Genomic DNA, 288,358 nt, shown 5'->3' with positions numbered 1-288,358 from the left:
TGTGGTTGCTGCTGCACGCAATGTTGATGGTGAACAGATCAAAACACTGACAGAATCCATGGATGGCAGGCTTTTGAGTGTCCTTGTAAAGAAAGGTGGCTATATTGGTCACTGATTTGTTTTTGTTTTGTTTTTGAATGTCAGAAATGTATATTTGTGAATGTTGAGATGTTATATTGGTTTCACTGGTAAAAATAAATAATTGAAATGGGTATATATTTGTTTTTTGTTAAGTTGCCTAATAATTATGCACAGTAATAGTCACCTGCACACACAGATATCCCCCTAAAATAGCTAAAACTAAAAACAAACTAAAAACTACTTCCAAAAATATTCAGCTTTGATATTAATGAGTTTTTTGGGTTCATTGAGAACATGGTTGTTGTTCAATAATAAAATTAATCCTCAAAAATACAACTTGCCTAATAATTCTGCACTCCCTGTATACCTAGTTCCAAAGAAGAGGTAACTACGGTATATTGCTTTGAAGAGCTTTTCTAGGACTTTTCTAGAACATTTGAATGCCACACCCTTGTGTGCAGTCTGTGCATGTATAAACCACAGAGGGGATGTGATGCTCGCTGGAGCACTGCAGCCCATTCATCCTGCTAACCGGCAAACAGAAATCCAGCACAATTCACACAATAGCAGTCTGGAGTCAGAGTCTGGATAGACAGAGCATTTCAGTATAAGGAATTTCAGGTTAAGAATCAGTATCATGTGCAGGAATGCATGACAGCTAAAGACAAACAGAATCCAATGGTTCTTATAGCAAATGAGGACACAGAAGAAATTAATATGTTACCAGTTATAGACAAGTCACATAGCCTTGTATAAAATGCTGCACTATTAGAAAGCCAGGAGTATAGGATGGACTAATGACAACAGTTTATTATACTTCTCACCAGGCAACTTTCAGGGCTGTAAAAGTTTTAATAATAAAAACAATATTTCCAGTCCGTAGTTAGATGAAATGTGCTGCGAGTCTCCAAAGTGATGTGGGTTTAATTCACACAGAGCGTTAATGGGTAAATGAGACCGCACGTGTTTAAATCCTCCCAAATACAGGTATGATCACTCTCACCACGCCAAGGAGAAACCAGGATCCTCAGACCTCCTTTTCTTTAAAACATCATGTGGAACATCAAAGTGCGCTGATAGTACAATTGCGCTGTTATACTCACAAGCGCATGCTTGTTACAGGCACATCAAGTGAATTCAAGTCTCCCTTTTTTCTTTAATATCAGCTCAAACGATATATCTTCCTAGGAAAAAGGTTGCTTTCATAGAGTACATTCTAGTATGAAGGCGTTCCCATGAGCACGGAAGTCGGCAGAAACGGCAACGGGCACTGACTGGAGAAGCCAGGAAGCCAGGAATCCTCAGAACAGGTAAGAACTACTTTTGGGAAGTGGGAAAGAAAAAAATATAACAATAAAAAAAAAAAAACGAATATTTGAAATAACGAATTTATAGCGCTATATTCAAAATATTCGCGAATTAGCAAAGTGCTGATATTCGCTAAAAAAAATCGCTATTCGAATATTCGCGCTCAACACTATTGTGTCAAAAAAGCAAAACGAAAATCCATATTCTTTTTATTCTTACATATATTGCTCTCACCTCTCTTTGTCATATCTTCTATCTCCCTTCTGCATTTTTACAGCTTCTCTTTTGCATATCCCTTCTCCACAAACCTAATTTCTATTATTTTACTCTGCTCTTTGAAAAACGCAGCGTCTGAACAGTTCCGGTGAGTTCTTCCTATCTGCCTCTTGGGGATGTTAGATAACCATGGGGCATAATGGCAACTGCTAGTGTCAATATAACCATTGACATCTGTCGGTTTGAAAAAGGTTTTGGTTTCAAGCTGGCAGTCTTCCAAATATATTGTTAGATTAAGAAAATTCACTGAAATGTTACTGGTAAATTTCAGATTCCACGTGTTCTTATTCAAGCTGGCTATGCACATTTCTAGTCCTTCCTTCTCTCCTTCCCAAATCAAGATACAATCATCAATATAATGTTTCCAGGTAAGTAACTTACCCAGTACCTGCATTTCTCCTATTTTGGGGCTAATGAACTCCTTTTCCCAGGCTGACATAAAAATGCTGCAGTTTTCAAAGAGCAGAGTAAAATAATAGAAAGTATGTTATTATTATTATCATTATTATTACTATTATTATCATTATTATCGCTATGATCCTGTTTGATACGGGATCCTAACCTGGTTCAATCAGTGATACTTACAGTCTCATCATGATTCCCCTGCCACTCAAATTATCTCATCCCCCTTGAGTTTAGATTACATCAGATCATTTCAACAATGTTCTCTAGATTAATTTTATTATTATATTGTCTATTGCCCTCGCACCTTTTTTATGAATTATACAAGTTTGTTTATTTTTGTATTCATTATTGTTCCTTTGCACTGCTATATGTTATACTATATGTCTTTTTTTAGACTTGAAAAAGGAGTACTCTCACTCCGAAACGTGTTGTAACCTGATCAAAATTAAAATCCTTTTTTATAAGACGTTATTCTTGGTTGTGGTTTTTCGCCAAGAGGTATCACATTGTGTACAACCTCAGTACACAACTTCTTATAGCACTCCATATCACTCCTTTGGAGAACTGGCAAATCCAAGGACTGAGATGATACCGGCAGCATCAACCCCCCGCCTTCGCGACTGTTGTGCCGACGCATGGACAACACCAGAAGGTGAGCATAAAAATTGACACAGCGTACACTCTAGATCTGGTACCCAAAACTTACTACCCTATGAGCGCCTTGTTTCCCGCTTCTTTTGCCAAATTTGCTGTATATTCCTGAAAGCTTCAGGACTAAGGACAACAAGGTTAACCTGGGCATATGGCGGCTCTATGTTCACCAAGACACACATAGCAGCGATACCTAGTGATACCTGGTGGTCCCTGCTATGGATTACTGTCTCCAAAGAATCCAACAACGCACTAAACTTGTTTTAACTTGGACAAACATTAACAGCGGTGATGAACCACCACCATCTGAAGACCTACCCACGGGAACAAAAATTATACTAGAGATCTACTCCATTTATTCTTTGGCCTAGAAAAACTATTGAAGGAAGAAATCCAACACCATATGGACTGGATGCTACTAGAAATTTATTTAAAGGAAGATCTTGTGCCTAGAGGCCTAGGATTAAGATTTAGGAGCAGTTTTGAGAATGATCCCATTTTTTCAAACGAATGGGACAAATACATGCTATTATGTGCACGGGGTATGCTGAATTTGCTTTATACCAAACGTAAAAAATATGTGATTCCCTTAAAACACAGATAGATGAGAAAGTGGCCTTCTTAGCCCAGTACGCAACACATAATGACTTCATTAAGTTTGATCTACTAATCACCACAAGGGTCCTTCAATATGAAAAATAAATATTTGAAACCAAATACACCAAACTAAAAAAAGACAGAACTGATTTTCGTACCAATAACATCAAGTTTTGGTTAAATAGATCAGACAACCAACATGAATCTGACCCGCGGAGCCAACGTAAACCTGACATGCACTCCTCTACAACAATGTCACACAACAAAGCTCGGTCCTCTTCCCATCTACACCAAACATCAACCAAATTCTCAGGTACACCTCAATCTGGTGGTCACCTACTGAATCCACCACCGAGACCAATACGCCCACATGACCAAGCCACAACCAGAAAATATTATCAAACGAACACATTTGTCAACAGTAACAGGTGGAAACCCCAAAACAGTCCTCACAACAAGGCAACCCATACTTCTAATCAGCCCCATAACTCTGTTTTTGGTACTCACATGCCCACTAACAGGTCTGGTTCACCTCCCATGATCCCCACCAGTTCCAACCCCAAATCTACCATTCTGGAATCCCCCAATCGAGGACCGCCATCCACCCAATGGTTCATTCCAAACAACCATCACTCCAAGTCCCCTCCCCTGGAGACCAATCACTCATCTATTAATCATCTCCATTTTCCACCGACCACCTTAATTTTCCCACCTTCATCTCAGCCACAGCCACCTACCCCCACTCTTTCATCTGCTTCCATCACCCAAACACATATTACACAATATGTGCCAAGCGACACCACATAATCACCATCTACAATACTAGCATTCAAGACATACCCATCCTCAAACACATCAGCCACCAGTCTTTTTTTTACCCCTACCAGGGGCCTTGACCCCAGAAGCAACCTATGCCCTACGGCAACCATAAGGGACCAAGGTAATCACGGACTACTTCCGTCCTGCCCCAACCAGGGGAACCAAAAGACAAATAAGCTCAGAAGAGGACAACGAGGCAGGAGAACAAGAACAAAAAAGACTACCAACTTCCCCAAAAACAGAGACACACAAGGTAAGCCACAAGAGGAACAAGAAGACACACTGGGTTAGAATTTTCAATCTTTCCTCACACTTACTTACTAAGGCAGAAACCAGCCAATTAAAAAAAAAGGCCCATCGTTTTGCCCCACCAGCAAATTCAACAAATTCGAATTATTTGTTGATCTAAACACTTACATCTGTAAATTAACACTAACTCAACATTTCGAGATCCAGGCCTCAAGACCCAAGATTCCACCGCAGGCAACATCAGATAATGTCACCATACAGTCTGATGTAGCCCCGGAAGCTATCAATACTAGGTTGAAACCCAAGTCTACGTTCAATCCCATACACCATAGGAAGGAGTCAAATTGAGGCATTTTCTGCCCTGGTCACAAAAAATCTCAGGACTATCAATAGAGGCCTAGAAATTTCGAATAACCTCAGCAAAGAAGAAAAGACGGCCTTAAAAAATCTTATGGCCAACGAGTCCCTTGTCATCAGGAATGCGGACAAGGAAGGCGGCATCGTGATCCAGGATAGAAGTGTTTACCTGTCTGAAGCACACAAAATTCGAAGTGATGAGGAGTATTATCAAATCCTAACAGAAAATCCATTAAGAGAAGATGCCAAAAAACTAACAGTCTTTTTGGAAACAGCCGAAACTCAGAAAATATTATCTAAAAATGAAAAAGAATACATCACCATAGAACATCCGAATCTGTCATTATTCTATCATCTACCTAAGATACACAAATCCATCACCAACCCACCAGGGAGACCAATCATCTCCTCTTTGACCTGTAATTTATCCCATTATATCGACATCTTACTGCAAAAATATGTCATACAACTACCATCATATCATATACCATGACCTGGATAAATGAGAACTTTCACAGACACATCATATCTAAAGTATTCAGCAGGCCTGATCACTCTTCTCAAGGGAATAGAATGGAAGGACTCTTACACCTGGGTCACACTAGACGTCTCATCCTTATATTCCAACATCCCACACACACAACAGGAATCAATGCCATACGGCATTTATTACAGCGAGACAAGAGCCTGCCGTGTTTGCAAAGCCAGTTTATACCGGAGGCTATAGATTTTATACTCAATCATAATGTTTTTAATCGCGTTACCGCCAGCACACCTTTATGGGAGTATTATAAAGAGGAAATCAGTGTGTAGTGCCACTTAAACTATTTCCCCTGTTACATTTTATATGAACTGTTGGAATCATGCATTATAATTAGAGCACACATGTAACTGACCCTCATGATGGAAGTCACAACAACGGAAGAATCGCACCAGAGTGTATCACAAAGCAGAGAAGGGGCGGACACGTATTTCTTGCAGTGCATTCAGAAGGACATATTGGAAACACTCAGTACTAAAGCACTTGAAACAAGGGTGACCCAATTGGCGGAAAAGGAGGTCCACCTGTATTGGACGGTCAGCTCCCTTAAGTCTTATAGGGATAGCAGCCGAGTACCACGTGGTCTACGTATATATAAAGAAATGTCACAGTAACAGGAAGACGTGGAATTTATGAATGAATGGCAACATACTGTGTACAGCTGCAATTTTCTCAGAAGATTTTAGAAACGGTGCTCAAAAGAAATGAGAAAGAGTACGCAATAATAAGTGAAGAACTATTAAAAGCAAAGAAAGTTTTACAGGCCCGGTTAACAGAAAATCAATTGCAAGTGTACACTAAACGCCTTGATAAAAAATTTATAGTGATTCAAGAAGACATAAAAGAGAAAAAGAGAGACAAATTCCTGAGAGACAAATAGGACTTTGACACAGGGAAGGTCTTTGATTGGAACCAGAGGAAACAAGAGCCAGAAAAAAAGTGACTATTGGACAACTAATTCCGATTATAGTGCTTCAGACGATCCACAATCTCAGGGCACGTCCAATACCACCAGTTTTAATCGGGGATAATACCCTTTAGAAGGGAAATCAGAAGGCGCCGACATACAAGGCAAAACAAATATTAAAAAAGGGTACAAACGCAAACCAGTCTCTTGGAGACAATAATTGAAGAGGACACCACATCACATAATTTGGTTATCAACCTGACCTGCTCTGAGCTACAACCAGGCTGTGAGAAGGTCCTCAACCGACTCTTAAGGAGTCTCCTAGCTAAATATGTAGAGCTAAATGTCTTGTCATTCAAGGTAGCTGAAAAACTAATACCCCTCTTTCCAAAAAAGCCCACTTGGTATTTTGTACCCAAGGTGCACAAGTCGCTGACTCGACCCCCGGGCAGACCCATTGTCTCGGGGATCGAGTCAGTGACTATGGTGCGAAATGCACCGTCTTATTTGAGGGACACTGCCAATTTGCTCGTGGCACTGCAGCCCGTGCAGCGGCAGGATAATTTTCGATTAGTGTCCCTTCATGTTGAAAGCCTGTACAGACACATCCCGCAGGATGAAGGCATGAAAGCCGTCATAGAAGTTCTGGGCAATACAGATAAATGTGAGGTCTTTAGGGATTTCATTAGCGATGCCCTTAGTCTGGTTCTTAAACATAATGCCTTCATGTTTGGGGATGCGTGGTACAGGCAAAAGTTTGGTACAGCAATGGGCACGCCAGTCGCAAGTCCATTCGCAAATCTGTACCTCGCTAGGTTCGAGGACAAATACATCTACTCAGTCACTAACCCTTTTCTCCTGTACATACAAACATACCATAGATTTGTAGACAACATATTTATAATATGGTCGGACACGGAAACTACCTTTAAACAGTTTGTTGAGCATCTCAACCAGACAAATGATATGAATATGGTGTTTACATATAAGTTTGGAGACCTGCAGCTTGAATTTTTAGATGTACTCATATCTGCTAGGGACGGCGAGCTGGTGACTGAGGGATATTGCAAACCCACAGCCACCAACTCGCTGTTACACTATTCTAGTTACCATCTGCAGTTCCTTATGTACAATTTGTCAGGTTGAGACGCATCAACAAAAGGGATGAAGATTACAGGAAGCAGGCTCTGGATTTGATAAATCGCCTATTATCCAGAGGGTACCCTAGTAGTCTATTAAATAACGCAATGATAAGAGTTGCTCATTCAGAAATTAAAATTAGAACAGGCTGAAAAAAAGATAGTAACACAGAGGAACAAAAACCCTTGCGTGCTTTGCTTTAAGTTTAGCCTTCTAGCTAACCAGATTTGGAAACTGGGATTTGTTGGAGAACGACGAGAGTCTAGGTGATATCAGAGGCACTCGTCCTATGGTAACATTTAAGAAGTTTCATACACTAAAGGACAGATTAGTTCGTAGCCGTTTTCTAGAGAAAAAATCTGAAACTTGGTTGCGGGGGTGGCGTCCCACGGGAAATCGCCATTGTGGAAATTGCCCCTGCTGCAGGTTTAATCCACAGTGGGAAACCTTGGTATTCGGGGGTCTACAATATACGGTGGATACTCTGATTACCTGTAAAAGTAAATTCGTAGTCTACCTCATACTATGCACATGCGGCAGGTTCTATATTGGTAAAACGATAAGGAGTCTGAATGAGATAATAAAGGAACATCTTGCCTCTCTCACCTCTGAGAAGGGCTGTCCGCGCCTCATACATAATGTAAAACATGATCATAGAGGGAGAAGTGAAGTACTCAGGTTCGCAGGTATCGAGATCGTTAAGAATCCGCCCCAGGGCGGAGACAGGCATCGGGAGCTACTTAGAAGAGAAAGCAGGTGGATACTGTGCCCCGATGCCATGGGACATCGAGAAAATATGAGAAAATATATATAGGAGTGTTCTTGTAGGGATGTTCTTTGTTTGTGTTTCTTTGTATGTCTTGATGTTTTTTGGTTTTAAGTAAAATACAGACAGTCTCTGTATGGTGAGCACCCCTTTGACCGCAGTATGACCTCACAGGTGAGCGCCATGTTTGAGCGCCGCCCAGTGATGTCAGACAAGGGGTGTGCGCACAGGTATGTAAGCAGGCATCTTTTTGCCGCTTGTTATGCTGGCCCGACGAAGCGTTGTATGAGCGAAACGGCCGTCGCCACTATTCCTTTGCACTGCAAGCACGTCATGTCCACCTGCTGCCGTCTGTGTTCTTTTATACTTTACCCTTACTGTGGAATCAATAAAGAAGAACTGCAACTAATGGTGAGTGCCACTGAACCTTTTTGCTTTTTCTCAAAGCAGCACATAATGTTTTTACCTTTGAAAATAAAATATATAAACAGACAAAAGGGATCGCGATAGGGACACACTTCACACCGAGCTTCACAAATTTATATATGAGAGTATTTGAGGAGCAATTCATCTATAATGAACACCCATAGAAAAACAAATTGATATTCTACAGACATTATATTGATGACCTACTATTCATTTGGGACGGGAGTTTGAACGACGTTAAAAAATTCACTGCTCACTTGAACAATAACGATTTCAACCTCACATTTATGGACAACTATTCCAAAACATCCATTGAATATTTAGATCTGGTACTCTCCTCCAAGGAAAACTCTATAGAAACCAATACTTTTTTCAAAAAAGTGGATGGGAATAGTTATTTAGATTACCAGAGTGCACATCACAAAAAAATGGAAGAACAATGTCCCATTTAGTCAGTTTAAACGTATTTGCAGAAACTGTACTAATGATGAGGATTTCAAGCAACAAAGTCAGGTCATCAAAAATAGATTCCAAAACAAAGGGTATCCTAGTGGAGTCATTAAGGCAGCCCTCCAGCGAACACAAGAATACACCCAAGAAAAATACCTGTCTTCAGAAATCGAAGAAACAGACTCAAAAACCAAGAAACACCAAACCTCCTTCATCACTACATACAATATCAATCATAACGTCTTGCGGAATATCTTCCGAAAGCATTGGCCCATCTTACAAGCAGATCCATTTAAAAAAGAACATATTCAACCTTGGCCTCAAATAACCTTCAGAAGGGCCCAAACCCTCAAGAACTTCATCTCTCCCAGTCGATTACGGTCTCTAAAAAAGCAAACATCTCCTACCGTGACCTTGTTCCCCCAAGTCCTTGGGAGCTACAAGTGCGGACACCGCTGATGCAAATGCTGTTGCAACATCTCCTCCCGGGTCACCAGATTCTCAAGTAATATCACCGGAGAACAATTCGAAATCAAAAGTTTCCTAAATTGCTTATCATTAGGGTTGAGCGAACCCGAACTGTAAAGTTTGGGTTCGTACCACACTTTAGGATTTTTGGACCTGGACCCAAACCCGAACATTTCAGTAAAAGTTTGGGTTTGGGTTCGGTGTTCGGCAAATTAATGGCGCTTTTTGAAAGGCTGCAGAGCAGCCAATCAACAAGTGTTTAACTAGTGTGCCCTTAGAAGCCATTACAGCCATGCCTACTAATGGCATGGCTATGATTGGCCAGTGCAGCATGTGACCCAGCCTCTATATAAGCTGGATTCACGTAGTGCTGCACGTCACTCTGCTCTGATTAGTGTAGGGATAGGATGCTAATGTTTTGAGGGAGAAAATAGGACAGAATCTTCAATCAGAAGTGCTTGTTAACTCAGCGATCTACCTAGATTTTTTTTGTGGGTGCAGTGCACAATATTTTTGCCCTGCCCTGAGCCCAGTGACCCAGAAAAAATAACTTTTATCCGTCTGTTAGTTAGGTAGGCAGCGGCAGCCATTTTATGCAAGTTCTGTGCAACAGCACAGCATATGTGCATTTGTGACAGTCAAATAAAATCTTGAACTACTGCAAGTATATTCTGGGTTTAAAAAAATCACCCATTTTTGGAAAGACCCTACATCTGTGGCATTTGCAGCATTAGTCAGTGTGCAATTAAAGCTAGAAATACAGAAATAATTTTCTGGGTTTTAAAAAACACCCTTTTTTGGGCAAAATACTCAATTTTACAGCCCGTGCTGCATCTGTCAGTGTGAAATTCAAGCGTTATATACTGCTGTCATATTCTGTAATTTAAAAAAACACCCATTTTGGGCAAACTACTTAATTTGCGGCCTTGTCTGCATCTTTCAGTGTGAAATTCAAGCGTTATATACTGCTGTCATAATCTGTTATTAAAAAAAACCACCCATTTTGGGCAAATTACTTAATATTTTAGCCTTTGCTGCATCTGTGATTGTTAAAAATCAGCTTGAAATACTTTCAATTTTCTGAGTTTTAAAAAACACCCATTTTTGGCAATACCCTCCATCTGGGGCCTCTGCCACATTAGTCAGTGTGCAATTTAAGCTAGAAATACAGCAATAATTTTCTGGGTTTTATAAAAACACCCTTTTTGGGCAAAATACTAAATTTTACAGCCCTTGCTGCATCTGTCAGTGTGAAATTCAAGCGTTATATACTGCTGTCATATTCTGTTATTAAAAAAACACCCATTTTGGGCAAAATACTTAATTTGCGGCCTTGTCTGCATATGTCAGTGTGAGATACACGCTTTAGATACTGCTGTGCAATTCTGTTATTTAAAAAAAACAAAAATTTTGGGCAAAATACTTATTTGCGGCCTTGTCTGCATCTGTCAGTGTGAAATTCAAGCGTTATATACTGCTATCATATTTTGTTATTAAAAAAACACCCATTTTGGGCAAAGTACTTAATATTGCAGCCTTTTCTGCATCTGTGATTGTTAAAAACAAGCTTGAGATACTTCAATAATTTTCTGGGTTTTAACCCCTTAAGGACTCGGCCCTATTTCACCTTCTGGACTTGGCCATTTTTTGCAAATCTGACCAGTGTCACTTTAAGTGCTGATAACTTTAAAACGCTTTGACTTATCCAGGTCATTCTGAGATAGTTTTTTCGTCACATATTGTACTTCATGGCACTGGTAAAATGAAGTCAAAAAAATTCCTATTTATTTATAAAAAAATACCAAATTTACCAAAAATTTGTAAAACATAGCAAATTTCCAAGTTTAAATTTCTCTACTTCTATAATACATAGTAATACCTCAAAAAATAGTTATTACTTTACATTCTCCATGTCTACTTCATGTTTAGATAATTTTGGGAAGGATATTTTATTTTTTGGGGATGTTACAAGGCTTAGAAGTTTAGAAGCAAATCTTGAAATTTTTCAGAAATTTTCAAAAACCCTGTTTTTAGGGACCAGTTCAGGTCTGAAGTCACTTTGCGAGACTTACATAATAGAAACCACCCAAAAATTACCCCATTCTATAAACTACACCCCTCAAGGTATTCAAAACTGATTTTACAAACTTTGTTAACCCTTTAGGTGTTCCACAAGAATTAATGGAAAATAGAGATAGCAAGCAAGGGTTAACAGCCAAACCAAACTCAATATCTATGGCCCTGATTCTGTAGTTTACAGAAACACCCCATATGTGGTCGTAAACCGCTGTACGGGCACACGGCAGGGCACAGAAGGAAAGGAATGCCATACGGTTTTTGGAAGGCAGGTTTTGCTAGACTGTTTTTTTTGACACCATGTCCCATTTGAAGCCCCCCTGATGCACCCCTAGAGTTGAAAAAAACGCCAAAACAGTGACCCCATTTTAGAAACTACGGGATAGGGTTGCAGTATTGTTGGTACTAGTTTAGGGTACATATGATTTTTGGTTGCTCTATATTACACTTTTTGTGAGGCAAGGTAAAAAGAAATAGCTTGTAACGGGGTTCCGAAGGTGCACTCGGTCTCCCATTAGCCGCAGACCTGCTGCTTAGCTTCTGGAGCTAGGATCTGTGTTTGACCTCGTTCCCAGGGCGGTTTTGCTAGCTGGGAGGCCTAGGTCGCATTAGGTCTGAACAACATCTGGCACCGGTATCCACCCCAACAGATAAGTTGTTTGTTCCCGTACAATTTCGTCTTCAGCTGTTGGGTGAGTGTCACGATTCTGCTTTTTGTGGACATCCGGGTGTTGAGGGCACTAAGGATCTGGTTTCTAGATCTTATTGGTGGCCCACTCTAACTAGGGATGTCAAGTCCTACGTGTCAGCCTGTGAGGTTTGTGCCAGGTCCAAGACACCTAGGACTCGCCCTGCTGGTAACCTACGACCCCTACCCATTCCCAGTAGACCCTGGTCCCATATCTTGATGGACTTTATAACTGACCTACCGCCGGCGGAGGGTAAGACTGTAGTTTGGGTAGTGGTCGATAGGTTTAGCAAGATGGTCCATTTCATTCCCTTGTCTAAACTCCCGAATGCCAAAACCCTGGCGTCTATTTTTGTGAAAGAAGTTGTTCGATTGCATGGTATCCCGGAAAATATTGTTTCTGACAGGGGTGTGCAGTTTGTGTCCAAATTCTGGAGGGCCTTCTGTCAAAAATGTCAAATTTCATTGTCTTTTTCCTCTGCCTACCATCCTGAGAGTAATGGGCAGACTGAACGCCTTAATCAGTCTGTGGAACAATTCTTGAGGTTGTATGTTGCTGATGACCAGCAGTTATGGGTGAAATTTCTTCCATTGGCTGAATTTGCTTTGAATAACCGTGTCAATTCTTCTGCTGGGGTTTCACCTTTCTTTTGTAACCATGGTTTCCATCCTCGTTTTCATTCTGGGTCATCCGTCTCCTCCTCTAACCCTGAGGCGGATAGGCTCTCCTCTGAACTGTGCACAGTTTGGGCCCGGGTTCAATCAAACTTAGAAAAGGCTCAAAGTTCTCAGAAACTCAAGGCCGATAGGAGACGTTCAAGGGGGGTGAATTTTCAGATTGGGGATAAGGTATGGTTGTCCTCCAAGAATCTTTCTCTTAAGGTAGATTCTAAAAAGTTTGCTCCTCGTTTTATTGGACCATTTAAGATCACGGAGGTGATTAACCCGGTATAATTTAGGTTGGAGCTGTCCGAGTCATTCCACATTCATAATGTGTTCCATAAATCTCTGCTTAAAAAATATTTTGAACCGGTAGTACCATCGAAAGCCTCGCCTCTGCCGGTTCTTGTTAATGATGCTGTCGAGTATGTGGTGTCTAAAATAGTGGATGTCAGGAAGGTGCGTAATTCCTTGCAGTACCTGATTCACTGGAAGGGGTATGGACCTGAAGAGAGATCTTGGGTACCTGCCAGGGAGGTTCATGTTCCTAGACTTGTTCGAAAATTTCATTTAGAACACCCTGAAAAGCCATCGCCTGAAGTCTTGGGTCCGGTGGCTCCTCGTAAAAGGGGGGGTACTGTAACGGGGTTATGAAGGTGCACTCGATCTCCCATTAGCCGCAGACCTGCTGCTTAGCTTCTGGAGCGAGGATCTGTGTTTGACCTCGTTCCCAGGGCGGCTTTGCTAGCTGGAAGGCCCCCTGCTCCTAAGTCTGCCTTGAGCGCCGAGCTGATCACTCGGTGCTCGACTGGTTGGTCTGTCGGTCATGTGACGCTGGGCACATCACATGACCTTCACTCCCCACTATAAATACAGGCAGCCTGCTGGTCACAGGTTGCCTGTTAATTTAGGTTCCACCTGTGACTTTGTCTTCCTGGCGTACTTACCTCCTGCTGAATTCCTGACGATCCTCTGCCTGCTCCTTGTGTACTTTGCTGCTCTCCTGGTATTCTGACCCCGGCCTCCTCCTGACGATCCTCTGCTGACTCCTTTGGTACTTCATGACTCTTCTGGTATTTATGACCCCGGCTTCTCCTGACAATTCTCTGCTTGCTTCATTTGTACTTTGTAGCTTTCCTGGTATTGACTCGGTCCGTTAACGTTCTGTTGTTTGTCTGTCTGTCATCCCTGCACTTATTCCAAGCTAGGGATTGCCGTCCAGTTGTCCCCTGTCATTAGGACTCGCGAGGCAAGTAGGCAGGGCCAGGGGTAAGGGTGGAGCGCAGTGGTCACTTCCCTTCCCCCTGTGTGTGTGTGTACGCGACCGTTACATAGCTGTTTTGGAACCGTTATTATTTTTTGTTATTTACAACATTTGTCTGACAGGTTAGATCATGTGATTTTTTTATAGACCAAGTTGTCACGGACCCTGCTATACCTAATATGTATACTTTTTTTTATTTATGTAAGTTTTACACAATGATTTCATTTTTGAAGCAAAAAAAAATCATGTTTTAGTGTTTCCATAGTCTGAGAGCCATAATTTTTTCAGTTTTTGGCCGATTACCTTGGGTAGGGTATGGTTTTTGCGGGATGAGATGACGGTTTTATTGGCACTATTTTGGGGTGCGTGTGACTTTTTGATCGCTTGCTATTACACTTTTTGTGATGTAAGGTGACATAAAATGGTTTATTTAGTACAGTTTTTATTTTTAATTTTTTACAGTGTTCATCTCAGGGGTTAGGTCATGTGGTCATGTGATATTTTTATGGAGCCGGTCGATACGCGGCAATACCTAATATGTATACTTTTTTTTATTTATGTAAGTTTTACGCAATAATATCATTTTTGAAACAAAAAAAAATCATGTTTTAGTGTCTCCATATTCTGAAAGCCATAGTTTTTTCAGTTCTTGGGCGATTATCTTAGGTAGGGTCTCATTTTTTGCGTGATGAGATTACGGTTTGATTGGCACTATTTTGGGGTGCATATGACTTTTTGATCGCTTGCTATTACACTTTTTGTGATGTAAGGTGACAAAAAATGGTTTATTTAGCACAGTTTATATTTTTTATTTTTTACGATGTTCATCTCAGGGGTTAGGTCATGTGATATTTTTATAGAGCCGGTCGATACGGACGCGGTGATACCTCATATGTATACTTTTTTTTATTTATGTAAGTTTTACACAATAACAGCTTTTTTAAAACAAAAATAATGATGTTTTAGTGTCTCCATATTCTGAGCCATAGTTTTTTTTTTTTTGGGCGATTGTCTCAGGTAGGGGCTCATTTTTTGCGGGATGAGGTGACTGTTAGATTGGTACTATTTTGGTGGGCAAACGCCTTTTTGATCGCTTGCTGTTGTACTTTTTGTGATGTAAGGTGACAAAAAAATGGTTTATTTAGCACAGTTTTTATTTTTTATTTTTTACGGTGTTCATCTGAGGTCATGTGATATTTTTATAGAGTCGGTCGATACCGACACGGCGATACCTAATATGTATACTTTTTTTTCTCCCCTATTATTTACCAATTTTTTTTAACTTTATTAGGGGAAAATGCCGTTTTTATTTTTACTTGAAACTTAAAATTTTTGGGGGGGAAAACTTTATTTTTCAACTTTTTTTTCACTTTATTTTTTGTCCCAATTTGGGACTTGAACTTTTGGGGGTCTAATCCCCTTTACAATGCATTCCAATACTTGTTTATTGGAATGCATTGGCTGTATGAGTAATACTGTGTGTATTACTCCTACAGCATCCGGCCTGTGAGATCCAGGGGGCTGGATCTCACAGGCTCGTTACCGGAAGGCAGCGCGATTCCTTCCTTAGACATCACGCTGCCTTCCAGGGCATCAGGTCCCCCCTACAGCCGCATGGGGACCCGATGGCACCGCCGCCCGCCGCTGCCACACCAGATAAAAGCCAATCGCCGACACGGGGGAGGTCACGGGACCCCCCCGGCGTTGTGACAGGATGCCCGCTGAATGATTTCAGTGGACATGCTGTTCCGATTAACCCCCGCTGCGCCGCAATCGCGTTTTAAAGTTAGGACGTACCGGTACGCCCTGGGTCCTTAAGGACTCGGGAAACAGGGCGTACCGGTACGCCCTAAGTCCCTAAGGTGTTAAAAAACACCAATGTTTGGCAATACCCATTTGAGGCCTCTGCCGCATTAGTTAGTGGGCAATTTAAGCTAAAAATACAGCAACAATTTTCTGGGTTTTAAAAAACACCCTTTTTGGGCAAAATACTCAATTTTACAGCCCTTGCTGCATCTGTCAGTGTGAAATTCAAGCGTTATATACTGCTGTCATATTCTGTTATTAAAAAAACACCCTTTTTGGGCAAAATACTTAATTTGCGGCCTTGTCTGGATCTTTCAGTGTGAAATTCAAGCGTTATTTACTGCTGTCATAATCTGTAAGTAAAAAAACACCCATTTTGGGCAAAGTAATTAATATTGCAGCCCTTGCTGCATCTGTGATTGTTAAAAACAAGCTTGAAATACTTCAATAATTTTCTGGGTTTTAAAAAACACCCATTTTTGCCAATACCCTCCATCTGAGGCTTTTGCCACATTAGTCAGTGTGCAATTTAAAGGATAACTGTCATATATATTTTTTTGGGAGTATTGGATTGTGGTGATTAATATCACCTTGGTGGCCCTATTTAAACTTTTCACTGTGTATTCAATTACCCCTTAATTCCACATTTTTGTTCCCTGTACTGCCTATTTTTACCTGTGCTTAAAATAGGGTTGCTAGGCATGGTCCGTCTATCTGTTGATAGACGGAGCACGCAGAAGCAGGCTGCGTGCAGGCTCACATTACTGACAGCCAGGGACTGTAAGTAAATGATTACAGCCAGGTCCTTCCCAGCAGCTGATAACAGTGCCTGGGCTGTGTGCACTTCTACCTGTCCCTGTGCTTGGCAGACGCTCCCTCACTCAGCAGAGCTGGAGAATTCAGAGTTGGAGCAGCGCACACCAGGGAAGGGAGATCTGCCATCTGCTCAGTGTATAAATTAAAGCAACATGTGGTAAGAGGACCCCTTTGTGCTGCAGGATATTAACCCTTTAGGGGAAAGAGCTCTGGTTACTGACACTTTTGGGGGGCTATTGTTACTGGCTAGTGCATGTAAGGAGCTGAATGCATTGTGGGTAGTGAGGGCAGGCGGGATTAGCCTCAGGGTGAGGGCAGTGGCGGCCATCTAAACTGAATAGTGAAATTGCAGTTTTATGCAGACTGGTTGCTAAGGGCTGAATCTTATTAAATATGGGGTAAGTCAGTCTAATAGTAACTGATTTTGGAATATCATGTTATTAGTAACTACATATATGAAAATTGAAATTAGGGTCTAAATGTGACAGTTATCCTTTAAGCTAGAAATACAGCAATAATTTTCTGGGTTTTAAAAAACACCCTTTTTAGGCAAAATAATCATTTTTACAGCCCTTGCTGCATCTGTCAGTGTGAAATTCAAGCGATTTATTGTCACAACCAGACAGCTGAGAAGCTCTGACAGGAGCCTTCCAGATCCTCCTCCTTGAGTTTCTTTGTTTTGGTTTCAGTTCCTCATCTCGTTAGTCTATCTCAGCTGTCATGCATTTGGACTGATTGCTTCCCTTTAAGTTCCTCCCCATAATGCAGTAGTGTGCGGCTTATACAACTTCCTGGAGTGTGCGCGCATGCTGTTCCTATTTCCCAGTCCTCTGCAAGATAAGTGCTGCTCCTTTATTTGTGATTTTCTGTCTGCTGGATTTCAGGAGACCCTGACTCCCTCCGTGTCTAGTGTAGGGAGCCGGTGGTCGTGTCCCCTCACTATTGTATGGTCTTCAGGTATTAGATAGCCGAGGTACGTGGATATGCGCCCATCCACCTTTGGGGTGTTCGCATAGGCTGAGCAGTCAGGGAGAGTGGCAGGTCTCATGCAGGGGTCTCCCTTTTGTTCCTTAGTTGTGGATCCAGTGAGTCATTGAATATATTGCATTGTCTTGTTTCCTGTACACCATCCGTGACATTTATACTGCTGTTATATTCTGTTATTAAAAAAACACCCATTTTGGGCAAAATACGGAATTTGCGGCCTTATCTGCATCTGTCAGTGTGAGATACACGTTTTAGATACTGCTATACTATTCTGTTATTAAAAAAACACCCAATTTGTGCAAAATACTTAATTTGGGGCCTTGTCTGCATCTGTCAGTGTGAGATTCAAGCGCTATAGACTGCTGTCATAATCTGTTATTAAGAAAACACCCATTTTGCGCAAAGTACTTAATATTGCAGCTTTTTCTGCATCTGTGATTGTTAAAAAACAAGCTTGAAATACTTCAATAATTTTCTGTGTTAAAAAAAAAACACCTATTTTTGGCAATATCCTCCATCTGGGGCCTCTGCTGCATTAGTCAGTGTGCAATTTAAGCTAGAGATACAGCAATAATTTTCTGGGTTTTAAAAAACACAGTTTTTAGGCAAAATACTAAATTTTACAGCCCTTGCTGCATCTGTCAGTGTGAAATTCAAGCGTTATATACTGCTGTCATATTCTGTTATTAAAAAAAGGCCCATTTTGGGCAAAATACTTAATTTGCGGCCTTGTCTGCATCTGTCAGTGTGAGATACAAGCTTTAGATACTGCTGTGTTATTCTGTTATTAAAATACTTAAAGGGAATCTGTCACCAGCATATTAGCAAATTTTTTTTTTCATGAATCCATGTGTAATAAAGTACCTTATATCCAGATGTCTTGTTCTTTTTATTGTGAGTCTTGTCATTTCTTCATAAAAACGCTTCTTATGATATGCAAATCAAGCTGTAAGGAGCCCAGAGGGGCGTTATTCTTTCTCCACGATGCCCAGGAACGCCCCTCTGAAGTGCCGTGCCTGCCGAAATTTGAAAACGAATACCTCCTACAAGTTCAGCTAAATCGCCTCCCAGAGGCGCGGCTGAGTGCTCAAACCCCCTCCCCACCAGCGCCGCGCTCTGCGGCAAACACCCCGAACCTCCTCTCGGCGCATCCTAAATCCCGCCCAGGCGCAGTGGCGGCGATTTCCTGCGCCTGCGCAATGATAAAAAGACTGAGGGCAACAGCTTCAACAGCGTCACTGGGCATGCGCCGGTCACAGTGACGCTGTTGCCCTCAGTCTTTTTATCATTGCGCAGGCGCAGGAAATCGCCGGCACTGCGCCTGCGCGGGATTTAGGATGCGCCGAGAGGAGGTTCGAGGTGTTTGCCGCAGAGCGCGGCGCTGGGGGGGAGGGGGTTTGAGCACTCAGCCGCGCCTCTGGGAGGCGATTTAGCTGAACTTGTAGGAGGTATTCGTTTTCAAATTTCGGCGGGCACGGCACTTCAGAGGGGCATTCCTGGGCATCGTGGAGAAAGAATAACGCCCCTCTGGGCTCCTTACAGCTTGATTTGCATATCATAAGAAGCGTTTTTATGAAGAAATGACAAGACTCACAATAAAAAGAACAAGACATCTGGATATAAGGTACTTTATTACACATGGATTCATGAAAAAAAAATTTTGCTAATATGCTGGTGACAGATTCCCTTTAATTTACAGCCTTGTCTGCATCTGTCAGTGTGAGATACACGGTTTAGATACTACTGTACTATTCTGATTTTAAAAAAACACCCATTTTGGACAAAATACATAATTTGCGGCCTTGTCTGCATCTGTCAGTGTAAAATTCAAGCGTTATATACTGCTGTCATATTCTGTTATTAAAAAATCACCCATTTTGGGCAAAGTACTTAATATTGCAGCCTTTGCTGCATCTGTGATTGTAAAAACAAGCTTGAAATACTTCAATAATTTTCTGGGTTTTAAAAAACACCCATTTTTGGCAATACCCTCCATCTGGGGTCTCTGCTGCATTAGTTAGTGTGCAATTTAAGCTAGAAATACAGCAATAATTTTCTAGGTTTTAAAAAACAACCCTTTTGGGCAAAATACAAAATTTTACATCCCTTGCTGCATCTGTCAGTGTGAAATTCAAGCGTTATATACTGCTGTCATATTCTGTTATTAAAAAAACACCCATTTTGGGCAAAAAACTAAATTTGCGGCCTTATCTGCATCTGTCAGTGTGAGATACAAGCTTGAAATACAGCAAAAATATTCTGGGTTAAAAAAAATATGATTTTGGGCAAAGTACTTAAAATTGCAGCCCTTGCTGCATTTGTCATTGTGAGATACAAGCGTTAGATACTGGTGTTCTTTTCTGTTATTAAAAAAACATCAATTTTGGGCAAAAAAATAAATTTTTGGCCTTGTCTGCATCTGTCAGCGTGAGATACAATCTTAAAATACAGCAATAATATTCTGGGTTTAAAAGAAAAACATTTTGGGCAAAGTACTTAATATTTCTACTCTTGCTGCATTTGTCAGTGTGAAAATCAAGCATTATATACTGCTGTCATATTCTGTTATTAAAAATAACATAACATTTTGGGCAAAGTACTTAATACTGCAGCCCTTGCTGCATTTTTTATTGTGAGATACACACTTTAGATACTGGTTTTCTATTCTGTTATTAAAAAAGCACCTATTTTGGGCAAAAAAAAAAAATTGCGGCCTTATCTGCATCTGTCAGTGTGAGATTCAATCTTGAAATACAGCAATAATATTTTGGGTTTAAAAGAAAAACATTTTGGGCAAAGTACTTAATACTGCAGCCCTTGCTGCATTTGTCATTGAGAGATACACGCTTTAGATACTGGTGTTCTATTCTGTTATTAAAAAAACACCCTTTTTGGGCAAAATACTTAATTTGCGGCCTTGTCTGCATCTGTCAGAGTGAAATTCAAGCGTTATATACTGCTGTCATAATCTGTTATTAAAAAAAACACTAATTTGGGCCAAAGTACTTAAAATTGCAGCCCTTGCTGCATTTGTCATTGTGAGATACAAGCGTTAGATACTGGTGTTCTTTTCTGTTATTAAAAAAACATCCATTTTGGGCAAAACAATACATTTTTGGCCTTGTCTGCATCTGTCAGCGTGAGATACAATCTTAAAATACAGCAATAATATTCTGGGTTTAAAAAAAAAACCTTTTGGGCAAAGTACTTAATATTTCTACTCTTGCTGCATTTGTCAGTGTGAAAATCAAGCGTTATATACTGCTGTCATATTCTGTTATTAAAAATAACACCCATTTTCGGCAAAAAACTAAATTTGCGGCCTTGTCTGCATCTGTCAGTGTGAGATACAAGCTTGAAATACAGCAATAATATTCTGAGTTTAAAAGAAAAACATTTTGGGCAAAGTACTTAATACTGCAGCCCTTGCTGCATTTGTGATTGTGAGATACACACTTTAGACACTGGTTTTCTATTCTGTTATTAAAAAAGCACCTATTTTGGGCAAAAAATAATAATTTGCGGCCTTGTCTGCATCTGTCAGTGTGAGATTCAATCTTGAAATACAGCAATAATATTTTGGGTTTAAAAGAAAAACATTTTGGGCAAAGTACTTAATACTGCAGCCCTTGCTGCATTTGTCATTGTGAGATACACGCTTTAGCTACTGGTGTTGTATTCTGTTATTAAAAAAACACCCTTTTTGGGCAAAATACTTAATTTGCGGCCTTGTCTGCATCTGTCAGAGTGAAATTCAAGCGTTATATACTGCTGTCATAACCTGTTATTAAAAAAACACTTATTTGGGCCAAAGTACTTAATATTGCAGCCCTTGCTGCATCTGTCAGTGTGAGATACATGCGTTAGATACTGCTGTTCTATTTTGTTATAAAAAAACACCTATTTTGAGCAAAAAACTTAATTTTGCAGCCTTTGCTGTATCTGTCATTGTGATACACCCTTTAGATACTGTTGTTCTATTTTGCTATTAAAAAACACATATTTTGAGCAAAAAACTTAATTTTGCAGCCTTTGCTGCATCTGTCATTGTGATACACCCTTTAGATACTGTTGTTCTATTTTGCTATTAAAAAAAGCAAGATCCTAAATTTAAAAAATATGAGGAGAGCGTCAAATAAGGGACGTGGCCCAGGTTGTGGTGCTGCTGGTGGAGCTCCTGTTGCAGAAAGAGGACGTGGTTGATCTGTGCCAGCTACATTCACAAGTGAAACACCTTCCTCAGGTGCGAGTAGGCAACAGAACCTTCAGCGGTATTTGGTCGGGCCTAATGCTGCTCTACGAATGGTGAGGCCAAAACAAGTACAGGCAATAGTAGATTGGGTTGCTAACAGTTCCTCCAGTTCCTTTACATTGTCTCCCACCCAGTCTCCAGCTGAAAGATCAGAGTTGGCACCTGCTCTGATGTCCATCAGTCTTTCACCTCACCCCCTTGCAAATCAGCCAAGCAGTCTGAGCCCCAAGTCATGCAGCAGTCTCTTTTTGATGACTCTGCTAACAGAGTTTCCCAGGACCATCCACCTAGCCCTGCCCCAGAAGTGGAAGAGATTTAGTGTACCGATGCCCAACCACTTATGTTTCAAGATGAGTACATGAGAGGGCCTTCGCAGCATGTCTCGGATGATAAGAAAAACAGGTGCCAACTGCTGTGGCTTTCGAAAGTGTGCAGACCGACAAGGAGGGTAGGTAAGGTGTGTAGTTCGGAGGAAGAGGCGGTGGTCGCACACAGCCACCAGCAAAGCAGAAGAGGAAGCAGGGTGCAAAAGCGGAGCTGCCGTCCCCTAGACAGTACGCCTGCTACTGCTCACCGCAGCAAGGGACCGAGCACACCAAAGCCAGCTCCAAGGAATTCCCCGGCGTGGCAGTTCTTCAGACAATATGCTGACGACAAGACATGAGCGGTTTGCACGCTGTGCAATCAGAGCCTGAAGCAAGGCACAAACATTCTCAAACTGAGCACAACCTGCATGCCCAGGCATCTAAGTGCAAAGCACGAGCTGCAGTGGAGTAGACACCTCAAAAACCAAGAAAGGTCTCTGGCTCCTCCTGCTTCCTTTTCTGCTGCAGTCTCGGCCTCTTCATCCACCTCTGGAGTGACAGTGCCACCTGCCACCCCGCAAACAAAGGATCTGCCAGCAAAACCTCCACCTGGGTCACCAAGCAACTTCACAATGTCCCACGGAAGCATTTAGCTCTCCATCTCCCAAACACTGGAGCGGAAGAGGAAGTAACCGCCTACCCACCCGTGATCCCTGGCCCTGAATGCCAGCATTTCAAAATTACTGTCCTTTGAAATGCTGTCATTCTGTCTGGTGGAGTCGGAGAGTTTTAAAAGCTCTATGGCAGTGGCTGTCCCACAGTACGTCGTGCCCAGCCGCCACTACTTTTCCAGGCGTGCCATCCCTTCCCTGCACAACCAAGTGGGGAACAAAATCAGGTGTGCACAATGCCATCTGTGGTAAGGTCCACATAACTACGGATATGTAGACCAGTATGCACAGTCAGGGACGTTATATCTCCATAACAGCACACTGGGTAAATGCAGTGGCGGCTGGGCCTGAGGCGGATAGCAGTTTTGCGCATGTCCGTCCACCACCGAGGATTGCACGGCGCTTCAGTTTGCCTCCTGTTGCTTCCTCCTCCTACTTCGCTTCCTCATCCTCTACTGGCTCCTCATCTGGTCAGCGTAACACCTTCACCACCAACTTCAGCACAACCAGGGGTAAACGACAGCAGGCAGTTTTAAAACTTATCTGTTTGAGGGACAAGCCCCACACTGCGCAGACCAATGAGTAGTTGGTGCCAGTGAGCCTCAAGCACGGCCTGGTGGTGTGCGATAATGGGCGAAATCTCATAGCAGTTCTGGGACTAGCCGGTTTGACGCACATCCCTTGCCTGGCGCATGTGCTGAATTTGGTGGTGCAGAGGTTCATTAAAAATTACCCCTTTATGTCAGAGCTGCTGCGGGCCGTCTGTGCCGTCCGTTCTCAACCTGCTGCTGCTCGCCTGTCAGCGCTGCAGCGTAACTTCGGCCTTCCCGCTCACCGCCTCATATGCGACGTGCCCACAAGGTGGAACTCCACCTTGCACATGCTGGCCAGACTGTGCAAGCAGCAGCAGGCAATAGTGGAGTTTCAGCATGCATGGGTGAGTCGCTCTGCTGAACAGCACCACTTAACCACCAATGACTGGGCCTCCATGCGAGACCTGTGTTCTTTGTTGCGCTGTTTCGAGTACTCCACCAACATGGCCAGTGCCAATAATGCCGTTCTCAGCGTTACTATCCCACTTCTATGCCTCCTTGAAAAAACGCTCCTGGCGATGATGGAAGAGGATGTGGCACATGAGCAGGAGGAGGAAGAGGGGTCATTTCGTAGGGTTTACTGCCAGTCATTGCTAAGTGGCTCCGAGGGTGGGTTCCTGCACCCACAAACCCAAGGTACACAATTGTCCATCCAGGGCACAGTTCTGGAGGATGACGAGGTGGAGAATGAGGAGGAGGAGATGCAGGAGGAGGAACCGTGCTCACAGCAGGGTGGCACCCAAACCAGCTCATAGCCATCACTGGTGCGTGGCTGTGGGCATACAGAGAACACAGACCATCCATACACTGCCCACAGAGGACAGCATTTCGTTGCCTCTGGGCAGCCTGACACACATGAGCGATTTCATGCTGCAGTGTCTCCGCAACGACCGCTGAGTTGGCCACATTCTAACTTGTGCTGATTACTGGGTGGCCACGCAGATGGATCCCCATTACAAGGACAACGTACCGTCCTTAATTCCGTCACTGGAGCGTGATGCGCGAGTACTAGTGCACTCTGGTAGACGCGCTGCTGGTGGCATTACCACCTGACAACGGTCCACAGTGGAAGCACAAGGTGAAGGCAGAGGAGGAGGAAGAGGTCGCCAACGCAGCTGGGGCACCACCAGCACTTCAGAAGGCAGGGTTAGCATGGCCGAAATGTGGAAAAGCTTTGTCAGTACGCCACAACAACCAGCACCACCAGCTGATATGAAACGTCTTAGCAGGAGGCAGCATTTCACCAACATGGTGGAGCAGTATATGTGCACACGCCTACACGCACTGAATGACGGGTCTGCCTCCTTCAACTTCTGGATCTTCAAATTGGGCACATGGCCTGAGCTTGCCCTTTATGCCTTGGAGGTGCTGGCCTGCCCTGCAGCCAGTGTATTGTCTAACCGTGTGTTTAGCATGGCAGGGGGCGTTATCACAGACCAGCACAGCCGCCTGTCCACAGCCAATTTGGACAAGCTCACGTTCATTAAAATGAACCAGGCATGGATCCCACAGGACTTGTCTGTACCTTGTGCAGAATAGACATGTATACCGTCCTTAACCAGCCATTGTTATACTACAGCGCAATTGTTCATTGTTGTATTTTGGATATTTCACACTCTTTTGGAGTGTACCCTAATAAAAAAAGAAAGAAAGAAAGAAAAAAATGAAATAAAACCAAAAAACAGTGTTGGCTACCTCGTCCTCCTCCACCCCCGCTTCCACCTACACCGCTACGTCCACCGCCTACTCAAACTCCTACTCTATATAGACCTCCACCTCATAAATCAAGGTATTTTATTTTTTTATTTGTACGTATTTTATTTTACTTTATGTCATTTCACTAATTTGTCTGTTACATTTTTAGGCGAAAATCACCAATTTTTGGGTGTGATATACCACTGCTATACCTAGTAGACAGGTTAAAAAAATTCACTAATTTGTCTGTTACATATTTGGGTGAAATTTACCAATTTGTGGGTGTTATATAACCCTACTCTACCTAAAAGACAGGTAACATTTCACTATTTTGTCTGTTACATATTCGGGTGAAATTCACCAATTTTTGGGTGTGATATACCACTGCTATACCTAGTAGACAGTTTAAAAAAATGTCACTAATTTATGTTACATAATCGGGTTAAATTCACCAATTTTTGGATGTGATATACCCCGGCTGTACCTAGTAGACAGGTAAAAACATTTCACTAATTTGTCTGTTACATTTTCTGGTGAAATTCACCAATTCTTTGGTGTGATATACCACTGCTATTTCTAGTAGACAGGTAAAAAAAATCACAAATTTGTCTGTTACATATTCGGGTGAAATTCACACATTTTTGGGTGTGATATACCCCTGCTCTACCTAGTAGACAGGTAACATTTCACTAATTTGTCTGTTACATATCTGGGTGAAATTCACCAATTTTTGGGTATGATATACCCCGGCTATACCTAGTAGACAGGTAAAAAAAAAATCACAAATTTGTCTGTTACATTTTCGGGTGAAAATCACTAATTTCTGGGTGTGATATACCCCTGCTGTACCTAGTAGACAGGTAAACAAATTTCACTAATTTGTCTGTTTACATTATTGGGTGACATTTGACCATTTTTGCCGTGATTAAACCCCTGCTCTGCATAGGTGATAGGAACATAAATTTCAAATAATCGTCTGTTATATTGTCAGGTGACATTTTACCAATTTTGCCGTATACAAACCCCTGCTCTGCATAGGTGACAGGGAATTAAATTTCAAATATTGTTCTTTAATTGATGCGCGCCACCTCCTTTCATTCAGTGCTTAAACTTTAACAACTTGTCCCACATTTGCACTTCAAAATTTTTTCTAACTTTTCCGCTCGATCATATTTAATTTAAAAAAATTAACCTCCCTTGGATGTGGTCTCTCTTTCTCATGCTCCCTCTTTGGCGTGGAACCCTGATTCGCCGATAACCGTGATCAACATGGTAGGCTCAGAAAAGAACATTGAAAGTCGATAGAGTAGATATCCAAATAGATCGTGGACGCCACGGTGACGTGCGTTCAGGCAGAAGATATCTAGAGTCTACAAAGCCGCAGCATGGCCTCTCCTGTCTAACGTTTCCAAATCCTAAATACCCCAGTGACATTCCCTATAATTTTTTATAAATCATTCCAATAACAGGGCATCTTAAGAGTCCTGTATTGTTATTTATTGTCACTACCTTCCCGAATCGGGAGTGGGTAATTGCCGCGCCCCCTCCTTTCCTTCGATTCTTCCGTTTTAATAACTTCTCCCACATTTCCGCTCAATCACAATTAAATTTAATTCATTGATCTCCCTTGGATGTGCTATCTCTTTCTCACGTTCCCTCTCCGGCGTGGAACCCTGATTTGCCACTAACAGTGATCAACATGCTAAGCGCAGAAAAGAAAATCAAAAGTTGATAGAGCAGATATCAAATTGGATCGTGAACATCACGGGGACGTGCAACATGGTGGGGAAGTATGTGTGCACACGCCTACACGAACTGACTGATGAGTCTGCCCTCTTCAACTTCTGGGTCTCCAAATTGGGCACATGGCCTGAGCTTGCCCTTTACGCCTTGGAGATGCTGGCCTGCCCTGCAGACAGTGTATTGTCTGAACGTTTGTTTATCACGGCTGGAGGGGGTTATCACAGGTTATATTTCCCAATGTTTTGGGGTGTACCCTAATTTAAAAAATAGAAAATAAAATTTAAACCAAAAAAACTGTGTAGGCTACCTCCTCCTCCACTGCCACTTCCACCTACACCGCCACATCCACTGTCTCCTCAACCTCCTACTCCATATGGACCTCGTTCTCCTAGATCAAGATTCTTATATTTAATTTTTACATATTTTATGTTATTTGAAGTCATTCCCCTATCCACATTTGTTTGCAGTGCACCTGCCATGCTCTTAACCACATTTTGCTGGCATTTACAGCCCTCTAGCCCTTTCCATGGCATTTTTAGAGCCATTTTAGAGCTCTAAAGTTCAGGTCCCCATTGATTTTAATGGGGTTCGGGGTCAAGTTCGGGTCTCAAACTCATCTTTTTGGTGAAGTTCGGCCGAACCCGTTGAACCCGAACATCCAGGTGTCATCATCTTACGTCATCTACCTATTGAAATGCACTTGCGGATTGCAATATATAGGTCATACAACCCTAACCTTGAGAGAGAATAAATAAACATCGTTGGAACATTACAAATGGCTACACTAAACATGGAGTCTCACGACACTTCCTCCATATCCATAAAAAAAAATCCTGCAGACCTCTCCATGTCACCAATTGAACAAATGCCTGCCACACACACAAACCGTTATCAGAAACTAAAAAGAAAAGAAATGTTCTGGATTTTCAAATTGCAAACAATAGAGCAATGCGGTCTCGACGAGTCCCTTGAAAGCATCTGTTTTTAACATATATTTATTTTTTTATTTAAGTTTTTTCACATTTATTAAAATTTTATTTTTATTTATTTCTCTAATATTTATTTCTATTTTTAGGTTCATTTTCATTTCACATTTTTGTCAATATTTTATCTAACTTTATTATTATTTTTATTTATATATATATATATATATATATAATTTTTTTTTTTTTATTCTCATTATCTCATATTTTGTTTCATCATCTCATATTTTGTTCCTACTGTATATATTCCTGTCCATTACACATATCCATCAATAGAATCATGACATTCACTTCCTTTCAGTTGTCCTTATTCCACAAAATCTTGTACTTCATTTCACTTTAACAAATTCTCTTATGTCCTTTCTCTAATCAGGTAAACAAGTAAATTTATTCCCATCATCCCTCATCAGACTCCCGTCCAGTCACCCAATTGAGTGCTATCCTGTCCTCAGCTCCCCGATCTAACTGTGCCAGCACTCCGATACAGAGGGTGCTGACACTGCGCGCACACATGGTGCAAGTCAGTACAGTCTCACTCCAACTGTCGGCCATTAGCCCCGACCCCCGCTCCCCTGCATCCTCCAGTCAGCAGTCCGCAATCAGCCATGCCCCCAGCCGCCCAGCTTAAGAAAGCGCGCGCTCTCACACAAGTGGGAAGCCGCGCCACACACAGCAGCCCAAACTAAAGGTAAAGCAATATGGTACTCCTCAGTTCTCCATACCTTATGATCACAATACCTACAGTCGTGTACCCAATCATTCTTAATCCAGTTTCTCACTTCAAAATACCTTACCTTTTGAGTTCCTCATTCCTAACCATCCATTCTCCATTTGACCAATAGCATCTTGACTGGTCGCGCTAACTGCATGTGCCCGGTTCCAAAGGTAACCACCCCCACCCTCCTTACCCATGCTTCTTCTTTTTCAGCATGACCCACATTATTGCTACTATATTATTCCTACTCAATATTAGCCACTCTCATTATTCAACAATCTGCACACCTAAAATTTCAGTCATAAAAACAATGATAAAATAAACTCCAGCGAGATTTGCTTGGTTGTTGTTGGTATTTTATTGTATTGCGGCAAATAACACTTGGTGTGACGTTTCGGCACAAATGCCTTTTTCAAACTGTGTAAGTACAGAAAATTATAGAAAATTACAATCAGTGATTACCAACAACATGGCAAAAAATAACATGATTCTGGTAGTACATATAAATATATTAATGCATATAGATGAATGTACACGTGATAAATATCAAAAAGGAGGAGGAAAGTCTCAGGATCTTGTCAAGAGGTCCAGATGTGGGCTGAAGAACGACACCTTGAGGAGCATAGTTGAGGAAAACGGTATGTCATATGCCTCAGATATGTAGTTTTAGATCATGTAATATAGACGGAATTGAGGAGCTGTAACAGAGGTCCACAGATATATAGGGGATAGAGACATTGGAGTTAAATTCATAGACGATGTGCATAGGAACCCACTATAGCAAAATAATTCATAGAAAAATTGAATTCATAGGAATGGTACATAGGGAGAAATCCATAGGCAAAGTTCAAAGGACAAAGTTCAACGGACAGGTATAGGGAATATGTCCTTGCATGCAGGAATCAAGATAGTCCTAATGAGTATATAGAGAGGATCCATAGATAGTACAGGGGAGCATCAGATTGGTACAGGAAGTCATCTGGTTGTAACAGCATAATCAGTCTATTAAATGAGCACAGTGAGACCGGGGGTCTGACACTTACCACACGCAGCTAAGGAGGAGGGAGCCAGGTAATGCTGCGCTGAAAAGAAGATATAGTATGCAACTGCATGTAGTTGGTATGAGCGCACCCATAGTGTGTTTGATGTGTTGCTTAAATCCTTCAGATGGGCGCGAATCGCACTACCGGTATTGCGAAACCGGAAGTGGTATCGCAAAACCGGAAGTGGTGCGTTTCACCTTGCGTTTCACAGGCAGGAAGTGACATGGATATGTTTGAATCGCATACAGGAAATGCGTTCCAAATGCGTTCCACCCACAGGAAATGGGTGATAGGAACGCTGAGAAATGTATACAGAGTTTACAGAGGAGATGGGGGAGGGAAAATGAACGATCAGTGCATGTATAATATCCAAAAATCTATAGGAATAAACTATATATGTTAAAGCCTCTACGGGTATATACTGTATCATACACTATATAAAGATATCATGGACTATATAAGGTATACTATGAGAAAATACATACTACCAGGATGAGATGGAAAAGGATACAGATCTCCATAGGTGATGTAGTTAGGATACCTATAAAGTAAATTGGAATATTGTAAACTGGAATAGACTAGATGAAAAGACAAATATAACTATATATACGTGGTGACATAATGGTATTGGTGGAATCTAGTATTGATGGATATGTGGATGTAGTGGATACGTGTGTCCACTGGATGATGGGGGTGCAATGGTGTACGGAGGAGAGGAATTAATTCGAAAATAGATATAATTTACATGAAACTCTGAACTTCATAATCCCTGTTTAAACCTTTAGGTTCTAGACAATCCAGTGTATGTATCCAGAAGGATTCTCGTTTTTTCAGTTGTGTAATGCGGTCATATCCACGTCTATGTGAGGGGATATGTTCGATGACTTGAAATCTGAGTTGTGAGATGTTATGGCCTGCCTGGTGAAAATGAAATGGAACTGGAAGTAAAAGATTCTGGCGTCTGATAGATGACTTGTGCTGACATATACGGTCTCTCACTTTCTGTGTGGTTTCTCCAATGTAAATTTTGCCACATGGACATTTTAACAGATATATGATGAATGAAGAGTCGCATGTAAAGAAATCTTTGATAGAAAATTGGTGTCCGGATTGGGGATGGTGAAAGTGAGAGCCTTTGAGGATGTTTGAACATTGGAAACAGTGGAGGCATGGAAAGGTGCCAAATTTGGGTGTGCCTAGGAATCTTTGTTTCGGAATATTGAGTAGTGGGCCAATATCTGCTTTTACTAGATGGTCTCTGAGATTTTTGGGTCTACGATTGCACGCCAGAATGGGGTTAGTGAACTCTTGTATCTTGGGAAATGCTTTTTGTAGTAAGGGCCAATGGTTACGGATACTGTTCAGAACTTTGTTGATACTGGGATGGTATGTATGTACGAATGGAATGCGGGTTAGGGTAGTCTTGGCGGTAGTGTTAGTGGGTTTGGGTGTTGGGTGACTTGTGTCTTCAAGAATATGTTCAGGGTAGCCACGTTCCCTGAATCGGTCTCTCATTTCCCCCAGTCGAATTTCACGCTGTGAGCTATTGGACACAATTCTCTTAAGACGGGAATATTGAGAGTTGGGGAGAGATTTTTTTTGTATTCATAGAATGGAAACTGGTGTAATGTAGGAGGTTATTGCGATCTGTTGGTTTTTTATAGAGGTCGGTACTTAGTGTGCCTGTTGGTGTGATGATGACTGTAGTGTCCAGAAAACTGATGCTAGAAGTGTCGGAGTTGATTGTGAATTGAAGTTCTGGGTAAATGCTGTTCAAGAAACTGTGAAATACGTTGAGGGACTCGACGGGGCCCACCCATATGCAAAAAATGTCGTCAATGTAGCGTTTCCATATCCGTGCATGGTCAATAAAATGAGGATTGGGGTAAATGTGTGTCTCTTCGAATTCAGACATGTAACAGTTTGCATATGGGGGGGCCACGTTAGACCCCATGGCGGTCCCTTGGCACTGTAGATAAAATGTATCTTCAAAGAGAAAGAAATTATTGGTCAAAACCAATTCCAGAATATCCATGTAAAAGGAGATAGTGTCAGAATTAGAGACATTGGCTTGGAGGCAGTTAGAAACTGCCTGAAGACCCTTTTGATGTTTGATGGAGGTATAAAGGCTAGTCAAATCCCATGTGACTAAAATGCTGTTGGGTGGTAACGGTGGGAGTTTGTGAATAAGGTTCAGGAATTCGGAGGTGTCTAGAATGAATGATCTCGTTTTTTTGATCAGTGGTGTAAGTGATTTTTCAAGGAGGATGGATAGTGGAGACAGGAGTGAACTGGTTGATGCAACAATGGGACGGCCAGGGGGACGGTGTAGATTTTTGTGAATTTTGGGTAAAGTATAAAGAACAGGTATGACTGGATTGTTATTAGTGAGAAAGGTGAGGGTGGCATTGTCAATAATGTTCAACGAATGGTAGTGAGTGACGACTTTCTGGATTTTTTCTCTGATTGTGTGTGTGGGATCAGAGCTCAATTTTTTATATATTGTGTCATCTTGCAATTGGCGATAGATTTCAGCCTTGTAGTCGGTCTTATCAAGGAGGACAACTGCTCCCCCTTTGTCTGCTGGTTTTATTATAATATTTTTCTGTTTGCGGAGGGAGGTAAGTGCCTGTCGTTGTGTTGCCTCTAAGTTATTTTGAAATTTGTATTTGCCTCTAGAAAGATCTTGCTTAAATTGGGTGACATCTTTTTTGACAAGTGAAATAAATGTCTCTATAGCAGGTTTATTCTTAGGTGGCATGTAATGGCTCTTGTTCCTTAGTCCCAGGCTGCTGATAGAAACCTGTGGGCTAGGAGAACAGGAGGTACTCCGGGTAGGACATTCTTGTTCAGCAAAATGTGCCTTAAGGCGAATGTTCCTAAAGAGTCTGCAGAGGTCTAGGTCCAATTGGAAGGAGTCCACTTGAACCGACGGGCAGTATGATAGGCCTTTTTCGAGAAGGGCCATCTCGGCTGGTCCCAGTGTGTATGATGACATATTTACCACTAGTGATGATACCTGTGATCTTGTAGTGATGGATCCACGTGCTGCGGTGGCTGGTCCTGTGCGATTCGTTCGTCGTCCTCTTTGGGAGCGTTGAATCTGTGTTTCTGGTTGGTTGTGTGAGTCGCTATTGGCACTTGAGTGGGACGAGTCTCTTGATTGTGATCGATATCTTGGTCTGTAGGTGGATGGACGGTTGTAGTCAGGCCATTTGTACACTCTATTCATTCTATAATCCTCAGTGTCACGGAGGAATTTATTCCGTTTTGTGTTCTCTATCTCTTTTCTGTGGCTTTGAAGTGTGGATTCAATTTTTGCTTGTAGTTGGCAAAGTTCCTCAGGTGGTAGGATGGCTGTAAGTTGTGGGTTTTGGTAATGGCTTCTTGTAGATATGACAGTGTCAGTGCTATCAGGTCAAATGAACATTTGTTAAGGATCATTTCAAATTTCTTGCAAAATTCTGGATCGTCCTTAAAAAACGTTGGCCTGGTACGAATTCTGAGGCCGCGGGGAATCCGTTCGACCTTCAGATATTCGGCCAGTGTGACACAGTGTAGCTGATAATTCATCAGCCTTCTAGCTATACCCATGCTGGGTGAGAGAAATATCTTGGCAAAATACAACTTTTCCCATTTTTTTATACAAAGTTGGCATTTGACCAAGATATTTATCTCACCCAGCATGGGTATATGTAAAAAGACACCCCAAAACACATTCCTCAACTTCTCCTGAATACAGAGATACCAGATGTGTGACACTTTTTTGCAGCCTAGGTGGGCAAAGGGGCCCATATTCCAAACAGCACCTTTCGGATTTCACAGGTCATTTTTTACAGAATTTGATTTCAAACTCCTTACCACACATTTGGGCCCCTAGAATGCCAGGGCAGTATAACTACCCCACAAGTGACCCCATTTTGGAAAGAAGACACCCCAAGGTATTCCGTGAGGGGCATGGCGAGTTCCTAGAATTTTTTATTTTTTGTCGCAAGTTAGTGGAAAATGCTGATTTTTTTATTTTTTTTTTTCATACAAAGTCTCATATTCCACTAACTTATGACAAAAAATAAAAACTTCCATGAACTCACTATGCCCATCAGCGAATACCTTGGGGTCTCTTCTTTCCAAAATGGGGTCACTTGTGGGGTAGTTATACTGCCCTGGCATTCTAGGGGCCCAAATGTGTGGTAAGGAGTTTGAAATCAAATTCTGTAAAAATGACGAGTGAAATCCGAAAGGTGCTCTTTGGAATGTGGGCCCCTTTGCCCACCTAGGCTGCAAAAAAGTGTCACACATCTGGTATCTCCGTATTCAGTAGAAGTTGGGGAATGTGTTTTGGGGTGTCTTTTTACATATACCCATGCTGGGTGAGATAAATATCTTGGTCAAATGCCAACTTTGTATAAAAAAATGGGAAAGTTGTCTTTTGCCAAGATATTTCTCTCACCCAGCATGGGTATATGTAAAATGACACCCCAAAACACATTCCCCACCTTCTCCTGAGTACGGAGATACCAGATGTGTGACACTTTTTTGCAGCCTAGATGCGCAAAGGGGCCCAAATTCCTTTTAGGAGGGCATTTTTAGACATTTGGATACCAGACTTCTTCTCACGCTTTGGGGCCCCTAGAATGCCAGGGCAGTATAAATACCCCACATGTGACCCCATTTTGGAAAGAAGACACCCCAAGGTATTCAATGAGGGGCATGGCGAGTTCATAGAATTTTTTTTTTTTTGGCACAAGTTAGCGGAAATTGATATTTTTTATTTTTTTCTCACAAAGTCTCCCGTTCCGCTAACTTGGGACAAAAATTTCAATCTTTCATGGACTCAATATGCCCCTCACGGAATACCTGGGGGTGTCTTCTTTCCGAAATGGGGTCACATGTGGGGTATTTATACTGCCCTGGCATTCTAGGGGCCCTAAAGCGTGAGAAGAAGTCTGGAATATAAATGTCTAAAAAATTTTACGCATTTGGATTCCGTGAGGGGTATGGTGAGTTCATGTGAGATTTTATTTTTTGTCACAAGTTAGTGGAATATGTGACTTTGTAAGAAAAAAAAAAAAATTCTGCTAACTTGGGCCAAAAAAAAGACTGAATACTGCCTTACAGGGGGGGGGGGGGGATCAATGACAGGGGGGTGATCAATGACAGGGGGGTGATCAGGGAGTCTATATGGGGTGATCACCCAACTGTCATTGATCACCCCCCTGTAAGGCTGCATTCAGACGTCCGTATGATTTTTACGGATCCGATCAGTCTATCAGTGGATCCGTAAAAATCATGCGGACATCTGAATGGAGCTTTACAGGGGGGTGATCAATGACAGAGGGGTAATCAATGACAGGGGGGTGATCAGGGAGTCTATATGGGGTGATCACCACAGTCATTGATCACTCCCCTGTAAGGCTGCATTCAGACGTCCGTATGATTTTTACGGATCCGATCAGTCTATCAGTGGATCCGTAAAAATCATGCGGACATCTGAATGGAGCTTTACAGGGGGGTGATCAATGACAGAGGGGTAATCAATGACAGGGGGGTGATCAGGGAGTCTATATGGGGTGATCACCTCCGTCATTGATCACTCCCCTGTAAGGCTGCATTCAGACGTCCGTATGATTTTTACGGATCCGATCAGTCTATCAGTGGATCCGTAAAAATCATGCGGACATCTGAATGGAGCTTTACAGGGGGGTGATCAATGACAGAGGGGTAATCAATGACAGGGGGGTGATCAGGGAGTCTATATGGGGTGATCACCTCCGTCATTGATCACGCCCCTGTAAGGCTGCATTCAGACGTCCGTATGATTTTTACGGATCCGATCAGTCTATCAGTGGATCCGTAAAAATCATGCGGACATCTGAATGGAGCTTTACAGGGGGGTGATCAATGACAGAGGGGTAATCAATGACAGGGGGGTGATCAGGGAGTCTATATGGGGTGATCACCACAGTCATTGATCACGCCCCTGTAAGGCTGCATTCAGACGTCCGTATGATTTTTACGGATCCGATCAGTCTATCAGTGGATCCGTAAAAATCATGCGGACATCTGAATGGAGCTTTACAGGGGGGTGATCAATGACAGGGGGGTAATCAATGACAGGGGGGTGATCAGGGAGTCTATATGGGGTGATCACCACAGTCATTGATCACTCCCCTGTAAGGCTCCATTCAGACGTCCGTATGATTTTTACGGATCCGATCAGTCTATCAGTGGATCCGTAAAAATCATGCGGACATCTGAATGGAGCTTTACAGGGGTGATCAATGACAGAGGGGTAATCAATGACAGGGGGGTGATCAGGGAGTCTATATGGGGTGATCACCACAGTCATTGATCACTCCCCTGTAAGGCTGCATTCAGACGTCCGTATGATTTTTACGGATCCGATCAGTCTATCAGTGGATCCGTAAAAATCATGCGGACATCTGAATAGAGCTTTACAGGGGGGTGATCAATGACAGGGGGGTAATCAATGACAGGGGGGTGATCAGGGAGTCTATATGGGGTGATCAGGGGTGATCAAGGGCTAATAAGGGGTTAATAAGTGACGGGGGGGGGGTGTAGTGTAGTGGTGCTTGGTGCAACATATTACTGAGCTACCTGTGTCCTCTGGTGGTCGATCCAAACAAAGGGGACCACCAGAGGACCAGGTAGCAGGTATATTAGACGCTGTTATCAAAACAGCGTCTAATATACCTGTTAGGGGTTAAAAAAAATCACATCTCCAGCCTGCCAGCGAACGATCGCCGCTGGCAGGCTGGAGATCCACTCGCTTACCTTCCGATCCTGTGAACGCGCGCGCCTGTGTGCGCGCGTTCACAGGAAATCTCGCATCTCGCGAGAGGACGCACCGGCGCGTCCACCCAGAACAACAGGACCGCCGCAAAGACGCAATCCTGCGTACGGCGGTCCTGAGGAGGTTAAGCAACACATCAAACACACTATGGGTGCGCTCATACCAACTACATGCAGTTGCATACTATATCTTCTTTTCAGCGCAGCATTACCTGGCTCCCTCCTCCTTAGCGGCGTGTGGTAAGTGTCAGACCCCCGGTCTCACTGTGCTCATTTAATAGACTGATTATGCTGTTACAACCAGATGACTTCCTGTACCAATCTGATGCTCCCCTGTACTATCTATGGATCCTCTCTATATACTCATTAGGACTATCTTGATTCCTGCATGCAAGGACATATTCCCTATACCTGTCCGTTGAACTTTGTCCTTTGAACTTTGCCTATGGATTTCTCCCTATGTACCATTCCTATGAATTAAATTTTTCTATGAATTATTTTGCTATAGTGGGTTCCTATGCACATCGTCTATGAATTTAACTCCAATGTCTCTATCCCCTATATATCTGTGGACCTCTGTTACAGCTCCTCAATTCCGTCTATATTACATGATCTAAAACTACATATCTGTGGCATATGACATACCGTTTTCCTCAACTATGCTCCTCAAGGTGTCGTTCTTCAGCCCACATCTGGACCTCTTGACAAGATCCTGAGACTTTCCTCCTCCTTTTTGATATTTATCACGTGTACATTCATCTATATGCATTAATATATTTATATGTACTACCAGAATCATGTTATTTTTTGCCATGTTGTTGGTAATCACTGATTGTAATTTTCTATAATTTTCTGTACTTACACAGTTTGAAAAAGGCATTTGTGCCGAAACGTCACACCAAGTGTTATTTGCCGCAATACAATAAAATACCAACAACAACCAAGCAAATCTCGCTGGAGTTTATTTTATCATTTATACGGGGTGGGAACCCGACTCCATGCTCCATCACCTAGTGTGCCACACTGGTCTACTACCTGAGTCATAAAAACAAGTCTTTTTCAGGATGAAAAAGACTTGTTTTTATGACTGAAATTTTAGACCTCTTGTAAGTAGAATAAAACCTGCTGAATGCGATATTACCTGGTGGAACTTCACTATTTGTACTAATACTTCCCTCTAGGGTGCAGGGGTACGTGAGTGACCGATTGTTTGGCTACAAGGTGGAACAACCTGAGCATTGGAAAGAAGGGTCTGGGACTGGAACTTTGCACTCAGAAGGCAGTGCGATCAACAAATTCTGGCCATTTTTTACTGTGAAGCGATCTATACTCACGTCGCTTGGTGGATCTGCAGCGCCAATAAGTACACCAAAAATTGGAGACTGTTCTTTTTTAATTTGCCAATTCAAATACGCCATCAAGTGACGCATGATGTAACCTCCCCCGCCAGGAACATACTACTTCCGCCCCTATGACACTGATTGACGTTGCCAGCGCGTTGTCTCCATGGGGAACAGAGGAAGCGTCCCGTTGGCGAGATCATCATGCATGCTGGTGAGATAAAAAAAACTTATATTTAGGGCATTATTCACTAAGGGATGGACATTATTAACTGTAACTGTAAAAATGACATACAATATACCACCAATGATGGATCTACTCAATCTTAATTATATACATTCATAGGGACAGTGATCTGCTGCTGAAATACCATATATCTCTTAACGTGGAATACAAATGGAATAACAAAAAAAAAAAAGTTTATATTATTAGTCCATCCATTATTCCGTCATAAAACGTATCTCCTAATAAGATGACACTATATCCAGATCTTCTTCATTTTTTTCTTTTTTTTCCAGACGCATGTCAGTTCCTTGATCTTTTTATTACCATGGCTCCACATAGATAATCAATCTTTATTTCAATAATCTAAACAGAAAAATAACAACATTAGTAAATAAATATAAATATAATTAAAAACCCAATTAAAAACTAAAATGCAAATGTGATCGCACACTGCATCCAGCACTCTGCCCTCCATGCTGGATGAGACATTGGTTTATATTTTGGCCAAAGCATAGTAAGCCACTCACCGCGTCAAGGTCGTCTCAATTGAGTGGTCCCTAACTCCTGTTCCTACCTGTTCATGGGCCACGACAGCCACACAAAATCCAGGGAATTAAAAACTAATAGTTATCAAAACGATAACAGTTCCTCAACAGAAAATACTACAAAAAGGCACTAAAACCCAAATTTTCATTTAGCCCCTTGGGTGCTAGAGAACCCAATCTAAAGATCCACCTACTTTCCAATTAGGCCAAACTCTTCCCTTTGTTACCTCCTCTTGCTCCTAGATGGACTTTATCAATGCCTTTGAAACGTAATAGATTTGGATTACTATTATGGAACTTTTTAAAGTGCAGAGGAATTGTTTTCAAATTATCCCAATCTTCTTCATCAGACACTTTTTCAATGTCTTTAACGTGCTCTCTCACTCTCTTGTGAGGCCAATGTAAATTTTGTCACACGGACAGGTGGCACAATAAATAACTCCTGTAGAGGAACATGACATGTATTTTCTGATATCATATGTTCTTTGTTTGCCAATATCCATAAAATTGGTAGATCTATCTATGTTTCTAAATGCTTTGCAAGATCCACATGGGTAGGAGCCAATTTTCCGTGTCCCCTCATTTTCCTTATATGGTATGTAATGGCTATGAACCAACATATCCTTTAAGTTTTTAGATCTCTTTGCAGTCATTAGAGGTCTCTCTGTGATCAACGACTTTAATTAAATTTATTGTCAGTCCTTAATGTTTCCCAATGTTTTGTAAGGATCTCATTTGTCTGTGTCCATTGTTTATTATAGTTCGTAATGAACTTAATCTCATTTCCACTTGTGTTTTTTTCATTTTCATTGGGACAGAGTAATTTCTCCCTGGATCTCTGTTTTGCTGATCAAATTTCCTTATTGATCTGTCTATTACCATACCCCCTCTCTTGGAATGGCCTTTTCAGCTCTATTGGTCGCTTTTGATATTGTGTTTCATTGGAGCATATTCTTTTCAGTCTTAGAAACTGACCTGTCAGAATTCCGTCCTTTATGGCTCTAGGATGGGCCGAGTCAGCGTACAATAGCGCATTCACAGCTGCTGGTTTTCTATGGATATTAGTCTCCAAAAATCCATTTGTTCCAACTTTCATCTTTAAACTTTAATATTTAGATATTTTTTATATATATTAAATGTAAGACAAAGACGTGATGTGAACCCGGCCAAATTTCACAGTTGTGATTCCATTACCAGGTCTTGACCTTATGTTCAGGTATTAGCTAGTAACACAATGCGCCACCTGCTGTCTGAACGTTATATTGCAATTTATCCAATTTAGATATAACGTCATTTTGTGACACACATCTCAGGACATGTTGAGATAAGTGAGCAGTTAATTGTGGACACATGTGTATTTGTTATGAAGTGACTCTCCAAAAAGGAAGAAAATATCAAAAAGGAAGAAAATATAATCAAATGCTAAACTTCATTCACCCCTCCTTGAAATTAAATGTAATATTTGCATGATTTTCTTAAAATCCCTGTCACGTACATTGTTTATTAAAATATAATTCTTATTATATATTATCTGTGTCTCTGAGATTTATTTCTGGAAAAAAAAAATGCAACAGAAAAAAAATACGATTTTTTAACCAGACTAGAAAACTACAATTTTAGTTACCTTTGACATTGATGCAAGAGAGTCTATAGAGACCTACTGTAGTAACAGCATTTCTTTGCAGGACCAAATCAATAAATACAACCTATTTCAGAAAACCCACAAAGCCTAAATAATTCCATCTAATTGAAAAAGATGTGGTGGCAATCTTCAGACCAACCACAGAGAACCTTGAAACTGCATGCCATTTTAGAAGCCCTTCTACTTTACTTTCTTTTGTGCATTTTTTTTGCATACTGTATGATCAGTCACAGCCAAGCAATTATATCTGCCTGTTTTCACACCAGAGTTATTGGCTATTCAGTAGGATATGTTTACATATGGAAAAAAGTATCCAAATCCAGTGAGAAAGTAGTGTCTTTGTGTGGATAAAATGTAATTCATGCAAACACCTTTTTTGTAATTTTTTTTCTAGTATTTTCCACTTACATAATATATTGACTTAGTTTTATTATGTCTTAAAGGGGTTATCCGACTTAAATAAATTTATTCTAATTACTCTTATTCTAGTTCACTGAAAGTTTCTTTAAATCACTTCTATAAGCTATCTTTCCCCGTTTGGCCAGTTTAATTCTGGGTCATGTGACCCCTGACGTCAGCAAGCCGGCTCTGGTGCTGACGTTTCGTTTACAAGCTTTTCCCTGCTCTGGCCAGGCTCTGTAAACGAAACGTCAGAGCCTCTGGTGCCATCACCCCTCCAGCTCTTCTTACACTGCCTCGGCTCTGGTATGCGATCGCTCATACGCAGTACATACCAGAGCCGAGGCAACCTCTTCTCCAGCAGCAGGGTATGTTATCGCTCCTGCACTCACTGGGCTAGAGGTGCCAGTTTGTACACATGGATCGTTCTTACAGCCCTGTTCCCTGTTCTTACAGCCCTGTTCCCTGTTCTTACAGCCCTGTTTCCTGTTCTTACAGCCCTGTTCCCTGTTCTTACAGTCCGTTCTTGCACTGCATTTGTAGACGGATCCGTTCATGCACTGCATTTGTAGACGGATCCGTTCTTGCACTGCATTTGTAGACGGATCCGTTCATGCACTGCATTTGTAGACGGATCCGTTCTTGCACTGCATTTGTAGACGGATCCGTTCATGCACTGCATTAGTAGACGGATCCGTTCTTGCACTGCATTTGTAGACGGATCCGCACCCGGATCCGTCTACAAATGCTGTCAGTTGTCACACTGATCGGCGGATGCAGCAGGCAGCTCCGACGACGGAACTGCCTGCCGGATCCGGCATTGCAAAACAACTGAAGGACGGATCCGTCCTTCTGGTCTGCGCACGAGCAGACCATGAAAACTGTGAAAAAGACTGCCAGAGGGATCCGTCCATCCTCATGACAAGCGGATAGACGGATCCGTTCTTGCAATGCATTTGTAGACGGATCCGTCCTTGCAATGCATTTGTAGACGGGTCCGCACCCGGATCCATCTACAAATGCTGTCAGTTGTCACACTGATCGGCGGATCCGGCAGGCAGCTCCAGCTGCAATGTGCAGGAAGATCTTCTGCCAGTGTGAGCTAGGAGGTGATGGTGTGTTTTTTTTTTTTTTGCAAAGTGCAGAGCAGGGGGCGGGAAAGGTCAGGTTGTTCACGCCCAGAAATATTCATGAGGCAGAGATCAGGCTTTGTTGTTATACGCCCCCTCAGCATGTACTTCAGCATGTAAACAAAGCAATGACAGAACCATGAAAAGGTGTACATATGGGTTTTAACTTGATGAAATCTAGCTTAACCAAATTATATGTATATCCTGATGGGTTTTAAGAGTTTTTTTTTTTTTTTTTCATTAACTCGGATAACCCCTTTAACAACACATTTGGAGTTAAAATGACACCTTTCTCACATTAGGAGACAATACAAATTCTCCAGATCATTGATATGGTTTGATGTTGTCTAGCAGCCTAGTTCACGTTCCTCAAATTCATTTCTTATGTGCTCCTGGGATGACAGAAAGGTGAACATTTTGTTCACATGTTGATTGTGTCTGTTCCATTCTATCGTAATGATTTCCTGCACTAGTGAACGCTTCTTCTCTTTTATATTTTCTATACGGTCCTTGGATTTGATACCGTGTTCTACATACTGTAATGGTCCTTGCCAGGCTGGAAGTTAAAATAGGAAAATATTTATTTAATCCCTTAACTTGAAATGGTGTACACGTATGTCATGTAGAGAAATTACATTTAGGGAAAATATGACAAAATGATACACTGACACCTATCTCAAAAACAGATATCTCCGTAAAATAATTATAAATAAGTATAAATCTAACTAGATATCATTTTCTCTTCACTGTGAAATAATTTCTATTCTAAGATCTTATTCCTCTATCTAACAGATATGTTATGCCTTCAATGTACAAACCCAGAAAAAGATGCCAGATCCTGCCTGGGATCTTATATAGTGCCTATGACAAGTCTACTGACATCACAGCTATAGTCCTGCATCATTGGCTGAGGGTACAGTGCCTTAAAAAAAGCATTCATACTCCTTGAACCTTTCCACATTTTTTCACACTATAACCACAAACTTAAATGTATTTTATTGGGATTTATGTGATAGACCAACACAAAGTAGCACTATGTGTCAAGTGAAAAGAAAATGATACATGGTTTTCAACATTTTTAATAAATAACAATCAGGAAAGTATTGCGTGCATTTGTATTCAGCCCTCTCTAGTCAATACTTTATAGGACCAACTTTCACTAAAATTACAGCAACAAGTCTTTTGTGGTATGTCTCTACCAGCTTTGCACATCTAGAGGTTGTAATTTTTTCCAATTCTTCTTTGCAAAATTGCTCAAGCTCAGTCAGATGGAGAGCATCTGTGAACTGCAATTTTTAAGTCTTGCCACGGATTCTCCGTGGGATTTAGATCTGGACTTTGACTGGGCAATTCTAACACATGAATTTACTTTATTCTAAACCATTCTATTGTACGTGTAGCTCTGGCTGTATGTTTAGGATCGTTGTCCTGCTGGAAGGTGAATCTTTGCTCCAGTCTCAAGTCTTTTGCAGCCTCTACCAGGTTTTCCTCCAGGGTTGTCTGGGCTCCATCCATATTCCCATCAACTCTGACCAGCTTCCCTGTCCCTGCTGAACAAAAGAATCCTTACCGCATGATACTGCCATGTTTCATGGTGGGAATGGTGTGTTCAGGGTGATGTGCAGTGTTAGTTTTCCACCACACATAGTGTTTTGCATTTAGGCCAAAAAGTTCAACTTTAATCTTATCTGACCAGTGCACCTTCTTACACATGTTTGCTGGGTCCCCTACATGGTTTGTGGAAAACTACAAACAGGGCTTCTTATTGCTTGATTTAAAAATAGCTTTCTTCTTGCCACTCTTCCATGAAGGCCAGCTTTGTGGAACAAATGACTAATAGTTGTCCTGGGGACAGATTCTCCTACCTGAGCTGTGGATCTTTACAGCTCCATTGGCCTCTTGGCTGATTCTCAAATTAGTGCTCTCTTTGCCTGGGATGTCTGTTTAGGTGGACAGCCATCCCTTGGTAGGTGTGAAGGTGTACCATACTCCATCCACTTTCAGGTGATGGATTGAACAGTGCACAGTGAGAAGTTAAGAGCTTTTTTTTATAATTTAACCCTACTTTATATGTCTCCACAACTTTATCTCTGACCTGTGTGGTGTGTTCCTTGGTTTTCATGATTCTGTTTGATGACTAATGTTCTCTAACAAACCTGTGAGGCCTTCACAGAACAGCTGTAATTATACTGAGAATGAATTACATGCAGGTGGACTCTATTTACTAATTAGGTGACTTCTGAAGGCAATTGGTCACACTGAACTTTATTTAGAGGTTTAAGAGTACAAGGGGCTGAATACAAATGCATTCCATACTTTACATTTTTTTTTAAATATGAAAAATGTTGAAGACCATGTATCATTTTCTTTTCACTTCACATATACTTGCTACTTTGTGTTGATGATCTATCACATAAAATCCCAATAAAATACATTTCAGTTTGTGGGTGTAACATGAAAAAACATGGAAAAGTTCAAAGGATATGAATACTTTTCCAAGGCACTTTAGCTACAAGGCATTATGGGCTAGCCCACCAGGACCCGGTCATGTCAGGCTTATTTTTCATCTTTTTATTATCTTCCCTGTATTCTGATGTGTACACTGGGACTTTTTTTTAAGGAAATTTGTAATAAATTCAATTGGTTTTAGAATCTCAAGTGTCACCTGCCCTAAACATGTGCTATAGATTACCATATTTATGGACCACCATGCAGAACATCCAGAAATTTGACCTGTATGTCAGTATTTTACTGTCTTACATGCCACATATGAAACATAATAGATAATTTAACTGTTGGCAAAATTCTATCTAGTTGCATTTCCACTGATTTGCACATTACAAGTCCCTAAGGACACTTGCTAAACTTCATCTTAAAACAGCCAAATTAGAAGACATATATCAGCTACAGCCAGGTCTGCGTATGTCAAAAGCAAAGGCAATTTGTCTCATGGTTAGAATACCACAAACACGGACTCATAGGACATAATAGAAGGTTACTTCAAAACCGATTATTCCCTAAAATGAAATCATCAGCGCTATACCAATTAAATCATTGAACAGGAATTGCATTATCCATTCATTTTCAATCTGTTTTGTAAGACTAATGACTTGTACACAGATGCCTTCCATCTTCATATGTACTTCAATGCCACTTTAGATAGTCCAAAAAAAATGATGCATATTCAGTAAATGTTCTTTCAAATGACAACTTTTCTTAGTTAAGCTAATCTGTAAATTAAGATTTGCTTTAAGGTGCATTCAGCAGACAAATTATACCATTCCTTGCATCTTTTTTTTCCATTTATTTCATCGGCATACATTCTTTAGAACATGTATTGTGAGCAGATTTACCGGGTAGCACATCAGTTTTATAATTTATGTAATTCAGTAGTTGGTTGTATACCAAACTTAATTTCTTCTTATATTCAGTTACTGGAAAGTTAAACATTTGCAGTATTTTACAAGTAAGCTTTGAACCTGCCCTAAGAAGAGATGAAGAGGTGGTCTGGGTGAAGACCAGCTCCCCTGTGCAGCGTTCGGGGAAGCCAGTCCTTTGTTCTAATACGCTGAGTCTCTCTGGGGAGACCCAATGTACTAAATCTGCAGTTCCTATGTTGGCCTGCAGATGGCAGCCAACATAGAAAACCAGCAAATTCAGCTTATACCGTAGTTCTATTGAGTATAAGCTAAAAAAAAATCTGACTAGTCAGTATTTTAACCTCCTAGAAGGCCTAAAAAAAAGTAAAAAAAAGTAAACAAAATAAAAAATATAAACATTTAAATTTCCCTAGAATAAATAAATACATAAACAATGAAAAATATAAACATCATGGGAATCGGCACTTCTGAAAAAGTCTGCATTATTAAAATATAAAAATATTTATCCCATACAGAGAATGGTGTAACAGAAAAAAAATCTAAATGACCAATTCGCCATTTTTTCATCACTTCACTATTCAAAAAAATTTAATAAAATGTGATCAAAAAGTCATACACACTCCAAAAGTCATACACAGTACAATAGTATCAATAAAAACTACAGATCGTCCCACAAAAAATTAGCCCCCACACAGCTCATTAGACCTAACTATAAAAATAAGTTATGGGGGTCAGAATTTGGTGATGTGAAAAAAAAGTTTTTTCAGTATTAAAACATAAAAACACCTACCCATATGTGGTATCATTGTAATAATACTGACTCAGGTAGTAATGAACTAAGTTTACAAAAAATTGATTCAGCTGATTCGCCAAATTTCCCAAATAAATTTGCTTAGTGACCATCTGAGATGAAAAATGAGGGCTTTCAGGTGTTAATCAGTTAAACAAAAAGAAAAAAAATATTACTCACCTTATTCATTTGGGCGCGAAGAGGCCACTGCAGCCATCCTGGTTAAAGATCCCATTCAAAATCTTGTGTGGTGCGTAATGACATCACACCGATTGGCATGGTGACGTCATACGTCAATGCGCACAAGACTTCTTGCAGGATCTTCAATCAAGATGGCCACAAAGGCCTCTTCACACTCAAATGAGATGAGGGAAAACTGATTGGTTACCACGAAGCACAAGGAAATTCGGCTTTGCAACGATTCAAATTTTCCCTGAATCCACTTCGGATACTTCGATTTGTAAACTCGAGACACAGATCAGTTTTGAGAATAAGGAACATCATAGGGTCAAAGCCCCTAAAATCTGTGGATCCATTGCATTTTTTCTATTTCCCCCCAATCTCAAATGTTTTCAAATTTTTTCATACTGTGATGCAAGCGACAGTATTTTGTTCTGCACTGTGATATTTGGTTTTGCACTATGGTACTGTTGGCTCCACTTACTTCTATTGCTCCCCCCTTAGTCAATTCAGACCCTCCTACAATATCGGGCCACTTTTAGTTTTTTTTCCAGGCCACCTTACGTTCCCAGTCTGCCCCTGGGAGGAATCCAGGCATTGATCATCATTTGCCCAATACCTTCTCTACAGTGATGCATGGTGGTGGTAGCATCATGCTATGGGGTGTTTTTCAAGAAGACTGGTCAGGGTTGAGGGAATACTGAATGGCATAATCTACAGAGATATTATTAATGAAATACAGAGTGCTCTGGACTTCAGATTGGGCCAAAGGTTTGCCTTCCAAAAAGAAAATGACTCTAAGCACACAGCCAAGACAGCACAGTGGTGGCTTAGGGACAAGCCCAGCCAGAACGCTGACTTGAATCTAGTCAAACATCTCTAGAGAGACATTAAAATAGCTATCCACCGATGGTCCTCATTGAACTTGACAGAGCTTGAGAGGATTTGCAGATAAAAATGGCAGAAAATCACCAAATCCATAAAACCCTGTGCATCATACCCAAGAAGACTAGAGGCTGTAATCTCTGCCAAAGGTGCTTCAACTAAGTACTATGTAAAGGCAGTGCAAGATTTTAGTTTTTCCTTTTGAACAAATTAGCAAATACGGATAAGAGAAATTGACTTATCAAACTGGATTCATTACAAACTTCACAAAAACTTTGTAGGTCAATATGCAGCAAAAGCTTTTCTGATCCACTTCGTACAAATCGCATGAAAATAGCGTCCAGCACCATATTACTCTTCAATTCTGACCAGATAGGATAAAAGGATGGTCACATGACACTGGGAGGAAATATGTGTGTGTGTGTGTGTGTGTGGAGCTTGCCCTAATTGACTCAGAGGCTGGCATACAGGCCAATCAGCCAATACAGGGCAATGTTCACTAAGATTCTGTTGCAGGCAGTGTCACAGAACACCATTCCGCAATTGTAGTTGTGGTGTGGCTCTGTCTGACAAAAAACTATTTCAGACATAAGCCACATATATAATTTGATAAGGACAGTATAAGGAGTTTATAGGAACGGAATATTTGGGAATTTGGGGTATATTAAGAAGTTTGAAGAGGAAAAGAGAGTGAGGGAGTGAGCAAACTGGTCTGGTTACTATTATGTATATTGCTGGCAGGCTACTGTCAGCTCAGCTTTTTAAGTCTAGTTCAACATTATAGATTCCTGCAAAAACAGCAAAGTTATTTATGGAAAAACTTCTACACTTCATTATTGCTTTGCAAATTGCATTTTTGCTAGCATTGAGGAATTGTCCCCCTTTTTTCTAGAAAACCAGTTTCTTTTTACTGTCTGTAACTGGGCATTTCAATAAAATTATAACTGTGTTACTGAATTATTTGTACAATGCTGCAATATACAGGGTAGATACAGTAAACACATCCATGTTTTAATGAACAAATGTCATTATTAGAGTTGAGGCAAATCCGAACTGCAATAGTTGGCCATTGAGGGGGTTAAATAATTATAAAAAAACTCACCTCATCCACTTGATTGCGCAGCCGGAATCCTATTCTTCTTCAGGACCTGCAAAGGGACCTGCGATGACATCCACCGCGCTCACCATGTGAGCGTCGGTGACGTCATCGCAGGTCCTGCTGAATGAAGATAGAAGGATCTTCTATCTTCATTCAGCAGGACCTGCGATGACGTCACTGCACTCACCACGTGGTGAGCGCGGGTGATGTCATCACAGGTCCTTTTGCAGATCTGAAGAAAGAAGAAAAGAAGATGATACCGGCCTGCGCGATCAAGTGGATGAGGTAAGTTTTTTTCAATTATTTTTAACCCTCAATGGCCATTTTTTTTTTTTATAAATGTTTTTATTTTCATTTTCAGCATATAAAAAATAACAAGAGAACAGCAGGGAACAAAAGATATAAACAGTGATGGTTCCCAGATATACATAAAGTTTGTTACATAATTATCATTAATCATCAGGAGTCTATCATTATCCTGTCCTGTTTTTTTGTTCCCCCCCCCCTTATATCCTGCATATATCATAACAAATAATAAGAACAAATTGTAAGCCCCCCCCCCTCCCCCCCCCCCCCCCCCCCCCTTGGTTGTCTTGGTGGTTTCTACAGAAAAAAAAAAAAAACAAAGAAAAAAAATGGCCATTTTATTTAGCATTCTATCTTAAAAATGCTATTATTTTCCGTTATAACCATGTTATAACAGAAAATAATAAAGTGAATTTCGGGTCCCCATTGACTTTAACTCCTTAAGGACACAGCCTTATTTCACCTTAAGGACCAGGCCATTTTTTGCCTAATCTGACCAGTGTCACTTTAAGTGATGATGATAACTTTAAAACGCTTTGACTTATCCAGGCCATTCTGAGATAGTTTTTTCGCCACATATTGTACTTCATGACACTGGTAAAATGAAGTAAAAAAAAAACATTTATATTTATAAAAAAAATACTAAATTTACAAAAAATTTGAAAAAAGTTTCAATTTCTCTACTTCTATAATACATCGTAATACCTACAAAAATAGTTATTACTTTACATTCCCCATATGTCTACTTCATGTTTGGATCATTTTGGGAATGATATTTTATTTTTTGGAGATGTTACAAGGCTTAGAAGTTTGGAAGCAAATCTTTGAAATTTTTCTGAAATTTTCAAAAACCCAATTTTCAGGGACCAGTTCAGGTCTGAAGTCACTTTGTGAAGCTTATATAATAGAAACCACCCAAAAATGACCTCATCTAAGAAACTACACCCTCATGGTATTCAAAACTGATTTTACAAACTTTGTTAAACCCTTCAGGTGTTGCACAAGAGTATTGGCAAATGGGGATGAAATTTAAAAATAATTTTTTGGTGCCAAATTTTCCATTTTAACCCATTTTTTCGCCTAACAAAGCAAGGGTTAACAGCCAAACAAGACTGTATATTTATTGCCCTGACTCTGATTTTTACAGAAACACCCCATATGTGGCCGTACACTACTCTACTGCCACACGGCAGGGCATAGAGGAAAGGAGCGCCGTGTAGTTTTCGGAGAGCTGATTTTTATGGACCGGTTTATTTACACCGTGTCCTGTTTTCAAACCCCCCTGATGCACCCCTGGATAGAAACTCCCTAAAAGTGACCCCATTTTGTAAACTACAGGATAAGGTGGCGGTTTTGTTGGGACTATTTTTAGGGTACATATGATTTTTGGTTGCTCTATATCACATTTTTGTGAGGTAAGGTTACCAAAAATTGAAATTCTGAAATTTCATCTTCATTTGCCATTAACTGTTGAGGAACACCTAAAGCAGGGGTGGGGAACCTCCGGCCCGAGGGCCGTATGCGGCCCACGGTATCATTTCATGTGGCCCCCGGCCCCCTGCCAGAACATAATGTGAAAATGCTTATGACCCCTTCCATTATGGAAGCGGTCATTAGCATACGGGAGGCACAGGAAGGTGAGAACAGCACTGCACTGGCTGTCCTCACCTTCCCTGGTCTTCTTTCAGCCCCACACTGTGTCCTGACACATCCAGCGTCAGGACGCAGTGCACGTAGACGTGCACTATGACCTGACGCTGTGCGGTGTGAGGTGACAATATAGTGCGGCAGGAAGAAGAACAGGGAGGGTAAGTGAATCTGCCAAGACGGCAGCGCCGTACGGAGCTGGAGAGGTAAGTTTATTTGTTTATCTTAATACAGTATCTGATCTGATGTCTGATTGGGGCTGATCTGAGGCTAAAGGAGGGTGGGGAGGGTCTGATGGGGGTCTGATCTGAGGCTTGGGAGGGTCTGATCTGAGGCTGGGGGTGTCTGATCTGAGGCTGGGGTTTGATAGGGGTCTGATCTGAGACTAGGGGGGCTGATGGGGGCTGATCTGAGGCTGGGGAGGGTCTGATGGGGCTGATCTGAGGCTAGGGAGGGTATTATGAAGGTCTGATCTGAGGCTGGGGGGTCTTATAGGGGCTGATCTGACCCTGGGGGGTCTGATGGGGGCTGATCTGAGGCTGGGCGGTCTGATTCCGGGTCTGGTCTGAGGCTGGGGGTCTGATGGGAGTCTGATCTGAAGCTAGGAAGGGTCTGATTGGGGTCTAATCTGAGGCTTAGAGGTCTGATGGGAGTCTGATCTGAGGCTGATGTAGGCCTAGGGGGTCTGATAGGAGGCTGATTTCAGGCTGATGGAGGGTGGGGGCAGATATTTTGCTGAGAAAGGGACAAAGGCAGGGACAGTTGCGAAGAAAGAGGCAGGGAGAGTGAAAGCTGGGTGAACCCCTCTCTGGACCCCCTGGGTTTAGCTTCCTGCCATTAATGTCAAATAAGTAACATTCTGAACTTAAAAATTAGACTGCTATGTGTGGTCAATATGGCGCCTGTATTGTATTGTAATATACTGTATATATATAGTGCAGGCGCTATTTTGTGCTGCAAAAATACAGCCCTCTAGATTATTTTAATTGAAGTGCAATTTCTGTAACTTATCCCTAAGTCAATTATATGTTTGACCAAATACAGCAGTAAAAATTTTTTATGAGAATTTTGTATGGCCCCGAATGATGTTACAAATATCCAAATGGCCCTTGGCAGCAAAATGGTTCCCCACCGCTGACCTAAAGGGTAAATAAAGTTTGTAAAAATCAGTTTTGAATACCTTTGAGGGGTGTAGTTTCTCAGATGGGGTCACTTTTAGGGAGTTTCTACTCTAGGGGTGCATCAGGGCGGCTTCAAAAGGGACATGGTGTCAATAAAAAAGGCCATCAAAATCGGCCTTCCAGAAACCATGTCAGTCCTTTCCTTTTGCGCCCTGCCTTTTAGTGATACAGTAGTTTACGACCACAAATGAGGCGTTTCTGTAAACTGCAGTATCAGGGTAATAAATTTTAAGTTTTGTTTGGTTGTTAACCCTTGCTTTGTTACAGGAAAAAACTGATTGAAATGGAAAAGTGCCAAAAATAACTGTTTTGGCACCGTTTTTATTTTTTTGGACCATGTTAATCTGGGGGTTAGGTCATGGGGTATTTTTATAGAGGAGATTATTACCGACGCAGCGATACCTAATTTGTATATATTTTTTTTAATTATTTTAGTTTTTACAATTTTTTTTGGTTGTCTCAAGTCTGAGAACCAGTTTTTTTATCTGATAGTCAGTGGCTAAATTGGGATATAAATTTAGTACTCCATGGAAGTGTGATACTCCCTGAAGTAACCGTCAATGCAGAGGCTCGGATGATCGGGGCACATGTCGCACTGAGTAGTGGTGTCCTTCCATATCCCCCTCCTGCGACACACTCTGTACTTTTTTTTGGGTTCGTCCCTTCTTTCCAGTATGGGGGACCACACCTGGAAAGTTTTGGCCAGGGACGATCCGGGCGCCTCCAGTTCCCGAGGTACTCCGGCCTGCTCTTTCCCGGTCCGAAAAGATCAGGGCTTGGAGGACTGCCTCATAGAACTGAAGGAATGTCCCTGTGTTGCCAGCACTCCGGGACAGCACAAAAGAGTTGTACAAGGCAACCTGTACCAAGTAGACCGCAACTTTTTTGGTACCATGCATGGGTTTTGCGCAGTGGCGTTATATGGCTTGAGGACTTGATCAGAGAGATCAACTCCTCCCATATACTGATTGTAGTCGACGATACAATCGGGCTTGAGGACTGTTGCCGTGGCACCTCGCACAGGGACAGGGGTGATACCGACATCCCTCTTGTCCTTATATCTGACCAGCAACAGGTTTCCACTGGTAAGGGAACGGTCTCACCACTGGGGATAGGTACCTGGAGGGGGTGGCAGGGAGGCCGCGTTGATTTTCCGCACGGTCCCACAAAGCGGACGTGGATCTGGCGGCGAGGGACTGAAACAAGGGGATACTAGTATAAAAGTTATCCACGTAAAGGTGGTAACCCCTTATCTAGCAGTGGCGTGCATAAGGTCCCACACAAGTTTCCCGCTAACACCCAGAGAGGGGGGACATTCTGGGGGTTGAATACGGGAATCTCGCCCCTCGTACACATGAAACTTGTAAGTGTACCCTGAGGTACTCTCACAAAGTTTGTACAGCTTCACGCCATACCTCGCCCGCTTTGAGGGAACATACTGGCGGAAAAATGAGTCTCCCTTGAATGCAATGAGAGACTCATCAACCACGACCTCCCTTCCAGGTACATAGGCCTGTACAAATTTGGCCCCGAAGTGATCGATGACCGGCCGTATCTTATACAGACGGACATAGGCAGGATCACCTTGGGGGGGACATGCTGCATTATCTGAATAATGCAGACATTTCCGGATGGCCTCAAACCGGGAGCGTGTCATGGTCGTATTGTAAAGTGGGGCCTGGTAGAGGACGTCCCCACTCCAATAATGCCTGACACTAGGTTTCTTGACTAGGTCCATATGCAGCACGAGGCCCCAAAATGTCCTCGTCTCGGCTGCACTGAACGGTGTCCAGCCACCGGGCCTAGCCAAAAAGGAGCCCGGGTGTTGAGCAACGAACTGTTGGGCGTACAGGTTCGTCTGCTCCACCATTAGATTTACCAGTTGGTCACTGAAAAAATGACTAAAAAAGTCATATTCAGTGAAGCCCACTGTGGAAATCTGGATTCTTGATTGGCTTACAAACTCAGGAATCACGGGCTCATATCGCTCTGGGGTACACCAGACAAGTTCACTGGCAGGGGGCTCAGGTGGATTTAACTGGTGGGCCGGAAAACTAGTATGAGCCCCAGAGCTGCTCGTACTAGGGTGGGCCACAGGGTCCCTAGCATGGTGGTCCCCTTGCTCCGCCTGGCGGCGTCTCCGCTGCCTTGGGGCTCATCATCATCGCTAGAGGACGCGGATGATAACAGGAAAGTGGGGTCATCCTCGTCCTAACTGGGACTCTCGGAGTTGGAGGCAAGCTAGGCATATGCCTCCTCGGCTGAGAATGTCGGTGGGCCATAGGGGAGTGTGTGTCTGCGTGTGTATGTGGGTGTGTGTAAATCTTTATTTGGTGGTGCGTGTGTGTGGGGGCACGGGTGTTTGCGTACTTTATCCCTAAAACTAACAGAAAGACTAAAGACTAACTAAAAAAGGGGAAAAAAAAGTGAATAAAAAGTTTTAAAAAAATTCGAAACCGCTGATCAACCGTCGAAGTTGACCAGCGGTGGGGGTGTGCTATGCGCTAACAGTGACCGGACACTAAGAGTGCCGGCCACAGTCAGCGGTATGCACAAATAAATTAAATAAAATGCTTGCGCCCCAAAAAAGTTGTGGGGGGGAGGAGGTGCAGGGGGGCAAGCAGCAGCAACCCTGGGGGGTCTAGGGTCACACAGCTGTGCTTGTGGACCCGAGACACCCTACTTAGGGTGGTGCAAGAAAACTTTTTTTTTCACTAACTTTCCCTTTATTTTCCCTGCCTAGCCCAACCTTTCCCTAGACTTTCCCTAATTACCTGCAGATAAGATGGGGGGTGCTGGGGCACAGATCGGGTCCTGGGGCAAGGATGGGTGCTGGGGCACAGATGCTGGCTCAGATCCGACACTTGCAGGCAGCGCTCCTCTCTCCTCGGGCTCCGGACACAAAAGGAGGAGGAGAGGAGCGCTGCTATCATTTGAATCTCCCGCCGGCCCGCCCTCCTACCAATCAGAGGCGATCCTGAGAGGTGATGTCACCATCACCACTCAGGATCGCAGGATGGTGATTGTTGGGGTAAAATCACACCACCGATCACCATCCTGTTCCGGGTTATCGGGTCCTCAGAGACCCGAATAACCCGGAAACGCAGCAAACCGCAGGTCCTAAGTTTGAATTTGGCCATGGTCAACATCTGCATGGAGTTTTTATGTTCTCCCATGTTTACGTGGGTTTCCTTCAGGTTCTCTGGCTTCCTCCCCCATTCCAAAGACATACTGATAGGGAAATTAGATTGTGAGCTCCAGTGTCTGTAAAGTCCTGTGGAGTATAGCAGCACTATATAAGTGAATAAAAATAATAATAACTAGAAAAGCTAAAAGTTCTGGGGAAATTGTGTGAAGCGTTCTTGCCTTCACCAGTAGTCTACAACTGGAGTGGGCGGAGTAACTGGGTGGAATCGCTTGAGTAACTGTTGTGTGGTTAGAGAGGCTGGAATAACTGTGGAAAGGTTGGACTGGGCAGAGTAACTTTATGGAGTGGGCAGAGTAAATGTGTGAAAAGTTTTGGAGAGAATAAAGATAGTAAACATTACACTAACCAATTGATTGATCAAATTTAAAAAGTGCACATGGCAAGCTTGATAGAGTGAGAAATACATTTCAACTTTTATTTATTTATATAATACATTTAATTGCAATGTTGTTGCCCAAAGTGCTTCACAGTTAAATTAAAACATACATTTATAAAAACATTAGCAGCTAGAGTTAAGCGGACACCTGGATGTTCGGGTTCGACGAGTTTGGCACTAAAATGACTCTAAAATAGTCCTGGAAAGGGCTAGAGGGCTAAAAAAGGCATCAAAATGTGCTTAAGAGCATGACAACTGTTCTGCAAACAAATGTGGATAGGGAAAAGACTTAAAATAACATAAAATACAGAAAAATTAAAAATAACAATCTGGATCTAGAAGTAGGAGGTTGAGGAGGCGGTGGATGTGGCGGTGTAGGTTGACGTGGCGGTGTAGGTGGACGCGGCGGTGAAGGAGGAATAGGTAGCCAACACTGATTTGTGTTATTTTTTTATTTTTAAATTGGGGTATCCCCAAAAATATTGGGACATATAACATAATAAAACAAAGAATAAGTGCAGTTGAGTACAAGAATGGATGGTTGAGGCTGGTATAAATGTCTATTCTGCACAAGGTACGGACAGGTCCTGTGGGATCCATGCCTGGTTCATTTTAATAAACGTAAGCTTGTCCACATTGGCTGCGGCCGTGGACAGATAATGCTCTCTGCCGTGTTAAACACACGTTCACACTATACACTGGCTGCAGGGCAGGTCAGCACCTCCAAGGCTGACAAAGCTTTTCCACATTTTGTCCATGCTAACCCTGCCTTCTCAGGTGCTGGCGGTGCCCCAGCTGCGTTGGCGAACTCTTCCTCCTCCTCTGCCATCGCCTTGTGCTTCCACTGTGCCCCCGCTGTCAGGTGGGAATGCTATCATCAGCGTGCGCTTGTAGTCGCGCATCTTCCGATTCACAAAATTTAGTTCCCTGTCAGCAATGCACAGCAGGGGTTCATTCACGGCAAAAGGGGGTTCATGTCACCCAGCAATAGAACAGAGGATTTTGAGAGATTTAGGCCCTTGTCAGCAATGAAGAGCAGGGGTTCATTCACGGCAAAAGGGGGTTCATGTCACCCAGCAATAGAACAGAGGATTTTGAGAGATTTAGGCCCCTGTCACCCAGGCACAGCAGGGGGGTCATTCACGGCAAAAGGGGGTCCATGTCACCCAGCAATAGAACAGATGATTTTGAGAGATTTAGGCCCCTGTCACCCAGGCACAGCAGGGGTTCATTCACGACAAAAGGGGGTTCATGTCACCCAGCAATACAACAGAGGATTTTGATAGATTTAGGCCCCTGTCACCCAGGCACAGCAGGGGTACATTCACGGCAAAAGGGGGTTCATGACACCCAGCAATACAACAGACGATTTTGAGAGATTTAGGCCCCTGTCACCCAGGCACAGCAGGGGTTAATTCACGGCTAAAGGGGGTTCATGTCACCCAGCAAAAGAACAGAGGATTTTGAGATATTTAGGCCCCTGTCACCCAGGCACAGCAGGGGTTCATTCACGGCAAAAGGGGGTTCATGTCACCCAGCAATAGAACAGAGGATTTTGAGAGATTTAGGCCCCTGTCACCCAGGCACAGCAGGGGGTCATTCACGGCAAAAGGGGGTCCATGTCACCCAGCAATAGAACAGATGATTTTGAGAGATTTAGGCCCCTGTCACCCAGGCACAGCAGGGGGTCATTCACGGCAAAAGGGGGTTCATGTCACCCAGCAATTGAACAGAGGATTTTGAGAGATTTAGGCCCTTGTCACCCAGGCACAGCAGGGGTTAATTCACAGCAAAAGGGGGTTCATGTCACCCAGCAATAGAATAGAGGATTTTGAGAGATTTAGGCCCCTGTCACCCAGGCACAGCAGGGGTTCATTCATGGAAAAAGGGGGTTCATGTCACCCAGCAATAGAACAGAGGATTTTGAGAGATTTAGGCCCCTGTCACCCAGGCACAGCAGTGGTTTGTATACGCCAAAAATGGTAAAATGTCACCTGACAATTGAAAATAAGATTTTTTTCAATTTAGGGCACTAAAATTGGCACTTTTTTGCATTAAAATTGCTCTAAAATAGTCCTTGAAAAGGCTAGGGGGATGTAAAAGGCAGTAAAATGTGCTTAAGAGCATGGCAACTGCTCTGCAAACAAATGTGCATAGGGAAATAACTTAAAATAAAAAAAATAACTAAAAATTGCAAATTATTAAACTGCAACTCAGAGAAGGAGGTGGATATGGAGTCGGAAATTGAAGAGGCGGTGAATGTGGTGTTGTAGGTGAGGCAGCAATGGAGGAGGAGGAGGTCGCCAACAATGTTTTTTTTTTTATTTTCTATTGGGGTAGGTAGCCTCCAAAATATTGGGACAAATAAAAAAAAAGAAAACAAAGAATCATTGCACTTGACTTGAGTACAAGAATGTATGTTTGATGGTGGTATAAATGTCTATTCTGCACTAGGTACAGAAAAGTCTTGTGGGGTCCAAGCCTGGTTCATTTTAATGAACGTGAGCATGTCCACGTTGAGTGTGGACAGGCGGCTGTGCTTATTTGTGATGACGCCCCCTGCCGGGCTAAATACACGTTCAGATAATACACTGGCTGCAGGGCAGGCCAGCACCTCCAAGGCGTAAAGGGCAAGCTCAGGCCATGTGCCCAATTTGGAGACCCAGAAGTTAGAGGGGGCAGACCCGTTATTCAGTACGTGAATGCGTGTGCACACATACTGCTCCACCACGTTGGTGAAATGCTGCCTCCTGCTAAGACGTTCCATATCAGCTGGTGGTGCTTGTTGTTGTGGCGTGCTGACAAAGCTTTTCCACATTTTGGCCATGCTAACCCTGCCTTCTGAGGTGCTGGCGGTGCCCCAGCTGCGTTGGCGACCTCTTTCTCCTCCTCTGCCTTCGCCTTGTGCTTCCACTGTGCCCCCGCTGTCAGGTGGGAATGACAACAGCAGCGCGTCTACCAGCGGGCGCTTGTACTCGCGCATCTTACTATCACGTTCCAGTGACGGAATTAAGGACGGTACGTTGTCCTTGTAACGGGGATCCAGCAGCGTGGCCACCCAGTAATCAGCACAAGTTAGAATGTGGCCAACTCGGCGGTCGTTGCGGAGACACTGCAGCATGTAATCGCTCATGTGTGCCAGGCTGCCCAGAGGCAACGAAAAGCTGTCCTCTGTGGGAGGTGTATCGTCTGTGTCCTCTGTATACCCCCATCCCGCACCAGTGATGGCCATGAGCTGGTCTGGGTGCCACCCTGCTGTGAACAAGGTTCCTCCTCCTGCATCTCCTCATCCTCCACCTCCTCATCCTCCAGAACTGTGCCCTGGCTGGACAATTGTGTACCTTGGGTTTGTGGGTGCAGGAACCCACCCTCGGAGCCACTTGTGAATGACTGGCCGGAAACCCTACGAAATGATCCCCCTTCCTCCTTCTCCTCCTGTGCCGCATCCTCTTCCATCATCGCCATGAGCGTTTTTTCAAGGAGGCATAGAAATGGGATAGTAACGCTGAGAACGGCGTTATCGGAACTGGCCATGTTGGTGGAGTACTCTAAACAGCGCAACAAGGAACACAGGTCTCGCATGGAGGCCTAGTCATTGGTGGTGAAGTGGTGCTGTTCCGCCGAGCGACTCACCCGTGCGTGCTGCAGCTGAAACTCCACTATCGCCTGCTGCTGCTCGCACAGTCTGGCCAGCATATGAGGCGGTGAGCGGGAAAGCCGAAGTTACGCTGCAGCGCTGACAGGCGAGCAGCAGCAGGGTGAGAACGCCGAAAGCACGCACAGATGGGCCGCACATTATGCAGCAGCTCTGACATGTCTGGGTCATTTTTAAGGAATCTCTGCACCTCCAAATTCAGCACATGCGCCAGGCAAGGGATGTGCGTCAAACCGGCTAGTCCCAGAGCTGCTACGAGATTTCGCCCATTATCGCACACCACCAGGCCAGGCTTGAGGCTGACTGGCACAAACCACTCATCGGTCTGTTGTTCAAAGCCCGTCCTGCGCGGTGTGGGGTTTGTCCCCCAAACAGATAAGTTTTAAAACTTCCTGCTGTCTTTTACCCCTGGCTGTGCTGAAGTTGGTGGTGAAGGTGTTACGCTGACCGGATGAGGAGCTGGTAGAGGATGAGGAAGCAGAGTAGGAGGAGGAAGCAACAGGAGGAAAACTGAAGCACCCTGCAATCCTCGGTGGTGGAAGGACATGCGCCAAACTGCTATCCGCCTCAGGCCCAGCCGCCACTGCATTTACCCAGTGTGCTGTTATGGAGCTATAACGGCCCTGACCGTGCTTACTGGTCCACGTATCAGTAGTCAGGTGCACCTTGCCGCAGATGGTGTTGGGCAGTGCACACCTGATTTTGTCCCCTACTTGGTTGTGAAGGGAAGGGATGGCTCCCCTTGAAAAGTAGTGGCGGCTGGACACAACATACTGTGGGATAGCCACCGCCATAAGGCCTTTAAAATTATCCGTCTCCACCAGACGGAATGACAGCATTTCAAAGGCAAGTAATTTAGAAATGCTGCCATTCAGGGCTAGGGATCGCGGGTAGGTAGGGGGGTACTTCCTCTTCCTCTCCAGCGTTTGGGATATGGAGAGCTGAATGCTTCCGTGGGACATTGTGGAGATGCTTGGTGACCCAGGTGTTAGTGTTGCTGACAGATCCTCTGTTTGCGGGGTGCCAGGTGGCACTGTCACTCCAGAGGTGGATGAAGAGGTCGCGACTGCAGCAGAAGAGGAATCAGGAGGAGCCAGAGACCTTTCTTGGTTTTTGAGGTGTCTACTCCACTGCAGCTCGTGCTTTGCACTTAAATGCCTGGTCATTCAGGTTGTGCTCAGGTCGAGAACGTTTATGCCACACTTCAGGCTCTGATTGCAAAGCGTGCAAACAACTTGTGTCTTGTCGTCAGCACATTGTCTGAAGAACTGCCACGCCAGGGAACTCCTTGGAGCTGTCACAGAATGATATTGCAGATAGCTGGAAGTTATGGATAAACATCCGACTGGCTAGATCCCAAAGTAAGGAGCATAAAGGTGACCCCTGTAAAACCCTAAGAGCTCACCCTGACTGCTAAGCACATACAAAGGTCTCTGAGGTAGACGATTGCATGCCCTCGTACCTACACTGTATGACACCTGAAAACCCTATAATAGTGAGGGGACACGACCACCGGCTCCCTGCACTTAATACGGAGGTAGTCAGGGTCACCTAGAATCAAGCCAGCAAGAAAACACAATACAAGAAAGGACTTATCTGAACAAGCAGTAACAGAAGTCTCCAGCAGTGATCCCTTCAATCCAGGAAGTAGTATAAACCGCAAAGTGAGGCAGTATGGGAGGGAATATAAAGAGAGGCAATTAGTGTGAATAGGTGACAGCTTGGAGAAGGAAAGGAGATGACAAAGTGAAACCAAAACAAAGAACATCATGCAAGAGGTACAGAAGAACGTCTGCCAGACCTTCTCAGAGAGCTGGCAGTGACAGTACCCCTCCCTCTACGAGTGGACTCCAGACACTCAGAGCCCACCTTCTCAGGATGGGACCTATGTAAAGCCCTGATGAGACGAGTGGCCCTAATGTCCGCCACTGGGACCCACATCCTCTCCTCAGGACCATAACCCTCCCAATGAACGAGGTACTGGAGAGAACCGCGGATAATGCGAGAATCCACAATCCTAGAGACCTGAAATTCAAGATTACCATCAACAACAATCGGATGAGGAGGCAAAGAGGAGGGTACAGTGGGTTGGACATAAGATTTTAATAGGGACCTGTGAAAAACATTATGGATCTTCCAAGTCTGAGGAAGATCAAGACGGAAGGCAACGGGATTGATGACGGACAAGATCTTGTAAGGCCCAATAAACTTAGGACCCAACTTCCAGGAGGGAACCTTCAGTTTGATATTCTTTGTAGACAACCACACCAGATCACCCACATTCTGTCACGGCGAACAGGATATAAGATACACAGATAACTAAACAAACAATATTTCTAGGCGAGAAGCTGGGGATAAGGTCACCTCCTAGCAAATTCCTAACAGCTCTCCCTATTCTGCTTTGCCCACATTCAGACACTGAAGGTGGGAATAATGTGTCCTCGTGCCTGGGCTGAGAATACCCTAGAATCCCTGAGATGGTGAAAGGGAAAAAAGGGGCAGCCTGCTCCCTCAGAACCAGGAGGGGACAGACAACACTCAAACAGCCTAGACAGCAAACCAAAGAAATCAGAAACCAACTTATCTTCTCTGAGCAGGAAAAGCCAATCCTTCACTCCTTGCTTCCACAGCCTGACAAAAGCTATAACCCGCACAGGACACTGGGAGGGGAGTAATTTAAACCAACGACCCCACCCAGTGCACCTGAAGGGAGGCTGATCTAGCACGACTCCAAAACAAAACAAATGACTAGACACGTGCTGCTAATCTGGCAGACCTCCGTACATAGTCTGAGCAGGGCATGACAGTACCCCCCCTTCTACGGGTGACCTCCGGATACCCCGGACCAACCTTATCCGGGTGGGATCTATGAAAAGCCCTCACCAGTCGGCTGGCACTGACATCTAGCGCCGGAACCCACATCCTCTCCTCAGGGCCGTATCCCCTCCAGTGTACCAGGTACTGAAGGGAACCCTGAAGAACTCTAGAGTCAAGAACCCTGGAGATCTCGAACTCTAAATTTCCATCGACCAGAACAGGAGGAAGGGGCAATGGTGATGGTTCCACCGGTTTCACATATTTTTTCAGTAAAGACCTGTGGAACACATCATGGATCCTCCAAGTCTGCGGAAGATCCAGCCGAAACGCTACTGGATTGATCACCGCAGATATTTTGTACGGACCAATAAATCTTGGACCCAGTTTCCAAGATGGCACTCTCAGTTTAATATTTTTAGTGGACAACCACACCAGATCACCCACACACAGGTCCGGACCAGTCGCACATCTCTTGTCAGCCATTCGCTTATACCTCTCACCCATCTTCACCAAATTCACTTGGATACTCCGCCAAATAGAATACAAGGCAGAAGAAAATCTCTCCTCCTCTGGCATCCCAGAGTAACTAGTCCCAGAAAAAGTACCAAACTGAGGATGAAAACCGTATGCGCCAAAAAATGGCGACTTACCCGTGGACTCCTGCCTAAGGTTATTCAAAGCAAACTCTGCTAGGAACAAGAATGAGGACCAGTCACAAAGCACCTCAAATAGGTCTCCAGGTTTTGATTAGTACGCTCTGTCTGTCCATTCGACTGCGGATGAAAAGCCGAAGAGAACGAAAGTTGAATGCCAAGCCGAGAGCAGAACGCCCTCCAAAACCTGGAGACAAACTGCGTGCCCCTATCAGAAACCACATCCGAAGGAATACCATGCAATTTCACGATATTATCAACAAAAATCTGCGCAAGAGTCTTGGCATTAGGCAGACTAGTTAACGATATAAAGTGAGCCATTTTACTAAAACGGTCAACTACCACCAAAATTACTGTTTTCCCGGAGGAACTCTGCAGATCCGTAATAAAGTCCATAGACAAGTGCGTCCAAGGACGAAACGGAATCGACAAAGGAAGAAGTGAACCAGCCGGTCGAGTATGAGCAACCTTTGACCGTGCACAGGTTTCACAAGCTGCCACGTAATCCTCAATGCTCTTACGTAACCCGGGCCACCAGAACCTCCGGGACACAAGGTCACAGGTGGACTTACCACCAGGATGTCCAGCAAGGACAGTATTGTGATGTTCCTTGAATACCTTGTATCGCAGTCCTTCAGGAACAAACAACCTCCCTGGGGGACAAGAACCAGGAGCCCCCTCCTGGGCTCCCAACACCTCCATCTACAATTCGGGGTACAGAGCGGAGACCACCACCCCATCAGCCAAAATCGGAGCAGGATCCTCTGAATCACATCCCCAGGAAAACTGCGAGACAACGCATCTGCCTTGACGTTTTTAACCCCCGGCGAAAAGTAACCACAAAATTGAACCTGGTAAAAAACAGTGACTATCTGGCCTGTCTAGGGTTCAGACGCTTGGCAGATTGCAGGTAAGCCAAATTCTTATGATCCGTATATACTGTAACGGGGTGAGACGCCCCCTCCATCCAGTGACGCCATTCCTCAAAGGCCAACTTGATGGCCAGCAACTCTCTATCTCCCACATCATAATTCTTCTCGGCGACCGAGAGCTATTTGGAAAAAAAAGCACACGGGACCCACTTGCCAGGAGATGAACCCTGCGACAGCACCGCTCCAACCCCCACTTCTGATGCATCAACCTCCACCACGAATGGCTGAGACACATTAGGCTGCACCAAAATGGGAGCAGACGCAAAACACTCCTTAATAGTCGAAAAGGCCCGCAATGCCTCATCCGACCAGACAGAGACGTTGGCGCCCTTCTTAGTCATATCAGTCAGAGGTCTAACAATGGTAGAATAGTTCAAAATACATTTTTGTATAATAATTAGTAAACCCCAAAAACCGCATCAAAGCTTTCTGATTCTCTGGTCGGTCCCATTCCAGAACCGCCCGGACCTTTTCGGGGTCCATACGAAAACCAGAGTCAGAAAGCAGATATCCCAAAAACGGAAGCTCCTGCTCAGAAAACACACATTTCTCCAATTTGGCATATAATTAATTCTCCCGAAGGATCGTCAAAACCTGTCTCACATGATCCTGATGGGTCTTCAGATCAGGAGAATAAATTAAAATGTCATCCAAGTAAACTACCATGAACCTCCCCCCCCCAAATGATGGAAAATGTCATTGACAAATCGCTGAAATACCGCTGGCGCGTTTGTCAACCCAAAAGACATAACCAGATTCTCAAAATGACCCTCGTGCGTATTGAAGGCCGTTTTCCACTCATCCTCTTCCTTGATTCTGATCAGATTGTAGGCCCCTCTCAAATCCAACTTGGAGAACACCTTGGCACCAACAATCTGATCAAAAAGGTCGGAGATCAAAGGAAGGGGATACGGATCCCGGACCATAATACGGTTCAATTCCCGGAAATCTAAACAAGGTCTCAGCGATCCATCCTTTTTCTTTACAAAGAATAAACCTACTGCCACCGGAGACTTAGATGGCCTAATATGACCTTTTACCAAACTCTCGGCGATATACTTCCGCATGACCTCTCTTTCGGGTTGAGAAAGATTGTAAAGCCGAGACTCTGGCAACTTAGCCCCTGGGATGATAATAACTGGACAATCATAATCACGATGAGGGGGCAATTCCTGAGCCCCCCCCCCCCTCTGAAAAGACATCCGCAAAATCTGAGAGATACTGAGGTAGAGCCGTAGTGGACACACCAGAGATAGATGTGCCAAGACAATTATCCGAACAAAATTCACTCCAACCAATGATTTGTCTTGCTTGCCAATCTATAATTGGGTTATGTTTTGTCAACCACGGTAACCCTAAGACTATAGGAGCGGGCAAATCCTTCATGACAAAACAAGACATAATCTCAACATGTGAATCACTCACCCTTAACTGAATACCATGAGAAATATGAGTGAGACTCCTTTGAGAAAGAGGGGAAGAATCAATTGCAAAAACCGGAATCTCTCTTTCTAAAGTGCAAGTACTTAGACCCAGATTTTGAAGAAAAAGAAAGTCAATAAATTTACCCCAGCACCACAGTCAATGAATACTTCAACAAAATAAATTCTTGAGTCTAGCGCCACCATAGCTGGAAGGAGAAAACGAGTATTACAGGGAGCTTGCATACCTGCTTGCTCCACCACTCCATTCACTTTACCAAGAGTCAGGATGTTTTTTTTTTTCTCTTTCTTATCATCATGCGGTTTAACAAAAGGACAAGCAAAAACAAAATGACCATTTTTCCCACAGTAGTAACATAGTTTATGCAATTTCCTAAAGGCTCTACTACCAGAACGGAAAGATACCTGACCCAGCTGCATGGGTTCCTCCCCTACCCCAGAGTTACCTGTAACATCATCCTGGGAAGCAGTAGAGACAAAACCACTCACAGAAGGGATCCCTTGCGCGGAGGGAGCCTTACACCTCTCTCTAACACGTCTATCCAACCGTACTGCCAAAGACATAGCATTCTCCAAAGAATCTGGGTACTCATGAAAAGCAAGGGCATCTTTCAATCTCTCAGATAACCCCTGACAAAACTGATTACGTAACGCGGGGTCATTCCACTCTGACTCTGTAGCCCATCTCCTAAACTCAACGCAGTAAACCTCTGCAGTATGTTCACCCTGTAATAAATTTACGCAGTTTAGATTCCGCCATCGAGACCCGATCTGGGTCATCGTAAATTATTCCCAGGGCTTTGAAAAATTCTTCCACCGACTGGAGAACCAGTGAACTGGGCGGCAGAGAAAAGGCCCAGGATTGCGCGTCCCCTTTAAGCAGAGTAATTATTATATCAACCCTCTTTCATCACCTGACGAAGATGGACGCAGCTGAAAATACAATTTGCATGACTCTTTAAAGCGGATGAAGTCATCCGCACCCCCTGCAAATCTCTCAGGAAGAGCAACTTTAGGCTCCCCACAAATTTGACCTGCACCTGATGCCAGAGCATTCTGAACTACGCAGATCCGCAACCTCTAGAGATAATTCCTGCATGCGGTCAACTAGCGCATCAATTGACGCCATCACAAAACCGCTGAGTAATGGCAGTCAAAGTATGGCGGGTTATAATGTCACAGCGGACAGGATATAAGATACACAGATAACTAAACAAACAATATTTCTAGGCGAGAAGCTGGGGATGAGGTCACCTCCTAGCAAATCCCTAAAAGCTCTCCCTATTCTGCTTTGCCCACATTCAGACCCTGAAGGTGGGAATAATGTGTCCTCGTGCCTTGGCTGAGAATACCCTAGAATCCCTGAGATGGTGAAAGGAGAAAAGGGGCAGCCTGCTCCCTCAGAACCAGGAGGGGACAGACAACACTCAAACAGCCTAGACAGCAAACCAAAGAAATCAGAAACCAACTTATCTTCTCTGAGCAGGAAAAGCCAATCCTTCACTCCTTGCTTGCACAGCCTGACAGAAGCTATAACCCACACGGAACACTGGGAGGGGAGTAATTTAAACCAATGACCCCACCCAGTGCACCTGAAGGGAGGCGGATCTAGCACGACTCCAAAACAAAACAAATGACTAGACACGTGCTGCTAATCTGGCAGAACTCCGTACATAGTCTGAGCAGTGCATGACACATTCAGGTCCAGACCAGGCACACGTCTCTTATCCGCCACACACTCATATCTCTCACTCATCCTCTTCAGATTACCCTGAATCTTTTGCCAAATAAATGACAAAGATGAGGAAAATCTCTCCTAGTCAGGTAACCAGAAGACCCCTCTCCAGAGAATGTCCCAAACTGCGGATGAAACCCATATGCACCAAAAAATGGTGACTTATCAGAGGACTCCTGGCGACGGTTAAAGCAAACTCAGCAAGGGACAAAAAAGAACACCAATCCTCCTGATTCTCTGCCACAAAACAGCGCAGATATGTCTCCAGATTCTGATTGACGCGTTCGGTCTGACCATTCGACTGCGGGTGAAAAGCAGAAGAGATCGACAACCGAACCCCCAAGCGAGAACAGAAGGCCTTCCAGAATCTGAAAACAAATTGCGTGCCCCTATCAGAAACGATGTCTAAAGGAATGCCATGCAATTTGACAATGTGATCAACAAATGCTTGCGCCAGTGTCTTAGCATTGGGTAACCCAGGAAAGGGAATGAAATGCGCCATTTTGCTAAAACGGTCCACTACTATCAGAATCACAGTCTTCCCTGAGGAACGAGGCAGGTCCGTAATGAAGTTCATGGACAGATGCGTCCAAGGACGGGAAGGAATGGGTAACGGGAGGAGAGAACCCGATGGCTGTGAATGAGGGACCTTGGCACGAGCGCAGGTCTCGCAGGCTGCCACAAAACCCTCAACCATCTTACGAAAAGCCGGCCACCAGAATCTCCGAGCAACGAGATCCACTGTGGCTCTACTCCCTGGGTGCCCAGCAAGGACAGTATCGTGGTGCTCCTTAAAAACCTTGTGTCGTAAAGCGAGAGGCACAAACAACCTCCCAGGAGGACAAAGATCAGGAGCCTCTGCCTGGGCTGCCTGAACCTCTGCCTCCAAATCAGGATAAAGAGCAGAGACGACCACCCCTTCAGCCAAAATGGGACCTGGGTCTTCAAAGTTACCCCCTCCCGGAAAACAACGTGACAGGGCATCAGCCTTCACATTTTTAACCCCAGGGCGGAACGTGACAACAAAATTTAATCTAGAAAAGAATAAAGACCATCTGGCCTTCCAAGTAGGCCAGATTCTTATGGTCGGTAAACACGGTAATAGAGTGTCTGGCTCCCTCTAGCCAATGGCGCCATTCCTCAAAAGCTAATTTGATGGCCAACAACTCTCTATCTCCCACATCGTAATTTCTCTCTGCGGAGGAGAGTTTCCTTGAGAAAAAGGCACACGGTCGCCATTTGGCAGGAGAGGGACCCTGAGATAAGACCGCACCCACACCCACCTCAGAAGCGTGTACCTCAACAATAAAAGGTAGAGAGACATCAGGTTGTACCAAAATGGGAGCGGAAGCAAAACTCTCCTTGATACTAGAAAAGGCCTTAAGCGCATCTACCGACCAGGAGGAAAAATCTACCCCCTTTTTAGTCATATCAGTGAGTGGCTTAAACACAGAGGAATAATTCAAAATGAACTTTCTGTAATGGCAAAACCCAAAAACTGCATCAGCGCCTTCTGATTCTCAGGGAGCTCCCAATCAAGCACAGCGCGGACCTTCTCAGGGTCCATGCGAAAACCAGAAGCGGAGAGAAGAAAACCAAGAAATTGAATCTCCGGAACCGCAAACACACATTTTTCCAGTTTAGCGTACAATTTATTCTCCCGCAGAATGAGCAAGACCTGACGTAGGTGGTCCCTATGAGTTTTGAAATCAGGAGAAAAAATCTAAATGTCATCTAGATACACCAGTACAAATTTCCCCATTACATGCTAAAAAATGCTGTTCACAAAATGTTGGAAGACGGCCGGAGCATTCATCAAACCAAAGGGCATAACCAAATTCTCGAAATGACCCTCAGGAGTAATGAAGGCCGTCTTCCATTCGTCCCCTTCCCTGATCCTGACTAGATTGTATGACCCTCTTAAATCCAACTTTGAAAAAACTTTAGCCCCAACAATCTTGTTAAACAGGTCCGGGATCAGAGGAAGCGGATATGGGTCACGAATTGTGATACAGACAAGGTCTTAAAGAACCATCTTTTTTCTTAACAAAAAAGAACCCAGCGGCAACAGGTGACTTCGAGGGTCGGATGTGTCCCTTTCTCAGGCTCTCAGAGATATAAGTACGCATAGCGACTCTTTCAGGTTGGGAGAGATTGTATAAACGAGATTTTGGCAGCTTGGCGCCTGGGATGAGATTATTAGGGCAATCGTGCTCCCGGTGAGGGGGCAGCTCCTGGACACCACTCTCGGAAAACACATCCGAAAATTCAGAGAGAAAAGATGGTACGGTCTTGGTAGAAACCTCTGAAAGGGACGCCGTGAGGCAATTCTCTCTGCAAAAGTCACTCCAACCATTTATTTGCCTTGCTTGCCAATCAATGGTGGGGTTATGTTTAGTGAGCCAGGGTAGCCCCAACACTAGAGAAGTAGGTAATCCGCTTAGGACGAAACATGACATATCCTCAACATGAGCATCACCCACAATCAAACGGATATTGTAAACTATGCCTTTTAACGATTTTTGAGAAAGTGGAGCGGAATCGATAGCAAAAACAGGTATATCCTTTTCCAAAGTGCATACCTGGAAACCATGTGTTATAGCAAATTGATTATTAATGAGATTGACAGCTGCTGCACTATCTACAAAAATCTCACAAACAATGTTCTTGCTATCTAGCACCACCCTGGCAGGTAGGAGAAAACGGGAACTACAAGCAAACGGCAAACCTTCAATTTCCGCATCAACCTTGCCAATAGTAGCAAATGGAAATTTTTTAGAGGGTTTTTTTATTTTTATTTCTTTATTACCCTCAGAAAACTCCCTGAATCTCCTAGAGGGGCAGACATTAGCCAAATGATTTATTCCCCCACAAGAGAAACAAACCCTCCTCTGAGAGCTGAATCCTCTACTATCAGAGGCAAGCAAACCCAGCTGCATGGCCTCCTGCTCAGACGGAATTGAGAGAGACTGAGGCCCCTGCGCACTGAATGAGACCGCCCCACTGTCCTTGGACTGAATATGACATGAAGGAGTGGTCTCTCCTCTCTCTGTAAGACGCCTGTCAATACAGACAGCTAGAGACATGGCAGAGTCCAACGAGGCAGGTCTCTCATGAAACGCAAATGCATCCTTCAATCCCTCCGAAAGACCATGGCAAAATTGACTTCAGAGTGCAGCATCGTTCCAACCAGTATCAGCTTCCCATCTCCGAAATTCAGAACAATATATCTCTGCGGACTGTTTACCCTGGCATAAAAGACGCAGTTTAGATTCAGCCAGAGCAATACGATCCCGGTCATCATACAGGAAGTGCAGAATTATTAGGCAAATTAGTATTTTGACCACATCATCCTCTTTATGCATGTTGTCTTACTCCAAGCTGTATAGGCTCGAAAGCCTACTACCAATTAAGCATATTAGGTGATGTGCATCTCTGTAATGAGAAGGGGTGTGGTCTAATGACATCAACACCCTATATTAGGTGTGCATAATTATTAGGCAACTTCCTTTCCTTTGGCAAAATGGGTCAAAAGAAGGACTTGACAGGCTCAGAAAAGTCAAAAATAGTGAGATATCTTGCAGAGGGATGCAGCACTCTTAAAATTGCAAAGCTTCTGAAGCGTGATCATCGAACAATCAAGCGTTTCATTCAAAATAGTCAACAGGGTCGCAAGAAGCGTGTGGAAAAACCAAGGCGCAAAATAACTGCCCATGAACTGAGAAAAGTCAAGCGTGCAGCTGCCAAGATGCCACTTGCCACCAGTTTGGCCATATTTTAGAGCTGCAACATCACTGGAGTGCCCAAAAGCACAAGGTGTGCAATACTCAGAGACATGGCCAAGGTAAGAAAGGCTGAAAGACGACCACCACTGAACAAGACACACAAGCTGAATCGTCAAGACTGGGCCAAGAAATATCTCAAGACTGATTTTTCTAAGGTTTTATGGACTGATGAAATGAGAGTGAGTCTTGATGGGCCAGATGGATGGGCCCGTGGCTGGATTGGTAAAGGGCAGAGAGCTCCAGTCCGACTCAGACGCCAGCAAGGTGGAGGTGGAGTACTGGTTTGGGCTGGTATCATCAAAGATGAGCTTGTGGGGCCTTTTCGGGTTGAGGGTGGAGTCAAGCTCAACTCCCAGTCCTACTGCCAGTTTCTGGAAGACACCTTCTTCAAGCAGTGGTACAGGAAGAAGTCTGCATCCTTCAAGAAAAACATGATTTTCATGCAGGACAATGCTCCATCACACGCGTCCAAGTACTCCACAGCGTGGCTGGCAAGAAAGGGTATAAAAGAAGAAAATCTAATGACATGGCCTCCTTGTTCACCTGATCTGAACCCCATTGAGAACCTGTGGTCCATCATCAAATGTGAGATTTACAAGGAGGGAAAACAGTACACCTCTCTGAACAGTGTCTGGGAGGCTGTGGTTGCTGCTGCACGCAATGTTGATGGTGAACAGATCAAAACACTGACAGAATCCATGGATGGCAGGCTTTTGAGTGTCCTTGCAAAGAAAGGTGGCTATATTGGTCACTGATTTGTTTTTGTTTTGTTTTTGAATGTCAGAAATGTATATTTGTGAATGTTGAGATGTTATATTGTTTCACTGGTAAAAATAAATAATTGAAATGGGTATATATTTGTTTTTTGTTAAGTTGCCTAATAATTATGCACAGTAATAGTCACCTGCACACACAGATATCCCACTAAAATAGCTAAAACTAAAAACAAACTAAAGACTACTTCCAAAAATATTAAGCTTTGATATTAATGAGTTTTTTAGGTTCATTGAGAACATGGTTGTTGTTCAATAATAAAATTAATCCTCAAAAATACAACTTGCCTAATAATTCTGCACTCCCTGTATATCTGCCCCAGGGCTCCAAAAAAATTAATCCACTGATCGGAGAGGCCGTGCCCCCACCTGCAGCGAAAAGGCCCAAGACTGAGCGTTATCCCTGAGCAGCGAGATGATGATCCCCACCCTCTGCTCCTTATCACCAGAGGAATGGGGAAGTAGGCGAAAATGGAGTTTGCAAGCCTCTCTAAAGCGAACAAAATTCTCACTACCCCCGGAGAACGTATCCGCAAGTGAGATCTTAGGCTCGGAACAAACTCCATGAACGCAAGCAGTACCGGTCACCTGAAACTGAGACACAGTTTTACGGAGATCTGCTACCTCCAGTGAAAGACCCTGCATGCGGTCAATCAAGGCTGAAACCGGATCCATGCTTAAGACGGTAATGGCGGTTTATAATGTCACGGAATGATATTGCAGATAGCTGGAAGTTATGGATAAACATCTGACTGGCTAGATCCCAAACTAAGGAGCATAAAGGTAACCCCTGGAAAACCCTAAGAGCTCACCCTGACTGCTAAGCACATACAAAGGTCTCTGAGGTAGACGATTGCATGCCCTCGTACCTACACTATGTGACACCTGAAAACCCTATAATAGTGAGGGGACATGACCGCCGGCTCCCTGCACCTAATACGGAGGGAGTCAGGGTCACCTAGAATCAAGCCAGCAAGTAAACACAATACAAGAAAGGACTTATCTGAACAAGCAGTAACAGAAGTCTGCAGCAGTGATCCCTTCAATCCAGGAAGTAGTATAAACCGCAAAGTGAGGCAGTATGGGAGGGAATATAAAGGGAGGCAATTAGTGTGAATAGGTGACAGCTGGGAGAAGGAAAGGAGATGACAAAGTGAAATCAAAACAAAGAACATCATGCAAGAGGTACAGAAGAACATCTGCCAGACCTTCTCAGAGAGCTGGCGGTGACAGGAGCTGGCTTTGGTGTGCTTGGTCCCTTGCTGCGGTGGGCAGTAGGAGGTGTACTGTCTAGAGGATGGCCGCTCCGCTTTTGCCCCCTGCTCCCTCTTCTGCTGTGCTGGTGGCTCTGTGTGACCACCGCCTCTTCCTCCGAACTACATCGGTTACTCGCATGAACTTGATTCCATCTGGGGTCGAGGACCTCATCGTCCTCCACATCATCTTCCACCCAGTCTTCACCCCTGACTTCCTTGTTGGTCTGCACACTTTCGAAAGCCCCAGCAGTTGTCACCTGTGTTTCGTCATCATCCGAGACGTGCTGCGATGGTCCTCCCATGTACTCATCTTGAAAAATAAGTGGTTGGGCATCGGTGCACTCAAGCTCTTCCACTTCTGTGGCAGGACTAGGTGGATGGCCCTGGGAAACCCTGCTAATAGAGTCATCAAAAAGCAGAAGAGACTGTTGCATGACTTGGGGCTCAGACTGCTTGGCTGATTTGCAAGGGGGTGAGGTGAAAGACTGATGGACATCGGCTACAGGTGTCAACTGTGGTCTTTCAGCATGAGACTGGGTGGGAGACAATGTGAAGGAACTGGATCCACTGTCAGCAACCCAATCTACTATCGCCTGTACATCAGGCTCGACCAAATACCGCTGCAGGTTTTGTCGCCTACTCGCACCTGAGGAAGGGTTTTCACTTGTGCGTGTAGCTGGCACAGATCGACCACGTCCTCTCCATGCAACAGGAGCTCCACCAGCAGCACAACGACCTGGCCCACGTCCTTTATTTGACGCTCTCCTCATATTTTTAAAATTTAGGATCTTGCCCTAAATGGGTGTTTAATTAATAGTAGAATAGAACGACAGTATGTAAAGGGTGTATCTCACACGGTCTGAACCAGACTAGGCCTCAATAAAAGATTTTTTTTGCCCAAAATGGCTGTATTTCAAATGCCTAATTCAAACCCCTGTATGTAGAGGTAGTATCTCAGAGGGCCTGAACCTTTGTAGGCCTGCAATAAATATATCTTTGCACAAAATAGCTGTATTTCAAATGGCTGTATTTCAAATGCCTAATTCAAACCCCTGTATGTATAGGGGAGATCACACACGCCCTGAATCAGTGTAGACCTGAAGTAAAGATTTCTTTGCACAAAATGGCTGTATTTCAAATGGCTGAATAAAACCCCTGTATGTATAGGGGGGATCACACACGCCCTGAATCAGTGTAGGCCTGAAGTAAATATATCTTTGCACAAAAAGGCTGCATTTCAAATGCCTAATTCAAACCCCTGTATGTAGAGGTGGTATCTCAGAGGGCCTGAACCTCTGTAGGCCTGAAGTAAATATATCTTTGCACACAATGGCTGTATTTCAAATGCCTAATTCAAACCCCTGTATGTAGAGGTGGTATCTCAGAGGGCCTTAACCTCTGTAGGCCTGAAGTAAATATATCTTTGCACAAAATGGCTGTATTTCAAATGTCTGTATTTCAAATGCCTAATTCAAACCCCTGTATTTATAGGGGGGATCACACACGCCCTGAATCAGTGTAGGCCTGAAGTAAATATATCTTTGGACAAAATGGCTGTATTTAAAATGGCTGTATTTAAAATGGCTGTATTTAAAATGCCTAATTCAAACCCCTGTATGTAGAGGGGGTATCTCACACGGTCTGAACCAGTGTAGGCCTGAATTCAATATTGGTGCACCAAATGGCGGTATTTAAAATCTCTGAATGTAACCCAAATGTATTAAGGGTGTATCTCACAATGACATCTGCATCAAAGGCTGCCAACTAAATTTTTTGTGCCCAAACTGAATTTGACAGCAGTATACAGTGGGATGCGAAAGTTTGGGCAACCTTGTAAATCGTCATGATTTTCCTGTATAAATCGTTGGTTGTTACGATAAAAAATGTCAGTTAAAAATATCATATAGGAGACACAGACAGTGATATTTGAGAAGTGAAATGAAGTTTATTGGATTTACAGAAAGTGTGCTATAATTGTTTAAACAAAATTAGGCAGGTGCATAAATTTGGGCACCACAAAAAAGAAATGAATTGAATATTTAGTAGATCCTCCTTTTGCAGAAATTACAGCCTCTAAACGCTTCCTGTAGGTTCCAATGAGAGTCTGGATTCTGGTTCTAGGTATTTTGGACCATTCCTCTTTAGAAAACATCTTTAGTTCATTCAGGTTTGATGGCTTCCGAGCATGGACAGCTCTCTTTAAGTCACACCACAGATTTTCAATTATATTCAGGTCTGGGGACTGAGATGGCCATTCCAGAACGTTGTACTTGTTCCTCTTCATAAATACCTTAGTGAATTTTGAGCAGTGTTTAGGGTCGTTGTCTTGTTAAAAGATCCAGCCCCGGCGCAGCTTCAGCTTTGTCACTGATTCCTGGACATTGGTCTCCAGAATCTGCTGATACTGAGTGGAATCCATGCGTCCCTCAACTTTGACAAGATTCCCAGTCCCTGCACTGGCCACACAGCCCCACAGCATGATGGAACCACCACCATATTTTACTGTAGGTAGCAGGTGTTTTTCTTGGAATGCTGTGTTTTTTTTCCTCCATGCATAACGCCCCTTGTTATTGGCAAATAACTCAATTTTAGTTTCATCAGTCCACAGCACCTTATTCCAAAATGAAGCTGGCTTGTCCAAATGTGCTTTAGTCCACCTCAAGCGGCACTTTTTGTGCTGTGGGCGGAGAAAAGGCTTCCTCTGCATCACTCTCGCATACAGCATCTCCTTGTGTAAAGTGCGCCGAATGGTTGAACGATGCACGGTGACTCCATCTGCAGCAAGATGATGTTGTAGGTCTCTGGTGCTGGTCTGTGGGTTGACTCTGACTGTTCTCACCATTCGTCGCTTCTGTCTATCCGAGATTTTTCTTGGTCTGCCACTTTGAGCCTTAACTTGAACTGAGCCTGTGGTCTTCCATTACCTCAATATGTTCCTAACTGTGGAAACAGACAGCTCAAATCTCTGAGACAGCTTTCTGTATCCTTCCCCTAAACCATTATGGTGAACAATCTTTGTCTTCAGGTCATTTGAGAGTTGTTTTGAGACCCCCATGTTGCTACACTTCAGAAAAAATTTAAAGAGGAGAGAAACTTACAATTGACCCCCTTAAATACTCTTTCTCATAATTGGATTCCCCTGTGTACTGTATGTAGGTCAGGGGTCACTGAGCTTACCAAGCCAATTTGAGTTCCACTAATTAGTTCTAAAGGTTTTGGAATCAATAAAATGACAACAGTGCCCAAATTTATGCACCTGCCTAATTTTGTTTAAACAATTATAGCACACTTTCTGTAAATCCAATAAACTTCATTTCACTTCTCAAATATCACTGTCTGTGTCTCCTATATGATATATTTAACTGACATTTTTTATCGTAGCAACCAACGATTTATACAGGAAAATTATGACGATTTACAAGGTTGCCCAAACTTTCGTATCCCACTGTATAAGCCTGTAATTTCACACGTGCTGATGCTGCAAGGCCTGAAAATAGTGTTTTTTGTCAAAAGAGTGTGTTATGATGGGTTTATTTCTACCTTAAATTGCACATTGACTAATACAGATGTTGTAGATTGCCAAAAAAGTATTTTTTTGCTAACAGAATATGAAAGCTGTAGATATTGAACTTGAATTTAACACTTGCAGATCTGGAAAATACAGTTTTTTGAAGAACCCCAGAAAATGATGGGTGTATTTCTACCTTAAATTGCACACTGACTAATACAGATGTTGTAGTTTGCCCCAAAAAAATGGTGATTTGCAATGTCCCAAAAGCTCAGATGCAGAGCTAGTGCACTGAGCATGCATAAAATGGCCGCCGCCGCCACCCACCTAACTAACAGAATTCTAAAAGTTTTTATTTTTTGGTCAATGAGCTCAGGGCAGGGTAAAACGATAGTGCCCTGCACCCACACAACTATTTGTCTGTAGATCACTGAGTTAGATTCTCTCCTATGCTCTCCCTGAAATCACAAGTCCAGCAGCATCCTCTCCCTACACTTGTAACAGCAGAGTGACGTGCAGCGCTACGTGACTGAAGCTTATATAGAGCCTGGCTCACATGTTGCTCTGGCCAATCACAGCCATGACATTAGTAGGCATGGCTGTGATGGCCTCTTGGGGCAAGTATTATGAAGCTTGTTGATTGGCTGCTGTGCAGCCTTTCCAAAAGCGCCAAGAAAGCGGCGAACACCGAACCCGAACTTTTACGGAAATGTTCGGGTCCGAGGTCCCAAAATCCTAAAGTTTGGTACGAACCCGAACTTTACAGTTCGGGTTCGCTCAACCCTATTAGCAGCTAATTTGTGTAGGTGGGCTTGAAAATGAGGGAGTGGTGGCAGTTTAGAAATGTCTTGATTTTTCAGCTCACACTCTAGCTTTTGTCACTCTGCTGGCTGCTCACACACCTGGGTTCCTATTGCAACTCACTCTACAGCAAGGGCAGAGAAGAGCAGTTAAAAACAAACTGCTTCAACTTGCTCACTTCACTGGCGGTTGCCATCTTCAAACGGTTGTAGTTTAAAAATTACACATCCTACAGCGAAGAGCTCTAAATTGTGAGAATCACAAAACCCAGACCTACATTTTGATGCATAGTATGTCTCTAAAAATGAAGACACAGGCACAGTTTATAAATTGCCCTTTAAATTTGAGGTGGCTAGAGTGGAGTTTTAATGAATGTCAATGGGCGGTGTGAGTTGCAAATGGTTATATTGTGAAAACTATCAGGACTATGGCTTAGCCGTGGACATTTTTAGTGGCAGCAGGGATAGCTGAATTTTTTGATATAAGATTTGTGTAGGTGGGCTTGAAAATTAGGGAGTGGTGGCAGTTTAGAAATCATGTCCTGATTTTTCAGCTCACACTCTAGCTTTTGTCAGCTCCCACTCTAGTTTTGAACATTCCGCCATTCATTCCTATGGGACCAATTTCGCCTCAAAAAAGCCAATATTTTGTGAACCATTCGGCGAAGCGTTCCACAAAGTAATAGCACACCAATCGGGAACAATCCGCACGTTTCGGTATATTACTATCTATGTAGTGTAAAAACTGTGGGAAGAGTTAGGGTGGTAAATTTGGCTATAATAATAAGAATATATATGTGAGATAAGTGGTCTTGCCATGCAAGAACACTTAATAACCAGTTTGCACACTACCATCCAATGTGTATGAGGGCTCTCCCAAAGGTAAATGTCAGGGAAGAGAAGGCTTGGGCAGTTGGATGTAAACTGCATAATAATTTTGTTATTGTGGATGTAAGATACTGGAAGGTCTGTATGTGTTCTTTTTGCTCAGGACACATGGAGGCTCAACCAAGCTGAGCATGCAGTCAGGGCCGGTGCAAGGATTTTTGCCGCCCTAGGCAAGATTAAAATCTCCCACCTCCTTATCAGATGATATGCCCATATCATGACATCACATATGTTCCACCCCTTTCTCAGCATTTAAATAAAAAAAAACTGCTATGTTTCCCTTAGGGTTAATCAAGCTTCTTGTAGCTGTCTCCCTGACAGCTGCTAGAGGTGCTTCCGTGATTCTCACTGTGAAAATTACAGTGGGAAGACGCGGAACATAGTTTTGAATGCGTGCGCATGCGCATTCGCAGCTGAGAGGAGGATCGGGGAAAGAGTTCCCAGTGCCAGCGCTGGAGAAAGGTAAGTGGCTGAAGGGGTTTTAACCCCTTCAGCCCAGTGGGAGGGGAACACAAGGGTGCCCTACTCCTAACAACTATATAGTGCCAGGAAAATGAGTTTGTTTTCCTGGCACTATAGTGCTCCTTTACCACCAGTACTGCACAGTGTCTTTTCTCTGCAGGAACAGGCTATAGACACCAGTACCACTACATTCAACTGTAGTGGTTCTGGCATAATTCAATCTGGTAATCTGGAGCGCAGACCTTCACCTCGGTTTGACCTCCCTAATCAGTCATTGTAGTGGTTCTGGGACTATAGTGTCCTTTTAGGCTCCATTCACTCGTCCGCAATTTCGTTCTGCATTTTGCGGAACGGAATTGCGGACCCATTCATTCCTATGGTGCTGCCCGGACACGGAATTGCGAATCCGCACTTCCGTTCCGCAAAAAAATAGAACATGTCCTATTCTTGTCCGCAATTGCGGACAAGAACAGACATATTCTATTAGTGCCGGCAATGTGCGGTCCGCAAAATGCGGAACGCACATTGCCGCTTTCTGTGTTTTGCGGATCCGCGGCTCTGTGTATCCGCAAAACACGTTGCGGACGTGTGAATGGAGCCTTAATGTGAGGTAAATTAGTTTCCAATGTAGTATTAATAACTAAACAATTAAATAATAAACATATTGCATTGTCTACTTACCCCCAGTACAATAAGATGATCTGGTCTCTGGCTGCAGTCTGGCTCTTGGTCTGGCTCTGGGGACTCTCTTGTCACTCTCTTCTCCCGCTCCCTCCCTCCCTTGTCACTCTCTTCTCCCCCCTCCCCTTCCTTGTCACTCTCTTCTCCCCCCTCCCTTGTCACTCTCTTCTCCCCCCTCCCTTGTCACTCTCTTCTCCCCCCCTCCCTTGTCACTCTCTTCTCCCCCCTCCCTTCTTTTGTCACTCTCTTCTCCCCCCCTCCCTTGTCACTCTCTTCTCCCCCCTTGTCACTCTCTTCTCCCCCCCTGTCACTCTCTTCCCCCCCTTGTCACTCTCTTCTCCCCCTTGTCACTCTCTTCTCCCCCCTTGTCACTCTCTCCCCCCCCCTTGTCACTCTCTTCTCCCCCCCTTGTCACTCTCTTCTCCCCCCCTTTGTCACTCTCTTCCTCCCCCTTGTCACTCTCTTCTCCCCCCCTGTCACTCTCTTCTCCCCTCTCCCCTCCCTCCCTTGTCACTCTCTTCTCCCCCCTTGTCACTCTCTTTCCCCCCCTTGTCACTCTCCCCCCCCTTGTCACTCTCTTCCCCCCCATTGTCACTCTCTTCTCCCCCCCCCCTTATCACTCTCTTCTCCCCCTCCCTTATCACTCTCTTCTCCCCCCTCCCTTGTCACTCTCATTCCCCCTCCCTTGTCACTCTCATTCCCCCTCCCTTGTCACTCTCACCCCCTCCCTTGTCACTCTCATCCCCCCCTACTCCCTTGTCACTCTCATTTCCTCCCCCCTCTCCCTTGTCACTCTCATTTCCTCCCCCCTCTTCCTTGTCACTCTCATTTCCTCCCACCCTCCCTTGTCACTCTCATTCCCCCCCTCCCTTGTCACTCTCATTTCCCCCCCTCCCTTGTCACTCTCATTTCCTCCCCCCCTCCCTTGTCACTCTCACTCCCCCCCACCCTTGTCACTCTCATTTCCTCCCCCCCTCCCTTGTCACTCTCATTCCCCCCACACCCTTGTCACTCTCATTTCCTCCCCCCCTCCCTTGTCACTCTCATTCCCCCCACCCTTGTCACTCTCATTTCCCCCCCTCCCTCCCTTGTCACTCTCATTTCCTCCCCCCCTCCCTTGTCACTCTCATTTCCTCCCCCCCTCCCTTGTCACTCTCATTTCCTCGCCCACTCCCTTGTCACTCTCATTTCCCCCCCCACTCCCTTGTCACAATCATCCCCCCTCCCTTGTCACTCTCATTCCCCCCCCCTCCCTTGTCACTCTCATTTTCTCTCATTTCCTTCCACTAAGTGAGCACTTCCTGTCAGTCCGGACGGGTACAGGAAACAAAAGCTCCTGTACCGCGGACCGAACAGAGCTCGGCCACGCTATATTAGAGGCGCTTCCCTCCTGTCAGTCCCTCTCTTCAGGCTGTGCAGGGGAGGGCACGCCGCCGTACTTTAAAAAAAAACTTGCGGCAATGCTTTTTTTAAACCGCACGGGGCCAGCGCTCCCTGCTAAATTGCGCCCTAGGCGGCTGCCTAGGTCGCCTTACAGGTGGCGCCGGCCCTGCATGCAGTGTCTAATGTGTACGTCCAGCCTTAATGTTTCATGTAAGTCTTGCAGATTTCCCTTTAACCTGTTTTTTTATCCTGCCAAGTTGCAAGCTGCTAAAATGAAGAAGCCTCAATTTGAAAACAGACATTTATTTGTTCTGTTCTTAATAGTCTTCATTTGCATAAATCTGCATTCCATCTGATAGCATTTAAAATTATTAGCAGGAAGGAGCAAATTGGACCAATTTACTTTGCATCTTAGCATTAGAAAGAGAATTAAAAGGACATTTAACGCCATGTTAATTACCAGCTTTATGGGCAATAATTCTTATCATGCTATTTTTTTTTTTTCCCCTTCAAAGCCTGAGTTTTCTTTTAATGGCATGTAAGTCAGTTAAAAAACAAATCAATAATATATTTGCCTCCGAATTCAAAGACACCTTTGAAATTAACTCATAGCATCTGCCTCGGTGATTAACGACTTAGATTTGCATAATAATAACCCAAATAGATCCTAAATCCTGTTTATATGACTGTGCATCCACTTGTGTAGTGGAATCTTGGACATTACTCGTTATATATTCAGCGCTCAGTAAATGAAGCTAAAAGCCTAGAACCAGTTCATAATAATTTAATGAGCCAATAAGAAGCTGTACAAGACAAAATCGAGATTCCAAACACAAAATCGAGATTTCAACATATGTTACCAGAGTATGCTTCCTCATGCAGAACCATTGCAAAACTCTCATATAATTAAAGGCAAGAGTTCATAACTTGTCACATAAGGAGCAGATGTTAAAACATGATGTTTTATTGATTGTTGCTCACAGTGAAATTTTTGGGTAGCATGTTTTAGATTCATAAAAGTGACACTTGGGTATTATCTTTGGATGGTGAAGACTCATCTTCATCTTGATGATTACACATGATGTGCTTTAGTTAGCAGAAAACATACTCAGGAATGAATGTCAGTAGAAATATGTCCATATGTTCCATAATACTACAAGAAAATTTAGACTAGCACATCCATCGTCGCAGGTGCACATCCATAAAGCTAGCATGCAGGACATTCACATACAAACAATAAAACTGAGAAATAGGGCTTATACTAAATGAAAGTGGTATTATACCTTCTATAAATGAAAAAAAAATAATAATAATAGAAGCTCTTTGCGCACATTTTTGATCAAACATGTGTTGGGCCCATCTACCAGGTGTCAAGGTGGCTTCTGCAGATGGGTCCATAACACTAACAGGAACTGCCTCTCCAGGGCTTGACCTAAGCCTACATTTATACTCTGCTCAGAAGCCCTGTGCAGATAAACATTGTAGGCTTAGTACTCCCTGCCCATCTGCCCAGGGCTTCTGAGCAGAGTATAAATGTAGCTAGTTCCTACACCACACTGAACATTGTAAGCTTAGGTCAAGCACAGGAAAGGCAGTTCTGTTAGTGTTAGGGGCCCATCTGCAGAAGCCACCTTGACGCCTGGTAGATGGGCTCGACACACGTTTGATGAAAAATGTGTACAAAGAGCTTCTATTTTTTTTTTATTTATAGTAGGTATAATACCATTTCAATTTAGTATAATCCCTATTTCCCAGTTTTATTGTTTGTATGTGGAATGTTGTGCTGCCATATGTTCCATAATATCTTAAATTTGTAACAGAGAGATAGCACACAGAAGAACAGATTGGGTAGAAAGTATGATCTGGAAGCAAGGTCATGTCAAAAGATTTACTGCTTCATGCAGTGAGGTGACCAACATATTAGACTATACTCATGCCAGCATCATGGCTTCCATTCTTAAATAAATCTATCAGATTATGCTTCTTTGTTAGGACAAAAGGTCTGCACTTCTATCAGCCAAAACAACATATAAAAATACGGTGCCACTTTATTTATAAAAGTCATCAAAGAACATATTCACTGAGACAGGACAGGTCCAGATCCCATTGACTGATGACAAGAGATGAGCAAATTTCTCAAAAATTCAATTTAGTCGGTTTTCCAAAAAGATTTGATTAGATCCGAATTTATTTGTGATGAATCGCGGTAAAAAAACAGCTATTTTAGGGGGCGGAGCCAGTGCCGGACAGGAATGGCTGTGTGTTTCTGAGCTCTGTTTTACAGACCCTTTTCTACCTGGTAAAAGGTAAAATGGTAAGAATCGGCAACACTAAGTCCGGGGACACTTGCAGTACGCAGCCCTGCAGGGTGAGGCGAATGGTGAGGTCACAGGGGTAGTCACTGACCGAGGGTGTCTTTGGTACTCACAGTTTTTCATAAACCGTGGGCAGGCGTACAGCAGGGATGGAGAGGCTGGCACAGGAGTCCTCTGGGGCACTCTCAATGTATAGGGACCAGGCCGATGGTAGATGAGGTGCCCTGGGTGTTGCAGGTTTAATGTACCGGTGGCAAGATCCCTTTAAGTTCGTGACGCCAGTGCCGATAACAGTGGCACACCGATTTATTATAGTAATAAGGGAGGAACACAAGTTGCAGTGAACCAAAATTTCTGTTTACTGAACAGTTAACTATTTACAGTCTTTGGTCAAAAGCTCCATAAGTAAGAGGCAGTAATATGCAGGCTTGACATCAATTGGCAGGTACAATGTTCTTGCAAGATAGTCAGAGGGTTAAACACTTACAGATCAGGCTGCACTTTTCCTCAGAATCCTGTCTGTCTTTATGCCAAGGCCCGTATGCCCTATTGCTGGCTTTATCCTTGTTTAGGGAAACTTCCTCAGGTATATGTCTCCTTGCTTTAAATAGATCCTTCTGCCCTTCAGCTCTCTGTTTGGCTGGAATCACCTTGGCTCTGCACTGTCCTCTATTATAGGAACTTCAGGTTTCTCAGGAGGTAAACCCCTCTCCTGGTGGCAACTAGAAGCCTGGGCTATCTAGCTGCATATCAGAATCTGGATCCCAGCTACCCTCTGTCTAGGGTGCACACTGACTTCTGGAATACACAGACTCTGACTGACTGCTCTCTCTGGTCTGGACCTGGCTATTTATACTAGGGGGTTCCCTAGCTCCCTCTACTGTCTAGGAGGAGGAATTACACCCCTACAGGCCTGGTACACAAGAGATAACATTAATAAATTGACAATATGCATTAAAATGCAATATAAAATACAAGGACCATGTTCCACAGGAGGTGGAGAACAATGTGGCCCAATTGACCCTTGTGTAGTGCCCACATTTACGTAGTGGGACACTACACACTTCCCTTCAACAAAATCCTTCGGTGAGCGGAGGAGAGATGGACAAATTCATTAAAAAGGCTGCGGCCATATGCGCAGCTAGAGAATCTAAAATGGCGCCCACAGTAAAACCAACAAGAGTGGGCCTGACTTGCAAGAGGGAGAAAGTAAGGTGGAAATCTCTGGGAGCCGTAAGAGTCTCCCAATATCTAGAAAATACCTAAAAATGCCACTGTCTAAGGCCTTAGAACCAGTGGTCAACGAGCTCACCTCTCTCCATCAAGGCATCAGACACATCGAGGGAAGAGTCAAGGCTCTGGAGACGGCGCAGTTCGCCATGCAAGATTTTCACTCTGCAACCACACTGAGCCTGCAGAAATGCCAAGATCACCTCAAGGCAGTCCACACAGCCCTGGAAGATGAGGAAAACGGAGGAAGAAGAAACAATATAAGGTTTTGTGGATTACCTGAGTCCTGTCCATCACAGCCTCGAAGATACCTGAGTTGATTAAATCAATCTTCGTAGATCTACTAGGCCCTGACTACCACTAACCAATAATACTGGAAAGGGCCCATTGTGTGCTCTGCCCGCAACCAAAGCCATTAGATTCCCTAAGTGACATAATTTGTCGCTTCCTCAACTACCAAGACAAAGAGGCAGTCTTATCAAAATCCCGAATACAATGGAGGTATTGTATAGGGGGGAAACGGTAAACATCTTTCAAGATCTGGCACCCAAAATATTGATTGAGGATAGCCATATACCTGAATACGCCAAATACTGATTGGGGGGTGCTATATACCTGTTTCCGCTAAAAAATGATTGAAGGGTGCCATATACCTTCTTCCACAAATTACTGATTAAAGGATGCTATTGATATATACCTTCTTCCACCAAATACTGATTGAGGGCTGAGATACACCTGCTTACACAAAATACTGATTGAGAGGTGCCATATACCTGTTTCCGCCAAATACTGATTAAGGGGTACTATATATGTGTTTACGCCAAATACTGATTGATGGGTGCCATATACCTTCTTCCACAAAATACTGATTGAGGGGTGCTATTGCTATATACCTTTTTATACCAAATACTAATTAAGGGCTGCAATGCATCTGCTTCCACAAAATACTGATTAAGGGGTGCCATATTCCTGTTTCCGCCAAATACTGATTGAGGGGTTCTATATACCTGTTTCCTCCAAATACTGATTGAGGAGTACCATATAGCTTCTTCCACAAAATACTGATTGAGGATTGCTATTGCTATAAACCTTCTTTCACCAAATACTAATTGAAGGCTGCAATACACCTGCTTCCACAAAATAGCGATTGAGGGGTACCATATACCTGTTTCCGCCAAATTCTGATTGAGGGGTGCTATATACTTGTTTTCGCAAAATACTGATTGAGGGGTTCCATATACCTTCTTCCACAAAATACTGATTGAGGGGTGCATTTACTATATACCTTCTTCCATCAAATACTGATTGAGGGCTGCAATACACTTGCTTCCACAAAATACAGATTACGGGGTGCCATATAACTGTTTCCACCAAATACTGAATGAGGGGTGCTATATACCTGTTTCTGCCAAATAATGATTGAGAAGTTCCATATAACTTCTTCCATAAACTACTGATTGAGGGATGCTATTGCTATATACCTTCTTCCACCAAATACTGATTGAGGGCTGCGATACACCTGCTTCCACAAAATACTGATTGAGAGCTACCATATACCTGTTTCCGCCAAATACTGATTAAAGGGGTGCTATACAACTGTTTCCCGCAAATACTGATTGAGGGGTGCCATATACCTTCTTCCACAAAATACTGATTGAGGAGTGCTATTGCTATATACCTTTTTCCACCAAATACTGATTTAGGGCTGCGATACACCTGCTTCCACAAAATACAGATTGAGGGGAGCCATATACCTGTTTCCGCCAAACACTGATTGAGGGGTGCTATATATCTGTTTCCGCCAAATACTGATTGATGGGTGCCATATACAGTAGATATGGATTCTTAATACTGGAGAAATTATGGTAAAGTGTGTAAGAAGGTCAGTTCGAATTGAGGCCCTCGACCATATCCAGGGACCCCACACGAGGATGGTACAATTAAGCTGTGGACGCTTCAGTTGAATTTGAATAGAAAGTTTACTCCAACAGGGGGCAGTGTATAGAATGCTACACAGAGTCTCTTATGGACACAGTGGCGGTTACTACTGGGAACAGTCTCTCAGTGATTGCAAAAGGTGTAATTGTTTCAGACTCTCAATGAGGGCACAATGCTTATCGGTTGTATCTCTCCTTGGGGGCACTCAGCTAATTGATTACAGTCTCTGATAACACCAGGAAGAGTCTGGCAGAGTTTGTCATATGTTCAATCCACTTGGAAACTGGAATACTATGCAGGAGATTTGTCTTCTCTATATTTTCTGGAGTATATTTCATTCTAAGCCCATAGACTGTCAGAGGATACACTTAATTTATGACAAGGTCTGCACCTCGTCATAAAGTAAGAGCATCCTCCGGCAGTGCAGATCCTATCAAGAACAGTGTAGAACATATTCCCTTATGTCCATCAAACTTTGGGAGTAGTAGTACAATTATTACAGAAGTAGTACAAACTTTGCTTCCTTGGGACCCATACTTGGCCGCTATTCAAGATTGAAATAGCCATTAACTGTACAGGGAAAATCCTGATTGCCTGGTCAGGTTAAGATGTCATGAAGCTGGTCGCCCCCCAAAAATGTCTCCATCTTCTTCCCTCTCAGTCTTATGCCTTATTAAGAGGGCCATATTAAAAATCATTCAAATTGCAGAAATAACAAATGGCCATTTATTAATATGGCAGTGAAACTCATATATCCGCTTAGGACGTAAACTTTGCGACTGCTGGGGACAGCTGTCACACAATACAATATTATATGCTCTAAGTTTTGACCAAGGGTCTATACAGAAAAATAGAGAAGTGCATAGCACCGTTTACTTCTGTGGTCCGACTGCTGTCCAACTGCGCAACAAACATTACTGAAAACTCCACCCCTGCTTGTTTAATTAACCATGTGTCCACTCTCCTGTATTCCAGCTTCCTATTGATATTGGCTCATAGGCACCCACACTTGGTCACCCATACTCTCTGCTACAGAGAGCCTTTATGTTTAAATAATCACTCCTTTACCATATTAACTATACTCATACCTATTTGAATTCCTAGTTTTCCATTACACTGTTAGATTTGGGAGAAGTTACCCTATAGAGACTCTTTGTTAGGGAGTATTAAGTTCACTGTTCAGACCACAGCCAGTGAACCCCAAAACTGCTACCAGCTTTCCAAAACCACTATAGGTAGTAGGGAGTTAAAGATACCACTAATTTCTTCACCAGAGCCTGCTGCAAGGCCAAATTAACTTTGCTGCTAGGTACCCAGGTTACATCTTCGTAGTAGGTAACAGAAATCTGGTGCAGGCACACTAGTGGCAGCCCTACCAGGATGACCAGGGAATTACAAAGAGAAGTTGGCAAGCAGGGTAAAAACCAGGAGAGACAGGCACATCCCATGCAGTGAACAAGGGGTTAATCCAGAGACGATCCAAGGTCAGTATGCAGGGAAAATCAATATAAGCAGGAACAGCAGACACAGGGTTAATACAGAAACGAGCCAATAGTCATTTCACCAGGAGGGTCAATATGCTGGAGAAAGATATTACTCAGTAAAGCACCAGGATACAAAATCACAGGCAGATGTTTAGAATCACTGCTTGGTTTAAGTTCTCCACCCAGCCTTCTGATTGCATGCTGAGCAGAACCCTGATTGGCTCTGCATCCTCTCTCTCTCTCATAGGCCAATCAGTCACAGCTTGGCTGGTCAACCTGGTAATCTTCAGACAACTAATCAGCTCCTGATATTCCTCAACACAATTATCCAGAATGGAAAGACAACTGCTGGGTGGATAGGAAGTCATTACGGGTAAATTGCTGAAACTCTGCCTTTTAAAAAATTGAGTTCCACTCCACTTACATTTTAGATCAAGCATTTGGTGGTGGTTAGTTAATATGGGGATTTCCTGATACACAGCTCCCAATTCCTCTGCTTCCCTTAAAACAGTCATAGAGTAAAATGAGAACATTGTGGCTACCTGCACCCATCACTAGGCCGAGCAGTGGCAATGACTAACCACTAAATACAGATCTATTGTTCAGATTCCTAGGCATTGGCTCAGCTAGTGGTGACAGCAGGCAATCTTGATAGCAATGAAACTACTGATTATTCCTAATGTCATGTTTTAATATGCAACATCGAAGCAGGGGCATGATGACTCATTTGTGATCTTCATAGGACTGCAGATAGGCTTACTACCTTATCAGAGAATTATTATGCTGCAAGGACATTACTGTTAGTAATGGACGAACTTCATCCCGGACGGTTCGCGAACGCGCGAACGCGGCGGGCCCCATTGACTTTAATGGCAAGACCTTCAGGTCTTATTTGCAGCCACCAAATACTTACTAGAAGTGAACGAATAGTCCCACAACATGGACAGTGAAATACTAGAGGGGGATCATTGGCAAAACAGTGGCCATTTTTATGCGTCTTTAAGGGAAACTCTCAAAAATGTACTCTGCTGGAGCCTAGAAAAATTTTATTTTAGGCCACGGGAGTACAAGCCCCAAAATTTAGGCATTCACTTGACAGAAAAGAACTTGTGACGATGTGGCTGGAGGTACATTAGGCGGTCACTGAATAACAATTTTACTGTAGGCCAGTACAGGCCCCAAAAATTAGGCATTCCCCTGACAGAAAAGAACTTGTAATGATGTGGCTGGAGGTACATTAGGCAGTCACTGCCTAAACATTTTACTGTAGGCCACTGGAGTACAGGCCCCCAAAAATAGGCATTCACCGAACAGAAAAGAACTTGTGATGATGTGGCTGGAGGTACATTAGGCGGTCACTGGATAAACATTTTACTGTAGGCCAGTACAGGCCCCAAAAATTAGGCATTCACCTGACAGAAAAGAACAAGTGATTATGTGGCTGGAGGTACATTAGGCAGTCACTGGATAAAAATTTTACTGTAGGCCACTGAAGTAGAGGCACAAAAAATTAGGCATTCAGCTGACAGACAAGGCCTTTTATGCCGCTGTATATACAAAAGACAAGGACAATTCTTAGTTCTGGGTGGTGGCAGATATGTGTGGGCTGGCATAAGGAAATTCAATTACATGTGGTAGTCACAAGTGTTGAATTACTCCGAGATCCATGCCTCATACATTTTTAGAAATGTAAGGTAGTCAAGGTAGTCCACACTGTCGTGAGCTAGGCGAGTGCGCTTATCGGTCACAATCCCCCCTGATGCACTGAACGTCCTTTCGGAGAGGATATTCGACGTGGGGCAAGCCAAGAGTTCCATTGGAAATTGTGCCAGCTCTGGTCACAGGTCAAGACTGCACACCCAGTAGTCCAGAGGTTCCTTGCTTCTCAGAGCGTCCACATCGGCCGTTAACCCGATGTAGTCGGACACCTGTCGGTCTACGGGTTCCCTGAGGCTGGATCCGGAGGTCGGCTGTCGATGGGTTGGCTGCAAGAATGATCTCCTATCCGAAGTGACCAACACATCTTCAAACCGCCCTCTTCTTGCATGCGCGGTAGGATTGGTACCTGCAACTGTTTCTCTGTGGGTGGAAATTCCTCTGCCAGCGCCCGCAACAGCAGAATGCAGCATCTCTCGCAGAAAGGCCTGGAAATGCTGCATTCTGACAGCCCTCTGTGATGCTGGTAACATGTCCACAATTTTGTTTTTGTACCGGGGGTCTAAGTACGTTGCCTCCCAGTACTGGTCCTTGCCCTTTATGCTTTCTATACGGGGATCCCTCTTCAAACACTGGAGCATGAAGGCCGCCATTTGCACTAAATTGGAAGCGGCGGAGCTCCATGAATCCTGCTAATCGCCCAGGAGAATGTCATCCTCGGTATCCTCCCCCCAGCCACGGACAACACCAGGGATCCCCAAAAAGTTGAACCCCTTAAGGACACATGACGTACCGGTACGGCATGTTTCCCGAGTCCTTAAGGACACATGACGTACTGGTACGTCATGTGTTGTTCCGATCACTGCCCCCCGGCGGGCGGTGATCGGAACAAGGTGCCTGCTCAAATCATTGAGCAGGCACCTCGGCTAAATGCGTGGGGGGGTCCCGTGACCCCCCGTGCTGGCGATCGCAGCAAACCGCAGGTCCATTCCGACCTGCGGTTTGCTGCGCTTTCTGCAGTTTCTGATCCCCGCGATCAGAAACTTTAACATGGCCAAAACATAGATTTTCACCCCCCCTGCAGATGTTACTTTCCCAGCACGGTGAACGCCATAAAAAAAAAAAATAAAAAAAAATATGAGAAAATTGAAATTTTGTCCACCTTACTTCCCAAAAAAGGTAATAAAAGTGATCAAAAAAGTCGCATGTACGCCAAAATAGTACCAATCAAACCGTAATCTCATCCCGCAAAAATCATACCCTACCTAAGATAATCGCCCAAAAACTGAAAAAACTATGGCTCTTAGACTGTGGAAACACTAAAACATGATTTTATGAAATCATTGTGTAAAACTTACATAAATAAAAAAAAGTATACATATTAGGTATCGCCGCGTCTGTATCGACCGGTTCTATAAAAATATCACATGACCTAACCCCTCAGATGACCACCGTAAAAAATAAAAATAAAAACGGTGTAAAAAAAGTGTAATAGCAAGCGATCAAAAAGTCATATGTACCCCAAAATGTGCCAATCAAACCGTCATCTCATCCCACAAAAATTGAGACCCTACTTAAGATAATCCCCCAAAAACTGAAAAAACTATGGCTTTTAGACTATGGAGACACTAAAACATTTTTTTTGTTTCAAAAATTAAATCATTGTGTAAAACTTTTCTATAAAAATATCACATGACCTAATCCCTCAGGTGACCACCGTAAAAAAAAATGAAAATAAAAACGGTGTAAAAAAAGTGTAATAGCAAGCGATCAAAAAGTCATATGCACCCCAAAATGTGCCAATCAAACCGTCATCTCATCCCACAACAAATGAGACCCTACTTAAGATAATCGCCCAAAAACTGAAAAAACTATGGCTCTTAGACTATGGAGACACTAAAAAAAAATTTTTGTTTCAAAAATTAAATCATTGTGTAAAACTTACATAAATAAAAAAATTGTATACATATTAGGTATCGACGCGTCCGTGACAACCTGCTCTATAAAATTACCACATGATCTAACCTGTCAGATGAATGTTGTAAATAACAAAAAAAAAAACAGTGCCAAAACAGCTATTTCTTGTTACCTTGCCGCACAAAAACTATAATATAGAGCAACCAAAAATCATATGTACCCTAAACTAGTACCGACAAAACTGCCACCCTATCCCGTAGTTTCTAAAATGGGGTCACATCAGGGGGGCTTCAAATGGGACATGGTGTCAAAAACCCAGTCCAGCAAAATCTGGCTTCCAAAAACCATACGGCGCACCTTTCCCTCTACGCCCTACTGTGTGCCCGTACAGTAGTTTACGGCCACATATTGGGTGTTTCTGCAAACTACAGAATCGGGGCAATAAATATAGCATTTTGTTTGGCTGGTAACCCTTTCTTTGTTACTGGAAAAAATGGATTAAAATGGAAAATTTGCCAAAAAATCTAAATTCAGAAATTTTATCACCATTTGCCATTAACTCTTGTGGAACACCTAAAGGGTTAACGACATTTGTAAAATCAGTTTTGAATACCAAGATTCGCTTCAAAACTTCTAAGCTATGTAACATCCCCAAAAAATAAAATATAATTCCCAAAATGATACAAACATGAAGTAGACATATGGGGAATGTAAAGTCATCACAATTTTTTGGGGTATTACAATGTATTACGGAAGTAGAGAAACTGAAACTTTGAAATTTGCTAATTTTTCCCAATTTTTGGTAAATTTGGTATTAACTTTTTTGACCCAATTTTAGCAGTGTCATAAAGTACAATATGTGACGAAAAAACATTCTCAGAACGGCCTGGGTAAGTAAAAGCGTTTTAAAGTTATCAGAACTTAAAGTTACACTGGTCAGATTTGCAAAAAATGGCCTGGTCCTTAAGGTGAAATAGGGCTGTGTCCTTAAGGGGTTAAAGTCCCCTGAAAAGCTTGCTCTTCTTGCTCCTTCTCCTCCTCCCCCCAGCCACCATCCTCCTCTGACTCCTCTTCAGACTCCTGCTGACTTGTCTCAGAGTTCGGACAGTTAGTCGTTAATGGCACGTTGCTGCTGGAGCAGCCTATCAAGTATATACAAGGTGGAGTTCCATCGCGTCGGGCAGTCACAAATAAGACGTCTGACGGGCAAGCAATGTCGCAACTGAACGTCAGCAAGGCGAGCCATGGCCATGTTAGATCTTCTAAAATGGCCAGAGATTTTCCTGGCCTGCAGCAAGACGTCCTGGACCCTGGGGTATTTGGCAAGGAATCGCTGCTCGACTAAGTTCAGGACGTGTGCCATGCACGGCTCATGTGTCATTTTGCCCTGTTTCAGCGCGCTCAGCAGATTGGCACCATTGTCACACACCACTTTACCAACTGTCAAATTGAGCGGGGTTAGACACTGATCGGCCTGTGACCACAGAGCTGAAAGCAGTGCAGGATCGGTGTGGCTCTTGGCTTTCAGGCACAACAGCTGGAGCACAGCATGGCAACGTCTCACCTGGCAAGTCGAGTAGGTTCTGGGGAGCTTGGGGGGTGCAGCGGAAGAGGCGGTAGTAGTGAAAAAGGAGGAGTCAGCCGAGGAGGAGACGAAGGATGGAGTAGGAGGAGGAGAAGAAGAGGCAGGCCTGCCTGCAATCCGCGGCACTAACACCAAATCCACATGGGAGAAACGGGTTACATGCTTGACGGCCGTCAGAAGGTTCACCCAGTGGGCAGTAAAAGTTATGTACCTTCCCTGCCCGTGTTTGCTAGAGCACGTGTTTGTGGTCAGATGTATCTTGGCACCGACACTGTGTGCCAGAGATATATTCACTTGCCGCTGAATGTGGCCATATAGCTCTGGGATGCCCTTCAGGGAGAAATATTTCCTTCTGGTGACCTTCCATTGCGGTGTGCCAATGGCCATAAATTTTCTAAAGGCCTGCGATTCCACCAGTTTATGGCAGTAGTTGAAGGTCTAGCAGTTCTGACAAGCCAGCGGTCAGCCATTGGGTAAGAGGGTTATCTGGCTTCATCAACTTTTTACGCTCGAACATTTGGGCCACGGAGGCCGGCCTTGTTCCAGATGAACGCGATGATGGCACGGTGGAAGGTGAAGTGAAGGACAAATGGGAGTAGAGAGGAAAAGGAGAAGAGGCACGACGTGGAGCGCGTGTGTGGCTTTGTGGGTTCTGATGGCGCTGCTCCCACTGGGCTCGGTGATGGGAGTCCAGGTGCCTTCTTAAGGCGGTCGTTCCTAGGTGAGTTTTGGGCTTACCGCAACTTATGCGTTGGCAACACAGACTGCATATGGCAACACTGTTGTCAGCAGCTGACACGTTAAAAAAATCACATACTGCGGAGCCAGTTGCCGGCGTCGTGGGAGCGCAAGATGTGACCGTGCATGGTGGATGGATCGCTCCAGATGCATTTGCAGTCTGCTTTTTTCCTCCTGTGCACTGCGAGTTTTGCCTGCTTTTCCTATTTCTCCCTAGCTGCTGCTCCCTCTGAACTCCCCTTTTCCTCTTTTGTGGGCACCCACGTGACATCCATCGACACTTCATCATCGTCACCTTCACCACCTCTGACATTAGAGTTCTCGGAGTAGGCAGCTACAGCGGGGACCACCCTCCTTGGCTGATTTGGGTACTGTCGTTAGACCGCTGGGTGGTGGCCGTTCCTACCTCCTCTTCCTCATTTGATGGCAAGAATGGCTGCGCATCGATAAGGTCTGGGAATGGATGGGAAAATGGGAAAATAATTCCTCTGACTCGAGTGGAGGGGCTATGGTGGTGGTGGTGGATGAGGAGGGTGCAAAAGCGGAAGGCTGAATGAGCCACTCAACCAATTCTGGTGCGTCCTTTGAAGTAATCGGACGCGCCTTCTCCAACTTCCCACTTAGGCTCCTGTCTGGTGCACCTGCTCAACCCCTACCACCCCTGTGGAACCGCCTGCTTCTTCCTCCGCCTGTCATTTTCAAAATGACCCTGTGCCTAAGTTCCTAGAGAAGAGCAGTATTTGTGGAAGCAGGTATATCACAGGCCTCAATCAATATTTGATGGAAACAGGTATATCAAACCCCTTAATCAGTATTTTGTGGAAGCAGGTATCTTGCAGGCCTCAATCAATATTTTGTGGAAGCAGGTTTATCGATCCCCTTAATCAGTATTTTGTGAAAGCAGGTATATCGCAGGCCTCAATCAATATTTGGTGGAAACGGGTATATCAAACCCCTTAATCAATATTTTGTGGAAGCAGTTACTTCGCAGGCATCAATCAATATTTTGTAGAAGCTGGTATATCAAACCCCTTATCTGTATTTTGGTGGAAGCAGGTATATCGCACCCCTCAATCAATATTTGATGGAAGCAGGTATATCAATCCCCTTAAATCAGTATTTTGTGGAAGAAGTTATATCACACCCCTCAATCAGTTTTTTTTGGGCAACAGGTATATCACACCCATTGCAAATAGTTGTTCCAATAGCACTTGTGCCTCTATATAGCTGCGGTATTGCAGCAGAACCGCACACAACTGCTGCACAATACAAATGCACTATAATATACTTTCTATGTTAGAAAGTATATTATAAGTATATCAAACCCCTCAGTATATCACACCTATCGATAGCACACCTATACCAGTCCTTAAAAGGACTTTTGTGGCCCTATTAGCTAGCGTTTGGTGTCCCTAACAGCCTGTCCCTGCTCCACAAAGCAACCTCTCCCTACAATGGCAAAACACAGAATGTAAAATGGCTGCCAGATCGGGTTCTGTGATAGGGTGGGGGGGTGTCCATGTGCTGAAACCCCCTACCTTATAAATAGAACTGATCTGGGTGCCATTTTACATTCTGTCTTTTGTCAGTGTAGGGAGAGGTTGCTGTGTGGAGCAGGGACAGACTGTTAGAGTGTTAATAGTGACACAAGTCGCTAGCTAATAGGTCCACAAAAGTCCTTTTAAGGACTGGTATAGGTGTGCTATTGATTGGTGTGCAGTATATAGGGATGTAATACACTTATAATATACTTTCTAATATAGAAAGATTATTATAGGGGAATTGTATAGTGCAACTACAAAGAGTGACAAATGCAATTAGAAAAAAGTATTATAACTGGTGTGATAGACGAGTGACCCCCAAAACAACAAATTGAAGCGGGGTGTTATCTAAGAATATACTACTCAAATAGTGTATTTGGGTGCTGCAGAAATGTATCCACTTTCACTAAGTTACCTCTGCTACACACAGTGAGAAAATTTAAAGGAAACATTTTTTATAACTGATTTGATAGACCAGTGGCCCCCAAAACAACATATAGAATTGGGGTGTTATATAAGAATATACTACTCAAATAGTGTATTTGTGTGCTGCAGATATTTATCCGCTTTCACTGCGTTACCTCTGCTACACACAATGAGAAAATTTAAAGGAAAACATTTTTATAACTGGTGTGAAAGACCAGAGGCCCCCAAAACAACATATTGAAACGTGGTGTTATCTAAGAATAAACTACTCAAATAGTGTTTTTGGGTGCTGCAGAAATTTATCCGCTTTCACTAAGTTACCTCTGCTACACACAGTGAGAAAATTGTAACAATTTTTTTTTTTTTAAACTGGTGTGATTATAGACCAGTTGCCACCAAAACGACATATTGAAGCAGGGTGTTATCTAAGAATACTCTACTGAAGAAATTTTGCCGCTTTCACTGCGTTACCTCTGCTACACACAGTGAGAAAAAGTAAAGGAATTTTTTTTAAAAACTGGTGTGATTATAGACTAGTTGTCACCAAAACAACACATTGAAGCAGGGTGTTGTCTAAGAATACACTACTGAAGAAATTTAGCCGCTTTCGCTAAGTTACCTCTACTACACACAGTAATAAAATGTAAACAAATTTTTTATTTTTTTTAAACTGGTGTGATTATAGACCAGTCGCCACCAAAAAGACATATTGAAGCAGGGTGTTATATACCTTCTTCCACATACACTGCGCTTCTCTAGAGACTTTTGTCACCGGGTCATTAAAAAAATGACAGGCAGAGGAAGAGGCAGGCCCTTCCGCAGGTGTGGTAGGGGTAGGGCAGGAGCACCAAGCCAGAGCCAAAGTGGGAAGTTGCAGAAGGTGCGTTCAATTACGTCAAAGGACGCACCAGACTTGGTTGAGTGGCTCACTCAGCCTTTCGCTTCTGTACCCTCCTCTTCCTGTCTATCTGCACCCTCTTCACTCTCTGCTGTGTGCACCCCTAAAGACACCACCACCAACAATACCACCACCACCATATACCCTCCACTTGAGTCAGAGGAATTATTTTCCGATCCATCACAAGACATTTCCGATGCACAGTCATTCTTGGCATCGGATCAGGAAGAGGAGGTAGCAACAGCCGCCACTCAGCAGTCTGACGACAGTACCCAGATCAGCCCAAGGAGGTTGGTCCCTGTTGTTGCTGCCTACTCCGAGATCTCTAATGTTAGTGGTGGGGAAGGTAACGTCGATGATGACGTGTCTATGGATGTAACGTGGGTGCCCACAAGAGAGGAAGAGGAGGGGAGTTCAGAGGGAGAGATGGACCAGCAGATAGGGAGGAGAAGCAGGCCAAACTTACATTGCACAGGAGGGACAAACGAGACTGCTCATGTATCAGGAGCGATCCATCAACCATGTACGGTCACATCTGGCGCTCCCAGGACGCCGGGACATGGCTCCGCAGTGTGGGCTTTTTTAAATGTGTCAGCTGCTGACAATAGTGTTGCCATCTGCAGCCTTTGCAGTCAACGCATAAGTCGCGGTAAGCCCAACACTCACCTAGGGACGACCGCCTTAAGAAGGCACCTGGCCTCACATCACCGAGCCCAGTGGGAGCAATGCCGTCAGAACCCACAAAGCCACACTCCAGACTCTCACCGTCCAGCCTCGTCTCCTTCTCCTTCCAATTGTCCTCCACTCCACCTTCCATCATGCTGTCCTCACGTTTGTCAGGAAAAAGGCAGGCTTCCGTGGCCCAACCGGATAACCGTCTTTCCCAACGGTTGACCGCTGGCTTGTCGGAACTAATAGCCCGCCAACTACTGCCATTTAAACTTGTGGACTCAGACGCCTTTTGAAAATTTATGGCCATTGGAACACCACAATGGAAGGTCCCAGGAAGAAAATATTTCTTGCAGAAGGGCATCCCAGAGCTATATGGCCACGTTCAGCGGCAAGTGAATGTATCTCTGGCACACAGCGTCGGTGCCAAGATACATCTTACCACAGACACGTGGTCTAGCAAAATACGGGCAGGGAAGGTATAAACTTTTACTGCCCACTAGGTGAACCTTCTGACAGCCGTCAAGCATGTAACCCATGGCACCTGTGTAGATTTGATTTTGCCGCCACAAATTGCATGCAGGCCTGCCTCTTCTTCTCCTCCTCCTACTCCATCCTCCCTCTCCTCCTCGGCTGACTCCTCCTTTTCCACTACTACCGTCTCTTCCGCTGCCCAACCAAGATCCCCAGAACCTATTCGACATGCCAGGTTAGACGTTGCCATGCTGTGCTGCATCTGTTGTGCCTGGAAGCCAAAAGCCACACTGGTCCTGCACTCCTTTCAGCTTTGCGTTCACAGGCAGATCAGTGGCTACGACCGCTCAATTTGACAGTTGGTAATGTGGTGTGCGACAACGGTGCCAATCTGCTGAGCGCGCTGAAACAGGGCAAAATGACACATGTCCGGAACTTGGTCGTGCAGTGATTCGTTGTCAAATACCCTGGGGTCCAGGACGTCTTGCGGCAGGCCAGGAAAATCTTGGGCCATTTCAGAAGATCTTACACGGCCATGGCTCGCCTTGCTGACATTCAGCGGCGACACAACCTGCCCGCCAGACGTCTTATTTGTGACTGCCCGACGCGATGGAACTCCACCTTGTATATGCTCGATAGGCTGCTCCAACATAAATGTGCAGTTAACGACTACCTGTACGAACTCTGTGGCAGGACAGGTTCTGGGGAGCTTGTTTTTTTTTCACCGCGCCAGTGGCTGCTCATGCGCGACACATGCAGACTTCTGCGGCCATTTGATGAGATCACCAAACTGGTCAGTTGCAGCCAGGGCGCCATCAGTGACATCATACCTTTTGCCTTCTTTCTGGAGCGTGCATTGCGTCGTGTCATTGATCAAGCCGTCGAGGAGCAGGAGTAGGAAGATGAGGAAGTAGCAATGCTGGATGAATTCCCAGGGGGGGCTACTCCATCTGAGACAAGTCAACAACAGGAGTCTGAAGAGGAGTCAGAGGAGGATGGTGCCGTGGAGGAGGAGGATCAAGAAGAGCATGCTTTAAACCTGTCTGGGATCCCTCGTGTTGTCCGTGGATAGGAAGAGGAGAACGAGGACGACATTATCCTGGAAGATGAGCAGGAGCCAGGCCACTACACCATTTCCAGTTTAGTGCAAATGGGGGCCTTCATGCTCCAGTCTTTTAAGAGGGAACCCCGTATAAAAAGTATAAAGGGCAAGGACCAGTACTGGGTGGCAATGTACTTAGACCCCCAGTAAAAACAAAAAATGGCGGAATTGTTACCACCATCACAGAGGGCTGTCAGAATGCAGCACTTCCAGGCCTTGCTTAGAGAAATGCTGCATTCTGCTTTTTTGGGTGCTGGCATAGGAGTTTCCACTCACAGAGAAACAGTTGTGGGTATCAATCCAACAGCGCCTGCAAGAAGAGGGCGTTTTGAAGATGTGTTGGTCACTTCTGATATGATAACATTCTTTCAGCCGACCCATCGACAGCTGTCCTCCGGATCCAGCCTCAGGGAACGCCTAGACCGGCAGGTGTCCGACTACATCGGGTTAACGGCCGATTTTGATGCTCTGAGAAGTGATGAACTCCTGGACTACTGGGTGGGCAGGCTTGACCTCTGGCCAGAGCTTGCACAATTTGCAATGGAACTGTTGGCTTGCCCCTCGTCAAGTGTCCTGTCCGAAAGAACGTTCAGCGCAGCAGGGGGGATCGTGACCAATAAGCGCACTCGCCTAGCTCACGACAGTGATGACTACCTCACATTTCTAAAAATGAATGAGGCATGGATCTCAGAGGAATTCAACACATGTGACCAGTAAAGCATGTTTGATTCAAATTCCTCATGACAGCTCATATCCACCACCACTCATAACAATTAATGGTCCCTGTCTTCGGTAAATACAGCGGCATAAAAGGCCTTTTATGTCCGTTGAATGCCTAATTTTTGGGGCCTGTAATGGCCGAGACTTACTTCTGTATCCTGTGAATGCCTAATGTACCACCAGCAACAGAATAAAAAGTTATTTGCTGTCAGGGGAACGCCTGTCGGCTAATTTTTGAGGCCTATAATGGTCGACACTTACTTCTGTATCCTGTGAATGCCTAATGTACCACCAGCCACAGAATATAATTTTATTTGCTGTCAGGTGAACGCCTGTCGGCTAATTTTTGGGGCCTGTAGTGGCCGACACTTCAGTATCCTGTGAATGCCAAATTTTTCAGACTGGAATTTCAAATCAATGGGTCTGTAAACGTTCCTCTCAATTGTGGAACTGATGCTGACACATTTTACAGACGTGTGAATGGACCCTATATGTATTTGACATGTATTTACCGGCTGCTGTCAGTTCTGGCTGATTTAGGCCGAGCTATTACACTAAAACCGAGCAATATTACAAAAAACAAAATACACGTTATAACTGTACAAACGATTTATATAACTTATTAGAAAAAATAAATAAAATTATGGCAACTTTTCCAAAAGCATGATCATCTCATGCACCACCTTCATGGCCTGGCGTTGCCTCTCCTCCATGGCCTTTATGCGCTCCTGAATGGCCCGCATATCATTGCGCTGCTCCTTTTGCATTTTGGCCAATTTGGCCTTCAATGTCTTCATTCCTGTTTGGAAAAAAATAATTAACTTTATTTGCAACTCTTATTAAACCTTTAAACCTTTATTTTGTGGTGCATCTGACTTTTTTGCGAGTTTTAAATTATTGTTTAAAAAGGTGTCCACCTGAGGAGCTGTTTTTTAAAGGTGCGGCAAGACCTAATATTTTTCATTATTTTTTAGTTATTTCTATTTTACACAATAAAAGCATTGTTGAACCAAAAACAATTCATGTTTTACTGTCTCCATATTTTGAGAGCCATATTATTGATTTTATTTGGCGATTGTCTAATGGTAGGGTCTCATTTTTAGCAGAATGAACTGACCGATTGTTACTATTTTGGGGGGCATATTTCTTTTTTGATAGCTTGGTGTTGCACTTTTAGTGATGTTAGGTTAAATAAATAAATATTTTCTTTTAATTGTTTCATTTTATTTTTTTTAAGTGTTCACCGGAGGGGTTAGATCATAGGATATTTTTATAGAGACGGTCGATATGTACACGGAGGTACAAAATATGTCTGTTTGTCTATTGTTTACCTTTTTTTTTTCTTTTTCCTTTAAAGTCTTTATACACATTGACGATTTAAATCTCAATACGTTAGTTAGTGATCTTTATGATCATTAGTGATATTTCAGTACAGTATAATTTTATATTGTTTATTAGTTAGTGAGAGTTCTATTGAGTTTAATATTATTTATTTGTTAAATAATTGTTTTAATGTAGATGAAAGAGTTGCTGTCTAGTGTTCTTTTTTTGTATTACTATAGTGTATGTTGTCGCCTCATTGTTGGCCCTTTTAATGTTTATGTACATGTTATGGATACATAATCATATTGCTATGTGCACATATTTACCCTCCTGCCGGGGGCTGGTGATCATCTCCTCTTCCTCCGAGTCCTGAGATGGGGTGTTGCTGGAGGGTACAGTACTTTCCACCTCCTTCACTTCTCCCACATGGGGGTGGCTCAATAGGCTGGGAGGGTCCGGCCTCCACCTCCTCTTCCTCCTCTACCTCCACAACCTCCACCGGTCGCCTTCTCCGAATGGAGGGAATAGGAACCTCTGTGATCACAGAATGTTCAGATTTTAGATAAACAACTCCAAAATCTTAAGAACATTTGATATAAAGAAATTCCAATATCGAGGGATCTATATATAATTGCAGTGGCTGCCAGCTTTATGACGCATAACTCAATCCAAAATTAACAGTATGAAAAAAGACATCCCCTCCACAGTGTCTTGATGGAACAATAGGGCGAGAGGAGACCCATAGGATGGGATTATCTCCTCAGTGTATCATAGGATGATCTACTTCTCTTCACCAGAGTTGGCTACTTGTTAATCCCATCACTAACACAATAGAACAAAGGGACAAATAAACCAACAATTTCATTGGGAGTCTCAGAGCAGAGTTAACCCTTATTGTGTTTATGGATTCACACCATGCTACTTTAATGGTGAATACGAAAGATGTGGCATATAAACTCAACCAAAAATTAATGGTTTATAGTTCCCTCTAAACCAAATAGGTCAGAGTGGGGGTCTCCATAGTCCTGGGTCCATAGCCCGTAGGAAGGATTCTACTGCAGACACAGTGATGGTTCAGTCCATCACTTGTCTGGCACAAAGTCAACACATCACATCACCCAAACAACACCATCCTAACAATGAAACATGGTGGTGGCAGCATCATGCTGTGGGGATGTTTTTTCAGCGGCCGGGACTGGGAAACTGGTCAGAGTTGAGGGAAACATGGACAGGGATATTCTTGAGCAAAACCTGTAACACTCCGTGCATGATTTGAGGGTAAGACGGAGGTTCACCTTCCAGCAGGACAATGCCCCCAAACACACGGCTAAAGCAACACTTGAGTGGTTTAAAGGGAGTCTGTCACCACAATTTGCTCTTATAGACTACTTACATAGCACTATAGCATAACTATAGATCAGTCAAATGGTACCTTTGTCTTTTTGTTTGGATGTTCACCAGGGGCAAAAACATATGTAAATGAGGGCTCGCAAGTGCCCAGGGGCGGCGTTCGGGCTGTAAGTGCCCAGGCCGCTCTTCCTTCTTCTCACATAACTCCTCCCCAGCTGTTGCTTGGCCCGCCCTGTAAGCCTCCCGCGTCATCCAGTGTACTGGCCGATATCCCGCCGGCGCATGCGCTCTGTGATGACCATTGTGGGCAGCAGCATCATTCCATGCAGTGCGCTTGAAGCTGTGATTGCCGCAAAAGGTGGCAGTTGTATGCTTTACAATTAAACAATTTAAAAGAAGGTCTAAGTTGTGGGCATGTTCTACAAATTACATGATGGTAATCCTCAAACAATCCATGTTAATTCCAGGTGGTGAGGCAACAAAAAAAGAACGAAGTCAAGGGGGGTGAATACTTTTACTTTGCACTGTATACATTACAAAGTGTTGGCAAAACATACAAAAGCTATTTACGCATGTACCTGGGCATTTTTCGTCCTGGATTGTTTTTATAAACCGGGGCTGTCTTCTCTTCATGTCTGATCATTTTTTTATAATGGCCAGACGGCGGTGTTTGCGACCCATTTGGCGCCACATTTCATAGGACAGCTCCCGCACAATCCTCTGTTTCTCGGCTTGGGATCGGGTGCGGTCGTAGCCCCGAACCAACATCCGCTGAAGATAAAAATGCAAGCATATAATCCCATTTTTAACAATAATAGTATTGAAAATAATTTACTCAAGTAAACTGCAAAAAGTATTTAATGCTTTGAGGTGGAAATATTAGATTTAGGCCGCCTGCACCGCCAGTATTTGCTGGTTCATTTACAGTTACCCAGGGTGCATCCCGGGGAAACGAACCAGCTGTGCACCCCATACCGTACCGTCACTTCACTAGACAGGTATATCTGTGCTTAGCTGGAAAATATCTGATAGCTCAGACCCCACCCACATACAGTCGTAATACAATCCCATCTTCTAACCGTAACAGTAGGGCCGCATGCACATGGGTGTGTTTTTTCAAAACTACGGACCGTACAAACCCGTCCTGCCGTCCTGCAGAGTGGACAAGCACACGGCGTTGATTGGTTGCTATGACGACGTGCGCTTCTGGCCACCACCGCTGTACTGTGATAAACTTGTATGATCTATACAAGTGTATTACTGTACAGTGGTGGCGGCAAGAAGTGCACGGCGTCATAGTGAGTTAGCATTAGCAACCAATAACGCTGTGCGCTCGGCCACTCTGCAGGGTAACCTAACATAGTGGGTGTAATGTCACACGAATACTTAGTGCAAAAATCAATAATATCTAAAATGTGAAGTTTTGTGCACTTAAGAAAAATTAGAATCGCTGAAGGTCGAACTGGCGATTTTTTTATAACACTCTTTATGCATATATATAGCGATTGTTCAGACATGCAGGTGAAATGTAATCAAATACACTACTTTAATGTAAGATTACTTACAGTCACCAGGAGTTCTTCCTCTTTGCTGTTGAACTTCGCTCCAACCATCGCATCCATCTAATTCCTAGTCGATGCAAACCAGTTCCTGTAGCCCACGGCTTGCGAGCGCATTAATACTTTGCCGAAATTTTGCAGATAAAAAAAGAATGCTTGTCGATCTCAAATTTGCTTAATACTTCTGGTATGTCAGTGTCCATGTTGTGGGACTATGTGTGCGCATCTACTAAGTATTTTGCATCACTAGCCGGCGGACCTTGCCATATGTTCGCATGTTTGGCTAATCGCGAACGTGCAAAGTTCGTCGTAAAATGACCGCCGAGCGAATTGCAAGGCCATCTCTAATTACCGTGTTTTAAGAACTCAAACACAATAAAGGATATTGCCAGACAATCCGATCTTCCACAGTGGAATTTTGGCTGTCAGTTTTTGGTCGATTTTTGGAAAAGGGTGAAATACTGTATGTGGTGCAAATCCATTACCTGAATTGACGTGCTGATGAAGCAAAGTCTGCCCTGCTGGTAAATTTACAAATTTTGCAATTGTTGCAAATCCAATGAGACAAATCCGTAGTGTATACATCCAATGTGGGCTTACCCTACATGTGCATTTTCCTCATCTACGCAACAAGTACTACTGTATGTCCATGAGGGGTCAGCACCCAGGACCTGCAGAGATCCTCTTCATTTCATGTGCAATTTACAGTAATTAATTTTATAGTGACCTCATCACAAATATTATGATTAACTATTAGACAGATAACCTCTAACCCAGGGATCAGCAACCTCCGGCACTCCAGCTGTTGTGAAACTACAACTCCCAGCATGCATACTTGTTCTGCTCTTCTAAGAACTCTCATAGAAATGAATGAAGCATGCTGGGAAATGTAGTTTCACAACAGCTGGAGTGCCGAAGGTTGCTGATCCTGCTCTAACCAATACTAGTGTAGGTATTAGAGAGGAGAGAATCGAAGTTGACTTTGATTTGCATTTTTTCCTAAAATGGCTGCTGCACGTGTGAGGACATGGAGCAAGGAACTCTGGGAAGGTGGGATCACCCATAATGCCATGCATGCAGCCAATCAGCAGCCAGCCAGCCCTGTGATGTCACAGCTCTATAAATAGCCTCAGCTATCTTGGATTCTGCCATTTCCAGTGTACTTAGTGCAGGGAGAGACGTCAGCAGGCACTAGGGACAGTGCTAGAAAAAACTTAATTGTGCTAAAAAAGATTTTTCAAGGTGTAGGGAAAGGATAGGGAGGAATCATTCACAGCATTTATGTTGAACAGGGTTCGGTATGGGAGGTTACAGCCTGGGTAATAGGAACAATCCTATTACACCTTGCAGCACTGACTGGGGATCCAAATTTACATTATATAGCTCTGTAATTCCAACAAACCGTTCTTGTTATTGGGGTGCAAGTGCTGTTTGATTCAGCCATTAACAGGGTTTATTACAAGGAAATATTTCTGCAGCTAAATTGCCCTTGTGTGGTGCAGTTATATGTTCTAAAGCATTTTTTGGCTTGTATTAGTGGGAAAAAAAGGCTTATTAACCGTTGTGTGGTGAAGTGCGAAAATTACAGCCTTTTTGTTGTGTATTAGTGGCAAAAGTAAAATATATTTGCCTTTCAGCGGTGCAGTTATATGTTCTAAAGCCTTTTGTGGCGTGCATTAGTGGCAAAATAAAAATATATTTGACAATCAGCAGTGCGGTTATATGTTCTAAAGGCTTTTGTGGTGTGTATTAGTAGCAAAAGTAGAATATATTTGCCGTTCAGCGGTGCAGTTATATGTTCTAAAGCCTTTTGTGGCATGTATTAGTGGAAAAAGAAAAAATATATTTGCCGATTAGCGGTGCAGTTATATGTACTAAAGCCTTTTGTGGTGTGTATTAGTGACAAAAGTAGAATATATTTGCCGTTCAGCGGTCCAGATATATGTTCTAAAGCCTTTTGGGCGTGCATTAGTGGCAAAATAAAAATATATTTGACAATCAGCGGTGCAGTTATATGTTCTAAAGGCTTTTGTGGTGTGTATTAATAGCAAAAGTAGAATATATTTGCTGTTCAGCGGTGCAGTTATATGTTCTAAAGCCTTTTGTGGCATGTTTTAGTGGAAAAAGAAAAAATATATTTGCCGATTAGCGGTGCAATTATTTGTACTAAAGCCTTTTGTGGTGTGTATTAGTGGCAAAAGTAGAATATATTTGCTGTTCAGCGGTGCAGTTATATGTTCTAAAATCTTTTGTAGCGTGCATTAGTGGCAAAAAATATATATATTTGCAGTTCAGCAGTGCAGTTATATGTTCTAAAGCCCTTTTTGTCGTATATTAGTGGCAAAAGAAAAATATATTTGCCGTTTAGCGGTGCAGTTATATGTTCTAAAGCCCTTTTTGGCGTGTATTAGTGACAAAAGAAAAATATATTTGCCGTTTAGCGGTGCAGTTATATGCTATAAAGCCCTTTTTGTCATGTATTAGTGGCAAAAGTTAAATATATTTGCCGTTCATTGGTGCAGTTATATATTCTAAAGCCCTTTTTGTCATGTAATTGGGCCAAAATAAAAAGATATTTGCCATTCAGTGGCGCAGTTATATGTTCTAAAGCCTTTTTGGCGTGTATTAGTGGCAAAAGAAAAATACATTTGCCGTTAAGCGGTGCCGTTATATGTTCTAAAGCCCTTTTTTGTGTGTATCAGTGGGGAAAAAAGGGCTTAGTTCTGTGGTGAAGTGAGAAAATTACAGACTTTTTGGGGGTATTTTAATTTCCTTTTTATTTATTTATCTGATCTAACAGTACAGTATGTCAGACAGAGAAGTGCCAGGCCCTGAACAAGGGAGTGGCAGAGGCCTAAATGTTTCTGGCACAGGCACAGCTCGCAGCAGAGTAAGTGGAAGTGGCAGCAGGAGTCACAGCGAGAGGCCTGAGCTCCCGGTGTCATCTAGCGGTCGTGTCTTGACCAGTAACCCAGTGGTTCTCGAATGGTTGACCCGGTCATCTCTGTTTTGGATCCACTCCTGTTTTTTTGGCATTAGAAATACTGATGGTTTACTGACCAAACGCTGACCGAGTGAAGGCGGATACTCAACAGACAGGATCAGTTTTTTGGGGGTTATTGTTCTGACGGATCAACTTTTTCCTGAAATTCAGATCAAAGTCAATTCATTTCACTTCGATTCGCTCAACATTAGTCACTATGCGCAGAAGTTTACATATATCAGTCACACCACTGATAATAATTATCAAGACATCCCAATTAGTGATCAGTAATAAAAGTTTTATTGTTGATCTTCAGTAAAACTGATCAATTACTGTAATCAAAATAGCAAATACAATGATGGTTGTCAGATGTTAATGGAACCTTAATGGGGCGTTTTTAAGCTTAGCGCTGAAGTCCTATACATGAGACATATTCAGGTGTCCGATGGTCTTCCATTCTTTGATTGCTCCACACCCTTGAAGTTGTTGGTTCTTTTCTTATGAGTGACGTATTGATTTGCCTGTGAACAGAGAGATATTTCATCTGTATGAATAATGTTTGCTGCAAGACAATAGGATGGACTGGAAATGACAGAACTGCAAATATGAGATCAAATGTGTTCCCTATTAAATTCTCATATTCTAACATCAGAACTTTATGGCTATGGACACCTTCGGGACAATTTTTTCTGATTGCATTTTATTCATTTTTGACTTAATTCTCATTATAGCTAATCGCTTATCAAACTGAAAAGAATATGGCTTAAATAAGCATTTATGAGGTCAGGAAATCAGAGATAAGGCTTCACATGAGCCGCTGGCTGACAGAACTCAGGAGGGAAAGTCTGCAGATAGACTGATTTTTAACCCCTGTATCACAAAAACTGTGATATAATCTAGAACATAGAATGTGTAATAAACTCTTAGATCAAAGAAGATATCTCATATACTGTACACTGTATATTGCCAAAAGTAGAGGTACTCAGTTGAGCTGACAGCTCCTCTATACCTGATGCATTCATTAGATGTACACATTCACATGGACCGCCTTCCTTTCCTTCCATTGCCGTCCCTGTTTTAATAACTATCAAGGGAGGGCATGAGGTAGGTGTCAAGACAGCTGATTAGTGGGAAAGGGTCTTTGTAGTTGATTACTGCCGGATCCCAATACAGTAAATGGAGAAATGGAGTTCGGTGGTGCATGGTGGTATCCGGCTATGCCTCCACCGGAACAGACTGCCGGAGTTCACAGTGCAGATGTGAACCCAGCCAAAATAGGGTTGATCCTGGTGACAGAGCCTCTTCAAAAGCTTCTTGCCCAGTTGAACAATATACCGTACTTAGCTGGGTATATGAGAGCTTACCCCTGTATCCATAGCTACTATCAGCTCCTAAGGCATATTTGCAATGATACTGTATATAGTGACCTACCTTTATATAGGTGGTGTATCTTTTCAGAGAGTCCACCTAGCAGCAGGCAGCTGATAGTAAGGTTTTCTAGAAAAAATAAATAAAAAAAGAATAATTGTACAGGTGAAACTCAAAAAATGTGAATATAGTACAAAAGTCAATTAATTTTAGTAATGCAAATTAAAAGGAATAGCATTAATGCAGCTTAAAATTAGAATTTTGTGGCAAGGTTCAATATTCTAGGCTCAAAGTGTCACATTCTAGTCAGCTAATTAACCCATACCCCCTGAGCAAAGGGTACCTCAAAATTGGGACTTTGGGGTTTCATAAGCTGTAAGCCATAATCATCCATATTATAACAAATAAAGGCTTGAAATATCTCGCTTTGCATGTAATGAGTCTATCTCATATATTAGTTTCACCTTCTAAGTTGCATTACTGAAATAAATGAACTTTGCACAATATTCTAATTTTTCGAGTTTCACCTGTATAATTTCAATCATTCATGACATGCTCAGTTTGGTTCATCCAAAAAGGAAATATATATAAAGAACCACTGGCGCTATATACTATGCAAAGCTGCAGTGTCACCGCACTCCCGTAAAGTGGTATAATACTAAGGCAAACATATAATAATAAAAGTTGTGACACCACGCTCAGCTAACCTCACACCAACCCCCTATACTACCATCCACAGATTCAAGACACCGTAATGTATCGTATACCATTCAAGCCTACCTTGATCTGGGCACTGTCATCACTGTACTTGAAATCCTAGTGATTCGGCGTGTTTCTCACGCGATTGTAGGCGCTGCTAGTTGAGGTTCTTTCAGCGCAGGTGGTCTTTGTCTATGGTAAGCTGTTTCTCTTGAAGTTCGCCCCGGCCGGTGGCAGAACTTCCAATGTTCCTTCACTCGTGCTCACTGATAAGCGGGTGACGTTACCAAAATATTGGTAATATATATTCTCACATTTCCAGAAGGAAAGGCAAAATGCAGGGTTCTAAGAAAAGATGTCCAGAATTGCAATTTTATTGGTAACACAGACAGGACAGGAAAAATGACAAAGAACTTAGGCCAATATCTGTCCAATCAGACCAATAGTTGGTGTGTATAATAAAAGATCTGTGTGTGTAATAGTCCATCTGACCAACAATTGCTCACAAAATTGGTGTAATACAGGCCTTAGAACCATATATGTAACAGATAAATAGACTTCACCGATAGAGATTTAGGCAGCAGTGGATTTGGTGTGGCTAGACAGCAATAGCTATATTTTTATATATATATATATATATATATATATATATATACTAAACAAATGACGAGGCAGCACTTCCAGCTTTTGGTGACAGGGTGACGACCCCAAAACTTTATTCCCAGCAACGTTTCGGCCTACTCAATGAGGCCTTTGTCAAGGCCTCATTGAGTAGGCCGAAACGTTGCTGGGAATAAAGTTTTGAGGTCGTCACCCTGTCACCAAAAGCTGGAAGTGCTGCCTCGTCATTTGTTTAGTAGGTATCGTGGAGGAGAAGCCTACCTCTGTGAGGAATTGCACCCAGTGCACGTGGTCTGACTGTGCTGCTGCAGTATTTGCGATTTTATATATATATATATATATATACACACAATCAGGTCCGTAAATATTGGGACATTGACACAATTCTAACATTTTTGGCTCTATACACCACCACAATGGATTTGAAATGAAACAAACAAGATGTGCTTTAACTGCAGACTGCCAGCTTTAATTTGAGGGTATTTACATCCAAATCAGGTGAACGGTGTAGGAATTACAACAGTTTGCAAGTTTGCATATGTGCCTCCCACTTGTTAAGGAACCAAAAGTGATGGGACAATTGGCTTCTCAGCTGTTCCATGGCCAGGTGTGTGTTATTCCCTCATTATCCCAATTACAATAAGCAGATAAAAGGTCCAGAGTTAATTTCCAGTGTGCTATTTGTATTTGGAATCTTTTTCTGTCAACTCTCAAGATGAGATCCAAAGAGCTGCCACTATCAGTGAAGCAAGCCATCATTAGGCTAAAAAACACAACAAACCCATCAGAGAGATAACAAAAACATTAGGCGTGGCCAAAACAACTGTTTGAAACATTCTTAAAAAGAAGGAACGCACCGGGGAGCTCAGCAACACCAAGAGACCTGGAAGACCATGGAAAACAACTGTGGTGGATGACCAAAGAAATCTTTCCCTGGTGAAGAAAACACCCTCACAACAGTCGGCCAGATCAAGAACACTCTCCAGGAGGTAGGTGTATGTGTGTCAAAGTTAACAATGAAGAGAAGACTTCACCATAGTGAATACAGAGGGTTCACCACAAGATGCAAACCATTGGTGAGCCACAAAAACTGGAAGGTCAGATTAGAGTTTGCCAAACGACATCTAAAAAAGCCTTCACAGTTCTGGAACAACATCCTATGGACAGATAAAACCAAGATCAACTTGTACCAGAGTGATGGGAAGAGAAGAGTATAGAAAAGGAAAGGAACTGCTCATGATCCTAAGCATACCACCTCATCAGTGTAGCATGGTGTTGATAGTGTCATGGCGTGGGCATGTATGGCTGCCAATGGAACTGGTTCTTTTGTATTTATTGATGATGTGACTGCTGACAAAAGCAGCAGGATGAATTCTGAAGTGTTTCGGGCAATATTATCTACTCATATTCAGCCAAATGCTTCAGAACTCATTGGATGGTGCTTCACAGTGCAGATCGACAATGACCCAAAGCATACTGCAAAAGCAACCAAAGAGTTTTTTAAGGGAAAGAAGTGGAATGTTATGCAATGGCCAAGTCAATCACCTGACTTGAATCCGATTTAGCATGCATTTCACTTGCTAAAGACAAAACTGAAGGTTAAATGCCCCAAGAACAAGCAGGAAATGAGTAGAGGCCTGGCAGAGCATCACCATGGATGAAACCCAGAGTCTGGTGATGTCTATGCATTCTAGACTTCAGGCTGTAATTGACTGCAAAGGATTTGCAACCAAGTATCGAAAAGTGAAAGCTTGATTTATGATTATTATTCTGTCCCATTACTTTTGGTTCCTTAACAAGTGGGAGGCACATATGCAAACCGTTGTAATTCCTACACCGTTCACCTGATTTGCATGTAAATACCCTGAAATTAATGCTGACAGTCTGCAGTTAAAGCACATCTGTTTTGTTTCATTTAAAATCCATTGTCGTGGTGTATAGAGCCAAAAATGTTAGAATTGTGTCGATGTCTCAATATTTATGGACCTGAATGTATATATATATATATATATATATATATATCTTATATATATAAAAATGAGTTTCTGTCTGGACGTCTGTCTGGACGTTCTTTATGCGTGACCAAACGACTGGACCGACCACCAAATTTGGCACACAGGTACATCAGGTGTCCAGGAAGGTTTAAGACCGGGACTCAGCTCTCTAGGACTTATCGTTCCTGAGACATTCCCAAAAAATGACCTGCATTAGCCAATAGAAGCCAGCAAGCCTTCCACTTAAATCCGAACTGCCATTTGCACGGTCACATGTCTCTGATTAGCCAATAAAAGGTACTACTCCAGGTTTCCATAACAACTGATCAAATGTTTTAGCAGTTCGCAGGTCCTTAAATATTCAGTCATATGACGTACGACGGCACAACTACACTGCTACATGCATGGCGGGCATGGGCCAATATTAAACGGACAGGCGCTGTGGAGTTCACTGTTAAAGGGGCGGCACTGTGGAAGTCACTGTTAAAGGGGCGGGTACTGGGGAGGTCACTGTTAAAGGGGAAGCTACTATGAAGGTTACTGTTAAAAGGGTGGTCAATGTTAAAGGGGTGGGCACTGTGGAGGTAACTGTTAAAGGGGCGGGCACTGTAAAGGTCACTGTTAAAGGGGCGGCCACTATGTAGGTCACTGTTAAAGGGGTGGTAAATGCTAAAGGGGCAGGTACTGTGGAGGTCACTGTTAAAGGGGTGGGTACTGTGGAGGTTACTGTTAAAGGGGCAGGCACTGTGGAGGTCACTGTTAAAGGGGCGGGCTTTGTGAAGGTCACTGGTAAAGGGGCAGGCACTGTGGAGGTCAATGTTAAAGTGGCGGGCACTGTTAATGGGGCAGGCACTGTGGAGGTCACTGTTAAAGGGGCGGGCACTGTTGAAGTCACTGTTAAAGGGGCGAACACTGTGAAGGTCACTGTTAAAGGGGCGGCCACTATGAGGGTCACTTTTAAAGGGGTGGTCAATGTTAAAGGGGGGGCACTGTGGAGGTCACTGTTAAAGGTGCGGGCACTGTGGAGGTCACTGTTAAAGGGGCAGGCACTGTGGAGGTCACTGTTAAAGGGGCGGGCACTGTGGAGGTCACTGTTAAATGGGTGGTCTATGTTAAAGGTGCGGGCACTGTGGAGGTCACTGTTAAAGATGTGGGCACTGTGGAGGTCACTTTTAAAGAGGTGGGCACTGTGGAGGTCACTGTTAAAGGGGAAGACACTGTAGAGGTCACTGTTAAAGTGGCGGGCACTGTGGAGGTTGCTGTTAAAGGGGTGGACACTGTGGAGGTCACTGTTAAAGGGGCGGGCACTATTAAAGGAACGGTCAATGTGGAGGTCACTGTTAAAGGGGCAGGCACTGTGGAGGTCACTGTTAAATAGGCGGGCACTGTGGAGTTCACTGTTAAAGGCGCAGGCACTGTGGAGGTCACTGTTAAAGTGGCGGGCACTGTCGAGGTATCTGTTAAAGTAGTGGGCACTGTGGAGGTCACCGTTAAAGGGGTGGGCACTATTAAAGGAACGGGCAATGTAAAGGTCACTGTTAAAGGGGCGGGCACTGTGGAGGTCATTGTTAAAGGGGCGGTTTAGTGGTCACTGTTATGGGGGAAACTGTTGATATCTTTTTTCGACACACAGAATCATAAAATGAAATATACCCGTGCAAAGTCGGGTCCTTATGCTAGTATATTTATATATATATATATATATATATATATATATATTTATTTTGGCAAATCTGTATTGGTTGCCATCAACCAGTGCTCACAAAGTGGTGGCTCTCCAGATGTTGTGAAACAACAATTCTGAGTATATCTCAGAATGTAAGGGAATGTTTGGAGTTGTAGCTTTGTACAGCTAGAGAGTCACCGGATAAACCATAGCTGGTGACTTCCCTTTGTCTGAAATGTATATTCTAAGCTGTATTCTCTGTCAGTAAGTGTCAGTAAGTGTAAAAGTCACTACAATGTATTGGTTGCCGCTGATAGACTTAGGGATCTGCATCTATATAGTACGTACCATATCGGCGAACCAGCTATTCATTAACTGCGAATTGGGCCTTCTGCCTGGATCGGGTAACTCAGGAAGATGAAACCATTCGTAATACAACAAGGAGCAGAAGATATGCCTGAAATGATAACATAGTAGACATGAAAGGGAGTCTGTCATCTCCAAAATCGGTTAAAAAGTAAGCAGACCATCACAAAACATAATCACACCTTTCTTGTTAAAATACGGTCCATCAGTTTTCAGAATTCTTTTTTTTTTTGTGCAAATAAGGTATCGGGTGCACTGTTGGCAGGGCCACTCTGTTTGGCTCATCTTTGTTACTCCAAATACATAGCCTGGCACCCTCTCTTTTCTGATTGACTATCATACTCAAGCAGAGTGCCACAAAGTTCTTTGTAAAGATTTATTTACAATGATGGAGTGCAGCACCTGCAACCACCATGGCTAGTGGAACCCTGTCGTTTCAACAGGAGGAAATTTCCAGCATTCTATCCAAGGTTGACATCTCGGGTGAATTCCCACAAATGCCACCATCCGAATTCAAGACAAAAGACCTTGAGCGAGAGTCCCGTAGACTGTTAAATTATGAACTACACAGCGTGACACTTGCTGAATATTTAAAGGTACAGCGCATCCCACGAGGATTGTGGATCTGCAACAGACCTATTTTCTTCAAAGAAAACACAGAATTCTGTGAGAAATTCGAGAAAATTGTCAACAAGTGCTGACATCATGGCATTAACCCTTTCCTATCTACAGACGGCTATTATCGAGACCAAGAATGAGATCAACACCATTGAGGAGCAACTGAGAGCCATCATATCAATAGAAGAATATGATTGGCTAAAAGAGAAAATCAACTCGACTCTGCAACAACACCGTAAGGAAATAGAAACAACTAAAAGAAGTAAATTCCTCCGGGACACCGAGGATTACCGACAAAATCGAGTTTACAGATAGCCAGATTCCTCCTCCACCCGATCAAGCTACTCAAAACGATGATAACCCTCTATGGAATCCTCCCGATCTGGATCAAGTGATGAATCCTATCTGCAACCGAGAATAGAGGACAAAACAGCACACAAGAGGCAGGAGAGGAAATAGAGGAGGCTCCGCAGCATGAGGCTCGACAACCGTGACTACAAGATCCCAGGTACAATCACTAGTGGTCAACATATCACAAATCTCCATTCGAGAACTAGGCCTACGTAATAAAAGCTATTTTATGCCCCCAAGAAATCAACAAGCCATTAAGACATTTATCAAACTGGTACAACGGGGTGTAATGCATTTCAGAAAGGACCTTACAGGGGAGGGGGGGGAATATAAATTTGAACATAATCTGGACAATACTGAACGCAATACTCTGCTGGTACCGAGGGAACCGAGGGGGAAGGATGGTGATATTGTGAGGATTATCTCCACTTTTGACACCAGGAATAAGGAGGTCAGAGATATCATCAATAAATATTGGCCCCCTTCTTATGGATCCAGGGGTGGCCGATATACTTCCTCCCCGTCCCAGTATCACTTTTAGACGGGGCAGATGCCTCCGCGATCGCCTAGTTCATAGCCACTACTTACGACCAACCCCGGAAGGCACATGATTAGATCGAAAACCACTGGGCACATTCCGCTGTGGAGCCTGCTTGGCTTGTAACTATGTGAAAAACACCAAAATAAATACCTGCTCGGCCACCAGCATGAATTACGTTATTAGAGATTTTATTAATTGCAGAAGCAAAGGGGTGATCTACCTTGCCCAATGTACATGCCCACGTGATTATGTGGGAAAAACATTCAGGGAATTACAGTACCAATCACTTGGAACGCACGGCCATCTTGTTAATGGGCTTGCGTTCCACTGCCATAGCCCCATATTTTAAGCCCGCCGTCATATGTTTATGTCAATCATCTGTCTATGCCAGCTCACTACTCCCGTTGATCATCTTCTATGAATATATTTTTACATACTGTGCCGGGAGGCGGGGTTATCATTTGGGGTTAGCATTCTCTGTTAGTAAGTGTAAAAGTCACTACAATGTATTGGTTGCCGCTGATAGACTGAGGGATCTGCATCTATATAGTACGTACCATATAGGCAAACCATCTATTCATTAACTGCGAATTAGGCCTTCTGCCTGGATCGGGTAACTCAGGAAGATGAAACCATTCCTAATACAACAAGGAGCAGAAGATATGCAGATTATTAGATAGTATTTTTATTATTATATAATTACATATTATTATTATTACATATCATTATTATTATGAAAAATCTGACCTCTGGGATGATAAATTTAGGAAACTCAGATGAAAATCTTAGTGGTGCCTGAAATGATAACATAGTAGACATGAAAGGGAGTCTGTCATCTCCAAAATCGGTTAAAAAGTAAGCAGACCGTCACAAAACATAATCACACCTTTCTTGTTAAAATACGGTCCATCAGTTTTCAGAATTCTTTTTTTATTTTATTTGTGCAAATAAGGTATCGGGTGCACTGTTGGCAGGGGCACTCTGTTTGGTTCATCTTTGCTACTCCAAATACATAGCCTGGCACCTTCTCTTGTCTGATTGACAAGCATACTCAAGCAGAGTGCCACAAAGTTTTTTGTGAAGATTTATTTACAATGATGGAGTGCAGCACCTGCAACCACCATGGCTAGTGGAACCCTGTCGTTTCAACAGGAGGAGATTTCCAGCATTCTATCCAAGGTCGACATCTCGGGTGAATTCCCACAAATGCCACCATCCGAATTCAAGACAAAAGACCTTGAGCGGGAGTCCCGTAGACTGTTAAATTGTGAACTACACAGCGTGACACTAGCTGAATATTTAAATGTACAGCGCATCCCACGAGGATTGTGGATCTGCAACAGACCTACTTTCTTCAAAGAAAACACAGAATTCTGTGAGAAATTCGAGAAAATTGTCAACAAGTGCTGACATCATGGCATTAACCCTTTCCTATCTACAGACGGCTATAATCGAGACCAAGAATGAAATCAACACCATTGAGGAGCAACTGAGAGCCATCAAATCAATAGAAGAATATGATTGGCTAAAAGAGATATTCAACTCGACTCTGCAACAACACCGTAAGGAAATAGAAACAACAAAAGGTAAATTCCTCCGTGACACCGAGGATTACCGACAAAATCGAGTTTACAGATGGCCAGATTCCTCCACCACCCGATCAAGCTACTGAAAACGACGATCACCCTCTATGGAATCCTCCCGGTCTGGATCAAGTGATGAATCCTATCCGCAACCGAGAATAGAGGACCAACAGCCCACAAGAGGCAGGAGAGGACATAGAGGAGGCTTCGCAGCATGAGGCTCGACAAGATCCCAGGTACAATCACTAGTAGTCAACATATCGCCTTACACACTGAATCCATCTGAGATGTCCCCATTAGAGAAGGGCCTTTCGTTCTGCCCATCCGGTCAACTGGATACTTTTCAACTTGACCTGGATTTGCAGAGACTATTCAGGACTATTCGTCTTAAAGTCCATTTTGCTACAAGTCCCAGTACTGACAAGGAGACCACACCTCCTAGATCACAAATCTCCATTCGAGAACTAGGCCTACGTAAAAAAAATGCTATTTTATGCCCCCAAGGAATCAACAAGCCATTGAGACATTTATCAAACTGGTACAACGGGATGTAACGCATTTCAGAAATCACCTTACGGGGGGGATATAAATTTTAACATAATCTGGACAATACACAGAGACAATCCCTCTCCTCTTTGTTAAAGAGGAGAGATCTGGTCATAAAACCGGCAGACACGGGAGTGGCTATTTTAATTATGGACAAACACGACTATATTAAAGAAGTTCTTAGACAACTGAATGACCACACAGTCTATACCAGACTACCAAGTGACCCGACAAGACAAATTATGGACACAAAAAGATACAAAAAGTAGTGACCCACTACCACGAATTAAAAGTCATAGATGACTTCACAGTCATCTTCCTTACCAAACTAAACCCCTCCATACCTGTATTTTCATGTTCTGCCAAAAATACACAAAAATCTAAACAACCCCCCCGGATGTCCAATAGTGGCCTCAACAAACTCGTATCTCTCCCCATTAGCTATACTTCTAGAGAAGATCCTGACTCCAATTATTAAGGAGACAAGATCCTTTCTATTGGATAATTCGTCCTTTCTGAATATATACTAAGCAATCTACCCCCCCTCCCACTCAATTCAAAACTGGTGACCTGGGACGTGGTGAGTCTTTACACATCAATTCAACACCAAAAAGGCCTGACCACAGTACGAAAAACACCACTGACATGGAACCAATGGCCATAAATTTCCACATGGAACTCCTTGAACTGATCCTCACCAACAACTTCTTCCTATTCCAGGATGACTTTTTCCTCCAGCGACAAGGGACCGCAATGGGATCTAACGCAGCACCTCCGTATGCAAATTGTTTCATGGCTGACTTAGAAGATTCTTTTATTTACCCAGACTCCTGTTTAAAAACACGTCATCTTGTGGAAACTATATATTGATGACATATTTTGAATATGGGAGGGCACGTTAGATTCCCCACTCGACTTCTACACTTTCTTGAACTCCATCCACCCGGAACTCCAGTTCACCATCTACCATGACCTAAACACCATAAATTTTCTAGATACCATGGTGACCAAAGAACAATCCGGCATTCTGACAACTGACCTGTACAACAAACCCACAGACTGCAACAACCTTTTGCATTTCTCTAGTTTCCACCCTTATAACACAAAAAAGTCCCTTCCATACTCACAATTTAAGCGGATACATCGGATTGTGAAGACTGACACCTTACGACAAACAAGACTATCAGAAATGGAACTATGTTTTTCGGAAAGGGGCTACCCTTCACGCCTCCTCCACAATACCGCAACACCACGTACCCCCAAATCCATACGCAAAACCACACATCCCGTTCGTACATACCGTTCACCCAAGTTCAAATAAGATCCTAAATAGCGCCAGTAATCATTAGTCAATTTTACAAAAAGCATACCCCGAGATAACAGAATTCAAGAACCCCGTACTCTCTTGCACCCATCACCCTAAGAATCTCTGAGACATACAAGTCAAAGCAGACATTGGATCAGACAAAATTGCCGCCAGGCAGACCTTTCTTCAGACATAAAAAAGAGGCACTTTCCCCTGCGTGCACTGCATGAAATGTTCCAATGTCATAAAAGGATCCCAATTTTATCACCCTCAATCAGGAAAAAGCTTTCCGATTCAAGTTTTTTTTTACGTGCGACTCCTCATTTGTAATCTATTAAAGTGTCCCCATGGCAAGGTTGTACATGGGAGAGACAACACAGAAGATCTGTGACCGAATATGCCAACACAAGTCCAACATCAGTCAAAAAAAACTGCTATTACCTGTGTACCAGCACACTTCAACTGAGCAAGTCACAATCTCTCTCAATTAAAATACCAAGTTATTGAACATGTAACACCTAACAGAAGAGGCGGCAATAGAATCAGACATCTTAAAACCAGTGAAGCTTTCTGGATACATAAACTGGATAGCCCGGAACCCAGGGAGTTAAATAGAGAGTACGAGATCCAGAATTTGTTATAAGGGGAATATTGTTTGACGTCAACAGATAAGGTTAACAACATCCGGAACGGATATGGATTAATGTATATGAAAACCATCACTTCTATATGTATATACTGTATCACTGGGCATTTCTTTGATTCCTTGTTCCTTTAATCCAGATTTAATTATGGAACCTTGGTGCCTCCTGGAGTATCCTTTGTAAGGTCATATATTTATTAATAGAGTAATGAGCGAGCACTCATACACTTGGCAACCAAATTGACATGTGCAGAAAATATTTATTATATCCCCATAAAATACAAGTAATAAAATTTATAAGAACAATGTAGCAATAATATACAACATTACAGTCACATATATTGTGGTAGATATGATCCACACTATATTCATATGACTCAATAGTGTCGATAAATTCAATAATATATATCACACCAAGAAACTTCAAGTATATGCTGTTATTTGGGAAGAGGGGGTATTATCTTCTAGAGCTCTATCCCAATTTGGGAAACTGAATGTCACTGAAAATGTTGTAGGTGTATTCACTGGGAGCGCAATATGTTCATAAAGTGTCCACAGGAATCCTGATAATGTGAAAAGTCTCTTATAGCATATCCTTTTAAGCTCGATATGAGCTTTGGATTGGAGAAAACTTTAAATCGATGTTTGGCTTATCGTCTAGCGTCTGCTGTCTCCCTATTGCTTCAATGGAGCTTTAAATATTTGCCGGCTTATTCAGTCGCTCCATACAGCAAGCTGGTTTAAATTTTGCGGGAGTTCCAAATATCGCAGGAGTTACCACTCTGTTCCGCAATTTCCTTTGGTGCAGCTTTCGACGATAAGAATAGTTAATCCTTTACTGTAGAGATTTTCTTCTGTATGGCCATACAGTATTATTGGAGGCTTTTCAATGCAGGTACGTCACTTGTTTCACCATACGCGTTACGGGTAGATTCACTCTCCCTTCCTCAGTGGTCAAGTGTCTGCCTGCTCTGCCTCCATTTTTATCCATTCCTTTGATTGCTTCCCAAATCTCGGACACCTGTTGTTCATGCTACTCCCAGTTTGCAAGGGAATCCTCCCACATAATCAAGGGATAATTCAATACAGCCTTGATTTTTTTTTTTTTTTTTTTTTTTTTTCCCCTCTTGCAGTTTCCATGCGTTTTTTATGCGTTTTTTGGGGACACATGCGTTTTTTGGCCCAGATGTCCCAATTGGTGTGATATATCATTATGTGAAATATAAACTTGATATCTGATTGCCAACACTTATAAAATGACTTTTTATAATAAAATATTATTAAACAAATTTTCAAGATTAAAATATCAATATAAGAATATAAAACAATAAATAATAAATGTGAGGAATCTTGAAAGTTTCATAGGAATCCTAGAGTTTGATACAATTATTCGGATTTATATATGTGACAGACAATATATGTGACTGTAATGTTGTATATTATTGCTACATTGTTCTTATAAATTTTATTACTTGTATTTTATGGGGATATAATAAATATTTTCTGCACATGTCAATTTGGTTGCCAAGTGTATGAGTGCTCGCTCATTACTCTATTACTACATTTGCCTTTAAGAGAGGGTGGGGTGATTCCCTCTATATGAGCTTGCAGCACCATACCTTAACTACTTGCTAGTGAGCCACCACAACCTACCACTATTTTTTCATATATTTATTACCACTATTCATCACCACCATTTTACTTACAATAAACATACCTATTATATACATCACTATATACATTCATTTGTCCTTCCCCCTTTTTTCTTGTCAGTGACACTACTAGCGATTCCGCCCCTCCCTCGCTCCCTCGGAATACACCAGGCAAAGTGCTTTAACTCTGTCTCAGCCCAGAGCGAGGCATGACACGATCTGGACTTCAATGCCTATGCACCGCTGATGCACATTTCCAATAGCGCACACAACCCTGAGGCTCTACCCATCACGGCACCAGGTAACCAACGATTATTGGCTCTATAGCTCACTTATATCTCCTTTACTGTACAACATACCTTCATCTGTATTTTAAGCTTAAAGTATTGATCTATTTTCTATACAGGTATACTTTCTACATATAGTAATTCAGCCTTGCTCTCTTCCAAATACCATCCCTTTTATATACAATCTACAAATAAATGTGTATTTCCTGGTAAGACAGGGACATAGTAATCCATATACAGGAACCCTTTTTGGATATTAGTAATGAGGAAAAATATGCGTTGCTCCCAATGTGAGATAATATGATAAATCCTATATTATATTTTCTATTTTAATATATTTTCTATTTTAATATATTTTCTATTTTAATTCATTGTTTTATTTTTATGAGTTTAATTCTCCTTATCATGTGTGTATAGATATTTATATTCAACCTCCTAGTGTCACCTTCTGGACCTCTAGATGTGACTTGACACTACTCTACGATGTGCACAACTTATGTCTCTATATACTGTTTACTATTTACTATATACTGTCTAACACACCACTGCTCTGGTGTCACCATATTCATTTTGGAATATTTCTATGTTTTTGCTGTAGTTTGATAAAGGCCCTGCGTGGCCAAAACGTCACACCTGTTCTACACAGCCGCATTTCCCAAATAAAGAATCACGCTTGCATCAACATTGCTGGAGTTTATATTTGTATTGTCTGATTGACAATCAGTGAGGTTTAGAACATCTCAATCTTTTTGTAGTAAAGCTACAACCCACCCTGCACCTCATAGATACAAAAATTTCCCCATTCATTGCTCCAATTTCTTTTAGATTCCCTCCAGATTGGCAGTTCAGGGGGGTGTTTTTCTGCTTCAGATCTCTACCTATCTCAACTCAGGAGGTATGTCCTTTCTGCTGTAGCTCTCCCTATAACAGCACAGGGGGGTGTATTTTTTGATAAAGCCCTCTCCCTATCACAGCACAGGGGGGGGGGGGGGGAGTTTGTACAGAAGCTCTCTGAGGACCACAGTTAAGGGGGATGTTCATTCTGTTGCAGCTGTCTCCCTGTAACTGTCACAGCTCCTAACGGTAGAAAGAGCTAGTGGTAGCTGAAGGATGGAACTGAGCATGTGCGACCGCTTAATAGGTGGACATGCACATTACTAAACAGATTAAATGTCAGGGGTTGATGTCACAATAGCTCACAAATGTAGCATTTATATAACAGAAAGTACATGTAATGGTGACACAAGGCCCAAAACTTGGGTGAAGGAAAGTCTAGTATGAGGTTTGACTGTAGACTTATGTAATTAGAATTGAGCATGGGTATTTTACAATAAAAGGAAAGGAAGATCAAACCTGAGTGCCATATCCAGGAATCAGGCCTTGCAGTGGCATTTCCGGTATAGGCATTTCCGGTATATAGTAAGAGATCTGTAAAGACAGATTCAAAGAATAAAATAATAAGAAATCATCTAGACACATGGGAATAGCAGGTAATAGGCAGAACCCCTTTAACAGACAAAGGCCACTTCTGTCCCCATTATTAAAATCTGGTTAAAATAAAGTCTAGTTAGGGCTCTAGGTGTATTTCTAGACAAGTAGTAATTAGGATTGAGCATTAATATTATGCATGAAATGTAGGGGTGCTGCCACACATTCAGATTTTTTTATGCTGTTTTGGAAACCAAAACCAGGAATAGATTCAAAAAAGAAGAGAAGTTGTACATATGTCCTATATACTTTCTCTACATTTATGATCCTCTCTTGATATTTTCTTCAGAAACTGTCTTCTAAAACCTGAATGTGGGCAGGTTTTAGAAGCCTCTAAACACATGGGAAGATACAAGGATCATTTTCATGAGTGGAGACGTTACTTCAGAACTCTATATACCAGTAGTAGATATGTAGTACTCCAGACCTGGGGGTACTATAAATTGTTTATTGTTGTATTATGTAATTTTCTGCTTGTTTCTGGACGTTATTACCAGCAAAGAAGGAATGGCAATAGTTGAAAGGAACAGGGTTAACCACCCTGTTCCTCCCCCCTTGGTAGAAGTGGGTTAGACCTGTTCCCTGCCAAGAGGGCAAGTTGCTGAGAAGCCTCTGAGTGGAGAGGAAGCAATCTGCTGTGCTCCTGTTCCTGTTCGAACTTTTTCATAGAGAAATACTTACATTGTTCTCAAGCAAAGCCCTGAGATTCCAGACAGCAGCGTGAACTGCTACATCTGCATCTACAGACACTGCTGTAAGGTGAGGGACTACAGCTAAACCAACCATCACCAAATAACCAGTAGCCATTATCACCTAAGTGCTGAAATTGTCAGCACTCAACTTCTTCCATACCCTTATAGCCTGCTGGTACTTAATGTATTTCAAGTTCTACAAAAAGAGTTTGTCATTTTCATGGCTATGTTCACAACTACATTGGCAGCTCAGTTAGGAGCCTCAATGACTGAGTTTGTCAAAAATAGCAGAGAGAAAAAAATGTTCTCTGGAATGGAAACCAAATGGATCCCATTATAGTCAATGGGATCTGTTAGTTTCCGTTTGTGTCACTTATGTGCAGAATCCGGCAATTCCGTTATTTCTGTTCTACTGCTCCTATAACCTCCTTCTTCAGTACTATGATTCTACTGCACCGATTCCAAGGGATCAACGGCCCGAGGTAGGAACCATAACACAACAACATCTCATCAGGGCCACTACCACTCCCATCCTCTACATTGGCTCCTCAAGGGGTCGCTGCAAATACACCTAGAAGTCATCAGACTATGGAGGTAAAATCAATGTGGTTAGTGATCTTACCTGATTATCTTGATCATTAGGATTCTCTGGATTCCAGCTGCTGGTATCGTATGATGATGCTTCAGATCCGGATGTCATGTCTGTGTATGATGATGATGAGTCATCACTTGACTGGATCTAATGGGACACAATGGAGAGATCCGTGGTTAGACTTACCAAGGGGTACTACTGGGGAATAATATATATGTATATATATATATATATATATATATATATATATAATATATATATATATATATATATATATATCGTATATGTCTATGGTATGTATGGGATATAAAAACCCAGCCAGCACGTTCAGCTGGAAAATTATCCTCCATGACAGAGGAGCTGTGAAGCTGTGAGAGCTGTATGCTGGGGAAAACAGGCCTCTAAAGCCTGCTGTGGACTGTGGGTGGAAATCTACAGACCAGGTGAAGGTTTTGTGCACTGTGGACTTTGTGTGGTGTAAACAAGCACCAAAACTGAAAACCGTTACTTTTTTCTTGTTTTTCCTATTGTGTGAATAAAACACTGAACTGTTTTTGCCTCCGTACTGCGTCCACTTACCCTGCCTACCAGAGCGAATCCTCACACAATATATGTACATAGTACTTATAACTGTCCCAGTACTACTGGGGTATAATATATATATATCGTATATGTCTATGGTATGTGGCTTTAGGATGAGTAATCTGTATATGGCGGAGCACCATTAGCCCTCATGGCTTGTGCCTGATCTTGCACTCCTTCTGCCCAGCCCATAGGATGCATCGTCATTTGCTAGTTTTTTATTAGGCGGTGTTCTTTGGTGAGTGGTGTGGCAGTGTTATTTGTAGACTACACACTGTACTTGTACAATTGACCTTTTATACATAATAGTATCATTGTTCTATAGAGGAACCCATGGGGGCATGACAAAGGATCTGCAGTGACTTCCATCCTCTCTAACTTTTCCTAACAGAAAACAAATAGTGAAATAAATGTCATGTCCATGGAGAATGAATATGACCTGTGCACTGTATTCAATGCACAGCCCTGACAGCTCTGGGCCGTCTGCCCTGACCTGGTAAGACAATATGGAAGAATCTCAGAAAAGTCATATGCTGGTATTATGTCAGTATTTGTAAGCAAATATTAGATAGAAAGACTTAAATGTCTTTAAGTAGTAAGAAAACATGGCTGTGACTGGTATTACAGCTCAGTCCAATGCACATACCTCAGGGATGCCATGCAAGTCATATAGAATATGTTGTAGTGGTCTCACCCCATTCTCCTTAAGTGAACACAAGGAACAGGAAGATCAGAAAAAATTATAAAAATCTAACAAATGTGGCACATAAACATTATATTATACTGGAAAATAAAGTGATACGGGACAAAGCAATATAACCATAGATATAACCATGCTTGTCAATTCTCCTAGGACATCTGTGAGGTTCCTGGAAAAAGGGGAGACCTCCCAGAAGAGTTGGCCAATTTCCTGGGTGGTGCAGAAGCCTCCTATTACCTCCTGGGTGGCAGCCCCAGGTCTATGGGGTTCCAGGAGATGCAGTCCCAGCTTCTAACACACATGGAAAGGGGGAACACGGACCACCATAAAAGGAGGCGAGGTGTGTGAATTGGGATAGGTCTATTCTGAAAAAAAAATTGTCACTGTGCTTTGATGGATCCGAAGAAAACTCTTCCATAATGCTGCAAGTTTGTCGTGTGCATGAGGCCGAAGGGAGATTGTTAAAAGTTGGCCTTGTTACCCATAGCAAGCAATCACAGCTTTCATTTCATATTCTACTCTTGAAAAATAAATGCAGCGATGTGATTGGTTCCTATGGGCAGAAAAAATACAGCTTTCATAAGTCTTACTGATTGTGTCTGTCAGATCTGAGGGAGTCTATGATGGACGCCCTGAGGAAGATGTGAACTGAGATTGACAGGTAGATAGGAAATAGATGTAAGACAGACAGACAGACAGATAGACAGACAGATAGATACAAACCTCTAAGCTATAAAATTCCGAGAGCTGAGAGGTAACTCTTGGAGGGACCTGAAATAAAAGCATCTATGAGTGTAATCCATATCTATAAAAGTATAAGATCAGGTATTCTACACCAGAAAACTAGTCTGAGAAAGTCCTAAATGTTGATGCATCCATCATTTACACAAAAATTGCCATTTTAGCAACTTTTGCCCGTTTTCCGATGCTCATGACAATTTGCTGGGAAGTGGGCAGGGCTTATCAGGAAGGGGGTTGTGGCATTCTGGAGAAAAAAAACTTAGTTTTTATGCAAATGAGAGCATCAACACTTAGTTGCATAAATTTAAAAAAAATTTTTTTCTTGTGAACGCCACAATCGATTTTCACAGGTATCATCATAGCCCGAACAGTCAAAGTATAACCATATCTGCAGTGGCTCCTATTCTATTAGGCTCCGCAAGCAACACTATTTTTCAGTCTAATAGTTAAAGAAACAGCAATGGAGGCTCTAAAAGGAACCTGTGATACAGATATAAACGGTAATAAAATATATACAATAGGAAATGTGCATGAAAAAGTCAGTCTGACCTGCACAATGGATTCAAAGCACTGCCCAGGCAGTTGGGGGCCTCGTGCCATGATCTGTCAAGAGAAAATAAGAAAATATCATATAAAAGCCACATGTTACATAATATATGGAAATATCACATAAAAGTCATATGTTACACAATCTATGAGAATATCATATAAAAGCCACATGTCATACAATGTATGAGAATATCATATAAAAGTCATATGTTATACAACATATGAGGTAAAAATAATTTGTGATATAGATTTTCTCTGTAATATTAAGGAAATGATAGATAAGAAAGCCATAAATGCCATAAAGTGGATGCAAGAGATAAGAAAACCCTGACCTCTTCTTTAACTCACGCTAATAGTTTTGTCTGGAGGATCTCAACCCCATTCAAGACCATGTGAGAGTTTTATGAAATACCGCCACCTTCAGCTGATATCTCTTTGTATTTGTCAGTACAATATCAGCATCTTTTAGCTCTATCCCAGTAAAAGTCTCATAGCAATGTCCAGTTATAGGAGGACCTCTATTTCACTATGATATACAGGGTGGTCCAAAGGAACGGAGACACCTGAGTAAACGGAAAACGGTCTGTATCATATCATTTATTAATGGCAGTGGATCATACCTCAACATAAGTCTCCATATTGTAGTGAATGGGTGAAGGAGGTGGAGGTGGTGGTAGTGTCCTCATATTCACCTATAGTGAGCAAAGACAAGAGGAAGTAAAGATCAGAAAGCACATGGACATACAATCAATACAAATATTGATAAATATACATAGGACTGATAACTGACCCAGTATATCAATATATATACATAGGACTGATAACTGCCCCAGTATATCAGTATATATACATAGGACTGATAACTGCCCAGGTATATCAGTATATATACATAGGACTGATAACTGCCCCAATAGATCAATTGTAAGAAGGAATAAGGAGCCAACATTGACGGAAGATACGTGTCACCGAGGTTCCTGGCCTCGTGAGGTAAGAATCAGGTTTTTTTCCTGAAGTGTCAGTTCTGTAGTGCAGTCTGACATTTCAGCTGTTAGTATGGCTGTAAAGCCGATCCGGGACGGTTCTTATTGGGAGCAGACAAAGAGCAGGGTGGGTGGCTGTTCCCCACGGTTCCAGGCCGGGTTTTGGCTGGGATATAAAAACCCAGCCAGCACGTTCAGCTGGAAAATTATCCTCCATGACAGAGGAGCTGTGAAGCTGTGAGAGCTGTATGCTGGGGGAAACAGGCCTCTAAAGCCTGCTGTGGGTGGAAATCTACAGACCAGGTGAAGGGTTTGTGCACTGTAGACTTTGTGTGGTGTAAACAAGCACCAAAACTGAAAAACTGTATTTTTTTCTTGTTTTTCCTATTGTGTGAATAAAACACTGAACTTTGATTTACATCCTTGTTTTTGCCTCTGTACTGCGTCCACTTACCCTACCTACCAGAGCGAATCCTCACACAATATATGTACATAGTACTTATAACTGCCCCAGTACTACTGGGGAACAATATATATATATCGTATATGTCTATGGTATGTGGCTTTAGGATGAGTGATCTGTATATAGCGGAGCACCATTAGCCCTGATGGCTTGTGCCTGATCTTGCACTCCTTCTGCCCAGCCCATAGGATGCATCGTCATTTGCTAGTTTTTTTTATTAGGCGGTGCTCTTTGGTGAGTGGTGTGGCAGTGTTATTTGTAGACTACACACTGTACTTTTACAATTGACCTTTTATACATAATAGTATCATTGTTCTATAGAGAAACCCAAGGGAGCATGACAAAGGATCTGCAGTGACTTCCAGCCTCCCTAAGCTTTTCCCAACAGAAAACAAATAGTGAAATAAATATGTCAAGTCCATGGACAATGAATATGACCTGTGCACTGTATTCAATGCACAGCCCTGGCAGCTCTGGGCTGTCTGCCCTGACCTGGTAAGACAATATGGAAGAATCTCAGAAAAGTCATATGCTGGTATTATGTCAGTATTTGTAAGCAAATATTAGATAGAAAGCCTTAAATGTCTTCAAGTAGTAAGAAAACATGGCTGTGACTGGTATTACAGCTCAGTCCAATGCACATACCTCAGGGATGCCATGCAAGTCATATAGAATATGTTGTAGTGGTCTCACCCCATTCTCCTTAAGTGAACACAAGGAACAGGAAGATCAGAAAATATTATTAAAATCTAACAAATGTGGCACATAAACATTATATTATACTGGAAAATAAAGTGATAAGGGACAAAACTATATAACCATATATATATATAACCATGCTTGTCAATTCTCCCAGGACGTCTGTGAGGTTCCTGGATAAAAGGAAGACCTCCCAGAAGAGTTGGCCAATTTTCTGGGTGGTGCAGAAGCCTCCTATCACCTCCTGGGTGGCAGCCCCGGGTCTATGTAGTGCCAGGAGATGCAGTCCCAGCTTCTAACACACATGGAAAGGGGAGGCACGGACCACCTTAAAAGGGGGCGAGGTGCGTGAATTGGGATAGGTCTATTCTAAAAAAAAAAAGAATCTGCCACTGTGCTTTGGTGGAGCCAAAGAAAACTCTTGCAAATTGTTGCAAGTTTGTTGAGTGCATGAGGCCGAAGGGAGATTGTTAAAAGTTGGCCTTGTTACCCATAGCAAGCAATCACAGCTTTCATTTCATATTCTACTCTTGAAAAATAAATGCAGCGATGTGATTAGTTCCTATGGGCAGAAAAAATACAACTTTTATAAGTGTTACTCATTGTGTCTGTCAGATCTGAGGGAGTCTATGATGGACGCCCTGAGGAAGATGTGAACTGAGATTGACAGGTAGATAGTAAATAGATGTAAGATAGACAGACAGACAGACAGATAGATACAAACCTCTAAGATATAAAATTCTGAGAGCTGAGAGGTAACTCTTGGGGGGACCTGAAATAAAAGCATCTATGAGTGTAATCCATATCTATAAAAGTATAAGATCAGGTATTCTACACCAGAAAACTAGTCTGAGAAAGTCCTAAATGTTGATGCATCCATCATTTACACAAAAACTGCCATTTTAGCAACTTTTGCCCGTTTTCCGATGCTCATGACAATTTGCTGGGAAGTGGGCAGGGCTTATCAGGAAGGGGTTTGTGGCATTCTGGAGAAAAAAATAATAGTTTTTATGCAAATGAGAGCATCAACACTTAGTTGCATAAATTTAAAAAAAAATTTTTTTCTTGTGAACGCCACAATCCATTTTCACAGGTATCATCATAGTCCGAACGGTCAAAGTATAACCATATCTGCAGTGGCTCCCATTCTATTAGGCTCCGCAAGCAACACTATTTTTCAGTCCAATATTTTAAGGAACAGCAATGGAGGCTCTAAAAGGAACCTGAGATACAGATATAAACGGTAATAAAATATATACAATAGGAAATGTGCATGAAAAAGTCAGTCTGACCTGCACAATGGATTCAAAGCACTGCCCAGGCAGTTGGGGGCCTCGTGCCATGATCTGTCAAGAGAAAATAAGAAAATATCATATAAAAGCCACATGTTACATAATATATGGAAATATCACATAAAAGTCATATGTTACACAATCTATGAGAATATCATATAAAAGCCACATGTCATACAATGTATGAGAATATCATATAAAAGTCATATGTTATACAACATATGACGTAAAAATAATTTGTATATAGATATAGATTTTCTCTGTAATATTAATATCCACCTCAGCTCCCCCTAGCTTAAACCCCCTTAATGACCAGACCACTTTTTACAATTCTGCACTACACTACTTTTACGGTTTATTGCTCGTTCATACAACTTACCACCCAAATGAATTTTACCTTCTTTTCTTCTTACTAATGGAGCTTTCATTTGGTGGTATTTCATTGCTGCTGACATTTTTACTTTTTTTTGTTATTAATCGAAATTTAAAATTATTTTTTTTTTAAATGACATTTTTCCCTTTCAGTTGTAATTTTTTATTTTTTTAACTACATTTCTACATAAATTTTTCTCAAAATTTATTGTTCTACATGTCTTTGATAAAAAAAATAATGGTTTGGGTAAAAGTTATAGCGTTTACAAACTATGGTGCAAAAATGTGAATTTCCGCATTTTGAAGCAACTCGACTTTCTGAGCACCTGTCATGTTTCCTGAGGTTCTACAATGGCCAGACAGTACAAACACCCCACAAATGACCCCATTTCGGAAAGTAGACACCCTAAGGTATTCACTGATGGGCATAGTGAGTTCATAGAACTTTTTATTTTTTGTCACAAGTTAGCGGAAAATGATGATTCTTTTTTTTCTTTTTTTTTCTTACAAAGTCTCATATTCCACTAACTTGTGACAAAAAATAAAAACTTCCATGAACTCACTATGCCCATCACGAAATACCTTGGGGTGTCTTCTTTTTAAAATGGGGTCACTTGTGGGGTAGTTATACTGCCCTGGCATTTTAGGGGCCCTAATGCGTGAGAAGAAGTCTGGAATCCAAATGCCCTCCTAAAAGATACTCATTGGAATTTGGGCCCCTTTGCGCACCTAGGCTGCAAAAAAGTGTCACACATGTGGTATCGCTGTACTCAGGAGAAGTTGGGCAATGTGATTTGGGGTGTCTTTTTACATATACCCATGCTGGGGTCACATGTGGGGTATTTATACTGCCTTTGCATTTTAGGGGCCCTAAAGCGTGAGAAGAAGTCTGGAATATAAATGTCTAAAAATTTTTACGCATTTGGATTCTGTGAGGGGTATGGTGAGTTTATGTGAGATTTTATTTTTTGTCACAAGTTAGTGGAATATGAGACTTTGTAAGAAAAAAAGAAAAAAATATCGATTTCCGCTAACTTGTGCCAAAAAAATGACAGGGGGTGATCAGGGAGTCTATATGGGGTGATCACCACCCTGTCATTGATCACCCCCCAGTAAGGCTTCATTCAGACATCCGTATGTGTTTTGCGGATACGATCCGTGGATCCGCAAAAAACATGCGGACCTCTGAATGGAGCCTTACAGGGGGGTGATCAATGACAGGGGGGTGATCAATGACAGGGGGGTGATCAGGGAGTCTAATATGGGGTGATCAGGGGTTAATAAGGGGTTAATAAGTGTCGGGGGGGTGTAGTGTAATGGTGTTTGGTGCTACTTATTACAGAGCTGCCTGTGTCCTCTGGTGGTCGATTCAAGCAAAAGGGACCACCAGAGGACCAGGTAGCAGGTATATTAGACGATGTTATCAAAACAGCGTCTAATATACCTTTTAGGGGTTAAAAAAATTGCATCTACAGCCTGCCAGCGAACAATCGCCGCTGGCAGGCTGTAGATCAGCTGGTTTACCTCCGGTTCCTGTTCACAGGAAATCTTGCGTCTCGCGAGAGGACGCGCCGGCGCATCCACCCAGAATAACAGGGCCGCCGCAAAGACGCAATCCTGCGTACGGCGGTCCTGTAGTGGTTAAGGAAATGATGGATAAGAAAGCCATAAATGCCATAAAGTGGATGCAAGAGATAAGAAAACCCTGGCCTCTTCTTTAACTCGCATTAATAGTTTTGTCTGGAGGATCTAAGCCCCGAACAAAACCATGTGAGAGTTTAATGAAATACTGCCACCTTCAGCTGATATCTCTTTGTATTTGTCAGTACAATATCAGCATATTTTAGCTCTATCCCAGTAAAAGTCTCATAGCAATGTCCAGTTATAGGAGGACCTCTATTTCACTATGATATACAGGGTGGTCCAAAGGAACGGAGACACCTGAGTACACGGAAACGGTCTGTATCTGATCATTTATTAATGGCAGTGGACCATACCTCAGTATAAGTCTCCATATTGGAGTGAATGGGTGAAGGAGGTGGAGGTGTTGGTAGTGTCCTCATATTCACCTATAGTGAGCAAAGACAAGAGGAAGTAAAGATCAGAAAGCACATGGACATTCAATCAGTACAAATATTGATAAATATACATAGAACTGATAACTGCCCCAGTATATGAATATATATACATAGGACTGATAACTGCCGCAGTATATCAGTTTATATACATAGGACTGATAAGTGCCCCAGTATATCAGTTTATATACATAGGACTGATAAGTGCCCCAGTATATCAGTATATATACATAGGACTGATAACTGCCCCAGTATATCAGTTTATATACATAGGACTAGTAACTGCCCTAGTATATCAGTATATATACATAGGACTGATAAGTGCCCCAGTATATCAGCATATATACAGTACAGACCAAAAGTTTGGACACGCCTTCTCATTCAAAGAGTTTTCTTTATTTTCATGACTATGAAGGCATCAAAACTATGAATTAACACATGTGGAATTATATACATAACAAACAAGTGTGAAACAACTGAAAATATGTCATATTCTAAGTTCTTCAAAGTAGCCACCTTTTGCTTTGATTACTGCTTTGCACACTCTTGGCATTCTCTTGATGAGCTTCAAGAGGTAGTCCCCTGAAATGGTCTTCCAACAGTCTTGAAGGAGTTCCCAGAGATGCTTAGCACTTGTTGGCCCTTTTGCCTTCACTCTGCGGTCCAGCTCACCCCAAACCATCTCGATTGGGTTCAGGTCCGGTGACTGTGGAGGCCAGGTCATCTGGCGCAGCACCCCATCACTCTCCTTCATGGTCAAATAGCCCTTACTTTCAAAGTTTTCCCAATTTTTCGGCTGACTGACTGACCTTCATTTCTTAAAGTAACGATGGCCACTCGTTTTTCTTTACTTAGCTGCTTTTTTCTTGCCATATCACAAATTCTAACAGTCTATTCAGTAGGACTATCAGCTGTGTATCCACCTGACTTCTCCTCAACGCAACTGATGGTCCCAACCCCATTTATAAGGCAAGAAATCCCACTTATTAAACCTGACAGGGCACACCTGTGAAGTGAAAACCATTTCAGGGGACTACCTCTTGAAGCTCATCAAGAGAATGCCAAGAGTGTGCAAAGCAGTAATTAAAGCAAAAGGTGGCTACTTTGAAGAACCTAGAATATGACATATTTTCAGTTGTTTCACACTTGTTTGTTATGTATATAATTCCACATGTGTTAATTCAAAGTTTTGATGCCTTCAGTGTGAATCTACAATTTCCATAGTCATGAAAATAAAGAAAACTCTTTGAATGAGAAGGTGTGTCCAAACTTTTGGTCTGTACTGTACATAGAACTAATAAGTCCCCCAGTATATAAGTATATATACATAGGACTGATAACTGCCCAAGTATATCAGTATGTATACATAGGACTGAAAACTGCCCAAATATATCAATATTTGTACATAGTACTTATAAGTGCCCCAGTAAAACTGCGGAATAATATATATATATATATATATATATATATATATATATACAGTCAGGTCCATAAATATTGGGACATCAACACAATTCTAACATTTTTGGCTCTATAAACCACCACAATAGATTTGAAATGAAACGAACAAGATGTGATTTAACTGCAGACTGTCAGCTTTAATTTGAGGGTATTTACATCCAAATCAGGTGAACGGTGTAGGAACTACAACAGTTTGAATTTGTGCCTCCAACTTGTTAAGGGACCAAAAGTAATGGGACAATTGGCTTCTCAGCTGTTCCATGGCCAGGTGTGTGTTATTCCCTCATTATCTCAATTACAATGAGCAGATAAAAGGTCCAGAGTTCATTTCAAGTCTGCTATTTGCATTTGGAATCTGTTGCTGTCAACTCTCAAGATGAGATCCAAAGAGCTGTCATGATTAGTGAAGCAAGCCATCATTAGGCTGAAAAAACAAAACAAACCCATCAGAGAGATAGCGTATTAGGCGTGGCCAAAACAACTGTTTGGAACATTTTTACAAAGAAGGAATGCATCGGTGAGCTCAGCAACACCAAAAGACCAGGAAGACCACGGAAAACAACTGTGGTGGATGACCGAATAATTCTTTACCTGGTGAAGAAAACACCCTTCACAACAATTGGCCAGATCAAGAACACTCTCCAGGAGGTAGGTGTATGTGTGTCAAAGTCAACAATCAAGAGAAGACTTCACCAGAGTAAATACAGAGGGTTTACCACAAGATGTAAACCATTGGTGAGCCTCAAAAACAGGAAGGCCAGATTAGAGTTTGCCAAATGACATCTAAAAAAGCCTTCACAGTTCTGGAACAACATCCTATGAACAGATGAGACCAAGATAAACTTGTACTAGAGTGATGGGAAGAGAAGAGTTTGATCCTAAGCATACCACCTCATCAGTGAAGCATGGTTGTGGTAGTCTCATGGCGTGGACATGTATGGCTACCAATGGAACTGGTTCTCTTGTATTTATTGATGATGTGACTGCTGACAAAAGCAGCAGGATGAATTCTGAAGTGTTTCGGGCAATATTATCTGCTCATATTCAGCCAAATGTTTCAGAACTCATTGGATGCGCTTCACAGTGCAGATGGACAATGACCCAAAGCATACTGCAAAAGCAACCAAAGAGTTCTTTAAGGGAAAAAAGTGGAATGTTATGCAATGGCCAAGTCAATCACATGACCTGAATCCGATTGAGCATGCATTTCAATTGCTGAAGACAAACTCCATAGATTTCACCCTTATAAAATCCTACATAGATGCTCAGGGTAGATTTATCTTCTTGCATGGTAAGCTGCATGGCGACAGCTATATTCTTGCCTTTTTTTATATACCTCCGCCATTCTCAATGTACCCACTGCTTCAACTAATGTTATTTTTTGAAAAAAGACCAGAATGCCGCTTAATCCTGATGGGGGATTTTAATGCGGTCCTTGACCCTAATAAAGATAGATTTTCAATAGATGCAGGAAGGGGGAGGAATTTCTGTAATTCCCCGCTGTCTCAATTTTGTTTAGAGGTTGGAGTGGTGGATATATGGGAATATCTTGGCGGTGGAAAGAGAGTATATTCTTGTGTCAGCAGGGGGGGTAGAGCAATGTCTAGGATCGATTTAGCACTCACCAATGAGAGCAACTTGAGTAATATCTGCAAGATGCGATACGGAATAAGAACAGTTTCGGACCACTCACCCGTACTGATTGAGGTTTCCAGCGGGGAGAATAAGGATATTAGGGGGCTAGGATTTAAGTTGAATCCATACTGGCTCACTATTATGGACAACCTGCAGTCGATTAAACTATTGATGTCCTCCTTTTGGGAGGTCAATCTTCCCTCCGCCAGTATCAATACAGTATGGGATGCCTCGAAAGCATATTTGAGGGGGGTTTTTATAAGTGAGATTGTCGCAGCAAAGAGAATATTTAGGAAGAAAGAGGAGGAATTGGTTCAGATTGCTGTACTTACAACTGAGAGATATACTAGCCATCCAACTGAACACAACAGGGAAGAGATGCAGAAGGCTAGCTGCTCTCTGGAGAAATATGCAACAGAGAAAGCAAACCACAGGGTATTTTTTAAGGGGCTTAATTACTTCATCGAGTCTGGACGCCCGGGGAAACTTTTAGCTAGAATTATTTCACAACAAGATAAGAAAAAACTATCCATTACTTCGATCCGTAATGCAGAGGGCAAAACCATAACAGATTTAGAGGGAATTGAGAATACTTTTTTACAATACTTTGCCCAGACATATAGATCCTCCCCTGGTCTGTCAGCTGAACTGGCGATGCGTTTCCTGGAGAAAATTTCATTTTCTACTTTAAATGAAGTTCAGAGGGAATATCTCGAGGAGGAGATGTCTCTTATGGAGCTGCAGGAGGCCCTTGGGTCTGTCTCGGGGAACTCCTCGCCAGGAGTGGATGGCCTTCCATATGAGGTCTATCGCAAGTATAGTGATGTCATCCTCCCTCAGTTGCTAGAGGTTTTCTCCCAGGCAACACAGGGAGGGAGACTACCACACTCTATGATGGAGGCTCTTATTGTTTTAATTCTAAAAAAGGACAAAGACCCGGCAGAATTGAGCTCCTACAGACCAATATCATTATTAAATACCGATGTTAAGTTACTATCAAAAGTTCTGGCTAGGAGGCTTTCGCGGGTTATGCCCACGATTATTCACCCAGATCAAAATGGCTTTATGCCAAATAGGGGTACTCATCATAATCTGCATAGGCTATTTATGAATATTCAGTCCCCAGGGCGTGGTGCCCGCTCCATCCTGTCGTTGGACGCTACTAAAGCCTTCGACAGGGTGGAGTGGATTTTTCTCTGGGAGGTAATGAAAAGAATGGGCTTTGGCCCAAGATTTATGGCGATGGTCCAGCTACTTTACAATTCCCCAGTTGCCAGGATCAGGATCAATGATTCGACGACAGAGAGTTTCACTTTGGGAAGAGGTACCCGTCAAGGCTGTCCCCTTTCCCCCTTTTTATTTAATATTTATATTGAACCTTTAGCGGCTTTGATAAGACAGGACTCGGAGGTGGTTGGTTTTGGCATAATGGGGCAGCATGACCGCGTATCTCTTTACGCAGATGATATCCTGGTTTTCATCCATCAAACAGATACGACTCTTCCTCGTATAATGGACTTGGTTGGCCACTTCTCCGAGTTATCTGGACTTGAGATCAACTGGGATAAGACCGTCCTTCTTCCTATAGATGAGTTGCGAGGCGAACTTAATAATCAGGTAATGATCTCTGATTCAATAAAGTACCTGGGGATAACAGTTTCTGCTAAACCTCAAGAATATTTACAACTTAACCTAATTCCTTTGTTAGTAAAGTTAAGAGCAAAAATTAAGATATGGCAAAAAATTCTTCTAGCAAGAGCGGATAGAATTTCAATAATAAAAATGGTAGTGCTTCCCCAGGTTCTTTATGTCTTGCGCAACTCGCCTATATGGATTACAGATAAACACTTTAGATTGATAGAGCGGGTGCTCAATGATTTATTATGGGGGAGGAAGCGCGTGAGATTGAAGGCACTCTATTTTTCTATGCCCTACAATCGGGGAGGTCTTAACCTCCCCTATTTTAGGGGCTACTTTGTGGCCTCCCAACTCTGCCTTTTTAATGATTGGGAAAATAGCCCTTTCTGCAGTAAAGTGGTGAAAGATGCAGGTTTTTCCGATTTTTTTACCGTACTGGAATCTGATTATTTGTCAAATTCTATAAGAGGGTTTACACTGTTCTGCAGAATGGCTATAAAGACTTGGTCGGCCATAAGGAGCTGGTGTGGAGTTAAGGCATCGTTTATTTGCACCCCATTATGGCATAACCAAAAACTTCTTAATTTAAAAGACTTAAGTTGCCGCCAGTACTGGAGGACCAAAAATGTGCAATACTTACATCAAGTAGTTAGTGGAGGACAAATTTTGCCCCTTATGGAACTAAGGGCAAATTTAGGCGAGGTGGCTTGGTATGCATATTTCCAACTGAGGTCAGCACTTTCTAATACTTTGAATAGTCACCTTTTTATTATAGATACTTCTGTATTTTTACAGGACTTAATTTGTAAGAAAATTGTCACGAGAATTAAACTATCTCACTGTTACAGACACTTAATGGATAATTTTTTTTTGGATGTTTTCTCTCCGGGACAGAGAGCCTGGTCTTCTCTTCTTTCAGAGGCAGGCCCTCCTAACTGGGAGAATATAGGGGAAAGTTTAAAATTGGTTTCACATAATTTTAACCACACTGTTGTACAATTTAATATTTTGCACAAAATTTATGTAACACCCATATGGTTATATAGAAGAGGACTCAGGGCTTCCTCTGACTGCCCCCGTTGTGGCGAGCCCGAGGCAGATCATCTACATCTGTTCTGGGACTGCCCAATGGTGAGTAGTTATTGGAGCATGGTCCAAAAGAACCTGGCGAGTAAACTTAGAATTGTGGTTCCCTTGTCTCCCAGGATATGGGTCCTGGGAGATTTATCTGAGGTTAATTATCAACCCATAAAAAGCCATTTGTTGACTAAGGTGATGTTCTTAGCTAGGCTCCTGATTTCTAGATCCTGGTTCTGTTCTTCCGCCCCAGACTGTAATAACTGGCTGGGCTTGGTAGAGAAAGTGAAAAGTTACGAGAAGATCCTGTACAAAAAAAGAGGATCCTATTTAAAGTGGAATAGCTTATGGAAAGATTGGGATACGACTAATTAATTATGATCCCTTTTTCTTTTTTTTTTTTTTTTTTTTTTTTTTTTTTTTTTTTTCTTTTTTTTCCCTGCAAGGTGGGGGGGGGGGTGGGTTTATGGGGTGAGTTGGGGAAAATTCTAGCTGTCCGGCTTTTCTGTATGTATTATATTGATTAAGAATGTGGAGGTATATTGGAAGCATGGGAGGGTCTCCAGGACTGAAAGAGGGGGGACTTCCCGGTATTAAATAATGGTAAAAAAATTTCTATCCAGGTATAATATCGAGCGGTACATGGGTAGGGGACCGTGGCTCGAGGTCTGGAGGTGCCCGGATATCGGGCGCGGCTCGGGATACGGCTCTTCCCGTCAGACATGGGGCTCGATTGCGGGCAGGGAGGTGACACACGCGGTGGGCGCGCTACTATGTGCTCATTTTAAGAGACAGAGCAGGTATCTGGCTTTGTTTTTTGCTTATATCCTTTTTAATTGCTGAGTGACACTCGGTTCGAGTTCTCTGTCGCATGAAATATCAATGCGAATAAACGCAAAGTATGGTGAACCATGCAACCGATAGCTGACTTAATCATATGGGGATGAGGCAGTAAAATATACGAGTGGGTTTCTACCACTGTGGTAAAAGACTGCTGGACTCCCCTCTCTGGTTTTTGCTTTATCAAATGCCTGCGATTAAAGATCGCTGCAAGCTCGCCTTTAGGCAGCATGTGAGCATAAAGCGATCGGCCACATGAGTGCCAGTCCTTCCGCTCGTACTTGCCCGTGTCTGGGGGAGGGCGTGCGCGAGCGGCGCTCGCTGCCGGGCGGCTGTCTGGATTTCGGGCCCCTATCCCTGTAGCGAATGGAGAACCTGGGCTAAGTGGGTTGCTTTTTCCACTTGCATTATCAAGCCTAGGATGTCGGGTGAGCCCTGTCACCCTCCCCAGTAGGAGACCTCCCTTTGATTTTCAAATACTGACATATTATGGATATCTGCATGAAATTATTGTCAATTATGTTTACAGATCAGAATTGGCGGATCTATGGAATTTATAATATCAAGTATGTAATATGGATTTAAATTTTTGTATTATAATAATAAAATATTTATAAAAAAAAAAAAAAAAAAAAAAAAAAAAAAAAAATTGCTGAAGACAAAACTGAAGGGAAAATGCCCCAAGAACAAGCAGGAACTGAAGACAGTTGTAGTAGAGGCCTGGCAGAGCATCACCAGGGATGAAACCCAGCGTCTGGTGATGTCTATGCGTTCCTGACTTCAGGCTGTAATTGACTGCAAAGGATTTTGAGCCAAGTATTAAAAAGTGAAAGTTTGATTTATGATTATTATTATGTCCCATTACTTTTAGGCCCTTAACACATGGGAAGCACATATGCAAACTGTTGTAATTCCTACACCGTTCACCTGATTTAGATGTAAATACCCTCAAATTAATGCTGACAGTCTGCAGTTAAAGCACATCTTGTTCGTTTCATTTCAAATCCATTGTCGTGGTGTATAGAGCCAAAAATGTTAGAATTGTGTCAATGTCCCAATATTTATAGACCTGTGTGTGTGTGTATATATATATATATATATATATATATATATATATATATCGTATATGTCTATGGTATGTGGCTTTAGGGTGAGTAATCTGTATATGGCGGAGCACCATTAGCCCTCATGGCTTGTGCCTGATCTTGCACTCCTTCTGCCCAGCCCATAGGATGCATCGTCATTTGCTAGTTTTTTATTAGGCAGTGTTCTTTGGTGAGTAGTGTGGCAGTGTAATTTGTAAAATGCATACTGTACTTGTACAATTGACCTTTTATACATAATAGTATCATTGTTCTATATAGGAACCCATGGGGGCATGACAAAGGATCTGCAGTGACTTCCAGCCTCCCTAAGCTTTTCCCAACAGAAAACAAATAGTGAAATAAATGTCATGTCCATGGAGAATGAATATGACCTGTGCACTGTATTCAATGCACAGCCCTGACAGCTCTGGGCCGTCTGCCCTGACCTGGTAAGACAATATGGAAGAATCTGAGAAAAGTCATATGCTGGTATTATGTCAGTATTTGTAAGCAAATATTAGATAGAAAGCCTTAAATGTCTTCAAGTAGTAAGAAAACATGGCTGTGACTGGTATTACAGCTCAGTCCAATGCACATACCTCAGGGATGCCATGCAAGTCATATAGAATATGTTGTATTGGTCTCACCCCATTCTCCTTAAGTGAACAGAAGGAACAGGAAGATCAGAAAATATTATTAAAATCTAACAAATGTGGCACATAAACATTATATTATACTGGAAAATAAAGTGATACGTGACAAAGCTATATAACCATATATATAACCATGCTTGTCAATTCTCCCAGGACGTCTGTGAGGTTCCTGGAAAAAGGGGAGACCTCCCAGAAGAGTTGGCCAATTTTCTGGGTGGTGCAGAAGCCTCCTATCACCTCCTGGGTGGCAGCCCCAGGTCTATGTAGTGCCAGGAGATGCAGTCCCAGCTTCTAACACACATGGAAAGGGGGGGCACGGACCACCTTAAAAGGGGGCGAGGTGCGTGAATTGGGATAGGTCTATTCTAAAAAAAAAAAATCTGCCACTGTGCTTTGGTGGAGCCGAAGAAAACTCTTCCAAATTGTTGCAAGTTTGTTGAGTGCATGAGGCCGAAGGGAGTTTAAAAGTTGGCCTTGTTACCCATAGCAAGCAATCACAGCTTTCATTTCATATTCTACTCTTGAAAAATAAATGCAGCGATGTGATTGGTTCCTATGGGCAGAAAAAATACAACTTTCATAAGTGTTACTCATTGTGTCTGTCAGATCTGAGGGAGTCTATGATGGACGCCCTGAGGAAGATGTGAACTGAGATTGACAAGTAGATAGTAAATAGATGTAAGATAGACAGACAGACAGACAGACAGATAGACAGACAGATAGATACAAACCTCTAAGCTATAAAATTCCGAGAGCTGAGAGGTAACTCTTGGGGGGACCTGAAATAAAAGCATCTATGAGTGTAATCCATATCTATAAAAGTATAAGATCAGGTATTCTACACCAGAAAACTAGTCTGAGAAAGTCCTAAATGTTGATGCATCTATCATTAACACAAAAATTGCCATTTTAGCAACTTTTGCCCGTTTTCCGATGCTCATGACAATTTGCTGGGAAGTGGGCGGGGCTTATCAGGAAGGGGGTTGTGGCATTCTGGAGAAAAAAAACTTAGTTTTTATGCAAATGAGAGCATCAACACTTAGTTGCATAAATTAAAAAAAAATTTTTTTCTTGTGAACGCCACAATCGATTTTCACAGGTATCATCATAGCCCGAACGGTCAAAGTATAACCATATCTGCAGTGGCTCCTATTCTATTAGGCTCCGCAAGAAACACTATTTTTCAGTCCAATATTTTAAGGAACAGCAATGGAGGCTCTAAAAGGAACCTGTGATACAGATATAAACGGTAAAAAAATATGTACAATAGGAAATTTGCATGAAAAAGTCAGTCTGACCTGCACGCTGGATTCAAAGCACTGCCCAGGCAGTTGGGGGCCTCGTGCCATGATCTGTCAAGAGAAAATAAGAAAATATCATATAAAAGCCACATGTTACACAATATATGGAAATATCACATAAAAGTCATGTTACACAATTTATGAGAATATCATATAAAAGCCACATGTCATACAAAGTATGAGAATATCATATAAAAGTCATATGTTATACAACATATGAGGTAAAAATAATTTGTGATATAGATTTTCTCTGTAATATTAAGGAAATGATAGATAAGAAAGCCATAAATGCCATAAAGTGGATGCAAGAGATAAGAAAACCCTGGCCTCTTCTTTAACTCATGTTAATAGTTTTGTCTGGAGGATCTCAGCCCCATTCAAGACCATGTGAGAGTTTAATGAAATACCGCCACCTTCAGCTGATATCTCTTTGTATTTGTCAGTACAATATCAGCATCTTTTAGCTCTATCCCAGTAAAAGTCTCATAGCAATGTCCAGTTATAGGAGGACCTCTATTTCACTATGATATACAGGGTGGTCCAAAGGAACGGAGACACCTGAGTAAACGGAAAACGGTCTGTATCAGATCATTTATTAATGGCAGTGGATCATACCTCAGCATAAGTCTCCATATTAGAGCGAATGGGTGAAGGAGGTGGAGGTGGTGGTAGTGTCCTCATATTCACCTATAGTGAGCAAAGACAAGAGGAAGTAAAGATCAGAAAGCACATGGACATTCAATCAGTACAAATATTGATAAATATACATAGGACTGATAACTGACCCAGTATATGAATATATATTCATAGGACTGATAAGTGCCCCAGTATATCAGTATATATACATAGGACTAATAACTGCCCCAGTATATCAGTATATATACATAGGACTGATAACTGACCCAGTATATCAATATATATACATAGGACTAATAACTGCCCCAGTATATCAATATATATATATACATAGGACTGATAACTGCCCCAGTATATAAATATATATATATATATATATATATACATAGGACTGATAACTGCCCCAGTATATCAGTATATATACATAGGACTAATAACTGCCCGCCCCAGTATATCAATATATATACATAGGACTGATAACTGCCCCAGTATATCAGTATATATACATAGGACTGATAACTGCCCAGGTATATCAGTATATATACATAGGACTGATAAGTGCCTCAATAGATTAATTGTAAGAAGGAATAAGGAGCCATCATTGACGGAAGATACGTGTCACCGAGGTTCCTGGCCTCGTGAGGTAAGAATCAGATTTTTTTCCTGAAGTGTAAGTTCTGTAGTGCAGTCTGACATTTCAGCTGCTAGTATGGCTGTAAAGCCGATCCGGTTCTTATTGGGAGCCGACAAAGAGCAGGGTGGGTGGCTGTTCCCCACGGTTCCAGGCCAGGTTTTGGCTGGGAAATAAAAACCCAGCCAGCACATTCAGCTGGAAAATTATCCTTCATGACAGAGGAGCTGTGAAGCTATGAAGCTGTGAGAGCTGTATGCTACTGTACCAAAGCGAATCCCCACATTTGGTGTCGGATGCGGGCAGACGCAGTGAGGCAGGCCTGAAGGCCGAAAAGTTTTTGTTTTCCCTGGCACAAGTTTATGTTCTATATCAAGCCGGCAAGGTTGCGACCCATGTCCCCTGACAAAATGGAGGCGGTCGTAAAGGCCCTCGTGGAGGCTAACTTGCAGCAGCGGGAGGCTAATAAGCAGCAGCAGGAAACTAACCAGCTACTATTGCAACATGTGATGGCGTTGCAAGCTGCAGGAGCGTCCCACAACATCCACGATGCCCGGAAAGCTGTCCGTGCGGCGATCCCAAAGATGACAGGTGGCTGTGAGAGTTACCCCGAGACCAGTGGGCTGAGGTCGTCGATCCGTTCCTGGCATGTGGACCCCAGCAAGTTTTCTTTGATCTCCCTGATGATCAAACGGCCGACTACCTGACCGTAAAAGGTAAGATCCTGGCGAGACTGGGCAGCGGGTACATCAGTGGGAATTTAACCTGGCTGAACCTGCTAGACCACAGTACTATTAACTGTTACACCGGTTGCAAAAATTGCTGCAGCCTGACGTTTTGACTCCCACGGCTATGCTGGACCGTCTGCTGTTGGATGTGTTCTGAAGGGCTTTGGCGTACCCTCTCCAGCACTGGATCGGCCAGGTGTCTCCGGGTAATGCCTTGGAGATGGCAGACCTGGTCGAGCGCTACGAGGCCACCAGAAATCTACAGGGGGTTCTTTTGGGAGGTGGCCAGTCAAACCCCGGAAAGAACTCCACCCCAGACCCGGCGGCCGGTGCCAGCTAGACCCACCTGGGATGTACCCCCTGCAGACCCAACCCCGGTGGTCTGCTGGCGTTGTCAGGAGCGTGGACACATAAGGGACGACTGTCCCCATCGGGGGGAACCCATGGACACCAACTATGGCTACCGCCATTCATTATATGCCAGAAAGTTGTGTGCCACAGGAACCTCCGAGACTATGGACAATAGCCACCTGTGCCATGTGGAAGTGAGGGACACTCTGGCGGTGGCACTGCTGGATTCAGGAAGCCTGGTATCCCTGGTAAGAGCCGCCCTGGTGCGGCCTCCTGAGTATACTGGCCGAAAGGTCGGCGTAGTCTGTATCCATGGGGACTTAAAAGACTATCCCACCGCATTGGTCTGTCTAAAAACGGTGGCCGGCAGGTGGACTCATGAGGTGGCCGTCACCACAGGGCTACCTTATGAATTAATAGTTGGGAGAGACTTCCCCGGGTTCCCAACCCCGCTAAGTGTGACGGTAGGAGACGTGGAGGACTTGCCGCCGGGTCCAGAGTTGGCAGACCTCAACGTCTCCGGAGATAATTATGGTACAGCACAGCACCAGGACCGACTCTATCTCGAGCCTGGGAAAATGTAGTAGTGGTTGAGGGTGAGCCGCAACAACCGGGGGCCGAGTCTATGTTCCCCCGTTTTGTGGTTCAACAGGAGATGCTGTACCGAGTAAATTAACTACGGGTGAGCATATTGAACAGCTGGTGGTGCCCAAGGCGTATCGCAAGCTCGTGTTGGATTTAGCCCACCAACATGTTCTTGGGGGACACCTGGGCCAGCAGAAAACGCAAGACCGGATTCTACAGAGGTTCTACTGGCCCAGTTTGTTCAGAGAGGTAGAAGAGTATTGCAAGTCTTGTCCAACCTACCAGATAACCAGCCCCCAGCCACATTTGCGGATCGCTATGGATCTCATAGGCCCAGTACCAAAGTCAGCTAGAGGGCACCAGCACATCCTGGTCATCCTCGACTACGCCACACGGTACCTGGAGGCGGTGCCACTGTGTCATACGTCAGCTAAACTTATATATAACTCTATGGAGTTAATGGAAATGTTTTCTAGAGTGGGTCTGCCTAAGGAGGTTCGAACTGACCAAGGGACCCCATTTATGTCCAAGGTCATGAGGGAACTCTGTAAGTTGCTCCACATAAAACAATTACGGACATCCGTGTATCATCCGCAAACGGATGGCCTGGTAGAGAGGTTTAACCAGACGCTAAAAAATATGTTGAAAAGTGTGGTGTCTAAGGAAGGCAGGGACTGGGACCTTCTTCTGCCCTATCTCATGTTCGCAGTGCGAGAAGTGCCCCAGGCCTCTACCGGGTTCTCGCCCTTCAAACTGTTATATGGCAGACACCCTCGTGGTTTATTGGACGTCGCCAAAGAGGCGTGGGAACAACAAACCACACCGCACAAAAGTGTTGTTGAGTATGTCACCCAGATGCAGGGACAGATGGAAACAGTGTTACCTCTGGTTAAGGAGCATATGGAGGCAGCGCAGCGAGCCCAGAGTAGGGTCTATAATCGGCAGGCTCGGGTCCAAAACTTTAACCCGGGTGATTGGGTGTTGGTTCTGGTTCCGACTGTAGACAGTAAGTTCCTAGCTAGGTGGCAGGGAGCCTACAAGGTACTTAAAAAAAATTGGAGAGGTGGATTACAAAGTACACCAGCCAGGGAGGCGAAAGCCGCAGCAGGTGTACCATGTAAATCTGCTCAAGCAATGGAAGGAAAGGGAAACCTGTACGGAAGACAGCCCACGACCAGGGTTCCTAGGGGAAGCGGTATTTGGCCCCTCGGTCTGAAGCAGGGGAAGTGGCTGCCACCGTGAAAATTGCTAAATTGCTGACAGCCTCTCCTCTAAACAGGCTCAAGAAGCCAGGGAGTTCATTAGTCGGAACACAGATGTGTTCTCAGACCTCCCTGGACGCACGTCCGTAATCCAGCATGACATTATCACTGAGCCTCAGGCGAAAGTCCGGTTAAAACAGTACCGGGTACCCGAGGCTCGGTGACAAGCTATCACGGAGAAAGTGCAGCTAATGCTCCAGCTGGGTGTCATTGAGTAGTCAAAAAGTGAGTGGGCCAGTCCGATAGTATTAATACCCAAGCCAGACGGGACATTGCGGTTCTGTAATGACTTCCGCAAACTTAATGAGGTGTCCAAGTTTGACGTGTATCCCATGCCCCGAGTGGATGAGCTTATTGAAAAATCGGGCCAAGCCCGGAATTCTTCTGTGTTGGACCTCACCAAAGGGTACTAACAGGTACCCTAGACTGAGGCTGCCAAAGAAAAAAATGGCTTTTGTCACGCCAGAGGGGCTGTATCAGTACAAGGTATTACCCTTTGGTCTACATTGCGCTCCTGCCACATTTCAAAGGCTAATGGGTATTGTATTCCGTCCACATCGTCGATACGCTTCGGCGTACCTGGACGATATCGTTGTCCATAGCACCAACTGGGAAAGTCACTTACCTAAAGTACAGGCTGTAGTGGACTCCCTTAGGAAGGCTAGATTAACCGCTAACCCAAAAAAGTGCTCGATAGGGTTAGAAAAGACCAAGTACCTGGGTTATGTCATTGGGCGCGGAATGATCAAACCTTAAGTGAACAAAATTGAGGCAATTAGGAATTGGCCCCGACCTGTCACTACTCGGCAAGTGAAGTCATTCCTGGGTATGGTGGGGTACTAAATGAGGTTTGTCCCCAATTTTGCTACAGTCGCCGCACCATTGACAGGGCTTTTGAAGGGACGCAAGTCAGTGACGGTCCACTGGAATGAGTAGGCGAAAAAGGCTTTCTCCGCTTTGAAGTCGGCCCTGTGTGGGTCTTCGGTTTTGGTGACGCCCCAACTTCAAAAGGGAGTTTATAGTGCAGACCGATGCCTCCGAGGTAGGTCTCGGTGCTGTACTGTCTCAAGATATTGACGGGGAGGAGCATCCCATTGTATTCCTCAGCCGGAAGCTCACCCCAGCCGAGACTAGGTACAGTATAGTGGAGAGAGTGTCTGGCCATCAAGTGGGCGCTCGAGTCTCTCCGCTACTATCTTTTGGGGAGAAGGTTCCGTCTGGTGACCGACCACTCCCCTCTTAAATTGATGAGTCAGGCCAAAGAGAGGAATGCTCAGGTCACCAGGTGGTTCTTATCTTTGCAAAATTTTAAGTTTTCCATGGAACACAGGGCAGGCAGGTTACAGGGAAACGCGGATGCCCTGTCCCACGTACACTGTCTGGCAAGTGTTCACCCCCTCAGGGATGAACAAAGGGGGGAGGTATGTAAGAAGGAACAAGGAGCCATCATTGACGGAAGATACGTGTCACCAAGGATCCTGGCCTCGGTGAGGTAAGAACCGGATTTTTTTCCTGAAGTGTCAGTTCTGTAATGCAGTCTGACATTTCAGCTGTTAGTATGGCTGTAAAGCCGATCCGGGCCGGTTCTTATTGGGAGCAGACAAAGAGCAGGGTGGGTGGCTGTTCCCCACGGTTCCAGGCCGGGTTTTGGCTGGGATATAAAAACCCAGCCAGCACGTTCAGCTGGAAAATTATCCTCCATGACAGAGGAGCTGTGAAGCTGTGAGAGCTGTATGCTGGGGGAAACAGGCCTCTAAAGCCTGCTGTGGACTGTGGGTGGAAATCTACAGACCAGGTGAAGGGTTTGTGCACTGTAGACTTTGTGTGGTGTAAACAAGCATCAAAACTGAAAACCGGCATTTTTTTCTTGTTTTTCCTATTGTGTGAATAAAACACTAAACTTTGATTTACATCCTTGTTTTTGCCTCTGTACTGCGTCCACTTACCCTACCTACCAGAGCGAATCCTCACACAATATATGTTCACAGTACTTATAACTGCCCCAGTATTACTGGGGAACAATATATATATATCGTATATGTCTATGGTATGTGGCTTTAGGGTGAGTGATCTGTATATGGCGAAGCACCATTAGCCCTGATGGCTTGTGCCTGATCTTGCACTCCTTCTGCCCAGCCCATAGGATGCATTGTCATTTGCTAGTTTTTTATTAGGCGGTGTTCTTTGGTGAGTGGTGTGGCAGTGTTATTTGTAGACTACACACTGTACTTTTACAATTGACCTTTTATACATAATAGTATCATTGTTCTATAGAGGAACCCAAGGGGGCATGACAAAGGATCTGCAGTGACTTCCAGCCTCCCTAAGCTTTTCCCAACAGAAAACAAATAGTGAAATAAATATGTCATGTCCATGGAGAATGAATATGACCTGTGCACTGTATTCAATGCACAGCCCTGGCAGCTCTGGGCCGTCTGCCCTGACCTGGTAAGACAATATGGAAGATTCTCAGAAAAGTCATATGCTGGTATTATGTCAGTATTTGTAAGCAAATATTAGATAGAAAGCCTTAAATGTCTTCAAGTAGTAAGAAAACATGGCTGTGACTGGTATTACAGCTCAGTCCAATGCACATACCTCAGGGATGCCATGCAAGTCATATAGAATATGTTGTAGTGGTCTCACCCCATTCTCCTTAAGTGAACAGAAGGAACAGGAAGATCAGAAAATATTATTAAAATCTAACAAATGTGGCACATAAACATTATATTATACTGGAAAATAAAGTGATAAGGGACAAAGCTATATAACCATATATATAACCATGCTTGTCAATTCTCCCAGGACGTCTGTGAGGTTCCTGGAAAAAAGAAAGACCTCCCAGAAGAGTTGGCCAATTCTCTGGGTGGTGCAGAAGCCTCCTATCACCTCCTGGGTGGCAGCCCCAGGTCTATGGGGTGCCAGGAGATGCAGTCCCAGCTTCTAACACACATGGAAAGGGGGGGCACGGACCACCTTAAAAGGGGGCGAGGGCGTAAATTGGGATAGGTCTATTCTGAAAAAAAAATCTGTCACTGTGCTTTTGTGGAGCCAAAGAAAACTCTTCTAAAATGTTGCAAGTTTGTTGAGTGCATGAGGCCGAAGGGAGATTGTTAAAAGTTGGCCTTGTTACCCATAGCAAGCAATCACAGCTTTCATTTCATATTCTACTCTTGAAAAATAAATGCAGCGATGTGATTGGTTCCTATGGGCAGAAAAAATACAACTTTTATAAGTGTTACTCATTGTGTCTGTCAGATCTGAGGGAGTCTATGATGGACGCCCTGAGGAAGATGTGAACTGAGATTGACAGGTAGATAGGAAATAGATGTAAGATAGACAGACAGACAGACAGACAGACAGATAGACAGATAGATAGATACAAACCTCTAAGCTATAAAATTCCGAGAGCTGAGAGGTAACTCTTGGGGGAACCTGAAATAAAAGCATCTATGAGTGTAATCCATATCTATAAAAGTATAAGATCAGGTATTCTACACCAGAAAACTAGTCTGAGAAAGTCCTAAATGTTGATGCATCCATCATTTACACGAAAATTGCCATTTTAGCAACTTTTCCCCGTTTTCCGATACTCATTTGCTGGGAAGTGGGCGGGGCTTATCAGGAAGGGGTTTGTGGCATTATGGAGGGGAAAAAAACATAGTTTTTATGCAAATGAGAGCATCAACACTTAGTTGCATAAATTAAAAGAATATTTTTTTTCTTGTGAACGCCACAATCAATTTTCACAGGTATCATCATAGTCCGAACGGTCAAAGTATAACCATATCTGCAGTGGCTCCTATTCTATTAGGCTCCGCAAGCAACACTATTTTTCAGTCCAATATTTAAAGAAACAGCAATGGAGGCTCTAAAAGGAACCTGTGATACAGATATAAACGGTAATAAAATATGTACAATAGGAAATGTGCATGAAAAAGTCAGTCTGACCTGCACAATGGATTCAAAGCACTGCCCAGGCAGTTGGGGGCCTCGTGCCATGATCTGTCAAGAGAAAATTAGAAAATATCATATAAAAGCCACATGTTACACAATATATGGAAATATCACATTAAAGTAATATGTTACACAATTTATGAGAATATCATATAAAAGCCACATGTCATACAAAGTATGAGAATATCATATAAAAGTCATATGTTATACAACATATGAGGTAAAAATAATTAGTGATATAGATTTTCTCTGTAATATTAAGGAAATGATAGATAAGAAAGCCATAAATGCCATAAAGTGGATGCAAGAGATAAGAAAACCCTGGCCTCTTCTTTAACTCATGTTAATAGTTTTGTCTGGAGGATCTCAACCCCATTCAAGACCATGTGAGAGTTTAATAAAATACCGCCACCTTCAGCTGATATCTCTTTGTATTTGTCAGTACAATATCAGCATCTTTTAGCTCTATCCCAGTAAAAGTCTCATAGCAATGTCCAGTTATAGGAGGACCTCTATTTCACTATGATATACAGGGTGGTCCAAAGGAACGGAGACACCTGAGTAAACGGAAAACGGTCTGTATCAGATCATTTATTAATGGCAGTGGACCATACCTCAGCATAAGTCTCCATATTAGAGCGAATGGGTGAAGGAGGTGGAGGTGGTGGTAGTGTCCTCATATTCACCTATAGTGAGCAAAGACAAGAGGAAGTAAAGATCAGAAAGCACATGGACATTCAATCAGTACAAATATTGATAAATATACATAGGACTGATAACTGCCCCAGTTTATCAATATATATATATATACATAGGACTGATAACTGCCCCAGTTTATCAATATATATATATATACATAGGACTGATAACTGACCCAGTATATCAGTTTATATACATAGGACTGATAAGTGCCCCAGTATATCAGTATATATACATAGGACTGATAACTGCCCAAATATATCAATATATGTACATAGTACTTATAACTGCCCCAGTACTACTGGGGAATAAATATATATATATTGTATATGTCTATGGTATGTGGCTTTAGGGTGAGTGATCTGTATATGGCGGAGCACCATTAGCCCTGATGGCTTGTGCCTGATCTTGCACTCCTTCTGCCCAGCCCATAGGATGCATCGTCATTTGCTAGTTTTTTATTAGGCAGTGTTCTTTGGTGAGTGGTGTGGCAGTGTTATTTGTAGACTACACACTGTACTTGTACAATTGACCTTTTATACATAATAGTATCATTGTTCTATAGAGGAACCCATGGGGGCATGACAAAGGATCTGCAGTGACTTCCATCCTCTCTAAGCTTTTCTTAACAGAAAACAAATAGTGAAATAAATATGTCATGTCCATGGAGAATGAATATGACCTGTGCACTGTATTCAATGCACAGCCCTGCCAGCTCTGGGCCGTCTGCCCTGACCTGGTAAGACAATATGGAAGAATCTCAGAAAAGTCATATGCTGGTATTATGTCAGTATTTGTAAGCAAATATTAGATAGAAAGCCTTAAATGTCTTCAAGTAGTAAGAAAACATGGCTGTGACTGGTATTACAGCTCAGTCCAATGCACATACCTCAGGGATGCCATGCAAGTCATATAGAATATGTTGTAGTGGTCTCACCCCATTCTCCTTAAGTGAACAGAAGGAACAGGAAGATCAGAAAATATTATGAAAATCTAACAAATGTGGCACATAAACATTATATTATACTGGAAAATAAAGTGATACGGGACAAAGCTATATAACCATATATATAACCATGCTTGTCAATTCTCCCAGGACGTCTGTGAGGTTCCTGGAAAAAGGGGAGACCTCCCAAAAGAGTTGGCCAATTTTCTGGGTGATGCAGAAGCCTCATATCACCTCCTGGGTGGCAGCCCCAGGTCTATGGGGTGCCAGGAGATGCAGTCCCAGCTTCTAACACACATGGAAAGGGGGGGCACGGACCACCTTAAAAGGGGGCGAGGGCGTGAATTGGGATAGGTCTATTCTAAAAAAAAAAATGTCACTGTGCTTTTGTGGAGCCGAAGAAAACTCTTCCAAAATGTTGCAAGTTTGTTGAGTGTATGAGGCCGAAGGGAGATTGTTAAAAGTTGGCCTTGTTACCCATAGCAAGCAATCACAGCTTTCATTTCATATTCTACTCTTGAAAAATAAATGCAGCGATGTGATTGGTTCCTATGGGCTGAAAAAATACAACTTTTATAAGTGTTCCTCATTGTGTCTATCAGATCTGAGGGAGTATATGATGGACGCCCTGAGGAAGATGTCAACTGAGATTGACAGGTAGATAGTAAATAGATGTAAGATAGACAGACAGACAGACAGACAGACAGATAGACAGATAGATACAAACCTCTAAGCTATAAAATTCTGAGAGCTGAGAGGTAGATCTTGGGGGAACCTGAAATAAAAGCATCTATGAGTGTAATCCATATCTATAAAAGTATAAGATCAGGTATTCTACACCAGAAAACTAGTCTGAGAAAGTCCTAAATGTTGATGCATCTATCATTAACACAAAAATTGCCATTTTAGCAACTTTTGCCCGTTTTCCGATGCTCATGACAATTTGCTGGGAAGTGGGCGGGGCTTATCAGGAAGGGGGTTGTGGCATTCTGGAGAAAAAAAACTTTGTTTTTATGCAAATGAGAGCATCAACACTTAGTTGCATAAATTAAAAAAAAAAAAAAATTTTTCTTGTGAACGCCACAATCGATTTTCACAGGTATCATCATAGCCCGAACAGTCAAAGTATAACCATATCTGCAGTGGCTCCTTTTCTTTTAGGCTCCGCAAGCAACACTATTTTTCAGTCCAATAGTTAAAGAAACCACAATGGAGGCTCTAAAAGGAACCTGTGATACAGATATAAATGGTAATAAAATATGTACAATAGGAAATGTGCATGAAAAAGTCAGTCTGACCTGCACAATGGATTCAAAGCACTGCCCAGGCAGTTGGGGGCCTCGTGCCATGATCTGTCAAGAGAAAATAAGAAAATATCATATAAAAGCCACATGTCATACAATGTATGAGAATATCATATAAAAGTCATATGTTATACAACATATGAGGTAAAAATAATTTGTGATATAGATTTTCTCTGTAATATTAAGGAAATGATAGATAAGAAAGCCATAAATGCCATAAAGTGGATGCAAGAGATAAGAAAACCCTGGCCTCTTCTTTAACTCATGCTAATAGTTTTGTCTGGAGGATCTCAGCCCCATTCAAGACCATGTGAGAGTTTAATGAAATACCGCCACCTTCAGCTGATATCTCTTTGTATTTGTCAGTACAATATCAGCATCTTTTAGCTCTATCCCAGTAAAAGTCTCATAGCAATGTCCAGTTATAGGAGGACCTCTATTTCACTATGATATACAGGGTGGTCCAAAGGAACGGAGACACCTGAGTAAACGGAAAACGGTCTGAATCAGATCATTTATTAATGGCAGTGGATCATACCTCAACATAAGTCTCCATATTAGAGCCAATGGGTGAAGGAGGTGGAGGTGGTGGTAGTGTCCTCATATTCACCTATAGTGAGCAAAGACAAGAGGAAGTAAAGATCAGAAAGCACATGGACATTCAATCAATACAAATATTGATAAATATACATAGGACTGATAACTGCCCAGTATATGAATATATATACATAGGACTGATAACTGACCCAATATATATAAAAAAAAATAATATATATATATATATATATATATATATATATACATAGGACTGATAACTGCCCCAGTATATCAGAATATATACATAGGACTAATAACTGACCCAGTATATCAATATATATACATAGGACTGATAACTGCCCCAGTATATCAGAATATATACATAGGACTAATAACTGACCCAGTATATCAGTATATATACATAGGACTGATAAGTGCCCCAGTATATCAGTTTATATACATAGGACTGATAAGTGCCCCAGTATATCAGTATATATACATAGGACTGATAACTGCCCCAGTATATCAATATATATACATAGGACTGATAACTGCCCCAGTATATCAGTATATATACATAGGACTGATAACTGCCCCAGTATATCAGTATATATACATAGGACTGATAACTGCCGCAGTATATCAGTATATATACATAGGACTAATAACTGCCCCAGTATATCAGTATATATACATAGGACTGATAACTTCTCCAGTATATCAGTATATATATACATAGAACTGATAACTGCCCCAGTATATCAATATATTTACATAGGACTGATAACTGCCGCAGTATATCATTTTATATACATAGGACTGATAAGTGCCCCAGTATATCAGTATATATACATAGGACTGATAAGTGCCCCAGTATATCAGTATATATACATAGGACTGATAACTGCCGCAGTATATCAGTATATATACATAGGACTGATAAGTGCCCCAGTATATCAGTATATATACATAGGACTGATAAGTGCCCCAGTATATCAGTATATATACATAGGACTGATAACTGCCGCAGTATATCAGTATATATACATAGGACTGATAAGTGCCCCCGTATATCAGTATATATACATAGGACTGATAAGTGCCCCAGTATATCAGTATATATACATAGGACTGATAACTGCCCCAGTATATCAGTATATATATACATAGGACTGATAACTGCCCCAGTATATCAGTATATATACATAGGACTGATAAGTGCCCCAGTATATCAGTATATATACATAGGACTGATAACTGCCCCAGTATATCAGTATATATACATAGGACTGATAACTGCCCCAGTATATCAGTTTATATACATAGGACTGATAACTGCCGCAGTATATCAGTATATATACATAGGACTAGTAACTGTCCCAGTATATCAGTATATATACATAGGACTGATAACTGCCCCAGTATATCAGTATATATACATAGGACTGATAACTGCCCCAGTATATCAGTTTATATACATAGGACTGATAACTGCCGCAGTATATCAGTATATATACATAGGACTAGTAACTGTCCCAGTATATCAGTATATATACATAGGACTGATAACTGCCCCAGTATATCAGTATATATACATAGGACTAGTAACTGTCCCAGTATATCAGTATATATACATAGGACTGATAACTGCCGCAGTATATCAGTATATATACATAGGACTGATAACTGCCCCAGTATATCAGTATATATACATAGGACTGACAAGTGCCCCAGTATATCAGTATATATACATAGGACTGATAACTGCCCCAGTATATCAGTATATATACATAGGACTGATAACTGCCCCAGTATATCAGTATATATACATAGGACTGATAACTGCCCCAGTATATCAATATATATACATAGGACTGATAAGTGCCCCAGTATATCAGTATATATACATAGGACTAATAACTGCCCCAGTATATCAGTATATATACATAGGACTGATAACTGCCCCAGTATATCAGTATATATACATAGGACTGATAACTGCCCCAGTATATCAGTATATATACATAGGACTGATAACTGCCCCAGTATATCAATATATATATATACATAGGACTGATAACTGCCGCAGTATATCAGTATATATACATAGGACTGATAACTGCCCCAGTATATCAGTATATATACATAGGACTGATAACTGCCGCAGTATATCAGTATATATACATAGGACTGATAACTGCCCCAGTATATCAGTATATATACATAAGACTGATAACTGCCCCAGTATATCAGTATATATAGGGAGTTGCTGATTATCTTCAGACATATATGTACAGATGATAAAACAATTTATCTCATTGGGAGAATCACCTGTTCCCCAATTCTCAATTGTGGCTTAGGAAATAAGAAATAATGACATCTTAATTAAGATATAATAAAACAGTGAAGAGACAAGAAACTGGGGCTTTCCATCTACCAACCAAACTGCCCAAGGAGAGGTCACATTGAAAACTAACCTAGAGAAAGCCTCAGCTGCTAGTAAGTTATCAGCAGTAATATCTGTGGTAAGTGACTTACTGGAGATTATTATCAGGAATTCTACAAATTGTAATTTATCACAAATATAGCTTCAGAAATAGCAGTATTTGTATGGAATACAGAAGTAAATAACAAGCGGACACATTGGGGCTCATAGATCTTAAAATTTTGATGCTGCTAGATGACCCTCTGGGGGTACTAACGTCTCCACATTAACAACCGCTCATCTATTATTTCTTATGTGGAATCTTGTCTGTGAGAGGACCAGGCCTGGAGCCTGCTTAGTTCACATGTGTGGGTGGAAGCAACGTCAAAGTGTAAAGTGCCTCTGTATTAACAAAATAATCCATTTAAGGAGTTATGATCTGACTGATGGGCGGAGTTTATTCTAAAACTGCATGAAAAGGGATGTGGGCGGGGCATGGAGGTGTAGCTTAATATTTTCGTAAGTATTAACACACGTGTTACCTCTTATATATAATTTTTACAATCAAAAAGTCTCCTATAATAAAGTAAAATAAAAGTATAATGTCCACACGTTCAGTTCTGATGGGTTATATGAACATTTTACTGGAATTCACCCAGAAAATCGACTTTCTATGAAGATATAAATGTGTTGAGATACTGGGGTGGTTATAGTAATGTCCGGTGTGAATCTAGTCCAATGGGAGATCTCCACAGCACATATATACCCTGTGTCCAGGAACATGTATCATTACTGACATTCTAGCTGATAAAATGCTGCATCTTACCTGTCAATCAGACGGTCACACTCCTGGTCCAGATGTTGTCGCCAGAAATGAAATAAAATCACTAATAATATAGCAAGCTATAATAACACACACCGATTAGGGATCAGCTGCCGCTGCACTGAGCAGAAATCAGCTGCACCTGGAACCTGGTAGAACAGTTCTGTCTATGACATCACCGATGACATCATCAGTGGGAGCAGTAACTGCTGCGTCATCTCTTGTTACCCGAATACACTTGCTCTGTATACACTGGATATAGGCCTGTTACACAGAGGAGCTGATTCCTGAACAAGGAAGAAAGATAAATGTGCAATGAAATAGAATTACCGTATATCAACAGTGTCACTGATCTACATCGGATCAGAGCGTGAACCGTCGTGAACAGCTGTCGTTAAAGGGTTGTCATAGCTGGCCCAGCAATCCGCTGATTATCAAGGGTCCAGGTTTTGAATCCTTCCCCTTCTCCAGTGTTATTGGCTGTTTGAATGGGAATGTGATGATAAGCTGCAGTGGTCATTACATGTTTAGTAAATAAAAAAATGTAAAAAAAAATATATATATATTTTTTAATTTTATTTATTCTTTAAAGGGTTGCAGCCGTCTGTTTAAAAAAAAATAAAAAAAATATTAGGATCCCTATTTAGCTGTATCGCCTATTTTCTTCTTCTGCACCACACTTTAAAGCAGTGGAGCTCAGCGGTAATATACAGCTGACCTCGTTCTACAATAACTGGGATTTGAGATGATTCTGATCTCAGCCATTTAGCCCTTAGATGCTGAGGTCACTATTGACTGCATCATCTAAGTCGTTTCCACTGTATAAAGAGAGAGCGCTACCTCTACAACCCATTCCAATGGGATGTCATGGCTACCTTGGTTATTTGCCTGTTGGCTGCTCTTGCATGTGGCCATGTCTGTATTTCGCTTCCATGTGCAATTCATGTTTTTTCCCTGCCATCAGTATAAAGGGCTATTCTCTTCCTCAGATAGGACACCAATAAGACCACAGATTAGCAGAAAACACAGATGTACGCGTGGCCCTATAGAAATGGATGTATCAGCAGATAGCAAGCAGATGAAACATATGGTTCTGTGTATGAGGCCTAAAGCAGAGTCCTATAGGCTGTCTGACAGCTACCTCTCCAAACTCCTCCTCCATCCACATGCACACTAGGCTCAGCTGAGCATGCATGGTAATCTAACTGGGAGAGGGGTAAAAGCCAGTTTCTCCAAACAAAAGGATCTCGTATTTGATATGCAACTTCCTGATCCTCATCTACTCAGTAGTGAAACATCTATATTAATGGTCAAACTCAATTTGACAGGTGCCATGCCCCCTTTAATACCCCCCTTCCCCACCATGTCCCCTCCTCCTTCACTCGTTTATGACCCAGCCCTTGGACTGATTGATAGTGTTATTCAATCATTCCCCTGCCAATCCTAAGGTTTAAGGGGGCAACCCATGTACCCCAATGTTTTTTAGGGGTCACCTTATGTAACCCAGTGTTTTATTACATTGAATAAGTATGGTGTGTGTTTGTTCCGGTGTCTTGCTGTAAGCAGAATGAGTTTTAGGGAGCATTCACATGACCGCGCCATGACTACACTGCCTGCGCCTGACTCTGGTGAACAGCTGATATGTGTGTAGGGCTCGCAAAGCCGGCCACGCACAGATAGACTGCTGGGTTGATCGAATATAGTAAAATACCCATATCCCTGCCAGACTCAATTTTGGCACAGTACGATAATGCAATATACTGTATCTATCCTCACTAACTATTGACCTGTCTGCCACAGAAATATAAATATCACACCTGAATAGGTGTCTATAATTACTGAATAAGGGGACAGGATCCCTTGGTTGCCGCTGGTAATTACTAGCATCTACTAGTTCAGTAGATATAAAACCGCGCTGCACACTGACAATTTTAAGCATATTTTTTTCTATTACACTTATGTTTTAAAAATGATGAAATAAAGATATATATTTAAATATTTGATAGAGACCCCTAAAGGGATTTGGTTTGGTCTATTGACCGTGGTATACATTGTTTACTGTATTTGGTGTTACTTTACACCCTACCCCCCACTCTCAGTATGGCTACAATAGGATCTAAGGCTACTTTCACAAGGGCGAGGAGGGGCTGGAGGGGTTAAAAATAGGGCTGGAGGGGTTATAAATGAATAAAAAATAATTAAACTCACCTTAATCCACTTGTTCGCGCTGCCGGCATCTCTTCTGTTTTCTTCTTTGAGGAATAGGACCTTTGATGATGTCACTGCGCTCATCACAGGGTCCATCACATGATCTGTTACCATGGTGATGGATCATGTGACGGACCATGTGATGAGCGTAGTGACGTCACCAAAGGTCCTTTTCCTGTGCTCAGCACAGAAGAAGACAGAAGAGAAGACGGGCTGCGCGAACAAGTGGATTAAGGTGAGTTTAAAAAAAAATCTTTTTTTTTAACCCCTAAAGCCCTATTGTACTGTGCATTCTGTATTAGGAATTCTATTATTTTCCCTTATAACCATGTTATAAGGGAAAATAATAATGATCGGGTCTCCATCCTGATCGTCTCCTAGAAACCGTGCGTGAAAATCGCACTACATCCGCACTTACTTGCGGATGCTTGCGATTTTCACGCAACCCCATTCACTTCTATAGGGCCTGCGTTGCTTGGAAAACGCACAAAGAGGAGCATGCTACGATTTTCACGCAACGCACAAGTGATGCGTGAAAATCACTGCTTATCTGCACAGCCCCATAGAAATGAGTGGGAGTGAATTCAGTGCGGGTGCAATGCGTTCACCTCACGCATTGCAGCCACGTGGAAATCTCGCCCATGTGAAAGGGGCCTTACAAGTGGAGTACGTGTTTATTAACTAAAATCAGGAAATAGCTAAAATAATGACCAGCAATAAAAAATAGCAATGAATAAAAAATAGCAATAAATTTAAAATAGTGATAGATCTAGGAGCATACACAAACAAATAAATTAATATCCCATAAATATCATAGTTTATGTAGCAGCACCTTAGTTATATAGTGTTCAAATTCACAGAGGGGAATAAGACAAGTTCAGTTCACTTCCATATTCTAATATATACTGCTCAAAAAAATAAAGGGAACACTTAAACAACACAATGTAACTCCAAGTCAATCACACTTCTGTGAAATCAAACTGTCCACTTAGGAAGCAACACTGAGTGACAATCAATTTCACATGCTGTTGTGCAAATGGGATAGACAACAGGTGGAAATTATAGGCAATTAGTAGACACCCCCAATAAAGGAATGGTTCTGCAGGTGGTGACCACAGACACTTCTCAGTTCCTATGCTTCCTGGCTGATATTTTGGTCACTTTTGAATGCTGGCGGTGCTTTCACTCTAGTGGTAGCATGAGACGGAGTCTACAACCCACACAAGTGGCTCAGGTAGTGCAGCTTATCCAGGATGGCACATCAATGCGAGCTGTGGCAAGAAGGTTTGCTGTGTCTGTCAGCGTAGTGTCCAGAGCATGGAGGCGCTACCAGGAGACAGACCAGTACATCAGGAGACGTGGAGGAGGCCGTAGGAGGGCAACAACCCAGCAGCAGGACCGCTACCTCCGCCTTTGTGCAAGGAGGAACAGGAGGAGCACTGCCAGAGCCCTGCAAAATGACCTCCAGCAGGCCACAAATGTGCATGTGTCTGCTCAAACGGTCAGAAACAGACTCCATGAGGGTGATATGAGGGCCCGACGTCCACAGGTGGGGGTTGTGCTTACAGACCAACACCATGCAGGACGTTTGGCATTTGCCAGAGAACACCAAGATTGGCAAATTCGCCACTGGCGCCCTGTGCTCTTCACAGATGAAAGAAGGTTCACACTGAGCACATGTGACAGACGTGACAGAGTCTGGAGACGCCGTGGAGAACGTTCTGCTGCCTGCAACATCCTCCAGCATGACCGGTTTGGCATTGGGTCAGTAATGGTGTGGGGTGGCATTTCTTTGGAGGGCCGCACAGCCCTCCATGTGCTCGCCAGAGGTAGCCTGACTGCCATTAGGTACCGAGATGAGATCCTCAGACCCCTTGTGAGACCATATGCTGGTGCGGTTGGCCCTGGGTTCCTCCTAATGCAAGACAATGCTAGACCTCATGTGGCTGGAGTGTGTCAGCAGTTCCTGCAAGGCGAAGGCATTGATACTATGGACTGGCCCGCCCGTTTCCCAGACCTGAATCCAATTGAGCACATCTGGGACATCATGTCTCGCTCTATCCACCAACGTCACGTTGCACCACAGACTGTCCAGGAGTTGGCAGATGCTTTAGTCCAGGTCTGGGAGGAGATTCCTCAGGAGACCGTCCGCCACCTGATCAGGAGCATTCACAGGCGTTGTAGGGAGGTCATACAGGCACGTGGAGGCCACACACTCTACTGAGCCTCATTTTGACTTGTTTTAAGGACATTACATCAAAGTTGGATCAGCCTGTAGTGTGTTTTTCCACTTTAATTTTGAGTGTGACTCCAAATCCAGACCTCCATGGGTTGAAAAATTTGATTTCCAATTTTTTATTTTTGTGTGATTTTGTTGTCAGCAGATTCAACTATGTAAAGAACAAAGTATTTCAGAAGAATATTTAATTAATTCAGATCTAGGATGTGTTATTTTTGTGTTCCCTTTATTTTTTTGAGCAGTGTAATTATAGCAGCATAGAATAGGAGAATAGAGAATATACAGTTGTGTTCAAAATTATTCAACCCCCAATGCTGTAAAGGGTTTTAGGGAATTTAGTGTACATTTGTAATTGTGTTCAGAATGAAATCTTACAAGGACTTTTTAAAGAACCAAATGCAAATAAGACTACTTTCACACTAGCGTTCGGGGCTCCGCTTGTGAGCTCCGTTTGAAGGGGCTCACAAGCGGCCCCGAACGCATCCGTACTGCCCTAATGCATTCTGAGTGGATGCGGATCTGCTCAGAATGCATCAGTCTGGCAGCGTTCAGCCTCCGCTCAGCAAGCGGACACCTGAACGCTGCTTGCAGCGTTCGGGTGTCCGCCTGGCCGTGCGGAGGCAAACGGATCCGTCCAGACTTACAATGTAAGTCAATGGGGACGGATCAGTTTGAATTTGACACTATATGGCTCAATTTTCAAACGGATCCGTCCCCCATTGACTTTCAATGTAAAGTCTGGACGGATCCGTCTGAAGCTAGTTTCACACTTAGAATTTTTTCTATAATATAATGCAGACGGATCCGTTTTGAACGGATCCCAAGTCTGCATTATATGAGCGGATCCGTCTGGGCAGACCCCAGACGGATCCGCTCTGAACGCTAGTGTGAAAGTAGCCTTAAATGACATCAATTGTTTTTGTAATACAGTATTAAATGTTTTTTTTGTGATTTCTTCATTGACACAATTATTCAACCCCTTAAAGACTACCACTCTTAAGAACAGAGGTTCATTCAAGTGTTTTCGATCAGGTATTGAAAACACCTGTGGATGTCAAGCAATCAAGCATAATAAGCACCAATTAGGCAGATTTAAAAGCACTGTGATACTCAGCTCCTTCTAGACATTTACTGGTGTGTTTACAAACATGGTGAAGTCAAGAGAATGGTCCAGGAAGACAAGAGAAGAGGTGATTTCTCTTCACAGGAAGGGCAATGGCTATAAGAAGATTGCAAAGATGTTAAACATACCAAGAGACACCATAGGAAGCATCATTCGCAAATTCAAGGCAAAGGGCACTGTTGAAACGCTACCTGGTCGTGGCAGAAAGACAGGCATACAGGTAATGAGATTTTTTTTTTTCCGTTCAGCCTCTGGGCTGAAAGAAGAAAATGAACGGCACAGATTTCTTCATTTGCATCGATCAATGTGGATGAAAAAATCTCTGCCAAAAAAAGAAAAAGGAGGGGAAAGGCGTCTGCCAGGACATAGGAGCTCCGCCCAACATCCATACCCACTTAGCTCGTATGCCCTGGCAAACCATCAATCGATGTGGATGAATAAATCATTGCCGGGATTTTTATTTTTATATATACAAAGTGTTTGCCAAAGTATTTGAACACCGCCACCTCCTCAGCTCATATGCCTCGGCAAACGTATCTTTTACTGCAGAGGAGAAATCTTGTCTTGCAGCGCCGCATACACCGACTTGGGTGTAATTTGACAGCAGCGCAATGCTTCTGTCCGAATGCACATCAGTGCTGCAGCTAGTCAATCGGTTGGTCCACCTGGAAGGTAAAAAAAACAAAACAAAAAAGAAAAAACCAGGCCGCAACGCAATAAATTTATTAACTTTTGAACAGAACATATAAACTTTTTTTAACTTTTTTAACTGAACGTAAACTTTTTTACTTACCGGTATTTTTTTTTTTGTTTAGTTTTTTTTACTTTTATAGAACAAACCTCTCCTTCCCCATGGGACAATGTGCAAAGCGCAAATCGCCCAAAGATGTGGCGAAGTACGTTATGCACTTTATCCCAGGTGAAAGGAGAGGTTTGCAGCAGCTGTGAGTAAAAGGGCCCTAATAGCCCTGTGTGCCTGTCCTGTGAGATGCAATCCCTATGCTAAGTGTACCTGTGTGTGGTACTTCCGGAAACACTCTCCATAGCATAGGGCAGTGTGGTCAGGACAGTCAGGACAGAAATAGCGGGTGTCACGCCTTATTCCACTCCTGCTACAGACACGACATCTTTTTCGGGGTGACGGTTGGGTTGAGGTACCAGGAACGACACTGGGGAAATGTCGCTCGTGTAGACGGCTAACTACACTGGTGGATGGGGCCACGGAACCTCCTGGATAAAGGAGGTTCTCGATGATCTTTTCCTGGAATTTGAGGAAGGATCATGCTCTCCCAGCCTTACTGTAGAGAACAAAACTATTATACAGCGCCAATTGAATTAAATATACAGACACCTTCTTATACCAGCGTCTGGTTCTGCGGGAAACTAAATACGGAGACAACATCTGGTCATTGAAGTCCACCCCTCCCATGAGCGCATTATAGTCGTGGACACAGAGGGGTTTTTCAATGACACGGGTTGCTCGCTCAATTTGTATTGTCGTGTCTGCATGAATGGAGGAGAGCATGTAAACGTCACGCTTGTCTCTCCATTTCACCGCGAGCAGTTCTTCGTTACACAAGGCAGCCCTCTCCCCCCTTGCAAGACGGGTGGTTACAAGCCGTTGGGGGAAGCCCACGCGACTAGTTCGCGCGGTGCCACAGGCGCAAATCCGTTCTAGAAACAAATGCCTAAAGAGGGCCACACTTGTGTAGAAATTGTCTACATAAAGATGGTACCCCTTGCCGAATAAGGGTGACACCAAGTCCCAGACTGTCTTCCCACTGCTCCCCAGGTAGTCAGGGCAACCGACCGGCTCCAGGGTCTGATCTTTTCCCTCATAGATCCGAAATTTGTGGGTATAGCCTGTGGCCCTTTCACAGAGCTTATACAATTTGACCCCATACCGGGCACGCTTGCTTGGGATGTATTGTTTGAAGCCAAGGCGCCCGGTAAAATGTATTAGGGACTCGTCTACGCAGATGTTTTGCTCTGGGGTATACAAATCTGCAAATTTCTGGTTGAAGTGGTCTATGAGGGGCCGAATTTTGTGGAGCCGGTCAAAAGCTGGGTGGCCTCTGGGACGGGAGGTGGTGTTGTCGCTAAAATGCAGGAAACGGAGGATGGCCTCAAATCGTGCCCTGGACATAGCAGCAGAGAACATGGGCATGTGATGAATCGGGTTCGTGGACCAATATGACCGCAATTCATGCTTTTTAGTTAGACCCATGTTGAGGAGAAGGCCCAAAAAAAATTTAATTTCGGAAACTTGGACTGGTTTCCACCGGAAAGGCTGGGCATAAAAGCTTCCCGGGTTGGCGGATATAAATTGTGTGGCATACCGGTTTGTCTCTGCCACAAATAAGTCCAAGAGCTCCGCAGTCAAGAACAGCTCAAAAAATCCCAGGGCCGAACCGATTTGAGCCGTCTCAACCCGAACTCCAGACTGGGCGGTGAAAGGGGGAACTAATGGTGCGGCTGCAGTTGGTGACTGCCAATCAGGGTTTGCCAGCACCTCAGGGATTCTAGGGGCTCTACGGGCCTGTCTGCGTGGTGGCTGCGACGGGGTAACTAGTGCACGTGCCACCGTACCAGCTTCAACTGCCCTTCTGGTGCTCGCCACGTCACCATGTTGTACGGCAGTGCTGGTACTAGGTCCAGGGAGGGCTGCGCTGCTGGTGTATGCCTCACCACGTGATCCGGCAGCGACAGCCCCACTCTGCTGCTCTTGAAGCGGATCCTGCACAACCTGTGGTCTAGCGACACGGGGCCTGGTACGCCTGGTGCTATCAGGGACCTCCACCTCCTCATCCGAACTTTGGGTCAGAGAGCCACTGCTTTCTACAGGTTCATATTCTGACCCGCTAGATTCGTCAGATGAGGGTTCCCACTCCTCATCCGACTGGGTCAGAATCCTGTAGGCCTCTTCAGAAGAATACCCCCTGTTTGACATTTTGGACTACTAAATTTAGGGGTATTCCCTGAGACTACCCAAGAAAAAAAGCAAGCCTGTCTTACAAAGGGGAGGCTAGCGAAGTACCGGAGGCCGCTGCGGTTGATAAAAAATATCAAAACTGATTTTTTTATCGCCGCAGTGCGTGTAAAATGAATGTGCAGTGATCAAAAAAATATATATTTTCTGTCACTGCGGTGGGGCGGGCGTGGGTGAACGCACGTGTGGGCGACCGATCAGGCCTGATCGGGCAAACACTGCGTTTTGGGTGGAGGGCGAGCTAAGGTGACACTAATACAATTATAGATCTGACCGTGATCAGTTTTGATCACTTACAGATACTATAAAAGTACAAATGCTGATTAGCGATACGCTAATCAGCGAATCAGTGACTGCAGTGCGGTGGGCTGGGCGCTAACTCACGCTAAACTACCTAATCAAGGGGCCTAAACTATCCCTAAAACCTAACAGCCAATACCAGTGAAAAAAAAAAAAGTGACAGTTTACACTGATCACTTTTTTTCCTTTCACTAGTCATTGACAGGGGCGATCAAAGGGGTGATCAAAGGGTTAATTGGGGTGCAGGGGGGTGATCTGGGGCTACAGTGAAGTGTTTGGTGCTACTCACAGTTCATTCTGCTCCTCTGCTGGATACAACCGACGAAAAGGACCAGCAGAGGAGCAGAGAAGCCATATAACAGATCATATTTACTAATATGATCTGTTATATGGCTTGTGATTGGATTTTTTGAAAACCGCCAGCCTGCCAGCCAATGATCGTTGCTGGCAGGCTGGTGACGAACTTGTTCTTTAACTTTTGCCGGCCCGCGATGCGCATGCGCGGGCCGGCTTTGAGCGAAATCTCGCGTCTCGCGAGATGACGCGTATATGCGTGACTGTGCGCAGCGCTGCCACCTCCAAAACGCGAATCTGCATTAGGCGGTCCGGAGGTGGTTAATAAACACGTACTTCACTTGTAAGTGTTGCCTGCTACTATTTATTTATTTATTTACAACTAGATTGGGTGAGTCTTTTAGCAGTGCACCAATCCATTATTACTCCTGGCTGAGCAACCCAATATTTTTATATGTGAAAAACTTCAATTTTTAAGTTATTATTTTTGAATTTTTCCTATTTACATACATTTACATATATTTTATTGATTTATTTATATAAGGACCAGTCAGAAAAGAAAATGGCAGTCTACATTTTTTGGGAGGGAGAGATACTGTCCTATTTTTTTATTTTATTTACCCTGGATGTTCTGGAGCGTCCCCCTGACCTCCTGTCATAAGGCCCATTAACCCTTTCATCCCCTTGCTTCCATCACAGTTCTACAGTACCTCACGCTGAGCAGCACAATAACGAGAAGCGCAGTGAAAGGCACCAGCAGTGAAAGGGTCTGCAGCAGGAAAATAACCTGCACTTTCAGCCATCTGCAGACAATACCCCCTTCCCCCAAACAGGGAGTTCCTTTTGTCTCCGGGCTTTCAGTGAATGGGAGGGCAGGGCATCAGTGTGTAGAGAGCTAGCGTGCGATCTAATTCACAGACAGCAAGATCCCTGTAGGGGGGAGGGGGATGCAACCCTATTCAGAGCCCCAGTAAAGTTAATTTGATATACATGTATGCATATATGTGTATATATGTGTGTGTCTGTGTATACATGTATCTATCTATATATATATATACTCACCTAAAGAATTATTAGGAACACCATACTAATACGGTGTTGGACCCCCTTTTGCCTTCAGAACTGCCTTAATTCTACGTGGCATTGATTCAACAAGGTGCTGATAGCATTCTTTAGAAATGTTGGCCCATATTGATAGGATAGCATCTTGCAGTTGATGGAGATTTGAGGGATGCACATCCAGGGCACGAAGCTCCCGTTCCACCACATCCCAAAGATGCTCTATTGGGTTAAGATCTGGTGACTGTGGGGGCCATTTTAGTACAGTGAACTCATTGTCATGTTCAAGAAACCAATTTGAAATGATTCGAGCTTTGTGACATGGTGCATTATCCTGCTGGCAGTAGCCATCAGAGGATGGGTACTTGGTGGTCATGAAGGGATGGACATGGTCAGAAACAATGCTCAGGTAGCCCGTGGCATTTAAACGATGTCCAATTGGCACTAAGGGGCCTAAAGTGTGCCCAGAAAACATCCCCCACACCATTACACCACCACCACCAGCCTGCACAGTGGTAACAAGGCATGATGGATACATGTTCTCATTCTGTTTACGCCAAATTCGGACTCTACCATTTGAATGTCTCAACAGAAATCAAGACTCATCAGACCAGGCAACATTTTTCCAGTCTTCAACAGTCCAATTTTGGTGAGCTCGTGCAAATTGTAGCCTCTTTTTCCTATTTGAAGTGGAGATGAGTGGTACCCGGCAGGGTCTTCTGCTGTTGTAGCCCATCCGCCTCAAGGTTGTGCATGTTGTGGCTTCACAAATGCTTTGCTGCATACCTCGGTTGTAACGAGTGGTTATTTCAGTCAACGTTGCTCTTCTATCAGCTTGAATCAGTTGGCCCATTCTCCTCTGACCTCTAGCATCCACAAGGCATTTTCGCCCACAGGACTGCCGCATACTGGATGTTTTTCCCTTTTCACACCATTCTTTGTAAACCCTAGAAATGGTTGTGCGCGAAAATCCCAGTATCTGAGCAGATTGTGAAATACTCAGACCGGCCTGTCTGGCACCAACAACCTTGCCATGCTCAAAATTGCTTAAATCACCTTTCTTTCCCATTTTGACTTTCAGTTTGGAGTTCAGGAGATTGTCTTGACCAGGACCACACCCCTAAATGCATTGAAGCAACTGCCATGTGATTGGTTGACTAGATAATTGCATTAATGAGAAATAGAACAGGTGTTCCTAATAATTCTTTAGGTGAGTGTGTGTGTGTGTGTATATATATATATATATATATATATATATATATATATATATATATTATATGTTTGTAATTACATGTATATATTCAGGTATCTATTGCTCTCCAAGAAAAAAAAGGGAGTAGTACATACAGTACTTTCTTTAGCAGAACAAAGGCTCTTTACAGGAACTGACTAACATTCGATTTGCTAATATAAGCTTAAGTCCTCAGAAGTGTTTTATGTTATATTTATATCCAGTGCAGCAGTATATTGTGTATATACATAGTTCCACTACGAATCGCAATGCATAACTTCATAGAAATGTAAAAACTGATATTATTGATAACTAGCAATGCATTTTTTGCAAATCTAAAAATATATTACAAGTTATATTATAATATAAATAATAATAATATAATTATAATATGTATATATATATATATATATATATATATATATATATATATATATATATATAATTAGAAGAAAGCAGGACTGCACTCCAAATAAAGTGAAAAATCAGTGGAGCTTTATTCACCCATAACTTTGGCAACTTTGCGACGTTTCGGCTCACAAGAGCCGCTGCCTCTCTGGATTTTGCACCCGATTCCTGGTGGTGCTCCCGCTGGATTTTCTTCAGTATATATATATATAGATATATATATAGATATATTTATATACACACACAAACATATATATACATACATGCATGTATACACAGGCACACGCACATATATACACATATATGCACACATGTATATACACATATATATATAAAATTTTACTACTGAAAAATGCTAGTAGAAAGGGGATTAAAAGGTTAATCGACAGGAGGCCAGTGGGGTGCTGCTCAACACCTAATGTCATTGTATTTAATTAATAAATAAAAAAATGGCAGCATCTCTGTATCCTAATAACAGTAATCTGCCATTTTCTTCACTGCCAGGTCTTTTTATAGCACGGTCATGGGAACCAATCACAGGCCGGTTCTCACGGAAATTAAGGTTAAATACCTTGCTAACCAATATGACATAATTGTTTTGACAAGCTGTCATCACTAATTAAGCTGGATTGCCAGAGAAGCGGCCTGTGATTGGTTCCCATGACCGTGGGAACTAGAATGTGATTGGCTAAATATTCTGTATTGAGCGATCCAGAGCTATAAAAAGACCTGGCAGTGAAGAAAATGGCAGATTACTGTTATTAGGATACAGAGATGCTGCCATTTTTTTTTTATATTAATTAAATACAATGACAATCCTGTCGATTAACCTTTTAATCCCCTTTCTACTAGCATTCAATTATTTGCTCAGGGGATGAAGTGGTGAGATCGGTTATTTACAGTTCTGTATGGTACTTTCCATGGTTCAGTTCAGCGCCTCTGTTTTTTTAATTATTCATAATTAAAAATCAAATGATTCATTTTTATTCATAAAAATATGAGGATTGTGTTTGCAGTGATCTACCAGCGCTGCACCGACTTTCCCCGTGTGTAGTGTGTGTTTGCCAGCCTTAGGATGTGCTGTCATTAGTCCTCCTTATGATGTGCAGTGTGTGAGGCTGGTGGTCCCAGGTCATGGCTCTGCCAGCTCTCCAGGGCACAGGATTCCTGCTGGAGACCCTTTCACTGCTGGTGTCCTGGAGCGCACGGCATCAGTGTGTACAGAGACACTGTACAGCGCACGGGAACTAACTAACTGACTGTAGTTCCATGCGCCATCTGGTGTTCGCAAACCAACATTGCACCCTGAATTTTCTCAATGGCTATTTACGCGATTCGGGTTTGCTAATTGAATTGGAAATCGCTTTGCGCTGCCGGGATTCTGAAGGGAGCGCTAGCGATGGTATATCTGCAAAATCGCAGCATACCGGTATGATAACTCATAAGAAAATTGGCTCCATTCAATGAATATGGAGGATTCAGCCAATGATATGAGAGTTCCCACAGTCATGTGAACTAATCACCGTCAAGTTCCCACGCTATTAAGGTTAATTGGTTATATTTTGACGACCTGCCATAACCAAATAACCTTAATAGCGTGGGAACTTGACGGTGATTGGTTCACATGACCATGGGAACTCTCATATCATTGGCTGAATCTTCCATATTCATTGAATGGAGCAAATTTTCTTATGAGTTATCATACCGGTATGCTGCGATTTTTTGATATTTATTAAATAGAATTGAACAAAGGTTTTTGTGAGAACGCCCCACTGTCCTCTGTTACTATTTTATTGGCTTACTGGCTAAAGTGTTGCTGCACTGTAGAAGATGCAGTGGAGTACAGGACAGTACAGTCAGGTGCAGTGGGGCACAGGACAGTACAGTCTGGTGCAGTGGGGCACAGGACAGTACAGTCGGGTGCAGTGGGGTACAGGACCATTTTTTTTTTATGATTTAATGTTGAGGTGCCATCGCCCGGCTCCTGTATAGTGTCAGGATGACTACGGGCTGTATCAGGAGCCGGATAGCGATATTAACTTTAACTCAACACCGCCATCTACTGACATTGGTGTGTATTGATAGACTGGAGGAGATAAAATCGCGTTTAGTTAGTAACGAATTGCGAAATAAGGGAGCGGTAGCGATGACACAACTGTACCTTCTTACACTAAATACTTATTGAGGGGTGCTATTGTTATATACCTGTTTACGCCTAATAATGATTGAGAAGTTCCATATAACTTCTTCCATAAACTACTGATTGAGGGATGCTATTGCTATATACCTTTTTCTACCAAATACTAATTGAGGGCTGCAATACACCTGCTTCCACAAAATACTGATTAAGGGGTGCCATATTCCTGTTTCCGCCAAATACTGATTGATGGGTTCTATTTACCAGTTTCCATCAAATACTAATTGAGGGGTGCCATATACCTTCTTCCACTAAATACTTATTGAGTAGTGCTATTGCTATATACCTTCTTTCAATAAATACTGATTGAGGGCTACGATACACCTGCTTACACAAAATAATAATTGAGGGGTGCCATATACCTGTTTCCACCAAATACTGATTGATGGGTGCTATAAACCTGTTTCCACCAAATACTGATTGAGGGGTGCCATATACCTTCTTTCACTAAATACTAATTGAGGGGTGCTATTGCTATATATCTTCCTCCACCAAATACTGATTGAGGGCTGCAATACACCTGTTTCCACAAAATATTGATTGAGGGCTGCAATACACCTGTTTCCACAAAATATTGATTGAGTGGTGCCATATACCTGTTTCCACCAAATACTGATTGAGGGGTGCTATATACCTGTTTCCGCCAAATTCTGATTTAGGAGTGCCTTACACCTGCTTTCACAAAATACAGATTGAGGGGTGCCATATACCTGTTTCCGCCAAATACTGATTGAGGGGTGCTATATACCTTCTTACACAAAATCCTGATTGAATGGTGCTATATACCTTTTACCGCCAAATAATGATTGAGGAGTGCCATATGCCTTCTTCCAAAAAATACTGATTGAGGGATGCGATACACCTGCTTTCTCAATATACTGATTGTGGGGTGCCATATACCTGTTTCCGCGAAATACTGATTGAGGGGTGATATATACCTGTTTGTGCCAAATTCTGATTGAGGGGTGCCATATACCTTCTTCTAATAAATACTGATTGAAGGGTGATATTGCTATATACCTTCTTCCACCAAATACTGATTGAGGGCTGTGATACACCTGCTTCCACAAAATACTGATTGAGGGGTGACATATACCTGTTTCCGCCAAATACTGATTTAGGGGTGCCATATATCTTTTTCTACAAAATTTTGATTGAGGGGTGCTAATGCTATATACCTTCTTCCACCACATACTGATTGAGGGCTGTAATATACCTTCTTCCACAAATACTGCTCTTCTCTATGGACTTAGGCAAATGGTCATTTAGAAAATGACAGGCAGAGGAAGAGGCTATGACTTTGATGTCTGCGGTCCTGCCTCACCATTCCGGACACAGGTAAGTATAGTATTAGCCTTTTTTTTTTGTGTGTGTGTGTGTGTGTGTGCCAACTTTGGGTGGTGTTTCCTGAAGCCATGTAGGGTATTTTAACAACAACTTTATTCAGACACAAACAATATAACAAAGGTTAGAAACTGTCATATCTATATAGCTGCAGGTGGCAGTAAACATGTTAACATGTATAATCCTAACATCCTCCCTTTCTTGTGAAAATCAAGTAATATACTGTATAACATAAGATGATTGGATAACACAATACATTCCAAAGGTGACAATGTTTTTTATAATGTATCTAGCCTACAAAATCCTTATATCTTGTTGGTGTTCTAATAACCCTAGTTCTAGTACGTCTTGGTGTGGCATGAGCTTCACATTGTTGCATATGATCATCCATCCCTGTTTCTTCGGGTGTATTCACTTCACTTATTTCAATTTCAGATATGTCATCCACAGTCCTCATTAGTGTTGAGCTCGAATATTCGAATAGCGAATATTCATTGCGAATATCGCAACTTTTTTAATTCGCGAATATTACGAATATAGTGCTATATATTCGTTATATCGAATATTCGTCATTTTTTAACATCTGAAAACATGATTCCTCCCTGCTTCTTTCTTGTGGGTCAATAAGTCATTGGCCCACAAGCAACTTAAGCAGGGAGGAATAATATTTTCATATGGAAAATAAAATGACCAATATTCTAAAAAACTAATAGCCTTCCTGCAGAAGTGGCAGCTGCAAATACAGTGAAGGGGTTTAAGCATGCATGGGATAGGCATAAGGCCACCCTTCATATAAGATAAAGCCAGGGGCTATCCATAGTATTTAGTATATTGGGCAGACTAGATGGGCCAAATGGTTTTATCTGCCGACACATTCTATGTTTCTATGTTTCTATGTTAATATATAGCAATATACAGTAGTGAATATATTCGTTATTTAGATTTTTTACATAATTTTTTCCTATCTGTACAGTTGTTCGCATACTCCTCCCCGACAAGCGTCTCCGTCACCATGGGAACACCTGTGGGTTAGAAAATACCATCGGATCTGAGTTTTCCCTGAGATCGTGAAAACTCAGATCTGATTGTATAATCTAACCCACAGGCGTTCCCATGGTGACGGGGACGCTTGTCGGGGAGCAGTATGCCAAAGTGTAAAAACAGTGCACATTGGGAAAAAAAAGACGAATATTCTAAATAACGAATATATTCGCTATATTGCTATAACTTCGTCTTTTAGAATATTACGAATATTCTAAAAAACAAAGTTATAGCAAAATAGCGAATATTCGTAAAATACACATATAGACTGCAATTTAGCTAATATAGTGCTATAGTATTTTTTTTAATAGTGTCATTTTTTTCCAAAACTGAAGTGCAGAAGAGGCAAAAAAAATTGAAAAAAAAAAAAAAAGATTATAGCACTATATTAGCTAAATTACGGTCTATATGTGTATTTTACGAATATTCGTTATATTGCTATAACTTTGTTTTTTAGAATATTCGTAATATTCTAAAAAACGAAGTTATAGCAATATAGAGAATAATCGTAAAATACACATATTAGCCTAGCCATAGCCATAGGAAAGTTGCCTTATACAGTTAAAAGAAAATTTGCAATACGCGAATAATTAAATCGCATATTATTTGCGATAAATAGAATAATGACGAATATTCGATTTCAACTAATATTCAATCGAATATTCGTGAAATATCGCGAAATCGAATATGGCACCTCCTGCTCATCACTAGTCCTCATAAACGTCCTGTTGCTTCTGTACAACTGTCTATTTGCTTCCACTTTATAAGATCGTGGAGCAACTTTCTCCAAACAAATACTTTGTTGCCAAATTTCATCTGTTGACGACGGTGATGGTTGTATTCGCACTGGTTGACCAATGATTAGTTAGTGAAGTTCCTTGGCTCCTTTATCATAATATGCCTTTGCTTTTTTGCGTCTTTCAGTTAGGTTCTTGACCACTCCTTTTATAACTTTTGGAAACAGCAGTTTCTGAGCAGTCGGACGTAAAGTCCTGGTCCTTCTTGACATTAGCCATTGTACAGGACTACTGCTGGTGCCTTCATTTTTTTTTTTTATTATTAACAATTTTTATTGTTTTAAGGATATTCATCAATTATGTAAAAGATACATTACATAAATTATGTAAACAGAGCGACTGATCAGTGTAAAGGCAATCATAGATAGATTATGGCGACACATTAGATTACAAAAGTGATAGCTTTGGTGATTGAGCCTAAGGTGAGAATCATATTTAAAGTAAACATGACATAGTGTAATATTTCAAAACAGAACAAAAGGGTACATAAAATAATAAGAGAACAAAAGGGCATGTTTAATGCGATGTAAGCCATTTAGCCACAGATACAGCTTATTAAGATAAGTAAACCTTAAAGGATATGTTGGTGTGTAAGGGGCTGGGCGGGGGGGGGGGGGGGGGGGTCAAAAGAATCCTCTGTATTTTTTCCAAGGAGACCAAATAGCCAGAAAAGAAGACCAAGAATGGAGTTCCCAGTGGGAGAGTTCTTCTAATCTGTAGATCTGGTCGACTTTTTGGGTCCATTTAGCTACATCTTGGACCTCTGTGGAAACCCAGGAGGACCCTACCAGGATTATGGCTGCAGCAAGCAGTATAAGAAATAAAGATCTACGCCATTTGTTTAGACCTTTGAGGCCCAGATTGAGGAGGGTTAGGTCTGGGGAACAGGAGAGTGTGGTTTGACAGATATGGTTGCATTTTTTTATTATATTACACCACCAGTCATTAATGGTCTGACACTTCCACCAGATGTGGAAGAAAGAGCCTTTGGAAGTCTTGCATCTCCAACATAAGTCAGAACTTCTTGGGAAGTAAAGAGAGATTGATTCTGGTGTTTTGTACCATCTCATCAGATTTTTATAACCGTCCTCTTGAATACGAATACATCTAGATATTTTGTGAGGGGTCGTAAAGACCGTCAAAATCTCTGTAGGAGACAAAGAGCAGCCCAAGTCTTTCTCCCAGGTTCCAATTATTGCTGGTTTAATAAGAGATATGGGTGTTTTCAAATGGTTATATAGGGTTGAGATGACTCTTTGGGGGGGTTGTTTTGCACCAAGTGTTGTGTCAAACCAGGAAGACAGGGGTTGTAAGGGAGATGCCTTAAAAAGAGATGTGACCTCGGAGTTGAGGAAATTTTGTATGAAGGTAAGAACCATGGAGTTCCCCAGGCCTTTAAAGAGGTTTAGCAGGGGTCTGACACAGCCTTCTTTGTTCAGTAGTTCTGATATAGGTATAGTTGAGAGTCTAATTGGAAGAGGTCACATCTCTTTCAAGGCCATAGAGGCTAAGTCTATTATGTCTCTTAAGGTAAGGAGAGGTGAGGGAGTAGTTAATAGTTTATTTTATGAGGAGAAACAGTCCCAGACTGATAGTGTGCTCCGTATCATGGGATTCGGAATTTGTTGAGGTAATGGGAGGGGTTTGCCTGATAGTAAGAAGGCTCGGGGAGAAGAAGGGAGTAAGGTTTTTTCCATGTGGACCCACGCTTTATGTGGGGGAGATCTAATCCAGTCCACTACTCTGGCTAGATGTATGGCTTTCATATACATTTCTGGGTCAGGAAGACCAATTCCCCCCAGTTGTTTAGGCTTGGTAAGAGTGTCGAAGGAGATTCTAGGATTCCGTCCTTTCCAGATGAACTTACGGATTGCTTTATTGAAATCAATAAAAAAGGATTTCGGTATTTTGATTGGGAGGGTTTGCATTATATAAGTCAATCTGGGCAAAACCAACGCAGAAACCATGTTTTTCCTGCCAAACCATGAGAGGTATGGGAGGTCCAATGAGTCCATCTGAGAGATCATAGAGTGTATGAGTGGTAGGTAGTTGAGTTTGTATAAGTCTGCAGTGTTAGGGGAGAGTTTCATGCCAAGGTAAGTTAGCTGTTGTGTGGACCAATTAAATGGAGGGTGAGACTGGAGGGACTTAAGAGCTGACAGGGGGAAGCCTCTGTGGAGGAGTTGGGATTTAGCAGGATTGAAGTTAAAATGAGATAGGGAGCCAAATAGTTCTAATAAAGATAGGATAGCTGGGAGGGATTTTTTCGGGTTAGTTGTAAGGATCAAAAGGTCATCGGCAAAGGCTGCCTTGTTGTCTTAAGGCCTGCAGTAACGTTTCCATGACCAGTACGAAGATGAGGGGAGCTAGGGGGCAGCCCTGTCTAGTACCATTTTTAATGCGGAAGCCAGGGGATAGAATGCCATTCACTGACACAGATGCCTAAGAAGAGTGGTACATAGCCATAACTGAGTTAGAGAATTGTTCCGGGATATTAAACTTAGCAAGGGTAAGGTTAATATATGACCAGTCAATTCTGTCAAAAGCTTTTTCGGCATCTGTGCCAAGCATGACTAGTGGGACCGCCTTTTGGGATGAAAAGTATAAAGCATTCAATATTTTCATTACATTGTCTTTCTCCTCTCTCCCTTTTACGAATCCTACCTGATCTGGGTGAACTAAAGAGGGGAGAAACTGCTGTAGCCTATTAGCTAACATTTTAGCCAATAATTTAAGATCAGTGTTTAGTAGAGAGATGGGACGGTAATTAGAGCAGAATGATGGGTCTTTACCAGGTTTGGGGATGATTGTTATAGTGGCTCTAGTCATGTCAGCTGAAATAGGGGTGTTAAGGAGGGCTCTGTTGCATACTGGGAGAAAATGAGGATGTCTGAAAAGGATCTGTAGTAAGACAGAGGTAGGCCGTCTGAACCTGGACATTTCCCTGTTGGGGAAGATTTTAGTGCCTCCAGTAGGTCTGACAAGGTAAAAGGAGCAGCAAGAAAGTCTTCTTGTGAGGGTGAGAGAGTTGGAAGATCTAATGATTTGAGGAAGGAGGATATATTGTGCTCTTTGTCATACCGAGGGTCTGGGCGAGGTGGAGAAGGGAGGTTGTAGAAGGATTCCTAGTAGAGCTTGAATTGTTCTGCTATATCTTCTGTTCGAAACAGTGTGGAACCAGAAGGGGCAGTAATGCTCTGTACGTAATTTGCAAGTTTTCTACGTTTGATTCTCTGCATTTGGTATTTTGTGGCTTTGTCTCCATGGGCGAAATTTTTTTGTTGAGAGGATAAGTAAAACTTAGCAGAACGCTCATTGAGCAGATTCTTTAATTCAGTTTTAAGGGATATTAACTCAGATAGGTGGAGCTGAAGTAGAGATATTTTATGTTTTTTTTCTAAGGAGTTAATCCTTGAAAGGAGGGAGTTTAGCTTTTTTTTCAGATTCTCTCTTTAGATAAGAGCCTAGACTAATTAATTGGCATAGGCTTTATGTGCATCCCATAGTACATTAGGGGAGGTGGAGGGGGTTTGATTGATGGTGAAATATTCTTTCAGGAGAGATGTTATACGGTTTTTGTGTAGATAGTTATTCAGAATGGACTCATTGAACCTCCAGCAGGATTTCTTACCCGATCCCGAGGGATGGCGGAGGGTGCAGAAGATGGGTGAGTGGTCAGAGAGCGTCATAGCCCCTATTCGTGCTGAGGAACAGAGTTGCAGATGCTCCTTCGACACTAGTATATAGTCAATTCTGCTGTAGGAATTGTTAGCTGAGGAATAAAAAGAGTAATCAATGACATTAGGATTCAAGCATCTCCATATATCAACAAGCCCTACATTAAACAATCTAGCCAGAGTAGCTCGGATCGCCCTAGATGATAGGGCAGACTTTTTTGAGGAGGTATCAATCAGGGGGTTAAGGGCTAAATTTAGATCGCCTGCCAAGATAAGGATGCCCTCCCTATATATCTCCACTAAGGAGAGAAGTTCAGCAATCCATCTAGGTTGGTCAGCATTGGGAGCATAGGCGTTAATAAAAGTATAGAGCGTCTGGCCTATTTGGCCTTTAAGGATAATGTAACGACCCTCTGGGTCTTGGATGTGATTTAAGTATGTGAATGGGAAAAATATGCGCTTGGCAGAAACTGATATTGGCACAGACGGATCGAATAGCGCTGGTCAAAATGATTATTCTGCCTATTGTGATGTACCCGATGTGTGCCTCCCCTGTTTGGATCGATGATATCTTTTTTTACAAATTGGAGACGCTTATTAACGATCTAATATGGGGAAGGAAGAGGGTGAGGATTAAACAGAGTTATTTATGGCTGTCAGACTCAGATGGTGGACTATCATTTCTTTTTTTTCAAGGTTATTATTTATTTGCACAGGTTCAACGTTGTTGTAAATTTAAAGAGAGTTTATTAGCACAATATTTGACGCAGGTTATGGAAAAACCAATTGATAAAATTTTTACATGTTTGGAATCGGGTCATTTGGGAGTGAGGAAGTCCCTATTGATCCCTTGGACTCTACAGAAGGTTTGGAATAAGCTTGAGAGGATTTTGAAAGTCTCCTACTCTTTTGCTTTTTCCCCTTTGTGGGAGAATAGGAATCTGGTGGAATTCTTCTAAATCACAGATTATGAATATTGGATACGTAGGGGAGTTGTTAATGTGTGTCACCTTTTTGTTTTTGGACACTTTAAATCCTTTTCTGATTATAAATCCACTGTTAGCACATCATTAGATGTGTTTATGTATGCACGTTTAAAACACGTTTATGAGGCTTCTAGGAATAATGGGTATATTTTTCCACGGGAGAATGTATTTTTTGATTATTGTTATGCCCAGACAGATCAGAGGGTTAAGATAGCCAGTCTATATAGTAAACTTCGAATGGCATTGGCAACTGTAACTCTATTTAAAAGCCCAAATAAATGGGAGCAAGAGTTGCATTGCCAACCATTACAATGGACTAGTATTTATAGGAACATAAGAAAGGCCACAATCTCTAATGCTCACAGATTAATTAAATTTAAGATCTTGCATCGGCTGTATTTTACCCCAAAAACCCAAGCGAAATTCCCCCAAAATAAAGGTCGAGACTGTGGCTGTCCTAAATGTGGGTATGTGAACGCGGATTTTAGGCATTTACTGTGGGAATGTAGTAAAATAAAAAGGTATTGGGAACAGATCTTTGCAGCTCTACAAAAGGAGTCTTCTTCGACATATAGCCCTGGGATGCTGACAGTGCTACTGGGATATTATGCTATAGACATGGAAGTTCCGGCTCGGATCAGACAGATCTGGATGAGGGGTTTGATGGTGGAAAAAGTTATTCTGGTCAAATATTGGGGGTCTGTCTCCCCACCCTCGTTAAGCGAATGGATCTTGTACCTCCAAAAAATTTAAGTCTATGAGGATATGGAAAGGAAACGGAGAGCGGCACGTGTGACTGTTCAGACATAGCTACTAGTGTAATTATGTCTGTGCGTACTAGAGCTGTAGTGACGACAGACAATTGGGGGGGACGGGGTGGAAGGTTTTAGATTTATTTTTTATATCATTGGTGAATTTACAGTCATATTTATAATGTGATAGGGGTAGTTTGCTACTGTTTTATAGTAACTATCCTGTGTTGGCTGTTTTTTCTATCATAATATGTGTTGTTTTGTATAGAGAAGAAAATAAAATAAAATGGATATTTAAAAAAAAGTATGTGAAGGGGATACCTCTGCGAAACCCAATGCTGACTCCCCTAGAGGCTGCACCATTAGCACCACAGTGGTACCATGTCGGGAATTTAGAAAAGGAAATGTTAGGGTAGTTGTTGTGTTTGTAGTGGGTTTCTTGGAGGAATACTACTGAACATATTTTCCTTCCATAGAAGGGAGAATATTTGGCAGCGTTTAGAGGGAGACCTTAGACCTTTCACATTATAGGATACTACATTTAAGTATGTCATGACTTGTCTGTGTAAAGGCAGAAGACAAAGCTGGGAGTAGGTACTGTGGCAGTTATGGAGAGCCCAACATTATAACTAAAGAAAATAAAAACTAAAACTGATAACCTTATTGAAGAGTTTAATACCATAATGAATGATTGCACGGTTATTAACAAGAGACTATTAGGGGGAAAGTGAATAATAATTCACATGTAACCTGCAGCAAGGTGGGGAGTTGAAATCATAAAAGATAACATATCACAAAGTGGGGATTGGAGAGGAAGGCAATGGGGAAATCAAGATGATAGTAAGTAGACGTAGGTGGGAAAGAACATATAGGAAGGAAAGAAATGCAAAGGGAAGTAGAGAGAAGGAGGAAGTATAGGGAAGTATAGCCCACTATATACCCACTAGTGGTATATAGAGGAGGTGGACAGAGGTAAAATCAAGACAGATTAGAAAGTCCTGATGAGGTTGAGCACTGATTCAGATGAGGGTAAATCAGGGACCGTCATGAGAAGTATGCGGTTTCTTAGGAGTTGCTGAGTCCTTGTTCTTCTTTGGAGTGGTAGAAAGTTCCCAAGGTTGAAGGACTGGAAGAGGAGGCAAGGAAAAGATGTCTTGAACTTTATCCCAGTCTGGAATATCGAACGGAGAAGTATCCAACGCGTTGTAAGCCTCTGGGAGATCTGAAAAGGAGGAGATGGTAATCCTTTTACCGGAGACAATAAATGAAAGTCCAAATGGGACGGACCACCTGTAGGGAATCTGTTTCTCTTCAAAGAGAGATATGAGAGGCCTTAAGATTCTTCGTTTTTATAAGGTGGATGGAGATATGTCCTGGTAGATCTGGATAGGGACCTCGTCCAGGAGGATGGATGGTGCAGCTCTGGCCGCTTTTAGAATCGCTTCTTTATCCGGAAAATTCAGGAAACGGCTAACAATGTACCTTGGAGGATCGTTTTCTTTAGGACGCGGGCGTAGTGCTCGATGTGCCCTTTCAATAATTAGCATGGAAGGATAAAAGTCCCCTAATAGGGAAGCGACTATCTTCATGATAGCGGCTGGGATGTCGGTGGCTGTGACCGATTCAGGGATCCCCCTGAAACGGAGGTTGTTTCGCCTGCCACGGTTCTCCTGGTCTACCAGGGATGCATAGAGCTGGTTTATATGTGTTTGACATATTGAGAGGGATTGCGTGACCGCAGCGCTGTGATCTAGGGTTGCAGCTTGCGTGGTTTCTAACGAGTCCACCCTGTGGCCTATCTGTTGGACTTCAATGGCCACCTCCTGCAACTTGGAGTATATGGGGTGTAAAGCCTCTTCCAGGGCTTGTTTAATGAAGCGACGGGAGATCGGGAGGTTTTGTGACTCACCGGCTTCTCCTGAATCATCTTCACAGTCGGATTGGCCTGGTGCGTGGGAACACGCAGTGCTCCTGAGAGCCGCCGCCATCTTGGGATCCTTGGTCGGTCCGGCTGCTTGTTGTTTTTTTAAGAATTTGGTCATATCTGACACAGCGGGGGATACTTTAGCTTGTGGGGTGGGATACCCATGCTTAGGTCCACCGTATTTGACCATTTTGGGATCTGTTGGCTTAAGAATGCCGTCCCCACAGCAGGTTGAAAGCAGGAGCTTCAGCCGGATGCAGCCATTCAGCACAGGCGCTAGCTCTGGCCCCCCCCCCCCACTGCTGGTGTCTTCTGATGGGGTATTCCTCCAGTCAAGAACCGCTTTTCAGATATCTTTGTCATCTCGTTTAGCTTTCCTTATGAGTGTTTTTGCTATTTTTACAGTAGCTTCAGCTTTACCATTGGACTGACTGTGATATGGGGAGGATGTAAGATGTTCAAATTGCCACTCTCTACAAAATCGTGCAAACTCTGAGCTGACAAACTGTGGTCCGTTATCTGTAATTACAGAATCAGGGATTCCATGTCTGCTAAAATGTGCTTTGCAACAATCTATGATTGTTTTAGAGGTGGTATCAGAAACTAAATCAATTTCCCAGAAATCTGAATAATAATCAACAATTATTAAGTAATCTTGTCCTGTTAAGGAAAATAAGTCCATGCCTAGTTTGCTCCAGGGTAGAGTGGGCAATTTGTGAGTCATCAGTGGTTCTTTTGTTTGTTTACGCATATACTCATTGCAAGTATTACAGTTCTTTATTGCCTCTATAATCTCTGGGCCCATGTGTGGCCAAAAGATGACATCCTTGGCCTTGCGAATGTATGCTTTTATTCCTAAGTGGCTAGAATGGGTCCTCGCTATAATTTTTGGGAGCATATTTTTTGGTATGATGACTCTGTGTCCTTTATACAGAATTCCATTTTGTATGCTTATCTCATCTCTAAAGCCCCAGTAGTACCTGATACAAATCAGTATTTTTTCTTTCTGGTCTGGCCATCCTGTAAGAACAGTCGCTTTTAATACTTGCAAGACTTCATCTTGTTCTGTGAACTTCTGAATTTGTTGTAGGTGCAAATCAGACACTTAGATATTCTGCAAAGTTTATCTCTTCCAGTTCCTTAAAAAATGCATCCTCTGATTGCATCAGGAAAATCTCATAATCTGGGGTGTCATTGTCCATTGTTTTGTGAGGCAATGCTGCTCTTGATAAGAAGTCTGCAATATACATTTCTGATCCTTTTTTGTAAACCACATTTAGGTTGTATTTTTGCAACCATAGCATCATGCATTCTATAGACGTTTTGGTGCTACTAGGAGAGTTTTTTTTTTAAATGCTCTCTAGTGGCTTATGATCAGTCTCAATGTTAATAATATTTTTTTCCATGTAGTACTGATTAAACTTCTCGCATGCATATACAATGGCAAGACATTCCTTTTCAATCATGGCACATCTTTGTTCTGTTGAAGACAGTGTACGTGATGCAAACGTTACTGGCTGACCTCCTTGCAAAAGCATTGCTCCAAGACCTTTTTCATTGGCATCACATTGGACTGTTACTTCTTCATTGACATTGTAGTATCTCAAAACTGGATGTTTAGTAACAATTATAGTTGAACGAACACCTAGATGTTCGGGGAGTTCGGCCAAACTTTAAAAAAAAGTTTGGGTTCGGGACCCGAACTTGATCCGAACTTGGACCCGAACTCGAACCCCATTAAAGTCAATGGGGACCCGAACTTCACTTTATTATTTTCCATTATAACTTATAACATGGTTATAACGGAAAATAATAGCATTAGCTTTTTCAGATCTGAGTTTTCACGATCGTGAAAACTCAGATCCGACAGTATATTTTAACACAGAGGCGTTCCCATGGTGATGGGGACGCTTCAAGTTGGAATATATTAATAACTGTGTACTTAACTGCCCCCTGCTGCCTGGCAGCACCCGATCTCTTACAGGGGGCTGTGATCCGCACAATTAACCCCTCAGGTGCCCCCCCACCCCCCCCATTAAAATCATTGGTGGTTAGTGCAGCCCCCCCTATTAAAATCATTGGTGTCCAGTGCGGCCTCCCCTCTCCCCCCCTAATTAAAATCATTGGTTAGCAACCCCCCTCCCCCCCATCATTGGTGGCAGCGGAGCAGCAGTTCCGATCGGAGTCCCAGTTTAATCGGGTTATCATGGCAGCCAGGACGCTACTGCAGTCCTGGCTGCCATGGTTACTTAGCACTTTTAGCAGCATTTTACTTACGTGCGGTGTCTGTGGCCGGCCGGGCGCTCCTCCTACTGGTAAGTGACAGGTCTGTGCTATAATCAATGCGCCGCACAGACCTTTCACTTACCAGTAGGAGGAGTACCGGCCGGCCACAGACAGCGCAAGTAAGTATAATGCTGCTAAAAGTGCTAAGAAACCATGGCAGCCAGGACTGCAGTAGCATCCTGGCCGCCATGGTAACCAATTGGAGCCCCAGCGATTAAACTGGGACTCCGATCGGAACTGCCGCTCCGCTAACACCAATGATGGGGGGGGGGCCGCACTGGACACCAATGATTTTAATAGGGGGTGGGTGGGGGTGGGGGGGCAGCACTAGCCACCAATAATTTTAATAGGGAGGGGGTGGGGGGGCCAAACTGGCCACCAATGATTTTAATACTGGGGAGGGAGGGAGGGGGGGGCCGCATTGGCCACCAATGATTTTAATACTGAGGAGGGAGGGGGTTACCTGAGGGGTTAATTGTGCGGATCACAGCCCCCTGTAAGAGATCAGGTGCTGCCAGGCAGCAGGGGGCCGTTATGTCCACAGTTCTCAGTATATTCTAACTTGAAGCGTCCCCATCACTATGGGAACGCCTTTGTGCTAGAATATACTGTCGGATCTGAGTTTTCACAATCTACCTCAAATCCGATGGTATAGAGGCGTTCCCATGGTGATGGTATATTAATATTACCCGAACACCGAACCTGAACCAGAACTTTTACTGAAATGTTCGGGTTCGCTCAACTCTAGTCACAATATATTTTATTTGCTTGAGGGCTTCATCATGGCTGGATTGCCAGGCCCACAAGCTGTTTTTGTCTGTCAGTCTGCGTAATGGTTCACATACATCCGAAAAATGTGTTAAAAATTTTGAAAGGTAGTTTTCAAACCCTAGCAGTCTCTGAACTTCTTGTACATTGTCAGGCTTTGGTACCTCTAAAATTTCTCTGATTTTTTCTGGATAAGGACACAGGCCTTCTGCTGTGAGTAAATGCCCCATGTATAGTACCAAATATAGCCTCAATCTCAGCTTCTTTTTATTGAATTTTAGGTTCAGCTTTTGTGCTCTCTCTAAGAGTACAATCAAATTCTTGTCGTGATTCTTTGTGGCATCCTCTGTAGTGTCACCACAGTCATACACCAATATATCATCTGCAATAACTTCCACTCCGGGCAGGCCTTCTACTGCTTCATATTGCCTACGTTGATATTCTTCTGGCGCAGTAGCAATCCTAAAAGGCATGCATAGCCATCGGTAACGCCCAATGGGAGTCCAGAATGTAGTGAGATAACTGCTTTTAGTGTCTAGTTTTACTTGCCAGAAGCCATCCTTGGCATCCAAGACAGAAAACACTTTTGCATTTGTTAAACTTGGCAGGATTTCCTCTATAGTGGGCATTGGATAATGTGAGCGTTTTAGTGCTTTATTTAAGTATTTGGGATTAATGCATATTCGCAGCTTGCCTGGTTTCTTAACAGCAACCATACTACTTATCCATGTCGTAGGTTCTATGACCTTTTTTTATCACTCCCAGTGTCTCTAATCTCTCTATTTTCGCCTTTAAGTCTGCTTTAAGTGGAGCCGGCACTCTACGTGGTTTGTGTTGAACAGGAGGTATTGCTTCATCTATTTCTAGGTGATACTCTCCAGGTAGACATCCTAGTCCTTTGAAAATGTCTCTGTATTCAGTTGTGATTATTTAATAAGAAAAGGGTGAAGTTGTAGTTGTTTGCTGGTCATCATGTAATAATACATTATGTTCTACATTCAGTGTAAGGAGGACCATTTTCTGACATGTTTCTGCTGAGAGAAGTGGTTTGTGTTTACCTTGCACAACTTGGAATTGCAGTAGATACGTTTTATCTTTATATGTACAATTTAAATTACATTGGCCCATAGGTATCATATAGGTATCATTGTACCATTTTAATTTGACATTACTCTTCTGCAATGTTGGCTTTCCTTCTTTAACAATTTTGCAATAGTCTTTGTATGTCATAAGGATTGCAGGTGGCCCCACAGTCTAACTGACAGTGTAACCTTTCCCCCGCTTCTCTGTCAGTGCTGAGTTCTAGTGGTACAAACCACTGTGATCCTGGACTGCTTACTGCTCCTATTTGCTGAATAATAGTGAATACTGATTCTTCTGAGCTGCTGCTCTTGATCTGTGCAGCCATATGTATTCTGGCATTTGCTTTCTGCCTGCATACTCTAGAAAAATGGTTTTGCTTTTTGCATTTACTACAGGTTTCTCCATATGCAGGACAGTGGTCTCTCCCCCAGGGGTGATTGTTTCCACAGTATCTACATCTGATTGTTTTTACTTTGCTTTCTTTCATGGGCTTTTTATATGTTTTAGCAGTATAATGTACAGCTTCGGTTTCACTTTTGCTTTCTTGCATTGCTTGTATTTGTATTTCTGTAAGTTCATGGCTTCTACACATATCCATGGCTCTCTGTAGGTTCAGGTCTGGTACTCTGAGCATTCTCTTTCTAGCATTAATGTCTTTTGATCCCAGAACTATTCTGTCTCTGATAAGTTCATCATGTAATACTCCAAACTCACATGTAGCCGCTAGGTGCCTCAGTCTAGTCACATACTGATCTATAGTTTTCAATGGGCCTTGGTTTGTGGTATTGAATATGTACCTCTCATAAATGATGTTACGTGAAGGCATAAAATGGCTGTAATGCATCCAGAGTTTTCTCTGTGTCCTGCTTGTCGGCATCAGAGAGTGAGAGGTGCTGATAAATACGCAGACAGTCTCTCCCCATCACTGAGCGCAGTGTCGCTATCCTTACCTTGGAGTCTTTCTTATCAAGTTCAGTTGCCACCTCATAATCTTCCCACTGGGATTTGAAATATGTCCAGTTAACTGCCAGGTCCCCTTTACAGTCCATGGGAGACGGCACAGGGAAGTTGTTTGCAGCCATTTTCTGTAACACTGTGTGTATCTTATTAATAAATTACCAGAGAAACTATTCTTGTTGATCTTTTGTTCTGATATTAGGACTTTAGTGGTTTCTAAAACACCAAAGCCCTCTCCACTTCTGACACCTTGTTTCCTGAGGCGATCTGAGGTAATTCAACAACAACTTTATTCAGACACAAACAATATAACAAAGGTTATAAACTGTCATATCTATATAGCCTACAGGTGGCAGTAAACATGTTAACATGTATAACTCCTAACAGGGGGCAGAGGAGGACATATTACTACAGCGACAGTGGGGGCAAATGTTTCCATGGGGGCAAATTACTTAATTGGGGGCAGTGTGGGGGCAAATTACTTAATGGAGGGCAGTGTGGGGGCAAATTGCATAATGGATTGCAGTGTGGGGGCAAATTATTTAATTAAGGGCAGTGTGGGGGCAAATTGCATAATGGATTGCAGTGTGGGGGCAAATTGCATAATGGATTGCAGTGTGGGGGCAAATTACTTAATGAAGGGCAGTTTGGGGGAAAATAGCTTAATGGATGGCAGTGTAGGAGCAAATTACTTAATGGATGGCAGTGTGGGGGGAAATTACCTAATGGATTTCAGTGTGGGGGCAAATTACTTAATGGATGGCAGTGTGGGGGAAAATTACTTAATGGGGGGCAGTTTGGGGGGTTGCTACTTGATGGGGAACAGTGTGGGGGAAATTACTACATGGGGACAGGATGGGGGAAATTACTACATGGGGACAGGGTGGGGGAAATTACTATATGGGGCAGGGTGGGGGAAATTACTATATGGGGACATTATTTTTGGGGACACTAAACATTATTACCTGGAGAAAAATATAGGGTGTTATTATTACTGGGGTCACGCTAAGGGATTTATAACTGCTGTAGACACTATAGGGACCTTTGGAACAATTTATCAAACTGGTGTAAAGTAGAACCGGGTTAGTTACCAATAGAAACCAGATTCCACCTTTCATTTTTGACAGCTCCTCTGGAAAATGAAAGGTGGAATCTGATTGGTTGCTATGGGCAACTAAGCCAGTTGTACTTTATACCAGTTTGATAAATTACCCCAATTATGAGAAATCTCTGTAGAGACAAGATGCGGCTGAAAGAATTTGTCATGGCGTTCTGGGTCAAACGGAGGAGAAGAGGAAAGGGAAGATCTACATGACAGGAGAAGTCACTGGCTGTAAGAGAGGTATGTGGTGCTGTATTCCCCTATATGTAGAGCTAACTCGCTACTGTGACCTGCATCTCATCTTCTCCTCCAAGTCTTTTTTATTATAATCATATGTATTTAAAATTTGGCAACTAAAATTTTAATTTGTCACCTGCAGTCCTATGTAACACCCCACATAACACAATAGTTCACTGTGTTATGTGGGGTGTTTCATACTGTGGACTGCAGGGAACATCTATGACATCTGTACTCAGAGAGTTCTGAGATGGTGGGGGTCTGACTCCTGGCACCCCCACCAATAAGCTGTTTGAGGAGACCGTGATGTTCCAGTGAGATCCGCAGCCTCTTTTCTCCTTACCAAGCACAGCGTTGTCCAGTTGAGAGCACTGCGCTTGGTATTGCAGCTCAGCCCTGTCACGGCGGACAGGATATAGGATACACAGATAACTAAACAAACAATATTTCTAGGCGAGAAGCTGGGGATAAGGTCACCTCCTAGCGAATCCCTAACCGCTCTCCCTCTTCTGCTTTGCCCACATTCAGACCCTGAAGGTTTGAATAATGTGTCCTCGTGCCTGGGCTGAGAATACCCTAGAATCCCTGAGATGGTGAAAGGGGAAAAGGGGCAGCCTGCTCCCTCAGAACCAGGAGGGGACAGACGACACTAAAACAGCCTAGACAGCAAACCAAAGAAATCAGAAACCAACTTATCTTATCTGAGCAGGAAAAGCCAATCCTTCACTCCTTCCTTCCACAGCCTGACAGAAGCTATAATCCACACGGAACCCTGGGAGTGAGAGTAATTTAAACCAACGACCCCACCCAGAGCACCTGAAGGGAGGCAGATCTAGCACGACTCCAAAACAACACAAATGACTAGACACGTGCTGCTAATCTGGCAGACCTCCGTACATAGTCTGAGCAGGGCATGACAAGCCCAGAGCTGCACCTAGACCATGTGAGCGATGAATGTGATATCATATGGCCTAGGAATAGACTGTGGCGCTCACAAAAAAAACTAAACTAAAATGGAGGGAGGGGCCCGAGTTGGGTAGACATCCCGGGCCTATCGTGCACTCAGTGGCGTGTCCAGGGGGGGGGGGCAGGGCAGGGGGGGTGGTGGTCCCTCCCGGGTGCCGGCTCTCAGGGGGTGCCAGAGCCTAGAAGCAATAAGCGATTCCATCAATATAGATGGAAGCGTTCATTGCTGGAGCTCAGGGAGCTGTGGTCAGCTCCCTGCGCTCTGTCTCTCCTGCACTGAATGGTGAAGCAGGAAGACTTTTCACTGCTCCACCTTTCTGCCTGCAGGCACAGATTGCGCTGCCATCCTGTGTGGGCGGAGCCTGCAGCCTGGAAATCTGCATAAGCTCTGCCCACACAGTGCTGCAGAGCGAACTGTGTCTGCAGGGGAGAGAGATGTGAGATTCAGGAACAGGACAAGGTGAGTAGGTAATGTGTTTTTTTTATTTATTTAACAGATGGCAATTCTACCATGGTGGGGGCACAGAGGGGTATTTCCCTAAATAGTGCCATCCACAGATCCCCCTCCCCTAAATAGTGCCATCCACAGATCCCCCTCCCCTAAATAGTGCCATCCACAGATCCCCCTCCCCTAAATAGTGCCATCCACAGATCTCCTCCCCTAAATAGTGCCATCCACAGATCCCCCTCCCCTAAATAGTGCCATCCACAGATCCCTCTCCCCTAAATAGTGCCATCCACAGATCCCCCTCCCCTAAATAGTGCCATCCACAGATCCCCCTCCCCTAAATAGTGCCATCCACAGATCCCCCTCTTCTAAATAGTGCCATCCACAGATCCCTCTCCCCTAAATAGTGCCATCCACAGATCCCCCTCCCCTAAACAGTGCAATCCACAGATCCCCCTCCCCTAAATAGTGCCATCCACAGATCCCTCTCCCCTAAATAGTGCCATCCACAGATCCCCCTCCCCTAAATAGTGCCATCCACAGATCCTCCTCCCCTAAACAGTGCCATCAACAGATCCCCCCTCCCCTAAACAGTGCCATACACAGATCCCCCTCCCCTAAACAGTGCCATCCACAGATCCTTCTCCCCTAAACAGTGCCATCAACAGATCCCTCTCCCCTAAACAGTGCCATCCACAGATCCCTCTCCCCTAAACAGTGCCGTCCTCAGATCCCCCTCCCCTAAATAGTGCCATCCACAGATCCCTCTCCCCTAAATAGTGCCATCCACAGACCCCCCTCCCCTAAATAGTGCCATCCACAGATCTCCTCCCCTAAATAGTGCCATCCACAGATCCCCCTCCCCTAAATAGTGCCATCCACAGATCCCTCTCCCCTAAATAGTGCCATCCACAGATCCCCCTCCCCTAAACAGTGCCATCCACAGATCCCCCTCCCCTAAATAGTGCCATCCACAGATCCCTCTCCCCTAAATAGTGCCATCCACAGATCCCCCTCCTCTAAATAGTGCCATCCACAGATCCTCCTCCCCTAAACAGTGCCATCAACAGATCCCCCCTCCCCTAAACAGTGCCATACACAGATCCCCCTCCCCTAAACAGTGCCATCCACAGATCCCTCTCCCCTAAACAGTGCCATCCACAGATCCCTCTCCCCTAAACAGTGCCATCCACAGATCCCTCTCCCCTAAACAGTGCCGTCCACAGATCCCCCTCCCCTAAATAGTGCCATCAACAGATCCCCCCTCCCCTAAATAGTGCCATACACAGATCCCCCTCCCCTAAATAGTGCCATCCACAGATCCCTCTCCCCTAAATAGTGCCATCCACAGATCCCCCTCCCCTAAATAGTGCCATCCACAGATCCCCCTCCACTAAATAGTGCCATCCACAGATCCCCCTCCCCTAAATAGTGCCATCCACAGATCCCTCTCCCCTAAACAGTGCCATCCACAGATCCCCCAACCCTAAACAGTGCCATCCACAGTATCAGGTGCCTTCCCCCCCATGTGCCAGTCAGTATCAGGTAACAAACCCCCCCCCCCCCAGGTGCCAGTATCAGGTCAGGTACCAACCCCCCTCCCCCCATGTGCCAGTATCAAGTGCCCCCCGCTCCCCCCATAGCAGTAACAGTCGGGTATTAAAAAAATAAAAATAAACACTTCTACTTACCTCCAAGTCAGTGATGCGATGCAGCCTCTTCCTGTGTCCCGCCCTGTATGTCCATATATGGAGTCAGTGCTTCTATTTCAGAAAAGTTTTCTGCTGGGATTCAAACCCACAACCTTCTGTATCAGAGGCAAAGCATCTAACCACAAGACCATAACAGCTGCCTTGCTGCTGACTGAAAAATTATGAGACTTCTACTGTTATAGCTGGCTAAGTGTACATCTATACACATGACAGCTGCTCATATATAGAGATATAGCAGAGCTGAGCTGAATTGAATTGAATTTTTTCAATCAGTTGCAATGCCTCCTTTATGGTTGTGAGGGTAAATGCTTTGCCTCTGATACACTCATACATTGGAGGTTGTGGGTTCGAATCCCAGACACATCAGGAGACTTTAATACAGTAAGATTAGATCACATTAGCGAGGGGGCCTGAACATTAAGACTGCTGCTGTAAAGGGGGCCCTGAACATGAAGACATCGATATTTAACTAACTTGAAAATAAACTGTCGGGCCCCGAAGCAGCTGCTTCCCCGGTAGTTACGCCACCTCCTGGCTGCCTGTGTGTAGTGTCTGTGTGTGTTAATAAAATTTAAAAAAATTAATGCGGTTGGACGGGGGCCCCAGTGGCGTAGGGCCCCATAGCCACTGCTATGGTTGCTATGGCGATCCCTACGCCACTGGGCCTGCAGTAAAATTGATATCCAATGACCGTGTAATCTATCTCCAGCCACATACTTACTTGCTCTTTTCTGTACGCTGAATGCATAATTTTTGGGGCCTGTACTCCACTGGCCTGCTGTAAACTTGATATCCAATGACTATGTAATCTTCCTCCAGCCACATACTTGTTTGTTTCTGTCCGCTGAATGCATAATATTTGGGGCCTGAAAAACACTGGCCTGCAATAAAATTGATATCCAATGACCGTGCTATCTATCTCCAGCCACATACTTACTTGCTCTTTTCTGTACGCTGAATGCATAATTTTTGGGGCCTGTAGTCAATTGGCCTCCTGCATAATTGATATCCAATGACAGTGTAATCTACCTCCAGCCACATACTTATTTGTTCTTTTCTGTACGCTGAATGCATAATTTTTGGGGCCTGAAAAACACTGGCCTGCAGTAAAATTGATATCCAATGACCGTGCTATCTATCTCCAGTCACATACTTACTTATTCTTTTCTGTACTCTGAATGCATAATTTTTTGGGCCTGTAGTCCACTGGCCTGCTGTAAACTTGATATCCAATGACTATGTAATCTACCTCCAGCCACATACTTGATTGTTTCTGTCCGCTGAATGCATAATATTTGGGGCCTGTAGTCAATTGGCCTCCTGCATAATTGATATCCAATGACCGTGCAATCTACCTCCAGCCACATACTTATTTGTTCTTTTCTGTACGCTGAATGCATAATTTTTGGGGCCTGTAGTACACTGACCTGCTATGAAATTGATATCCAATGACCGTGTAATCTGCCTCCAGCCACATAGTTACTTGTTCTTTTCTGTACGCTGAATGCATAATTTTTGGGGCCTGAAAAACACTGGCCTGCTGTAAAATTGATATCCAATGACCGTGTTATCTATCTCCAGCCACATACTTACTTGTTCTTTTCTGTACGCTGAATGCATAATTTTTTAGGTCTGTAGTACACTGGCCTGCTGTAAAATTGATATCCAAAGAACGTGTAATCTACCTCCAGCCACATACTTACTTGTTCTTTTCTGTACGCTGAATGCATAATTTTTGGGGCCTGTAGTACACTGGCCTGCTGTAAAATTGATATCCAATGACCGTGTAATCTACCTCCAGCCACATACAAACTTTTTCTTTCTGTACGGTGAATGAATAATTGTTGTAGCCTAGGAGGAATTCAACATCAGTGACGACCACGTGTTATCGAATTTCAACTATTATCATTAGGGTTTTTTTCAAGAGGGGAGATTTCATTAGCCATGTTTTTAATCCAATTTTATATTTTTATTTCTTTTAAACATGTATTTGACCTGTATTTGTACTGGACTGCAATAAAATTGATATCCATTGACCGTGTAATATACCTCCGGCCACATAATAACTTGATCTTTTATGTTCGGTGAATCCCTAATGTTTGGGGCCTGTAGTTCAGTGGCCTACAGTAAAATTTTTATCCATTGGCCGCATAATGTACCTCGAGCCACATAATTAGAATTTCTTTTATGTCAGGTGAATGCCTAATTTTTACAGCCCGTACTCCCGTTTCCTAAAGTAAAATTTTTCTAGGCGCCTACAGGGCACATTTAAGAGAATTTCCCTTTAAAATGCATAAAAATGATTAAGACAAATATTTTTTGTTGGAATTTTTATCATTGATCCCCTCTAGTATGTCACTGTCCATGTTGTGGGACTATTTGTTCACTTCTACTAAGTATTTGGTGGCTGCAAATGTTAACTGAAGATTTTTTAGGTTCGCCTGCTATTAAAGTGAATGGGGCCCACTGCGAACTTGCAGTTTGCGAACAATTGATCAGTTTCGCGCATCGTCCTGGCCGATGTTCGTCAATCACTATTGATGAGTAGAGTTGAGGTTTATTAATGGTCCTTTACCAAATCTTCCCCCACATGACACTAATGCTTTGCTATGTTTTTTAATGCTCAGTTTTCGTGTTCTTATGTTTAATATGTCTTTTCTACAAAAAAAAAATCAAAGACCGCAGAAGCCACCAGCGGGAGTATTCTCCTTGGCACTTATGCTTCAAAATTTATAAAATATATTATCTGATATCCTCTGTCTCTCTTACTCGTCCCTATGACTGATCTAAGGCCCCTTTCACACGGGCGAGTATTCCGCACGGATGCGATGCGTGAGGTGAACGCATTGCACCCGCACTGAATACCGACCCATTCATTTCTATGGGGCTGTTCACATGAGCGGTGATTTTCACACATCACTTGTGCGTTGCGTGAAAATCGCAGCATGCTCTATATTCTGCGTTTTTCACGCAACGCAGGCCCCATAGAAGTGAATGGGGTTGCGTGAAAATCGCAAGCATCCGCAAGCAAGTGCGGATGCGGTGCGATTTCCACGCATGGTTGCTAGGTGACAGTCTATTCACTGTATTATTTTCCCTTATAACATGGTTATAAGGGAAAATAATAGCATTCTGAATACAGAATGCTTAGTAGGTGATCAATTGAGGGTTAAATAAAAAAAAAAAAAATAACTCACCTTCTCCTCTTGTTCGCGTAGTTCCCGGTCTCTTCTTTACTTCTATAATTATGAACTACCGACTAGGACCTGTGGTGACGTCAGATCACATGCTCCAATCACATGGTCCATCACCACGGTGATGGACCATGTGATTGGAGCATGTGATCTGACGTCACCAAAGGTCCTTTAGCCCACAGCTCATCATTAAAGAAGTAAAGAAGAGACCGGGAACTACGCGAACAAGAGGAGAAGGTGGGTTAATTTTTTTATTTTTTTTTAACCCTCAATTGATCACCTACTAAGCATTCTGTATTCAGAATGCTATTATTTTTCTTATAACCATGTTATAAGGGAAAATAATAACATCTACACAACACCTAACCCAAGCCCGAACTTCTGTGAAGAAGTTTGGGTTTGGGTACCAAACATGCGTGATTTTTCTCACGCGAGTGCAAAACGCATTACAATGTTTTGCACTCGCGCGGAAAAATCGCGGGTGTTTCCGCAACGCACCCTCACATTTTTCCGCAACGCCCGCGTGAAAGAGGCCTAAGAGTAGCCTACAATGTTCGAGGCTTTAACTCTCTAATAGGAGATATTTGGGGTTCTGAGGAGAGACAGAGCTAACGTGGTCTTTTTACAGGAGACACACTTAAAACTAAATCATTATCCTAACCTCTCATACTTTTCGCAATGGTACCATTGTGGCTTTCCATCATCTAACTCTAAAGGGGTTAGCATAGGTTTCCAGAAAAAAATCCCTTTCCAACTAGTGGAACAGAAATTAGATAATGAAGGGAGATATATCATTGTCAAAGGGCAAATAGTCCAGCAACTATATACATTTATAAATGTACATGCCCCTAATTACAAACAGATAGTGTTGAGCGCGAATATTCGAATAGCAAATTTTTCAATAATGACTAATATTCTAAAAAAACTAATATATAGCACTATATTGAATATAGTGCTATATATTGGTTTTTTAGAATATTCGGCATTTTTTTTTCCATCTGAAGTCATGATTTCTTCCTGCTTAAGTTGCATGTTGGCCAATGACTCATTGGCCCACAAGCAAGAAGCAGGGAGGAATCATGTGTTCAGATAGAAAAAATCACGAATATTCTAAAAATGAATATATAGCACTATATTGTATAGTGCTATATATTCGTTTTTGACCCACGCCTGTATTGAGCGCGAAATATTAGCATATTACACGATCATTACCTTGCCGATTTTCGCGTAAAAAAAAAAAGAGGGTCGAATATAACGAATATACAAATTCGCGAATATATGATGAATATTCTACAAAATATTTGTGAAATATCACAAATTCGAATATTACCCCTGCCGCTCATCACTAGTGATGGACGAACATAGGCCGGGACGGCTCGCAAACGCGATCGCGATCAATTGTTCGTGAACCGCAAGTTCGCGGCGGACCCCATTCACTTTAATGGCAGGTGAACCTGAAAAACCTTCAGCTCATATTTGCAGCCACCAAATACTTACAAGAAGTGCACAAATCGTACCACAACATGGACAGTAACATACCAGAGGGGGATCAATGGCAAAAATTTCCACAAAAAATATGTATTTTAATCAGTGGCCATTTTCATGCATCTTAAATTGAAACTCTCAAAAATGTGCCCTGCAGGAGCCTAGAAAATTTTGATTTTAGGCCACTGGAGTACAGGCCCCAAACATTAGGCATTCACCGGACAGAAAACATCAAGTTATTATGTGGCCGGAGGTATATTAGACGGTCATTAGATATCAATTTTACTGCAGGCCAGTGGAGTACAGGCCCCAAAAATTATTCATTCAATGTACAGAAAAGAACAAGCTTTGTCATCTTCTCATTGTCTGTCGCTAGTAGAGGCCTAAGCATGGCAGGCAGGATCCCCCAGAAGTATCTTGCTGGAGGAGCAGCCAATAACGCACTTGCATCAATCTTGACAGGATTCGGCTCCAGGTGTAGAGGAATTTTTTTTTTTTTAATGCTTTATCCATCGTAACACCCTCCACGTCATTGAATAAACTAAAGACTGGCCGATTCTCTCCTTAGAAAAAAATCTGTCACAATATTACACTGGGGAATGCTTCCCAACTTGACATACTGTATCATGTTTCCTCCGTCATGTAGGAGAGCCTCCTTCTTCACTTGAAGAAGATGTGCCTGTAGAAACCCAAAAAAATAATTTAGATTTGAACTTTACATAATACACCAGAGTGGACCGACGAAAATATTACTTACTGGACATTCTGAGAAATTATGGACGTCCCAAGGTAGCAAGTGGGCTGGCTTGCGGGCAGGCTGGTGGGCAGGCAGAGGGGCAGGCTGACTTGCAGTTAGTCAGGCGGCCTTCCGGTTCTATAGTAATTTTTATTTTATTTTTTATTGGGCTACATTCGAAAAAATATATAATAGGAGTGTAATTCAACATTTTTAAGATAAGACTACTACTCCTATCATCCACTAAGCACTTACAAAAGTACATAGGGACCGCAGGTGGCACAGGTACATAGTGGATGCTAGGAGGAGAAGTACCCAGGACTACTACTACTATCATCCACTATGGACATACCACCTGCAGTCCCCATGCAAAAGTACATAGGGACCGCAGGTGGTACAAGTACAAAGTGGATGCTAGGTGTAGCAGTACCCAGGACTACTACTTCTATCATCCACTATGTACTTATAACATACAGCTCCTATGTATAAGTACATAGGAGCTGCTTATATTTTATTTTCCTATTGTTAAAAAAATAATAATAAAATTATACTCACCTTCAATGACGTGCTCTCTTCTCCCTCGCAGGCTGGAACGAAGATATTCTCACGCAGGCGCAGACTGAAAATCCGGATCCGTCAATGCAGCAAACGACGGAACTCTTTCTAAAGGACATTAATGCCGGATCCGTCATTCCGGCATTTTGGCCGGAGAAAAATCCGCAGCATGCTGCAGTATTTTCTCGGTCCAAAAAACGTTCAGTGACTGAACTGAAGACATCCTGATGCATCCTGAACGGATTTCTCTCCATTCAGAATGCTTTAGGATAAAACTGATCAGTTATTTTCCGGTATTGAGCCCCTAGGACGGAACTCAATGCCGGAAAAGAAAAACGCAAGTGGGAAAGTACCCTTAATTCAAGCATATTTCAGATGAATAAATGACCCCTAAGTGACTGGGATAGTCTGTGCCTCTCGGAGACCTGCAGTGGCCGTGTAGAAGAGTGTGTGAGCCGACAGTCTCCTTGATGCGGGTTAACTTGGCAAGATCTACTGCAGAAATCGAGCTCCCCGAACCCTGTGTAGAACAGGTTTGAAAGGTTGGGCAGCTTTTTAATCAAGCAACCTGTTCAGCTGTACTGTCTGTGTTGTTGCCTCTATACTGTATATCTGCGGAACAGTCTTCATAAAGCAAATTCTACCACTGGAAATGACCGATGAATAAAGTGACATTTCATTTCTTTGAAACTGTCAAGTCTGAATTTCCATTTGCAATGACAAGCTCCTGCTGCTGCCAGTCATACATGTGATTTGAAGAGGAGTCTAGCCTCCTTCTATATTAACAAGCCATCGCAGAAGAGGCAAGCATCTGGTTTTTACATCACTTGGCTTCACAACTACAGTTGGCTGTGGGGAAAAAGAAAACAATGGCATGTTGTGTGCATTTTGCATGAAGCAAACAGATGCCCAAATAATGAACAGTTTAGGTAATAACTGCAAGAGTCACTGGTTCATGTCATTTGGAAGCTAACTGACAAATTATGACTGAAAGTGTTGCAAAGCAGAAAGTAAATCAGTCGCTGACCTTGGATGAGATACTGCGGGTGAAATCCGTGCCAAATAAGAAGAAAATAATTGTCTGCTGCTTCAGTCTCACAAAATAATAGATCTTTCTAATCCCATATTTGTGTGGTGAATGGGCAACATTCATAAAGCAATGAAAGCTCTGCATTTGCATTTTCTATGAAAACGATTTTGTGCTCTTTTATATGCAAACCGAGATTCATATTATATGATGCACTACACGAATGCTCCAATAGAAAAGGTTAGAAAAATGCATGACTATAATCTTTTAAGTGAAATGTATGCTTGCATCCATGATCTCTTAATCTTAATATTTGCTTCGCAACCCTTTTGTGTTCCCTCGTATGTGTTTGCGTGTATGCATTTGGACGGGGAGGCATGCTGGAATATTGCAGATTGAGATGAGCGATGTTTAGAAAAGTTCGATTTGGCTGCTTTGCTAAATTTCACAAAGAAATTTTCTTTGTGACAAATTACTTTGTCACAAAGGGCATTTCTTTGTTCACATCACCGTTTAGCTTTCCGTTCTTCAGACCCGTCAGAAGAAGAAAAAAACAGGATCCTGTAAAAAAAATAAAAATAACGGATCCTGCTGCATCTGAGTAATTTCCATCTAATAGAGATGAGCGAATCAAATCAGACAAAGTGCGATTCGATCCGAATTTCAGGAAAAATTTGATTCTCAACTTATGTGATTTTCCTTGCGCTTTGTGGTAACGAATTGCAATTTTTCATACAATGGCGGCTACACGTGTAAGGACATGGGGCAAGGAACTCTGGGAGGGTGGGCTGATCCATAATGCCATGCATGCAGCTAATCAGCAGCCAGCCCTGTGATGTCAAAGCCCTATAAATACGGTGGCCATCTTCAGACATTTTCCAGCGTTCTGAATGCAGGGACAGACATGAGAAGGCGCTAGGGACAGCAATAGGCCTCATGCACACGACCGTTGTTGTGTTCTGGTCCATTGTTCCGTTTTCCGTGTTTTTCTGCGGACCCATTAACTTTCAATGGGTCCGTTGAAAACTCGGATAATGCACCGTTTGTCATCCGCGTCCGTGATCCGTGTTTCCAGTCCGTCCCAAAAATTTATACCTGTCCTATTTTTTTCACGGACAACGGTTCGCGGACGCATTCAAGTCAATGGGTCAGTGAAAAAACATGGAGGCACACAAGATTGTCATCCGCGTCCGTGCGTCCGCGTCCGTTTTTTTCCTATCATTTCTGGTGATGCTCCAAAAATCAAGGAAGACACACGGAAAAAAAAACGGAAACGGATCACAGAACAACTTAACCCCGTTTTGCGGACCGTGAAAAAATACTGCCGTGTGCATGAGGCCATAGGAAAAACCTCACTGTGAAAAAAAAAATTATGAAAAAACGATTTATAATTGCAGGAAAAGGATAGGGACGAATCATTTCACAGCATCTTAGTGCAGGGAGGGACGTCTGAAGTCGCTAGGGACACTGCTAGAAAAACCTGTGAAAAAAATGTGATTTCCAAGTGCAGGGAAACATTATGTGGGGACGCAAATAGCCATTATACAGCTCTAGCATTCCAGAAATTTGTTCTTGTTATTGGGGTGCAAGTGCTATGTTAAAAAGCCTTTAGTGGCTTATATCTTTTGAAAAAGGAACAATATATACAAATTTCACTTCTGCAGTGATATGTGGTGAAAGCCTTCAGTGTCCTATTTCAGTACAAAAAGGAAAAAATATATATGCACTTCACTGTTGCATTTATTTGTGGTGAAAGAGTTTAGTGGCCTATTTCAGTACAAAAAGAAAAATATATTCTCAGTTCAATTCTGCAGTTATATGTGTTGAAAGTGTTTAGTGGCCTATTTCAGTACAGAAAGAAAAATTTATATGCCTTTCACTGGTGCTGTTATTTGTGGCAGAAGCGTTTGCTGACCAATTTCAGTACAGAAAGAAAAAAATATACGCACCTCCCTGGTGCACTTATTTGTGGCAAAAGCGTTTAGTGGCCTATTTCAGTACAGAAAGAAAAATATATACGCACTTTACTGGTGCATTTGTTTCTGGAAAAAGAGTTTAGTGGTCTATTTGAGTACAAAAAGGAAAAATATATACTCATTCCACTTCTGCAGTTATATGTGGTCAAAGCGTTCAGTGTAAAATATATGCACTTTACTGTTGCATTTATTTGTGGTGAAAGAGTTTTGTGGCCTATTTCAGTACAAAATGAAAAATATATATGCATTTTACTTCTGCAGTGATTATTATTTCAGTACAAAAACAAAATATATTAAGCATTCCCTTTTGCAGTTATATGTGGCAAAACCTTTAGTGACATATTTCGGTCAAAAAACAAAATATATTCAGCGTTCAGCGCTGCAGTGATATTAGTGGTAAAATCTTTAGTGGCGTATTTCGGTAAAAAACAATACATTTATTCTGCGTTCAAAGAAGCGGCGGCGGTAGCAGTCAGTCAGTTCATAGTGTTGTCAGTAAAATCACCTACTCTGCGGTGTGGCAGTTTTTTGCACAGCCTCCGGTGGAGGTGAATATGGCCATATGTAAAATCTTTGGGCAGAAGCTGAAGCGTGTTGTTGGCACCACGGCCCTGCATCAACATATGTAGCATCACCATAAAGTGGCCTGGGACAACCGTGGCTCCAATATGGTGGCCCAGCCTGCCGCAGCAACCGCTGCATCTCCCAGTGGCACGCCACACCCGATTTCAGGCAGTCAATGTTCCACCACCTCAGGCAAAGGTAGCTGTCTGTCATTCCCGTCTGATGCTCCTGCTCCTCCTACTTCTCTTCAGTCATTCCGTCAGCAATCGATCACCGAAGCGATTGCCAAGAGACAACAGTATGCATGCACGCATCCAACGGCGCAGAAGCTGAACGTGCTGCTGTACAAGTTGGGGGTGCTTCAGTCTCTCCCTTTCCAAGTGGGTGAACTCTGCACCTTTCAGAGAACTGATGGCTTGTGGCGAGCCGAGGTGGAGAGTCCCAAGCCTTTGAACTATTTCAGTCAAAAAACTAAATTTATTCAGCGGTCAGCACTGCGGTTATATGTGGTAAAATCTTTATTGAAGTATTTTGGTTGAAAAACAAAATTTATCTTGATGAACTTCGCGAATCTTCTGGACTCAAACTATCTTGACACTTTGTTTTCTCATTGTCTGTAGCTACTAGAGGTTTGTTCATGCCAGGCAGGTTCCCCCAGAAGTATCTGGGTCGATGAGCAGCCGATACCGCACTTGCTTCAATCTTGACAGGATTCGTCTCCAGGTGGAGAGAGAATGTTTTTTGGAATACTTTCTCCATCATAACCACATTGTCGAATGAACTGAAGACTGGCAGATTCTCTCAAGTCTTAGGCAACACTTAATTTTTATTAAATATTGAATATCAAATTGAACCAAAACTTTACCAAACCAAAAATTACAAGAAAAGTAAACTTAAATTCGCCAATATATTATCCCAATCTTCGAGGGAAATTCATGGACAATCAATTTGCCAAGCCTTTTGTGTCGGAGAATGTGTATTATTAAATCGTGTTTTAAGCAACACTTTATAAAGTTGAGAAATTTGAACCTTCTGTTCTGTCCCATATTTATAAATGATTAGAAGAAGCAGCCACTCTGTGGCCTCCTACTGATGCTGCTGCTGCCACCTCCACACTATGTCACTTTGCCACTCTGTGACATCCTTATGCTGCCGCCACCTCCACACTATGTCACCTTGCCAGTCTGTGGTCTCCTGAAGTTGCCGCCACCTCTCCACACTCCTTAATTGTGCCACACTTTGGTCTCATCCTGAAGCTGCTGCCGCTGCCACCTCCGCTATCTGTCATTGTGCCACTCTGTGGCCTCCTACTGATGCTGCTGCTGCCGCCTCTTCTAGACTCTGTCATTGTGCCATTCGGTGGCTTACTCATACTGCTAACACCTCCACACTCTGTCATTGTGCAACTCTGTGGCCTCCTCATGGTGCCGCCACCTCCAGACTCTGTCATTGTGCCACTCGGAGGCCTTTCCTGATGCTGCTGCCACCACCTCAAGTCTCTGTCATTGGGCCACTATGGGATTTCCTCATGCTGCTGCCACCTCCTCACTCAGTCATGGTGTCATTTGGTGGCCTCCTCATACTGATGCCACCTACACACTCTGTCAATGTGTCACTCGGCCCTTTCCTGATGCTGCTACTGTTGCTGCCACCTCCACACTTGGTCATTGTGCCACTCGGTGGCCTCCTCATACTGCTGCCACCTCCACAATCTGTCATTGTGCCACTCTGTGACTTAATCATGCTGCTGCCACCTTTACACTCTGTGATTGTGCCACTCGGTGACCTCCTCATGCTGCTGGCACCTCCACGCTCTGTCATTGTGCCAAACGGTGGCCTTTTCCTGATGCTGCTACTGTTGCTGCTACCACCTCCAAACTCTGTCATTGTGCCACTCAGTGGCTTTCTCATACTGCTGCCACCTCCACACTCTGTCATTGTGCCACTCAGTGATCTCCTCATGCTGATGACACCTCCACACTCTGTCATTGTGCAACTCGGTGGCCATCTCCTGATGCTGCTACTGCTGCTGCCGCCACCTCCACACTCTTCAATTGTGCCACTTGGTGGCCTCCTCATACTGCTGCCAACTTCAAGACTCTGTCATGGTGCCACTAAGTGGCTTCTTCATACTGCTGCCACCTCCACACTTGGTCATTGTGCCACTCGGTGGCCTCCTCATACTGCTGCCACCTCCACACTCTGTCATTGTGCCACTCGGTGGCATTCTCCTGATGCTGCTAACTTCAAGACTCTGTCATGGTGCCACTCGGTGGCCTCTTCATACTGCTGCCACCTCCACACTCGGTCATTGTGCCACTCGGTGGCCTCCTCATACTGCTGCCACCGCCACACTCGGTCATTGAGCCACTCAGTGATCTCCTTATGCTGCTGGCACCTCCACACTCTGTCATTGTGCAACTCGGTGGCCTTCTCCTGATGCTGCTACTGCTGCTGCCACCTCCACGTTCTGTCATTGTGCAACTCGGTGGCCTTCTCCTGATACTGCTACTGCTGCTGCCCCCTCCACGCTCTGTCATTGTGCCACTCGGTGGCGTCCTCATACTGCTGCTTTTTATTGACAAGACGTGGCACTCTTATCTATTATGGACTGTGCTGCTTGTTGTGCTGGCTTCCCAGCCAGAATCATACATTGAAGAGATAAACAACAGCACTCAGTTAAAGAACTTTTGTTCTGGTTATTTATTTTATGGCAACTTCACCAAATTGTGACGTTTCGGTCGTAGGACCTTTATCAAACACAAGTTGTCGTTGAGAAAATGTGTGAAAAGTACAGTCGTGGCCAAAAGTTTTGAGAATGACACAAATATTAGTTTTCACAAAGTTTGCTGCTAAACTGCTTTTAGATCTTTGTTTCAGTTGTTTCTGTGATGTAGTGAAATATAATTACACGCACTTCCTACGTTTCAAAGGCTTTTATCGACAATTACATGACATTTATGCAAAGAGTCAGTATTTGCAGTGTTGGCCCTTCTTTTTCAGGACCTCTGCAATTCGACTGGGCATGCTCTCAATCAACTTCTGGGCCAATTCCTGACTGATAGCAACCCATTCTTTCATAATCACTTCTTGGAGTTTGTCAGAATTAGTGGGTTTTTGTTTGTCCACCCGCCTCTTGAGGATTGACCACAAGTTCTCAATGGGATTAAGATCTGGGGAGTTTCCAGGCCATGGACCCAAAATGTTAACGTTTTGGTCCCCGAGCCACTTAGTTATCACTTTTGCCTTATGGCACGGTGCTGCATCGTGCTGGAAAATGCATTGTTCTTCACCAAACTGTTGTTGGATTGTTGGAAGAAGTTGCTGTTGGAGGGTGTTTTGGTACCATTCTTTATTCATGGCTGTGTTTTTGGGCAAAATTGTGAGTGAGCCCACTCCCTTGGATGAGAAGCAACCCCACACATGAATGGTCTCAGGATGCTTTACTGTTGGAATGACACAGGACTGATGGTAGCGCTCACCTTTTCTTCTCCGGACAAGCCTTTTTCCAGATACCCCAAACAATCGGAAAGAGGCTTCATCGGAGAATATGACTTTGCCCCAGTCCTCAGCAGTCCATTCACCATACTTTCTGCAGAAGATCAATCTGTCCCTGATGTTTTTTTGGAGAAAAGTGGCTTCTTTGCTGCCCTTCTTGACACCAGGCCATCTTCCAAAAGTCTTCGCCTCACTGTGCGTGCAGATGCGCTCACACCTGCCTTCTGCTATTTCTGAGCAAGCTCTGCACTGGTGGCACTCCGATCCCGCAGCTGAATCCTCTTTAGGAGACGATCCTGGCGCTTGCTGGACTTTCTTGGATGCCCTGAAGCCTTCTTAACAAGAATTTAACCTCTTTCCTTGAAGTTCTTGATGATCCTAATAATTGTTGATTGAGGTGCAATCTTAGTAGCCACAATATCCTTGCCTGTGAAGCCATTTTTATGCAATGCAATGATGGCTGCACGCGTTTCTTTGCAAGTCACCATGGTTAACAATGGAAGCATCACCCTCCTTTTAACATGTCAAGTCTGCCATTTTAACCCAATCAGCCTGACCTAATGATCTCCAGCCATGTGCTCGTCAACATTCTCACCTGAGTTAACAAGACGATTACTGAAATGATCTCAGCATGTCCTTTAATGACAGCAATGAAATACAGTGGAAAGGTTTTTTTGGGATTAAGTTAATTTTCATGGCAAAGAAGGACTATGCAATTTATCTGATCACTCTTCATAACATTCTGGAGTATATGCAAATTGCAATTATAAAAACTTAAGCAGCAACTTTTCCAATTTCCAATATTTATGTAATTCTCAAAACTTATGGCCACGACTGTAGATTGAGCTGATGGTGTATCCACACCCATATAAACGCTCGGCTCAGCGTTTATATGGGTGTGGATACACCATCAGCTCAATCTACTTTTCACACATTTTCTCAACGGCAACTTGTGTTTGATAAAGGTCCTACGACCGAAACGTCGCAATTTGGTGAAGTTGCCATAAAATAAATAACCAGAACAAAAGTTCTTCACTGAGTGCTGTTGTTTATCTCTTCAACCTCATACTGCTGCTGCCACCACCTCCAGGCTATGTCATTGGGCCACTCTGTGGTCTCCTCATGCTGCTGCAAACTCTACACTCGGTCATTGTGCTACTCAGTGGCCTCCTCATACTACTGCCAACTCCAGACTCTGTCATTGTGCCACTCTGTGGCATTCTCCTGATGCTGCTACTGCTGCTGCTGCCACCACCTCCATACTTTGTCATTGTGCTACTCTGTGGCCTCCTCATGGTGCCTTTTTATACAAAAATTTGTTCGCAAACAGTCGGTTGCTGCTGTATATAGGGTTCCCACCCCAGGCAATATTTTTACAAAGATTACAGCAGATAAAAAGGTTTTCTCTGTTTTTCTCTTTAATTTTGTTTTCAACAGAAGCAAAGTAACATACGGCAGTGCGTGTGAACGTTTTCGGCTATGCAAAGCCTTTTACAGACACTGAGAGATTACAAAAAATAATAATAAAGCCATATGTAAATACTATATTCAAATAACAACATATTGTTATAGAATAATAAGAAAAAAATAATAAAATAAAATAATATACGAAAATAATATGAATTACAGATGTCGACACCATGAAATCTAGATAATATAGATAGTATAGATGTTCGCTTGTCCGGATCTCGAGGTCATTTGGAGCGATATTCACTTTTCCATATAGGATGAAATATGCGCCGTAGCCTGCTACATATCTTGCAGTGACATAAAATCCACTAAGAACCATATGTTAAGGATCAGACATCCAGTAAAAATCTTAATACCATAGGTCTAATGTATACATCAATTAAATAAAGCTGCGTTCAATAGTGCTGCATTCAATAGTTCTAAAGACTAAAGCTCCCTGTACTATAGTGGCATGAATGACGCCTTCTATCTCAGGTCATCAGAAATCAACATATCCTTCCATTGCATGATTTTTAAAGATACCAATAGTTCTCCATATGAACAGGAGACCTTCTGTCACGAGTTGGAGGTCCCGAGAGAGACCACCGCGTCGCTAATCAATAAACGGAAATCAGGTACAGACACAAGAGTTTATTGCACAAACAAAAACATGGAAGGCAGCACAGACAAAACTTGAGCTCTATGTACCGTCAGCACAGTGGGAGAAAACCCCCACTGCGCCACTGTCTAGTAATACTCCAGAGGGGCGTGACTAAACAACTCCTGGTGTTCACTAGAGCCCTAGATGGTAGGGTTAGACTTTGCCGCAGGAAGTTGCCAGGGTCCACTCTGGAGCGTGAACTAGACAGTGACAGCAGGGACGAATGGACAACAGGTACCAGAAGGTACCGACGGCACATAGGCAAACATAACAGACAGGTAAATACAAAACAGGGCAAATAATAACACAAGCAGGAGTTCATGCAAGGGAGCAGGAGTGGCAATGAGCAGAGAAGGACTTGCTCCACCAGTAGTAAACTGCATGGCCTTGTGATGCCACTCTGCTGCAAAGGCTTGCTGAACACAGACATATGAATACAAAACAGGGGAACTAATAATACGAGCAGGAGTTCACGCAAGAGAGCAGGAGTGGCAATGAGCAGAGAAGGACTTGCTCCACCAGTAGTAAACTGCATGGCCTTGTCATGCCACTCTGCTACAAAGGCTTGCTGAACACAGACATCAGAATAAACACAAAGTAACTAAAACATAACAGGCAGAACAGATAACAGACAGACGACATTAATGAACAAGTAGGGAAACCCACAGAGCACAGACAGACAGACACGGATCCCATGGGTCAGCAGCATGGGATTGAGAGTACAAACCAGGAGCAGAGCAGAGCAGGACAAGACAACACACACCAGGAGAGCTGACCCAGAACTGAGGAAACCTCAGCCTTAAATACAGGTTCCATGGGTGCAGCAGAGAGGCCACACCCATGGAGCAGACAGAGGATTAACTCCTAATAGGCACACAGGGGAGTTAACCCATACAGAACCACAAAAGACACACAGGAACGGAACTTCAGCGAGGAGCGCCGAAAGAGCAAGAACAGAAGGTCACAGCCAGAGATAGTGGCTGTGACACCTTCCATCCCTTACCTGTGCCGCAGTGGGTGTAGTCAGAAAAGGAAAGCTGTGTACTCACACCAAGGGTATAGGAGCTGTGCTCCAAAAGCTTCAGAGGGTGTGCACCCCTGTCTCCACTAGGTCCTATTTAAGAAGGAAGCAGGATCGCGCCATAGACGGTGGGCGGATCCTGCTCTGAGCACATAGAACGCTGTGTGTTCCACCGGCCGTATGTGCATCGGCCGGTGGAACGCATTGGGACTGGAAGTTGCGTTCCACCTGCCGGAAGTGCCCGGCCGTGGAACGCAGATAGCAGCTCTGACCCAAACGGACTCACAGGAGAATAGAATATAATCGAGAATAGGATTCCTATGTGTTCTAAAGTATGATGGGCTATCTGATTTTATAGATATGTGAAATGTAACATTAAGTACAATTATCATTGATATTATAGTGGAAAAATAAGAGGAGAGGAGGAGATATCAGGACAGAAAGGGGAGATAGATAAGAGATAAGGGTATGCGAGGGTATATTCGATTGAAAAATAAAAATAAAATAAAGGACAAAATTAAAAAGGGGGGAGGGGGGACAGGAGAGAATATATAGAACTGAAAAATTAGAGGGACAGAATGTTATAAAGAAGGATACCAGATGCGGCACTTGGGTCCAGAAGGAGGTTTAAAGGGTCTATGGAGAAAAAAGCAGATATACATATTAGTATATATGAAAATACAATTGTCTACATATCGTTAAATTCTGTGGGACATTAATCCAGATAATATATCTTAAAGAAAACTCTGAATTTCATAGTCTTTGTTCATACCCTTTGGACTAAGGGTATGTAATAAATGAATCCAATATGCTTCTCTAAGCTTTCGAATTTTACTTCTGTTTCCTCCCCTGCGTGGTGGGGAAACATGTTCAATCACCTGGAACCTAAGTTGTGAAATGGAATGTCCGTGACTGTGAAAATGAGCCGGAACCGGTAATATCTGATTTTCCCGTCGTATAGTCGATTTGTGCTGACAGATCCTGTCACGCATTTTTTGTAAAGTTTCTCCAACGTATGCCAGTCCGCATGGACATTTGATGGTATAAATCACGTATTCCGAGTCACATGTGTAAAAGCCCCTAATGTCGATGGCTTTGCCGGAATGTGGATGTGTGATGGTGGAACCTTTTTGGATATGTGTACATTGGGCACAATGTAAACATGGAAAGGTACCCCTCTTCGGAGTTGATAGAAAGATTTGTTTAAGTATTTGTGTATCTGAACCTAAATCCGCCCTCACTACATTGTCCCGTATGTTCCTTGGTCTATGGTTGCAGGGTAGAATAGAATTGTGAAATTCTTCCAAATGTGGATAAGCTTTTCGTAGGCCAATGTCCCCGGATGACATTAAGGACCTTTTTTGTAGCGGGATGATATGTGTGTACAAATGGAATTTTCTTATTTGTATCTGGTTGTCTGGTTTTTCTTTCCTTTGCTTTAAGATATGTTGTGGATAACCTCTGTTTTTGAACCGTTGTTCCATCTCTTTTTGTCTCGTTTTTCGTACTAGGGGGTCCTGGACAATCGACTCAATTCTTTTGAATTGGGAAATAGGAAGTGATTTCAGTGTTGCAGGGGGATGGAAACTGGTAAAGTGGAGTAAGTTGTTTCTATCAGTCGTTTTACGGAAAAGATCTGAAGAGAGTGTCCCTGTTGTGTTATTAATGGAGATACTGGTATCTAAAAAAATCTATGGAAGTATTGCTGTAATGGATAGTGAATAGGGATGAGCGAACCCGAACTGTATAGTTCGGGTTCGTACCGAATTTTAGGGTGTCCGTGACACGGACCCGAACATTTTCGTAAGAGTCCGGGTTCGGGTTCGGTGTTCGGCGCTTTTTGAAAGGCTGCAAAGCAGCCAATTAACAAGCGTCATACTACTTGCCCCAAGAGGCCATCACAGCCATGACTACTATTGGCATGGCTGTGATTGGCCAGTGCAGCATGTGACCCAGCCTCTATTTAAGCTGGAGTCACGTAGCGCCGCATGTCACTCTGCTCTGATCAGTGTAGGGATAGGATGCAGCTGCTGCTGTTAGGCAGTGATTAGGAAAGTGATTTACTTACTGAAGTGATCGATATACAGCTGTGTATCATACAACCTCTGCTATTCAATTGCTCACTGTTTTAAGGCTGCCCAGAGCGTTTTTCAGTCACTTTATTCTGGGGTGATCGGTGGCCATTTTGTGTCTTGTGGTGCGCTAGCACAAGCTGCCACCAAGTCAATTTTTAACCATCAATAGTGTGGTTTTTTTTTTTGCTATATCCTACATCAGGGGCTTGGCGGTGCTTGCTATTTTATTGAGGGGTAGAATACAATTGCCAAAATAGCAGTACCCTAAATCTGGTGTTTCAGCTGTGGCTAGCCAATTGTAATACTGTCTGCTGTCTGCCGAAGCACAGTTTTTGTTCTGGGTTGAATACAATTCCCAACTTAGCAATTCCCTAAATAATTGTTTTCTGCTGTATCAAGCCAAGTTTAAATCTATCCATAAAAGGGTATATTAGATTGAAGGTGCTGATAGGGTCATCCTCAATAACTTCACACGCTACCGTGCATTTCCAAGTCTAATTCTGTCCGTAAAAGGGATACCTGTCATCCAGGGCCAAAATACTAGGCCTACAATTTATATTCAGCTAAATCTGTCGTTACTGCTGTGCCTGTATTAATGTAATACGGTACCTAAATAGATAGCCAGATAGTGTTAGGTGCCTGTAAAAAAAGGCCTGAATTTGAATTCAATACATTGGGCCAAATAATTTTTTTCTTATTGTGGTGAACGGTAACAATGAGGAAAACATCTAGTAAGGGACGCGGATGCGGACATGGTCGTGGTGGTGTTAGTGGACCCTCTGGTGCTGGGAGAGGACGTGGCCGTTCTGCCACAGCCACACGTCCTAGTGAACCAACTACCTCAGGTCCCAGAAGCCGCCAGAATTTACAGGGATATTTGGTGGGGCCCAATACCGTTCTAAGAATGGTAAGGCCTGAGCAGGTACAGGCATTAGTCAATTGGGTGGCCGACAGTGGATCCAGCACGTTCACATTATCTCCCACCCAGTCTTCTGCAGAAAGCGCACAGATGGCGCCTGAAAACCAAGCCCATCAGTCTGTCACATCACCCCCATGCATATCAGGGAAACTGTCTGAGCCTCAAGTTATGCAGCAGTCTCTTATGCTGTTTGAAGACTCTGCTGGCAGGGTTCCCCAAGGGCATCCAGCTAGCCCTTCCCCAGCGGTGGAAGACATAGAATGCACTGACGCACAACCACTTATGTTTCCTGATGATGAGGACATGGGAATACCACCTCAGCACGTCTCTGATGATGACGAAACACAGGTGCCAACTGCTGCGTCTTTCTGCAGTGTGCAGACTGAACAGGAGGTCAGGGAGGAAGACTGGGTGGAAGACGATGCAGGGGACGATGAGGTCCTAGACCCCACATGGAATGAAGGTCGTGCCACTAACTTTCAGAATTCGGAGGAAGAGGCAGTGGTGAGACCGAGCCAACAGTGTAGCAAAAGAGGGAGCAGTGGGCAAAAGCAGAACACCCGCCGCCAAGAGAGTCCGTCTGCTACTGGCCACCGCCATCTGGGACCGAGCACCCCAAAGGCAGCTTCAAGGAATTCCCTGGCGTGGCAGTTCTTCAAACAATGTGCTGACGACAAGACCCGAGTGGTTTGCACGCTGTTCCATCAGAGCCTGAAGCGAGGCATTAACGTTCTGAACCTTAGCACAACCTGCATGACCAGGCACCTGCATGCAAAGCATGAACTGCAGTGGAGTAAACACCTTAAAAACAAGGAACTCACTCAGGCTCCCCCTGCTACCTCTTCTGCTGCTGCTGCCTCGGCTTCTTCCTCCGCCTCTGGAGGAACGTTGGCACCTGCCTCCCAGCAAACAGAGGATGTACCACCAACACCACCACCTCCGTCACCAAGCATCTCAACCATGTCACACCGCAGCGTTCAGCTTCCATCTCACAAACATTTGAGAGAAAGCATAAATTCCTACCTAGCCACCCTCGATCCCTGGCCCTGAATGCCAGCATTTCTAAACTACTGGCCTATGAAATGCTGTCATTCAGGCTGGTGGACACAGACAGCTTCAAACAGCTCATGGCGCTTGCTGTCCCACAGTATGTTGTTCCCAGCCGCCACTACTTCTCCAAGAGAGCCGTGCCTTCCCTGCACAATCAAGTATCCGATAAAATCAAGTGTGCACTGCGCAACGCCATCTGTGGCAAGGTCCACCTAACCACAGATACGTGGACCAGTAAGCACGGCCAGGGACGCTATATCTCCCTAACTGCACACTAGGTAAATGTAGTGGCGGCTGGGCCCCAGGCGGAGAGCTGTTTGGCGCACGTCCTTCCGCCACCAAGGATCGCAGGGCAACATTCTTTGCCTCCTGTTGCCTCCTCCTCCTACTCGGCTTCCTCCTCCTCTTCTTCCACCTGCTCATCCAGTCAGCCACACACCTTCACCACCAACTTCAGCACAGCCCGGGGTAAACGTCAGCAGGCCATTCTGAAACTCATATGTTTGGGGGACAGGCCCCACACCGCACAGGAGTTGTGGCGGGGTATAGAACAACAGACCAATAAGTGGTTGCTGCCGGTGAGCCTCAAGCCCGGCCTGGTGGTGTGCGATAATGGGTGAAATCTCGTTGTAGCTCTGGGACTAGCCGGTTTGACGCACATCCCTTGCCTGGCGCATGTGCTGAGTTTGGTGGTGCAGAAGTTCATTCACAACTACCCCGACATGTCAGAGCTGCTGCATAAAGTGCAGGCCGTCTGTGCGCGCATCCGGCGTGCACATCCTGCCGCTGCTCGCCTGTCTGCGCTACAGCGTAACTTCGGCCTTCCCGCTCACCGCCTCATATGCGACGTGCCCACCAGGTGGAACTCCACCTTGCACATGCTGGACAGACTGTGCGAGCAGCAGCAGGCCATAGTGGAGTTTCAGCTGCAGCACGCACGGGTCAGTCGCACTGCGGAACAGCACCACTTCACCACCAATGACTGGGCCTCCATGCGAGACCTGTGTGCCCTGTTGCGCTGTTTCGAGTACTCCACCAACATGGCCAGTGGCGATGATGCCGTTATCAGCGTTACAATACCACTTCTATGTCTCCTTGAGAAAACACTTAGGGCGATGATGGAAGAGGAGGTGGCCCAGGAGGAGGAGGAGGAAGAGGGGTCATTTTTAGCACTTTCAGGCCAGTCTGTTAGAAGTGACTCAGAGGGAGTTTTTTTGCAACAGCAGAGGCCAGGTACAAATGTGGCCAGACAGGGCCCACTACTGGAGGACGAGGATGTGAGGATGAAGCATGTTCACAGCGGGGTGGCACCCAACTTAGCTCGGGCCCATCACTGGTGTGTGGCTGGGGGGAAACGCAGGGCGATGACGATACGCCTCCCACAGAGGACAGCTTGTCCTTACCTCTGGGCAGCCTGGCACACATGAGCGACTACATGCTGCAGTGCCTGCACAACGACAGCAGAGTTGCCCACATTTTAACGTGTGCGGACTAACGGGTTGCCACCTTGCTGGATCCCCGGTACAAAGACAATGTGCCCACCTTACTTTCTGCACTGGAGCGTGATAGGAAGATGCGCGAGTACAAGCGCACGTTGGTAGACGCGCTACTGAGAGCATTCCCAAATGTCACAGGGGAACAAGTTGAAGCCCAAGGCGAAGGCAGAGGAAGAGCAAGAGGTCGCCAACGCAGCTGTGTCACGGCCAGCTTCTCTGAGGGCAGGGTTAGCATGGCAGAGATGTGGAAAAGTTTTGTCACCACGCCATAGCTAACTGCACCACCACCTGATACGGAACGTGTTAGCAGCAACATTTCACTAACATGGTGGAACAGTACCTGTGCACACCCCTCCACGTACTGACTGATGGTTCAGCCCCATTCAACTTCTGGGTCTCCAAATTGTCCACGTGGCCAGAGCTAGCCTTTTATGCCTTGGAGGTGCTGGCCTGCCCGGCGGCCAGCGTTTTTTCTGAACGTGTATTCAGCATGGCAGGGGGCGTCATTACAGACAAACGCAGCCGCCTGTCTACAGCCAATGTGGACAAGCTGACGTTCATAAAAATTAACCAAGCATGGATCCCACAGGACCTGTCCATCCCTTGTGCAGATTAGACATTTATAACTACCTCCCCTTAACCATATATTATTGTACTCCAGAGCACTTCCTCATTCAATTCTTTTTTATTTTCATTTTACCATTATATTGCGGGACAACCCAAAGTTGAATGAACCTCTCCTCTGTCTGGGTGCCGGGGCCTAAAAATATCTGACAGTGGCCTGTTCCAGTGTTGGGTGACATGAAGCCTAATTCTCTGCTATGACATGAAGCCTGAATCTCTGCTATGGGACCTCTCTCCTCTGTCTGGGTGCCGGGGCCTAAAAATATCTGACAGTGGCCTGTTCCAGTGTTGGGTGACATGAAGCCTGATTCTCTGCTATGACATGAAGACTGATTCTCGTCTGACATGAAGCCAGATTCTCTGCTATGGGACCTCTCTCCTCTGCCTGGGTGCCGGGGCCTAAATATCTGACAATGGCCTGTTCCAGTGGTGGGTGACGTGAAGCCTGATTCTCTGCTATGACATGAAGACTGATTCTCTGCCATGAGACCTCTCTCCAATTGATATTGGTTAATTTTTATTTATTTTATTTTTATTTTAATTCATTTCCCTATCCACATTTGTGTGCAGGGGATATACCTACATTTTGCTGCCTTTTGCAGCCCTCTAGCCCGTTTCCTGGGCTATTTTACAGCCTTTTTAGTGCCGAAAAGTTCGGGTCCCCATTGACTTCAATGGGGTTCGGGTTCGGGGCGAAGTTCGGGTCGAGTTCGGATCCCGAACCCGAACATTTCCGGGAAGTTCGGCCGAACTTCTCGGACCCGAACATCCAGGTGTTCGCTCAACTCTAGTTGAGACGCATGCATATATATACATATATGCGTGCAAACACTTGCATGCATGTATGATATATGTGCATGCTTTAGTTGACACTTTATAGGAGGATGTGCGCAGATCAGCCCAGCATCTGCGCACATCTGCCCTTAGTGGCCCACAGGGGCTCATGGTGGCCCCTGTGGGAAATATGTGGAAAGCTGTGCCCCCTTTATAATATAGGTGTGTAGTATAAAGCCCCCTTTATAATAGATATGCCCCCTGATGTATGTATATCCCAATATCAATGTATACATGTGTATGGATGTGCCCCAAGCATCCATACACAGGTATATTATACATATACCCCCCCCATCTCCATAGGCTGAAACCAGGTGCATCGGTGTGAATGTGCCCCAAGCATTCACACTGATGCAATCTGGCTAATTGCATCAGAATGATCGGACAAGGGTCCAGTCATCCTGATGGATACAAAGAACTCAGATTCAACTGAATCTGAGGCCTTTGTTCTAATTATCTCCAGTGCTGCTGGAGATAATTATGCATGATAGAAGGGAGGGAGAAACCTCCCCTCCTTATTTTATGTACATTCCGACAGGGCGATTACTATCGCGCTGTCCGGAATGCCAGGTGCTGCAGGCGGGAGATCAAAGGCTTCTCCCGCCTGTCTGCAAGAGGCGCGGCCCCGCTGTGCGCGTGCAGGGACACGCGGGCTGGCGCGGTGATGTCATATCACCGCGTCGGTCCACGTGTCTTTACCTGTGGCGCGTGCGCACAGCGCATGCGCCGCGACCCGGGAGTGCGGGCTGCAAGGTATAAAGCTCTGCAGCCCTGCACTAGAGGAGAGCCTGAACGGACCCCACCACAATAGGAGAGCGCGATCGGCGCTCAGGATTCGGAGCGCCCCCCCGGCTGACGAGGACCCCGACCGGCCCCCCCTCTGAAGGAAAGCGCAATCGGCGCTCAGGAGGAACGGAGCAACCCCCTAGACGAACGAGCAACAAACATTAAGTATCAACCCCTATCCCACCAACGATATCCCTGACCCCCTACACCTATTTAACCCTTACACCCCTGAGCCCAAACCCCTATACGACCACCTCCCCTGATTAACCCCTACACCTCTGGTATCATATCCAAACCCCTACTCCCCTGGATATACACCCCCTCTGTCTCCCCCGCTGTACCTCACCCCCCCCAACCTGCCCATACACAAACCCCCTCTCTGTACACTGGCAGGGTATTAACCCTTGCATTGCTGTGCAGCCCTGATAACCCCCACCGTACCTCACCCCTATTACTGTATTAGTGTCTGTGGCCTGCATACACCCCTGCAGTGCCACCGTTTACCCTCGTCGTACCCCATAGGGACAGTAAGTAGAACCAGGTGTGTGGGCTGCTAATATATATGTGTGAGTGTATTGTATAGTTAGTTTGTGGGTGGAATTTGGGAACCGTGTAGTGTAGTTTAGTACTGTGTTATAGTGCCGTATTTTTTGTGTATTGCATGCTTAAGTGTATTAGGTATTAATAAATACTGTTTTATTTATAACTATCTGTGTAATGTGTGTTTATTAGCGATAGTTAGTTTAGTAAGGCGCATGCAGCTAGCTTAGTGATTAGTGTAAAGTATAGTGAAAGTATTATTGTATTATATGAAGGTATAAATAGGCGGAGTCATCAATAGACGGCTCTGCCTATTTATGAATATTAATTATCAATATTTGCATAAATATTGGAGATTAATATTCCCCCTTTACATTGGCGAGCCAGGCCCACTGCTTAGATTTTGAAATCTGTGTTTGGTTTTGAGGTTAGAGGTCGGTTATACTGTGAATTATCAGGCAAGAGAGACGCGGTCAGTGGTCTGAGCGTCTAGGACCTGATAATTTGGACAGGTAATGCGACTCTTCCTTATGGTGTTTGAGGCTAGAGGTCGGTTATACTGTGAATTATCAGGCAAAAGAAGTAAGAGGAAGGGCAGAAGAATTATTCATGTAAAGCAAGGATAAATACGGGCGGAAGATTGTTACCAAGGATAAAAGCCAGAATTAGGGCATCCGGGCCTTGGGATAGAACCAGACAGAAGTTCTAAGGAACAGTGTACACTATTTCTGAGGAGAAGGTACAGCCTGGTCTAAGTGTGTTGTTGTTACCCTCTGAGTATCTTGCAAGGAACAGTATACCTGCCATTGATGTGAAAGCCTGCTTAGGATGAGAACCAACTATATGGAACTGTATTGATTACCACCTGTACAAAGTTGAACTGTTGTCAGTAAAGCAAAGTTTGGTTCACCATAACACCGTGTTCCTCATTTACTACAACTATAAATCGGTGTGCCACCGTTACAGGCACTGGCGTCACAAACCTTAAAGGGACCTTGCCCTAGGCACATTAAATATCTGCAACACCCAGGGCACCTCATCCACCATCAGGCCTGGTCTCTAAATACAAAGTGTGCCCCAGAGGACTACTGTGCCAGCCTCTCCTTCACTGCTGTACGCCTGCCCAGGGTTCTCCTACAAAACTGTGAGTAACCCTCGCTTGCCCTAGAACCCTGACCTCACAATCGCAATACCCTGCAGGTCTGCGTATTGCATAAATTGGCGTCACGAACAGGATGCGATCATTCCTGCGCCATGGCAGGAGATAAACTGTGTGCCGTTATATGCCCAAGAAGTGACTAAGCGCTACTTGTTTATTGAAGAAAAATTGCTGGGCCAAAGAATTGTAAAATTTGCGGTGTGAAACTGTATTGCATGGACTGTTTTGTTGTTTTAACCACTTCAGCCCCCCTAGCTTAAACACCCTTAATGACCAGGCCACTTTTTACACTTCTGCACTACACTACTTTCACCGTTTATTGCTCGGTCATGCAACTTACCACCCAAATTAATTTTACGTCCTTTTCTTCTCACTAATAGAGCTTAAATTTGGTGGTATTTCATTGCTGCTGACATTTTTACTTTTTTTGTTATTAATCAAAATGTAACTAAATTTTTGCAAAAAAATGACATTTTTCACTTTCAGTTGTAATTTTTTTTTTAAAAAAACGACATCCATATATAAATTTTTCTCTAAATTTATTGTTCTACATGTCTTTGATAAAAAAAAAAATGTTTGGGTAAAAAAAAAAATGGTTTGGGTAAAAGTTATAGCGTTTACAAACTATGGTACAAAAATGTGAATTTCCGCTTTTTGAAGCAGGTCTGACTTTCTGAGCACCTGTCATGTTTCCTGAGGTTCTACAATGGCCAGACAGTACAAACACCCCACAAATGACCCCATTTCGGAAAGTAGACACCCTAAGGTATTCGCTGATGGGCATAGTGAGTTCATAGAACTTTTTATTTTTTGTCACAAGTTAGCGGAAAATGATGATTTTTTTAATTTATTTTTTTCCTTACAAAGTCTCATATTTCACTAAATTGTGACAAAAAATAAAAACTTCCATGAACTCACTATGCCCATCACGAAATACCTTGGGGTGTCTTCTTTCCAAAATGGGGTCACTTGTGGGGTAGTTATACTGCCCTGGCATTCTAGGGGCCCTAATGTGTGGTAAGTAGTTTGAAATCAAAATGTGTAAAAAAATGACCTGTGAAATCCTAAAGGTGCTCTTTGGAATGTGGGCCCCTTTGCCCACCTAGGCTGCAAAAAGTGTCACACATCTGGTATCGCCATACTCAGGAGAAGTTGGGCAATGTGTTTTGGGGTGTCATTTTACATATACCCATGCTGGGTGAGAGAAATATCTCGGTCAAATGCCAACTTTGTATAACAAAATGGGAAAAGTTGTCTTTTGCCAAGATATTTCTCTCACCCAGCATGGGTATATGTAAAATGACACCCCAAAACACATTGTACAACTTCTCCTGAGTACGGCGATACCAGATGTGTGACACTTTTTTTGCAGCCTAGGTGGGCAAAGGGGCCCACATTCCAAAGAGCACCTTTAGGATTTCACAGGTCATTTTTTACACATTTCGATTTCAAACTACTTACCACACATTAGGGCCCCTAGAATGCCAGGGCAGTATAACTACCCCACAAGTGACCCCATTTTGGAAAGAAGACACCCCAAGGTATTTCGTGATGGGCATAGTGAGTTCATGGAAGTTTTTATTTTTTGTCACAAGTTAGTGGAATATGAGACTTTGTAAGAAAAAATAAAAAGAAAAAATCATCATTTTCCGCTAACTTGTGACAAAAAAGAAAAAATTCTAGGAACTCTCCATGCCCCTCACGAAATACCTTGGGGTGTCTTCTTTCCAAAATGGGGTCACTTGTGGGGTAGTTATACTGCTCTGGCATTCTAGGGGCCCTAATGTGTGGTAAGTAGTTTGAAATCAAAATGTGTAAAAAATGACCTGTGAAATCCTAAAGGTGCTCTTTGGAATGTGGGCCCCTTTGCCCACCTAGGCTGCAAAAAAGTGTCACACATCTGGTATCGCTGTACTCAGGAGAAGTTGGGGAATGTGTTTTGGGGTGTCATTTTACATATACCCATGCTGGGTGAGAGAAATATCTTGGCAAAAGGCAACTTTTCCCATTTTTTATACAAAGTTGGCATTTGACTGAGATATTTCTCTCACCCAGCATGGGTATATGTAAAATTACACCCCAAAACACATTCCCCAACTTCTCCTGAGTACGGCGATACCTCATGTGTGTCACTTTTTTGCAGCCTAGATGCGCAAAGGGGCCCAAATTCCTTTTAGGAGGGCATTTTTAGACATTTGGATCTCAGACTTCTTCTCACGCTTTAGGGCCCCTAAAATGCCAGGGCAGTATAAATACCCCACATGTGACCCTATTTTGGAAAGAAGACACCCCAAGGTATTCAATGAGGGGCATGGCGAGTTCATAGAATTTTTTTTTTTTTTTTGGCACAAGTTAGCGGAATTCGATTTTTGTTAGTTTTTTTCTCACAAAGTCTCCCTTTCCACTAACTTGGGACAAAAATTTCAATCTTTCATGGACTCAATATGCCCCTCACGGAATACCTTGGGGTGTCTTCTTTCCGAAATGGGGTCACATGTGGGGTATTTATACTGCCCTGGCATTTTAGGGGCCCTAAAGCGTGATAAGAAGTCTGGAATATAAATGTCTAAAAAATTTTACGCATTTGGATTCCGTGAGGGGTATGGTGAGTTCATGTGAGATTTTATTTTTTGACACAAGTTAGTGGAATATGAGACTTTGTAAGAAAAAAAGAAAAAAAACAAACAAACAATTTCCGCTAACTTGGGCCAAAAAAATGTCTGAATGGAGCCTTACAGGGGGGCGATCAATGACAGGGGGGTGATCAGGGAGTCTATATGGGGTGATCACCCCCCTGTCATTGATCACCCCCCTGTAAGGCTCCATTCAGACGTCCGTATGTGTTTTGCGGATCCGATCCATGTATCCGTGGATCCGTAAAAAACATACGGTCGTCTGAATGGAGCCTTACAGGGGGGTGATCAATGACAGGGGGGTGATCAATGACAGGGGGGTGATCATGGAGTCTATATGCGGTGATCACCCCCCCTGTCATTGATCACCCCCCTGTAAGGCTCCATTCAGACGTCCGTATGTGTTTTGCGGATCCGATCCATGTATCCGTGGATCTGTAAAAAACATACGGACGTCTGAATGGAGCCTTACAGGGGGGTGATCAATGACAGGGGGGTGATCAATGACAGGGGGGTGATCAGGGAGTCTATATGGGGTGATCACCCCCTGTCATTGATCACCTCCCTGTAAGGCTCCATTCAGACATCCGTATGTGTTTTGCGGATCCGATCCATGTATCCGTGGATCCGTAAAAAACATACGGACGTCTGAATGGAGCCTTACAGGGGGATGATCAATGACAGGGGGGTGATCAGGGAGTCTATATGGGGTGATCATCCCCCTGTAAGGCTCCATTCAGACGTCTGTATGTGTTTTGCGGATCCGATCCAAGTATCCGTGGATCCGTAAAAAACATACCGACGTCTGAATGGAGCCTTACAGGGGGGTGATCAATGACAGGGGGGTTATAAATGACAGGGGGATGATCAGGGAGTCTATATGGGGTGATCACCCCCCTGTCATTGATCATCCCCCTGTAAGGCTCCATTCAGACGTCCGTATGTGTTTTGCGGATCCGATCCATGTATCCGTGGATCCGTAAAAAACATACGGACGTCTGAATGGAGTCTTACAGGGGGGTGATCAATGACAGGGGGGTGATCAATGACATGGGGGTGATCAGGGAGTCTATATGGGGTGATCAGGGGTTAATAAGGGGTTAATAAGTGACAGGGGGGGTGTAGTGTAGTGGTGCTTGGTGCTACTTATTACTGAGCTGCCTGTGTCCTCTGGTGGTCGATCCAAGAAGAAGGGACCACCAGAGGACCAGGTAGCAGGTATATTAGACGCTGTTATCAAAACAGCGTCTAATATACCTGTTAGGGGTTAAAAAAATCTGATCTACAGCCTGCCAGCGAACGATCGCCGCTGGCAGGCTGTAGATCCACTCGCTCAGCTTCCGATCCTGTGAACGCGCGCGCCTGTGTGCGCTCGTTCACAGGAAATCTCGCGTCTCGCGAGATGATGCATAGATGCGTGACTCTGCCTGGAGCTGCCGCCTCCGGAACGCGATCCTGCGTTAGGCGGTCCGGAGGCGGTTAAAGCCGTCGCTTGCTGTCAGTGAATGGACAGCGTTTTTGCTTAAAGATGGCCGCCTAAACTGACTGAAATTAATTGCTGCACCATCACTGTATCTTATTGGCGGGAAAAATTGGCGCCTTCTGCTAAAAGTGCGGGAAAGACTGTATGTCCACGCCACCGCCCTGTCTACAGATTTACATGTCTGCTAAAATGGACTCCGCCTCCCCCATGTTGGAGTACCCGGGGGGCGGCCTCCCGGAGCAGTGGGAGGTCGCAGGCGAAATACTGAGTGCCGCCCTGTCGCTCTCCAGAGAAGGATCGAGCGTGTTGGAGAGTGAGGACTGTTTTGAATTATTGGCCGCACCTGTTGGATTTAAAATGGCTTCTGCTAATATGGAGCAAGAGGATGCTCCACCGGCCTACTGTCCGGGACCGGAGAGACCCACCTGCCTATCGGGGCACTACCTGAGCCCTACTTCGGCTCATGGAAAGACTTCTTCAGGCCCTCTATGCAATGGTCGGCACTGATGGCAGAAGTGCGGGAGGCCGCTATTAAAAAGACTACTCGCACCAAAATTTACTTTGAGGAATTGGCGAAAAATGTCTACGAGCACCACACCGCCTGGAAAGGAGAAAGGGGTTGGTAGTGGCCTTCGACAAGAACCGAGGCTTCAGTTTTATTAAAGATTACACTACCGGCTGGGACCTATATGTGAATCGCAGATCCGTCAAGCGGAGCTACCTCCCTGAACATTTGCATAACCTCCGCGAGGGAGAGGAGGTAGAAATCACCCCTGCCGAGGGCCTGCGAGGCCGCTACACAACAGCTGTGACTTGTCCCAAGCTGAAATCGGAGGATTGGGAAGAGGACGAAGAATTTGCCAGTCCGGAACCTGAACCGGAGCGTCCAGCAGCACCGGCCCATACTACATTCCAAGAGCGGGGCTCTTTCATTGGCCCGAACATGTTCTGGCAAACCTACAGTCGTCGAGAAATGGGTAAGCCCGTATCCTTCACCAGAACTGCCCTGCCGGGAAAAGACCATTAAAGAACTGGAGAACTTAGAGCGCTTCCACGCTGCGCTGGATAATTTTCGCTAAGGAAAAAGGGCAGACGCGGCACCCGAATCTGCAGCGGCCGCGCAAGACAAGCCGGATACCTTACCTGCACCTGCGGTGACGACAGAGGATCTCAGCAGTGATGCAGAACCTGAGAGCTTGGACGACCAAATCATCCGACTCGAACTCCAATTGCGAGGCCTGCGCCAGCTTGCCACCTCTAGGATACCGTCTCCGCCACTGAGGAAAAAGAGTGCGGTTAAGGACTAAGACGTCTCTGAGCCAGAGGTAAAGGTGCCTATCCCTACTGGCCGGCCATCTATAGTAGCTGCAGCCGCGATAGCGCCCCCAAGAAAACTCACCTATTCCGTACACCGGCACGTGCGATCCGTGACACCCGTACCCACAGAGCCGCCTGCTGCGGTTGTACCTAGGCCAGCGGAGCCTTCAATAGTAACCATGCCTAGGCCCATGCAGCTACCAACTATAATTACCCCTAGGCCTTTGGGGCCTATACCAATAAGGGGACCATTCATGCTTCAGCTGCCGCCCAATACTATTTTGTGGGCCCATCCTAATGTGGATCATCGTGTCCGGCCCAATTTGCAAGCGGAACCAGGATGTGCCACTGATGTGTAAAGTGGAACTGATGCACACCTGTGAGTAGACCTGCCAGGCCATGATACTGCTTCCTTTTGTCAAGGGACCGTATTAAAGAGGATTTAACCCTTCCAGGACAGGAGTCCTTTGTTTTGACCCTATGTTGCTGCTGCCAGTTACCCACGGCTCAGTGGTGGTGGTAGGCCACTGAAATTACCAATTGCTACAAGGCCATCCAGTTTACAGGACCTCCTGCCTGCTTCAAAGAACTTAAAGCCAAGTTGTGCCTGTTTTATTTTGCACCTTAACCCTTTTAACCCCCTTTTCAGGTTGATTAAGGGACATTACAGCACTTATTTTATACGCCATTTCTAATAATGTGGACTTTTATGTTCTGTGACTTTTATATGCAACTCATAACTTCAAGAAAATGTGCCCAGAGATGACTCTAATTTATGTGGGCCTCTGAGATGCTGTTTTATTATGGACAATTATACTTCAATTTTATTATGGACTATCCTGGTATCCTTGATACACTGCACCAGGTCAGCGCCCCCCTGTTCCCTTATACTATCCTGAGAGAAGAGAACGACGCCCCTTTTTTACCGGACTTGTTCCTTAGCCAGCGGAGCTGCCTGATATATATATATATATATATATATATGTGTATTTGCAAATGTAGAGGTGTGTTCCTGCTTTGCATAATTTTTGTCTTTCAGATGCAGTTTCCCAGCTGGGCAGGGCCCCTTTATGTTGTGCCAAGGGCGGGCAACGTTACAGCAACGGTGTATGTAGTGTCCCACTACATTTTAATGTATTTCCATATGCTTTTATGTGTATTCTTCCCTGTAATGTGTGTAGCATGCATATTAGGGTGTAGTTTAGCATCCTAGACACTAGAGGGAGCTAGGGAGCCCCTAATATATCTATCTAGACCCAGACAGAGAGGGGTGGTCTGCAGTCAGGAGTCTGTGGAGACAGAAGTGAGAGGGCACCAGCCAGAGACATGCTGAGGGCCTCCTCCTGACATGCAGCTAGATAGTCCAGGCTTCTAGTTGCCACCAGGAGGCTATTGGGAAGAAGTCCAGCCTGCCTGTAGAACATGAGCCATAGTTAGCTCAGAAGAGTCACCCCAAGAGAAGAGTTTGCCTCCTGGGAGAAACCTGCAGTTCCCACAAGCCAAGCAGAGCCAGTGTTTCCAGCTAAAACAAGTAAGCTGAAGGGCAGAAGAATTATTCATGTAAAGCAAGGATAAATACAGGAGGAAGATTGTTACCAAGGATAAAAGCCAGCATTAGGGCATCCGGGCCTTGGGATAGAACCAGACAGGAGTTCTAAGGAACAGTGTACACTATTTCTGAGGAGAAGGTACAGCCTGGTCTGAGTGTGTTGTTGTTACCCTCTGAGTATCTTGCAAGGAACAGTATACCTGCCATTGATGTGAAAGCCTGCTTAGGATGAGAACCAACTATATGGAACTGTATTGATTACCATTAGGGATGAGCGAACCCGAACTGTATAGTTCGGGTTCGTACCGAATTTTGGGGTGTCCGTGACACGGACCCGAACCCGAACATTTTCGTAAAAGTCCGGGTTCGGGTTCGGTGTTCGGCGCTTTCTTGGCGCTTTTTGAAAGGCTGCAAAGCAGCCAATCAACAAGCGTCATACTACTTGCCCCAAGAGGCCATCACAGCCTTGCCTACTATTGGCATGGCTGCGATTGGCCAGTGCAGCATGTGACCCAGCCTCTATATAAGCTTGGGTCACGTAGCGCTGCACGTCACTCTGCTGATACAAGCGTAGGGAGAGGTTGCTGCTGCGACGTTAGGGCGAGATTAGGCAGATTAACTCCTCCAAAAGACTTAATTCAGTGATCGATCTCCAGCTGTGGATCATTGAAGTGCTGATATTGAATTGCTCACTTTTTTTAGGCTGCCCAGAGCGTTTTTATATCACTTTTTTCTGGGGTGATCTGTGGCCATTTTGTGGCTTGTGGTGCGCCAGCACAAGCAACCACCAAGTGCATTTAACCATCAATAGTGTGGTTTTTTTTTGCTATATCCTACATCAGGTGCAGGCTGAGCCTGTGTCACCCAAGTGCATTTAACCATCAATAGTGTGGTTATTTTTTGGCCATATACTACATCAGGTGCAGGCTGAGCCTGTGTCACCCAAGTGCATTTAACCATCAATAGTGTGGTTATTTTTTGCTATATCCTACATCAGGGTCAAGCTTTCATCAAGTGCATTTAACCATCAATAGTGTGGTTATTTTTTGGCCATATACTACATTAGGTGCAGGCTGAGCCTGTGTCACCCAAGTGCATTTAACCATCAATAGTGTGGTTATTTTTTGCTATATCCTACATCAGGGTCAAGCTTTCATCAAGTGCATTTAACCATCAATAGTGTGGTTATTTTTTGGCCATATACTACATTAGGTGCAGGCTGAGCCTGTGTCACCCAAGTGCATTTAACCATCAATAGTGTGGTTATTTTTTGGCCATATACTACATCAGGGGCAAGTTGAGCCTGTCACCCAGCGCCTAAAAAATAGGCCTGACATTTCTATTCCTCCAAATCAGTACAGTTTTAGCTGGTTAAGTTATTTGTAGTGACCGTAAAAGCACAGTTTATGTTCTGGGTTGAAAAACTATTCCCAAATTTGCCATTTTTAAAATTTGTAGTTTCTGCTATATCAGGCCTACTTTAAATCTATCCCAAAAAGGATATCTTAGATTGAAGGTGCTGATAATGTCATTCTGAAAAACTTAACACACACGCTACAGTGCAGATACAAGTCTAATTCTGTAATTAAAGGTATATCTGTCACACAGCGCGTAAAAAATAGGCCTCACATTTATATTCAACCAAATCTGTCATTACTTGTGTACCTGTATTAGTGTAATACGGTACCTAAATAGATAGCCAGACAGTGTTAGGTGTCTGTAAAAAAAGGCCTGAATTTTAATTCAATACATTGGCCCGAATAATATTTTTCTTATTGTGGTGAACGGTAACAATGAGGAAAACAACTAGTAAGGGATGCGGACGTGGACATAGTCGTGGTGGTGTTAGTGGACCCTCTGGTGCTGGGAGAGGACGTGGCCGTTCTGCCACAGCCACACGTCCTAGTGTACCAACTACCTCAGGTCCCAGTAGCCGCCAGTATTTACAGGGATATTTGGTGGGGCCCAATGCCGTTCTAAGGATGGTAAGGCCTGAGCAGGTACAGGCATTAGTCAATTGGGTGGCCGACAGTGCATCCAGCACGTTCACATTATCTCCCACCCAGTCTTCTGCAGAAAGCGCACAGATGGCGCATGAAAACCAAGCCCATCAGTCTGTCACATCACCCCCATGCATATCAGGGAAACTGTCTGAGCCTCAAGTTATGCAGCAGTCTCTTATGCTGTTTGAAGACTCTGTTGCCAGGGTTTCCCAAGGGCATCCACCTAGCCCTTCCCCAGGGGTGGAAGAGATAGAATGCACTAACGCACAACCACTTATGTTTCCTGATGATGAGGACATGGGAATACCACCTCAGCACGTCTCTGATGATGACGAAACACAGGTGCCGACTGCTGCGTCTTTCTGCAGTGTGCAGACTGAACAGGAGGTCAGGGATCAAGACTGGGTGGAAGACGATGCAGGGGACGATGAGGTTCTAGACCCCACATGGAATGAAGGTCGTGCCACTGACTTTCACAGTTCGGAGGAAGAGGCAGTGGTGAGACCGAGCCAACAGCGTAGCAAAAGACAAAGAGGGAGCAGTGGGCAAAATCAGAACACCCGCCGCCAAGAGACTCCGCCTGCTACTGACCGCCGCCATCTGGGACCAAGCACCCCAAAGGCAGCTTCAAGGAGTTCCCTGGCATGGCACTTCTTTAAACAATGTGCTGACGACAAGACCCGAGTGGTTTGCACGCTGTGCCATCAGAGCTTGAAGCCAGGCATTAACGTTCTGAACCTTAGCACAACCTGCATGACCAGGCACCTGCATGCAAAGCATGAACTGCAGTGAAGTAAACACCTTAAAAACAAAGAAGTCACTCAGGCTCCCCCTGCTACCTCTTCTGCTGCTGCCGCCTCGGCCTCTTCTGCTGCTGCCGCCGCCTCGGCCTCTTCCTCCGCCTCTGGAGGAACGTTGGCACCTGCCGCCCAGCAAACATGGGATGTACCACCAACACCACCACCTGCGTCACCAAGCATCTCAACCATGTCACACGGCAGCGTTCAGCTCTCCATCTCACAAACATTTGAGAGAAAGCGTAAATTCCCACCTAGCCACCCTCGATCCCTGGCCCTGAATGCCAGCATTTCTAAACTACTGGCCTATGAAATGCTGTCATTTAGGCTGGTGGACACAGACAGCTTCAAACAGCTCATGTCGCTTGCTGTCCCACAGTATGTTGTTCCCAGCCGGCACTACTTCTCCAAGAGAACCGTGCCTTCCCTGCACAACCAAGTGTCCGATAAAATCAAGTGTGCACTGCGCAACGCCATCTGTGGCAAGGTCCACCTAACCACAGATACGTGGACCAGTAAGCACGGCCAGGGACGCTATATCTCCCTAACTGCACACTGGGTAAATGTAGTGGCGGCTGGGCCCCAGGCGGAGAGCTGTTTGGCGCACGTCCTTCCGCCGCCAAGGATCGCAGGGCAACATTCTTTGTCTCCTGTCTCCTCCTCCTCCTACTCAGCTTCCTCCTCCTCTTCTTCCACCTGCTCATCCAGTCAGCCACACACCTTCACCACCAACTTCAGCACAGCCCGGGGTAAACGGGCCCCACACCGCACAGGAGTTGTGGCGGGGTATAGAACAACAGACCGACGAGTGGTTGCTGCCGGTGAGCCTCAAGCCCGGCCTGGTGGTGTGCGATAATGGGCGAAATCTCGTTGCAGCTCTGGGACTAGCCGGTTTGACGCACATCCCTTGCCTGGCGCATGTGCTGAATTTGGTGGTGCAGAAGTTCATTCGCAACTACCCCGACATGTCAGAGCTGCTGCATAAAGTGCGGGCCGTCTGTTCGCGCTTCCGGCGTTCACACCCTGCTGCTGCACGCCTGTCTGCGCTACAGCGTAACTTCGGCCTTCCCGCTCACCGCCTTATATGCGATGTGCCCACCAGGTGGAACTCCACCTTGCACATGCTGGACAGACTGTGCGAGCAGCAGCAGGCAATAATGGAGTTTCAGCTGCAGCACGCACGGGTCAGTCGCACTGCGGAACAGCACCACTTCACCACCAATGACTGGGCCTCCATGCGAGACCTGTGTGCCCTGTTGCGCTGTTTACAGTACTCCACCAACATGGCCAGTGGCGATGACGCCGTTATCAGCGTTACAATACCACTTCTATGTCTCTTTGAGAAAACACTTAGGGCGATGATGGAAGAGGAGGTGGCCCAGGAGGAAGAGGAGGAAGAGGAGTCATTTTTAGCACTTTCAGGCCAGTCTCTTCGAAGTGACTCAGAGGGAGGTTTTTTGCAACACCAGAGGCCAGGTACAAATGTGGCCAGACAGGGCCCACTACTGGAGGACAAGGAGGACGAGGATGAGGAGGAGGTGGAGGAGGATGAGGATGAAGCATGTTCACAGCGGGGTGGCAGCTCGGGCCCATCACTGGTGCGTGGCTGGGGGGAAACACAGGACGATGACGATACGCCTCCCACAGAGGACAGCTTGTCCTTACCTCTGGGCAGCCTGGCACACATGAGCGAATACATGCTGCAGTGCCTGCGCAACGACAGCAGAGTTGCCCACATTTTAACGTGTGCGGATTACTGGGTTGCCACCCTGCTGGATCCCCGGTACAAAGACAATGTGCCCACCTTACTTCCTACACTGGAGTGTGATAGGAAGATGCGCGAGTACAAGCGCACATTGGTAGACGCGCTACTGAGAGCATTCCCAAATGTCAAAGGGGAACCAGTGGAAGCCCAAGGCGAAGGCAGAGGAGGAGCAAGAGGTCGCCAACGCAGCTGTGTCACGGCCAGCTCCTCTGAGGGCAGGGTTAGCATGGCAGAGATGTGGAAAAGTTTTGTCACCACGCCACAGCTAACTGCACCACCACCTGATACGGAACGTGTTAGCAGGAGGCAACATTTCACTAACATGGTGGAACAGTACCTGTGCACACCCCTCCACGTACTGACTGATGGTTCGGCCCCATTTAACTTCTGGGTCTCCAAATTGTCCACGTGGCCAAAGCTAGCCTTTTATGCCTTGGAGGTGCTGGCCAGCCCGGCGGCCAGCGTTTTGTCTGAACGTCTATTCAGCACGGCAGGGGGCGTCATTACAGACAAACGCAGCCGCCTGTCTACAGCCAATGTGGACAAGCTGACGTTCATAAAAATGAACCAGGCATGGATCCCACAGGACCTGTCCATCCCTTGTGCAGATTAGACATTAACTACCTCCCCTTAACAATATATTATTGTACTCCAGGGCACTTCCTCATTCAATCCTATTTTTATTTTCATTTTACCATTATATTGCGGGGCAACCCAAAGTTAAATGAACCTCTCCTCTGTCTGGGTGCCATGGCCTAAATGTGTGACAGTGGCCTGTTCCATTGGTGGGTGACGTGAAGCCTGATTCTCTGCTATGACATGAAGACTGATTCTGTGCTGACATGAAGCCAGATTCTCTGTTACACGACCTCTCTCCTCTGCCTGGGTGCCTGGGCCTAAATATGTGACAGTGGCCTGTTCCAGTGGTGGGTGACGTGAAGCCTGATTCTCTGCTATGACATGAAGACTGATTCTGTGCTGACATGAAGCCAGATTCTCTGTTACGGGACCTCCCTCCTCTGTCTGGGTGCCGGGGCCTAAATATGTGACAGTGGCCTGTTCCAGTGGTAGGTGATGTGAAGCCTAATTCTCTGCTATGACATGAAGACTGATTCTCTGCTGACATGAAGCCAGATTCTCTGTTACGGGACCTCTCTCCTCTGCCTGGGTGCCGGGGCCTAAATATATGACAATGGACTGTTACAGTGGTGGGTGATGTGAAGCCGGATTCTCTGCTATGGCATGAAGACTGATTCTCTGCTGACGTGAAGCCAGATTCTCTGCTATGGGACCTCTCTCCAATTAATATTGGTTTATTTTTATATATTTTATTTTTATTTTAATTCATTTCCCTATCCACATTTGTTTGCAGGGGATTTACCTACATGTTGCTGCCTTTCGCAGCCCTCTAGCTCTTTCCTGGGCTGTTTTACAGCCTTTTTAGTGCCGAAAAGTTTGGGTCCCCATTGACTTCAATGGGGTTCGGGACGAAGTTCGGGTTGGGTTTGGATCCCTAACCCGAACATTTCCGGGAAGTTCGGCCGAACTTCTCGAACCCGAACATCCAGGTGTTTGCTCAACTCTAATTACCACCTGTACAAAGTTGAACTGTTGTCAGTAAAGCAAAGTTTGGTTCACCACAACACCGTGTTCCTCATTTACTACAACTATAAATCGGTGTGCCACCGTTACAGGCACTGGCGTCACAAACCTTAAAGGGACCTTGCCCTAGGCACATTAAATATCAGAGGACTACTGTGCCAGCCTCTCCTTCACTGCTGTACGCCTGCCCAGGGTTCTCCTACAAAACTGTGAGTAACCCTCGCTTGCCCAAGAACCGTGACCTCACAATCGCAATACCCTGCAGGTCTGGGTACTGCACTTGTATGACTAGCGAGTATAGTCAGTGGCATATCCGTTTGGTGCATTTTTTTCTGTGATTTATATAATTAGATTTTCATCCGCACAATGCTCCGTTTTGTGTAGGATGCCTTTGTGGTGCATGTGGAGCGCCCCGGCATCCTCCATTGTACGCATTTTTTGCTGGGGATGGTCGTTTGCTGCGGTCCACATGCGGTGGGACTGCTCCCCCAATGAGAAACACGCTACAGTGTTTGGGGTTTGAGCAGTTCCCCCATATTTGCCACTATATTCCTGTGATTTTGTTTAATCTTTTTTTATATATAGTCTAATTTTTTTGTCTCTTCTGAACTTCACTTTTGGAAAAAATTGACACTATAAAAAAAAAAATACTACAGCACTATATTAGCTAAATTCCAGTCTCTATGTGTATATTACGAATATTCGCTATATTGCTATAACTTATATTTTTAGAATATTACGAATATTCGAAAAAACAAAGTTATAGCAATATAGCGAATATTCGTAATATACTCATATAGACTTCAATTTAACTAATATAGTGCTGTAGTATTTTATTTTAATAGTGTCAATTTTTTCCAAAAATAAAGTTCAGAAGAGACATAGAAATTGGACTATAAAAAAAAATTATAGCACTATATTAGCTAAATTGCAGTCTATATATGTATTTAATGAATATTCGCTATATTGCAATAACTTAGTTTTTTCGAATATTCGTAATATTCAAAAATATTATAGCAATATAGAGAATATTCGGAATATACACATATAGACTGCAATTTAGCTAATATAGTGCTGTACATAAAGAGGAAAATTATAAATCAGTAATGAGAATCGTTACTGATTTATAATTTCCCTCTTTATGTAGGATAGTTTATGTTATGCGACAAATAGGCAATTACATATGCGAGTGAATCGGGTCGCATAAGGGCTATATGCTATTGGGTTGGCTTGGTCGAATAGACGAAGATAGAGAATATAGCGCTATATTCGCTATATTCGACAATTCTACCAAGCCAACCGTAAGTAACTGTTGGCTTGGTAGAATTGTTGAATGTCGAATATAGCGAATATAGCGCTATATTCTCTATCTTCGTCTATTCGACCAAGCGAACCCAATAGCATACAGCCCTTATGTGACGCGATTCACTCGCATATTTAATTGCCAATTTATCGCATAACATAAACTATCTTACATGAAGAGGAAAATTATAAATCAGTAATGAGAATCGTTACTGATTTATAATTTTCCTCTTTATGTAAGATAGTTTATGTTATGCGATAAATTGGCAATTAAATATGCGAGTGAATCGGGTCGCATAAGGGCTGTATGCTATTGGGTTGGCTTGGTCAAATAGACGAATATAGAGAATATAGCGCTATATTCGACAATTCTACCAAGCCAACCCATTAGTGATAGTAGTAATTTTTACTATCACAAAATTCTAGTGATATTAAAGTAAATTACTAATATGACTTACGCTACTTTCACACCTGCGTTCAGGTGTCCGCTCGTGCGCTCCGTTTGAAGGGGCTCACGAGCTGCCCTGAACGCAGCCGTCCAGCCCTGATGCATTCTCAATGGAGGCGGATCCACTGAGAATGCATCCGCCTGCCAGCGTTCAGCCTCCGCTCCGCTCAGTAGGCGGACACCTGAACGCTGCTTGCAGCGTTTGGGTGTCCGCCTGGCCGTGCGGAGGCGAGCGGATCCGTCTAGACTTATAATGGAAGTCAATGGGGACGGATCCGCTTGAAGATGACACCATATGGCTCAATCTTCAAGCGGATCCGTCCCCCATTGACTTTCAATGTAAAGTCTGAACGGATCCGCTCAGGCTACTTTCAGACTTAGAAAATTTTCTAAATATTAATGCAGACGGATCCGTTCTGAACGGATGCGAACGTCTGCATTATAGGAGCGGATCCGTCTGATGAAACATCAGACGGATCCGCTCCGAACGCTAGTGTGAAAGTAGCCTAATGGGTTCAGATAGAAAAAAAACGAATATTCGTTATAACGAATATATTTTAATATATTCAAAATATTTGCGAATTTACGAAGTTGTAATATTAGTACGAATATTTTGCTATTCGAATATTCGCGCTCATCCCTAGCCATCCAACAGATGTGAAGCAACTTTGAGGCTTACTGTCAGATGAGAGCTGATTTGGAATGCTTCAGATGGGATGGAACGTTTAGGAGTTATAGAACTTGATAAGAAAGTATGCAATGAAGTCCGATGATGATAGGATGGAACGTTTATGAGTGATAGATCGTAAATATTCCTATCTGAGGAAAAAAAAAACACTAACCACTGAGGAGGGAGCAGAAATTTGCTCCGAAACACGTCTGGTATAAAGGAACAGTGAGGAATATACAAGCCAGGATTACTACGAATTGTTGCAGTTCATTGATTTACTAACTGCAAACTATGCAATATAAATAATAACCACATTTCCCACAGTCTCAGAATCTACGAAAGAGGACCAATCACAAATCCCGAAATAAGTGACATATCGCCCCGCCCAAGTCACGTGGGACGCCACATGTTAAAGCGAGTGACCACGTAGGACACCGCGTATGTCCTTGCAGGACAAAGCAGAGAACAAAGCGGCGTGGAGCGGTAGCGTACTCAGTCTCTCTTTTCAACTTCAATACAGGCTGTAATTTGAACTTAAGATATCTAGAAATAGATACAGCTCAGTGTATATATACAAAATATCTAATTGTTCACCAGTAACCCAATATGAGAATATTGGTATGAGAACTTTGATTATAGTACACTAGGCAAACTTTGATGAAATGATTTTTCTTTGCAAAGTGAGGACTTAAACCACAGAAATCTCTATACATGACAAAACTTCCGGTGCCGATACAATAAGCACACACCCTATACTATAAGTGCTTATATCTCAACGCTGCCTACTAACATACCCTATGTATTTAGCTTGCTTTTGGATCCTATTTTTGTGTACCCGAATCAACAATCTTTGTACCTGAAGTATTAACCCTTGTGTACTCAGCCTGTTTATACAGCTTATCTCTGTGTACCCAGCTTGCACTTAGCACCTTTATGTACCTGAACTAACAATTCTTGTGTACCTGAATCAACTAACTCTTGTGTATTCAGCCCATTTACAGAACCTATTTTTGTGTACTCAGCTTGCACTTTTATGTACCTAGATTGCACGTAGCATCATGTATATTCAGCCTATATGCGGCATCTATATGTACTCAGCCTGCACGTAGCATTTTATACAGTCAACCCACGCTAGAACCTTATAATTATATCACTACGAATATTGCTGCATCCTGATAAAGGATAACCTACACCATCACTGCGGCATATACTGCATTAATATATGTGATACCTAGAGAAAGGAATATCCTCCATCTGTGACCATACAGCATGCCTTACAAAACATTCTTAATACATTTTAATACATTTTAACTCTTATCAGCATAAAAGATCTTTCTTGTTTTTGTGTCATTAATAAATATAATTTTTATAATCAAAAATACTTATTTTTATTCCATCTTATACCATATGTGAGTGTGCCATCACATTTCTATATATCAAATTATCCTTCTTTGGGTGTACCGGTGATAGAGCACCTCTATCTATAATACTAAATTGGTGAGCCACTGAACAAATACATTGCAAATGAGTTTTTACATGACAAAACTGTATAGAAAGGTTATTGAATATTATGTTAGGACAATCAGAAAACTTTTGTCACCCTAATGATATTGATCTAGGTGCGCAAGTCCACCCAAGCCACCCAACAGATGTGAAGCAACTTTGAGGCTTACTGGCTCTCAATCAGATGAGAGCTGGTTTGGAATGTCTCATAGTGCACAAGGCTGCTATAAGGTATGCTGACTGTTATCTGTCTCATGGATAGATTGCTGGCTTCCACATACCTGACTTTTGGCATATAGCCTTTGTGTGATTGTCTATTGTATGTCACAGATAATAGGAGTCCAAGACGCATCAAGCCATCCTATTTTTGCTGTTTCCAGACCATTTTGATGGGGTTTCCATCAATTTCTAACCTTTTTTTGTGAACCAGACACCCTCTTCTCTTCCGAGCAGGGGGTGCCTGGGGTTCTCCCATTGACTTCCATTATGCTCGGATGCTCGGTACCGATGTGGTCGGCATAGCACACAAGCACATTGGTGATCGATCAACACTAGTCAGAATAGATAACCTGAAAGAAAGGTCTATATCTGGCAACAATGGAAGTAAGAAGAGAGACTAAATAGTGGCTGGCAGACCCAAAACAGCTGAAAGGAAAACTACCAATACATAGATAGGACAAAAAGGATAGTAAACCAAAACAGGAAAGCCTGGACCAGAATCCATTCCCACAACTAGGTCATGGAGCGATCCCTTGAAATCAGGCGAGTGGCCACCCGCTGCGACCTTCTGACCCCAGGCACCACAGGGTCAGCGATAGGTCATGACACCCTCGTGACAGTACCCCCCTTTCTAAGAGGGGCCACTGGACACTCAGGACCAGGTCTCTCCAGATGAGAGATTTGAAAAGAACGGATAAATCTGCTGGTGTTTACTTCCGACGCTGGCACGCACATTCTTTCCTCTGGACCATAAACCTTCCAATGCCGTATTCAACCTTGTGGTTCAGCGGTTTCTAAAAACATACCCCAATTTGCCTGAGCTACTGGTGAAGGTCCGCCGCGTGTGGTCACATTTCTGTAATTCACCGACAGCTTCAGTCGGTCTGTCAACGCTTCAGCAGCGCTTGAAATTGCCAGCTCACCGGCTGTTGCGCGACTTGAGCACGCGCTGGAACTCCACGTTTCACATGTTGGCCAGGCTTTGTGAGCAGCAGAGGGCAGTTATGGAATACCAGCTGCAACATGTTCATCGCCTTTCCAGTCAGCTTCTGCTATTCACAAGCGAGAAGTGGGCATTGATGTCTGACCTTTGTGAGGCTTTACACAACTTTGAGGAATCAACACAGATGGTGAGCGGCGATAATGCTATTATCAGCGTCACCATCCCACTTCTGTGTCTTCTCAAACGCTCGCTGCTCACAATTAAGGATAGCGCTTTGCATGTGGAAGAGGTGGAAATGGGGAAAGACATTACACAGGTTGATGATAGTCAGACAACCCTCAGTTTGTCTTCTCAGCCCGAATTGGAAGCTGAAGAGGAGGAGGAGGAGCAGGAGACGGTTGCCTCCGCTACAGAGGGTAGTACCCATGGAAGTTTAATTCCATCTGTTCAGCGTGGGTGGCCAGAAGAGGAGGAAGAGGATGAGGAGAATGAAAGTGATCCTCCTGATCATGACAGCGAAGTCTCGCCTGTTGGTACTCTGGCACACATGGCTGACTTCATGTTAGGCTGCCTTTCCCACGACCCACGCCTTATACGCATTTTAGCCAACATGGATTACTGGTTGTTCACCCTTCTCGGCCCCCGCTACAAAGAGATCTTCTCATTCCTCTGGTGGAGAGGATGAACAAAATGGTGCAATACCAGAAGATCCTTGTTGAAAAATTGCTCCAAAATTTTCCATCTGACAACGCTGGCGTCCGAGTCTGTACTTCCTTTGCCAACCAAGGAGGGGAGACAAGGGAAACACACAGCAGTTCCAACAGAGGCAGGGCAACACTCTCCAAAGCCTAGGACAGTTTCATGACTCCCCACCAGCACTGCCACAAGGAGAAATTTTTTTGGAAGATGGTGAAGGAGTACATAGCAGACCGTGTCTGCGTACTCAATGATTCCTCAGTGTCTTACAAGTAATGGGTGTCCAAGCTGGACATGTGGTACAAACTTTCAAAGAAAATCCCAGCAATCGTGTCTTCAATCATATGATGTTTATTTCATCAAATCAAAGTGTCCTCAATCCTGGACGCGTTTCGACTAGCATGGCTTCATCAACAGATACAGGTATACAAAATGACCAATTATATATAATGGGATAAACTCCTCCCCTATTGACATCATCACCAACTCCCCTCACCTACACAGGTGGTGGGAGAGGTGAGTGACTAACAAAAGTATGCCCATCAGTAAATCTCTACAGCTGGGTATGTGTTTCAAACTACACTTCACAACAATATATATATAGGAAATCCTCCAAACCATATGTATATATGTATATCTACCACAAAACTTATTTCATACTTCCAGGTATATGAGATCCCTCAGCGAATATTTGATGTCTGAAAAATAAAAGTGTATATACAGTACAGACCAAAAGTTTGGACACACCTTCTCATTCAAAGAGTTTTCTTTATTTTCATGACTATGAAAATTGTAGATTCACACTGAAGGCATCAAAACTATGAATTAACACATGTGGAATTATATACATAACAAACAAGTGTGAAACAACTGAAAATATGTCATATTCTAGGTTCTTCAAAGTAGCCACCTTTTGCTTTGATCACTGCTTTGCACACTCTTGGCATTCTCTTGATGAGCTTCAAGAGGTAGTCCCCTGAAATGGTTTTCACTTCACAGGTGTGCCCTGTCAGGTTTAATAAGTGGTATTTCTTGCCTTATAAATGGGGTTGGGACCATCAGTGGCGTTGAGGAGAAGTCAGGTGGATACACAGCTGATAGTCCTACTGAATAGACTGTTAGAATTTGTATTATGGCAAGAAAATAGCAGCTAAGTAAAGAAAAACGAGTGGCCATCGTTACTTTAAGAAATGAAGATCAGTCAGTCAGCCGAAAAATTGGGAAAACTTTGAAAGTAAGGGCTATTTGACCATGAAGGAGAGTGATGGGGTGCTGCGCCAGATGACCTGGCCTCCACAGTCACCGGACCTGAACCCAATAGAGATGGTTTGGGGTGAGCTGGACCACAGAGTAAAGGCAAAAGGGCCAACAAGTGCTAAGCATCTCTGGGGACTCCTTTAAGACTGTTGGAAGACCATTTCAGGGGACTACCTCTTGAAGCTCATCAAGAGAACGCCACAAGTGTGCAAAGCAGTAATCAAAGCAAAAGGTGGCTACTTTGAAGAACCTAGAATATGACATATTTTCAGTTGTTTCACACTTGTTTGTTATGTATATAATTCCACATGTGTTAATTCATAGTTTTGATGCCTTCATAGTCATGAAAATAAAGAAAACTCTTTGAATGAGAAGGTGTGTCCAAACTTTTGATCTGTACTGTATAAATAACACTATATCAAATATGCATGATCTCATAATCCCTATTGAGGCCTCTAGGGTGCAGGGTATCCAACGTATGGATCCAATAAGCCTCTCTGCGCAATAACAGCTTCTTCAAATCTCCTCCTCTCCTAGGTCTTTTAACCTGTTCCAATACTTGGAACCTCAATTGAGCAATCCCATGTTTGCACTGTTCAAAATGAAATGGGATAGGTAACATTAAATTCTTAGTACGAATAGTGGATTTGTGTTTCCCAATTTGATCCCTAATCGTTTGTGTGGTCTCTCCAATATATAATAAACCACAGGGACATTTTATCAAATAAATCACATTGGTGGATTCACATGTGAAAAAACCTTCAATAGTAAAGGGTCGCCCACCATGAGGATGATAAAATGTAGAACCTCTAATTATTAGTGTTGATCACGAATATTAGAATTTCGAATTTTTATCACGAATATAGGTACTTCGAAAATTTCGAATATAGTTATATATATTTGAAATTTCGAATTTTTTGCTATTTTTATTTTTTTATTTTTTATCAGTACACATGATCCCTCACTGCTTCTAGCTTGTGGGCCAATAAGAAGGCTGCAATATACTTGACTTTAGGAGTAGTAGTGTTTGCGAATTTTGCTCTATATTCGTTTTTTTTGAATATTCGCTATATTGCTATATATTCTTGTTTTAGAATATTACGAATATTCGAAAAAACGAAGTTATAGCAATATAGAGAATATTCTAAAAAAATCGAATAGAGCAATTTAGCTAATATAGTGATATAATCTTCTTTGTCTAATAGTTGTAAGTTGAAAAATTTGCAATAAAAGATTTGAATCCGAAAATTCGAATTCCAAAAATTCGCATATTACACAATCATTGCCTTTCCGATTTTTTGAGTAAAAAAATAATCGTAAATTTTCGAATTTGCGAATTTTCGATGAATATTCTACAAAATATTTGCGAGATATCGCAAATTCGAATATGACCCCTGCCGCTCATCACTACTAATTATATGGGAACATTGAGAACAGTGCAAACATGGGAATGTGCCCTTACGTTGAGTTGCTAACACCAATTGTTTCAAAGTCTTCTTTGTACTCCCAATATCAGAATGTACCAGTTTGTCCCTATAACTAGAATTTTTCTTATTGCATATTAATGGAGGATTTTTAAACTCCTCTATAGTAGGATAAGCCTTCTGCAACAGAGGCCAATGTTTCCGAATAATATTATCCAATTTCTGGCTATAGGGATGAAACTTATGTACCAGTGCTACTCTAGATGATGTATTTTTAGATGGTTTATCAGATTCAATAAGTTGTTTTCTAGTATGACTCAGGATTGAATGGGGATAACCCCTTTGTTCAAATCTCTGAGTCATCTCATTAATCCTGACAAGCTGCATGTCAGGATCAGATACAATACGCTGCACTCGCTGATATTGGGATTTTGGGATAGCTCTTTTTAATGCTGGTGGGTGAGAGCTTGTGAAATGGAGAATGCTGTTCCTGTCCGTATCCTTTCTAAACAGGTCTGTAGATAGCCTGCCATGTTGATCCTTTATCACCATCGTATCCAGAAAACTAACTTTCTCATTATCATGAACTAAGGTAAATTTTAACTCTTTATGTGCATGGTTCAAATGATCGAGGAAGGTCAATAGGGTCTCTTGTGACCCCGCCCATATGCAAAAAATGTCATCAATAAATCTCTTCCCAACAAGTACATTATTTAAAAACCAAACGGTGTTATATACCTGTAATTCCTCAAATTGTGACATATATGCATTTGCATAGGGCGGGGCCACATTCGACCCCATCGCGGTCCCCCGCCGTTGTAGGTAGTAGTCATCCTCAAACATAAAATAGTTTTCATATAACACAAGTTTCAATAATTGCAACAAAAATTCTTGTTCTTCCTGAGTATATTTACTACTACCTAGTAATGATTTAACTGCTTCAATGCCAGTAACATGGTCAATAGAGGTGTACAGACTCACCACATCTATAGTTACCAAGAGACTATCAGATGGAACTGATTCTAAACCGGCAATTGTGTTGAGAAAATGTTGCGTATCAGATAAAAATTATTTTGTATCCTTAATTAAAGGGGTCAATACTTTTTGCAACACAATTGCCAGGGGTGATAATATAGATCCTACAGAAGCTACAATTGAATATTCGTGGAGACCATTTCCTATTCCGTGCAACGTGCAAACAGAGTGAGTGCCGACTGTTTTTCTTGTGATGTGGTACAAACTGGCGCTCTACGCTTTGGAGGTGCTGGCCTGCCCTGCCGCCAGTGTTTTGTTTGAACGTGTATTTAGTGCTGCTGGTTGCATTATAATGGATAAGCGTATCCGCCTGTCAACTGAAAATGCTGACAGGTTGACTCATATAAAAATGAACAAGGCCTGGATTGACCATGACTTCTTGACTCCACCAGAGGAATGCTGATGAACATAAAGGCACTTTACATGTGTTGTTTTTAATGTAGTTAATAGACTATATTCTCATATACTCTCTTCCACCATAAACAAGGGTATATGGTTGAATATTCCTTTTCTAATCCTCCTCCTCCTCTTCTGTCATATCAACATGCATTGCTTATTTGTCACATATAATTCCCTCACATATATGGCCTTCCAATATAATTTTTTAGAGGGTCCACTCACCAGCAGGCCCTTACATATATTTATTTAAAGGGTCCGCTCACCAACAGGCCCTCACATACAATTTTTTAGAGGGTCCGCTCACCAACAGGCCCTCACATCAAATTTTTTACAGGGTCCGCTCACCTGCAGGCCCTCATATATAATGTTTTGGAGGGTCCGCTCACCAGAAGGCCCTCCCATCTAATTTTTTACAGGGTCCGCTCACCAGCAGGCCCTCACATATAATTTTTTAGAGGGTCCGCTCACATGCAGGCCCACACCTAAAATCTTTTACTGGGTCAGCTCACCTGCAGGCCCGCAACTCAAATCTTTTACAGGGTCAGCTCACATGCAGGCCCGCAATTCAAATCTTTTACAGAGTCAGCTCACATGCAGGCCCTCACATATAATTTTTTAGAGGGTCAGCTCAGCTGCAGGCCCTTGCATATAATGTTTTACAGGGTCAGCTCACCCGTAGGCACTCGCATTTAATGTTTTAAAGCGTCAGCTCACCAGCAGTTTGCTACTGCTACTGCTTTGAAGTAGTAGCCGTAGCCGTTTATCAGGCTCTCTCTCTCTGAAATCGAACAATGAATCCCCGTTACCGGTGGTCACCATGTTAGGCGCATAAAAGAACATCGAAAGTTGAAAGGGAAGATATCTAATTGGATTGTGGATGTCACGGGGACGTGCAATCAGGCAGAAGTTATCTAGAGTCAACAAAGCGGCAGCAGGGCCTCTCCTGTATAACGTTTCCTCATCCAAAATAGAGCAGTGACATTTCCTGTAATTTTTTATTACTCATTCCAATAACAGGGCATCTTAAGAGTCCTGTATTGTTATTTATCATCACTACCTCCACAAGTCGGGAGTGTGTGATTTGCGTGCCACCCGCTTGCCTTCCTTGGATGTGGTAGCCGTTTCTGAGGAAACCTGTCCGGAATCAAACACTGATTCCCCGTTACCCGTAGTTTACAATGGTTTTGAGATAACAATTACATTGAAAGTTGATAGGCCAGTCGTCCGAATGGATCGTCGCCATCACGGGGACGTGCCATCGGCCCCAGGTTAACTAGAGTCACCAAAGAGGCAGCAGGCCACCGCCCATAATGTTTTAGATGGTCAGATCAGCAGGCCTTTGCTCATAATGTATTTAAGGGTCACCAGCAGGCCTTCAATCATCATTTTTAAAGGGTGTGTATGATGCCCTCCTTTATGTGTAACTAAGGGTGTATCGGAGTGCCTCTTCCTTGTAATTTTTGGCAGCACTTGCACTTTATATACAAGTAAATATTCAGGAAAGAATGTTTTCTTTAAATTTTTCCTCTGAAATCATTTTTTTCCCTTGGTTTTGTGCATATTATTGTCATTATGTAAAAGTGGCGTTCTATTCGGACAACATAGTTCCCAGCAGCGACTAGCGAGTTCAAGATGCATCCATACATCCTCCTTATGCTGTTACCAACAATTTCTGACATTTTCTTATGAACCAGGCGCCCTCCTCTCTTCAGAGCAGGGGATACCTGGTTTAATGCTCAGGTTCTCCCATTGACTTAGACCCGAGCATTAAACCAGTCAGCCCCTGCTCTGAAGAAGTGAGAGTGTCTGGTTCACAGAAAAAAGTTAAAAATCGATGGAAACACCACCAAAATGGTTTATAAACAGCATGGGAAGGATGTCTGTATGCATCTTGGACTCCCATTACCTATGACATACAATAGACAACCACACAAAGGCTGTATGCCAAAAACCAGGTATGTGCAATCCAACAATCCATCCATGAGACAGATACAATCAGCATACCTTACAATGGCAGCCTTGTGCACTATGAGACATTCAAAAACCAACTCTCATCTGACTGATCCAGTAAACCTCAAAGTTGTTTTATAACTGTTGGGTGGCTTGGGTGCACCTGCGCACCTAGATCATTATCATCAGGGTGATAAAAAGTTTTGTGATTGTCCTAACATAATATTCAATAACTTGTCTATACAGGTCTGTCATGTAAACTCATTTGCATAATCGTGGGCATATGCAAATTAGCTGAATCTGCTTGTTTTTCAGCTAAAACACAATTTGCATGGAAAACTTGTGCTAAAAATTTTCCATTATAATATTCACGATCAACACTAATTATAAAAAGCGCCATTTATTGGATTCATAGTCTTATAACAAGTCTTATGAGTCTTATGACTCATGAACAGCGCCATCTATTGGTTTCCTAGTCTTATGACAAGACTATGAATCCAATAGATGGCGCTGTTCATGACTCATGAACAGCGCCATCTATTGGATTCATAGTCTTATCATAAGACTATAAATCCAATTGATGGCGCTGTTCATGACTCATGAACAGCGCCATCTATTGGTTTCATAGTCTTATGACAAGACTATGAATCCAATAGATGGCGCTGTTCATGAGTAGTGTAGATCGTGAATATTGTAATCGCAAATTTTTATCGCAAATTTTCCATGCAAATAGTTTTTCAGCTGAAAAACAAGGCAGATTCTGTTCATTTGCATGTCTTTCCCATATGCCCATGTTTATGCAAATGAGTTTACATGACAAAACTGTATAGAAAGGTTATTGAATATTATGTTAGGACAATTAGAAAACTTTTTGTCACCCTAATGATAATGATCTAGGTGCGCAGGTTCACCCAAGCCTTCCAACAGATATGAAGCAACTTTAAAGCTTACTGGCTTTTAGTCAGATGAGAGCTGGTTTGGAATGCCTCAGATGGGATAGAATGTTAAGGAGTGATAGAGCTTAATAAGAAAGTATGCAATCAAGTCTGATGATGATGATGATGGGATGGAACGTTTATGAGTGATAGATTGTAAGTATTCCTATATGAGGAAAAAACAAAAACCTGGTTTTGAATGTCTCATAGTGCACAAGGCTACCATTGTACACTGTGCTCACTGTATCTGTCTCATGGATAGATTGTTGGCTTGCATATACCTGGCTTTTGTCATATAGCCTTTGTGTGGTTGTCTTTTGTATGTGATAGGTAATAGGAGTCCAAAAAGCATCCAGATATCCTCCCTATTAGTGATGGGAAGTTTGAATCTTTTAAAAGAATCGGTTCATGATTCATTTGCTGAGTCAGCTGACAAGCAAGTGAACCGAAGCTCAGGAGGTAAAAAACAAAACAAAAAAAAAGCATACAGGGGGTGGGACAAACTCACAACTAGAGGGGAGGGGTAATTAATATAATTAAAATGGTTGCAGACCGGGTGGAAGGGCCCAGCCTTCACTCTAGGATCATGTTGCACAAGACCTGCTAGACTCTCTGCTACCTCACACTAAGCTGCTTCAAACGGATCAGCTCAGTCAGATGAATCGACTCCTCCAGTTCAGTGAAAGGAATCGATCCCAAAAGAACGATTCATTCAAGAACTGAGCATCTCTACTCCCCATGCTGTTTCCAAACCATTTTGGTGGTGTTTCCATCAATTTCTAACCTTTTTTTGTAAACTAAACACCGACTCATCTTCAGAGCAAGGGGTGCTTGGGTTCTCCCATTGACTTCCATTGTGCTCGTGTGCTTGGTAGAGCACCTGAGCATCCCGATGTGTTCGGCCAGAGCACCCAAGCACTTTGGTGCTTGATCAACACTTTAATACATATTAGGGATATCACTGAAAGGTCATTGATTGGCTGTACGTATCATGATAGAATGATTATAGGTATATGTAATTTTTAAAGTTAGCATGGTATATAGAAGAAATCCATGGTGTCCAGAACTTTTTAAATGATCAACAATGTCAAAATTGGTGAGTTAATCTTTTCAAACGGCATCATTTTGTTTTCTGGATAACCATACTTGTTTTCTGGATAACCATACTAAGAAGAATCTCAGCAGACTTTCATTTATATGTATACGCTACACTGATACATCTGTACCTCTTATGTAAGCCTATGCAAATGCAAATGCAGCAGAGTTAACACACACACGGTGAGTTATCACATCTAGTTAACATGTTATTACTGTGATTCTACTAAACATAATTTAAAGGCGTCAAAAGACATGTGCTCCGGTTTATTACCAAGAAGGTCTATTGGGACAGAAAGTGAGATATCAACACCAATAACTTTGTTCAAGAGTTTCCTGACCCTAAAAAAATGCTGTATTTTATTGCACATCCACCATATTGTCATTGTAACCAGGAAAGCACCTAGATGAAATGTATGCATTCTGGTAGTAACCATATAGAATCTGTATGGTATCTTAACTTAAGAGAGGATTCAACCACAGACAGCTTTCCTTGCTTATGGTAGTATAACATTCATGCCATTTGTTGGGGGTCATTGTAAAGTGTAAAACAACTTCCCAAAATGTCCAATATACAGTTGGATGTAGTGAAATTGATATCAGAGAAGATAAAGGATAAGGTAACATGACTCTCTGAGCAGGTTTGTACTTATATCATTTTTCAAAAGAAACACTATATAATTATGTCCTGTAAGATATTTCAAAATATTAGAAAGTGAAACATTTGGCCACTATTAAAGATGAGCAAATCAATTCAGAATACATCCTAAATTCTGTTAAGAAAACTCAAATTCTAATAAACCCAAACTTTTCAACAAGAGACAGAAACACATAGCACTCCTCTGGAAAGCAGATGTGCAAACCAGTTTTCCTCCCAAAAGGAACCCGCATATATCATATCTACAAACAGTTTTTTCTAGGTATTAACAATTTATCAAAGCTGAAAAAAAAAAGGAACTTTTTGTTGGGAGTCTGAGGGGTGCTCTTTGTCATTATGGAGAGCACATAGTAGACAAGAGGAGTATTGTAGGCCAGGCAATGCTGCTCTGTGTTTCTGGGAAAAATACCGTATATGCAAGTTAGCACATCTTATATCAGCTAGCATCAAAAAGGCCTTTTTTTGGGGGGGGGGGTGGAAGTAGGACTGATTTATAAATCTCTTTTTCAGTAAAGTACAAGGGACTCTCAGTTTTTTTGCCTTTTGGGAACAAAAACTGATTTGCATGTCACTTTACTAGAGGAACTTTCTGTGTGGGTCTTTCTCTCATTTTTTTATAAGAGCAATAGATTTAGAGCAATAGAGTGTATTCACATTGGTAAAGCTCTAAAACAATAGATAACTCTTAGAAGTGTTATGATATGAACACATCCCAATCAGGACAACATATTGCAGTGCTACAAAGATAGATTCTGTATGTATTCTCTAACCTAAAAGTCAAAACTGAGATCCATTTTTTAAAACATTGTTTTGGGTTTACTTGTAATTATATGTAATCCAGAAATAGAGGAAACTGATTTGGGTCTGAAAGTAATTGGGCAGGTAGGCAAGAAGGTTTGTCATTGTTAGATTACCATACTACTACAAATGCTAATTTTAGATATGCTTGAGGAGTGGAGTAAGGTGAGTAGCTAATAGAAACATTGAGATTTAGTTTAGTTTGTACAATCAATTATATTTTATTGCTTGCAAATGTTACCTGGGACTTGTCTGCCTGATATAAAATTGACTTGGCCAGAATGAATTATTTTATTTTTCAGACAATAAGACACTTTGGACTATAAGACGCAACTAGGACTTGTAGGAGGAAAGAAAGAAACAAATATTTTTCATCAGATCTAAGATCAGACCCTCAGTCCTCATCATATCTACAAATCAGACCACCATTTTTCGTCAGACCTCAGTTCAGACCCCAAAATCAGACTCCCAGATTTTCAGACCCCAAAGCTCCATCAGCCTCAGATCAGACCTCCAATCAGATGAAAAAAATAAAAATAATAAACTTACCTCACTTTCTCCGGATGGTGCTGCCACTCACTCACCGCTCCCTAGTTTTCTTCTGGCCCGTGCTGCACTGTGACGTGACATTGCACAGCTACAGTACATGCACTACGTCCTGACTCTGTATGTAGTCAAGACACAGCGCAGAGCGGGGCTCAGACCAGGGACGTCAGTAGTGCCAGAGCAGCGCTTCTCTCACCCCCTACCGAGCCTTCCACATTGTGATAAACATTAGCATTCTAACTACAGTATAAGCTGCACTACCACTTTCCCCTCACTTGTGGGAGAAAAAAAAATGTACTTCTTATAGTCTTTTGATGCACAGTGCTTGTACTGATGCCACTTCTGGAGGCAATTGCAGGGTGATACAACAGGGAATAGGTGATTTTCGAAGTGATTTGTGATGAGCTTTCACTTCACACTAATAGCATGTACAGTTGACTATGGCAAATCTAACAAATTGGAAAATGCCTTGTGGAAATAAATCCTTTTTTTCTACAACCATCCCAAGATATAAAATGATGTAAATTACACACTAATGTATAACTTGCTAAGAGCTAATTTGCATACCTTTTTCCCAGAATTCCAGAGGAGCATGTATGGTCTATAAGCCTCCTCAGGCCGATTAAGGTGCTCTCTCGTAAGGAGAGATAGTACTCCCCAAAAACTAATGTATATGTACCTCAAGGTCCTGTACCTTTAACTCCCTGTCTTCATAGTTTTATATCTTGAACAAGAATAATTTATTTTGCAGTCTTTCTGTTGCCTCAGTAGCTGGAGCCTAAAACCTTAGCCAATGTAGCATGGACGGGCAATAAACATAGGATCTTCAATGATATATAATACTAATTAAACTATGTCCGCAGTTACTGCAGCAGAGTTAGGTTTTAAAGTGATTTTTACTGCGCCTTTTTACAATTTTAACAACATGTGAAAAGTAAGCTCAGTGATTAAAATAATGGGCAATACAATTTAACACAAGGATACATTTAGAGATAGGTAACGTTTAATACTTTCATTACGCTATTTATCAAACTCATGACCACACGGATGTGCTTATTTTTAGAAATTCTGTGAAAACTACATTTGTGCAGCACAGAGGCTTAACTTGAAGGCACATTAGGCCCTGGGTCCTGGGTGTGAATTCCCTTTAGATACACCATGGCACAGAAAGACTAAAAGTTGGAGAAAGGGTGGCTTCACATCGGCATTCTGGATTCCGTTATGGCTTTCCGTTATAAAAAGGTTAAAATGGAAAATAACGGAATCCATAAGATGGAAGTCAAAACGGAAGCCTTTAGAAGCATTCCATTTTGATCCGTCTTGCTCTGCATCACAGACTAAAATCCACTTGTCTTGTGAGAAAATGATAATAAATGCGGTACTCACCAGATCCTTTTGCGGTTTCATTATTTTTCTTTAAAACATAACTAGAGTTGAGCGGACACCTGGATGTTTGGGTTCGACGGGTTCGGCAGAACTTCGGAAAAAAGTTCGAGTTCGGGACCCGAACTTGAACCCGAACCCTATTGAAGTCAATGGGGACCCGAACTTTTGAGCACTAAAATGGCTGTAAAAATGTCATGGAAAGGGCTAGAGGGCTGCAAATGTCGTCAAAATGTGGATAAGAGCATGTCAAGTGCTCTGCAAATAAAATGTGGATAGGGAAATGACTTTAAAGGAAACCTGTCACCAGTTTTATGGTGTCCTAACTAAGGGCAACATAAATAAGTGACTGATTCTCTTAGCAAAATGCTGGGTCACTTTCTTTAATGGACCCAGTCAATCTGCCAACATCTTGTATTGAAAAGCTCCAACTCATAATGTTGAGTCATGAATATTCATGAGGTCCTGACTCTTCCCGCCTACCTGCTGCTGATTGACAGTTATTTTCCATATGAATCAGCAGCAGGTGGGCAGGGGAGTGGCTATAGCTGTTAATTAAATAAACGCTGGACTCAATGACATCATGCTGGACTCAAATCAGCTCATTAGCATGCGGCATGTAGCATCTTTATGTGTATATTATGAGGTAACCATCTGTCACACCAGTAAGTGAATACATCTAAGGCACTTTTTAGTAGTTAATGATTGTATATAATTAGTTAGATTATAATCAAATATCCACATGACAGGTTCCCTTTAAATAACATAAAATACATAAAAATAAAAAATAATAATCTTGATCTAGGAGGACCAGGTCCATATGGAGTAGGAGGTTGAGGAGGCGGTGGATGTGGCGGTGTCGGTGAAAGCGGCGGTGGAGGAGGAGGTAGCCTACACTGGTTTTTGGTTTTAAATTTTATTTTTAAAATTAGGGTACACCCCAAAACATTGGGAAATATAACCTGTGATAACCCCCTCCAGTCATGCTAAACACACGTTCAGACAATACACTGGCTGCAGAGCAGGCCAGCACCTCCAAGGGGTAAAGGGCAAGCTCAGGCCATGTGCCCAATTTGGAGACCCAGAAGTTGCAGGGGCTGACCCCTGTCAGTCAGTTTGTGTAGGCGTGTGCACCCTTACTGCCCCACCATGTCGCACGTCCCCGTGATGTTCACGATCCAATTTGATTTCTGCTCTATCAACTTTCAATGTTCTTTTATGCACCTACCATGGTGATTATGGGTGGCGGGGAATCAGGGTTCCAGGCCGGAGAAGGAGCGTGAGAAAAAGAGACCAAATTTAAGGGAGATAAAATTATTTTAAAAATTGGGATCGAGAAGAAATGTGGGAAAAGTTATTGAGGCGCAAATGTGGGACAAATTACAGAAGCCCAAATGTGGGTCAAAAGAGTCAAGCGGAATTGTGGGAAAAGCTATTGAGGCGCAAATGTTGCCCAAAACAGTATAGCGGAAATGTGGGATAAAGTATTGAAGCTTAAATGTGGTAGAACTTATTTAAGTTTAAGCATTGAATCAAAGGAGGTGGCGTGCATCAATTAAAGAAGCATTTCAGAAATTTTATTCCCTTTCACCTATGCAGAGCAGGGGTTTATTTATGTCTAAAATTGTATAATGTCAACCCAAGAATGCAACAGAAAAAATACAGAAATGAATTAACCTGTCTACTTGGTAGAGCAGAGGTCTATGACAGAAAACAATTGTTTATTGTGACCCGAAAAGAGGAGGGGTATATTACACCCAAAAATTGGTGAATTTGACCCTAAAATGTAACTGACAAATGTTCTTTTTTTTTTTTTTACCTGTCTAATAGGTATAGCAGTGGTACATCACACCAAAAAATTGCTGAATTTCACCAGTAAATTTAACTGACAACTTTTATTTTTTTGTTAACCGGCCCACTAGGTATAGCAGTGGTACATCACACCCAAAAATTTGTGAATTTCACCATAACATGTAACAGACAATTTTTTTTTATTGTTTAACCTGTCTACTAGGTATAGCAGTGGTACTTCGCACTCAAAAATTATTGAATTTCAACTGAAAATGTAAATGACAAATATATATTTTTTGTTAACCGGCCTACTAGGTATAGCAGTTGTACTATACACCCAAAAATTGGTTAATTTCACCAGAAAATGTTAATGACAATTTATTTAATTTTTTTAACCGGCCTACTATGTATAGCAGTGGTGCTATACACCCAAAAATTGGTTTATTTCACCATAAAATGTTAATGACAATTTTATTTTATTTTTTAACCGGCCTACTAGGTATAGCAGTGGTACTATATACCCAAAAATTGGTGAATTTCACCAGAGAATGCAAATGACAAAGTAGTGAAATGATATAAAATAAAACACGTCCAAAAAATAAATAAATAGATTTATAAGGTGGAGTTCGATATTGAGTAGGAGTTTGAGGAGACGGTGGACGTAGCGGAGTAGGTGGAAGCGGCAGTGGAGGAGGACGAGATAGCCAACACGGGTTTTGGTTTTAATTACATTTTTTTAAATTAAGGTACACTCCAAAAGAGTGTGAAATATCCAAAATACAAACATGAGCAATTGAGCTGCAGTATAACAATAGCTGGTTAGTGCCAGTATACATGTCTATTCTGGACAAGGTAAGGACAAGTCCAGAGGGATCCCTACCTGGTTCATTTTAATGAACGTGAGATTTTCCACATTGTCTGTGGACAGGCGGCTGCGCTTGTCTGTGATGACGACCCCTGCCGTGCTAAACACATGTTCAGATAATACACTAGCTGCAGGGCAGGCCAGCACCTCCAAGGCGTAAAGGGCAAGCTCAGGCCATGTGCCTAAATTGGAGATCCAGAAGTTGAAGGGGGAAGACCCGTCATTCAGTACGTGTAGGCGTGTGCACACATACTGCTCCACCTTGTTGGTGAAATGCTGCCTCCTGCTAAGACTTTCCATATCAGCTGGTGGTGCTGGTTGTTGTGGGGTGCTGACAGAGCTTTTCCACATTTCGGCCATGCTAACCCTGCCTTCTGAGGTGCTGGCGGTGCCCCAGCTGCGTTGGCGACCTCTTCTTCGTCCTCTGCCTTCGCCTTGTGCTTCCACTGTGCCCCCGCTGTCAGTTGGGAATGCCACCAGTAGCGCGTCTACCAGCGTGCGCTTGTACTCACGCATCTTACGATCACGCTTCAGTGACGGAATTAAGGACGGTACGTTGTCCTTGTAACGGGGATCCAGCAGCGTGGCCACCCAGTAATCAGCGCAAATTAGAATGTGGGAAACTCGGCGGTCGTTGCGGAGACACTGCAGCATGTAATCGCTCATGTGACAGCTCTCCTCTGTGGGAGGTGTATAGTATAGCAGCTCTGTATCCCCCCATCCACGCACCAGTGATGGCCATGAGCTGGTCTGGGTGCCACCTTGCTGTGAACATGGTTCCTCCTCCTCCATCTCCTCCTCCTCATCCTCCACCTCCTCATCCTCCAGAACTGTGGCTCACCTTTTGAGCCACTTGGGAATGACTGGCCGGAAACCCTACGAAATGATCCCTCTTCCTCCTCCTCCTCCTGTGCCACATCCTCTTCCATCATCGCCAGGAGCGTTTTTTCAAGGAGGCATAGAAGTGGGATAGTAACGCTAAGAACGGCGTTATCGGCACTGGCCATGTTGGTGGAGTACTCGAAACAGCGCAACAAGGAACACAGGTCTCGCATGGAGGCCCAGTCATTGGTGGTGAAGTGGTGCTGTTCTGCCGAGCAACTCACCCGTGCGTGCTGCAGCTGAAACTCCACTATTACCTGCTGCTGCTCGCACAGTCTGGCAAGCATGTGCAAGGTGGAGTTCCACCTTGTGGGCACGTCGCATATGAGGCGGTGAGCGGGAAGGACGAAGTTATGCTGCAGTGCTGACAGGCGAGCAGCAGCAGGGTGAGAATGCCGAAAGCACGCACAGACGGCCCGCACTTTATGCAGCAGCTCTGACTTGTCGGGTTAATTTTTAGGAATCTCTGCACCACCAAATTCAGCACATGCGCCAGGCAAGGGTTGTGCGTCAAACCGGCTAGTCCCAGAGCTGCTACGAGATTTCGCCCATTATCGCACACCACCAGGCCGGGCTTGAGACTGACTGGCACAAACCACTCATCGGTCTGTTGTTCAAGACTAGTCCACAGCTCCTGCGCGGTGTGAGGTTTGTCCCCCAAACAGATAGGTTTTAAAACTGCCTTCTGTCGTTTACCCCTGGCTGTGCTGAAGTTGGTGGTGAAGGTGTTACGCTGACCGGATGAGGAGCTGGTAGAGAATGAAGAAGCGGAGTAGGAGGAGGAAGCAACAGGAGGCAAACTGAAGCGCCCTGCAATCCTCAGTGGTGGAAGGACATGCGCCAAACTGCTAGTCGCCTCAGGCCCAGCCGCCACTGCATTTACCCAGTGTGCTGTTATGGAGATATGACGGCCCTGACCATGCTTACTGGTCCACGTATCCGTAGTCAGGTGCACCTTGCCACAGATGGCGTTGCGCAGTGCACACCTGATTTTGTCCCCTACTTGGTTGTGAAGGGAAGGGATGGCTTGCCTTTAAAAGTAGTGACGGCTGGGCACGACGTACTGTGGGACAGCCACCGCCATAAGGCCTTTAAAACTATCCGTCTCCACCAGACGGAATGACAGCATTTCAAAGGCAAGTAATCTAGAAATGCTGGCATTCAGGGCTAGGGATCACGGGTGGGTAGGGGGGTACTTCCTCTTCCTCTCCAGCGTTTGGGATATGGAGAGCTGAACGCTTGCGTGGGACATTGTGGAGATGCTTGGTGACCGCGGTGTTTGTGTTGCTCGCAGATCCTCTGTTTGCGGGGTGCCAGGTGGCACTGTCACTCCAGAGGTGGATGAAGAGGCCGCGACTGCAGCAGAAGCGGAAGCAGGAGGAGCCAGAGACCTTTCTTGGTTTTTGAGGTGTCTACTCCACTGCAGCTCGTGCTTTGAACTTAAATGCTTGGTCATGCAGGTTGTGCTCAGGTTGAGAACGTTTATGCCTCGCTTCAGGCTCTGATTGCACAGCGTGCAAACCACTTGTGTCTTGTCGTCAGCACATTGTCTGAAGAACTGCCACGCCAGGGAACTCCTTGGAGCTGGCTTTGGTGTGCTCGGTCCCTTGCTGCGGTGGGACTGTCTAGAGGACGGCCGCTCCGCTTCTGCACCCTCTTCTGCTGTGCTGGTGGCTCTGTGCGACCACCTCCTCTTCCTCCGAACTACATCGGTCACTGGCATGACCTTGATTCCATGTGGGGTCGAGGACCTCATCGTCCTCCACATCATCTTCCACCCAGTCTTCACCCCTGACTTCCTTGTCGGTCTGCACACTTTCGAAAGCCCCAGCAGTTTGCACCTGTGTTTCGTCATCATCCGAGACGTGCTGCGATGGTCCTCCCATACTCATCTTGAAAAATAAGTGGTTGGGCATCGGTGCACTCAATCTCTTCCACTTCTGGGGCAGGGCTAGGTGGATGGCCCTGGGGAACCCTGCTAACAGAGTAATCAAAAAGCAGAAGAGACTGCTGCATGACTTGGGGTTCAGACTGCTTGGCTGATTTGCAAGGGGGTGAGGTGAAAGACTGATGGACTTTGGCTGCAGGTGCCAACTGTGGTCTTTCAGCAGGAGACTGGGTGGGAGACAATGTGAAGGAACTGTATCCACTGTCAGCAACCAAATCTACTATCGCCTGTACTTGTTTAGGCCTCACCATTCTTAGAGCAGCATTAGGCCCGACCAAATACCGCTGCAGGTTTTGTCGCCTACTTGCACCTGAGGAAGGGGTTTCACTTATGCGTGTAGCTGGCACAGATCGACCACGTCCTCTCCCTGCAACAGGAGCTCTACCAGCAGCACCACGACCTGGGCCACGTCTCTTATTTGACGCTCTCCCCATATTTTTTGAATTTAGGATCTTGCCCTAAATGGGTGTTTAATAGTAGAAAAGAACGACAGTATGTAAAAGGTGTATCTCACACGGCCTGAACCAGACTAGGCCTCAATTAAAGATTTCTTTGCACAAAATAGTTGTATTTCAAATGGCTGTATTTCAAATGCCTGATTCAAACCCCTGTATGTAGGTGGGTATCTCACACGGTCTGAACCAGTGTTGGCCTGAAGTAAATATATCTTTGCACAAAATGACAGTATTTCAAATGGCTGTATTTCAAATTGCTGAATAAAACCCCTGTATGTATAGGGGGGATCTCACATACCCTGAATCAGTGTAGGCCTGAAGTAAATATATCTTTGCACAAAATGGCTATATTTCAAATGGCTGTATTTTGAATGGCTGAATCAAACCCCTGTATATATAGGAGGGATCACACACGGTCTGAACCACTGTAGGCCTGAAGTAAATATATATTTGCACAAAATGGATGTATTTCAAATGGCTGTATTTCAAATCCCTGATTCAAACCCCTGTATGTAGAGGGGGTATCTCACAGGGCCTGAACCAGTGTAGGCCTGAATTCAATATTGGTGCACCAAATGGCGGTATTTAAAATCTCTGAATGTAACCCAAATGTATTAAGGGTGTATCTCACAATGACATCTGCATCAAAGGCTGCCAACTAAATTTTTTGTGCCTAAACGACCGTTTGTTTGACAACTGAATTTGACAGCAGTATATAAGCCTGTAATTTCACACGTGCTGATGCTGCAAGGCCTGAAAATAGTGTTTTTATTCAAAAAAGTGTATTTTTCAAACCCCAGAAAATGATGGGTGTATTTCTACCTTAAATTGCACACTGACTAATCCAGATGTTGTAGATTGCCAAAAAAGTATTTTTTTGCTAACAGAATATGAAAGCTGTATATATTAAACTTGAATTTAACACTTGCAGATCTGGAAAATACTGTTTTTTGAAAAAAAATAATTTGTTTTTCAAACCCCAGAAAATGATGGGTGTATTTCGACCTTAAATTGCACACTGACTAATCCAGATGTTGTAGTTTGCCCCCAAAAAAATGGTGATTTGCAATGTCCCAAAAGCTCAGATGCAGTGCTGGTGCACTGAGCATGCATAAAATGGCCGCCGCCACCCACCTAACTAACAGAATTTTTTGGTCAATGGCCTAAGGGCAGGGTAAAACGATTGAGTCCTGCACCCACACAACTATTTCTAGGTAGATTGCTGAGTTAGATTCTCTCCTATTCTCTCCCTGAAATCACAAGTCCAGCAGCAACCTCTCCCTACACTTGTAACAGCAGAGTGACGTGCAGCGCTATGTGACTCAAGCTTATATAGAGCCTGGGTCACATGCTGCTCTGGCCAATCACAGCCATGCCATTAGTAGGCATGGCTGTGATGGCCTCTTGGGGCAAGTAGTATGACGCTTGTTGATTGGCTGCTGTGCAGCCTTTCAAGAAGCGCCAAGAAAGCGCCGAACACCGAACCCGAACTTTTAAGGAAATGTTCGGGTTCGGGTCCGGGGTCCAAAAATCCTAAAGTTCGGTACTTTAATCAGGTGAGTGCCGCATTTATTATGATTTTCTCACAAGACAAATTGATTAACACATTGTTTCCAAGATAAAGGTACTAAAAAACCTTCCACCATTATAACACAGCAGTAATTGGGTGGTTTCCAGCTTTTCCTCTAATAAAGTTTCACAGTTCTAGTGGAAGTTCTTTTGAATGGTCACTGGAAATTATGGTTCTTAATGGAGACATACAATAGAGCACAAAGCAGATTTATCAAAGACTGGCATTTATCAAAGAACGCTGCTGGAGGATGTGCCTAATTTATAGCAGGCATATAAAGCTAAGCTGCTGTAAATTTCTGTCTTCATTTACACCAGGCCAGGCCTGATGGCCTTGCCTGCTTCCTTTCCCCCCTTTTTGTAGCAAGTAGCAAGGGCAGTGTACAAAAAGCAATTGTGACTACTGTTGAGCGTGAATATTCGAAAAGCGAATTTGTATCGCGAATATCGGCACTTCGAGAATTTACGAATATTTAGAATATTGTGCTATATATTTGTAATGACGAATATTCGTTTGTTTTTTTAACACAGTACACATTAGGTGATCATCCCTCTCTTCTTCTAGCTTGTGGGCCAATGAGAAGGCTTTGTCACAGCTTAGCAACATCCCTAGCAACCAATAGGAAAGTTGCCTCCCCCTTACTATATAAGAACCTCCCCAGCAGCTATTTTCTAAAGTTTATTGCAGTTATGAAACAGACAGCAGTGTCATTGCTGTGCTCTGTGCTTTGTTGTATTACATTAGACAGTTAACTTACTGTATTTTTTACCCTATAAGACGCACCTAGGTTTTTATGGAAGAAAATAAGAAAATAAAAAATTTTAACCAAAAGGTGTGCTTTTGGTGGGTTTTGAACTAATGGTGGTCTGTGGATGATACTATTATGGGGGATCTGTGGATGATGCACTGTTATGGGGGATCTGTGGATGGCACTGTTATGGGGGCATCTGTGGATGGCACTGTTATGGGGGCATCTGGGGATGGCACTGTTATGGGGGCATCTGGGGATAGCATGACACTGCTATGGGGGGGATCTGTGGATGACACATAGCATCTTACAAGTCCAGCAGCATCCTCTCCCTACACTTACTACACATGGAAGATTGTAGTAAGTACTACAGGCTGGATTAGAGAGGAATTCTACAGTTTAACATTGCCTATATGATTACTACAGTGAGCGGGGCCAGGTGTAATAGAATACAGTGACTGCACCAGGCCCCTCTGCCATTACAAAACAAGTTGCCGACCCCCACCCCCTGTATTGGGGGTCATTCACTACACAGGGACACTGTTATGGGGAGGATCTGTGGATGACACATAGCATAAGATGGGGCCCACTGCCATTACAAAACAAGATGCCGGCCCCCAGCCCCTCCTCGCTGATACAAACGCTGGCCGTGCTGTGCAGCAGCGAGGCGGCGGTGTATCAATGTAAATTGCAGCATTTGCCCCATAAGACGCAGTGCTATTTTTCCCCCACTTTTACATACGGTATATATATAATTCAGATAGTTAGGGGGAGATAGTCAGTGTAGGTCAGATTGATCTATACTGTAGATAATAGGTTCCAGTGCAGGGTGTTAGGCAGTGTAATATGTTCTGCTGTCCATACATACATGCTACAGACATAGTGCTGTGATGTTGCAAGTGCAAATATATTGGAGCACTCTATCTGCATATAAAGCTATTCTAATGTTCTGCCGTGCCAACCATTTTCTCCAGTCTCAGGAAACATACACCATCTTGAAAAATATAGTATAAGTGACCCACGCTGGTATTTCACGCACATTACGCAAATAATACATTGCCGATTTTCGGAATGAAGAATATAATCTTGATTTCTCGAATTCGCAAATATATGACAAATATTCTACAAAATATTCACAAAATATCATGAATTCGAATATTGCCCCTGCCGCTCATCACTAATTGTGACAATATATTTTCACAATGGCATTTAAAAAGTAGTCTCACCAGATTAAGTCATTTTAAGCTTTCACTTTTTAGAAATATTTTAGAAAAATGCAATAAAAATAATACATTCGAATCTATGTCTCCTAACCTATTGAAAATACAGATGGAAAAGGCAATGAAGTTCTTTTTCCTTTTGTTTTTATTTATTTTATTCACTTATTTAGCGCTGACATATTCCGCAGCACTTTACAGACGTTAGCATCAAGCTGTCCCTATCAGTATGTCATTTGGAGTGTGGCAGAAAACCAGAGCACCCAGAGGAAACCCACTGAAACACGGGGAGAAATTACAAACTCCATGCAGATGTTGTCCTTGGTCGGAATCAAATCCAGGGCTCCAGTGATGCAAGGCACCAGTGCTAACCACTGAGCCACCATGCTGCCCACAGCCACAGTACAGTACAGTAGTTCAGGATTATATAAAAATAGCCTGACCTTACACTTATGAATATCCTGGTTTTTTTTTTCAGTCAAGAAAATAAAATCTCTATTCATTCAGACTAAACCTAATTTGTCCCCTTACCTCAAACAATTATTACTTGTGTATTATATAACCAACACAAACTCCTACATACTGTAGCACATGTGAAGACTAGTAACCAAGCATATCTCAATTTTATAGCTTAGTTACCAACGGCTAAAAATTTAGGAGTATACCCATTTTGTAATGTTATATTATATAGCAATAGAAATTTCATAACAAAATGAAATTGAAAATGTCACAAAAAAAGTTAAATTATTTTCAGTACCTGTACCTTTAAAGAGGTAAATTATTTTATATATACAGTATAGTTGATGATGCTAAACTTAATATGTCTTGACCTCCAATTTCATACATTTAAAGCATGTAGTGCCATTTATGCAAAATTATCTGCTCTGCTTACACAAAGGTCACGGAAATGTGAATTATTGATATCTACAAGTGTTTTTGGGTCACTAGACATCTAAAACAACCTCTAGGCAGGCATACATCTATGTTAATATATTGCATGTCTTAATGAAATGTGACACATTTTTTTACTTCTTTTAGCCAATATACATATGGGGGAGTATTATCAAGACTGGCATTTCATACAACAATCTTGACCTCCTATGCACTAGAGTGAGATGCAACTAATTTATTGAGTGGCAGATGCCTTTCAATAATTTAGTAGCATCTCTGGTCCACAATGCAACACAGGCTCAAATATATGCCAACTCTGGGCTGGCATAGACCTGAGCTATAATTTGCATACATTTCTGGAATACAGTACATGATAGTAAATCCAGCATGTAGAGAGATGCTCTGTCCCTCCCAATCGGTCACACACCCTTTTCTTGCACTTTAGAAAAGTGTCTAGAAGTTCAAAATTTTGAAAATTATGGTGCCAATATGGCAAGCACTATAATATATGATTTTTAACACTACCTTTGTGGTGTAAAAGCCTTAAAGGGGTTTTCTCCTAATATTAACTTTTAAGCGAAGGACCCTAGCCTGCGTCGCCTTCTAAAAGATTCATACTTATCTACTCCTTTCCTCTCAATTCCTGCGCAATAGCTCCCATTCCTCTATCTTCCATTCCATAGCTTTTATTCTTCTGGCCATGGAATAAACATGGCCCCATGAACCGCTGCCACTTGGGGAAGCATCAATGCTGAAGCCAGTCATTGGCTGCAGCAGTGCACATGGTCATGTCTTTTCCCTTGTCAGAAGCCAGGATTGGAAGATGGAGAAACAAGAGTCCGAGCACAAGTGTCACGGATGGTGTTGCAGAAAACAAGAAGTAACAAATAAAGATCCGACTAACTTGATCCCAAACTAAGGAACACAAGGGTGAGACCTATTAAAGCCCTAGAGCTCTCCCTAGCTGCTCAGCCCATGCAAAGATCTCAATGATAAAAAGTTGCATGTCCACGTACCTCGACTGTGTGACACCTGAACACCCTATAATAGTGAGGGGACACGACCACCGGCTCCCTGCACTTAATACGGAGGGAGTCAGGGTCACCTAGAATCAAGTCAACAGGAAAACACAATACAGAAATAGACTTATCTTGAGGAACCAGCAGTAGCAACTTCAAGCAGTGAAACCAATCCAGGAAGTAGTATAAACCGCAAGGTGAGGCAGTATGGGAGGAGATATATAGGGAGGCAATCACTGCTAATAGATGACAGCTGGGAGAGGGAGAAGAGATGTCAAAGCAAAAGCAAAACAAAAGAACATCATGCAGGAGGTACTGAAAAACGTCTGTCAGAACTCCTCAGAGATCTGGCAGTGACAGTACCCTTCCCTCTACGAGTGGACTCCAGACACTCAGAGCCCACCTTCTCAGGATGGGACCTATGGAATGCCCAGAGAAGACGAGTGGCCTTAATGTCCGCCACTGGAACCCACATCCTCTCCTCAGAACCATAAACCTCCCAATGAACGAGGTACTGAAGAGAACCGCGGACAATACGAGAGTCCACAATCCAAGAGACCTGAAATTCAAGATTACCATCAACCACAATCGGAGGAGGAGGCAAAGAGGAGGGTACAGTGGGTTGGACATAAGGTTTTAATAGGGACTTGTGAAAAACATTATGGATCTTCCAAGTCTGAGGAAAATCAAGACAGTAGGCAACGGGATTGATGCCGGACAAGATTTTGTAAGGCCCGATAAACTTAAGACCCAACTTCCAGGAGGGAACCTTCAATTTGATATTCTTAGTAGACAACCACACCAAATCACCAACATTCAGGTTCGGACCAGGCTCACGTCTCTTATCCGCCACACGCTTATATCTCTCACTCATGCTATTTAGATTATCCTGAATCTTTTGCCAAATAGATGACAAAGACGAGGAGAATCTCTCCTCATCAGGTAAACCAGAAGCTCCCTCTCCACAGAATGTCCCAAACTGCAGATGAAACCCATATGCACCAAAAAATTGTAACTTATCAGAGGACTCCTGACGACGGTTATTTAAAGCAAACTCAGCAAGGGAGAGAAAAGAACACCAATCCTCCTGATTCTTTGCCACAAAACAGCGCAGATATGTCTCCAGATTCTGATTGACGTGCTCTGTCTGGCCATTCGACTGCGGGTGGAAAGCAGAAGAGAATGACAACCGAACCCCCAAGCGAGAACAGAAAGCCTTCCAGAATCTGGAAACAAACTGCGTGCCCCTATCAGAGACTATGTCTGAAGGAATACCATGCAATTTGACAATGTGATCAATAAATGCCTGCGCCAGCGTTTTAGCATTGGGCAACCCAGGAAAAGGAATAAAATGCGCCATTTTGCTAAAACGGTCCACCACCACCAGAATCACAGTCTTCCCTGAGGAACGAGGCAGGTCTGTAATGAAATCCATGGACAGATGTGTCCAAGGACGGGAAGGAATGGGTAACGGAAGGAGAGGACCTGATGGCCGTGAATGAGGGACTTTGGCACGAGCGCAGGTCTCGCAGGCTGCCACAAAACCCTCAACCGACTTACGAAGAGCTGGCCACCAGAATCTCCGAGCAATGAGATCCACTGTGGCTCTACCCCCCGGGTGCCCAGCAAGGACAGTATCGTGGTGCTCCTTAACCCCTTAAGAACTCAGCCCTATTTCACCTTAAGGACTTGGCCATTCTTTGCAAATCTGACGAGTGTCACTTTAAGTGCTGATAACTTAAAAACGCATTGACTTATCCAGGCTGTTCTGAGACTGTTTTTTCGTCACATATTGTACTTCATGACACTGCTAAAACTGGGTCAAATAGTAAAATTTTTTGCATAAAAAAATACCATATTTACCAAAAATTTTAAAATTAGCAAATTTCAAAGTTTCAGTTTCTCTACTTCTGTAATACATAGTAATACCCCCAAAAATTGTGATGACTTTACATTCCCCATATGTCTACTTCATGTTTGTAGCATTTTGGGAATGATATTTTATTTTTTGGGGATGTTACAAGGCTTAGAAGTTTAGAAGCAAATCTTGAAATTTTTCAGAAATTTACAAAAACCCAATTTTTAGGGACCACTACAGCTCTGAAGTCACTTTGCGAGGCTTATTTAAACGAAACCGCCCAAAAATGACCCCATTCTATCAACTACACCCCTCAAGGTATTCAAAACTGATTTTACAAACTTCGTCAACCCTTTAGGTGTTGCACAAGAGTTATTGGCAAATGGGGATGAAATTTGAGAATTTCATTTTTTTGCCTAATTTTCCATTTTAACCCATTTTTTCCACTAAAAAAGCAAGGATTAACAGCCAAACAAGACTGTATCTTTATTGCCCTGACTCTGCCGTTTACAGAAACACCCCATATGTGGCCATAAACTACAATATTTGAATATTTTTTTTCCAGTTACAAAGCAAGGGTTAACAGCAAAACAAAACTCATTAGTAATGGCCCTGATGATTCTGTAGTTTACAGAAACACCCCATATGTGGCCGTAAACTACTGTACGGGCACACAGTAGGGCGTAGAGGGAAAGGTGCGCCGTATGGTTTTTGGAAGCCAGATTTTGCTGGACTGTTTTTTTGACACCATGTCCCATTTGAAGCCCCCCTGATGCACCCCTAGAGTAGAAACTCCATAAAAGTGACCCCATCTAAGAAACTACACCCCTCAAGGTATTCAAAACTGATTTTACAAACTTTGTTAACCCTTTAGGTGTTGCACAAGATTTAATGGAAAATAGAGATACAATTTCAAAATTTCACTTTTTTGGCAGATTTTCCATTTTAATATTTTTTTCCCAGTTACAAAGCAAGGGTTAACAGCCAAACAAAACTTATTATTTATGGCCCTGATTCTGTAGTTTACAGAAACACCCCATATGTGGTCGTAAACCGCTGTACGGGCACACGGCAGGGCGCAGAAGGAAAGGAATGCCATACGGTTTTTGGAAGGCAGATTTTGCTGGACTGTTTTTTTTGACACCATGTCCCATTTGAAGCCCCCCTGATGCACCCCTAGAGTAGAAACACCAAAAAAGTGACCCCATTTTAGAAACTACGGGATAGGGTGGCAGTTTTGTTGGTACTAGTTTAGGGTACATATGATTTTTGGTTGCTCTATATTACACTTTTTTGTGCAGCAAGGTAACAAGAAATAGATTTTTTGCACGTTTTTTTTTTGTTATTTACAACATTCATCTGACAGGTTAGATCATGTGGTAATTTTATAGAGCAGGTTGTCACGGATGCGGCGATACACTAAAAAAATGTTTTAGTGTCTCCATAGTCTGAGAGCCATAGTTTTTTCAGTTTTTGGGCGATTATCTTAAGTAGGGTCTCATTTTTTGCGGGATGAGATGACGGTTTGATTTGCACTATTTTGGGGTGCATATGACTTTTTGATCGCTTGCTATTACACTTTTTGTGACATAAGATGCCAAAAAATTGCTTTTTTTACACCATTTTTATTTTTATTTTTTTACGGTGGTCATCTGAGGGATTAGGTAATGTGATATTTTTATAGAGCCGGTCGATACGGATGCGGCAATACCTAATATGTATACTTTTTTTATTTATTTAAGTTTTACACAATGATTTCATTTTTGAAACAAACAAAATCATGTTTTAGTGTTTCCATAGTCTAAGAGCCATAGTTTTTTCAGTTTTTAGGCGATTATCTTGGGTAGGGTATGATTTTTGCGGGATGAGATGACGGTTTGATTGGTACTATTTTGGTGTACATGCGACTTTTTTGATCACTTTTATTACCTTTTTTGGGAAGTAAGGTGGGCAAAATTTCAATTTCCTAATAGTTTTTTATTTTTTATTTTTATGGCGTTCACCGTGCAGGGAAAGTAACATGACCATTTTATAGATCAGGTCGTTACGGACGCGGTGATACTAAACATGTGTAGGGAATTTTATTTTTTTCATTTTTAATCAGTGATAAATGTGTTTTTTGATTTTTACTTTTTTTTCACTTTTTTTCACTTTTTTTTTGACCCAGACCCACTTGGTTCTTGAAGATCCAATGGGTCTGATGTCTGTATAATACAGTACAGTATAATATATAGTGTACTGTACTTTACTTGCACTTTGTCTGAACAGATCTCTGCCTTTAGCACAGATCTGTTCAGCACCATGGACAGCAGGATGCCTGAGACGGCGTCCTGTTGCCATGGGAACCTTCCCCGTCTGCTCAGTACTGGTCAGAACTTCGCAGACGGGGAAGGGTAAGGACGGGGCTGTTGGGGGGCTGTCTGGGAGCTCTCTCCCTCTCCATCGGGGGGCTGCAAAGGCACTGCAGCCCTCCGATGGGAGAGGGAGGGAGCTCCCTCTTACTGTTAACTTTTTCCATACAGCTGTCCGTACGAACCGCGGTATGGAATGGGTTAAACGGCTGACATCGCATCACCGATGTCAGCCGTTTATACCAGGGTGTCAGCAATGTGCTGACACCCTGGTATACCCACTGGTATACCCACTGTCCACCAACGATTATTCAAGGGGAGGCGGGCGGGGGATCGCACCACCCCCACCGCCCACAACAGCACCTCCCGGCAAAAAATCATGCAGGGGTGCAGGGGGGGTGTAAAATCTATATTTTAGGGACACTAAAGTTTCTGATCCCCGCGGTCAGGGACCTGAATTGACCTCCGGTTTTCTGCGATCGCCGATACGGGGGGGTCAAATGACCCCCCCTGAGTTGTTACGGGATGTCGGCTGAATTGATTTCAGCCGGCATCCCGTTGCGATTAACCCCTGCGGCGCCGGAATCACGATTTAAAGTTAGGACGTACCGGTACGCCATGAGTCCTTAAGGACTCGGGAAATAGGGCGTACCGGTACGCCCTGCGTCCTTAAGGGGTTAAAAACCTTGTGTCGTAAAGCGAGAGGCACAAGCAACCTCCCAGGAGGACAAAGATCAGGAGCCTCTGCCTGGGCTGCCTGAACCTCTGCCTCCAATTCAGGATAAAGAGCAAACACAACCACCCCTTCAGCCAAAATGCGACCCAGGTCTTCAAAGTTCCCCCCTCCCGGAAAACAACGGGACAGGGCATCCGCCTTCACATTCTTAACCCCAGGGCGGAACGTGACAACAAAATTAAACCTTGAAAAGAACAAAGACCATCTGACCATCTTTAACAAATAAAGATCTGACTAACTTGATCCCAAACTAAGGAACACAAGGGTGAGCCCTATTAAAGCCCTAGAGCTCTCCCTGACTGCTCAGCCCATGCAAAGATCTCAATGATAGAAAGTTGCATGTCCACGTACCTCGACTGTGTGACACCTGAACACCCTATAATAGTGAGGGGACACGACCACCGGCTCCTTGCACTTAATTCGGAGGGAGTCAGGGTCACCTAGAATCAAGTCAACAGGAAAACAATACAGAAATAGACTTATCTTGAGGAACCAGCAGTAGCAACTTCACACATTCAAACACACATTTCTCCAGTTTAGCGTACAATTTATTCTCCCGCAGAATGAGCAAGACCTGACATAGGTGGTCCCTATGAGTTTTGAAATCAGGAGAAAAAATCTAAATGTAATCTAGATACACTAGTACAAATTTCCCCATTAAATGATAAAAAATGCTGTTCACAAAATGTTGGAAGACGGCTGAAGCATTCTTCAAACCAAAAGGCATAACCAAATTCTCAAAATGGCCCTCAGGGGTACTGAAGGCTGTCTTCCATTCGTCCCCTTCTCTGACCCTGACCAGGTTGTATGCCCCTCTTAAATCCAACTTGGAAAAAACTTTAGCCCCAACAATCTGGTTAAACAGGTCCGGGATCAGAGGAAGCGGATAAGGGTCACGAATTGTGATACTGTTCAGCTCCCTGAAATCCAGACATGGTCCTAAAGAACCATCTTTTTTCTTAACAAAAAAGAAACCAGGTTGGGAGAGATTGTATAAACGAGATTTAGGCAGCTTGGCGCCTGGGATGAGATTAATAGGGCAATTGTACTACCGGTGAGGGGGCAGCTCCTGAACACTACTCTCAGAAAACACATCCGAAAATTCAGAAAGAAAAGATGGTACAGTCTTAGTAGAAACCTCTGAAAAAGACGTTGAGAGGCAATTCTCTCTGCAAAAGTTACTCCATCCATTTGCCTCGCTTGCCAATCAATGGTGGGGTTATGTTTAGTGAGCCAGGGTAGCCCCAACACTAGAGGAGTAGGTAACCCGCCTAGGATGAAACATGACACATCCTTAACATGAGCATCAGCCACAATCAAACGGATATTGTGAACTATGCCCTTTAACGATTTTTGAGAAAGTGGAGCGGAATCAATAGCAAAAACAGGTATGTCCTTTCCCAAAGTGTATACCTGGAAACCATGTGTTATAGCAAATTGATTATCAATGAGATTGACAGCTGCTCCACTATCTACAAAAATCTCACAAATAATGTTCTTGCTCTCTAGCGCCACCCTGGCAGGTAGGACAAAACGGGAACTACAAGCAAACGGAAAACCTTCAATTTCCGCATAAACCTTGCAAATAGTAACAGATGGAACGTTTTTAGAGGACTTTTTTCTTTTTGTTTTTTTATTATTCTCTAAAAACTCCCTGAATCTCCTAGAGGGACAAACATTTGCCAAATGATTTATACCTCCACAACAGAAACAAACCCTCCTCTGAGAGCTGAATCCTCTATTGTTATAGGCAAGCAAACCCAGCTGCATGGGCTCCTGCTCAGAGAGGATTGAGAGAGACTGAGGCTCCTGCGCACTGAATGAGACCACCCCACTGTCCTTGGACTGAGTATGACAGGAAGGAGTGATCTCTCCTCTCTCTCTAAGGCTACTTTCACACTAGCGTTCAGAGCGGATCCGTCTGATGTTTCATCAGACGGATCCGCTCCGATAATGCAGATGTTTGCATCCGTTCAGAACGGATCCGTCTGCATTATTACTTAGAAAATTTTCTAAGTCTGAAAGTAGCCTGAGCGGATCCGTTCAGACTTTACATTGAAAGTCAATGGGGAACGGATCCGCTTGAAGATTGAGCCATATGGTGTCATCTTCAAGCGGATCCGTCCCCATTGACTTCCATTATAAGTCTGGACGGATCCGCTCGCCTCCGCACGGCCAGGCGGACACCCGAACGCTGCAAGCAGCGTTCAGGTGTCCGCTCACTGAGCGGAGGCTGGGTGCTGGCAGGCGGATGCATTCTCAGTGGATCCGCCTCCACTGAGAATGCATTAGGGCCAGACGGATGCGTTCGGGGCCGCTCGTGAGCCCCTTCAAACGGAGCGCACGAGCGGACACCCGAACGCTAGTGTGAAAGTAGCCTAAGACGCCTGTCAATACGAACAGCCCGAGACATGGCAGACTCAAAAGAGGTAGGTCTCTCATGAAAGGCAAATGCATCTTTCAATCCCTCTGAAAGACCATGGCAAAATTGACTTGGGAGTGCAGCATCATTCCAACCAGTATCAGCTGCTCATCTCCAAAATTCTGAATAGTATATCTCTGCGGACTGTTTACCCTGGCACAAAAGATGCAGTTTAGACTCAGCCAGAGCAATACGATCCGGATCATCATATATCTGACCCAGGGCTACAAAAAATTCATCCACTGAACAGAGGGGCCGTGCCCCCACCGGCAGCAAAAAGGCCCAGGACTGAGCGTTATCCCTGAGCAGCGAGATGATGATCCCCACCCTCCGCTCCTCATCACCAGAGGAATGGGGAAGTAGGCGAAAATGGAGTTTGCAAGCCTCTCTAAAATGAACAAAATTCTCACTACCCCCGGAGAGCGTATCCGGAAGCGAGATTTTAGGCTCAGAACAAATTCCATGAACGCAAGCAGAAACGGTCACCTGAAACTGAGAGACAGTTTAACGGAGATCTGCTACCTCCAGTGAAAGATCCTGCATGTGGTCAATCAAGGCTGAAACCGGATTCATGCTTAAGACGGTTTTGGCGGTTTATAATGTCACGGATGGTGTTGCAGAAAACAAGAAGTAACAAATAAAGATCTGACTAACTTGATCCCAAACTAAGGAACACAAGGGTGAGCCCTATTAAAGCCCTAGAGCTCTCCCTGACTGCTCAGCCCATGCAAAGATCTCAATGATAGAAAGTTGCATGTCCACGTACCTTGACTGTGTGACACCTGAAGACCCTATAATAGTGAGGGGACACGACCACCGGCTCCTTGCACTTAATTCGGAGGGAGTCAGGGTCACCTAGAATCAAGTCAACAGGAAAACAATACATAAATAGACTTATCTTGAGGAACCAGCAGTAGCAACTTCAAGCGGTGAAACCAATCCAGGAAGTAGTATAAACCGCAAGGTGAGGCAGTATGGGAGGAGATATATAGGGAGGCAATCACTGCTAATAGATGACAGCTGGGAGAGGGAGAAGAGATGTCAAAGCGAAAGCAAAACAAAAGAACATCATGCAGGAGGTACTGAAGAACGTCTGTCAGAACTCCTTAGAGATCTGGCGGTGACAACAAGACAGAAGAGACAGTGAGCAGGTAAGTATAAATCTTTTAGTAGGCGATGGGGGCTAGGGGCTTTTCCTGAAAAGAATATTCCTGGAGAATCTCCATGATTCTATCTTTCCCTTAGCATATGGGCTTTACTCTATTTCTACACAATTTTCAACAGTTTTTTTTTTCCAGATTATTATTATTATTATTATTATTTTTTATTTATTTTTTTACAGTTTTTTCAGGCCCTAGATTTACAAAACGGTTTTCTAAAATGTACCATATGAGAAGTAAGTGAAACATGTCTCCACAATATCTAACAAGTTAACACGCTTTGAATGTCTGGGTCTTAATATGGAATTATTAAAAGGCAAAGCTATCTCTGAGACTTATTGTCCTGTGGTTTATAAAAGTGTGAATTTTCTGATGGTTAATATGAAAGCCAAAAGATCTAATTATGACTGCTGTGTCCTCATTTTAATAAGAAATGGAACTGTTACCATGGTCTTATTCTTTGCTTTTCATCCTTGGATTTCAAAGCGCTATAGAGAATTTTAACATCAGTCCACTTATTATAACCTATATATAATTCCCACTCATGTAATTTTCTTAAGCATGATAAAAGGTGCTGATGTGTCCGCAAATTGAACTTGTAAGTCTAAATACTTTGCTGGTAATAAAGGAGCAAAATTTATCATTAAAGTTTGCTTCAGTCTCGAAAAAGCAATCTAACTTTCAGCATTCTTATTATATTAGAAATGTCCATCAGAGGAACATTTAAAGGGAACCTGTCAGTAGCTTCATGCTGTCAAAACCACAGACTGCATGAAATATCAACACGGTCCCTGGTTACAAAAAAAAGTGTGTTATTCTGAAGAAATACAGTGACTCAGAGAGATGAAAGTTCAAGAACGATCTGGGAGCAGGGAGAAGAGTCATGTAGATGGCTCCTATAGTCATTTATTTTTTATAATTGTATGTTTATTATGGTATATAAAACAGAAACGTTAATACACTCTGTGGCGAAACCAACCTCGCCACGGGGTTTTGGAGAGGCCTGTTTACCAGCCTCTTGCCTCAGGATTATGGCCCATACTAACTTTTAAACCCCTGAACCTATTCAAGTGAATTTTGGATAGGTTTGTCCCCAAGTTATACTGTTTAAATTGATGTAAGTTATATGTATGGACAATGTAAACTCAAAGTTGCAACAATTTATAATAAGTGTAACTTGTCAGCTTGGGAGGAATATGCTGGGTGTGTTTCTATTGTGCCATTGTCCCATTGTGTGTTTAAATGGTGATGTCTGTCCTGTTGTATCCACATGTGTATTGGCGATTTCCCTTTGTCCTGAGAGATAATTGGATTGCTCCTCGGTTGTCTCCGGGACAGAGAGGAGGAATCCATGATGCATTGTGGGGATATGTTGTATCTGTCCTGTGTCGCAGTCTCCCTTCTGGTCCTCTGGGGGCGTGAATGATTGGTTGCTGTACTTACATTGTATGTGTTGTAAATTACTGATTGGTTGTATTTCAAAACCCTGTGGGCAGTACTATGTTTGTGGTTTATGAATAAAAGAGGCAGTACTTGAAGTACAGTCAGACCACTGCTTGACCCTCAACACGGAGCCTTGTCTCGTTATTGGGGGGATCCGCTGTATGCTGTTAGGGACTGATTGCCAGGAGTGTAAGCTGATTCCTGTTCATCTGCTAGCAGCTATTCGTGAGGTTCCAGTTTGGAGTGCTTTTTTTGTATCCAGTTCGGGAGTTTGGTGTTCTGCAGTAGCTGTGCCTGTCTCTCAGAAAGGGGCATATTTCCTAAACGGATTTTAACCCCTTGTCTGCTGAAACGGTCCGTTACATTGGTGGCAAGCAGCAGGATCGTTCCTACAGCCAGAAGGACAGCTACAGGAGACACCATTTCTTTGGATTTTACAACTTAAGGGCAACGCATGTCTCAGTACAGCGACCCTAAAAGCACCAGGATGGAACCAGCAGTGGAGTACAGATACTCTGTTGAGGAATTTGACCGTATGATGTGGTTGCGGCTGAACTTCTTCGGACCCAATCCAGCTGAGAAATCCGTGAAGTTCGTGAGGAGTCTAGTGTTCAAGACCCTACTATACCGGGCAGAAGGTGACGGTCAGCTGCCACGTTGGGTGGACCTCCATCGGAAGTTACAGTTGCGGGACAGAGAGAGCTCAGTCTCCTCTCCCCAGCGGCAGAGTGTCCAGCAGGGAATTGGGAGCCCAGCCTCCATTCCCCAGCGGCAACGTGAATTGCAGGGAATTGGGAGCCCAGTCTCCATTCCCCAGCGGCAGGCTGAGTTACAGGGGGCAGAGGTAGTTGTTCCTGCCCCCCAGCAGCAGAGTGATATGCCGGGAAGGCAGTGTGAAGTGCAGGGAGAGGAGAGCAGCGTCCTCCCTCCCCAGCGGTAGGCTGAGTTACAGGGGGCAGAGGTAGTTGTTCCTGCGCCCCAGCAGCAGGGTCATATGCCGGGAAGGCAGTGTGAAATGCAGGGAGAGGAGAGCAGCGTCCTCCCTCCCCAATGGCAGGCTGAGTTACAGGGGGCAGAGGTAGTTGTTCCTGCCCCCCAGCAGCAGCATGATTTTTTGGGAATTGGGAGCCCAGTCTCCATTCCCCAGCGGCCGAGTGATGTACAGGGAATTGGGAGCCCAGTCTCCATTCCCCAGCGGCCGTGTGATTTATTGGGAATTGGGAGCCCAGTCTCCATTCCCCAGCGGCAGGCGGAGTTACAAGGGGCAGAGACAGTCGGTCCTGTCCCCAGCGGCAGAGTGTCCAGCAGGGAATAGAGAGCCCAGTCTCCTTTCCCCAGCAGCAGGACACTGTATTGGGAGCGGAGACTGTCGGTCGCCCTCCCCAGCGGCTGGAAGTATGTATGGGAGAGGAGCTCGTTACCCCCTCTCCCCAGCGGCAGCTTAACGCACCAGGGGGAGACAGTAAGCCCCACAACAGTGCAGATGGGACCATGGTCTCTGCACTTACAGCACAGGGGGTAGAGACAGTCGGTCTCCCCCTCCAACAACCAGGGCACAGTACCGCTGATACCTGCCCACAAAGCAACCTCCACTCCAAGCCAGGGAGCAACACAGAGACCGGGAGTACCAGCTACCAACATAACCTTGGTGGACTCACTGGACAGAGACAGGCTACCAAATTCAACAGGTCCAGTATTGGGTTGTGGGTGGACTGCCAGACTAACTCAGGTACTGACCGTGAGGTCAGGTATCTGGTTAGTCTTCCCTGGGGGGAAGAGATGTGTGGCGAAACCAACCTCGCCACTGGGTTTTGGAGAGGCCTGTTTACCAGCCTCTTGCCTCAGGATTATGGCCCATACTAACTTTTAAACCCCTGAACCTATTCAAGTGAATTTTGGATAGGTTTGTCCCCAAGTTATACTGTTTAAATTGATGTAAGTTATATGTATGGACAATGTAAACTCACAAAGTTGTAACAATTTATAATAAGTGTAACTTGTCAGCTTGGGAGGAATATGCTGGGTGTGTTTCTATTGTGCCATTGTCCCATTGTGTGTTTAAATGGTGATGTCTGTCCTGTTGTATCCACATGTGTATTGGCGATTTCCCTTTGTCCTGAGAGATAATTGGATTGCTCCTCGGTTGTCTCCGGGACAGAGAGGAGGAAACCATGATGCATTGTGGGGATATGTTGTATCTGTCCTGTGTCGCAGTCTCCCTTCTGGTCCTCTGGGGGCGTGAACGATTGGTTGCTGTACTTACATTGTATGTGTTGTAAATTACTGATTGGTTGTATTTCAAAACCCTGTGGGCAGTACTATGTTTGTGGTTTATGAATAAAAGAGGCTGTACTTGAAGTACAGTCAGACCACTGCTTGACCCTCAACACGGAGCCTTGTCTCGTTATTGGGGGGATCCACTGTATGCTGTAGAGACTGATTGCCAGGAGTGTAAGCTGATTCCTGTTCGTCTGCTAGCAGCTATTCGTGAGGTTCCAGTTTGGAGTGCTATTTTGTATCCAGTTCGGGAGTTTGGTGTTCTGCAGTAGCTGTGCCTGTCTCTCAGAAAGGGGCATAACGGATTTTAACCCCTTGTCTGCTGAAACGGTCCGTTACACACTCTTACAATAGCATAGTGCACAGAAGTTCAAGAAAAGGATAATACACAAAATACATCACATACATATTGGATGGGCATATGTAACACTTGATAATATTCAGTGATAAAGCATTGAAGACTGAACAAAAATAAAGCATTGAATTGAACTAACTGAGACTGCATCTATCTGTAACCAGCCTGAAAACAAAAACTGCTGTGCAATATATCTTAAACAAAAAAGAAAAACATCAGGTAAAAGCGAGATAGCCATAAGGACCCTAAGGCCCAAAAATTCTCAACCAGTATTACCCAACCCAACAAATAGCCAACAGACATAACAAATGGCATGGACAAAGACAGAGAGGAAGGGGGAGGGGGGGTGAAAGCGAACAATCCTTTCACCATGGTTCTTCAAGGTTGCCTAGTGGCCCAATAAGTATCCCATATGTTCTATATGGTGTTGAGGAGTGTAATTTTGTCCTGATACATAGCAGTGGAATACTCCATTGTTCGGACCTCCATCACCCTGGCATACAAATCAGAGACCCGTGGTGGATCAGGGCTTTTCCAGGCTCGGGAGACTAGACAACGAGCTGCTGTTAGGATCAGTAGCAGCAGCTTGAGTGCATGTTTTTTGACTTGTATGGGGACCACATTAAGCAGGAAGGAAGGTTCTGGTCGGATTTCAATTCCAAAAACATCGGTCAGGAGTGTGCCTACTTCAGTCCAGTAAGGGCCTTTTCTTGGGACAATCCCAGAAAATGTGAGGCAATGTACACCTATGTAAGCCACATCTCCAACAATCACCCTGAACTACTGGATTCATTCTATGGAGGAGGTCAGGAGTGTGATACCAGTACATTAAGATCTTATATTGGTTCTCCTGGTGAAGTACCGACATAGATGATTTTGCTGCCCTCCTCCATATAAGGTGCCAGAGTGAGTCCGGTAAGACCCTCCCCAAATACTCCTCCCACCGCACCATGTAGGAATGCCTTTGGGCCCGATCCGGGAATGGAGTCAGCAGTATAGACTAAATCTCAGAAATTACACCTTTCGCATGTACCCCTTCTCTGCATATGCGCTCAAAGGGAAACCGTAACCCCCGAAAAGATGGACTTGGCAAAGTGCCTAATCTGGATATAGAAGAAGTTGGAGGAAGGTGGTAGATCATATTTGGCCTGCAGGGTAGTAAACGGTAGGAGGACCCTAGTGAAGGGGTCCACAATATCAGCGAACCGAAACACCCCCCGTTGAAACGATGGTCTCGTAGACGTGATAAGACTAGCAGGAAGCATGGGGTGATATAGGAAGGAGGTCATGGCGGAATGAGTGGACTCCAGAGGGAATTTACTACTGCAATGCTGCCAGATGCGTCTGGTACACGCCATGGGCCCTAGGAGATCCTTGGCTGGCTGAGCCCTGTCAGGCCCAGCCCATAGCATGGAGTTAGGGTGTACAGGAGCTAGCCAGAGTCTTTCTACTGGCATCCAGACAGAATAAGGGTGCAAGGAAGCCCAGGCCGTGACATAGCGTAGCTGGGCCGCCCAGTAATATTTAGTTAGGTCCGGAACCCCCAGACCGCCCTGATGCCTACTAGATAGAAGAACCGACCTTGGGATTCTGTGCCGCCCTCCCGCCCATATGAATCTGAGGAGGTGGGATTGAGTGGATCTCAGGTCTTCAAGGGGGACTTTAATCGGTAAGGTCTCAAAAAGGTACAAAAACTTGGGTAGAATAGTCATTTTAGTCGCAGCAATATGCCCCATGAGAGTGAGTGGGAGAGGGTGCCACCTATCTAGAAGACCCCTGATCTCTGTGTATATGCGTGGGAAATTAGCTTTGTAAAGCTCGCCATATCGGGGAGTGAGGTCAACCCCCAAATATCGCAGTGAATCCGTCTCCCAATAGAAAGGAAAGTTCACTTTGAGAGAGCTCAGGACCGTCTGACAAAGATTAAGAGGAAGGGCCTCAGTTTTATGAGTGTTGACCTTATACCCCCAGAGACGACCAAACTCCTGTAAGATGGAGTGGGGATTTGGTAAGGAAATGTGGAGCTTGGTAAGGGTAAGAAGAATGTCATCAGCATATAGCGATAGCTTAGACTCCCTATCTTTGACCATAACACCTCTAATATCCGTTCAGGCCCTGATCTTGGCCTCCAGGGGTTCGATAAGCATGGCAAAAAGTAGGGGAGATAGGGGGCAACCCTGTCTCGTTCCATTAGCAATGTTTATGGGTCGAGATTGAGCATGAGGAAGTCTGATCGTCGCTGTGTGAGAGGAGTATAGACTATGGATGGCTCTAACAAATGGGTCAGAAAGGCCGTAAGCCTGGAGGGTAGCAAAGAGGAATGGCCAACCTAAACGGTCGAATGCCTTTTCTGCATCCAAACTATGAAGTAATGCCTCCTCCCCCGAGCGAGATATGACATCAATCAGGTCAATGTTTCTTCGTGTGTTGTCGGCCCCCTGACGGCCCGGGACAAATCCCACTTGATCTTTATGAATCAGGGAGGGGAGAAAGATGTTTAGTCGAGTAGCTAGGATTTTGGTGAAAATCTTAAGGTCTGAGTTAGGCTACTTTCACACTTGCGGCAGAGAGATCCGGCAGGCAGTTCCGTCGCCGGAACTGCCTGCCGGATCAGGCAAAATGTATGCTAACTGATGGCATTAGTAAGACTGATCAGGATCCTGATCAGTCTTAAAAATGCCTGATCAGTCAAAAAAATACATTGAAATGCCGGATCCGTCTTTCCGGTGTCATCCGGCAAAAACGGATCCGGCATTTATTTTTTCACCTTTTTTTCAGTCTGCGCATGCGCATACCGGAAGGACGGATCCGGCATTCCGGTATTCTGAATGCCGGATCCGGCACTAATACATTCCTATGGGGAAAAATGCCGGATCCGGCATTCAGGCAAGTCTTCAGTTTTTTTAGCCGGAGATAAAACCGTAGCATGCTACGGTTTTCTCTTTTGCCTGATCAGTCAAAACGACTGAACTGAAGACATCCTGATGCAAACTGAACGGATTACTCTCCATTCAGAATGCATGAGGACATACCTGATCAGTTCTTTTCCGGTATAGAGCCCCTGTGACGGAACTCTATGCCGGAAAAGAATAACGCAAGTGTGAAAGTAGCCTTAAGTAGGTCAATGGGCCTATAGTTAGGACATTCGTGCGGATCCTTCCCAGGCTTCAGAATCATTGTGAGATACGAGTGAGACATTGGGGCAGGCACAGCATTGCCCCCTAGGAAATGATTAAATAGGGTAACTAAGTGAGGGATTAGTTCAGCCTTAAAGGTCTTATAATATTTGTATGAAAATCCATCAGGCCCTGGGGATTTACCCTCAGGTAGATGTTCCACCACCTCCTCGATCTCTTCCGACACGATTGGACCATTAAGGGCAGCAAGTTCAGAAGCCGATAGGGTAGGAAGGTGACAGGATGCCAGATAAGACCGGAGTGTACTATCTCTCAGTCCATCATCCGTGGGAAGGTCGGAGGGTAAGTTATACAGGCAGGAATAATAGGCTGAGAACTGCTCTGCTATCACCCTGGGGTCATAGTGGATTGTCCCGTCAGATCCCCTAATAGCACTCGGCCCGTTTGGGAGCTGTGATTCCTAAGTTGTCTGGCCAGAAAAGTGTGAGGTTTGTTCCCCCAGGCATAATAGCGCTGTTGAGTGGAAAGTAACAACTTACTGACGCGACCTAAGGCTAGGGTCTTCAATTGGGTCCTAGTATCTACAATTTGTCTCAGTGTGCAGCATGAGCGGTGAGCAGCCATCTTGCCTTCTAGTGTTTGAAGGCGGGACTTAAGGGTCTTGACTAAGGCAGTCGAGTCCTTCTTTAATCTCGAGCTTATTGCGATACAATGACCCCTCATGACCGCTTTATGCGCTTCCCACAAAGACATCCCCTACCAATCCCTCATTGAGTTCAAAATACGTCTTCAGATGTTCACGTAGTTCCTCCTAATGGTAGGTTGTTTCAGGAGGGAGTCATTAAGTCTCCAGTGGCAATGGTGTACATGGCCCGACCCACTACTACTGTCAACTAGTACAGGAGCATGGTCTGACTATGTGATTTGGCCTATGTCCGCTCCTTCCAATAATCTGAGGGTTGAAATGGTCGCAAAGAGATAATCAATACGGGTGTGTGAACCACGTGGGGCCGAGTAAAAGGAGAAGGACCTATCAGTGGGATAGGTGAGGCGCCAGAGATCATACAGAGAGAATTTCCGCACCAGTTTACGAAAATCTCTGGCTAAGCGCTGCTGTGTCGAGTGTATTGGTCTACCTGGGAGAGCCAGACAATCCATTGATTCAGAGAATACTGCATTAAAATCCCCACCTAGTAGGACTAGGGGCTCCGAAGAGTCCGCACCTCCACCAAACACCTTGCGGAAGATTCCGCCGAGAAAGCAAATCTGTTTGGTGCATAAATGTTACACAAGGTAATAGGTCTATCCGCTAAACGGCCCCGGAGTATAATGTAACAGCCCTGTAGATCTAATATTGAAGATTCAATTCTGAGGGGACACTGTGCAGACACCAAGATGGCAACACCTGCCCTCCGACGGCTGTGAGTAGCCGAGTAAATGGTAGGGTAAAGGTGAAAAGCAAAACGGAAGGAGGAGCCGCCATCAAAGTGTGTTTCTTGTAAGAACACAATGTCCGCCTTAAGGGATTTCAATTCCAAAAGCAAGAGTTTCCTCTTGGTGTTGGAGTTAAGCCCCTTGACATTAAAGGTTATGCATCTCATTGTGTGGGAATGAAATGGCACACAATGTATGTAGGGTACAGCTCACCAAGGAGGTCCATATATGTCAAGAGGTTCGCACAAGTCGGACAACGGGTCAAAGGCAGAGTTGAAGTACACGGTCTCCACAGGCAAAAAAGTTCAGATACCTACAGCAAGAGAGAGAACACAAGGGGGAGGGGGAAAAGACAGGACGGGACAACACAAAGACAGACAAACAGATAGCAATAAACCGCTTTTCCCAGGGATGTAATCCCTGCTAGGGCAATAAAAAAGGACCTTTTCGGGGGTATAAGTGTCGGAAACCAACAGGTTAAGGCTAACCAGGATGTCAACTACCAGTTATTTGAGAGAAACTAAAACAGGATACAACTAGGTGGAGCCTTCAAAGGGCCTGCACCGTAATGTAGCAACAAGAAAACAATGGTTGGCTAAACAGAGGGAATAAGTGATCAAAATGGGGACCCTTCCGGGACCCTCAATCCTGAGGGCGAAAGGGGTTAAGGGCTAGTTCTGGACAACCAATCCCCCTCAGCCATTGGTTTTCAAGCAGATGGGCGATGTCCTGATGACTGAGGAGACCGCGGGGAAGAGGACACACTTGGACCAGGTCTTCTTTTCCTGGTTACGGGAGACCAAATGCGGGGCGGTGGAAGCGCTGGAGACAAAAACTCCCAGTCCGACATGTCAGGAATAGGGATTCTAAGTGCTTCGCAGAAAGGTTGAAGATCCGAAAAGGAACGGAGAGTCTCTGTTCTTCCTTGATGATGGACCGTAAAGGGAATCCCCAGCGATATGCGATCTGGCGGTCCATGAGTGATATGAGGAGAGGCTGTAGGTGTCTCCTTTTCTGGAGTGTGAATCAAGATAGGTCCAGGAACAATTGAACTGGGACGCCATCAAAGTCAAAGTTGCGTAGAGTTCTCGCCTTAGCCATGATGGATTCTTTGAGGGCAAAATCGTGGACACAACAAATTACGACCCTAGGACGCGCCGCAGATCCTTTAGGCTTGAGTGCTCTATGAGCTCTGTCCAGCTTGATCTTGTGAGAAGATGGTTGCCCCAGGATCATGTTAAAGATGGCTTCCAGTGTAGCAAAGAGATCCTCGTCGCCGGTGGCCTCAGGAAGACCCCGAACTCGGATATTATTCCGGCACCCAATGTTATCCAAGTCCTCTAAGTGCCGCCCCATACCCCTGAGCCACCCAATTGACTAATGCCTGTACCTGCTCAGGCCTTACCATCCTTAGAACGGCATTGGGCCCCACTAAATATCGCTGTAAATTCTGCTGGCTACTGGGACCTGAGGTAGTTGGTTCACTAGGACGTGTGGCTGTGGCAGAACGGCCACGTCCTCTCCCAGCACCAGAGGGTCCACTAACACCACCACGACCATGTCCACGTCCGCGTCCGCGTCCCTTATTAGATGTTTTCCTCATTGTTCCCGTTCACCACAATTTTGAGAATGGCAAATTTGGGAATGCTTTTTCAACCCAGAACAAAAAGTCTGCTTTGACGGTCACTACAAATAACTTGATAACAAAACAATAACAAACATAGGTGCACTCTGCAGTCTCACTAATTCTCAAACTGATTTTAAAATTGAGAGATTAGTCAACATGTCCTACGGTGTAGAACATGTCTTAAGCCCGGACACCACGACAAGGTTTCTTGAGAATTAGTGAGACTGCAGAGTGCACCTATGTTTGTTATTGTTTTGTTATATTGTTATATTAATTATCACATCCGCACTTGTTACCTTGTGTAGGATGTCTATTGTGGTACTTGTGGTTCGCCGCGGGCATCCTCCATTGTATGCATTTTGCTGGGGATTGCCATTAGCAACGGGCCACAAGTGCAGGATTTGCTCCCCTATATATATGCACAACTGCATGTGGGTTTGAGCAGCTCCTGCTGATGCCAACCTGTCTTCTTAGTTTGTATATATAGATTCCTGGAGGTGTATAAACTCCTATTTAAATGTGCCTGTTTTCCATCTACAGGTCACATTTAGGTGCACCTGTGAAGCCTGGGCTATATCAGCAAGTCTTGAGTGGGACTCACAGACTCCTCCCTCCTCCCATTGCAAGCATGGCCACATGCTGGAGGTAACTGGTGAGTTGTTTGCGAGTCGGCCCTATGCTCCTGTAATTTGCCCACTGGCTCCTGGTATTGCCCATATGGCTCAGGTAGGAGAGTGTAGGGTCCCGGGCTACTTGAGAAACCTTGTCGTGGTGTCCGGGCTTAAGACATGTTCTACACCGTAGGACATGTTGACTAATCTCTCAATTTTAAAATCAGTTTGAGAATTAGTGAGACTGCAGAGTGCACCTATGTTTGTTATTGTTTTGTTATATTGTTATATTAATTATCACATCCGCACTTGTTACCTTGTGTAGGATGTCTATTGTGGTACTTGTGGTTCGCCGCGGGCATCCTCCATTGTATGCATTTTGCTGGGGATTGCCATTAGCAACGGGCCACAAGTGCAGGATTTGCTCCCCTATATATATGCACAACTGCATGTGGGTTTGAGCAGCTCCTGCTGATGCCAACCTGTCTTCTTAGTTTGTATATATAGATTCCTGGAGGTGTATAAACTCCTATTTAAATGTGCCTGTTTTCCATCTACAGGTCACATTTAGGTGCACCTGTGAAGCCTGGGCTATATCAGCAAGTCTTGAGTGGGACTCACAGACTCCTCCCTCCTCCCATTGCAAGCATGGCCACATGCTGGAGGTAACTGGTGAGTTGTTTGCGAGTCGGCCCTATGCTCCTGTAATTTGCCCACTGGCTCCTGGTATTGCCCATATGGCTCAGGTAGGAGAGTGTAGGGTCCCGGGCTACTTGAGAAACCTTGTCGTGGTGTCCGGGCTTAAGACATGTTCTACACCGTAGGACATGTTGACTAATCTCTCAATTTTAAAATCAGTTTGAGAATTAGTGAGACTGCAGAGTGCACCTATGTTTGTTATTGTTTTGTTATATTGTTATATTAATTATCACATCCGCACTTGTTACCTTGTGTAGGATGTCTATTGTGGTACTTGTGGTTCGCCGCGGGCATCCTCCATTGTATGCATTTTGCTGGGGATTGCCATTAGCAACGGGCCACAAGTGCAGGATTTGCTCCCCTATATATATGCACAACTGCATGTGGGTTTGAGCAGCTCCTGCTGATGCCAACCTGTCTTCTTAGTTTGTATATATAGATTCCTGGAGGTGTATAAACTCCTATTTAAATGTGCCTGTTTTCCATCTACAGGTCACATTTAGGTGCACCTGTGAAGCCTGGGCTATATCAGCAAGTCTTGAGTGGGACTCACAGACTCCTCCCTCCTCCCATTGCAAGCATGGCCACATGCTGGAGGTAACTGGTGAGTTGTTTGCGAGTCGGCCCTATGCTCCTGTAATTTGCCCACTGGCTCCTGGTATTGCCCATATGGCTCAGGTAGGAGAGTGTAGGGTCCCGGGCTACTTGAGAAACCTTGTCGTGGTGTCCGGGCTTAAGACATGTTCTACACCGTAGGACATGTTGACTAATCTCTCAATTTTAAAATCAGTTTGAGAATTAGTGAGACTGCAGAGTGCACCTATGTTTGTTATTGTTTTGTTATATTGTTATATTAATTATCACATCCGCACTTGTTACCTTGTGTAGGATGTCTATTGTGGTACTTGTGGTTCGCCGCGGGCATCCTCCATTGTATGCATTTTGCTGGGGATTGCCATTAGCAACGGGCCACAAGTGCAGGATTTGCTCCCCTATATATATGCACAACTGCATGTGGGTTTGAGCAGCTCCTGCTGATGCCAACCTGTCTTCTTAGTTTGTACAAATAACTTGACCAGCTAAAACTGTGCAGATTTGGTTGAATAGAGATGTGAGACCTGTTTTTTTTTGCGCTGTGTGACAGTTATAGGTTTAATCACAGAATGACACTTCTATCAGCACGCTAGCGTGTGTCTTAGGTTTTTCTGAATGACACTATCAATAACTTCAATGTAAGATTTTCTTTTTGGGATAGATTTCAAGTAGGCCTGAAATACCACAAACTAGTTATTTTCAGAATGGCAAATTTGGGAATGCTTTTTCAACCCAGAACAAAAAGTCTGCTTTGACGGTCACTACAAATAACTTGACCAGCTAAAACTGTGCAGATTTGGTTGAATAGAGATGTGAGACCTGTTTTTTTTTGCGCTGTGTGACAGTTATAGGTTTAATCACAGAATGACACTTCTATCAGCACGCTAGCGTGTGTCTTAGGTTTTTCTGAATGACACTATCAATAACTTCAATGTAAGATTTTCTTTTTGGTATAGATTTCAAGTAGGCCTCAAATACCACAAACTAGTTATTTTCAGAATGGCAAATTTGGGAATGCTTTTTCAACCCAGAACAAAAAGTCTGCTTTTACGGTCACTACAAATAACTTGACCAGCTAAAACTGTGCAGATTTGGTTGAATAGAAATGTCAGGTCTATTTTTTAGGCGCTGGGTGACAGGCTCAACTTGCCCCTGATGTAATATATGGCCAAAAAATAACCACACTGTTGATGGTTAAATGCAATTGGGTGACACAGGCTCAGCCTGCAGCTGATGTAGTATATGGCCAAAAAATAACCAGACTGTTGATGGTTAAATGCACTTCGGTGACACAGGCTCAGCCTGCAGCTGATGTAGGATATAGCACAAAATAACCACACTATCGATGGTTAAATACATTTGGTGATAGCTCGTGCTGGCGCACCACAAGTCACAAAATGGCCGCCGATCACCCCAGAAAAAAAGTGATCTAAAAACGCTCTGGGCAGCCTCAAAAAAGTGAGCAAGTCAATAATAGCACTTCAATGATCCACAGCTGCAGATCGATCACAGAATGAAGTCTTTTGGAGGAGTTAATCTGCCTAATCTCCCCCTAACGCCGCAGCTGCAACCTCTCCCTATGCTTGAATCAGCAGAGTGACGTGCAGCGCTACGTGACCCAAGCTTATATAGAGGCTGGGTCACATGCTGAACTGGCCAATCACAGCCATGCCAATAGTAGGCAAGGCTGTGATGGCCTCTTGGGGCAAGTAGTATGACGCTTGTTGATTGGCTGCTTTGCAGCCTTTCAAAAAGCGCCAAGAAAGCGCCGAACACCGAACCCGAACCCGGACTTTTACGAAAATGTTCGGGTTCGGGTCCGTGTCACGGACACCCCAAAATTCGGAACGAACCCGAACTATACAGTTCGGGTTCGCTCATCCCTAGTAGGGAGTGAATTATTTTTTTTTTAAGTTGAAAAACTTGTCAGAGACCCAAAAGTCCTTTTAAGGACTATTGTTGTGTGTGGCAGCAGCAATATATATTTTTAGCGCAACCTGCGCTAAATTGCTAAAACTTTACGCACCCAAAAGTCCTTTTAAAGACTATTGTTGTGTGGCAGCAGCAATACATATTTTTAGCGCAACCTGCACTAAATTGCTAAAACTTTACAGACCCAAAAGTCCTTTTAAGGACTATTGTGTGTGGCAGCAATATCGATTTTTAGTGCATCCTGTGCAAATAATGTGTGCAATAGTTAGGCTTCTGCAGAGAGTGACATTATCTTCGCTACATCTCCTGTGTAATGTGTGCGCATCCCAAAAATATCTGTGACATCCAGTGTACTTTTTCCATAAATGGTGACCGCTGCGGACAGTGACATTACCAGGGCCACATCTGCAGTGTAACATTTCCACATCCCAAATACCTGTGACTAGAGATGGCCTTGCGATTCGCCCGGTGATCGTTTTGCCACGAACTTTGCATGTTCGCAATTCGCCGAACATGCGAACATGTGGAGATATTCGCGCCCGCCATATTCTTTTACATTGTGAAGAATTTTCACCCGTGACACATCCATCAGGTGGTACACGACAGCCAATTAAGACGTTTCTGGACATACCCCCTACCTTATAAATAAACCTGATCTGGCCGCCATTTTACATTCAGTCTTTTGCCAGTGTAGGGAGAGGTTGCTGTGTGGAGCAGGGACAGGCTGTTAGCGACATCAAACGCAAGCTAATAGGGCCACAAAAGTCTTTTTAAGGACTAGTATAGGTGTGCTATCGATAGGTGTGATACACAGAGGGGTGCGATATACTTATAATATACTTTTATAATGAGTCGAAAACACATATATCTATATAGTGATCACCTGGAAGTCAGGGGCCTAGGGGCTAGGGGCTTACTAGGGCCATTTTCATATAGGATAAGGTTCCGGACGGGGTCGCTCTTATCAGAGTGGGTGGTCTGTGGATAGCCTATCAGGGCCAGAATAGCACCCCCCAGTTCTTTGCCCACCCTGTCCTTCAATAGCACATCATCATCTAGCCCAGGGATAGAGGTTTTTTGCTTTCCCTCCGGGATTCATGGGTATGCACTGGAACCCCCCGGATTGTGGTAGGACATATCGATTCTGATTTGGTGCCGCTGAGCACCTGATTTAGTGTCGCCGAGTACTTGTTATTGCCTACCACATCTATGCTTTTTGCTTAACTTTAATAATTTAATTTCCTTTCATTTTAAGGGATATCTTTTTCATTCACACATCCGCAAAATGGGTCCGCATCCGTTTTTGCGGAATGGGTGCAGACCCATTCATTTTCAATGGGGCCGGAATGTGCTGTCTGCATCCACATTTGCGGATCCGCACTTCCGCATCCGTGCTTCCGTTTCCGCAAAAAAACAAAAACATTTCCTATTCTTGTCCACAATTGCAGAAGATTAGACATTTTCTATTATAGTGCCGGCGATGTGCGGTCCGCACATTGCGGAATGCACATTGCCGGTGTCCGTGTTTTGCGGATCCGCAAAACACTTACGGACGTGCGAATGGACCCTCATAGTAACATTATTAAAGGTTACATTTTATCTTTATGTATATTCTAATGGATTGCCTTCCTTGTACAATGTTAGAATATACTTTCTAGGTTAGAAAGTATATTATAGTGCATTTGTATTGTGCGGCAGTTGTGTGCGGTTCTGCTGCGATACTGCAGCTATATAGAGGGACAAGCGTTATTGGAAGAAATAATTTCTACTGGTGTGATATACTAGTCGTCCCCTAAAAAACGGATTGAAGTGGGGTGTTATATATTAATATACTTTCTTTATAGTGCATTTGGGTACTGTATAGTGCATTTGCACTTGCGCGTAAGCGAAAATTATATTGCCGATATTTCGCATTGAAAAAAATAATGAATGGAGATCGCAAATTTAAATAATACATCTGGTATATCACTGTCCTATGTTGTGGGACTATTTGTGCACTTCTTGTTTTTCAGGTTCGCCTGCCATTAAAATGAATAGGACCCGCTGCGAACTTACGGTTCACGAACATTTGATCGCGTTCGCGAACCGTCCAGGCAGATGTTCAGCCATCCCTACCTGCGACATTCCCTGTAATTTTTTTATTAGCCGCTGGTGACATCAGCGACATTATCTGCGGTATTTCTCCTCTTTTTTTGTTTCCACATCCCAAATACCTGTGACATTCCCTATAATTTTTTTGTTAGCTGCTGCTGACATCAGCAACATTATCTGCTGTATTTCTCTTGTGTAATGCTTTCAAATCCCAAATAACTGTGACATTCCCTATAATTTTATATTAGTCGCTGCTGACATCAGCGACATTATCTGCGGTATTCCTCCTGTGTAATGTTTCCACATCCCAAATACCTGTGATATTGTAACGGTCACGTACACACACACACACACACACAGGGGGGAGGGAAGTGACCACTGCGCTCCACCCTCACCCCTGGCCCTGCCTACTTGTCTCGCGAGTCCTAATGACAGGGGACAACTGGACGGCAATCCCTAGCTTGGACTAAGTGCAGGGATGACAGACAGACAAACAACAGAACGTTAACGGACCGAGTCAATACCAGGAAATCTACAAAGTACAAATGGAGCAAGCAGAGAATAGTCAGGAGAAGCCGGGGTCATAAATACCAGGAGAGTCGTGAAGTACCAAAGGAGTCAGCAGAGGATCGTCAGGAGTTCAGCAGGGGGTCAGTACCCCAGGAAAGACAAAATCGCAGGTGGAACCTAAATAACAGGCAATCTGTGGCCAGCAGATTGCCTGTTTAAATAGGGAGCTAGCGGGGTCATGTGACGTAGCCAGCGTCACATGACTTCACACAGACTACACAGCCGAGCACCGAGTGATCAGCTCGGTGCTCAGCCCTAAAACCATTAGCATAAATGCAGATAGATGCACACATAGTATTATCAGGAGCGCGGGGGACGCTGGACGCACTGATGATGCGCGCGCGCTCTGGACGTGCCCGCCTCCTAGACGGCGCCGTGACAGTTATTCCGAGTAATTTTTTTATTAGCCACTGCTGACATCAGCGACATTATCTGCGGTATTTCTCCTGTGTAACGTTTCCACATCCCAAATACCTGTGACATTCCCCGTAAATTTTTATTAGCCGCTGGTGACAGCATTGACATTATCTGCGGTACATCTCCTGTGTGGATATTGTGGATTCCATGCTAATATTATTGTGTATGAATTATGATGGTATTATTATTTTAATCATGTCTAATAAAAAGTTTTTTATCGTTAAAGGAAATTAATTTCACTCATCCTGTGAGGTTTTAATAAATTTTTTGACCTATTGTGGTGGTATTTCTCCTGTATAATGTTTCCACATCCGAAATACTTGTGACATTCCTTGTAAGTTTTTAGTAGTCGCTGCTGACATCAGTGACATTTTCTGCGGTATATCTCCTTTGTGACGTTTCCACATCCCAAATACCTTTTTTAATTTTTTTGCGCATACACTTAGGCCTCTTTCACACGGGCGTTGCGGGAAAAGGTGCGGGTGCATTGCGGGAACATGCGCGATTTTTCCGCGCAAGTGCAAAACATTGTAATGCGTTTTGCACTCGCTTGAGAAAAATTGCGCATGTTTGGTACCCAAACCTGAACTTCTTCACAGAAGTTCGGGCTTGGGATCGGTGTTCTGTAGATTGTATTATTTTCCCTTATAACATGGGTATAAGGGAAAATAATAGCATTCTGAATACAGAATGCATAGTAAAATAGCGCTGGAGGGGTTAAAAAAATAAATAAATAATTAAACTCACCTTAGTCCACTTGATCGCGCAGCAGGCATCACTTCTGTCTCGTTCTTTGCTGATTGCAGGAAAAGGACCTGTGGGGACGTCACTCCGGTCATCTCATGGTCCATCACATGATCCATCACCATGGTAAAAGATCATGTGATGGATCATGTGATGACCGGAGAGACGTCACCACAGGTCTTTTTCCTGCAATCAGCAAAGAAGGAGACAGAAGAGAAGCCGGGCTGCGCGATCAAGTGGACTAAGGTGAGTTTAATTATTTTTTTTTTTTTTTTAACCCCTCCAGCCCTATTTTACTATGCATTCTGTATTCAGAATGCTATTATTTTCCCTTATAACCATGTTATAAGTCACCGTGCGTGAAAATCACACCACATCCGCACTTGCTTGCGGATGTTTGCGATTTTCACGCAACCCCATTGATTTCTATGGGGCCTGCGTTACGTGAAAAACGCACAAAGAGGAGCATGCTGCGATTTTCACGCAACACACAAGTGATGCGTGAAAATCACAGCTCGTGTGCACAGCCCCATAGAAATGAATGGGTCATGATTCAGTGCGGGTGCAATGCGTTTAACTCACGCATCGCATCCGCGCGGAATACTCCCCCGTGTAAAAGGGGCCTTACAAATCCTACGCTCCTGTACGTGTGACATACTTTCAAGCATATACAACATTTAATATAAAGAAGGCGAGCAGTAAGGGATAGGGAAGTGGCCGTGATGCTGATGGTGGACGCAGAGGCCGTAGCCCTGGGCACGTTGAAACTGCCTGCTGCCAGAGCACAAGAAAAACAATCATCCACCATACCTAGCTTCATGTCCCAGTTTGCAGGGCGACGCAGGACAACACTTTCAAAGTCAGACCAGTGCGACCAGGTGGTCGGTTGGATTTCAGTAGATAATGTTTCCAGTCGGTTCAGCACCACCCTGTCTTCAACCAAGTCCAGTCTCAAAAGCCAATAGTCTGGTTAACAGAATCCTCACACTTAACCTCCTTCCTCCCACCATGGAGAGTCTTGCCAAACAGGTGATCCCACACTTGGATATTCTGAGAAGCTTTTTTCAGCACCATTCCTTCATTTGGGCCTCTCGACAAGCTTGCTTGAAGAGGGAAATGAGGACATCTTGTGCCCTGATTCCCAAACTCTTGAGCATCCACAGTCACAAGAAGATGACGGTGGGGAATGGAAATTAGTATTTCACAAGGTGGATGTTGATGATGAGACACAGTTGCCAATAAGTCAACCTCAATTAGTGTCTCAAGAGGTTGATGATGAGAATGAGACACAGTTGTCACTAACTGAGGTTGTTGTTAGGTCGGAGGATGTGTAGAGTGAGGAAGTGGAAGAGGAGGTGGTGGACGATGAAGTCACTGACCCAACCTGGGAAGGTGGCAAGACGAGCGATGACAGAGTCCAACAAAGGCGGAGTAAATGAACAGAAGGTCTTTACAGGCAGACAGTATTCAAAAGTCAATTGACAGATACAAGCAAAACAAAGTTCAGAGCAATACAGCGTGCAGATATAAGCGGTCTCGTTGTCAGGCAGTGCAAGGTCGGGATCTGGGCAGACTTACAGGAGGCGATGGGCAGATGCGTAGTCAGACATTGCAGAGGTCTATAATCCAGGTGATCCAATAAACAGACGGCAGGCAGATGCGTAGTCAAACAAAGCAGAGATCAGAATCCAAGAAATCCAATAAACAGACACAGTGGGACGCTTCAGCGGGAATCAAGAGTAGAGATGTCGCGAACATAAAATTTTCTGTTCGCGAGCGGCGAATGTGCGAACCGGGTGAACCGCCATAGACTTCAATAGGCAGGCAAATTTTAAAACCCACAGGGACTCTTTCTGGCCACAATAGTGATGGAAAAGTTGTTTCAAGGGGACTAACACCTGGACTGTTGCATGCCGGAGGGGGATCCATGGCAAAACTCCCATGGAAAATTACGTAGTTGACGCAGAGTCAGGTTTTAATCCATAAAGGGCATAAATCACCTAACATTCCTAGATTGTTTGGAATAACGTGCTTTAAAATATCAGGTATGATGTTGCATCGATCAGGTAGTGTAAGGGTTACGCCAGCTTCACAGTGACAGACCAAACTCCCCGTTTAACGCACCGCAAACAGTCCATTTGCACAACCGCAAACTCCCCATTTGCACAAGGTTGGATACCAAGCTAGCCATGTCCCGTTCCTTGTCCTCACTGACGTCATTGAAGGTCCTTTCCTCCACCCAGCCACGTACAACACCAAGGGTCCCTGAAAGGTGACAACAAGCCCCCTGGGACGCCTGCTGTGGTTGGTCTTCCACCTCCTCAAAGCCACCTTCCTCCTCTGACTCCTCTTCTTCAGACTCCTCTCTCTGCGTTGCTGCTGGTCCAGCAATCGACGACGACAAGGCTGCTTCTGGTGGTGATGGTGACCACAACTCTTCCTCTTCATGCTCATCTATGGCCTGATCCAGCACTCTTCGCAGGGCACGCTCCAGAAAAAACGCATACTGGATGAGGTCGATGATGTTGCCTTGGGTTTGACTGACCAGGTTTGTCACCTCCGCAAAAGGACGCATGAGCCCACAGCCATTGTGCATGAGCGTTCAGTAACGCGGCCCAAAATTACCCAGCTCCGCAGAGGCTGTCCTCTTTTTTTTTTAATAAAAAAAAAACTGTTCTTAACAGTTTAATCTCTGTTTTGTCCCCTACCAGGGGACGTGTATGTAATCGATTTTAGGAACCGGGAGATGGGAAAAGCTGCTTGGTCAGTCCTATCACTTCCAATTTGGGGCACTGCGCGTACGGCTTGCAATCTACTGTGCCACCAGATATGAGTGATGTGTTTAAGTAGTACTATTCCTATCAGTTTAATCCCTGTTACGTCCCCTATCAGGGGACGTGTATGTAATAGATTTTAGGAACCGGGAGATGGGAAAAGATGCTTGGTTGGTCCTCTCACTTCCAATTTGGGGCACTGCGCGTGCAATGTACTGTGCCACCAGATAGGAGTGGTGTGTTAAGTAGTACTAATCCTATCAGTTTAATCCATGTTACGTCCACTAGTATTATTATTATAAGGTGTGTTAAGTAGTACTATTCCTATCAGTTTAATCCCTGTTACGTCCCCTATTAGGGGACGTGTATGGAATAGATTTTAGGAAACGGGAGATGGAAAAAGATGCTTGGTCGGTCCTCCTACTTCCAATTTGGGGCACTGCGCGTGCAATGTACTGTGCCACCAGATAGGAGTGGTGTGTTAAGTAGTACTATTCCTATCAGTTTAATCCCTGTTACGTCCACTAGTATTATTATTATAAGGTGTGTTAAGTAGCACTATTCCTATCAGTTTAATCCCTGTTACGTCCCCTATCAGGGGACGTGTATGGAATAGATTTTAGGAATCGGGAGATGGAAAAAGATGCTTGGTCGGTCCTCCTACTTCCAATTTGGGGCACTGTGCGTGCAATGTACTGTGCCACCAGATAGGAGTGGTGTGTTAAGTAGTACTATTCCTATCAGTTTAATCCCTGTTACGTCCCCTATCAGGGGACGTGTATGGAATAGATTTTAGACAACAGCAAAGAGTTGTCAATAGTTGACACACTCATGACATAAATTTTATTCCTCTATGTGTCAATCTTTGTGTAGTGATGATTGTGCTCATGCGCACGTTTGGGAGATTGCAGGCGATGGGGGTTTTTCAAAGCCTATGGTCGTGCTAAAGTAGTTCAGTGACAGTTAAGTGACCCAGAAAACAATGATTCTGCAGTGTGGCCCATTGTTGGCCTAGTAGGCTTTAATGATCACCTTAGATGATCACAAAGAAAATTAATGTTTTTCCTATGCAAAATTATCCAGCCGATCGCTTTTGGTCTGTTCACAATGAAGCAACGACCTTATCATCTGGGGTGTGCCAACATTGCCATTGCCAACACACTCATAGAAGTGGTTGCTTCATTGTGATATGCAAGCCCCTTCACCACAACAAGGTAACGATCACAAAGGGGAATTGACACATGTATGTGCCTTTTTTTTTGTTTTTGCAGCCACAGTGCAGCACCAGAGGCCAGAAAAATTAGGCATGTACACATGCCTGAAAAAGTAGGTATTGTTGCAGCCGCTGCTGTATCAGCAGCCAGAAAAATTGATGTTTCCCAGGCAGAAAGTGCCCTAAAACATTGCGGCTTGAACCCTAGTTGGTGGCGGATAAGTCACGCAAGTCATCCGGCATTCAGAGATAAAAATACAGCAGCGTGTGGACCATTTTTAGCCCAAGGCAGCTCATCTCATCAGGCCTTTTTTAGTCGAATGTATCGCCCACTGTCAATCCCTTCGGGATCCATGCCTCATTCATCTTAATAAAGGTGAGGTAATCTAGACTTTTTTGACCTAGGCGACTTCTCTTCTCAGTGACAATACCTCCTGCTGCACTGAAGGTCCTTTCTGACAGGACACTTGAAGCGGGGCAGGCCAGAAGTTTGATCGCAAATTGGAATAGCTCAGGCCACAGGTCAAGCCTGCACACCCAGTAGTCAAGGGGTTCATCGCTCCTCAGAGTGTCGATATCTGCAGTTAAGGCGAGGTAGTCTGCTACCTGTCGGTCGAGTCGTTCTCTGAGGGTGGATCCCAAAGGGCTGTGGCGATGCGTAGGACTTAAAAAGCTCTGCATGTCCTACATCAATAACACGTCTGTAAAGCGTCCTGTCCTTGCCGGCGTGGTCGTGG

At 43.4% G+C, this 288,358-nt stretch overlaps 1 pseudogene; it reads left to right on the top strand.

Moving 5' to 3' along the window:
- Positions 1-286,277: 286,277 nt before the first annotated feature.
- Positions 286,278-286,451, top strand: LOC121000110 (annotated as a pseudogene).
- Positions 286,452-288,358: the final 1,907 nt, after the last annotated feature.

The sequence above is a fragment of the Bufo bufo genome, chromosome 4, assembly GCF_905171765.1.
Source record: "Bufo bufo chromosome 4, aBufBuf1.1, whole genome shotgun sequence".
Lineage (NCBI taxonomy): Eukaryota > Metazoa > Chordata > Amphibia > Anura > Bufonidae > Bufo > Bufo bufo.
This window is presented reverse-complemented; position numbering and strand designations above follow the sequence as displayed.